This window comes from Manis pentadactyla, chromosome X (assembly GCF_030020395.1).
Source record: "Manis pentadactyla isolate mManPen7 chromosome X, mManPen7.hap1, whole genome shotgun sequence".
Classification (NCBI taxonomy): Eukaryota; Metazoa; Chordata; class Mammalia; order Pholidota; family Manidae; genus Manis; species Manis pentadactyla.
Genome location: NC_080038.1, coordinates 71,594,440 through 71,882,797, shown reverse-complemented (window position 1 = coordinate 71,882,797; position 288,358 = coordinate 71,594,440). Strand labels below are relative to the sequence as shown.

General features: G+C 37.4%; 1 long non-coding RNA gene and 1 pseudogene across 1 annotated transcript; one reads left to right on the top strand and one right to left on the bottom strand.

Moving 5' to 3' along the window:
* Positions 1–21,636: 21,636 nt before the first annotated feature.
* Positions 21,637–22,188, bottom strand: LOC118934464 (gamma-glutamylcyclotransferase-like; annotated as a pseudogene).
* A 27,497-nt stretch (positions 22,189–49,685) lies between these two features.
* On the top strand, positions 49,686–189,152 carry LOC130681860 (uncharacterized). Its single transcript, XR_008995068.1, has 2 exons — positions 49,686–49,796; positions 188,948–189,152. It is a non-coding gene; the product is annotated as an uncharacterized LOC130681860 (long non-coding RNA).
* The last annotated feature ends 99,206 nt before the right edge of the window (positions 189,153–288,358 follow it).

Sequence of the window (288,358 nt, the reverse complement as noted above, 5' to 3'; positions counted from 1 at the left end):
ACCAGAAGATGCAGGACAGTGGCCAGACTGCAGCTACACCAGCGAGAACCCAGCGACTCGCAAAGGGGGTAAGATACAAAACCCGGCCCGGCGGGACCCGAGCTCCCCTCCCCCCAGCTCCCGGCGGGAGAAGAGGAGGCAGAGCGGGAGGGAGATGGAGCCCAGGACTGCCGAACACCCAGCCCCCGCCATCCGGGCCAGAGCGCAGACACAGTGCATGCCTAGGGGGCCCTGGATACTGGGGGAACAGGGAGTAAGACCTCTGAGCGGGTGCTGAAGCTGATGCCCCTGTGACAAAGAAAAGCGGGGGCTTTTTGAAAGTCTTAAAGGGACAGGGACTTAACAGCTTGATGGAAACAACCCAGGTCACAGTACAGCAGCTGGAAATTACAGGGAAAACCGGGTGCACTAACCCCCTGGGCAACAGCTCTGAGACCCCTCAAGGAGGCAAACAGTCAAGCAGCCCCCCCATCCATTACCCAACCGGGCGCTGCGAAAGCAGAGAAGCAGCCTGAGACAAATTCCGCCCACAGAAAGGGAAATTTCTCCCTTCCGGCCAGGCAAGACACAAAGACCCACTCTACACGCAATTACACAACACAAGCCACTAGGGGTCGCAGTTGTCCCAGTAAAGAAAGGCCAGTAGCAAGTGAAAATTTTGGCCCTCCCAGCTGACAGTCAATAGAACCTGTCAACATGAAAAGGCAAAAAAATATGATCCAGACAAGACTAACCCAGACAGCTTCGGCATCTGTTACATCTTCCCCTGAGAAGGAACCTGGGGAGATAGATTTAGCCAGTCTTCCTGAAAAAGAATTCAAAACAAAAGTCATAACCATGCTGATGGACTTGCAGAGAAATATGCAAGAACTAAGGAAGAAGAATTCAGAAATAAAACAAGCTCTGGAAGGACTTCAAAACAGAATGGACGAGATGCAAGAGACCATTAATGGACTAGAAAACAGAGAACAGGAATGCAGAGAAGCTGATGCAGAGAGAGAAAGAAGGATCTCCAGGAATGAAAGAATTTTAAGAGAGCTGAGTGACCAATGGAAAAGGAACAATATAAGAATCATAGGTATTCCAGAAGAAGTAGAGAGAGAAGAGGGGATAGAAAATGTCTTTGAAGAAATAATTGCTGAAAATTTCCCCAAACTAGGGGAAGAAATGGCCTCTCAGACCACAGAGGTACACAGAACTCCCATGACAAGGGATCCAAGGAGGGCAACACCAAGACACATAATAATTAAAATGGCAAAGATCAAAGACAAGGACAAAGTATTACAGGCAGCCAGAGAGAAAAAAAAGGTTACCTACAAAGGAAAACCCATCAGGCAATCATCAGACTTCTCAACAGAAACCCTACAGGCCAGAAGAGAATGGCATGATATACTTAATGCAATGAAACAGAAGGGCCTCGAACCAAGACAACTGTATCCAGCACGAATATCATTTAAATATGAAGGAGGGATTAAACAATTCCGAGACAAGCAAAAGTTGAGGGAATTTGCCTCCCACAAACCACCTCTACAGGGCATCCTACAGGGACTGCTCTAGATGGGAGCACTCCTAGAAAGAGCACACAACAAAACACCCAACATATGAAGAAGGGAGGAGGAGGAATAAGAAGGGAGAGAAATAAAGAATCATCAGACTGTGTTTATAATAGCTCAACAAGCGAGTTAAGATAGACAGTAAGATAGTAAAGAAGCTAACCCTAAACCTTTGGTAACCACAAATTTAAAGCCTGCAATGGCAATAAATTCATACCTTTCAATAATCACCCTAAATGTAAATGGACTGAATGCACCAATCAAAAGACACAGAGTAATAGAATGGATAAAAAAGCAAGATCCATCCATATGCTGCTTACAAGAGACTCACCTCAAACCCAAAGACGCGCACAGACTTAAAGTCAAGGGATGGAAAAAGATATTTCAAGCAAACAACAGAGAGAAGAAAGCAGGTGTTGCAATTCTGGTATCAGACAAAACAGACTTCAAAATAAAGAAAGTAACAAAAGACAAAGAAGGACATTACATAATGATAAAGGGCTCAGTCCATCAAGAGGATATAACCATTATAAATATATATGCACCCAATACAGGAGCACCAACATACCTGAAACAAATATTAATAGAACTAAAAGAGGAAATAGAATGCAATGCATTCATTCTAGGAAACTTCAACACACCATTCATTCCAAAGGACAGATCCACCAGACAGAAAATAAGTAAGGACACAGAGGCACTGAACAACACACTAGAACAGATGGAACTAATAGACATCTACAGAACTCTACATCCAAAAGCAACAGGATACACATTCTTCTCAAGTGCACATGGAACATTCTACAGAATAGACCACATACTAGGACACAAAAAGAGCCTGAGTAAATTCCAAAAGATTGAAACCCTACCAACCAACTTTTCAGACCACAAAGGCATTAAACTAGAAATAAACTGTTCAAAGAAAGCAAAAAGGCTCACAAACACATGGAGGCTAAACAACACGCTCCTAAGTAATCAATGGATCAATGACCAAATCAAAATGGAGATCCAGCAATATATGGAAACAAATGACAACAACAACACTAAGCCCCAACTTCTGTGGGACACAGCAAAAGCAGTCTTAAGAGGAAAGTATATAGCAATCCAAGCATATTTAAAAAAGGAAGAGCAATCCCAAATGAACGGTCTAATGTCACAACTATCGAAATTGGAAAAAGAAGAACAAATGAGGCCTAAGGTCAGCAGAAGGAGGGACATAATAAAGATCAGAGAAGAAATAAATAAAATTGAGAAGAATAAAACAATAGCAAAAATCAATGAAACCAAGAGCTGGTTCTTCGAGAAAATAAACAAAATAGATAAGCCTCCAGCCAGACTTATTAAGAGGAAAAGAGAGTCAACACAAATCAACAGTATCAGAAACGAGAAAGGAAAAATCACGACCGACCCCACAGAAATACAAAGAATTATTAGACACTACTATTAAAAGCTATATGCTAACAAGCTGGAAAACCTAGGAGAAATGGACAACTTCCTAGAAAAATACAATCTTCCACGATTAACGCAGAAAGAAACAGAAAATCTAAACAGACCAATTACCAGCAACGAAATTGAAGCGGTAATCAAAAAACTACCAAAAACAAAAGCCCCGGTCCAGATGGATTTACCTAGGAATTTTATCAGACATACAGGGAAGACATAATACCCATTCTCCTTAGGGTTTTCCAAAAAATACAGGAGGAGTGGATACTACCAAACTCATTCTACGAAGCTAACATCACCCTAATACCAAAACCAGGCAAAGACCCCACCAAAAAAGAAAACTACAGACCAATATCCCTGATGAACATAGACGCAGAAATACTCAACAAAATTTTAGCAAACCGAATTCAAAAATACATCAAAACCATCGTACACCATGACCAAGTGGGATTCATCCCAGGGATGCAAGGATGGCACAACAATCGAAAGTCCATCAATATCATCCACCACATCAACAAAAAGAAAGACAAAAACCACATGATCATCTCCATAGATGCTGAAAAAGCATTTGACAAAGTTCAACATCCATTCATGATAAAAACTCTCAACAAAACGTGCATAGAGGGCAAGTACCTCAACATAATAAAGGCCATCTATGATAAACCCACAGCCAACATTATATTGAATAGCGAGAAGCTGAAAGCATTTCCGCTGAGATCGGGAACTAGACAGGGATGCCCACTCTCTCCACTGTTATTTATCATAGTACTGGAGGTCCTAGCCACGGCAATCAGAAAAAACAAAAAAATACAAGGAATCCAGATTGGCAAAGAAGAAGTCAAACTGTCACTATTTGCAGAATACATGATACTGTACATAAAAAACCCTAAAGATTCCACCCCAGAACTACTAGAACTGATATCGGAATACAGCAAAGTTGCAGGATACAAAATCAACACACAGAAATCTGTGGCTTTCCTATATACCAACAATGAACCAACAGAAAGAGAAATCAGGAAAACAACTCCATTCACAATTGCATCAAAAAAAATAAAATACCTAGGAATAAACCTAACCAAAGAGTGAAAGACTTATATTCTGAAAACTACAAGTCACTCTTAAAAGAAATTAAAGGGGACACTAACAGATGGAAACGCATCCCATGCTCATGGCTAGGAAGAATTAATATCGTCAAAATGGCCATCCTGCCCAAAGCAATATACAGATTTGATGCAATCCCTATGAAACTACCAGCAACATTCTTCAATGAACTGGAACAAATAATTCAAAAATTCATATGGAACCACCAAAGACCCCGAATAGCCGAAGCAATCCTGAGAAAGAAGAATAAAGTAGGGGGGATCTCACTCCCCAACTTCAAGCTCTACTATAAAGCCATAGTAATCAAGACAATTTGGTACTGGCACAAGAACAGAGCCACAGACCAATGGAACAGACTAGACAATCCAGACATTAACCCAGACACATATCATCAATTAATATTTGATAAAGTGGCCATGGACATACAATGGCGAAATGACAGTCTCTTCAACAGATGGTGCTGGCAAAACTGGACAGCTACATGTAGGAGAATGAAACTGGACCATTGTCTAACCCATATACAAAAGTAAACTCAAAATGGATCAAAGACCTGAATGTAAGTCATGAAACCATTAAACTTTTAAAAAAAATCATAGGCAAAAACCTCTTAGACATAAACATGAGTGACCTCTTCTTGAACATATCTCCCCAGGCAAGGAAAACAACAGCAAAAATGAACAAGTGGGACTATATTAAGCTGAAAAGCTTCTGTACAGCAAAAGACACCATCAATAGAAACAAAAGGAACCCTACAGTATGGGAGAATATATTTGAAAATGACACATCCGATAAAGGCTTGACGTCCAGAATATATAAAGAGCTCACACGCCTCAACAAACAAAAAACAAATAACCCAATTAAAAATGGGCAAAGGAACTGAACAGAAGGTTCTCCAAAAAAGAAATACAGATGGCCTACAGACACATGAAAAGATGCTCCACATCGCTAATTATCAGAGAAATGCAAATTAAAACTACAATGAGGTATCACCTCACACCAGTAAGGATGGCTGGCATCCAAAAGACAAACAACAAATGTTGGCGAGGCTGTGGAGAAAGGGGAACCCTCCTACACTGCTGGTGGGAATGTAAACTTGTTCAACCTTTGTGGAAAGCAGTATGGAGGTACATCAAAATGCTCAAAACAGACATACTTTTTGACCCAGTAATTGCACTCCTAGGAATTTACCCTAAGAATGCAGCAATCAAGTATGAGAAAGACCAATGTACCCCTATGTTTATCACAGCACTATTTACAATAGCCAAGAATTGGAAGCAACCTAAATGTCCATCGATAGATGAATGGATAAGAAAGAGGTGGTACATATACACAATGGAATACTACTCAGCCATAAGAAAAGGGCAAATCCAACCATTTGCAGCAACATGGATGGAGCTGGAAGGTATTATGCTCAGTAAAAGAAGCCAAGCAGAGAAAGAGAAATACCAAATGATTTCACTCATCTGTGGAATATAAGAATAAAGGAAAAACTGAAGGAACAAAACAGAAACAGAATCGCAGAACTCAAGAATGGACAAACAGGTACCAAAGGGAAAGGGACTGGGGAGGATGGGTGGGTAGGGAGGGATAAGGGGGGGCAGAAAAAGAGGGGTATTAAGATTAGCATCCATAGCGGGGTGGGAGAAAGGGGAGTGCTGTACAACACAGAGAAGACAAGTAGTGATTCTACAACAGTTTGCTACGCTGATGGACAGTGACTGTAAAGGAGTATATAGGGGGACCTGGTATAAGGGAGTGCCTAGTAAACAAAGTATTCGTCATGTAAGTGTAGATTAATGATTAAAAAAAAAAAGCAGTTCCTATGTGTTGACCTCTAATGAATTCTACACAATGAATCAAAGGGCATATAAAAGTGTAGGCAAAGGGTCGGTTTGTGTTTATACAGAGGATCAAAGCCTAATTTGGTTATCCCGAAAATGAACTAAGATACGATATGAAAAAGAACTTCCAACATCAGCACTCTCGGGAAGACTCATGACAGAAGTTGATCAGCAAAAAAAAAAACTCCAACAAAGATCCACGCACTGTCACAGGTAGATGCACTCATCCCACCAGTTCCTGGACTTGCCATGGGAATGATGAAGGAGATATCTAAGCTGGCCTGTGCATACAGTAAAACAAAAAATTGGACTGGATCTATACTGTTGGAACTCAACCAAGAATTAGGAGAAGTAAAAATTGTAGCGCTCCAAAATCTTACAACCATAGACTATTTATCGTTAAAAGAACATATGGGATATGAACAGTCCCCAGGAATGGGTTGTTCTAGTTTATCTGAATTCTCTCAGACTGTTTAAGTTCAGTCGGACAATATCCACCGTATCATAGATAAGTTTTCACAAATGCCTAAGGTGCCTAACTGGTTTTCTTGTTTTCACTGGAGATGTCTGGTAATTACAGGTATGCTTTGGTTAGGTATCTATATTCCTATTATGTTAATGTGTGTGCACAATTTAATTAGTACTCTAAAACCTATCCATGCTGAAGTTACTCTACAAGAAGATATGTCAAAGAAATAATCAATCTTCCCAGGTTTTCTTCTGCCTGCTACTTCTATAGCTTTTCTTCTTCCTACCTAATCACAACCTTTAAATAGAACTCGTGCCACATGTCGAATTTACCGAGTATCATAATTCTTCCAAGTGGTAAAGACACCTCAAGACAAATGCTGGGCATAGAAGCCATAGGGCATAAATATGCAAAGAAGTAAAAAGCTAACCTTTTCAAACAATAAGGCTTCTCTCTCACTTACCAACTTAACATTTCCCTGTATGGCCCCGGAAGATGACTGGTTAGCCAGAGACGGGTAAGATTCCTCAAGGGAGGAACAACCTAAGACAGGCACAGTCACAGGGGGCCATCTGGTGAGAAAATGGGGAGCAGCAGAGGTGAGGCTTAGAACCTCCCCCCTCATGTTCTGAGAGAAATCTTCTGCATACATGGATGTTTTTTGCCCTCGTCTAGCTCGGATTAACACATAGTCTACAGGCACACACCTGATCATCTACATTTGCTCTCTTACAACACTAAACTCTGTTTTCTACCTTTATCTCGTATCTACCTACCACTTCAGCATTTTATTAAAAATAATAATAATAGAGAAATGTGGTATCCACATATAAATCAAGTTTAAAAATCAAATGAATATTCATATTTGAACTGACTGTGTATAGTTCATAATGCATGAACAAAACCGAAAGCTTCTGTGATGACTGCCCTTGCACTGCTCACCATGTAACTTATTCACTATGTAAGAATTTGTACTCCATGTAAGAATTTGTTCGTTATGCATCAGATGATTGGAGACTGACGAAAATTAGGCTTGGGGTGGATTAATGATTGTGCATTGAGTATTGACCCCCTTATACAGAAATTTATTGTGGTTAACAACTATTTGATCAATAAATATGAGAGATGCCCTCACAAAAAATATATATATATATATATATATATATATATATATAAACACACTTCCAATTGTAAAATAAATAAGTAACCGGGATGTAATGTATAGCATAAGGAATATAGTCAAAATATTGTAACAACTTGGTATGGTGATAGCTGGTACCTAGAATTATCATGTATATAAATGTTGAATCACTGTGTTGTACACCTGAAACTAATGTAATGTAATACTGTTGTCAATTACCCTTCAATAAAAAAAATTAAAAAAAAATACAAGTAAAAAAAAGCCAAAATCAATAGCTAGTACTACATTAAACTAAAAATCTTCTAAAGCGTAAAAGAAGCAATCAAACAAATAAAATGCAACTTACAGATAGGAAGAAAATATGTGCAAACTATATATCTGATAGGGTATTACTATCCAAGACATATAAAGAACTTATGCAACTCAATTACAAAAACAGAAATGATCTCATTAAAAAATAGGCAGATGATCAGAACAGACATTTTTCTAGATATACAGAAGGCCAACAGATACATGATAAGGAGCTCAACATCACTAATGATCAGGGAAATGCATATCAAAACCGTATACCTCACCCATATAAGAATGCTATTTTCACAAAGATACAAGATAACAAGCGATGGAGAGGATGTGGAGAAAATGGAACACTTGTACATTTTTGGTAAAATTGCAGACTGGTTCAGCCACTATAGAAAATGGAATGGAGGTTCATCAAAAAATTTTAAAAAACAGAACTAAGATATGATCCAATAATTCCACTCCTGGGTAAATATCCAAAGGAAATGAAAACAGGATATTTAACATACATATGCACTCCCATGTCAATTACAGTGTTATTTACAATAGTCAAGATATGTAAACAACCCAATAGTCCATCACACATGAATGGAAAAGAATATTTGATCTATCTATCCATATGAATATATATGCAATGGGATATTACTCAGCCATGAGAAATAAGGAAATTTTGCTGCCTGCAACATGTATGAACTTGAGGGCATTTTGCAGCATGAAATAAATCAGACATGTCCACTTAAATTCTAGCTTCCTTGCTATTTGTACCATATCTTCCTGCACTGAAGTCTTGAACCCCTCAAAGTAATCATTGTGGGTTGGAATCAACTTAATCTATATTCCTGTTAATGTCAATATTTTGAATTGTCAGGAATTACAAATAATTCTAATGGCATCTATAATGGTGATTACTTTCCAGAAGATTTTCAATTTATTTTACCCAGACCCATCAGAGGATTCACTATTTATGGCAGCTAGAGACATGAAATATACTTCTTAAACAATAAGACTTGAAATTTAAGATTATTTCTTGATCCAAGAGCTTCAGAATGGACATTCTACTAGCTGGCAACATCAATCTTATTGTACATGTCCATTAGAGCTTTTGAGGGACCAGGTGCTTAGTCAATGAGCAGTCATATTTTAGAAGCAAACTTTTTTTCTGAGCAGCCAGTGTCAACAGTGGGCTTAAACTATTCAATAAACCATGTTGTGAACAATGTGCTGTCATCTAGACTTTGGTGTTCCATTGATAGAGCACAGGCAGAGTAGATTTAGTGTAATTCTTAAGGGTCATAGGAATTTCAATATGTTAAATGAGAATTATCTTCAACTTAATGTCACAAGGTGCATTAGCTCCTAACAGGAGAGTCAGCCTGTCCTTTGAAGTTTTGAAGTTAGGCATTGACTTCTCTTCCCTGGGTTTGAAAATCTTTGATGGCATCTTTCAATGGAATGGTTTTTCATCTCCACTGAAAATCTTTTTAGTGTAGCAATCTTTATTAATGATCTTAGCTAGATCATTTGGATAGCTTGCTGCAGTTTCTACATCAACACTTGCTGCATCACCTTGTAATTTTATGAGACAGCTTCTTTCCTTAAACCTCATGATCTAACCTCTGCTAGCCTAAACTTTTCTTCTGCAGATTCCTAACCTTTCTCAGCCTCCAAAGAATTTAAGAGAGTTAGGGCCCTACTCTGGATTAGGCTTTGGCTTAAAAGAATATTGTGTCTGGTTTGGTTTGGTCTGTATCCAGACCACTAAAACTTTACATGAGCAATAAGACTGTTTCATTTTCTTCTTCATGTGTTCACTGGAGTAACACTTTTAATCTCTTTAAAGAAATTTTCCTTTGCACTCATAACTTGGATAACTATTTGTCACAAGAGGCCAAACTTTTAGCCTATCTTGGCTTTCAAGATGCCTTACTCACTAAGCTTAATCATTTCTAACCTTTGATTTAAAGGGAGAGATATGTGAGTCTTTAACTTGAGCATATAGATGCCAGTGTAGAGTTGTTAATTGGCCTAATTTCAATATTGTTGTGTTTCAGAGAATAGGGAGTCACAAGGAGAGCAAGAGATACAGGGGAATGGCTGTCAGAACACACACATTGATTGATTAAATTTGCCATCTTATATTGGTATGATTCATGGTGTCCCAAGACAATTGCAGTAGTAACACCAAAGATCGTTGATCGTAGACCATCATATTAAATATAATATTAATGAAAAATTGAAATATTGGGATAATTTTCAAAATATGACAAATAAAAATGTGAGCACATGTTCAAAAAATGGTAATTGCTCAATACAGTGTTGCTACCAATCTTCAATTTGTAAAAAAATATGCAGTATCTGATAAGCATAATAAAGTGAAGCACAGCAAAACAAAATATGAATGTATATTAAAAACATTGAATTGTGAAATTTATGTGAAATTTTATGAATTGTTATGTAAATGTATGTGAGTTGTTATCACTACTAATATTTTTTTAGATAGGTGAAGGGGGAAAAGCACAAAAATCTTAATCATAATATAAATTAATCATGGGGATGAAAGAACATTGTAGAGAAAATAGTCAGTAGTCCAGTAACATCTTTCTACGTTGACAGATACTAACTACATTAGTTGGGGTGAGGATTTAATAACATATACAACTGTTGAATCACTATGTTGTGTATTTGAAACCAATATAATATTGTATATCAACTATAATAAAAAATAAATTAAGGAGACTCACAGAAAAAAAGATTGTTATGAGGTTTTATTTTCTTTTTAAAAAATATTTATCATTCAGTAATATAATAATGTTGAGGTTTATCTAATAAGGGATGTCATTTATGTAAAAGAGATGAACAAATATAATGTTTATATTTCCATTTTCAGTAGATAATTCTTGTTCTAGAGGCTTATCAGTAGTACTTCATAACCTTCACCATAGTATCCATGCCATATGGGGATAATTTATGCTAACTGAGAATCTGCTTTCTTAGTTGAATTATCCTTTTGGAAGAATTATTTGATCTTTCTATTACAATCCCATAAACTAACAGTTAAAAATATTAAAAATATAAAAATATAAAGTTTCCAAGCATTCCATATGTTCTTTAGAGCAGAAAACAGTATCTTGGGGTTAGAAATAAAAAAAAAATACATGTAAATTTAGAAAGTACTTATAAGCACCTAGTTTTGTCCCCTTATAGCTACAACATTAAAGTTTCATGAAAGAGAATATAAAGCAAAGCTATTTCTATTCTGAGTGGTATCTGTGGCCTCCTGAAATAATTCACTTTATTTACTTTAGTCTTTGGATTGTTTCTGGTTCAAAACTGGGAGAAGTACTGTCTGCCATGTTTTACATTAGATATAGTCAGTTTCAATGTATTTTTTGAATCATCAAACAGTTCATATGGTCATTTCCAAAACATCTAGTATACATCTGTTTGCAAAGAGGTACTTTCAAATAAAAGTAAATCAAAAGGCAGAGAGCATATAGATTCACTATTTAGTTGGACAGTGTTTGTGGCATTAATATACTGCTATAAGAATAAAATATTTTGAGTAAATTGATAATTTATTCAATGGGAATAGACTAGGCTTTGTTAGTCCAAGTTTTGAAGCAGTTTGTACAATGTTTCTGAACATGATTTTTTTCTCTTTGTAAACTTAGTTTAACATTTTTATTTATCTTTAAAAAAATCTTCCAAATTTTGTCTGTAATTGTAAAAGTAACACGTGCTCAATTAAGTATATGTAGAAAAATAGGAAAAAGTAGAAAGAAGAAAAGTGTACAGATATAATATTATGAACCCAAAGTAATGATTGTTAATATTATGGCCATCTGTAAAAACACACACATGATAGTAGATACGTTAAATAAATGTTAGCACAGCTTGTGCATAAGGATTCTTGGATTTGAATTCTAGTTCTACTTACCTCCCCAATAGTCAAAATAGGGATTCTTATTTATTTTCTTATTGCTTTTAAATATTTTCACTATTCTTATTTAATTAAATTTTACATTGACTTATAATTCAAAATTTTAGCCACAAATAGCTGAAAAGTGAAAGATTCTATCCATTTTTGTCTGTTCAGCAACAAGTAAACTGATTTTTAAAATTCTTTTGACAGATTTAAACTAAGTTTATTGAATCAGTCAAGTATTTTTGCATCTCACTTAGGCTATTTTATTCAAGAATTTTAGAAGATAGAATTATTGAAAACCAATTTCATGCAATAATCATTAAGTTATTTGCACTTACTACGTGGGAAGCAGTATAATATACATTTTTAAATCTGGTAGATACTGTTATGAGATGATATGCCAGCTGTATGATATTGGACAAGTTTCTTTTTTTAAATTCAAAACATTTTATCATAGTTTACTTTGTTTGCTCTTATTAAGCTGATTTTAAAAAATTCCAGAGCAGAACAATTCAACAGCACCATCAAGTTACAAATCTATCCTTTGTCACAGAGCAAGAGTATATTTCAGATCAACTCTAGAAAATAACTTTAAGTGTTCGCAGGAGTACTCACATCCATTTGTCATGCGTTCCAGTGCATCATACTCTCCTTCTCAATTGTCTAACTCTTAATTAGTTACTATTTATAGTCTGAAGATAAAGAATTACCCAAGTGAGATATGCTTTTGGAACATTGCTGAAAATATATTAAACATAGAGATACCCCAAAACCTTGTTCTAAATTTTAAAAACATACTAGTGTATAGAGAAAATATCTGTAGATATCTTCTATTTTTTTTTGTAGATAATTATTTTTTATCGAAGGGTAGTTGACACACAGTATTACATTACATTAGTTTCAGGTGTACAACATAGTGATTCAACATTTAATTATATGACAATTGTAGGTACCAGCTATCACCATACCAAGCTGTTACTATATCTTGACTATATTCATTACATCCCGGTTACTTATTATTTAACCATTGGAAGTGTGTACATTTTTTTTTGTGAGGGCATCTCTCATATTTATTGATCAAATGGTTGTTAACAACAATAAAATTCTGTATAGGGGAGTCAATGCTCAATGCACAATCATTAATCCACCCTAAGCCTAATTTTCATCAGTCTCCAATCTTCTGAGGCATAACAAACAAGTTCTTACATGGAGAACAAATTCTTACATAGTGAATAAGTTCTTACATGGTGAACAGTACAAGGGCAGCCATGACAGAAACCTTCGGTTTTGCTCATGCATTATGAACTATAAACAGTCAGTTCAAATATGAATACTCATTTGATTTTTATACTTGATTTATATGTGGATACCACATTTCTCTATTATTATTATTATTATTATTTTTAGATAATTATTTTTTATTGAAGGGTAGTTGACGCACAGTATTACATTACATTAGTTTCAAGTGTACAACACAGTGATAAAACATTTATATACATAATTCTAGGTTCCAGCTGTCACCCTACCAAGCTGTTACAATATCTTGACTATATTCCTTATGCTATACATTACATTCTGGTTACTTACTTATTTTACCATTGGAAGTCAGTCCATTTTTTTTTTTTGTGAGGGCATCTCTCATATTTATTGATCAAATGGTTGTTAACGACAATAAAATTCTGTATAGGGGAGTCAATGCTCAATGCACAATCATTAATCTACCCCAAGCCTACTTTTAGTCAGTCTCCAATCTTCTGAGGCATAACAAACAAGTTCTTACATGGAGAACAAATTCTTACATAATGAATAAGTTACATAGTGAACATTACAAGGGCAGTCATCTCAGAAACTTTCGGTTTTGCTCATGCATTATGAACTATAAAGAGTCAGTTCAAATATGAATACTCATTTGGTTTTTATACTTGATTTATATGTGGATACCACATTTCTCTCTTTATTATTATTATTTCTAATAAAATGCTGAAGTGGTAGGTAGATACAAGATAAAGGTAGAAAACATAGTTTAGTGTTGTAAGAGAGCAAATGTAGATGATCAGGTGTGTGCCTGTAGACTATTTGTTAATCCAAGCTAGAAAAGGTCAATAAAACATCCACGTATGCAGAAGATTTCTCTCAGAACAGGGGGAGTGAGGTTCTAAGCCTCACCTCTGTTGATCCCCAATTTCTCACCTGATGACCCCCCTGCGACTGTGCCTGTCTTAGGTTGTGACTCCCTTGAGGAATCTTACCCGTCTCTGGCTAACCAGTCATCTTCCAGGGCCATACAGGGAAATGTAAAGTTGGTAAGTGAGAGAGAAGCCTTATTGTTTTAAATGGTTAGCTTTTTATTTCTTTGCATATTTATGCCCTGTAGCTTCTATGCCCAGCATTTGTCTTGAGGTATCTTTACCACTTGGAAGAATTATGATACTCGGTAAATTTGATATGAGGCAAGAATTCTATTTAAGCGTTGTAATTAGGAAGGAAGAAGAAAAGCTATAGAAGTAGCAGGCGGCAGAAAACATGGGAAGATTGATTATTTCTTTGACCGATCTTCTTGTAGAGTAACTTCAGCATGTATAGGTTTTAAGCTACTACTTAAATTGCGCACACACATTAACATAATAGGAGTATACTTACATAATTAAAGCATACCTGTAATTACCAGCCATCTCCAGTGAAACCAAGAAAACCAGTTAGGCACCTTAGGCATTTGTGAAACCTTATCTATGATATGGTGGATACTGTCCAACTGAACTTGAAAAGTCTGAGAGAAATCAGACAAATTTAAACAACCCATTCCTTGGGAATATTCACATTCCTTATGTTCTTTTAACAGTAAATACACACACATTAACATAATAGGAGTATACTTACATAATTAAAGCATACCTGTAATTACCAGCCATCTCCAGTGAAACCAAGAAAACCAGTTAGGCACCTTAGGCATTTGTGAAACCTTATCTATGATATGGTGGATACTGTCCAACTGAACTTGAAAAGTCTGAGAGAAATCAGACAAATTTAAACAACCCATTCCTTGGGAATAGTCACATTCCTTATGTTCTTTTAACAGTAAATAATCTGTAGTTGAAAGATTTTGGAGCGCTACAATTTGCACTTCTCCTAATTCTTGGTTGAGTTCCATCAGTATAGATTCAGTCAAATTTGTTGTTTTACTGTATGCACAGGCCAGCTTGGATATCTCCTTCATTCCCATGGCAAGTCCAGGAGCTGGTGGGATGAGTGCATCTACAGCTGTAGCAGTGCGTGCATCTTTTTTGGAGTTTTTTTGATGATCATCTTCTGGCATGAGTCTTCCAGAGAGTGCTGATGTTGGAAGTTCTCTTTCATACCATATCTTAGTTCATTTTTGGGGTAGCCCAATTAGGCTTTGATCTTCTGTATAAACGCAAACAGACCCTTTGCCTACACTTTTATATGCCCTTTATACTCTTGTGTAGAACTCATTGGAGGTTACCACACAGCAACTGCCCTTTTTTGTTTTGTTTTGTTATTTTGTTTTGTTTTCGGTATCACTAATCTACACTTACATGACGAATATTATGTTTACTAGGCTGTCCCCTATACCAGGTCTCCCCTACAAACCACTTTACAGTTACTGTCCATCAGCATAGCAAAATGTTGTAGAATCACTACTTCCTTCTATGTGTTGTACAGCCCTCCCTTTTCTCCTACACCCCCATGCATGTTAATCGTAATAACCCCTACTTCTCCCACCCCCTTATCCCTCCCTACTCACCCATCCTCCCCAGTCCCTTTCCCTTTGGTACCTGTTAGTCCATTCTTGAGTTCTGTGATTCTGGTACTGTTTTGTTCCTTCAGTTTTTCCTTTGTTCTTATATTCCACAGATAAGTGAAATCATTTGGTATTTCTCTTTATCCGCTTGGCTTGTGTCGCTGAACATAATACCCTCGAGCTCCATCCATGTTGCTGCACATGGTTGGATTTGCCCTTTTCTTATGGCTGAGTAGTATTCCATTGTGTATATGTACCACCTCTTCTTTATTTATTCATCTATCAATGGACATTTAGGTTGCTTCCAATTTTTGGCTATTGTAAATAGTGCTGCAATAAACATGGGGGTTCACTGATCTTTCTCATACTCGATTGCTGCATTCTTAGGGTAAATTCCTAGGAGTGCAAATCCTGGGTCAAATGGTAGGTCTGTTTTGAGCATTTTGATGTACCTCCATACTGTTTTCCACAATGGTTGAACTAACTTACATTCCCAACAGCAGTGTAGGAGGGTTCCCCTTTCTCCACAGCCTCACCAACATTTGTTGTTGTTTGTCTTTTGGATGGTAGCCATCCTTTCTGGTGTGAGGTGATACCTCATTGTAGTTTTAATTTGCATTTCTCTGATAATTAGCGATGTGGAGCATCTTTTCATGTGTCTGTTTGCCATCTGTATTTCTTTTTTGGAGAACTGTCTGTTCAGTTCCTCTGCCCATTTTTTAAATGGGTTATTTGTTTTTGTTTGTTGTTTGTTGAGGCGTGTGAGCTCTTTATACATTCTGGATGTCAAGCCTTTATCGGATGTGTCATTTTCAAATATATTCTCCCATACTGTAGGGTTCCTTTTTGTTCTATTGATGGTGTCTTTTGCTGTACAGAAGCTTTTCAGCTTAATATAGTCCGACTTGTTCATTTTTGCTGTAGTTTTCCTTGCCTGGGGAGATATGTTCAAGAAGAGGTCACTCATGTTTATGTCTAAGAGGTTTTTGCCTATGTTTTTTTCCATGAGTTTAATGGTTTCATGACTTACATTCAGGTCTTTGATCCATTTTGAGTTTACTTTTGTATATGGGGTAAGACAATGGTCCAGTTTCATTCTCCTACATGTAGCTGTCCAGTTTTGCCAGCACCACCTGTTGAAGAGACTGTCATTTCGCCATTGTATGTCCATGGCTCCTTTACCAAATATTAATTGATGATATGTGTCTGGGTTAATGTCTGGATTCTCTAGTCTGTTCCACTGGTCTGTGGCTCTGCTCTTGTGCCAGTACCAAATTGTCTTGATTACTATGGCTTTATAGTAGAGCTTGAATTTGGGGTGTGAAATCCCCCGTACTTTATTCTTCTTTCTCAGGATTGCTTTGGCTATTCGGGGTCTTTGGTGTTTCCATATGAATTTTTGAATTATTTGTTCCAGTTCATTGAAGAATGTTGCTGGTATTTTCATAGGGATTGCATAAAATCTGTATATTGCTTTGGGAAGGATGGCCATTTTGACGATACTAATTCTTCCTAGCGACGAGCATGGGATGAGTTTCCATCTGTTAGTGTCCCATTTAATTTCTCTTAAGAGTGACTTGTAGTTTTCAGAGTATAATTCTTTCACTTCCTTGATTAGGTTTGTTCCTAGGTATTTTATGTTTTTTGATGCAATTGTGAATGGAGTTGTTTTCCTGATTTCTCTTTCTATTGGTTGATTGTTAGTGTATAGGAAAGCCACAGATTTCTGTGTGTTTATTTTGTATGCTGCAAATTTGCTGTACTCCAATATCAGTTCTAGTAGTTTTGGGGTGGAGTCTTTAGGGTTTTTTATGTACAGTATCATGTCATCTGCAAATAGTGACAATTTAACTTCTTCTTTACCAATCTGGATTCCTTGTGTTCTTTGTTTTTTCTGATTGCCGTGACTAGGACCTCCAGTACTATGTTAAATAACATTGGAGAGAGTGGTCATCCCTGTCTAGTTCCCGATCTCAGAGGAAATGCTTTCAGCTTCTCGCTGTTCAATATAATGTTGGCTGTGGGTTTATCATAGATGGCCTTTATTATGTTGAGGTACTTGCCCTCTATTCCCATTTTGCTGAGAGTTTTTATCATGAATGAATGTTGAACTTTGTCAAATGCTTTTTCAGCATCTATGGAGATGATCATGTGGTTTTTGTCTTTCTTTTTGTTGATGTGGTGGATGATGTTGATGGACTTTCGAATGGTGTACCATCCTTGAATCCCTGGGATGAATCCCACTTGGTCATGATGTATGATCTTTTTGATGTATTTTTGAATTCGGTTTGCTAATATTTTGTTGAGTATTTTTGCATCTACATTCATCAGGGATATTGGTCTGTAGTTTTCTTTTTTGGTGGGGTCTTTGCCTGGTTTTGATATTAGGGTGATGATAGCTTCATAGAATGAGTTTGGGAGTTTCCCCTCCTCCTGTATTTTTTGGAAAACTTTAAGGAGAATGGGTATTATGTCTTCCCTGCATGTCTGATAAAATTCCGAGGTAAAGCCATCTGGCCCGGGGGTTTTGTTCCTGGGTAGTTTTTTGATTACCACTTCTATTTCGTTGCTGTTAATTGGTCTGTTTTGATTTTCTGTTTCTTTCTGGGTCAGTCCTGGAAGGTTGTATTTTTCTAGGAAGTTGTCCATTTTTCCTAGGTTTCCCAGCTTTTTAGCATATAGGTTTTCATAGTATTGTCTAATAATTTTTTGTATCCCTGGAGTTCTGTCGTGATTTTTCCTTTCTCGTTTCTGATACTGTTGATTTGTGTTGACTCTCTTTTCCTCTTAATAAGTCTAGCTAGAGGCTAATCTATTTTGTTTATTTTCTAGAAGAACCAGCTCTTGGTTTCATTGATTTTTGCTATTGTTTTATTCTTCTCAATTTTATTTATTTCTTCTGTGATCTTTGTTATGTCCCTCCTTCTGCTGACCTTAGGCCTCATTTGTTCTTCTTTTTCCAATTTTGGTAATTGTGGCATTAGACCATTCATTTGGGATTGTTCTTCCTTTTTTGAATATGCTTGGGTTGCTATATACTTTCCTCTTAAGACTGCTTTTGCTGCTTCCCACAGAAGTTGGGGCTTAGTGTTGTTTTTGTCATTTGTTTCCATATATTGCTGAATCTCAATTTTGATGTGTTCATTGATCCATTGATTATTTATGAGCGTGTTGTTAAGCCTCCATGTGTTTGTGAGCCTCTTTGCTTTGTTTGTACAGTTTATTTCTAGTTTCATGCCTTTGTGGTCTGAAAATTTGGTTGTAGGATTTAAACCTTTTGGAATTTTGTGAGGCTCTTTTTGTGGCCTAGTAGGTGGTCTATTCTGGAGAATGTTCCATGTACACTTGAGAAGAATATATATCCAGTTGCTTTTGGATGTAGAGTTCTATAGATGTCTGTTAGGTCCATCTGCTCTACTGTGTTGTTCAGTGCTTCCATGTCCTTACTTATTTTCTGCCCGGTGAATCTATCCTTTGGGGTGAGTGGTGTGTTGAAGTCTCCTAGAATGAATGCATTGCAGTCTATTTCCCCCTTTAGTTCTGTTTGTATTTGTTTCACATATGCTGGTGCTCCTGTGTTGGGTGCATATATATTTAGAACGGTTATATCCTCTTGTTGGACTGTGCCCTTTATCATTATGTAAGGTCCTTTTTATCTCTTGTTACTTTCTTTGTTTGAAGTCTATTTTGTCTGATATTAGTACTGCAACCCCTGCTTTCTTCCCGCTGTTGTTTGCTTGAAATATGTTTTTCCATCCCTTAACTTTTAGTCTGTACATGGCTTTGGTTTTGAGGTGAGTTTCTTGTAAGCAGCATATAGATGGGTCTTGCTTTTTTATCCATTCTATTACTCTATGTCTTTTGATTGGTGCATTCAGCCCATTAACATTTAGGGTGACTATTGAAAGATATGTACTTATTGCCATTGCAGGCTTTAAATTCGTGGTTACCAAATGTTCAATGTTAGCCTCTTTAGTATCTTACTGCCTAACATAGCTCGCTTATTGAGCTGTTATATACACTGTCTGGAGTTTCTTTTCTTCTCTCCCTTCTTATTCTGCCTCCTTGATTCTTCATATGTTGGGTGTTTTGTGCTGTGCTCTTTCTAGGAGTGCTCCCATCTAGAGCAGTCCCTGTAAGATGTTCTGTAGAGGTGGTTTGTGGGAAGCAAATTCCGTCAGCTTTTGTTTGTCTGGGAATTGTTTAATCCCACCGTCATATTGGAATGATAGTCGTGCTGGAAACAGTATCCTTGGTTCAAGGCCCTTCTATTTCATTGCGTTTAATATATCATGCCATTCTCTTCTGGCCTGTAGGGTTTCTGTCGAGAAGTATGATGTTAGCCTGATGGGTTTTCCTTTATAGTTGACCTTTTTCTCTCTAGCTGCCTTTAAAACTCTTTCTTTGTCCTTGATCTTTGCCATTTTAATTATCATGTGTCTTGGTGTTGTCCTACTTGGATCCTTTCTGTTGGAGGTTCTGTGTATTTCCGTGGTCTGTTCGATTATTTCCTCCCCCAGTTTGGGGAAGTTTTCAACAATTATTTCTTCTAAGATACTTTTCATCTGTTTTCCTCTCTTTTCTTCTTCTGGAACCTCTATAATACGGATATTGTTCCTTTTGGATTGGTCATACAGTTCTCTTAACATTGTTTCATTCCTGGAGATCCTTTTATCTCTATCTATGTCAGCTTCTATGCGTTCCTGTTCTCTGGTTTCAATTCCATCAATGGCCTCTTGCATCCTATCCTTTCTGCTTATAAACCCTTCCAGAGTTTGTTTCATTTCTGCGATCTCCTTTCTGGCATCTGTGATCTCCCTCCGGACTTCATCCCATTTCTCTTGCGTATTTCTCTGCATCTCTGTCAGCATGTTTATGATTCTTATTTTGAATTCTTTGTCAGGAAGACTGGTTAGGTCTGTCTCCTTCTCTGGTGTTGTCTCTGTGATCTTTGTCTGCCTGTAGCTTTGCCTTTTCATGGTGATAGGAATAGTTTGCAGAGCTGGAACGAGTGACAGCTGGAAGAACTTCCCTTCTTGTTGGTTTGTGGCCCTCCTCTCCTGGGAGAACAATGACCTCTAGTGGCTTGTGCTTGGCAGCTGCGCACAGACAGGGTTTCTGCTTCCTGCCTGACTGCTATGGAGTTTATCTCTGCTGTTGCTGTGGGTGTGGCCTGGTTCGGGCCTCTGCTCCAAAGTGGTGGAGTCGCGTTGGAGGGGGAGCGGCCTGGAGGCTATTTATCTCTGTGAGGGGCCTCCCTGCTCCCTCTAGCCCAGGGGTTAGGGTGCCCAGAGATCCCCAGATTCCCTACCTCTGGATTAAGTGTCCCACCCTGCCCCTTTAAGACTTCCAAAAAGCACCCGCCAAAACAAAACAACGACCACAGAAAAAAAAAAGGTAGCCGCTCGTTTTTCTTTATTCTCCGGCGCCAGCCTCAGGCATCTGCTCACCGGTCTTGCTGCCCTGTTTCCCTAGTATTGGGTCCCTATCCCTTTAAGACTTCCAAAAAGCACTCGCCAAAACAAAACAGCAAAAAAAAAAAAAAAAAAGTCTCTCACTTTTCTGGTGTCCTCCGGCGCCATGCCACCGGTGCCCGCTCACTGTTCTTGCTGCCATTTTTCCCTAGTATTGGGGGCCCTATCCCTTTAAGACTTCCAAAAAGCACTCGCCAAAACAAAACAGCAAAAAAAAAAAAAAAGGTCGCTTGCTTTTCTTATGTCCTCCGGCGCCCGGCCTCCGGTGCCCGCTCACTATTCTTGCTTCCCTCTTTTCCTAGTATCCAGGGCCATGCACTCTGGCCCGGATTGCTGGGGCTGGATGTTCAGCAGTCCTGGGCTCCGTCTCTCTCCCGCTCTGCCTATTCTTCTCCTGCCGGGAGTTGTGGGGATCGGCGCTCGGCTCCCGCCGGTCCGGTGCTTGTATCTTACCCCCTTCGCGAGGCGCTGGGTTCTCTCAGGTGCAGATGTGGTCAGGATATTGTCCTCTGTCCTCTGGTCTTTATTCTAGGAAGGGTTGTCTTTGTTGTATTTTCATAGATATATGTGGTTTTGGGAGGAGATTTCCACTGCTCTACTCACGCCGCCATCTTCCGCCCATCCGATATTTTCTATTAAGTAATAATGAGTTTTATTTCTCCCTTTTTGATAAAGTCTTCAATTTCTTCTGAGACTTCTCCTTTGTAGTCATTTGATTCTATTTCATTTAACTTTTTTTGATAAACAATTCTCTTTTGTGCCCAAGCAGAAGACCTTTTCATACTGGGGTGAAGAGGGTGCACTGTCATAATTTTTCATCTGATAATCAACAGGTTCTTTTACTTCTTGTGTGTAAATATTAACTTATTGGGACATATGTTCCATTTTAACCCCTTATTGCTTACCCAGAAAGCTTAAATTGCCTTTGTTCATTTTCCATACTACTCCCACACTTTATTGCCAGGACTTTGAAAAATGATGCCTATACCTCAATGTCCAGTTTCACTTGTCTTACCTTGGGAATTGTCAAAGTCAAGCTTAAAATCTTTCAGGCAAGAGATGCAACTGAACACAGCCAAGGGGTTGTGGAGGCGAATCAGCTCCCTCAGCAGGATGCTGCCATAAACAAAGTACAAAAATCTCTCCTCCTCCTGACTCTGGAGGTCTTGGCAGGCCAAGTTCACCATGTCCTGCCAGATGCCTGCACATCCCAAAGGTAGGAAAAGGGGTGTGAGCAGAGGAAGACCAGAGACCTCAGTCCAGTAACTGCTGCCTCATCACTTTCAAGTTAGGGCTTGGCAAGTTTCTTGACCACTCTTCACTTTATCTGTAAAATGTAAATAATTGTAATTCCTTCTTTCATTTTTTTTTTAAGAATTAAATTGGATAATACATGTAAAACACATACACAATTTCTGGAACATAGTAAGTGTTCAATAAAGGCTTTCTAATATTATGACTGTAGGTCTAACACTGTGAAGGATACAGAAATATATGACCTGATTCCTACATTAAAACCTTTTAAAAATATATTTTTATTAAAGTATAGTTGATGTACATATACAGGTTTCAAGTGTACAACATAGTGATTTCACAGTTTTCTACATTAAATGCTTACTCCAGTAAGTATAGTTACTATCTGTTGAGAAAGACATTACAATATTATTGACTATATTCTTTACTGTTATACTTTCATCCCTGTGACTGGACATTTTTTCCAAAGAAGACATGCAGTTGCCCAACAGGCACATGAAAAGATGATCAACATCACTAATCATCAGGGAAATGCAAATCAAAACCACAGTGAAGTATCACCTCAGACCAGTCAGAATGGTTAACATCAAAACAATAAGAAATAACAAGTGTTAGTGAGGATGCAGAGAAAAGGGAACACTCATGCACTGCTGGTGGGAATATAAATTGGTAAAACCACTGTGGAAAGCAGTATGGAGGTTACTCAAAAAGCTAAAAATAGAAATACCATATGACCTGGCAATTGTACTTCTGAGAATATACTGAAGAAAACCAAAATCCCTCACTTGAAAAGGTATATGCACTCCTATGTTCATTGGTGCATAATTTATAATAGCCAAGATATGAAAGCAGCCTAAGTGTCCATCAATAGATGAATGGATAAAGAAGATGTGGCACATATACATATAGTGAAATGTTATTCAGCCATTAAAAATAAGGAAATCTTGATTTTTGCAGTAAAATTTTATTTTTTGGTTGAAGAAGTAATACTTGCACATCAGGATGCCAAAATATTTTGACAGTAAATAATACATAACAATAATACAACAGATGTCAGAAAGTAGTATGTAAGTGCCAAATTAGGAGATATATTCAGTTTGAGTGATAAGTGAAGGCTCATGAAATAGATTAAATTTGAGATTTACAAATAGAAAAATTAACAACTGAGTTGGAAATCCCCAACAAATATATACATGTTGACATAGGATGGTATCAATGGATTAGGCACCCAGACTGGCCTGACTCAAGGCTTAATATCTTAGCCAAGCTTTAAAAAAGACACTTGTAAAAGAACAATACCAAAATTTTTTAACTTTTAACTCCTTTCTATTGGAAGTCAATAAGCTCCCATTGATGTTTTCATTATGGTGTTTGTATTGTTTATATAATTCATTTTTATTCTAGATCCCCTTAGCATTTGTAGCAGAGAAATTAAAATTTATGTTTAATAAAATGCTCTGCAAACAACTGCAAGAATATAGCTCTCTTTATTTTCTTGTTTGGTATTGATTAATAAAGACTCCTCATTTCTTGTATTATCACCTAGTAGCACTTATGATTAAATTTCTGAAAAAATCACAGCATGTATTTAACAAGTGATGTATGTTACCAAAGGTCAGAAGAAATCATTGTAGAAGAAAATTTATCACTGGAAATAATTACCAAATTGAATCACCTGGGTTGTGATTCATTTTTGTATTTTCATTAATAAACTCTAAGATTATGCTGCTTTGTAATCTAAGGAAAACCTCAATCTTTAAAAACTAAAAAAATTCCAAAATATTTATTTTAAAGAATTTTTAATTTTAGTTCACTTTTTATTTCTATTTTATAGCATATTCCTATAATACAATATAAGATGCATGATAGTGATAGAATTTAATATCTATCTACCTAACATATATCTTCTAGATTCTTACTACATCCCCACATGGTAGTCTCAGTGGGATCCATCAAGAAGCTCAGCCTCCACAACAAACCAGCACCAAGACATAAGGAAGCATGGCAGGCTAGTTGGAACTCTGCTTCCTCACTTCCTCCACTGTTAGAAGGGTTCCAGAGAAAATTCTCCACCCACATTCAGCAACAATGAGTGAATAAAGTAGTACTAAGAGGGATTAATTGGCATATTATATTTCATGTCCCCCACTCTGCCAGCAGAGCCTAGCTGGGAGTTGAGTCTGCATTATCATTCAGCATCAGCCAGGTGGAACAGGCTGTGGTAGGTGTGGCAGGTGATATACTTCTAGCTCCTGGTTTAGATCAGGGGACTGAGCTTAAAAATCACAAGTCTTCAATGAGGTAGTGTGAGTCAGCATTTATAAATTTTTGGGGGGCTGTGTAAGTGGAGTCCAGTGGGAGATAATTTCTACCCGCCTCCACAGACCTGTGTACTATAACTAAATATGATAAGTCCACTCATTTTATTAAAAACCAGGAGAATCACAACTTGAAAAAGAAAAGAAAGTTGAGATGCCAATATATTTTCATGAAAGATGTTGGAATTATCTGACAAGGATTTTAATCCATCTGTCAAAGAAAAGGTTTCCATGAGTAATCATGAACACATTTGAAACAAATGAAAAATAGAGAATTTCAGGAAAGAAATAGAAGGCATAAAAATACCAAAGATAAATTTTAAAAATGAAAGTATGAGTTAACTGAATTAAAAAAACTGGATGAGATTAATAGTAGAATGGAAATGACAGAGGTAAATTCAGTGAACTTGAGGACAAATTAACAAAATTAATTTGATGTGAACAACAAAGAGAAAATAAAGTGGGAAACAAAAACAGTCTAGGAGACCTATGGGAAAACAATGAAAGAGATAACATTCATATTATCAGAATCAGAGGAAAGAGAATGGGATTGAAACATATTCAAAGAAACAATGGCTGAGAACTAATTTAGCAAAAATCATAAACATACAGACTCAAGAATCTGAGAAAACCCAATTAGGATTAAACCAAATAAATCTATGCCAAGACACATCAGAAGTAAACTTCTGAAATCCAAAGATAAAAAAATATTTTGAAAGCAGCTTGAGAGAAATAACACATTACCTATTTGGAAACACATTCAATTTACAAAAGATTTACCATGTGAAACTATGAAGGCCAGGGCTAAGTGGCATATTTTTCAAGTACTAAAAGAACTGCCAACTGTAAACTCTCCAGCAAAATGTAAAAATCCAACAAAAATGACCTTCAGGAATGAAAGAGAATTTCTTTTTTAAAAGACACAACAAAATAAACAATCACAAAAAAACTAAACCTACAACTACTATATTACCCAGTTATTGCACCGTTGGGCATTTATCCCAGGTAAATGAACATGTGTTCACACAAAAACCTTACACAAATGTTCATAGCGGCTTTATTTGTAGTAGCTCCAAACTGAAAACTACCAAAATATACTTGAATATGTGAGTAGTTAAATAAAATGTGGTATATCCATATTCAACAATAAAAAAGGAAAAAAAAAGGTATAGATTTTTTTTATAATTAGTCATTTTTCCTCTGCCAGTTTCTTCTTCCCTGAGTGTTTTAATAGTCACTTATGACAGTTTATCTTCACTTCTAAATTGTTACCTGATATAGTTTAGTTTGCATGAAATTTTATTAGTGAAAATTAGACCAGTAATCTTTTTAAATCACTTTACTTTTTGCACAAATCCAAGTTAATATTCTCCTATTTGAGTATTATTTCACACTTCTTTTGAGTGTGAAATAAAATGCAATGGTCTTGTGCTCATTCTTTCCTTCTCCTCTTAGAGTCCATTTTAAATATATTTACAGTTTATGCCACTGTTGTGGTAGTTTAGGTACTTAGAAACATAAGTGGAGTAGATAAATGTATATGTTAAAATATATCTCAGAATCAACACAGTTATCATTATCTGTTTTAGAAGTATGACTGAGAATCCTGGTATGTACCCAAGGGAGCCTATATGCAAAATGACTTTTAATTTTGTAACTATGTCTATTAATTGCAGAGTCTTGCCTGTTCCTGTGTGAGAACCAGTAAGTCCACATGATTTGATTTGTATTTCGGTGTCTCTTTTAACTTGGCATATTTTCCTGGAATGTACACTTACCTCAACAACCCCACTGAGTAAAAAAAAAAAATCTGTTTTCCTTTCACTTCTAGTAAACTGCACACATTTTTTAGTGACATTAATAGCATATACATACATTTTTTTTAAAATCACATCCTTACTTTCCTTTAAAACAGTGGCCCTTATAAATACAGCCTTTCATAAATGGTTGGTGTTAAGGAGATCAGTAAGTGAAAATATAGCCTATACATTCTTGCTGCTCCTAGCAATATATGACATTTTAAGTTAAATTAGTCAATATATATTAAAGCATTTGATGAGTTATAAAACACTCTATAAATATTATTTAGATTTAATTAAAATTTTTGGCATCTGGTATCATCATGTTTCAGGTGGAAATGAAACATAGGATTATTTTAGGAATCTTTCTGAGGTCATTTGCAGAAATGTGCCAGAATTCAGTGTCTGTTTTACCCAACATTATTAAATATTTGACCAGTTTTCAGTAACCTCTATTTTAGTCTTTGTTTTGGTAACTTACTCTCAGAAGAACTTCTTTAGAAAATAACTACAGTACTCTTCCACTTGTAAATATATATTATGGCATTTAGAAAAATTTGAACTTGCTGGAAAATAACATGACATTTCCCATACTCATAAATAATTATATAAAAGAAAATAAATAATATAATTTCTACCTTAAATGTGTTTTAAATGATTATAAATATTCATTCCTTATAAATTTTAAAATTAAATCTAAGCTAATAATACTGTGACCTTGAAACTACTTATTAGGTGGAGACAGTCATACTGTTTGCTTCTTCCTCAGCAACTGTTATGTGGAGTCATATAGAGATTACTATAACAAAGGAGGATAAAAAATAATGTCATGTTTGTGGCTTGTCACAGGATGGTTCTTTTTGTCACTGGGATGATTATTTTTATTTTTAGTCTTTCACCTCCTGGTTTTTCCTCTTTCTTCACTGACATGCATCCACCCTGTACCCAATTCCTCAAAGATCTTGTTCTCAGTAATCAGTCACAGGGTCTCTGGAGGTTAAAAAACTTTAAGACAAAATGGAATGCATTTTCTCTGGAAAAATGTTTAAACCATTGTAGGAAATGTAGAGGATATTTTAGTAATGGGTCCTGGCCACTGCCTTTCCATTTGCCTTCTTTCTTTCTAAATATGTCACGTATGCCTATGAACCCAGATAATCATTACCACAAAAAATATTTTCCTAAAATAAAAAGTATCCACATTTTTCTCCAAACTCACATGTAATGTCCACAAGCATGAATTTATGTACAGGCATACCATGTTTAATTATGCTTTGCTTTATTGTGCTTCATATACATTGTATTTTTATCAATTGATGGTTCAAGATTTCAGTGGAGGAAATAACTGCAGGTGTGGTGGAAATAGCAGAGAACTAGAATTCTAAGTGGAGCTTGCAAATGTGATTGAATTGCTTCAAGCTCATGATAAAATTTGAATGGATGAGGAGTTGCTTCTTATGGATAAGCAAAAAAAGTGGTTCCTTGAGGTGGATTCTACTTCTAATGGATATGCTATGAAATTATTGAAATGGTAACAAAGAACTTAGATTATCACATACACTTAGTTGACAAAGCATCAGCAAGGTTTGAGAGGTTTGACTCCAATTTGGAAAGAAGTTCTACTGTGAGAAAATGCAATCAAATGCACTGTATGCTACAGAGAAATCATTCATGAAAGGAAGAGTCAGTCAATGTAGCAAACTTCATTGTTGTCTTATTTTAAGAAATTTCCAGGTACCACAGTCTTCAGCATCCACCACCCTTATCAGTCAGTAGCCATCAATATCAAGGCAAGACCCTTCACCAGCAAAGATTACAACTTGCTGAAAGCTCAGAAGTATTTGTAAATTATGATATGCACATTTTTAAGATATAATGCTATTGCACATTTAACAGACTATGGTATAGGATAAAAATAATTTTTATATGTGCTGGGAAACCAAACCAAAAAATTCATCTGACTTGCTTTATTGTGATGTTCACTTTACTGCAGTGGTCTGGAACCAAGCCCACCATATGTCAAAGATATGCCTGTATTTATTGATTTATCAGATAAGTGTGAGCACCTACTTTATGCCTGGATCATATTATTGACAGATATACAGCTGTGAATAAATAAAAGGTCCTAAGCTCATGTAGCTTACATCCTTGAAGGAGGGACTGAAAATAAATATATAAATACATACATGTAATTATAATGCTTTGTATTATATTTTTGAGAAGTACTAGGAAGGAATCAAATACAGGTTCCTTTGACAGTACATGAGATGGACACCTAATCAAAACTGAGATGTTAAGGAAGACCTCATTGTAAAAGTCACATTTTTGCTGAGACCTGAGTGATAAGTAGAGTTTTGTGGTCAGAAAACTAGGAGAAAAATCATTCCAGAAGTGTAAACTTTATGTCCAGAGACACTGAATTGGTAAAGCACTTGACTGAGCAACAGAGAGAAGGTTTGAGTGTCCACGATATATATAGTGTGGAAGAATAGCAAAAGGAAAAATATAAAGTAGTGGTTGACATCACAGTCTAGAGTCAAACTCCGTGGGTCAAATTCCAGTTCTGCCAAACTTAATATTTGTGGTGCCTCTGGCAAGTTATATAACTTGTCTGTACTTCAGTTTTCTCATCTTTAAAATTAGGATGATTATAATAATAATGATATCATAGGATTTTATGTATTCAGGTAACATTTTATGTAAATCACTTAGAAAAATGCTTAACACATAGTGTTAGGTACTATTATTGCAAATATTTTGAGTACCTCTCCCAGAAAGAATTTGCATCAATGTGTCATCTTTCTGGTAGGTATTAATACATACAATTTGACTCATAAAAGATTAATGTAGGAAAAAACTTCTTTTAGTCTAGTACCTTCATTTCACGAGAAGAGGAGACTCAGGCTCAGAGAAATAGTTGCTAATAAACCATGTTTAGTTCATAAGTCAATAGATCATCATATCATATCACTGATCTTCCAGAATCATTACCCCAATTCTTCAGTTAGTGTACATTTTAGTATAGGATTCTATTGCACTTTGGACCTGGAAGAGACATTCTTTCCTGCATGTGAAATGAAGTAATCTTCCAATCTTATAGAAAATTCTGCTGAATCAGAATCTACTTTGCCCATATTCCATAAGATAATACATATACTTTCACATGTTCCATAAAACAGGAATAATGCTTAGTTGGTACAGTCATATAATTACTCAGGGATTCATACTTGAACTCATCCCATTTTACCAAGGTGGCAGACAGACAGTATTTCCCAGATATTCCAAAGGAACAGAAGGATTATTCCTTATTGACAAATATTATACTGGGATCTATTTGCTACTCCATTCCTCAAAGATCTACTCTCAGAAACACTTGCATTTTAAGCTTAGATACTCTATTTTATACTAGTTTGGAACATAGCATCATATTCTATTTGGTGCAGAGACAATGAAACCCCAGGAGATATTAAGGGCCATCTCTATGTATTTCAGTAAACATTAAGTATCTATCTACAAAGTCCAAGGAATTTGGTTAGGTCCATGTAGAATATAAAGATAAAGAAGACATATCTCTTGACCTTAAGAATCTTACTATCTAAAAAGCAGTTTAAAGTAAGGGCAGAAATAACTATCTCTTCATAATGTGAAGAATGTACTTAGGGAATTCAGACTAGTTTCTTTAAGTTAGAACATTAGGTATGTATATAAAAGCCAAGAAATGAACATGGAAAGGGACACTGAGTCCAGATTATTGAAAAACCCTATTGTCAAGCTGAGTATTTTGGGCTTAATTATGAAATAGTGGTAATGTCTATCAACTGTCATAATTAAAACTGCACCCTAACATGTCTCTGGTAGTGGTATGAGGCATAGTTTGGTCTGGGAAATAATTGGACACAGAAAGAAGCAGAAATAGCCTAGGGGTAATAGATTAGGGCTTGAATTAGCATGTTAGTAGAGGTAATGGAATTAGCCATTGCAGATGTGGAATTCATGGATCTTGACAAATGATTCCATTTAAGTGGGTGAGAGGAGTATGAGATGACTTTATTGTTTTGTGCTAGAGAGAGTGAGGCAATGGTAGTGCCATTTTTAAGGATAAAAAGACAAATAGACTGTTTTCTTTGTATGGTGTTTATCATACCATCATGCTCTACTAGTTTCTTAATAAATAAATAAACACTGTAGGGTAATGGTTAAGAGCATAGATTCTGAATTCAGATTGGGTTCAAATTCTGGTTCCACTACTTATTACGTTGTAATTGTGGGAAGTTGTGCAAACTCACCAAGCTTCAGGTTCCTCAGTCTAAAAATTTAGAGTGTTAATAACAATAGTATCTACCTCAGAATGTTGCTGTGAGGATAAAGTTAAAACCTGTAAAATTGCTTATCATATTAACTGACATTTAAACAACTATTAAGAAAAGGACAAATGTTTTATTAAGAGTTATGTTAATGTGCTGCATTTGGAACAACATATAAATATGTATTCATATAACAAGATATTTTGGAGAGATTAAGAATCAGCTCTCGCCCATATAAGAGGGACTAGCAAACATAATATGCATATTAAAATCATTTTGATGAAAAATACAAAAAAGAATAAAAAGAATAAATACGTGTTCAATTATAAGATATTATTATTGTCTTTGAAATTCTTCTAAAACTCAGACTCTGTCTCCCTGGTACAGAATGTTATAAGCACTTACTGGCCATTTGGCATATTAAAAACTCACAAAACGAATTGTTTCTACCCTACAACTGGACTTCAAAAAAAGTGAAATGCAAGGGTTAACAAACTTGAATCTTTAAAGAGTCATGAAATGGTCTGTTTCCACTTTCCATCTGGCTTTTATCAATTGTCAGTTTCAGAAGGACTGCTACACAATCAAAACATACAGTCTCCCTAGTCATATAATTCAATTTTATAAGTGAATTACTTATGTTCCTATAAGTAAATACATTCCTATGCATGAAGCTATCGACAACTGTCAATGAGATAATCAAATCCAGGGGAAAATGCTATCCTTGTAAACACTTTAAACTCAGAAAGCCCCCCAAATTTCTGGACTATGATAAATTCAATCAGAAACATTTCAGTCTTAGGAAAAGGGCAAGTTAGAAAAAAGATTTTCAGCATAGAACAATAGACAGATGTTAGAAAAGAACCACTTATTTTGTTAGAGAAAGTAAGGGAGTTAAAAAAAATGCAGTTTTATACCACTTCAATATGTGGAAAACATGGATGAATGCTACAAGAGAGTGAACATCACCCCAGCAGGTGACTATGATGTCTGAAAGACAGAACAAAATAAAGGGCTTTGGAGTCTGCCAAACCTGAATATGAATACTGAATCTGCTACTTAACAGCTCTGTGACCTTGAGCAATTAATTCACTTGCCCACCTTGTGCATTGACATATACATATATAAATTAAAACCTACCTCACAGGATTAGACCAACGATGATACAATAACATATATGTAAAGTACTTAGTATAGTGGTGCCTGGCACATAGGCACATAGAAGGCACCAAAATAATAATTATTCTTAGTTTGTCATTTGTTATAGAATTTAGCACAAGTAATCTAACTTCCTGGCCTTTTTCCGTTTCTGTGATGTAAACAAAACAGCGAGTTACTGAGTAGTGCAAATGTTGGTATAAGTATACTAGTGCATATGAAGGGAATATTACATTATGTATGTTAACACAAAAAAATCATACCTTAAATTTATAAATCAATTTTTATTTTCCCAAGAGATTTTGCATACATTAAATTATATAATCCACACAACAAAGATGTAACATTAACAGGGCAGGTACTTTTATCCCTGTTTGACAGATGAAAAAAATGTTAAAGTGATTTCTTCCTACTTGCTAAATTCACAGAGCTAAGACAATGATTCAGGTCTTCTGCTTTTATAACAAAGTGACATGTATTAAATGCTTGATGTTTTTTTTCCCCTTTATTTATTTTTTTATTGAAGTAAGTTATTATACACTATTGTATCTGTTTCAGGTATACAACACAGTGATTCAACAGTTACACCCATTATTATATAGTCACCCCACCTATTGTAGTTACTGTCAAAATAGAAAGATGTTACAGAACCATTAACTATATTCTCCATGCTGCACTTCCATCTCCATGACCAACTTAAATTATGATTGAGATTTTGTGCCTCTTTATTCCCCTTACCCACACTACTGACCCACCTCAACCCCTCCCTCTTCTCAGTTTGCAGGATTCTACTGCAGTTTTGTGACCTTATATGTGGAATCTAAAAAAAAAACAAAACAAAATGGGCCTGATGCTTTTTCTGAAACCCCACACAACCTCTCTTCTTTTCATTTCATGAAATTACTCTGTCTCTGCAAGTCAGGAAAGTACATTGAGATCACCAGGTAGAATATTTTAAACAAATACAAACTTACAAACTACTACTGAGTTTTAAAATCTTGTGAACTTTTTTAAATGATAAAAACAATTCATACTCACTGTATTTCAAATGGTATGAAGATATACTTAAAAATTGTCATGTAAACATATGTTACTAAATAATGATGCAGATATTCTAGCTATTTTCCTGTATCTAATGTCTTCCTATATTGTTTTGAGTAGATTCTTAACTATTTCCTATTATCATTTATAATAAAAGTAAATTTCCAATGTAATTTCACCAGGCTATGAGCTGTAAGTATGTTAATGTGTTACCCAATATAAAGACTTACAGTGTTTTAAGGGAGTTTTATTTTAAATTTCCAGAAGCAAGATTTTATAAATATAGCTATTATTATAATTAGCCTACACTGAGAATCTGAGGAGGCCCAGGTTCTTACCTTTGTATTGCCTCTATTTGAGTTATTGTGAATAAATAACTTAGACACATTTCCTCATTGGTGAGATGAGAGAAGTCACTTTCAGCCCCCAAATTAAATGAGTCTATGGGACACTAGTAAGATATTATTAAGTGAAATGTGCCTATTAAGGCAATATTTTCCACATTAGCCAGAGTTTCATAAGTGATTTAACCTCAATTCATAAAATTGATGTAGATTGTTCAAGAATGATATGTGAATTTTCAAATAATTGAGTTTTGGGGTAAAAGGCCTATCAAAAAACTTCCAGTTTAATTTTTTGTAGAAAAAATTATACACATCTGAGCTGACCTTTAATTCCAAGTTATAGTTTGGGGATTTTAGTTGTAAATAGCTACAAAAGGTAGTATTTTATGACAGGCACATTCTTTATTATTTAGACTATTATTGTGCTCTTCTTACAAAGAAGATACAAGTAGATAATAGGCCTTGTTTTATATTTAAGGAAGGCCCAATAAGAGCAATGACTGGTAGGTACTGGAGCAATAGTAAGCAGGCTCAAGCAATGAAGTACCTTAGTGGCCAGCTACTAGAGCCTCCTATAAAAGAGACAATACCATTGTGGGAAGGGAGGAAAAACAAAAGAGTTTTTTTATTATCCATTCATTTGACTTTTTGCACTCATCATACTTCACACATTTAGAATGAAAATAAAACCGGAAAGAGGAGTTCATTGTAGAAGGAACTAAGTGAAAATGATAGCTCACTTAAAGAATATCAAGACGACTAAAGGGAAGACACATGAAATGGATTTGGACTTGAGTAAATTAACTTGCAGTTGGCTCTATAATCAGAATTATGTGCTAATATCTGAATTCAGCAAAGTAGCAGGATACAAAATTAATACACAGAAATTTGTTGCATTCCTATACACTAACAATGAACTAGCAGAAAGATAAATCAGGAAAACAATTCCATTCACAACTGCATCAAAAAGAATAAAATATCCTGGAATAAACCTAACCAAGGAAGTGAAAGACCTATACCCTGAAAACTACAAGTCACTCTTGAGAGAAATTACAGAGGACACTAATAAATGGAAATTTATCCCATGCTCTTGGGTAGAATGAATTAATATTGTCAAAATTGCCATCCTGCCTAAAGCAATCTACAGATTCAAAGCAATCCTTATCAAAATACCAACATCATTCTTCAACGAACTGGAACAAACAGTTCGAAAATTTATACGGAACCACAAAAGACCTCGAATAGCCAAAGCAATCCTTAGAAGTAAGAATAAAGCAGGGGTGCTTACTCTTCCCAACTTCAAGCTCTACTACAAAGCCACAGTAATCAAGACAATTTGGTACTGGCACAAGAACAGACCCATAGACCATTGGAACAGAATAGAGTTCAGATATCAATTCAAGCATATATGGCCAATTAATATATGATAAAAGAGCCATGGATATACAATGGGGAAATGACAGCCTCTTCAAGAACTGATGTTGGTAAAACTGGACAACAACATGTAAGAGAGTGAAACTGGATTACTATCTAACCCCATACACAAAAGTAAACTCAAAATGGATCAACAACCAGAATGTAAGTTATGAAACCATTAAACTCTTAGAAGAAAACATAAGCAAAACTCTCTTGGACATAAACATGAGCAACTTTTTCCTGAATGCATCTCCTCGAGCAAGGGAAACAAAAGCAAAAATGAACAAGTGGGACTACTTCAAACTAAAAAGCTTCTGTACAGCAAAGGACACCATCACTAGAACAAAAAGGAATCCTACAGTATGGGAGAATATATTCATAAATGATGTATCTGATAAAGGGTTGACATCCAAAATATATAAAAAGCTCACATGCCTCAACAAACAAAAAGCAAGTAACCTGATTAAAAAATGGGGAGAGAAGCTGAACAGACACTACTCCAAAGAAGAAATTCAGATGGCCACCAGGCACCTGAAAAGATACTCCATATCACTAATAATCAGAGAAATGCAAATTAAAATCACATTGATATATGACCTCACAGCAGTTAGGATGGCCAACATCCAAAAGACAAACAACAACAAATGCTGGTGAGGATGTGAGAAAGGTGAACCCTCTTACCCTGCTGGTGGGATTGTAAATTAGTTCAACCATTGTGGAAGCAGTATGGAGGTTCCTCAAGAAACTAAATATAGAAATCCAGGAATTTACCCTCAGAATGCAGGATCACAAATTCAAAAAGATATATGCACCCCTATGTTTATCACAGCATTATTTATAATCGCCAAGAAATGGAAGCAACCTAAGTGTTCCTAAGTAGATGAATGGATAAAGAAGTGGTACAGATACACAATGGAAAATTATTCAGCCATAAGAAGAAAACAAATCCTACCATTTGCAGCAACATGGATGGAGCTAGAGGGTATTATGCTCAGTGAAATAACCCAGATGAAGAAAGACAGGTATCAGATTATTTCAGTCATCTGTGGAGTATAAAAACAAAGCAAAAACTGAAGGGAAAAAACAGTAGTGGACTAACAGTTACCAAAGGGAAAGGGACTGGGGAGGGTTGGTGGGAAGGGAGGATAAGGGGAAAAAGGGGCGTTATGATTAGCACACATAATGTGGAGGGGGGGCATGAGGAAGGCAGTATAGCACAGAGAAGAAAAGTAGTGACTCTATAGCATCTTATATGCTGATGTACAGTGACTGTAATGGGGTATGTGGTGGGGACTTGATTATGGGGAATCTAGTAACCATAATGTTGCTCATGTGATTGTATATTAATGATACCATAATAAAAAAAAGAAGAAAGCAAAAAAAAATTATGTGGGTTTGAATCCTAGCTCTGCCATTTACCATCTGTGAAACCTTGTATATATTGTCACTCTCAAACTTGGTCCTCTCATCAGTATAATGTTTGTATTTTTAGTACAGTAGTATAGTAAGGAGTAAACAAGGCAATGATACCATGTCCATAGCACAGTGCTTGGTACATTTAAGAACTAAATAAATGTTAGCTATCATGGTAGAGACCTTTCCAAGTATCCATGTACTGGTCCACATTTTCCAGTCCTTTTGTAGATAGGTGAGGCTGTGTTGTATTACAAGTTTTGGCCCATAGGCTGTAAGAGAAAATAATGTGTGTCACTTTGGGATCAAAACCTAGGGAGGTAGAGCTGAGTTATTCATGTTCCTCTGTTCCTGGGCCCTTCTGACCAAGGTAGACATGTGTCTCAGATAGTATAGTTACAAGATGGTAGAGCCTTTGCCAGTTTGGTCACTAAGTGAACTAAATAAAAAGTGGAGCTTTTACCAATTCATGTTAGATATGTAACATGAATGAAAAATAAGCTTGTGTTGTTTTAAGTCACTGAGATTTGACGATTGTTGTTGGGCAATACAGCATAGCCTATCTTGACTGATTTAGTTATTAGCAGCACCAGAAACATTATCAATAGTCAAGGCTGAGTAATAATGTAGTGGAAAGCACAGAGATGGAAATGAACAGACAAGGGTTCCATATTTGTTTCTCTCGTTAACTATGTTGCTGGAGAAAAATCATTAAATTATTCTATGTTTTTATTCAAACATCTGCAAATGGAGGTAATATTAGTCCTTCCTCACAAGATTAATTGTGAGGATAACATATATGTAAATAAACATCTTTCAAAAAATTCAAATCATGTAAAAATACCAAGGACTGCTATTTCTGTTTTCCTTGAAGAGAGTAATTGTTTATGAGCACTTTTATAGGGATATAAAGGGGAATAGCTCTACAGTATTAAGTGTATATATTAATTTTTATCCTATCCTGCTTCAAGGTGAATACTCTGTTCATGAGCAGGGAGAAATTCTACTTTCTTACAATATACAAATGAATGATTTAGACCATAATGGAAGGATCATGGTATGAGTTGACTTGCTAGATAGTATGAAGAAGAGAAATACAATCTTGCATAAAACTTATTTTACTTTTTTTTAGTGTCATAGCATATTACAACTGGGAATGACTTAAGATATTATCTAATCTAGTGCAATAACCTCATTTTTATAGATGACTGAATTTTGGCCAAATGACAAATGGTAGTCCTTTAATAACTACTAGGTAATACTGCTTCTGCTTCAATACCATTATCATTTAAGTTCATCAATCTTTATATTTATTACTTATTTTTACATTATCATTTTCTTTTATTTCAGAAAAGTTCTCTAGTTCTTGAAGATGCTACAACATACAAGTCATTTTATAGGAATTAATTCATTGATGAAAACCATTGAGTGTTTATAAAGATAAAAAACAGATAAAGAGAAATCTTGATTGATAAGTTATCTTTATGAGTAATAATTCACTTTTTTATTTAGCAAATAACATCAAGTCCAAATAGAATGCATGCCTTTATTATTTAAAATATCCATGTACTACATTTGGCAGCATGCTGGTAAAATATCCTTTTAAAATGAAGTAAATGTTTTATAAGAAGAGGCCAGTTTTTAATAAATTCCATGTAAGGTGGAGTTAAATGAGAGTTTGAGCAGATAGCATGTCTTTAAAACACCAAATATCTGTCTACTGCAAACTAATGAGATCACTGTCTTTGTACTGGATAACTTCCATTCAGTGAAAGGGATAGGGTAATGGAAATAAGTTGATCAATGTGACAAAAATATATTTATCTTACAGCATAGTGTCACTGCTGTTCCAAATAGTTAACATAGCCTCTAAAAATGTTTGATTTTCTCCAGCTTCCTTTAATACTAGGTTACTTATGTTGAAAACTATGGAACAGTAAGTAGAAACAATCCCAGTACTGTCTCTGCCTTGAGAAACAAATATGCTGACATTGGCTTTAATACAATGGCCATCCAGGGTCACCTTAAACAGACTTAAGAGACTGAGTTGTAATAAAGCATAGTTTAACCAATTTTTATTTCTATTTGCCAAAATCTATATTCATATCTCTATTTACAACTTATATACAAAGCAATGAAGGTTCATATGTTCTGTTCCAGTTGTCCATAGTGATTCAGAATGGTAGTAGTCCATGATATCTGATTCCATCACAGCTGTGTAACTTGGTTTAATATAGTGTGTGATTGTTGGTTATTATCTTCAGTCCCACCATATATGTTTCAGATTAGCAAATCAAGAAAGAAGAGAAAAATAGAATTCTTTTTCTACTTTGAGCTTATTTTTCTCATATCTGAATGTCTGCATCAAGAGGAGTCAGCTTTATGCAGTTCAAAGAATGCTGAGCCCAGACATTTCCTTACTTCAGTTATCCATTGTTGCAACTGTGTAATTTGAGCAAGTCACCAACATCTCTGGGGATTGCTTTATTCCTCTGTTCTATTTCTATGTTCTTTTCCTGTTCTATAAGTCAGTTATTTTTGAAATATATGTAAAGTTAACTTATCAAGTAAATGTGATCTACCCAAGTTCTGCTGACATTCGTATTTGACCATATTTTCATCAGACAGTGCAAAGCTGATCTTAGATTTCTGTCTGAAAGGTGTGGCAAAGAAGAGAGAAAGCTCTCATGTTTGACAGGTCCATGAGGGGCTTGGCTAAAAAAAAAGGAAGGAAACTATTTGATAGGCAGCATATATACTTGCTATTATTCCCCCTAACAGCCAGATTTTTCATGAGTTAGCTCTAAGAAAATTGTTGGTTTCTTTAAAGTACAGGTAATTGTCCAAAATCTTTAGGCTTGCATATAGTCTACAATCTGTTTTCAACCTCTTCTTGATCGTGTTACCCATGACTTTCCCACTTAGGTTTTTCCTCCAGCCAATCTGTATCTTCAGTGCTCATTCTTTACTCATTTTACTCATTAGCATTGCTCTTCCTATTCCCACAACTAAGGTGTTTTCCTATCCAAATATAACTTATTCTTCCTAACTCCTAGTGGCTAAGAAACATTTAGGAGAAATCAATTTCTATTTTTTGATGAGCTAAAATATGGATCTGTGGTTCTCATAAACCCTGCCTGAAGTTGGCCTTCTTCCATTAATTGCTGTTTTCTGTATATGCTCACAATGCACTGAAATGAGAAGACCAGAAGTTGTCTGCTTTTCTGATATCCTCTTTGACTGCAGCTCTTTTCTTTGTGAAGACAAGAGGTCTGAATTAGTTTTTTTTTTAAACTAAGTTAACATTATTTCATGTCATGCAAGTATCATAAACAAAGTTACATAATAGCTGGCCATATGGAATAGAATAAAATGATAGCTTGGCAATCTAGTTTGACATTGAAACCTATTTACTGAAAAATCCATCGTGTAGTGCTCATTCTCAGAGACAAGTATTCAGTTATTAGGCCATGTTTTAAAAGGGGTACTGAAAAAAATACATCTAAGGGGATGATCAAGATCATTTGTTTCTGTAATTAAACTCATATAAGGAAAGGAATCTGGGACATATAAATGGGAAAATAATTAATTTTTAGGGACACAATAATTGTCTGCAAACACTTAAATAACTATCATACTGGAAGAGGGTTGCTCTGGGTCTGCACATTATAGTCAATTGGGTGCAAGTTATGGGTAATGAAAGTAGTTCAGTTCAAGAACTTCTGAATAAAGATGCCACTCAATTAAATGGATTGCTTTAAGAAATGACCTACTCACTGGCATAATGTTCAAGTAGAGCTATGATCATCAGTTAGAGATGTCATAAAATGGGAAGGTAGATTCTACTTCAAGAATCCCTGCTAAATCTACGGTTCTCTGAAGATAAACTTTCTGTTGTTGTCCTGAAGAAACACAGGCTTTCTGATACCACATGGTACAAGAGAAACATTTCTTAATCCTTCTTTAATTCTCTTTTCCAATAGGATTATGGTTGGTTCAAATACTTCATAGCTCAGTTAGCTCTACAAGAATTGTGTATATTATTAGTTGCATGTTCCAAAGTAACATTCAAAATCTTCTTGAAAACTTCCATGGTAGCTGGCAATGTGAAAGAATACCCTGGGTTGTACTGCCATTCCTGCCCCTGCATTTCCCACCAAGAATAGGTTTACACAATACTTTCAACTTATTTTACACAATACTTTCAACTTATTGAGGATCTGAAGTCAGTAAGAGCTACAATATATTCAAGCATATTATATTATCCATACTCTGTATACCAAATGTTTACAATGGGAAAAGTTAATATTTACATTTATTAATTAAGCTTGATGAGGGTGGTATAGAACTTCAATATTCTGGGAATAACATGGTGGAAATTAATATAATTGTTGTGGACATATAAATTTTCCTGTCTCTCATGCCAGATGCTGAAATTAAAAATGCAATACAAATATAAGTTTGAACCATGGAAGAGTCACTTAAAATAACTCTAGACATTATAAATATTTAGTTCCTGTATTTTTATTCCACTATAAAATAAAGATGAGACATTTACAATCAAATTAATTTAGTTCAGGTTATTTCAACATTGGGAACTGCAAAAAATTAACACTTTTTGTGACACATAAAAAGCAAAAGTTTATAATACTGGGTTAACATGGTAAGACATTTGAAGCTACATTTACTGAATTATGTAGTAAAGATGATTAGTAATGAAAAGAAGAGAAATTGCAAGTAATATAATCTCTGCAAATTTCTCCCCTATGTTTTTATGTTTGACATTATTAATTAGAGCAAAAAATCCAACCAGATTCCTAACAATGAATATATGGTATGCCTTTTCCTAAGTGAACAGTAAATCTGTAATCCTCTAGGTTCATTTTTTGCACATGGAAAGCCTTATTGGTGATGATAGCTGACAGGCATTTCTTGCAACCATTATGGTTTGGGAGAGTAGTTTGCATATTTAGGCACTTTATTTTCAGGAGGAATTGAAATAAGTTGCTGCCAACATTCCACTAAATATACCTTTAAAGGCCTTTTTGATGTCTCCACTATTTCACTTTAATATTCCTTGAAAATCCTAGAATAACTAAAGCTATGCATTCCCTAAAGAACAGCCTCCCATAATCAGACTTTTACAAAGTTCAGGAGGTCGTTTTTTCATGGGGGAAGTGCTTTAATCAAGATTAATTTTTTCCAGTTTTCAGTAATTGGAGCTCTTCCTGAGTTTTCCTCAACTCTTCTTTAGGATGAAATTATCAAATTTCCATAGCAATTAAATGACAAATGTTTGAGTGTATGAATCATTCTGTACAATAATCACCAAGGAACAAGTTAAATTAAGTAAGGGGGGGAAAGTGAAGGATTTAGCATGAAGACCATGGGCTCAGAAAATGCATGTCTGTGGCTGAGATCCTGTGCTGTGAGAGTTTTGCTTTCTTGCCAGATGTATTTCTCTGAGCCTGTTTTTCTGTAGCTCCAACCAGACACAGTTGGCTCTGGTCAAAAGTTTTATAATCAAGAAAACAAATAACAACATAAAATTAATTTTTCTACTACACAGAAAACAAATTTAGACCATAGAGTAATAGTTGCTAACTCAAAGAAGTTTTCTTTTTATTTTAAATGATTTTATAAGTTGCATCCCTTACAGATTGGTTTTCAATTATTGTTTGAATAAATACTAAGAAACTTTATATAATAATTCTATACCTATCTGCATGCCTCTTCCAGGATATTTCTTGTAACTGAGAAGAACCTACAGCCTTTAAGTACCATTTACTTTTCTCTTCTCGAACAACTGAGTACTCCTAGAGACACACAAAATGTCCCTGACATTCATCAAATAGTATTCCCTCTGCCCCCAGGTGTGTTGGCATCTGGTAAATACTTTAAGAATTCATGGTAATACTCATGAGAGTATTATACAAATGAAGGTTGGAGAAGACACTGAACCTGAGGTTCTGTATTATGCCTATATCAGAATCACCTATGGAGCTTAAACAAATCCCAGACCTCACTTCTATTTCAATTCAATTATTGCATAGGTTGGGTCTGTTTGTGCCCTTTTGTCCCCTATAGCTCCAGGTGCATGCAGACATATAGCAACATATAGTTTCCAGGGTCTTTAATATGCAGAAAAACTCAGATGATACAATGCCTCTCAATTTGGCCCCTGACTACTTCTCTAACTTAATTTCTCACCACTTTCCTCCTCAATTTACAAAGTTCCAGCCACACTGGATTTCTTTAATTGCCTCAGTCATGCCAATGTCCTGACTCCCTTAGGGTATGGACCTAACTTGTTCCATATACACACCATTAAAATTTTTTCTAAATGTTTAAAATTAAAAAATGAAAAAACCTCTATTAATAAAGCCATGTAAGCATTACAGTAAAATATAAAGAGATGTATTTAAGCCTCATAAAAGGGAAGGCATTAGAGCATGTTGAAACAGCAAACATATTAAGGTAAAGCTGGATAAATTTGCATATATCAAAGATGTTTTAAACTTGTGTATAACAAAGTAAAACATCAAAAATTAAAATACAGAGACAGGGGGGTGGAGCCAAGATGGCAGTGTGAGTAGAGCAGCGGAAATCTCCCAAAACCACATATATTTATGAAAATATAACAAAGACAACTCTTCCTAGAAGAGAGACGAGAAGACACAGGACAACATCCAGACCACATCCACACCTGCAAGAACACAGAGCCTCGCAAAGGGGGTAAGATACAAGCCTTGGCCCAGTGGAAACCAAGCACCCCACACCCCAAATCCAGGTGGGAGGAGAGGAGTCAGAGCAGGGAGGGAGAGGGAGCCCAGGACAGCTAAACACCCAGCCTTAGCCATCCGGACCAGAGCGCAGACACAGTGCATGCGTGGGGTCCTGTATACAAGGAAAACAGGACAGTAAGACCTGTGAGTGGGTCTGTGAGGCTGGTGCCCTGGGGAAAAAGAAAAGAGAGTGCTTTATGGAAGACTTAAAGGGACAGGGACCCCAAAACCGGACAGAGGTGTCGTAGGACACTTAGTCCAGTGGCAGGGAATCTGGGGAACTTTGGGCACTCTAAAGCCCTGGGCAGAAGGGAGCACGGAAGCCCCTCAGGGAGATAAATAGCCTTCCAGGTGCTCCCCCTCCAATGCAGCTCCACCAATCGGAGCTGCAGCCTGAGGCAGGCCACGCCCACAGAAACAGCGGAGATAAACTCCATAGCAGACCGGCAGGAATGAGAAGCACTGTCTGTGCACAGCTACCCAGCACAAGCCACTAGAGGTCGCTGTTCTCCCAGGAGAGGAAGGCCACAAACCAACAAGAAGGAAAGTTCTTCCAGCTGTCACTTGTCCCAGCTCTGCAAACTATCTCTATCGCCATGAAAAGGTAAAATTTCAGGCAGACCAAGATAACAGAGTCAACACCTGAGGAGACAGACCAAACCAGTCTTCCTGAAAAAGAATTCAAAATAAAAATCATAAACATGCCGATGGAGATGCAGAGAAATATACAAGAGCTAAGGGATGAAGTCCAGAGGGAGATCACAGATGCCAGGAAGGAGATTACAGAAATAAAACAAACTCTGGAAGGATTTATAAGCAAAATGGATAAGATGCAAAAGGCCATTGATGGAATAGAAACCAGAGAAGAGGAACGCATAGAAGCTGACATAGAGAGAGACAAAACGTTCTCCAGGAATGAAACAATATTAAGAGAACTATGTGTCCAATACAAAAGGAACAATATCGGTATTATAGGGGTACCAGAAGAAGAAGAGAGAGAAAAAGGAATAGAAAGTGTCTTTGAAGAAATAATTGCTGAAAACTTCCCAAAACTGGGGGAGGAAATAATCGAACAGACCACGTAAATACACAGAACTCCCAACAAAAAGGAACCAAGGAGGACAACACCAAGACACATAATAATTAAAATGGCAAAGATCAAGGACAAGGAAAGAGTTTAAAAGACAGCTAGAGAGAAAAAGGTTACCTATAAAGGAAAACGCATCAGGCTATCATCAGACTTCTCAACAGAAACCTTACAGGCCAGAAGAGAATGGCATGATATATTTAATGCAATGAAACAGAAGGGACTTGAACCAAGGATGCTGTACCCAGCATGATTATCATTTAAACATGAAGGAGGGATTAAACAATTCCCAGACAAGCAAAACTCGAGGGAATTTGCCTCCCACAAACCACCTCTACAGGTTATTTTAGAGGGAATGTTCTAGATGGGAGCAATCCTAAGACTAAACAGATGTCACCAGAGAAAATAAAATCACAGCAAAGAAAGCAGACCAACCAAATACAAACTAAAGGCAAAAAATTAAATCAACTAACCACAAAAAGCAGTTAAAGGAAATGCGAAAGTGCACAGAATAAAACATCCAACATATAAAGAATGGAAGAGGAGGAATAAGAAGGGACAGCAGAAAAGAATCTCCAGGAAGTGTACATAAAAGCTCAATAAGCGAGCTAAGTTAGGCAGTAAGATACTGAAGAAGCTAACCTTGAACGTTTAGTAATGACAAATCTAAAGTCTGCAATGGCAATAAGTATATATCTTTCAATAGTCACCCTAAATGTAAAAGGACTGAATGCACCAATCAAAAGACACAGAGTAACAGAATGGATGAAAAAACAAGACCCATCTATATGCTGCTTACAAGAACCTCACCTAGACATGTACAGACTAAAAGTCAAGGGATGGAAAAACATATTTCAGGCAAAAAACCGAGAGAAGAAACCAGGGGTTGCAGTACTAGTATCAGACAAAATAGACTTCAAAACTAAGAAAGTAACAAGAGATAAAGAAGGACATTACATAATGATAAAGGGCTCAGTACAACAAGAGGATATAACCATTCTAAATATATATGCACCCAACAGAGGAGCACTAGCATATGTGAAACAAATTCTAACAAAACTAAAGGGGAAAACAGAATGCAATGCATTCATTTTAGGAGACTTCAACACAACACTCACTCCAATGGATAGATCCACTGGGTAGAAAATATTATATAGCGATACAGGCACACTTAAAGAAGGAACAACAATCCCAACTGAATAGTCTAACATCACAATTATCGAAACTGGAAAAAGAAGAAAAAATGAGGCCTGAAGTCAGCAGAAGGAGGGACATAATAAAGATCAGAGAAGAAATAAACAAAATTGAGAAGAATAAAACAATAGAAAAAATCAATGTAACCAAGAGGTGATTCTTTGAGAAAATAAACAAAATAGATAAGCCTCTAGCCAAACTTATTAAGAGAAAAAGAGAATCAACACACATGAACAGAATCAGAAATGAGAATGGAAATATCACGACAGACTCCACAGAAATACAAAGAATTATTAAAGACTACTAGGAAAACCTATATGCTAACAAGCTGGAAAACATAGAAGAAATGGACAACTTCCTAGAAAAATACAACCTTCCAAGACTGACCAAGGAAGAAACACAAAAGTTAAACAAACCAATTACGAGCAAAGAAATTGAAACGGTAATCAAAAAACTACCCAAGAAGAAAAACCCTGAGTCAGACAGATTTACCTCGGAATTTAATCAGACATACAGAGAAGACATAATACCTTCTATCCTTAAGTTTTCCAAAAAATAGAAGAGGAAGAAATACTCCCAAACTCATTCTATGAAGCCAACATCATGCAATACCAAAACCAGGCAAAGACCCCACCAAAAAAGAAAATTACAGACCAATATCCCTGATGAATGTAGATGCAAAAATACTCAATAAAATGTTAGCAAACTGAATTCAAAAATACATCAAAAGGATCATACACCATGACCAAGTGGAATTAATCCCAGGGATGCAAGGATAGTACAACATTTGAAAATCCATCAATATCAACAAAAAGAAGGACAAAAAACACATGATCATCTCCATAGATGCTGAAAAAGCATTCGAAAAAATTAAACATCCATTCATGATAAAAACTCTCAGCAAAATGAGTATAGAGGGCAAGTACCTCAACATAATAATGGCCATATATGATAAACCCACAGCCAACATCATACTGAACAGCGAGGGGCTGATAGACTTTGCTCTGAGATCGGGATCAATACAGGGATGCCCACTCTCCCCACTGTTCTTTCACATAGTACTGGAGGTCCTAGCCATGGCAATCAGACAAAACAAAGAAATACAAGGAAACCAGAATGGTAAAGAAGAGTTAAACTGTCACTATTTGCAGATGACATGATATTCTACAAAAAAAACCCTAAAGACTCCACTCCAAAACTACTAGAAATGATATCGCAATACAGCAAATTGCAGGATACAAAATTAACACACAGAAATCTGTGCTTTCCTATACACTAAAAATGAACAAATAGAAAGAGAAAACAGCAAAACAACTTCATTCACAATTGCATCAAAAAGAATAAAATACCTAGGAATAAACCTAACCAAAGAAGTGAAAGACCTATACCCTGAAAACTACAAGACACTCTTAAGATAAATTAAAGGGGACACTAACAAATGGAAACTCATCCCATGCTCTTGGTTGGGAAGAATTAATATCGTCAAAATGACCAACCTGCCCAAAGCAATATACACATTTGATGCAATCCCTATAAAATTACCAGCTACATTCTTCAATGAACTGGAACAAATAGTTCAAAAATTCATATGGAAACAGCAAAGACCCCAAATAGCCAAAGCAATCCTGAGAAGGAAGAATAAAGTGGGGTGGGATCTCACACCCCAGCTTCAAGCTCTACTACAAAGCCATAGTAATCAAGAAAATTTGGTACTGGCACAAGAAGAGAGCCACAGACCAGTGGAACAGATAAGAGACTCCAGATATTAACCCAAACATATATGGTCAATTAATATTTGATAAATGAGCCATGGACATACAATGGGGAAATGAAAGTCTCTTCAACAGATAGTGCTGGTAAAACTGGACAGCTACATGTAAGAGAATGAAACTGGACCACTGTCTAACCCCATACACAAAAGTAAATTCGAAATGGATCAAAGATCTGAATGTAAGTCATGAAACCTTAAAACTCTTAGAAAAAGCATAGTCAAAAATCTCTTAGACATAAACATGAGTGACCTCTTCATGAATATATCTCCTTGGGCAAGGAAAACAAAAGCAAAAAGAACAAGTGGGACTATATTAAGCTGAAAACCTTCTGTACAGCAAAAGACACCATCAATAGAACAAAAAGGAACCCTACAGTATGGGAGAATATATTTGTAAATGACAGATCCGAGAAAGGCCTGACATCCGAAATATATAAAGAGCTCACCCACTCAACAAACAAAAAACAAATAATCCAATTAAAAAATGGGCAGAGGAACTGAACAGACAGTTCTCCAAAAAAGATATTCAGATGGCCAAAAGACACATGAAAAGATGCTCCACATCGCTAATTATCAGAGAAATGCAAATTAAAACCACAACGAGATATCACCTCACACCAGTAAGGATGGCTACAAACCAAAAGTCAAACAACAAATGTTGGCGAGGTTGTGGAGAAAGTGGAACCCTCTTACACTGCTGTTGGGAATGTAAATTAGTTCAACCATTGTCAAAAGCAGTAAGGAGGTTCCTCAAAATGCTCAAAATAGACTTACCATTTGACCCAGGAATTCCATTCCTGGGAATTTACCCTAAGAATGCAGGAATCAAGTTTGAAAAAGACAGATGCACCCCTATGTTTATCGCAGCACTATTTACAAAAGCCAAGAATTGGAAGCAACCTAAATGTCCATTGGTAGATGAATGGATAAAGAAGATGTGGTACATATACACAATGGAATACTACTCAGCCATAAGAAGAGGGCAAATCCTACCATGTGCAGCAACATGGATGGAGCTGGAGGGTATTATGCTCAGAGAAATAAGCCAAGCGGAGAAAGAGAAATACCAAATGATTTCACCCTTCTGTGGAGTATAAGAACAAAGGAAAAACTGAAGGAACAAAACAGCAGCAGAATCACAGAACCCAAGAATGGACTAACAGGTACCCAAGGGAAAGGGACTGGGTAGGATGGGTGGGTAAGGAGGGTTGATGGGGGTGAGAAGAAATGGGATATTATGATTAGCATGCATAATGGGGGGGTTGGGAGGAAGGGGAGCGCTTTACAACACAGAGAATAAAAGTTGTGATTCTACAACATTTTGCTATGCTGATGGGCAGTGACTGTAATGGGGTTTGTGGGGGTCACTTGGTATAGGGGAGAGTGTAGTAAACATAATATTCTTCATGTAATTGTAGATTAATGATAACAAAAAAAAAGAAAGAAAAGGGGTATTATTCCCTGATAGGATAAAACTAACTGTAAATCAATGATTAATGCATGCTTTAAATATCCTTAATTTTGATCACTTAAAGGGTTTCAGGTGATCAGCTATGGAAGTACATTTTTCTGATAGTATACCTTTCTCTTAAAAAATAAAGCAGTTCCTCTGTGGTGACCTCCAATAGGTTATTCACAATGGTATAAAGGACATATCAAAGTGTGGGCAAAGGGTTTCTTTGTGTTTATACAGAGGATCAAAGCCTAATTTGGCTACACAGAAAACGAATTAAGGTATAAAATGAAGAACTTCCAACATCATCAGCCTCTGGAAGAGTCATTCCAGAAAACGAACATTAAAAAACTTCAATATAGATACTGGCGCTGCTGCAGTTGTAGCTGCAGTCATCCCACCAGTTCCTGGACTTGCCATTGGAATGAAGAAGGAGATATCAAGCTGCCCTGTGAATACAGTAAAACAACAAATTGGACTGGATCTATACTGACGGAACTCAAGCAAGAATTAGGAGAAGTGCAAGTTGCAGTGCTCCAAAATAATGTGACTATAGACTATCTACTGTTAAAAGAACATATGTGATGTGAACAGTTCCCAGTAATGTGTTGTTTTAATTTGTCTGATTTTTCTCAAACTATTCAAATTCAGTTAGACAATATCCATCATAACACTGAGAAGTTTTCACAAATGCCTAGGTAACCCAACTGGTATTCTTGGTTTCACTGGATATGGCTCGTAATTGTAGGTCTGCTTTGGTTATGTAGCTGTATTCCTATTATGTTAATGTGTGTGCGCAATTTAATTAGTAGTTTAAAACCTATACATGCTTATGTTACTCTACAAGAAGATATGTCAAAGAAATAATCAATCTTCCCATGTTTTCTTCCATCTGCTTCTTCTATAGCTTTTCTTCGTCCTTCCTAATTACAACCCTTTAGTAGAATTCGTGCCTCATATCGAAAATTACCGAATATCATAATTCTTCCAAGTGGTAAAGATACCTCAAGACAAATGCTGGGCATAGAAGCCACAGGGAATAAATCTGCAAAGAAGTAAAAAGCTAACCTTTTCGAAGAATATTGCTTCTCTCTCACTTACCAACTTTACATTTCCCTGTATGTCCCCGGAAGATGACTGGTTAGCCAGAGACGGGTAAGATTCCTCAAGGGAGGAACAACCTAAGACAGGCACAGTCGCAGGGGGGCCATCAGGTGAGAAATTGGGGATCAACAGAGGTGAGGCTTAGAACCTCACAACCCCTGTTTTGAGAGAAATCTTCTGCATCTGTGGATGTTTTGTTGCCCTTGTCTAGCTTGGATTAATACTTAGTCTATAGGCACACACCTGGTCATCTACATTTGCCTTCTTACAGCACTAAACTATGTTTACTGCCTTTATCTTGCATCTACCTACCACTTCAGCATTTTATTAAAAATAATAATAGTAATAATAATAGTAATAATAATAATAAGGGAGAAATTTGGGTTTCACATATATATCAAGGATAAAAATCAAATGAATAATCATATTTGACCAGATTGTTTATAGTTCATGATGCGTGATCAAAACTGAAAGTTTCTGTGATATGACTGCTCTTGCACTGTTCACCATGTAAGCACTTATTCACTATGTAAGAACTTGTTCACCATGTAAGAACTTGTTCGTTATACATCAGAAGATTTGAGACTGTTGAGAATTAGGCTTGGGGTTGATTAATGATTGTGCATTGAGTCCCCTGTACAGAAATTTATTGTTGTTAGCAACCATTTGATGAATAAATATGAGACATGCCCTCTGTAAAAATAAATAAATAAATAAATAAAATGGTCAAAAAAATACAGAGACATATCAGAAAAAATTATATGGAAAGTGTATAGCAAAAGTCTCTCCAGAATTTAAAACAATAAAAATGGATATCAATCAACCCGTTCTCCAAGAATATGGACAAGTAATTCACATAGAAGGAACTAAAAGTAGCCATTGAAAATGTAAAGCTCATCAATATCACAAGTAATTTATAATAAGGTAAATGTTCGATGCATTTTTCATCCATCAGTTAGGCAAAATTGTGTGGTATTAATGTTATCAAGTGTTGGCATTCCACAAGTGTATCCAGGAACCTAGGTTTGATTTTGAATTTCTACTATCCTTTCAAGGATTGTCTCTTTTGAATGTTAAAGCCAGGTCACTACTATAACCATGTAACAACTTGTAATATAAAGATAACCCAATAGTGAACAACTTTATTTTTTACATTGAGATAAACATTTCATTTAAGAACAGCTTTAGATTTACAAAATTTTTGCAAAGATAATACAAAAGTTCCCGTATATCCCAGACACAGTTTTCCCTAATATTAACATCTTATATTAGTTCATTTTTTACAACTAGGGAGCCAATGTTAATGTTGATATATTAACTAAATTCAATCATTCATTTATACTAATTTTTAGCTAATGTTGTTATGTTCTGGGATTGCACTCAGGGTGCTACACCACATTGGATTTAGTCATCATGCCTCCATAGGCTGTGCTTGGCTGTGACAGTTTCTCAGACTTCCCTTGTTTTTGATGACCTGAGCAGTTTCAAAGAGAACTGATCAGATATTTTTGTAGAATGTTCCTCAACTGAAATTTGTCTAAAGTTTTCCTCATGAAAAAGTGAGTTTACCAGAGGTAAAGACCCATTCTCATTATATCATATCAAAGGTACATGCTATCAACACGACATCAATGATGATGTTAAACTTGACCACTTGGCAGAGTGTTTCAACTCTTATTTTCCTCCCTTCCTCCTTCCTTTCCTCCTTCTTTCCTTCCTTCTTCCTTTTTACATACTCTTTATCATTAAGTCAATACGTGCAGCCCATACAGCGTTACGCTTTACCTCCTTGAGGGGAGAGTACATACATAAATTGTTTGGAATTCTGTATTATTACATTTTTAATTTTTCTACTCAAATTATGCCAGCTTTGGCTATTATGACCTCTTCTGGTTGACCGCTTGGTCTCTTTAACATACCCTCATCATTTTGTTATTTTTTACATTTTTCTTACTTCCTAGTTCTATAAATTTCTCCAGGATAATCTTGTGCATTTCATACCTCAGTATACATATATACATATGCATGCGTGTATATTTATGCATTTATATGCATGTGTATGTATGTTTATATATATATCCATCTATATGTATATTAAGTTAAACAGTTCATATTCATTTATCTTATATCTCCAACTCCAATCCAATACCACATGGTTCATTCTAGCTTTTCCTTCTTGTTTATCTATAACCTCCCACTCCTAAAGTAAAAAACCTTTCTCTTACTGTCTTCCATACCTTTACATATCTGCTCAATTCCAGTGACATGTATCATAGTTTCAAAATTGACTTTTACCTCCATGAGAAACAACTTTACCAACTGCCTATGTACACCTCCTTTTGTTTTCAGACTTCCAAAATCTAGTCATTTCCAAATTTATTTAGATCAGCACTTCTTTGGCCCCACCCACCTCAAAGAGGTTATATCTCACATTTGCAACACAGACGCATAGTTTTGTCACATTCTACATTACATTTTGGGTACCCATGACCTCTGAGCTGATGTTTTAAAATTTTTAATCCATTTATGTTCATTCACATTTAAATAAAGTTCTATGTATTTAAAAATGTGTAGTGTAATTAAGTGCTATATAAAATAGTTTCACAGCTCTAAAATATTCTCTATGTTTCACTTAGTCAAACCCCGTTCTCTTTCCAAATCCCTGGCAACTACTAATCTTTTCTTTTCCTTCTCCAGTTTTGACACTTCCACAATGTCAAATAAATGTAATGGATAGCATGTAGTCTTCTCAGACTGGCTTCTTTCACTTAGCAATATACATTTAAGAGTCACCCATTTTGTATTTATTAATAACTCATTTCTTTCTTTGTTGAATAGTTGTTCATTCCTGGTTTATCCATTAACCTGTTAAAGGACCACCTTTGTTGTCTCCAGTTTTGAGTGATCATGAATCAACTTTGCATAAACTTTTGCATGCAGTTATTTGTGTGTGGATATATGTTTCCAGAACAGTTTGGTAAGTACCTAGGAGCATGATTGTGGCACCTGTGTCAAGTCTGTGTTTACTTTATAAGAAACTGCCAAACTGTTTTCTAAAGTGTTTGATTTTTAATTCCCATCCAGATGAATGAGAATTCCTTGTGTTCTGCATACTCACAGAACTTTGTATAAGCAGTATTTTTTAAATTTCAACCATTTGAAAAAGTTTATAGTATTATCTTGATTTTAAAAATTCTAATATATATATAGTAACATCTGTAGATTTGATGTGCATTTCCCTAATGACATATGATGTAAGCATCCCTCATATGCTTAATCACTAGTATATATTTTTTGGTAAAGTATCTCCTCATATCTTTTGTCATTTTTAATTGTGTTGTTTTTTATCTTATTGTTGAGTTTTAAATTTTCTTTATATATTCTGGAAGAGTCTTTTGCGAGATATGTGATTTGCAGGTATTTTTTCCCAGTCTATGCCTACCCTTTTCATTTTTGAAATAATTTCAGTTTCTTTTGAACATGAAACTTTAATTTTAAAAAGTCCATATTAACAATTAATTTTCTTTTGTGGATTATGCTTTCAATGTTGTATCTAAAAACTCATCACCAAAGCCATGATCATGTAGATTTCCCCTGTGTTATTTTTTAGAAGTCTTATAGTTATATATTGTGTTTTATATTCAGGTTTATAATCCAATTTGAATAGTTTTATGAAAGATGTGAGGTTTATGTTAGTTATTTTTTCTTGCCTCTGAGCATCCATTTTTTCCAAATTACTACTTGAAAGATGTCAATTTCCCCCCTTTTTTTTGAGAGGGCATCTCTCATATTTATTGATCAAATGGTTGTTAACAACAATAAAATTCTGTATAGGGGACTCAATGCACAATCATTAAACAACCCCAAGCCTAATTTTCAGCAGTCTCCAATCTACTGAAGCATAACGAACAAGTTCTTACATGGTGAACAAATTCTTACATAGTGAATAAATTCTTACATGGTGAAGAGTGCAAGGGCAGTCATCACAGAAACTTTTGGTTTTGATCATGCATTATGAACTATAAACAATCTGGTCAAATATGATTATTCATTTGATTTTTATACTTGATTTATATGTGAATCCCACATTTCTCCCTTATTATTATTATTATTATTATCTAATAAAATGCTGAAGTGGTAGGTAGATGCAAGATAAAGGCAGTAAACATAGTTTAGTGCTGTAAGAAGGCAAATGTAGATGACCAGGTGTGTGCCTATAGACTAAGTATTAATCCAAGCTAGACAAGGGCAACAAAACATCCACAGATGCAGAAGATTTCTCTCAAAACAGGGGTTGTGAGGTTCTAAGCCTCACCTCTGTTGATCCCCAATTTCTCACCTGATGGCCCCCCTGCGACTGTGCCTGTCTTAGGTTGTTCCTCCCTTGAGGAATCTTACCCGTCTCTGGCTAACCAGTCATCTTCCGGGGACATACAGGGAAATGTAAAGTTGGTAAGTGAGAGAGAAGCAATATTCTTTGAAAAGGTTAGCTTTTTACTTCTTTGAAGATTTGTGCTCTATGGCTTCTATGCCCAGCATTTGTCTTGAGGTATCTTTACCACTTGGAAGAATTATGAATCTCGGTAATTTCGTTATGAGGCACGAATTCTACTAAAGGGTTGTAATTAGGAAGGACGAAGAAAAGCTATAGAAGAAGCAGACGGAAGAAAACATGGGAAGATTGATTATTTCTTTGACATATCTTCTTGTAGAGTAACATAAGCATGTATAGGTTTGAAACTACTAATTAAATTGTGCACACACATTAACATAATAGGAATACAGCTACATAACCAAAGCAGACCTACAATTACCAGCCATCTCCAGTGAAATCAAGAAAACCAGTTAGGCACCCTAGGCATTTGTGAAAACTAATCAATGATATGACGGGTATTCTCTAACTGAATTTGAATAGTTTGAGAAAAATCAGACAAATTAAAACAACACATTCCTGGGAACTGTTCACATCCCATATGTTCTTTAATAGTAGTTGTCCGTAGTCTCAAGATTTTGGAGCACTGCAACTTGCACTTCTCCTAATTCTTGGTTGAGTTCCAACAGTATAGATCCAGTCAAAGTTTTTTTTTTTACTATATGCACAGGCCAGCTTAGATATCTTCTTCTTCATTCCAATGGCAAGTCCAGGAACCGGTGGGATGAATGCAGCTGCAACTTCAACAGCACCGGGATCTTTGTTGAAGTTTTTTGATGATCATCTTCTGGAATGACTCTTCCAGAGAATGTTGATGTTGGAAGTTCTTCTTCATATCTTATCTTAATTCGTTTCCTGGGTAGCCAAATTAGGCTTTGATCCTCAGTATAAACACAAACAAACCCTTTGCCCACACTCTGATATGCCCTTTATATCATTGTGAAGAACTTATTGGAGATCACCACACAGGAACTGTTTTTTTTCTTTTGTTATCATTAATACACAATTACATGAAGAATATTATGTTTACTAGGATCTCCCCTATACCAGGTCACCCCAAAAACCCCTTTACAGTCACTGTCCATAAGCAAAGCAAAATGTTCTAGAATCACTACTTGTCTTCACTGGGTTGTAAAGCCCTCCCCCTTTCTCCCACCCCCCCACTATGCATGCTAATTATAATACACCCTTTCATCTTCCCCCCCTTATCCCTCCCTACCCACCCAGACTCCCCAGTCCCTTTTCCTTTGGTACCTGTTAGTCCATTCTTGGGTTCTGTGATTCTGCTGCTGTTTTGTTCCCTCAGTTTTTCCTTTGCTCTTATACTCCACAGATGAGTGAAATCATTTGGTATTTCTCTTTCTCCGCTTGGCTCATTTCACTGAGCAGAATACCCTCCAGCTCCATCCATGTTGCTGCACATGGTAGGATTTGCCCTCTTCTTATGGCTGAGTAGTATTCCATTGTGTATATGTACCACCTCTTCTTTATCCATTCATCTACTGATGGACACTTAGGTTGCTTCCAATTCTTGGCTATTGTAAATAGTGTTGCAATAAACATAGGGGTGCATCTGTCTTTTTCAAACTTGAATGCTGCATTCTTATGGTAAATTCCTAGGAGTGGAATTCCTGGTTCAAATGGTAAGTCTACTTTGAGCATTTTGAGGAACCTCCATACTGCTTTCCACAATGGATGAAATAATTTACATTCCCACCAGCAGTGTAGGAGGGTTCCCCTTTCTCCACAACCTCACCAACATTTGTTGTTGTTTGTCTTTAGGATGGTAGCCATCCTTACTGGTGTGAGGTGATACCTCATTGTGGTTTTAATTTGCATTTCTCTGATAATTAGCCATGTGAAGCATCTTTTCATGTGTCTGTTGGCCATCTGAATTTCTTTATTGGAGAACTGTCTGTTCAGTTCCTCTGCCCATTTTTTAATTGAATTATTTGTTTTTTGTTTGTTGAGTGGGTAAGCCCTTTATATATTTTGGATGTCAAGCCTTTATCGGATCTGTCATTTGCAAATATACTCTCCCATACTGTAGGATAACTTTTTGTTTTTTTGATGATGTCTTTTGCTTTACAGAAGCTTTTCAGCTTAATGTAGTCCCACTTGTTCTTTTTGCTTTTGTTTTCCTTGCCCAGGGAGATATGTTCGAGAAGAGGTCACTCATTTTTATGTCTAAGAGGTTTTTGCCTATGTTTTTTTCTAAAAGTTTTATCGTTTCATGACTTACATTCAGGTCTTTGATCCATTTCGAATTTACTTTTGTGTATGGGGTTAGACAATAGTCCAGTTTCATTCTCCTACATGTAGCTGTCCAGTTTTGCCAGCACCATCTGTTGAAGAGACTGTCATTTCGCCATTGTATGTCCATGGCTCCTTTATCAAATATTAATTGACTATATATGTTTGGGTTACTGTCTGGAGTCTTTAATCTGTTCCACTGGTCTGTGCCTTTGTTCTTGTGCCGGTACCAAATTGTCTTGACTTCTATGGCTTTGTATTAGAGCCTGAAGTTGGTGTGTGAGATCCCCCCTACTTTATTCTTCTTTCTCAGGAATGCTTTGGCTATTCTGGGTCTTTGGTGTTTCCATATGAATTTTTGAATTATTTGTTCCACTTTGTTGAAGAATGTTGCTGGTAATTTGATAGGGATTGCATCAAATCTGTATATTGCTTTGGGCAGGTTGGCCATTTTGACGATATTAATTCTTCCTAGCCACGAGCAAGGGATAAGTTTCCATTTGTTAGTGTCATCTTTAATTTCTCTTAAGAGTGACGTGTAGATTTAAGGGTATAGGTCTTTCACTTCTTTGGTTAGGTTTATTCCTAGGTATTTTATTCTTTTTGATGCAATTGTGAATGGAATTGTTTTCCTGATTTCTCTTTCTATTGGTTCATTGTTAGTGTATAGGAAACCCACAGATTTCTGTGTGTTAATTTTGTATCTTGCAGCTTCTCTGTATTCTGATATCAGTTCTAGTAGTTTTGGAGTGTAGTCTTTAGGGTTTTTTATGTACAATATCATGTCATCTGCAAATAGTGACAGTTTAACTTCTTCTTTACCCATCTGGATTCCTTGTATATCTTTGTTTTGTCTGATTGCCGTGGGTAGGACCTCCAATACTATGTTAAATAACAATGGGGAGAGTGGGCATCCCTGTCTTGTTCCCGATCTCAGATTAAAACCTTTCAGCTTCTGTCTGTTCAGTATAATGTTGGCTGTGGGTTTATCTTATATGGCCTTTATTATGTTGATGTACTTGCCCTCTATAGCCATTTTGCTTAGAGTTTTTATCATGAATGGATGTTGAATTTTGTCAAATGCTTTTTCAGCATCTATGGAGATGATCATATGGTTTTTGTCTTTCTTTTTGTTGATGTGGTGGATGATGTTGATGGATTTTTGAATGTTGTACCACCCTTGCATGCCTGGGATGAATCCCACTTGGTCATGGTGTATGATCCTTTTGATGTATTTTTGAATTCGGTTTGCTAATATTTTATTCAGTATTTTTGCACCTACATTCATTACGGATATTGGTCTTTAATTTTCTTTTTTTGGTGGGGTCTTTGCCTGGTTTTGGTATTAGGGTGATGTTGGCTTCATAGAATGAGTTGAGGAGTATTTCCTCCTATTCTATTTTTTGGAAATCTTTAAGGAGAGTAGGTATTATGTCTTCTCTGTGTGTCTCATAAAATTCCGAGGTAAATCCATCCAACCCGTGGGTTTTGTTCTTGGGTAGTTTTTTGATTACCATTTCAATTTCTTTGCTCATAATTGGTTTGTTTAACTTTTGTGTTTCTTCTTTGGTCAGTCTTGGAAGGTTGTATTTTTCTAGGAAGTTGTCCATTTTTTCTAGGTTTACCAGCTTATTGGCATATAGGTTGTCATATTAGTCTTTAATAATTCTTTGTATTTCTGTGGAGTCTGTCATGATTTTTCCGTTCTCATTTCTGATTCTGTTCATGTGTTTTGATTCTCTTTTTCTCTTAATAAGTTTGGCTAGATGCTTATCTATTTTCTTTATTTTCTCAAAGAACTAGCTCTTGGTGTCATTGATTTTTGCTATCATTTTATTCTTCTCAATTTTGTTTATTTCTTCTGTGATATTTATTATATCACTGCTTATGCTGACTTTAGGCCTCATTTGTTCTTCTTTTTCCAGTTTCGATAATTGTGATGTTAGACTATTCATTTGGGATTGTTCTTCCTTCTTCAAGTGTGCCTGGATCGCTGTATACTTTCCTCTTAAGACTGCTTTCGCTGCGTCCCACAGAAGTTGGGGCTTTGTGTTGTCATTTGTGTCCATATACTCCTTGATTTCTATTTTAGTTTATTCATTGATCCATTGATTATTTAGGAGCATGTCAATAAGCCTCCATGTGTTTGTGAGCCTTTTTGTTTTCTTTGTAGAATTTATTTCTAGTTTTATACCTTTGTGGTCTGAAAAATTGGTTGGTAGAATTTAAATATTTTGGAATTTTCTGAGGCTCTTTTTGTGGCCTAGTATGTGGTCTATTCTGGAGAATGTTCCATGTGCACTTGAGAAGAATGTATGTCCTGTTGCTTTTGGATGTAGAGTTCTATAGATGTCTATTAGGTCCATCTGCTCTACTGTGTTGTTCAGTGCTTCCGTGTCCTTACTTATTTTCTGCCCAGTGGATCTATCCTTTGGGGTGAGTGGTGTGTTGAAGTCTCCTAGAATGAATGCATTGCAGTCTATATCCCCCTTTAGTTCTGTTAGTATTTGTTTCACATATGCTGGTGCTCCTGTGTTGGGTGCATATATATATATATAGAATGGTTATATCCTATTGTTGGATTGAGCCCTTTATCATTATGTAGTGTCCTTCTTTATCTCTTGTTACGTTCTTTGTTTTTTAAGTGTGTTTTGTCTGATATTAGTACTTCAACCGCTGCTTTCTTCTCTCTGTTGTTTGTCTGAAATATGTTTTTCCATCCCTTGACTTTATTCTGTGCATGTCTTTGGGTTTGAGGTGAGTTTCCTGTACGCAGCATATACATGGGTCTTTTTTTTTTTATCCATTCTATTACTCTATGTCTTTTGATTGGTGCATTAAGTCCATTTACATTTAGGGTTACTATTGATAGTTATGTACTTATTGCCATTGCAGGCTTTAAATTCGTGGTTTCCAAAGGTTCAAGGTTAGCCTCTTTCTTATCTTACTGCCTAACTTGGCTCACTTATTGAGCTGTTATATACACTGTCTGGAGATTCTTTTCTTCTATCCCTTCTTATTCCTCCTCCTCCATTCTTCATATGGTGGGTGTTTTGTTCTGTGCTCTTTATTGGAGTGCTACCATCTAGAGCAGTCCCTGTAAGATGCCCTGTAGAGATGGTTTGTGGGAGGCTAATTCCCTAGACTTTTGCTTGTCTAGGAATTGTTTAATCCCTTCATCATTTTTAAATGATAATCATGTTGGATACAGTGTCCTTGGTTCAAGGCCCTTCTGTTTCATTTTATTAAAGATATCATGCCATTCTCTTCTGGCCTGTAATGTTTCTGTCGAGAAGTCTGATGGTAGCCTGATGGGTTTTCCTTTATAGGTGACCTTTTTCTCTCTAGCTTCCTTTAAAACTCTTTCCTTGTCCTTGATCTTTGCCATTTTATTTATTATTTGTCTTGGTGTTGTCCTCCTTGGGTCCTTTCTGTTGGGAGTTCTGTGTATTTCTGTGGTCTGTTTGATTATTTCCTCCCCCACTTTGGGGATGTTTTCCGCAATTATTTCTTCAAAGACACTTTCTATCCCTTTTTCTCTCTCTTCTTCTTCTGGTACCCCAATAATACGAATATTGTTCCTTTTGATTGGTCACACAGTTCTCTTAATATTGTTTCATTCCTGGAGATCGTTTTATCTCTCTCTGTGTCAGCTTCTATGCGTTCCTGTTCTCTTGTTTCTATTACATCAATGGCCTCTTACATCTTATCCATTCTTCTTATAAATTCTTCCAGAGTTTGTTTCACTTCTGTAATCTCCTTCCTGGCATCTGTGATCTCCCTCTGGACTTCATCCCTTAGCTCTTGTATATTTCTCTGCATCTCCATCAGCATGTTTATGATTTTTATTTTGAATTCTTTTTCAGGAAGACTGGTTAGGTCTGTCCCCTTCTCTGGTGTTGTCTCTTTGATCTTGGTTTGCCTGTAATTTTGCCTTTTCATGGTGATAGAAATAGTTTGCAGAGCTGGGACGAGTTGTGGCTGGAAGAACTTTCCTTCTTGTTGGTTTGTGGCCTTCCTCTCCTGAGAAAACAGCGACCTCTAGTGGCTTGCGCTGGGCTGCTGCATACAAACAGGGCTTCTGATTCTTGCCCGGCTGCTATGGAATTTATCTCCACTGTTGCTGTGGGTGTGGCCTGTCTCGGGCTGCTGCTCCAAAATGGTAGAGCAGTGTTGGAGGGGAAGCAGCCGGGAGGCTATTTATCTCCGTGAGGAGCCTCCATGCTCCCTGCTGCCCAGGGGGTTAGAGTGTCCAGAGATCCCTAGATTCCCTGACTCTGGACTAAGTGTCCTACCCTGTCCCTTTAAGACTTCCAAAAAGCACTTGCCAAAACAAAACAACAACAATAAAAAATTAAATAAATAATTTAAAAAAAAAGGCCTCTCGCTTTTCTTTGTCCTCAGGTGCCGGCCTCAGGGACCCTTTCACCGGTCTTGCTGCTCTGTTTCTCTAGTATCCAGGACTCCACACATGCACTGTGTCTGAGCTCTGGTCTGGATGGCTGGGGCTGGGTGTTCAGCAGTCCTGGGCTCCCTTCTCCCTCCTGGCTCCGACTCCTCTCCTCCCACCGGGAGTTGCGTGGAGGGGCACTCCGGTACCGCTGGGCTGGGGCTTGGATCTTACCCCCTTCGTGGGGCCCTGGGTTCTCACAGGTGTAGATGTGGTCTGGATGTTGTCCTGTGTCCTCTGGCCTCTACTCTAGGAAGAGTTGTCTTTGTTATATTTTCATAAATATATGTGGTTTTGGGAGGAGATTTCCGTTGCTCTACTCATGTCACCATCTTGGCTCCACCTCTGATTTCCCCTTTTGAGATAACTTGATTTACATCTAAAAAATCAAGTTATTGTATGTGTGAGTCTGTTAACAGACTATTTGATTCACCATATGTTTTTGTCTATTCTTGTGTCAGTACTATATTGTCTTAATTATTGGAGTTTTAAAGTCATTATTTCAATCAATGAACAATTCATTGGTCCACTGTGAATGTATAATGTGTCCTGGCACTGGTGGACAGGAGCTGAGTGTTGTCTGATTCATGGCAACCCTGAGCATTTTCCCAGGACCCTTGCTGTGATAGATGGCTATGAGGGTGAGCCAATTAGAGTGAAGAAATCCCAAATCTCATTGGGGATAGGACATTTACCCCCAAAGGAGTATATCGTGTACATTTTTCCCATCCCTGAATATGTTTTGGGGGTGGATATCCTGCAGGGCCTGTGGTTACAGACCACTGAAGGTGAGTTCATACTGAGGGTATGTGTGGTAAAGGCATTCTGAGGGGACATGCTAAGCACTCACCTGTAGCTCTGCCTGTAACTCAGTGGGTGACAAATATTAAGCAGTATAAATTGCCTGGGGGACACAAGGAAATTGGTGAAACTCTAAAGGAGTTGGAGAGGGTGGGCATCATAAAGCCTACTCATAGTCCTTTTAATTCCCCAGTGTGGCCAGCGAGAAAGCCAGATGGCTCCTGGCATATGACTGTAGACTAGAGATGGACTATATAGAGAATAGACTAAAGTCACACCCCCTTTGCATGCTGCTGTCCCCTCTATAGGAGACATTCTGGACACTCTCAGCTATGAGCTGGGAATGTATTTTTATGTAGTAGATCTTGCTAATGCTTTCTTCTCTATTGACATAGCACAGAAAAGCCAGGAACAGTTTTCCTTAATGTGGGAAGGCCGGCAGTGGACATTCACTGTCCTTCCACAGAAATATCTCCACAGTCCCACCACCTGTCATGGACTTGTAGCCCAGGACTTGGCCACATGGAAGAAACTGCAAACAGTGTGGTTGTATCAGTACATTTATGATATTATGCTCACATTTGATTGTCTTTCAGATTTAGAAGGGGCTGTTCCTAGGCAGTTGCAACATCTACAGGAAAAAGGATTGGTTGTGAACAGCACCAAGGTTCAGGGACCTGGTTTTCTGGGAAGTTCTTGGGGGTTTACTGGTTGGGTAAAACTAAAGTTGTTCCTGAAGCAGTTATAGACAAAGTCCAGGATTTCCCCACCCCTACCACTGTGGCAGTATTACAAGAGTTTTTGGGTCTTTTGGGCTACTGGAGAGTGTTGTCTTACACTCGGCACAAATTCTGAAGCCCTTATACCGGTTGGTATGAAATCACATCAGGTGGAACTGGGGTGAGACATGTGCAGCTGTTTTACTCCTGCCAAGCGGGCAGTCAAGGTCTTACAGGCCTTGAAAGTAATGGACTCATCAAGGCCCTGTGAACTAGATGTTCATGTAACCAAAGATGGTTATGGATAGGGGCTTTGGCAGTGGTTTGAATGGACAAACCAACCAATTGGGTTCTTCTTACAACTATGAAAGGGAGCAGAGGTCTTGTATTCTTTGATAGAGAAGCAACTGGCTGTTGTGTACCATGCCTTGCTGGCTACAGAGCCTATCACAGGAACAGCTCTGACCAAGGTAATAACCACCTATCCCATCGCAGGGTGTGTGCAAGACTGGACCCAAAGGCCATGGAGTGGCATGTCACAGACACCTACACTGGCCAAATTGGGTGCATGTTTACAGCAGCACAGCCCCTTCTCTACTAGCCCTTTATGTGGAGAACTCCAAAGCTTACTGGGGCCAGTAACCTATACCAGTGGAAAGAAGGAAGAAATTGCTTTTGAGCCATTGGTAGCTGAGATTCCTTATCAGGAGGGAAAAACCCCTATACCTGAAGATGCTTGGTACACAGATGGCTCTAGTCATGGTTAGCCCCCAAAGTGGTGGGCTGTGGCTTTCCATCCTAAGACTGAGACAATATGGATGGAGGATGGAGATGGGAACAGCAGTCAATGAGCTGAGTTGAAGACAGTATGGGTTGTGATCACTCAGTAGCCTTCCCCCATAGTTATCTGCACTGACAGCTGGGCTGTCTATTGGGGGTTGACCCCGTGGCTACTGACATGGTATCATGCCAACTGCATGGTTGGTCACTGGCCCCTTTGGGGGAAAGAGTGGTGGCAAGACCTATGGGTCTCCAGTCAGACTAAGACCATCAATGTATATCATGTGACTGACCATTGTCCTTTGGCATCCCCAGGGAATGATGAAGCAGACACATTGGTCCAGGTCTGCTGGCTAGAAGGAAAAGCCTGTCTCTGATGTGGCCCACTGGTTGCATCAGCATGTCTTGTATGCAGGGTAAAAGACAATGTATATAGCAGTCCAGGCATTTTTAAAGAAGGAAGAACAATCCCAAATGAATAGTCTAAATTTACAGTTACTGAAACTGGAAAAAGAAGAACAAATGAATCTCAAAGTCAACAGAAGGAAGGACATAATAAAGATAAGAGTAGAAATAAATAAAATTGAGAAGAATAAAACAATAGAAAAAATTAATGAAAGCAAGAGCAGGTTCTCTGAGAATGTAAAGAAAATAGAAAAACCCCTAACCAGACTTATTAAGAGAAAAAGAGAATCTACACACATAAACAGAATCAGAAATGAGAGGGACAAATCACAACAGAGAAACAGAGACCACAGAAATACAAATAATTATTAGAGAATACTATGAGAATATATATGCTAACAAACTGGATAATGTAGAAGACATGGACAACTTTCTAGAAAAATAAAACCTTCCAAGAAACAGAAAATCTAAACAGACCAATTACCAGCAATGAAATTGAATTGGTAATCAAAAAAGTATCCAAGAACATAACCCCCAGGCCAGATGGATTCACCACTGAATTTGATCAGACATTAAGAGAAGACATAGTACCCATTCTCCTTAAAGTTTTCCAAAAAACAGATGAGCAAGAGATACTTCCAAACTCATTTTCTGATGCCAGCATCCATCTAATACCAAATAAAGGAAAAGAAACCACAAAAAAATAAAATTACAGACAAATATCCCTGATGAACATACATGAAAAAATACTCAACAAAATATTAGCAAACCGAATTCAAAAATACATCAAAAAGATCACATAACCTGATCAAGTGAGTTTCATCTCAGGGATGCAAGGATGGAAGAACATTCAAAAATCCATCAATATCATCCACATCAACAAAAAGAAGGACAAAAACCACATGATCATTTCCATAGATGCTGAAAAAGCATTTGACAAAGTTCAACATCCATTCATGATAAAAACTCTCAACAAAATGGGTATAGAGGGCAAGTACGTGAACATAATAAAAGGCTATATATGGCAAACCCACAGCCCACATCATACTTAAGAGTGAGAAGCTGAAAACTTTTCCTCTAATATTGGGAACATGACAAGGATGCCTCTTCTACCCCACTTTTATTCAACATAGTGCCAGAGGTCCTAGCCATGGCAATCAGACAACACAAAGAAATAAAAGGCATCCAGGTTGGTAAGGAAGAAGTCAAATTGTCACTATTCACAGATGACATGATATTGTACATAGAAACCCCTAGAGAATCCATGCCTAAATGATAAGAACTAATCTGAATTCAGAAAAGTTGTAGGATACAAAAGTAATACACAGAAATCTGTTTCACTCCTATATGCTAATGATGAACTAGCAGAAAGAGAAATCAAGAAAAAAATTCCTTTCACAATTGTATCAAAAAGAATAAAATAACTAGAAATAAACCTTAAAAAGGAAGTGAAGGACTTATACCCTGAAAACTACATGAGACACCTAAGAGAAATTAAAAAGGATACGAAAAAATGGAAATTCATCACATGCTCTTGGGTAGGAAGAATTAATATTGTTAAAATGGCCATCCTGCCTAAAGCAATTCACAGATTCAATGCAATCCCTATTAAAATACCAACAGTATTCTTCAACAAACTGGATCAAATAGTTCTATAATTTATATGGAACCACAAAGACCCCGAATAGCCAAAGCAATTCTGAGAAGGAAGAATAAAGCAGGGGTGATCTCACTACCCAACTTCAAGCTCTACTACAAAGCTGCAGTAATCAAGACAATCTGGTACTAGCACAAGAACAGACCCGTAGACCATTGGAACAGAATAGAGGGTCCAGACATTAACCCAAGCATGTATGATGAATTAATATACTATAAAGGAGCCATGGACATACAGTGGAGAAATGACAGCCTCTTCTACAGCTGGTGTTGGCAAAACAGCACAGCTACATGTAAGAGAATGGGAGTGGATTACTGCCTAACTCCATACACAAAAGTAAACTCGAAATGGATCAAAGTCCTGAATTTAAGTCATGAAACCATAAAACTCTTAGAAGAAAACATGGGCAAATATCTCATGGACATAAACATGAGCAACTTCTTCATGAGCATATCTCCACAGGCAAGGGAAACAAAATCAAAAATGAACAAGTGGAACTACATCAAACTAAAAAGCTTCTGTACAGCATAGGACACCATCAACAGAACAAAAAGGCATCCTACAGTATGGTAGAGTATGTTCATGAATGACATATCTGATAAGGGGTTGACTTCCAAAATATACAAAGAGCTCATGCACCTCAACAAACAAAAGGCAAATAACCTGATTAAAAAATGGGCAGAGTATCTGAACAGGCACTTCTCCAAAGAAGAGGTTCAGATGACAAACAGGCACATGAGAAGATGCTTCACATCGCTAATCATCAGAGAAACGCAAATTAAAACCACAATGAGATATCATCTCACACCAGTTAGATGGATAACATCCAAAAGACAAACAACAACAAATGTTGGCAAAGAATGTGGAGAAAGGGAAACCCTCCTACACTGCTGGTGGTAATGAAAATTGATTCCACCTTTGTGGAAAGCAGTATGGAGGTTCCTCATAAAACTAAAAATAGAAATACCATTTGACCCAGGAATTCCACTCTTAGGAATTTACCCTAAGAATGCATGATCCCAGTTTGAAAAAGACAGATGCACCCCTATGTTTATCTCACCACCGTTTACAATAGCCAAGAAATGAAAGCAACCTAAGAGTCCATCAGTAGATGAATGGATAAAGAAGATGTGGTACATATACACAATGGAATACTACTCAGCCATAAGAAGAAAACAAATCCTACCATTTGCAACAGCATGGATGAAGCTAGAAGGTATTGTGCTCAGTGAAATAGGCCAGGAGGAGAAAGACAAGTATCAAATGATTTTGCTCCTCTGTGAAGTATAAGAACAAAGAAAAAACTGAAGGAACAAAACAACAGCAGACTTACAGAACCCAAGAATGGACTAACAGTTACCAAGGGAAAGGGACTGGGGATTATGGATGGGAAGTGAGGGAGAAGGGGAATAAGGGGCATTATGATTAGCACACATAGTGTAGGTGGGGCACGGGGAAGACAGTATAGCACAGAGAAGACAAGTAGGGATTCTATAGCATCTTACTATGCTGATGGACAGTGAGTGTAATGGGGTATGTGGTGGGGACTTGATAATGGGTGAAATCTAGTAACCACAATGTTGTTCATGTAAGTGTATATTAATGATACCAAAAAAATAAATAAATGATAAATTTAAAAAAAGAAAGCCTTATAGGTGATTCTGGCACATGCTAAAGTTTGATAACTACTAGTCTAAAATATACAAAATGTGTTCTGGTGTTTCAACTTACCATTACTTTTTTATATGTTGCACATTTTCATGTGTCACACTCTGGACATCACCCTCTGAGATATGTCATGAATTAATTCTGGTTATAGGTTAAGAGGTAATGAGAGGTGGAGGGATTTTTCCCTTTTGAGGATAAGTAGTCCTTTACAGGACAGCTGTCTAAAGGGTGGTATTTGCTGATATTTCAGGCAGTGAGATAAACTTCAAACAAGGAAGAAAGGGTTGTTTCAACAGGCAAAGAAAACTCAACAGAATTTACAGATTCAACAATCTTAGCTTAATAAGAATTAGCCCATATGTGTCCCTCACAATTTTCAATGGCCACTTATTTCCAAAGAATGCCTCTAATTTTAACATAGCAGAATCTAAAATCTAAAAGTTTGTTTAATTCAGCTATCAGGATTAGACCTTCAGTTTGATTTTCAAAATTCTTGGTTCTGCAGTTACATTAGATAATAGTTAATTATAGAGCAGCCATTAAATTTTCCTGATCCTTAAACATAGCCAAGCCAGGAATTTTAAATCCTGAGTTCACAACTTTCTTAACTAAATTTTCAAATATAATCAAAAACAAGGAATCAATATTCCAAATTTTCTCCTTTATTTTCATTGAAATGTTTTATGGTGACAACTCTCTGCTCAACCATAGCCTTGACTTCTCCATGCCTATGATTGTAGGTGTCAACAGATAGTATTTTTTTAATTTATTGAGGAATATTTGACAAACAAAGCTATGCATTTAAAGCTCAGAGCATGATGAGTTGATATACATATACATTGAGGAATTATTAAGGAGGTGAAGATAATACATCCAACAATTCAACACAATTAATTGATTTTTTATTTTTTGGGGGGTGAGAAAGCTTAAGATCTACTCTCAGCAACTTTAAAATATACTTTATATATTTAATAATATACTGTATAGTTAACTATAGTCACCATGATGTATATTAAATATTTAGAACTTCTCAAAACTGAAAATTTGTACCCTTTGACCTATGTCATCCCATTTCTCCCTCATTCAAGCTGTTGGCAACTAGCATTTATTGTTTCTATGAAATTGGTTATTTTTTTTCTATTCCACATGCAAGTGATGCTAAATAGCATTTGTCATTCTGTGTCTTGTTTCAGTTGGTGAAAAGCCCTCTAGTTTAATCCATTTTTCCCTAAATGGTAGGATTTTCTTCTTTTTCCACTGAATAACACTTATATATGTAACATTTAATTTATCCACAGATGCACACTTTAGGTTGTTTCCTGATTTTGTTAAAATTAATAATGCTGCAATGATAATTGGTGTGCCGAGAATCTCTTTGAGATAAATTCACTCAGATATATACCCATAAGTAGGATTGCTAGACCATATGATGATTCAATTTTTAATTTTTGAGGCTCCAGCATACTGTTTTCTATAATAGCTGTGCCAATTTACATTCCAACTAAGAGGGTATAAAGGTTCCCTTTTCTTCATATCCACACCGATATTTATCTCTTTTCTGTTTTGTAATACCCATTCTAATAGGAGAGAAGTGATATCTCGTTATAGTTTTGGTTTGCATTTACATGATGATTAATGATATTCAGCAAGTCTCACATACCTACTGGACATTTGTTTATCTTCTTTTGAAGAACATTTATTCAGGCCATTTGCCCATTTTTTATTTGTATTTGCATTTTTTGCTATTGAGTTATATGCATTCTTTATATATTATGAATATTAATATATAATATATAATGAATAATCTATAATTCAGATATATGAATTGTAGGTATTTTCTCTCATTTTTAAAGTTTACCTTCTTAATTTATTGTTTCCTTTGCTGTACAGAGCTCCTTAGTGTAAAGTATTCCCACTGTTTTCCTGAGCTTCTTTTGATTTTGTTTTAGCCTTTTAATAACTGATATTTAATGTTTAATGAACCCTTGTTCATTTTATTTTCCTACTAAAAATTTACTGACATATTTATTTTTAGCTTTGGAAAATGATTTTTAAAAATAAGGTTCAAACAACAAAATGCAAAAATCTTAGCATAGAGCTCAATAAGTGTTGACATGTGTATACACTACTGTAACCATCACTCAGATCAATATATGAAACATTCTTACTAACATTTTTCTCCATCTATTTCACCTATTCCCATATCCACCTACTCTATGGCAACCACCCGTCTATTTCATTATGTGTTTATTTCTGTTTTGTTTGTATGATTGTTTTGTTTTTGACATTCCACATATAAATGAAATTATATAATTGTCTTTCTGTGTCTTATTCAACTTAACATAATACTGTCCAGGTCCATCCATGAGACTACTGCTACTTTAGTCATTGTTTATTTTTTTTAGATTTCACAAATAATAAGATCGTATGGTATTTTTCTTTCACTTCCTGGCTTATTTCTCTTAGCATAATACCCTCTAGGGCCATCCCTGTTGTCACAAATGGAAAGGATTCCTTTTTTTGATATTTTGGCTATTATAAATAATGCTGTGACAAACATAGGAGTGAGTATACTCTTTGAATTAGTGATTTTGTTTTCTTTGGGTAAATTCCTTGAAGTGAAACTGCTGGCTCATATGACATTTATAATTTTATTTTTTTAAGAAACCTCCAGAACTTCCAGCAGAGAAAAAGATGTTAGAGTAGGAAGGCAAGGCAGAAACCTCCTCCCAAGAACATAAAAGAAGAAAATAAAGCAAATAAAACTAAACCTGAAAATGACCTGAAGACAGCAGAACTGACTACCTACCCCTGGGGAAGAAGAGAAGATCTCACAGAAAGGGTAAAGTGTCAGAGTCATGACTGAAAAGGACCCAAGCCCTTCCCCTGCACCAGTCTACTGGTAGGAGAAAGAAGAAAGGAGAAGGGAGGGGATGGGAGCCCAGGATCACTGAACACCAGGTCCTGGAGACCTTTTCTGGGAACATGAGCCCACATTACATTGGATTCTGGATATTAGCAGGGCTGGACACCAAGGACAAGTGGAACACTTGGGGAGGCTGAGATTCTAGTCACTTGTGGAGGACAGGCAAACTTCACTGGTTCCCCTCATACAGATGAAAATTAGGAAATTTGAAAGACTTGCCAGCAGTGGGGATACCACAGGGGTGAGGGTTGGATTGAATTCTCTTCTCAGGAGAAAGGGGAGGTAGACAGTACCTTCCCAGCCCTCCTGCAGTCTAATAGATCAGGAACTCTTGGAAGGCCTTGACAATGCCCCTCACAGACAATGCAGACCCAAAGCTTCTCCCTGCACACACTGCTGGCCAACTCAACTGGCCCAGCAGCAGCATTAGACTTTGCTGCCTGGAAGGCAGAGGGAGACTCTCTCAGTTCCAGTTCAGCCCAACTAGGTAGTTGCCTGCAGGAGCCATTCCTGAGGGCTCCTTCCTCCCCATGGGTGTCCAATTTCAGTGCAGTGCATTTGGCCTTTGCAGAGCCACACATGAGCCCACCCACCCCATTAACACTGCAGCCCTACCTTTAATTCCAGGCAAACAGGGTGGCCCAACCCAGAGTGATTCCAACAGAGACTTCTGCTCTGATTACAAAAGTACAGGTGAAGCAACCTGACAGCCCAGACTCCTGTCACTACAGAAGACAGACAAAATGGTGGCCTACCCACTGCATACTTATAGCTGGGGACCCCACACTAGAGAGTAGAGAGTCTTGAGCTTCTGGGAACCACAGGATGCCTCCTTCATAAAGTTACAACTCCATAGGCCAAGAAACATAGCAGAGCCATCTGATATAAAGGCAGAAACACAGAAACCCTGACAAAATGAGGAGGCAGAGTAATATATTCCAAACAAAACTATGGAACAAGACACTAGAAAGAGGGCTAAATAAAACATAGATCACCAATATTCTTGATAAAGGTTTCAAAGTTAACATTATAAACATGCACATGGATCCACAGAAAAATATTCAAGATCTCAGGGAGGACTTAGAAAAAGATATGAAATATCTGAAAAAGAGCCACTCAGAGCTAGAGAATACAGTATCTGAAATGAAATATAGAATGGAGAGATTTAAGAGTAAATTCTTGCAGGTGGAAGAAATTGTGAATGAGATGAAAATTAGGGAACAGGAACACAGTGAAGCCACAGAAGAGAGTGGATAAAAGATCTCTAGGAATGAAAGACTAAAAGATCTATGTGACCAATCCAAATGGAACAAAATGCACATAATAGGGGTACCAGAAAGAGAAGATGGAAACAAAGGGATGGAAAGTCTCTTTGAGGAAATAATTGCTGAAAACTTTCCCAGTCTGGAGAAGGAACTAGACACCCAGGTCATGGAAGCACAGAGACCCCTAACAAAAGAAACCTCAGGAAGACAACACGAAGACATATAATAATTAAATTTGAAAATATCAAGGATAAGGATAGAGTATTAAAAGCAGCTAGAGAGAGAAAAAGGATTACTTTTAAAGGAAACCCCATTAGGCTATGAGCAGATTTCTCAGCAGAAACTGTACATTCCAGAAGGGAGTGGCATGATACATTTAATGTAATGAAACATAAGGACTTACAACAAAGAAACTTCTACCCTGAAAGATTATCACTTAAATTTGAAGCAAGGACAAAACAATTTCCAGATAAAAGTTGAAGGAATTCACCACCACTAAACAAGTCCTACAGGGTATGTTAAAGGGGCTAAAGATGCAAATGCTCCTAAGGCTAAATAGCTTTCACCAGCAAAAATACACCCACAGTAAAAGCACTAGACTAATTAATTACAAAGCAAATACAAAATTAAAACAAAACATAAGAAGCAAAACCAACTATTTACAAAATCAGACAAGGGATACACAAAAAGTGCAGATTATGACATTTAATACATAAAGTCTGGAAGTGGAAGGATAACAAGTAGAAAAAAATCCACCTTGAGATTGTGCTTGAAGTAGATTAATAAGCAATTTAAGATTGACTTTTAAAGAGTAAGGAAACTATCCTCAAACCTTTGATACGCACAAAACTAAAGCCAACAGTGCAATAAGCCCAGCAGAGAAACATAAATACCACATGATTTCACTTATTTGTGGGATATGAAAACAAAGCAAAACAGAAGGAAAAAAACCAGCAGTAGACACACAGGCACTTAGAAGTGACTAGCGGTTTCAGAAGGGGAAGAATTGGAATGGGTGTCAGGTGGGAGAGGAAGGTGGATAAGGGGGCACAACAATTTCCAATAACAATAAAACTTGATCACAGGGACTGTTGAACCAATGTAATGAACGTTTGAAATCAACATAAGATTGTATATTAATTAACTTCAATAAAAATATGTTAAATCATATATAATTTAAATTAGATCGCCTTAACCATCAGAATAAAAACATTTATGGTTGATAAAATAACTAAAGCAAACAATAGATACACAAAATAAATTAATAAATAAAGAGAAATCAAATCACAACACTAAATAACAACATCAAATAACAGTATAAGAGAGGAAGAAAGGAACAGAGGAGCTATAAAAACAACCAGACAATTAATAAAATGGCAATAAGTACATATCTATCAATAATCATCTTAAATGTAAATTGACTACAAGTATGGTACAATATTCATAAATCAATCAAAACCATATATCACATAAACAAAAAGGGTACAAATTACATGATTATCTCAATAACGCTGAAAAACCACTTGACAAAATTCACCATCCATTTATGATAAAAACTCCTAAAATTGGTTATGAAGGTTATGTACCTCAACATAATAGAGGCCATATATGACCAACCCACAGACAACATCATACTTTATAGTGAAAAGCGGAAAGCTTTTCATCTAAGTTTGGGAACAAGACAGGGATGCTCACTCTCCCTATTTTATTCAACATAGTACTGGAAGTCCTTGCCACGGCAGTTAGACAACACAAAGAAATAAAAGACATCCATATTGGCAAGGAATAAGTTAAACTGTACCTGTTTGCAGATGACATGATACTGTACATAAAAATTCCTAAAGAATCCACTCCAAAACTGCTAGATCTAATATCTGAATTTAGCAAAGTTGCAGGTTACAAAATTAATACACAGAAATATGTTGCATTCCTATACACTAATGATGAACTAGCACAAAGATAAATCAGGAAAACAATTCCATTCACGATTGCATCAAAAAGAATAAAATACCCAGAAATAAACCTAACCAAGAAGATGAAAGATCTTCACTCTGAAAACTACAAGACACTCATGAGAGAAATTAAAGAAAGCATCAATAAATTGAAATCTATCCTGTGTTCATGGATAGGAAGAATTAATATTGTCAAAATGGCCATCCTGCCCAAGGCAATTTACATATTCATTGCAATCCTTATCAAAATATCAATAACATTTTTAGGTGAACTAGAACAAATAGTTCTAAAACTCATATGGGACTAAAAAGACCCCAAATAGACAAAGCAATCCTGAGGAAGTAGAACAAAGCTGGGGGAATTATGTTTCCTGACTTCAAGCTCTGTAAGAAGATACAGTAATAAAAACAATTTGGGACTGGCACAAGAACAGACCCATAGATCAATGGAACAAAAATAGACAGTCCATGTATAAACCCACACATATATGGTCAATTAATATATGATAAAGAGGCCATGAATATACAATGGGGAAAATACAGCCTCTTTAACAACTGGTGTTGGGAAAACTGGACAGCTACATACAAGAGAATGAAACTGGCTTATTAACTAACTCCATACACAAAAGTATTTTCAAAATGAATCAAAGACCTGAATGTAAGTCATGAAACCATAAAATTCTTTAAAAAAACATAGGCAAAATTCTCTTGAACACAAGCATGAGCAACATTTTTCTGGACACATCTCCTTGGGCAAAGGAAATGAAATAAAAAATGAGTAAGTGGGACTACCCCAAAATTAAAAGCTTCTGAACAAGAAAGTTCACCATCAGCAGAACCAAAGGCAATCTTCAGTATGGAAGAATATATTCATACATAACTCATCTGATAAAAGGTTAACATCTAAAATATATAAAGAGCTCATATGCCTCAACACTCAAAAACTGAATAACTTGATTAAAAATGGGTGGAGGACCTCAACAGATACTTCTCCAAGGAAATACAAGTGGCCAACAGGCACATGAAAAGATGATCCACATTGCTAATCACCATGGAAAAGCAAATTAAAACCACAAGATATCACATCACATCAGTTAGGATGGCCACTATTCAAAAGACAAGAATTAACAAATGCTAGCAAGGTTGCAGAGAAATTGGAACCCTCCTACACTGCTTGTGGTAATTTAAATTGGTGCAACCCCTGTGGAAAGCAGTATGGATGTTCCTCAAAAAAAACTAAAAATAGAAAGACAATTTGATCCATTAATTTGATTTCTAGGAATTTGCCTGAAGAAAAAAAAATCCTTCATTTAAAAATATATATGCACCCCTATGTTTATCATTGTGCTATTTGCATTAGCCAAGATATGGAAGCCACATTAAGTGTCCATCAATACAGACAATAGATCGACAAAACAGACAATACAGACAATAGTCCAACAATAGATCGATCTATTGGTTTTGACTTGCATTTCTCTGATGATTAGTGATGTGCTGCATCTTTTCATGTGCCTGTTGGCCATCTATATTTCTTCTTTGGAGAAATGTCTGTTCAGGTCCTCCACCCATTTCTTAATTGAGTTATTTATTGGGTTTTTTTTTTTTGGTGTTGAGGCTTATGAGCTTTTCATATAATTTGGATGGTAGTCCCTTATCAGATAAATAATTAATGAATATATTCTCCCATACTGTGGGAAGACTTTTTGTTCTGCTGACCATGTCCTTTGCTGTACAGAAGCTTTTTATTTTGAAGTTGTCCTTGTTCATTTTTCATTTTGTTTCCCTTGCCAGAGATGTATTCAGGAAAAAATTTCTGTCTATGTTCAAGAGACTTTTGCCTAGGTTTTCTTATAAAAGTGTTATGGTTTCATGTTTTACATTTAGGTATGTGATCCATTTCGAGCTCACTTTTGTGTATGGAGTTAGGCAGTAAGTCAACTTCATTTTCTTGCATATATCTGTCCAGTTTTCCCAACACCACTTATTGAAGAGGCTGTCTTTTCCCCATTGTATATTCATGGGTCCTTTATTGTATATTATTCAACCATATATGCATGCATTTATATCTGGGCTGTCCATTCTGTACCACTGATCTATGGGTCTGTTCTTATTCCAGTACTGTATTGTTTTGATTATTCTCTCTTTGTAGTATAGCTATAAGTTATGGAGCATAATACACCTAGGCTTGCTCTTCTTTCTCTGGATTTCTTTGTCTATTCAGGGCTTTTTTTTGTTCCCCTATGAATTTTAGAACTATTTGTTCTAATTCATTGAAAAATGTTGTTGGTATTTTGATAAGGATTGCAGTGAATATGTAAATTGCTTTAAGCAGGATGACCATTTGACAATGTTAGTCCTGCCTAAACACGGGCCTCAGATAGATTTCCACTGATTTGTGTCTAATTTCTCTCATAAGTGTCTTATAGTTTTCTGGGTATAGGTCTTTCTCTTCCTCAGTTAGGTTTATTCCTAGGTCTTTTATTCTTTTTGATGCAATTGTAAACTGAATTGTTTTCCTGATTTTTTTGCAAGTTCATTTTTAATATATAGGAAAACAACAGGTTTAAGTGCATTATTTTTGTATCCTGTGACTTTGCTGAGTCCAGTTATTAGTTCTAATAGTCTTTTGGTGGAGTCTGTAGGGATTTCTACGTATAATATCATGTCATCTTCAAATAGTGAGATTGTCTTTACATTTTATGGATGGTTTCCTTTGACATTCAGAAGTCTTGCTTTGATGTACTTCCAATTGTGTATGTTACATTTCTTTCTTTTGCCTGGGAAGATACATCCAGAAAAATGTACTAATGCATATGTTCAACAGTGTACAACCTCTGTTTAATTCTAGAGTTTTACTTATTTTTTCTTATATTTAATTTTTAATCTATTGTGTGTTTATTGTGTCTGATATAAGACAATCATCCAGTTTCTTTTTCATAGAGCTGTCCAGTTTTTCCAATATCATTTATATAAACACTGTATTTTCCTATTGTACATTCCTGTCTGCTTTGTCGTGTATTAATTGAGTATATAGGGCTGGGTTCATTTCTTCACTTTCTATTCTGTTCCAAAGATCTATTTAACTTTTATTGTTCCAGTAACATAGTGTTTTTGATTACTCTGGCTTTGTGATATAGTTTTCAATCAGGGAGCATGATACTGCCATCATTGTTATTCTTTCTCAAGTTGTTTTGGCTCTTCGGAGTCTTTTATGATTTCATATAAATATTAAAACTATTTTCTCCATTTATGTGAAAAGTGCCATTAGTATTGTAATAAGGATTGTATTGCAATTTTAGACTAGTTTGGATATTAGGGCTATTTTTATAATATTAATTCTTCATGTACATGAGCATGGAATATTTTTCCATTTATTTATGTCCTTTTCATTCTTTCACCAATGTATTATACTTTTTAGAATACAATTCTTTCACCTGTTTCATTATATTTACTTCTCAGCATTTTATTATTTTTGATATTGTAAATGAGATTGATTTCTTAATTTCTGTTAGTTTGTTCTTTGTAAATAGAAGTGCAACAGATTTCTGTACATTGATTTTGTATCCTGCAACTTTACTAAATTCATTTATTAATTCTAATATTACTTTTGTGGAGGCTTTTGTGGTTTTCTATACATAGCATAATGTCATTTGCAAGTGACAATTTTACATTAGTTTATCAATTTGGCTGCTTTTTCTTTTCCTTGTCTGATTTTTATGTCTGGGACTTCCAGTACTATGTTGAATAAAAGTGATGGGAGTGGATATCTTTGTCTTCTTCATGATTTTAGAGGAAACACCTTCAGATTTTTGCCATTAATTATTATGTTAGCTATTGTTTTGTCATAAGTGACCATCATTATACCCACTTCCTCATATACCCACTCTGTTGAGACTTTTATCATGAATGGATTCTATATTTTGTCAAGTACTTTTTCAGAATCTATGAAGATGTTAATATGTTTATTTTTCTTTTCCATTGTTAATTGGTGTATCACATTGATTGATTTGTTGATATTGAACCATTCTTTAATCCCAGGAATAAATCTCTTTTCATCATGGTGAATCTTCCTTTAAAGGTTTTTTTTTCACTAATAATTTGTTGAGGATTTTTGCATCAATGTTCATTAAGGATATTGGTCTGTCATTTTCTTTTTTTTATACTTATTTATCTAGTTTTGTTATCAAGGTGATGCTGCTATTATAATATGAATTTTGAAGCTTTTCATTCTCCAGTTTTTTGGAAAAGTTTGAGAAGGTATTGTAGTAACTCCTCTTTAAATGTTTAGTAGAATTTTCTGTGAAACCATGTGGATCTGGATTTCTTTTAGTAGTGTTTTTTGTTTACTGATTCAGTTTAACTACTAGTAATTGATCTGTTCAAATTTCCTATTTCTTCATGGTTCAGCATTGGAAGATTGTATGATTCTAGGAAATTATCCATTTCTTTGCTGGAAAACAATTTTTCATAGTAATCTCTTATAATCATTTGTATTTCTATGGTGTCAGTTGGACCTACTCTTTCATTTCTGATTTGAGTCTTTTTTATCCTTGATGAGTGTAGCTTAGGGTTTATAAAATCTGTTTATCTTTTTCATAATATCAACTCCTACTTTTATTCCTCTTTTGTTGCATTTTCAGTCTCTATTTAAATTATTTCTACTCTGATCTTGTTATTTCCTTCCTCCTATTAACTTTTGACTGCAGTTTTCTAGGTTCCTTTAGTTATAGAGATAGATTTTTAATTTGAGATTTACCTTCTTTCTTGCAGTAGGCCTTTATTGCTATAATCTTTTCTCTTAGAAGTGCTTTTGCTGCATCCCAAGGATTTTGAATCATGTTTCTATTTTCATTATTCTCTGTATAACTTTTTTATTTCCTCTTTGATTTCTTCTTTGACCCATTGCTTGTTTAGTAACATGGTGCTTATCCTCCACATGTTTGTGTTTTTTCCTTTTTTTCCTTTTAATTGATTTCTAATTTCATACCAATGTGGTCAGAAGAGGTGGTTGGTATGATTTCAATCTTCTTAAGAATTTGAAACATGTTTTGTGAACTAATATGTGATGTATCCAGAAGAATTTTGCATGTGCAGTTGAAAGGAATTTGTATTTCTCTGTTTTAGATGTAATGTTCTGTATACACCTACTAAATCCATTTGGCCTAGTGTGTCATTCCAAGCCACTCTTTCTTTTTTTATTTTCTGTCTGTATGATCTATCCATTGGTGTAAGTAGGGTATTAAAGTCCCCTACCATTATTGTATTACTGTCATTTTTGCCCTTTATGTCTGTTAATATCTGCTTTATATATTTAAGTGCCCCTCTGTTGGGTATCTTCTAGCTGAATTGAGCTCTTAATCTTTATAGAATGTGTTTTCTCTTTTTAGACTTTGTTTTCAAGCTTATTTTGTCTACATACTGCTGCTCTGTGTTTGTTTGTTTCTTTTTTATTTCTATTTTCATGGAATCTTTTTCCATCCCTTCAGCTTCAGTGTTATTAGGTATGAAGTGAGTCTCTTCTGGACAGCATATAAATGGGTCTATTTTTTATCCATCCAGTCACCCTATGCCTTTATTGGAGCACTTAGTCCATTTACATTTAAGGTAATTATTGATAGGTACATATTTATTGCCATTTTGTTAACTGTTCCCTGGTTGTTTTTGCAAGTCTTCTCCAATCCTTTCTTTTCCTCTTGCTCTCTTCCTTGTGCATGATGACTTTCTCTAGGGTTTGGTTGGATTCCATTCTATTTTTTATATATCTATTATACATTTTTGGTTTGTGGTTACCATGTGGTCTATATGTAACCTATCATGTATATAGCAATATATGTTCCTAGTTAATGGTCACTAAAGTTTGAACACTTTATAAGAGCAGTATATTTTTTATTTCCTCTCTGCCATGTTTTATGTATATGATGTCTTCTTTCAAACCTTTTATTCAGTTAGTCCCTTTACTAAATTTTAGAAGTAATTGATTTTACTCATTTTGCCTTTTAAACTTTATATTAGCATTTAAGTAATTGATTAGTTACTATTCTTTGCTTTTGCCAGTGGAATGCTTGTGGCCTTTCCTTTTACTCTTAAAGAAATCTATTACATTTTTTGGAAGCCTGGTTTAGTAGTGGTGAACTCTTTTAACTTGATTTTATCTGGGAAGCTCATTTTATGTACAATTCTGAATGATCACCTTGCTAGGTAAAGTATTCTTGGTTGTAGGTATTTTCCTTTCAGTGGTTAGAATATATCATGCCACTTGTTTCTGGTCTGGGAAGTTTCTACTAAAAACATGTTCCAATAGTCTTGTAAAGTTTCTCTTTTATGTAAATCATTGCTTTCTCTTGCTGCTTTTAAGATTCTTCGTCTTTGATATTTGACATTTTACTTATGTGTCTTCCTGTGGATGTCATTGGGTTCAACTTGTTGGGATTTATTATGCTTTCTGAACTTTGATCTTTGTTTCCTTCCCCAAGTTAGGGAAGTTTTCAGCTATTATATCTTCAAGTTAACTTTCAACCCCTTCATCTGTCTCTTCTACTTCCAGGACTCCTATAATGCAAATATTAGGATATTTGATATTGACCCAGAGGTACTTTAATCTATCGTCATTTCTTATTATTACTTTTGCTTTCTGCTGTTCATCTTACTTTCCATTATGCTAAATAATGAAAAGTCTTCTATATCACTGCATCCTTTAATTGGCTATTGATTCCATCTAGTGTATTTTTTCATTTCTTTCATTGTATTTCTCATATCAGATTGGTTCTTTTGTACATCTTCTATCTCTTTGTTGAAGTTCTCACTGAGTTCATCCACTCCTCTTTCAAATGTGCTGAGCATCTTTGTAATGATTAAACTCTTTATCTGAAGATTATTTCATTTAATCATTTTTCTGAAGTTTTGTCTTGCTTCTTTGTGTCAAGAATACTCATGTCTCATCATTTTGTTTGACTTTCATTGTTTGTTTCTATAGTTTAAGTGAAAGGGCTACCACTCCTAGTCTATGACATATGGCCTTCTGTTGGAATATCCCTTGGATAGACTGTGTATCACTGGCAGTTTTGGCTGGCTGGCTGGAGGATGGATGGTTGTGACCTGGTGTGTCTCAGGGCTGAAGCTCCATGGAAATTGCCTGGGGATCTCCCATGTGGGTACCAGTCACTGCCACACTGATAGGGCAGCTGATATCACTGGGGTGCAATTTGGGTGTTTCCAATTGGGAAACAGGCTGATGACTCCTTGTTGGGGTGGCCAGGGGTGGAGGAGAATGGTCTGGTGCTCTCCTGCTGGGTGATGTCTCATGCTGCACTGAGGTCGTTTCTTGAGATGAAAGGGCATACTCTAGGAGGCTTCTGGTGTACAGTGTCACTGGTTGGGTGACTGTGGATAGAGAGGTATGGTCTTCAGGTACCCTAGGTGGGAATCAGTCAGAGCTGCATTGATGAGGCAGCTGGAGATGGAAGCAGAGTGGGCAGGTTGAATCCATTTGACAACTAACCTGAAGTCACCTTGGTGTGACTACTATATCTCTGGAAGATATGTTTGTGTGCAGGTAGGTATGGAAGGCTGCCTTAGTTAAGTCTAGAGCTGGTATATGTGCTATGACTCTGCTCCTGTCCACACTTTCAATATGCAGAAGGGACATAAGTAATGTTGCTATTCATGCTACTGTCTACACTAGCAACTAGCAATGTGTGGGGGCAATTTAAACAATGGAGCTCACCATGCTTCCATCTGCACTATCAATGTATAAGGGGAACATACACAATGGTGATCAGATCAGGAACACCTCTGCTCTTGGAGACAGTACCAGCAGTTCCCCCACAATTTGACTGGTGTTTCAGTTCTGAAAATCAGTTTCCTTCCCTAATAGTGTGGTCACTTTTTAAACTGAAAACTCTGGCTTTTTCGTGTGCTCAAACGCAGGAGAATCTACACTCTGGTCCCTCAGTGATATGCCTCTCTACTGCAGGGCCACTTCGGGGGTGGGACTCCATTCAGTTCTATGTCTCTGTCTCTTCTGCCATTTTTTCATACTTTATATATCTCTAGTTGTGCAGGAGTTCACACAGATTTCTTCCTCAGAATAAATTTCTTGGTGTGTAGGTATATATTTGGTGTGTGCATGGGTACAGGCTCCTCCTATACCACCATCTTCTGTCTAAGGTTTTATTATCTGTGCTTTTGGTGTCCACAATTGTTGCTAAGACCAATGTTAAGGGTCTTTTAAAACACAAATTTTCTTATAAGAGTGTTAAATTATCAGTTGTCATTGTTAGTATTTGATCCATTTCAGATTAATTTTCATGAGAAGTATAAGATAAGGATTAATTTCATTCCTTTGCATGTAGATATCCAGTGCTCCCATCACCACATTCAGAGGAGATAATTTTTCCCTCAAATTTTTATCTTGTGTTCATGGGGCACTTGTCATATATCAGTTGAGCATATGTGCATGGATTTATATCTTGACTATCTATTCTGTTTCACTGTACTGCACCTATTTTATTGCAGTCCCATACTACATTGATTACTATTTTTTTTGAGAGGGCATCTCTCATATTTATTGATCAAATGGTTGTTAACAACAATAAAATTCTGAATAGGGGAGTCAATGCTCAATGCACAATCATTAATCCACCCCAAGTCAAATTTTCGTGAGTCCCCAATCTTCTGAAGCATAACGAACAAGTTCTTACATGGAGATCAAATTCTTACATAGTGAATAAGTTACATGGTGAACAGTACAAGGGCAGTCATCACAGAAACTTTCAGTTTTGCTCATGCATTCTGAACTATAAACAGTCAGTTCAAGTATGAATACTCATTTGATTTTTATACTTGATTTATACGTGGATACCACATTTCTCTCTTTATTATTATTTTTAATAAAATGCTGAAGTGGTAGGTAGATACAAGATAAAGGTAGAAAACATAGTTTAGTGTTGTAAGAGAGAAAATGTAGATGATCAGGTGTGTGCCTGTAGACTATGTGTTAATCCAAGCTAGACAAGGAAAATAAAACACGCACGGATGCAGAAGATTTCTCTCAGAACAGGGAGGGTGAGGTTCTAAGCCTCACCTCTGTTGATCCCCAATTTCTCACCTGATGACACCCTGTGACTGTGCCTGTCTTAGGTTGTTCCTCCCTTGAGGAATCTTACCTGTCTCTGGCTAACCAGTCATCTTCTGGGGCCATAAGGGAAATGTAAAGTTGGTAAGTGAGAGAGAAGCCTTATTGTTTGAAAAGATTAGCTTTTTACTTCTTTGCATATTTATGCCCTGTGGCTTCTATGCCCAGCATTTGTCTTGAGGTATCTTTACCACTTGGAAGAATTATGATACTCAGTAAATTCAATATTAGAAATCAAATCTATTTAAGGATTGTAATTAGGAAGGAAGAAAAAAAGCTGTAGAAGTAGCAGGCGGAAGAAAACATGGGAAGATTAATTATTTCTTTGACATATCTTCTTGTAGAGTAACTTCAGCATGTATAGGTTTTAAGCTACTACTTAAATTGCGCACACACATTAACATAATAGGAGTACACTTACATAACCAAAGCATACCTGTAATTACCAGCCATCTCCAGTGAAACCAAGAAAACCAGTTAGGCACCTTAGGCATTTGTGAAAACTTATCTATGATATGGTGGATATTGTCCAACTGAACTTGAACAGTCTGAGAGAAATCAGACAAATTAAAACAACCCATTCCTGGGGACTGTTCATATACCATATGTTCTTTTAACAGTAGATAGTCTGTAGTTGTAAGATTTTGGAGCGCTACAATTTGCACTTCTCCTAATTCTTGGTTGAGTTCCAACAGTATAGATCCAGTCAAATTTGTTGTTTTACTGTATGCACAGGCCAGCTTAGATATCTCCTTCTTCATTCCAATGGCAAGTCCAGGAACTAGTGCAATGAGTGCATCTACAGCTGTAGTAGCGCCTAGATCTTTGTTGCGGTATTTTGATGATCATCTTCTGGTATGAGTCTTCCAGAGAGTGCTGATGTTGGAAGTTCTTTTTCATATCGTATCTTAGGTCATTTTCTGGGTAAACAAATTAGGCTTTGATCCTCTGTATAAACACCAACAGACCCTTTGCCCACACTTTGATATGCCCTTTTACCATTGCGTAGAACTCATTGGAGTTCACCACACAGGAACTGCTTTTTTTTTTTAAGAGAAAGGAATATTACCAGAAAAATGTACCTCCATATCCACTCATCTGACACCCTTTAAGTGGTCAAAATTAAGGATATTTAAAGAATGCATTAATCGTTGATTTACAGTTAGTTTTATCCTATCAGGGAGTAATTCTCCTATTCTTTCTTTCTTTTTTTTTGTTATCATTAATCTACACTTACATGATGAATATTATGTTTACTAGGCTCTCCCCTATACCAGGTCCCCCCATAAACCCCTTTACAGTCACTGTCCATGAGCATAGCAAAATGTTGTAGAATCAGTACTTGTCTTCTCTGTGTTGTACAGCCCTCCAATTTCTCCCACCCCCCCATGCATGCTAATCTTAATAACACCTTTCTTCTTACCCCCTTATCTCTCCCTACCCAAACATCCTACCCAGTCCCTTTCCCTTTGGTACCTGTTAGTCCATTCTTGAGTTCTGTGATTCTGCTGCTGTTTTGTTCCTTCAGTTTTTCATTTGTTCTTATACTCCACAGATGAATGAAATCATTTGGTATTTCTCTTTCTCCACTTGGCTTATTTCACTGATCATAATTCCCTCCAGCTCCATCCATGTTGCTGCAAATGGTAGGATTTTCCCTCTTCTTATGGCTGAGTAGTATTCCATTGTGTATATGTACCACCTCTTCTTTATCCATTCATCTATCGATGGACATTTAGGTTGCTTCCAATTCTTGGCTATTGTAAATAGTGCTGCGATAAACATAGGGGTGCATCTGTCTTTCTCAAACTTGATTCCTGCATTCTTAGGGTAAATTACTAGAAGTGGAATTCCTGGGTCAAATGGTAAGTCTGTTTTGAGCATTTTGATGTACTTCCATACTGTTTTCCACAATGGTTGAACTAATTTACTTTCCCACCAGCAGTGTAGGAGGGTTCCCCTTTCTCCACAGGCTTGCCAACATTTGTTGTTGTTTGTCTTTTGGATGGCAGCCATCCTTACTGGTGTGAGGTGATACCTCATTGTAGTTTTAATTTGCATTTCTCTGATAATTAGCGATATGGAGCATCTTTCCATGTGTCTGTTGGCCATCTGTATTTCTTTTTGGAGAACTGTCTGTTCAGTTATTCTGCCCATGTTTTAATTGGGTTATTTGTTTTTTGTTTGTTGAGGCATGTGAGCTCTTTATATATTCTGGACGTCAAGCCTTTATCGGATGTGTCATTTTCAAATATATTCTCCCATACTGTAGGGTTCCTTTTTGTTCTATTTATGGTGTCTTTCGCTGTACAGAAGCTTTTCAGCTTAATATAGCCCCACTTGTTCACTTTTGCTGTTGTTTTCCTTGCACGGGGAGATATGTTCAAGAAGAGGTCACTCATGTTTATGTCTAAGAGGTTTTTGCCTATGTTTTTTTCCAGGAGTTTAATGGTTTCATGACTTACATTCAGGTCTTTGATCCATTTTGAGTTTACTTTTGTATATGGGGTTAGACAATGGTCCAGTTTCATTCTCCTACATAAAGCTGTCCAGTTTTGCCAGCACCACCTGTTAAAGAGACTGTCATTTCGCCACTGTATGTCCATGGCTCCTTTATCAAATATTAATTGACCATGTATGTCTGGGTTAATGTCTGGATTCTCTAGTCTGTTCCGTTAGTCTGTGGCTCTGTTCTTGTGCCAGTACCAAACTGTTTTGATTACTATGGCTTTATAGTAGAGCTTGAAGTTGGGTAGTTAGATCCCCCCTACTTTATTCCTCTTTCTCAGGATTGCTTTGGCTATTCGGGGTCTTTGGTGGTTCCATATGAATTTTTGAATTTTTTGTTCCAGTTCATTGAAGAATGTTGCTGGTAGTTTCATAGGGATTGCATCAAATCTGTATATTGCTTTGGGCAGGATGGCCATTTTAACGATATTAATTCTTCCTAGCCACGAGCATGGGATGAGTTTCCATCTGTTAGTGTCCCCTTTAATTTCTCTTAAGAGTGACTTGTAGTTTCCAGAGTATAAGTCTTTCACTTCTTTGGTTAGGTTTATTCCTAGGTATTTTATTTTTTTTGATGCAATTGTGATTGGAGTTGTTTTCCTGATTTCTCTCTCTGTTGGTTCATTGTTTGTGTATAGGAAAGCCACAGATTTCTGTATGTTAATTTTGTATCCTGCAACTTTGCTGTATTCTGTTATCAGTTCTAGTAGTTTTGGAGTGGAGTCTTTAGAGTTTTTTATATACAGTATCATGTCATCTGCAAATAGTGACAGTTTAACTTCTTCTTTAACATTCTGGATTCCTTGTATTTCTTTGTTTTGTCTGATTGCCGTGGCTAAGACCTCCAGTACTATGTTAAATAACAGTGGGGAGAGTGGGCATCCCTGTCTTGTTCCCGATCTCAGAGGAAAAGCTTTCAGCTTCTCGCTGTTCAATATGATGTTGGCTGTGGGTTTATCATAAATGGCCTTTATTATGTTGAGGTACTTGCCCTCTATTCCCATTTTGCTGAGAGTTTTTGTCATGAATGGATGTTGAACTTTGTCAAATGCTTTTTCAGCATCTATGGAGATGATCATGTGGTTTTTGTCTTTCTTTTTTTTGATGTGGTGGATGATGTTGATGGACTTTCAAATGTTGTACCATTCTTGCATCCCTGGGATTAATCCTACTTGGTCATGGTGTATGATCCTTTTGATGTATTTTTGAATTCGGTTTGCTAATATTTTGTTGAGTATTTTTGCATCTACATTCATCAGGGATATTGGTCTGTAGTTTTCTTTTTTGGTGGGGTCTTTGCCTAGTTTTGGTATTAGGGTGATATTAGCTTCATAGAATGAGTTTTGATTACTTTATTAATATTAGATATAATCATATGTTTTATTATATATAATATATAGTGAGATCAGTAAGTGTAATGCCTTCAGCTTGATTCCTCTTGCTCAAGAAAGCTTTGATTATTCAGGGTCTTTTGTGGTTACACATATTTTTTATGATATCCTTTTTTTATTTCTGTAAAGAATACTACCGGGATTTTGATAGGGATTCCAGGGAATCTGTAGATGAATTTGGGTAGTATGGATATTTTATTTTTATCATTTTAATTTTATGTTTTTATTAAGGTATCATTGATATACAATCACATGAGCCACACTGTAGTTACTGGATTTGCCCCCATTATCAACTCCCCACCACATACCCCATTACAGTCACTGTCCATAAGCATAGTAAGATGCCATAGAGTCACTACTTGTCTTGCGCTATACTTCCTTCCTGGGCCCCCCTATATTATGTGTGCTAATCACAATGCCCCTTAATCCCCTTGTCCTTCCTTTCCACCCATCCTCTCCAGTCCCTTTCACATGGTTAACTGTTATTCCATTCTTGGGTTCTATGACACTGCTGCTTTTCTGTTCCTTCAGATTTTGCTTTGTTATACTCCACAGATGAGTGAAGTCATTCGGTACTTGTCTTTCCTCCCATGGTTTATATCACTGAGCATAATATCCTCTAGCGCCATCCATGTTGTTGAAAATGGTAGGAGTTGTTTTCTTCTTATGGCTGAATATACTCAATTGTGCACATGTACCACATCTTCTTTTCCATTCATCTACTTATGAACACATAGGTTGCTTCCATTTCTTCGCGATTGTAAATAGTGATGTAATCAACATAGGGATGCATATGTCTTTTTGCATCTGGGATCCTGTATTAGGGTAAATTCTTAGGAGTGGAATTCCTGAGTCAAATGGTATTTCTATATTTAGTTTTTTTGAGGAACATCCATACTGCTTTCCATAATGGTTGAACTCATTTACATTCCCACCAGCACAGTAGGAGGGATATCTTTTCTCCACATCCTTGCCAGCATTTTTTTAAGTAGTTCTTTTTTTTATTGGCTTAAGCATTTTCAGGATATAAAATTTAGTTAAAAGTAAAGGGCAGAATATACTGCTTTGGTGGATGTACTGTGATTCATTTATCTTGTCCCCCATCGATGGATATTTTATTTGATTCCAGTAATTTGCCATTTCAAAAGTGCATCAATGAATATAATCATACTACTATGATCTAAGAATTCTTTTGTTTCTGTGTCACTTTAATTTTTTTTATTTGGTATCATCAATATACAATTACATGAGCAACATTGTGGTTACTAAATTCCCTCCATAATCAAGTCCACACCACATACCCCATTACAGTCACTGTCCGTCAGTGTAGTAAGATGATATAGAATCACTACTTGTCTTCTCTGTGCTATACTGCCTTCTCCATGCACCCCTTACACTATGTGTACTAATTGTAATGCCTCTTTTTCCCCTCATCCCTCTCTTTCCTGCCATCCTCCTCAATCTCTTTCCCTTTTGGTAACTGTTAGTCCATTCTTGGGTCCTGTGAGTCTGCTGCTGTTTTGTTCCTTCAGTTTTTCTTTGTTCTTACACTCCACAGAGGAGTGAAATCATTTGACACGTCTTTCTCCACGTGGCTTATTTCACTGAGCATAATACCCTCTAGATCCATCCATGTTGTTACAAATGGTAGGATTTGTTTTCTTCTTATGACTGAATAGTATTCCTTGTGTATATGTACCACATCTTCTTTATCCATTCATCTACTGATGGACACTTAGGTTGCTTCCATTTCTTGGCTATTGTAAATAGTGCTGTGATAAACATAGGGGTGCATATGTCTTTTTAAAACTGGGATTGTGCATTCTTAGGGTAAATTCCTAAGAGTGGAATTCCTTGGTCAAATGGTATTTCTAGTTTTAGTTTTCTGAGGAATCTCCATACTGCTTTCCACAATGGTTGAACTAATTTACATTCCCACCAGCAGTGTAGAAAGATTCCACTTTCTCCACATCCTTGCCAGCATTTGTTGTTGTTTGTCATTTGGATGATGGCCATCCTAACTGGTGTGACGTGATATCTCATTGTGGTTTTAATTTGCATTTCTCTGATGATTAGCCATGTGGAGCATGATTTCATGTCCCTGTTGGCCATCTGAATTTCTTATTTGGAGAAGTGTCTGTTCAGATGCTGTGCCCATTTTTTAATTGGATTATTTGCTTTTTGTTTGTTGAAGTGCACGAGCCCTTTGTATATTTTGGATGTCAACCCTTTATTGGATATGTCATTTATGAATGCATTCTCACATACTGTAGGATGCCTTTTTGTTCTACTGATGGTGTCCATTGCTGTACAGAAGCTTTTTAGTTTGGTATAGTCCCACCTGTTCATTATTACTTTTGTTTCCCTTGCTCATGGAGATATGTTCATCAAGAAATTGCTCATGTTTATATTCAAGAGAGTTTTGCATATATTTTCTTCTAAGAGTTTTATGGTTTCATGACTTACATTCAGGTCTTTGATCCATTTTGAGTTTATTTTTGTGTAGGGAGTTAGACAATAATCCAATTTCATTCTCTTACATGTAGCTGCACAGTTTTGCCAACGCCAGGTGTAGAAAAGACTGTCATTTTCTCATTGTATATCCAAGGCTCCTTTGTTGTATATTAATTGACTATATATGCTTGAGTTAATATATGGACTCTCAATTCTGTTCCACTGATCTACTGGTCTGTTCTTTTGCCAGTACCAAATTGTCTTGATTACTGTAGCTTTGTAGTAGAGCTTGAAGTTAGGAAGTGAGATACACCCTGCTTTATTCTTCCTTATCAGGATTGCTTTGGCTGTTCAGGGTCATTTGTGGTTCCGTATGAATTTTAGAACTATTTGTTCCAGTTCATTGAAGAATGCTGTTGGTATTTTGATAGGGATTGCATTGAATCTGTAGATTGCTTTAGGCAGGATGGCCACTTTTACAATATTAATTCTTCCTACCCATGATCATGGGATGAATTTCCATTTATTAGTGTCCTCTTTAATTTCTCTTAAGTGAGTCTTGTAATTTTCAGGGTATAGGTTTTTCACTTGCTTGGTTAGGTTTATTCCTTGGTATTTTATTCTTTTTGATGCAATTGTGAATGGAATTGTTTTCTTGATTTCTCTTTCTTCTAGTTCATCATTAGTGTACAGGAATGCAACAGATTTCTGTGTATTAGTTTTGTATCCTGCAACATTGCTGAATTCATATTTTAGTTCTAGTAGTTTTGGAGTATATTCTTTTTTTTTTTTTAAATAATTATTTTTTGTTGAAGGGTAGTTGATGCACAGTATTACATTACATTAGTTTCAAGTGTACAACACAGTGATAAAACATTTATATACATAATTCTAGGTTCCAGCTATCACCCTACCAAGCTGTTACAATATCTTGACTATATTCCTTATGCTATACATTACATCCCGGTTACTTATTTATTTTACCATTGGAAGTCTGCCCTTTTTTATTTATTTATTTTTATTTATTTATTTATTTATTTATTTTTTATGAGGGCATCTCTCATATTTATTCATCAAATGGTTGTTAACAACAATAAAATTTTGTATAGGGGAGTCAATGCTCAATGCACAATCATTAATACACCCCAAGCCTAATTTTCGTCAGTCTCCAATCTTCTGAGGCATAACAAACAAGTTCTTACATGGAGAACAAATTCTTACATAATGAATAAGTTACATAGTGAACAGTACAAGGGCAGTCATCACAGAAACTTTCGGTTTTGCTCATGCATTATGAACTATAAACAATCATTTCAAATATGAATACTCATTTGGTTTTTATACTTGATTTATATGTGGATACCACATTTCTCTCTTTATTATTATTATTTTTAATAAAATGCTGAAGTGGTAGGTAGATACAAGATAAAGGTAGAAAACATAGTTTAGTGTTGTAAGAGAGCAAATGTAGATGATGAGGTGTGTGCCTGTAGACTATGTGTTAATCCAAGCTAGACAAGGGCAATAAAACATCCACGTATGCAGAAGATTTCTCTCAGAACAGGGGGGGTGAGGTTCTAAGCCTCACCTCTGTTGATCCCCAATTTCTCACCTGATAGCCCCCCTGCGACTGTGCCTGTCTTAGGTTGTTCCTCCCTTGAGGAATCTTACCCGTCTCTGGCTAACCAGTCATCTTCCACGGCCATACAGGGAAATGTAAAGTTGGTAAGTGAGAGAGAAGCCTTACTGTTTGAAAAGGTTAGCTTTTTACTTCTTTGCATATTTATGCCCTGTGGCTTCTATGCCCAGCATTTGTCTTGAGGTATCTTTACCACTTGGAAGAATTATGATATTCGGTAAATTTGATATGAGGCACGAATTCTATTTAAGGGTTGTAATTAGGAAGGAAGAAGAAAAGCTAAAGAAGTAGCAGGCGGAAGAAAACATGGGAAGATTGATTATTTCTTTGACATATCTTCTTGTAGAGTAACTTCAGCATGTATAGGTTTTAAACTACTAATTAAATTGCACACACACATTAACATAATAGGAGTATACTTACATAACCAAAGCATACATGTAATTACCAGCCATCTCCAGTGAAACCAAGAAAACCAGTTAGGCACCTTAGGCATTTGTGAAAACTTATCTATGATATGGTGGATATTGTCCAACTGAACTTGAACAGTCTGAGAGAAATCAGACAAATTAAAACAACCCATTCCTGGGGAATGTTCACATCCCTTATGTTCTTTTAACAGGAAATAGTCTGTAGTTGTAAGATTTTGGAGCGCTAAAATTTGCACTTCTCCTAATTCTTGGTTGAGTTCCAACAGTATAGATCCAGTCAAACTTGTTGTTTACTGTATGCACAGGCCAGCTTAGATATCTCCTTCCTCATTCCCATGGCAAGTCCAGGAGCTGGTGGGATGAGTGCATCTACAGCTGTAGCAGTGCATGGGTCGTTGTTGGGGTTTTTTGATGATCATCTTCTGGCATGAGTCTTCCAGAGAGTGCTGATGTTGGAAGTTCTCTTTCATATCGTATCTTAGTTCATTTTTGGGGTAGCCCAATTAGGCTTTTTCTTCTGTATAAACGCAAACAGACCCTTTGCCTACACTTTTATATGCCCTTTATACCCTTGTGTAGAACTCATTGGAGGTTACCACACAGGAACTGCCCCTTTTTTTTTTTTTTGTTATCACTAATCTACACTTACATGACGAATATTATGTTTACTAGGCTCTCCCCTATACCAGGTCTCCCCTATAAACCCCTTTACAGTCACTGTCCATCAGCATAGCAAAATGTTGTAGAATCCCTACTTGCCTTCTCTGTGTTGTACAGCCCTCCCTTTTCTCCTACCCCCCCATGCATGTTAATCTTAATACCCCCCTACTTCTCCCCCCCCTTATCCCTCCCTACCCACCCATCCTCCCCAGTCCCTTTCCCTTTGGTACCTGTTAGTCCATTCTTGAGTTCTGTGATTCTGGTGCTGTTTTGTTCCTTCAGTTTTTCCTTTGTTCTTATATTCCACAGATAAGTGAAATCATTTGGCATTTCTCTTTCTCCGCTTGGCTTGTTTCACTGAGCATAATACCCTCCAGCTCCATCCATGTTGCTGCAAATGATTGGATTTGAGTTTCTTGTAAGCAGCATATATATGGGTCTTGCTTTTTTATCCATTCTGTTACTCTGTGTCTTTTGATTGGTGCATTCAACCCATTAACATTTAGGGTGACTATTGAAAGATATGTACTTATTGCCATTGCAGGCTTTAAATTCGTGGTTACCAAAGGTTCAAGGTTAGCCTCTTTAGTATCTTACTGCCTAACTTAGCTCACTTATTGAGCTGTTATATACACTGTCTGGAGATTCTTTTCTTCTCTCCCTTCTTGTTCCTCCTCCTCGATTCTTCATATGTTGGGTGTTTTGTGCTGTGCTCTTTCTAGGAGTGCTCCCATCTAGAGCAGTCCCTGTAAGATGTTCTGTAGAGGTGGTTTGTGGAAAGCAAATTCCCTCAGCTTTTGTTTGTCTGTTAATTGTTTAATCCCACCATCATATTTGAATGATAGTCGTGCTGGATACAGTATCCTTGGTTCAAGGCCCTTCTGTTTCATTGTATTAAATATATCATGCCATTCTCTTCTGGCCTGTAGGGTTTCTGTTGAGAAATCTGACGTTAGCCTGATGGGTTTCCCTTTATAGGTGACCTTTTTCTCTCTAGCTGCCTTTAACACTCTTTCCTTGTCCTTGATCTTTGCCATTTTAATTATTATGTGTCTTGGTGTTGTCCTTCTTGGATCCTTTCTGTTGGGGTTTCTGTGTATTTCCATGGTCTGTTCGATTACTTCCTCCCCCAGTGTGGGGAAGTTTTCAGCAATTATTTCTTCTAAGATATTTTCCATCTCTTTTCCTCTCTCTTCTTCTTCTGGGACCCCTATAATACGGATATTGTTCCTTTTGGATTGGTCACACAGTTCTCTTAATATTGTTTCATTCCTGGAGATCCTTTTGTCTCTCTCTATGTCAGCTTCTATGCGTTCCTGTTCTCTGTTTTCAATTCCAACAATGGCCTCTTGCATTCTATCCATTCTGCTTATAAACCCTTCCAGAGTTTGTTTCATTTCTGCAATCTCCTTTCTGGCATCTGTGATCTCCTTCCGGACTTCATCCCATTTCTCTTGCGTATTTCTCTGCATCTCTGTCAGCATGTTTATGATTCTTATTTTGAATTCTTTTTCAGGAAGACTGGTTAGGTCTGTCTCTTTCTCTGGTGTTGTCTCTGTGATCTTTGTCTGCCTGTAGCTTTGCCTTTTCATGGTGATAGGAATAGTCTGCAGAACTGGGACGAGTGACGGCTGGAAGAACTTCCTTTCTTGTTGGTTTGTGGCCCTCCTCTCCTGGGAGAACAGCGACCTCTAGTGGCTTGTGCTGGGTAGCTGCGTGCAGACAGGGCTTCTGCTTCCTGCCCGGCTGCTATGGAGTTAATCTCCGCTGTTGCTGTGGGCGTGGCCTGGCTTGGGCAGCTACTCCAAAATGGTGGAGTCGCGTTGGAGCAGGAGAGGTTGGGAGGCTATTTATCTCCATAAGGGGCCTCCCTGCTCCCTGCAGCCCAGGGGTTAAGGTGCGCAGAGATCCCCTAATTCCCTACCTCTGGATTAAGTGACCCGCCCTGCCCCTTTAAGTCTTCCAAAAAGCACCCGCCAAAACAAGACAATGACCACCAAAAAAAAAAAGAAAAAAATTTTCAAATTAAAAAAAAGAAAAAAAGTTTTTAATTAAAAAAAAAAAAAAAAAAAGGTGGTCGTTCGTTTTTCTTTATTCTCCGGTGCCAGCCTCAGGCCTCTGCTCACCGGTCTTTCTGCTCTGTTTCCCTAGTATTGGGGTCCCTATCCCTTTAAGACTTCCAAAAACCGCTCGCCAAAACAAAACAGCAAAAAAGCAAAAAATAAAATGGTCGCGCACTTTTCTTATGTCCTCCGACACCCGGCCTCCAGTGCCCGCTCTCTGTTCTTGCTGTCCTGTTTTCCTAGTATCGAGGGCCCTGCACTCTGGCCTGGATGGCTGGGGCTGTGTGTTCTGCAGTCCTGGGCTCCATCTCCCTCCCGCTCTGCCTACTCTTCTCCCGCCGGGAGCTGGGGTAAGGGGCGCTCGGCTCCCGCGGGGCCGGGGCTTGTATCTTACCCCCTTCGCATGGCGCTGGGTTCTCGCAGGTGTGGATGTGGTCTGGATATTGTCCTCTGTCCTCTGGTCTTTATTCTATGAAGGGTTGTCTTTGTTATATTTTCATAGATATATGTTGTTTTGGGAGTAGATTTCCGCTGCTCTACTCATGCCGCCATCTTCCGCCCCTCCCTGGAGTATATTCTTTAGGGTTTTTTATTTACAATATCATGTCATCTGCAAAAAGTGACAGTTTGGGTTCTTCCTTACCAATCTGGATTCCTTTTATTTCTTTGTATTGTCTGATTGCCGTGGCTAGGGCCTCCAGAACTATGTTGAATAAAAGCAGGCATAGGGGGCATCCTTGTCTTGTTTCTGATCTTAGAGGAAAAACTTTCAGCTTCTCATAGTTAAGTATGATACCGCCTGCGGGTTTGTCTTATATGGGATTAATTAATGTGAGGCACTGGCCCTCTACACCCATTTTGTTGAGAGTTATTTTTTATCATGAATGGATGTTGCATTTTGTTGAATGCTTTTTCAGCATCTATGGAGATGATCATGTGGTTTTTGTCCTTTTTGTTGATGTGGTGGATGATGTTGATGGATTTTTTAATGTTGTACCATCCTTGCATCCTTGGGATGAATCCCACTTCATCATGGTGTATGGTCCTCTTGATGTATTTTTGAATTCGGTTTGCTAATATTTTGTTTAGTACTTTTACATCTATGTTCATTGGGGATACTGGTCTGTGGTTTTCATTTTTGTGGTGTCTTTGCCTATATTTGGTATTAGAGGGATGCTGGCATCAGAGAAATGTTTTGGAAATATTTCCTGCTCTCCTATTTTTTGAAAAATTTTAAGGAGAATGGGTATTATGTCTTTTCTAAATGTCTGATAAAATTCATGGGTGATAAAGACCTAGAAGTGAAATTCCTTGATCACATGGTATTACTATTTTTAGTTTTGTGAGGAATCTTCATATTGTGGTGCACAAGTTTGCAGTTCCACCAATAGTACACAAGGACTTCCTTTTCTCCACAGCCTCACCGCCATATTTTATCTCTTGTCTTTTTTGGTAAATGGCCATCCTTGTGTGTGTGAGGTGATATTTTATTGTGGCTTTGATTGCAGTTCCCTAATGATTAGTGATGTTATACACCTTTTTGTGTATCTGCTGCCCATTCATATATGTTTTTTGGGGAAAAATGTGTATTTAAGTCCTTTTTCCATTCTTTGGATTATTTTTTTTTTGCTATTGAGTTGTATGAGTTTTTATGTATTTTGGATATTAACCCCTTTTCATATATATGATTTGCAAATATTTTTCCCATTCTGTAGGTAGTATTTTCATTGTATTGATTATACATTTTTCTGGCAGAAGCTTCTTAGTTTAAGTTAGTATCACTTACTAAGTTTCAATTTTGTTGTTTGTGCTCTAAGTTTTGTATCCAAAATATCATTGCCAAGACCCATGTCGAGAAGCTTTTTCCTATGTTTTCTTCTAGGAGTCTTAAGATTTTATGTTTATCGTTGACATTTGTCATTAATCCAGTTTGAGATGATGTTTGTGAGGTTTAAGATGGATGTCTTTTTCATCTTTTATATGTGAATAGACAATTTTCCCAAAACCATTCATTGAAGAAACTATCTTTTCTCCATTGAGTATTTTTGGCATCCTTGACAAATATTAGTTAACAATATTTACAGTTAGTTGACATATGTGGATGGGGTTCTTTCTGGACTTTTGATTCTCTTTCATTGGTTTATGTGTCTGTTTTTATGTAAGTATCATGCTGTTTTATTACTTTGAAATATAGATTGAAACCACATAGTGTGAATCCTCCAAATTTGTTCTTTCTTAGGGTTTTTTTGGTTATTTGGGATCTTCTGTGATTTCATTAAATTTTAGAATTGTCATTGGAATAATTATAGAGATTACATTGCACCTATAGATAACTTTGGGTAGTGTTATATTTTAACAGTATTAATTCTTCTAATTTACAAACACAGGTAAACTTTCCATTTGTTGGTGTCTTCTTTAATTTCTATCATCAGTGTGTTTTAGTTTTTCAAAGTAGATAACTTTCATCCCCTTATTTAATCTATTCTAATGTACCTTATTGCTTTTGAAAACATATAAATAGGATTTTTCTTTATTTATATTACAGATAATTTCTTACTAGTATGTATAAAAATTACTGATTTTTATACATTAATTTTATTCTTCAACTTTAATGAATTATTTGGCTGCATCTAACAACTTTTTGGTAGTCTTTAGTATTATGTATATATAAAATAATTTCATCTTCTAATAGAGATGTTACCTCTTCCTTCATAATTCTGATTATTTTAATTACTTTTTCTTGCCTGTTTATTCTAACAAGGATTTCCAGTACTATGTTAAATAGCAGTTGTGAGAGTAAGCACACTTGCCTTGTTCTGTATTTTAGAGGACATGCTTTCAAACTTTCACCATTGAGTATGATGTTAGCTCTGGGCTTAGAATAAATTACCTTTATTATTATGAGGTTTATTCCTTCCATATCTAATTTGTTAAGACTTTTTATCATAAACATGTTGAATTTTTACAAGTGTTTTTTGTTGTCCTTTGAGCTGATCATATTTTTTTCTTTCAATCTTTCAGTGTGATATATCACATTGATTGATTTGCATGTTAAACCATCTTTGTATTCCAGGTATACATCTCACTTGATCATGGTGTATGATCTTTTTAAAATACTGAATTTGATTTGCAAGTATTATATTGAGAATGTTTGCATCTATAGTTATTGGGGATATTATTCTATACCTTTCTTTTCTGATACTGTCATTTTCTGGTTTTGGTTAAGATAATACTGGCCATAGAAAATGAGTTTTGGAAAGTTCCCTTTAATTTTTTGGAATAGTTGAAGAAGTATTTGCATTCATCCTTCTTTTAATGTTTGGTAAAATCCACCAGTGAAGCCATCTAACCCTGGACTTTATTTGTTGGGAGATTTTTCATTATTCATTTAATCTCCTTACAAGTAATTAGTCTGTTCAGATTTTATATTTCTTACTGATTCAGTCTTAGTAGATTGTTTGTCTCTAAGTATTTCCGTTTTCTTCTAGGTTGTTCAGTTTGTTGGTGTATTGTTGTTCTTAGTAGCCCTTTATGAACTTTTGTCTTTCTATGATGTCAATTGTAACCTATACACTTTCATTCATAATTTTGTTAATTTGGATTATTTTTCCTTAGATAGTCTAGCTAATATTTTCTTTTCACTTTTGTTTATCTTTTTAAAATATTGGCTCTTAATTTGGTTAACCTCTTATGTTGTTTTCATGTTTTCTATTTCACTTATCTCTGCTAACTTTTGAATCAGTTATTCTTTTCCTAATTCTTTAAGGTGTGATGTTAGGTTATTTACCTCTTAGAACTTCTTTTGATACATTTCATAAGTTATCATATGCTGTGTTCCCACTTTCCTCTGTCTCAAGATACTTTATTTCTAAATAATTGCAGGATTTATAGAAAGTCAGATTCTCTTAAAACTAGAATTGAAAGATTCTGAAGAGGTGAATTAGTTTAAAAATACCTAAAAAAACAGCAACAAATTAAATTTAAAAGTTACTTAGCCAGCATCTGAGGCAATCATTTTATTGTACTACCTTATTTAATCTTCACCATAGCCCCCAGAAAGTGTGGATTATGATCCTTATTTTACAAAAAAAGGAAGAAAATCATTCAGAGTACTGATTTTCCTTGTTCACCCAGGCAGTATGATTATTAAACTCCCCAAATAACGTAGTCATTCATACCAAAAAAATTTCAATGTTTAGGCATTAGGTTATCCACCCACAGTTTTGGTTTCCTTCCTTATTTTGATTGAGCATGTCTTCTAGGAGATTATAAGAAAATGATTTTTAAATCATTAAATAGAAGATGAAATCTTCAATAAAATCTTAAAAATGTTTGATAATTTTGCTTGATATATAACTTCAGAATTTAAATTATGTTCCCTCAGTAATTTTAAGGGAGTACTCCATTGGCTTCTAAATTTCAGAGGTTGTATTGAGAAGTCTGATGCCATCATGCTTACCATATCTGTAGCCTAATTCCAGAATTTCCATTCCCCAGTACTTTTTATGATCCTCTCTTTATCTTCAGCATTTACACTGACATTTCTTATTGTTTGCTTTTATATTTATTGTGATAATTATATTTTAGACCCTTTCAATCTGAAAACTCATGTATTTTATTTACTAAATATTTTCCTTTGTTTGTTTGATACTTTTGTTCCTTTATTCTATGTCTTGAATTCTTACATTGGTTTTTGGTTGGGCCTCATGAAATGATCTCCTAGTAGTCCTATCTCTTTTCAACTGTATTTCTTCTCTTTGAATTTTTGTTCTACATAGTAGAAAGTTTCCTTGATTTAAAATTTCAACATGTCTACTGTATATTTTTAAATATCTATTAATTATTTATTTTTTAATTTCAAGTGGTCTTTCTTGTTCTTTTATTGTGTATATAGCATCCTATTCATATTTCCTGGGTATTGTATCTTCTCATTTCCCTTATGCAATTACTCATAGATATTTTTTGTCTGAAGATTTCTGCTTCCTTCATCACCTCTGTTTCCTTGTATTTCGGGGGTTTTTTTGCCTTGTTTTGTTTTGAATTTTGGGTAAAAGGATTTTCCCAAACACCTGATTACCTTGATTGTTCATTGGAGTCTAAAAGCCACTGAAGGTGGAGACTCAGAGCTTTTCAAGTCTATTCTTTAGCTCTTTCAGGCAATGATATGACGACTTTTTTAGGTATGCTTCAATTGTCAGTATATTTATGCTTTTATTTTTAGCTGGTCTGAGCCCTTCAAGAATTCTTCAGTATTGCCTATGGATATGTCTGGCTTCCAGTAATCTATTAACCCAGAAAATAAAGAGGTTTTGAGTACTCCCTGTTCAATCAGAAGGTATTTACTCATACAGTATTTGTTTTTCTCTGCCTGACTTTTTCATTTAGCATAATGCACTCAAGGTCCATCCATGCTGTCACAGAAGGAAACATTTCATTATTTTATGGCTTAATAATATTCCATTATATGTATATCACATTTTCTTTATTGATTTATCCATTGATGAGCACTTAAGTTATTTCCATACCTTGGCTATTGTGAATCATGCTCCAATGAATGTGGAAGTGCAGATACTCTTCTAGATTCTGATTTTATTTCCTTTGGATATATACCCAGAAGTGTGATTACTGGATCATATGACAGTTCCTATTTTAAATTTTACTAGGAAAATTCATATTATTTTCCACAATGGCTAGACAAATCTGCATTTCCACCAACAGTGCACAAATGTTCCCTTTTGTCCACATTCTTACTAACATTTGTTCTTTCTTGTCTTTTTGAGAATAGCCATTCTAACATGAGTTAGATGATATCTCATTGTTGTTTTGATCTGCGAATTCAAAATCTTAAAAATATTTTTCATGGAATTTAACAAGCTGATTCTTAAAATTCATATGGAAGTGTGAAATTGTATCTATGTATTCTATAATTTAGAAAAAATTGTGTGAGAATGACTTACAGCAGGTTCAAACATATTACACAGCCTGTATTAAAGTAGTATTCTGTTGGTTGAAGAGTAAGTACAGATTTACTTTACATAACCATTACTAAATTATTTTTCATCATATTCTTGAAAAGCTACTGTTTTTGGATGACTGTTTTTTTTTCTGTATAATGACTGAATTATCCAAATACAAACTAAATAAATATGTTATATGAGTTTTGTCTGTAGGCAAAGACACATTCAACAATGTACTGAACACAATGGTTTCTAGTCACAGAATATTATATGGAACAAACTTGAATTATATGCTCTATTTGGATGGGTCCAAAGGTTTTTCTTTGCATGCACATTCCAAGAGAAATGGATGTATCATTTTTCAATGTACTCTGTGTATTTGCTATTTCCACTTGTTTTGAAGTGTTCTCACAATTAGCTTTTATTTTGCCCTGAAGTTATTTTTGTGTGGTATGAGTTTATACTTAAGAGCATTCTAAGTGAAAGATATCCATAAATGTTTTTAGCTTGCCACCCCATTCCAAAGAATGAATCCCTCACAATTCTTTTCCAGAAAGTATCATCGTCTATTAAGACCTCAATTTACTTTTTGGGAGGTTGAAATAAACCATCATTACCATTAATTTTTTAAACTGTATTTTTAAATTTTCAAATTGCTGTTAATTATTTATATAAAGTAGTGTTCAATTAATATATCTTTTGTTCTATCTGTAAAATGTGTTTTGGCATCCTTGGGATCAAATGCATCAAAAGAGTTTAATTAAAATTAATAGAATATACTTTTTATTTAAGGGCTTTTCATTTATTGTAAAAGATTACAAGAATAAATTAAATTTTAAGTCAGAAATAGGAGTCTACAGTAACTGAACAAAATACAGCACTCAGAGACAGTTCTATTTATGTATGGGAATTTACTATTTAGGTAATGATTATATTCAAATAAATGGGAGAGAATGGCTGTCTTGCCAATGGGTTTCAGTCCCGGGAAAATTCACTATGGATTCAGTGAGACTGAGGAATGACAATGGAATGTTCTTGGTGTGAAAGGGTTTATTACCTGGCTTGTTCTCCCAGAGATTGGGTGAGCACTAGAATTATGTCTGCATCCAACAGTCTGCAGGTCTGTAATCCTCCTTCATCTCTGCCTCTGCCAAAAACACTGGGCAGAGCTCTTTATATAGTAACTCAGTCAATAGTAGCTTATAGCCTATGGGTATGGAAGCAGTAGCCTAGCAGCAAGCCAGACATATCATTAAGTAGATTAAGCTCAGGTGAGGATTCTGGCCATAGGAACCTTCACTATATCCGCACTCCACCCCTCCAGGATTCTAATCTCATGATCTACATGCTCTCAATCTTCCACAATGGTCCCTGTGTGAAAAAACTGGAGCTTTGTAACCAGATTCCACAATAGCAACAGAGGATAACAATATAGAGATAATAAAAAATTTAAGATACAATAAAATTTTGATACAGGTAACAAAAATTATAATAATCCTCAAGCCTGAGGAGTTTATTTCAGCAATATGAAAAACCAGTTCTACTCAGATGAGTTCATGACTCATATTTAGTAGTGGTATAGATAGGGAGCTTCATGAACCCCAGTGAGCAGCAGTTTTTTTGCTAGAGTATGTGTCCAATCCACAAAGACATTAAGGGTGTTTTAATGATACCAACATAGGTAAATATTGTCCATCAGGTAGGAATTATGCAATAGAGTGGTCCTGTAACAGGACTGTAGCAGGAAGGGTATTGCATCCAGGTCCAGTACACAATACCTTTACCTCTCTCCCTGTGGCGTTTACTGAGGGACATATATACAGTGCCACTGGAGGTGCATGCACTTGCCATAATGATAAAACAAAACTCCCCAATAAGATGCTTCTACCTTCTGGCCATTTGGGATATATATACTACTGTGATTCTTGGGGGCCACTCTGCTGTTACTCCAGGCATACATATCTTTATATAATGACTCAGTCAATAATAGCTTATTGCCTACTAGTGTGGAAGCATCGGCCTAGCTATAGACCAATTACATCACCAACCAATTTAGAGTTAGGTGAGATCCTGGCCATAGGAACTTCCATTTTCCCCACAAACCTCATTCATTCTTTTTCTCTCATTTTCCCACAGTATCCACAGGCATGGCAGGTGTTCAGCTGACAGTTTGCAGTGAACTATATTGTGATGTGTAGTTGCTTCTTAGATTTGCTGATTGTTTTTAAATTGAAACAGTCTGGGTGGAACAGTTTTTTACTTTAAGTGCCTGCTACATGACATTTTGACCTAAGCAGTTTACCTGCCATCTGCAGACAAACAGATATTTTCATATAGTTATAAACTATACAGACTTAAGCAAAGGCATGGATCTTTGTGGGCTTCAGCAAATTTTCATTATAAGTGGTTAAAAATTTTTGCTTGTGACAAGAATTTTTAAGATCTGCTTTCTTGGCACTTTCCAATATTAAATATGTTATTATTAACTATATAGTCAACATGATGTACATTACTTCCCCAAGACCATTTTATTTTACATGTAGAAATTTATACCTCTTGATCATCTTCACCCATTTTGCCAGCCCCTCCCCATAAGTATGGCAACTACCAATTTGTTCTTGGTATCTATGTTTGCTTTTTTTCTTTCTTAGATTCTGTATATAAGTGATATCATATGGTATTTGGCTTTCTTTGTCTGACTTACTTCAACTAGTATAATGACATCAAGGTCCATCCATGTTATCTCAAATGACAGTATTCCTTCTTTTTGTAGCAGAATAATATCCCATTGTCTGTGTGTGTTACACATTCTTTATCCATTCATCTATTGATGGACATGTAGGTTATTTCCATGTTTGGCTATTGTAAATAACGCTGCCATGAATATGGGGGTGGACATACCTCTTTAACATAATGTTTTAATTTTCTTCAGCTAAATACCCAGAATTGGAATTGCTGTGTCTAGTCACTAGTTCTATTTAAAATGTTTGAGGAATCCAAAAAAATAATCATAAAGACCAATGTTAAGGAACTAATTGCCTGTTTTCTCCTAGGATTCTCATGGTTTCAGGTGCTGCATTAAAATATTTTATCTATTTTTAGAATTTTTTTGCATGTGTATGTCCAGTTTTCCCAGCACCATTTATTGAAGTGACTATATTTTTGCCATTGTATATGCTTGGTTCCTTTGTCATAAATTAATTGACCATATAGGTGTTGATTATTTATACCCCTTCTATTTTGTTCTATTGATCCAGGTGTCTATTTTTAGGACAATACTATACTGATTTGGTCATTATAGCTTTGTAATATAATTAAAAATGAGGAGTGTGATATGTCCTTTGTTTTCTTCCTCAAGAGTGTTTTGGATATTTGGGATCATTGTGCTTCGATACAAATTTTAGGATTGTTTGTTTAATTTTGGAAGAAAATGCCTTTGCGATTTTGATAAGAATTGCATCGAATCTATAGATTGCTTTGGATAGATGGATAGGCTTTATACTAAAATTCATGGCATCTTTATTTTGACATTTGATTACTGAAGTACATTAATGTTATCATTTTACATTTTTGCAGAATACCTAGCATCCTATTTTGGGCAACATGGCTATCAATATTTTGAATAAGAAACAAAATAGATAGTGAACTTATGGTTTGGATACAGAGTGGCCTTAGAATTAATAAAACTGATATGCTGCACTGACCATTTCAGATCCTTCCGGGAGCATTCATTAAGCATCTGTGTTCCCAGAAGGAGCAATAGTAAGTATTAGACTATCAGCTTTACAAGGTGGAAACAGAGATACCCTATAGACTGCAGATTTCCTCCCCTGAGGGAGGCCAGCTACACGTCTAGTGGAATATAGGCTTAATGATTAACCCTACTGGGTTAAAGGAAACAAAACGTTTGGAATTTTGAGGTAGGAGAAATGTTTTCTCAAGCCTGATTTTTTTTCTATGAGGAATGAGTGTTTAGTGTAACACACTGGTCATTCTGCTTTTTTACTCTTCCCCATAAGTGATTTAATCTCAATGGAAAATTTGGAAGGAAAATCTTGACATGCACAGAAATAACATATATCTTCCTTTACATGTGGAAGATGGCTTGCCAATAAAATGGATGTATTCTGCTCTTCAACTCTATTCCCTATGTTTTAACAGACTGTTCCCATAGAGGAGGTTTATGGTTGATCATTAATGCCTGATAAGTATAAGTTGATAAATCTACCTAAAGTGTGGTTCTTATTAAGAACCCAGTATTCTCTATGTCACCTCTATTAGTAGCTTGTGGTATTTTTGTCTCTCATCTACCTCTACCAGGGAAGAACAGTTCACATAACAACTCCCCTGAGAAGTATTTTTCTCTAATAATCTCTACCTCCTGTAAACTCATACAGGAATTATTTCGGTTCATACTTGCCTTAGTATTTAATCATCATTGTCTTACATCATTCATTCTGTTATTAAGTATTTATTGAGTTACCACTGAAGGAAATACTGAGTATTGATGCATAAGAGGTAGATCCTGTCCTGAAATGACAGAGAATCTAAAGAAATATAGAGCAAAAAGAAACCAATAGTTTAAGAGGCATTAAAAGAGACAGAATTAAAAAGGAGAAGACACAGTTGGAAGGAGTATATTGGAGAGTCCATTAAAGCAGAATAATTTGGACATGATGTTACTTGGGAACATATGAAAATTCCATCTGAAAATGGGAGGTGAGAATCATGAGGAGTGAGGACAGAAGAGCAAGAAAACTAGTCTGCTGCAAAAGGTGTATAAAATGAAAGGGTGACGGGACTGAAAATGTAGGTTGCAACCAGGTTCTAGATGGTTGTGTATGTCAAACTATTTATTTACTTTTCCCCAGCTTTACTGAGATATAATTGACATAAAAGTTTGCAAATTTAAGTCGTGCAATGTGATGTTTTGATACACATATATATTGTGAAATGATTATAACAGTAAGGTTAGTTAGAACCTTTATCACCTCACATAATTAACATTTCTTTTTGTGTAAAGAACATGAAAGTTTTACTCTGAGCAACTTTAAATTCTGTAACACAAAATTGTTAACTATAATCACCATGCTGTATATTATATCTCCAGAACTAATTCATCTTATAACTGAAAGTTTGGACCCTTTGACTGGCATCTCCCATTTCCCTTACTGCCCTGCCCCTGGCAACCATCTTCTACTCTCTGTTTCAATTAGTTTGACTTTTTTAGATTCTACAGATAAGTGATGCAAAGTACTGTCTTTCTTTGCATGACTTATTTCACCTAGAACAATTCCCACAACTCTATATATGTTGTTGCTGATGGCAGGACCTTCTTCTATCTCATGGCTGAATAATATTTTAGTGTGTATTTCTGTGTGTGTTTGTGTGTTCATTATCTATTCATCCATTGATGGACACTTGGGTTGCCTCCATACCTTGGCAATTGAGACTAATGCTGCAGTAAACATGGGAGTGCAGGTAATCCTCTAGAGGCTGATTTTATTTCCTTTGGATATATATACAGAAGTGGGATTCCTAAATCATATATTTCCATTTTAAATTCTATTAAGATACTTCATATTGTTTTCAACAGTAACTGCACCAGTTAAAAGTCCCATCGACAGTGTACAAGTGTTCCCTTTTCTCCACATCATCACGTATCCTTATATCTTTTCCTTTTGATAAAAGCCACCCTAACAGGCATGAGGTGATTAGACACTGTGATTTTAGCTTGCATTTCCTTGATTATTAGTGATGTTTAGTATATTTTCATGCATCTCTTAGCCATTTGTGTGACTTCTTCGAAAAAATATTCAGTTGCTCTGCTCATTTTTTTTTCTTTGTGAGGGCATCTCTCATATTTATTGATAAAATGGTTGTTAACAACAATAAAATTATGTATAGGGGGGTCAATACTCAATGCACAATCATTAATCCACCCCAAGCCTAATTTTCATCAGTCTCCCATCTTCTGAAGCATAACGAACAAGTTCTTACATGGAGAACAAATTATTACATAGTGAATAAGTTACATGGTGAACATTACAAGGGAAGTCATCACAGAAGTTTTTGGTTTTGTTCATGCATTATGAACTATAAACAGTCAGTTCAAACATGAATATTCATTTGATTTTTATACTTGATTTATATGTGGATACCACATTTCTCTATTATTATTATTTTAAATAAAATGCTGAAGTGGTAGGTAGATACAAGATAAAAGTAGAAAACATAGTTTAGTGTTGTAAGAGAGCAAATGTAGATGATCAGGTGTGTGCCTATAGACTATGTGCTAATCCGAGCTAGACAAGGGCAATAAAACATCCATGTATGCAGAAGATTTCTCTCAGAACATGAGGGGGGAGGTTCTAAGCCTCACCTCTGCTGATCCCCATTTTCTCACCTGATGACCCCCTGTGACTGTGCCTGTCTTAGGTTGTTCCTCCCTTGAGGAATCTTACCTGTCTCTGGCTAACCAGTCATCTTCCGGGGACATACAGGGAAATGTAAAGTTGGTAAGTGAGAGAGAAGCCTTATTGTTTGAAAAGGTTAGCTTTTTACTTCTTTGCATATTTATGCCCTATGGCTTCTATGCCCAGCATTTGTCTTGAGGTGTCTTTACCACTTGGAAGAATTATGATACTCAGTAAATTCGACATGTGGCACGAACTCTATTTAAGGGTTGTTATAAGTAGGAAGAAGAAAAGCTATAGAAGTAGCAGGCAGAAGAAAACCTGGGAAGATTGATTATTTCTTTGAGATATCTTCTTGTAGAGTAACTTCAGCGTGGATAGGTTTTAAACTACTAATTAAATTGTGCGCACACATTAACATAATAGAAGTACAGTTATGTAACCAATGCATACCTGTAATTACCAGCCATCTCCAGTGAAACCAAGAAAACCAGTTAGGCACCTTAGGCATTTGTGAAAACTTATCTATGATATGGTGGATATTGTCCAACTGAACTTGAACAGTCTGAGAGAATTCAGATAATTTAACACAAGCCATTCCTGGGGACTGTTCACATCCTATATGTTCTTTTAACAGTAAATAGTCTATGGTTGTAAGATTTTGGAGTGCAACAATTTGCAGTTCTCCTAATTCTTGGTTGAGTTCCAACAGTATAGATCCAGTCAAATTTGTTGTTTTACTGTATGCACAGGCCAGCTTAGATATCTCCTTCATCATTCCCATGGCAAGTCCAGGAATTGGTGGGATGAGTGCATCTACACCTGTGGCAGTGCGTGGATCTTTGTTGGGGTATTTTTTTTGCTGATCATCTTCTGTCATGAGTCTTCCCGAGAGTGCTGATATTGGAAGTTCTTTTCATATCATATCTTCATTCATTTTCGGGGTAGCCAAATTAGGCTTTGATCCTCTGTATAAGCAGACCCTTTGCCTAAACTTTTATATGCCCTTTATATCATTGTGTAGAACTCATTGGAGGACACCACACAGGAACTACTTTTTTTTTTTATCAATAATCTACACTTACATGACGAATACTTTGTTTACTAGGCTCTCCCCTATACCAGGTCCCCCCTATATACTCCTTTACAGTCACTATCCATCAGTGTAGCAAAATGTGTAGAATCACTACCTGTATTCTCTGTGTTGTACAGCCCTCCCCTTTCTCCCACCTCCCTATGGATGCTAAACTTAATTCCCCCCTTTCTACCAACCCCCTTATCCTCCCTACCCACCCATCCTCCCCAGTCCATTTCCCTTTGGTACCTGTTAGTCCATTCTTGAGTTCTGTGATTCTGCTGCTGTTTTGTTCTTTCAGTTTTTCCTTTGTTCTTATATTCCACAGATGAGTGAAATCATTTGGTATTTCTCTTTCTCTGCTTGGCTTATTTCACTGAGCATAATAATCTCCAGCTCCATCCATGTAGCTGCAAATGGTAGGATTTGCCCTCTTCTTATGGCTGAGTAGTATTCCATTGTGTATATGTACCACCTCTTCTTTATCCATTCATCTATCAATGGACATTTAGGTTGCTTCCAAATCTTGGCTATTGTAAATAGTGCTGCGATAAACATAGGGGTACATTGGTCTTTCTCATACTTGATTGCTGCATTCTTAAGGTAAATTCCTAGGAGTGCAACTCCTGGGTCAAATGGTATGTCTGTTTTGAGCATTTTGATGTACCTCCATACTGCTTTCCACAATGGTTGAACTAACTTACATTCCCACCAGCAGTGTAGGAGGGTTCCCCTTTCTCCACAGCCTCGCCAACATTTGTTGTTGTTTGTCTTTTGGATGGCAGCCATCCTTACTGGTGTGAGGTGATACCTCATTGTAGTTTTAATTTGCATTTCTCTGATAATTAGCGATGTGGAGCATCTTTTCATGTGTCTGTTGGCCATCTGTATTTCTTTTTTGGAGAACCGTCTGTTCAGTTCCTCTGCCCATTTTTTAATTGGGTTATTTGTTTTTTGTTTGTTGAGGCATGTGAGCTCTTTATATATTCTGGACGTAAAGAATTTATCGGATGTGTCATTTTCAAATATATTATCCCATACTGTAGGGTTCCTTTTTCTTCTATTGATAGTGTCTTTTGCTCTACAGAAGCTATTCAGCTTAATATAGTCCCACTTGTTCATTTTTGCTGTTGTTTTCCTTGACCGGGGAGATATGTTCAAGAAGAAGTCATTCATGTTTATGTCTAAGAGGTTTGTGCCTATGTTTTCTTCCAAGAGTTTAATGGTTTCATGACTTACATTCAGGTCTTTGATCAATTTTGAATTTACTTTTGTATATGGGGTTAGACAATGGTCCAGTTTCATTCTCCTACATGTAGCTGTCCAGCTTTGCCAGCACCATCTGTTGAAGAGACTGTCATTTCGCCATTGTATGCCCATGGCTCCTTTATCAAATATTAATTGACCATATATGTCTGGGTTAATGTCTGGATTCTCTAGTCTGTTCCATTGGTCTGTGGCTCTGTTCTTGTGCCAGTAACAAATTGTCTTGATTACTATGGCTTTATAATAGAGCTTGAAGTTGGGGAGTGAGATCCCCCCTACTTTATTCTTCTTTCTCAGGATCGCTTTGGCTATTCGGGGTCTTTGGTTGTTCCATATGAATTTTTGAATTATTTGTTCTAGTTCATTGAAGAATGTTGCTGGTAGTTTCATAGGGATGGAATCAATTCTGTATATCACTTTGGGCAGGATGGCCATTTTGATGATATTATTTCTTCCTAGCCATGAGCATGGGATGCGTTTCCATCTGTTAATGTCCCCTTTAATTACTTTTAAGAGTGACTTGTAGTTTTCAGAGTATAAGTCTTTCTCTTCTTTGGTTAGGTTTATTCATAGGTATTTTATTTTTTTTGATGCAATTGTGATTGGAGTTGTTTTCCTGATTTCTCTTTCTGTTGGTTCCTTGTTGGTGTACAGGAATGCCACATATTTCTGTGTGTTGATTTTGTATCCGGCATTTTTGCTGTATTCCGATATCAGTTCTAGTAGTTCTGGGGTGCAGTCTTTAGGATTTTTTATGTACAGTATCATGTCATCTGCAAATAGTGACAGTTTAACTTCTTCTTTACCAATCTGGATTCCTTGTATTTTTTTGTTTTGTCTGATTGCCTTGGCTAGGACTTCCAGTACTATGTTAAATAACAGTGGGGAGAGTGGGGATACCTGTCTAGTTCCCAATCTCAGAGGAAATGCTTTCAGCTTCTCGCTGTTCAATATAATGTTGGCTGTGGGTTTATCATAGATGGCCTTTATTATGTTGAGGTACTTGCCCTCTATTCCCATTTTGCTGAGAGTTTTTATCATGAACGGATGTTGAAATTTGTCAAATCCTTTTTCAGCATCTATGGGGATGATCATGTGGTTTTTGACTTTCTTTTTGTTGATGTGGTGGATGATGCTGACGGAATTTCGAATGTTGTGCCATCCTTGCATCCCTGGGATAAATCCCACTTGGTCACGGTGTACGATCCTTTTGATGTATTTTTGAATTCGGTTTGCTAAAATTCTGTTGAGTATTTTTGCCTCTACGTTCATCAGGGATATTGGTCTGTAGTTTTCTTTTTTGGTGGTGTCTTGGCCTGGTTTTGGTATTAGGATGATGTTAGCTTCATAGAATGAGTTTGGGAGTATCCCCTCCTCTTCCATTTTTTAGAAAACTTTAAGGAGAATGGGTATTATGTCTTCCCTGTATGTCTGATAAAATTCCGAAGTAAATCCATCTGGCCCAGGGGTTTTGTTCTTTCGTAGTTTTTGTTTACCGCTTCAATTTCGTTGCTGCTAATTGGTCTGTTTAGATTTTCTGTTTCTTTTTGGGTCAGTCATGGAAGGTTGTATTTTTCTAGGAAGTTTTCCATTTCTCCTAGGTTTCCCAGCTTGTTATCATATAGGTTTTCATAGCAGTCTCTAATAATTCTTTGTATTTCTGCGGGGTCCGTCGTGATTTTTCCTTTCTCGTTTCTGATACTGTTGATTTGTGTTGACTCTCTTTTCCTCTTAATAAGTCTGGCTAGAGGCTTATCTATTTTGTTTATTTTCTCGAAGAACCAGCTCTTGGTTTCATTGATTTTTGCTATTGTTTTATTGTTCTCAATTTTATTTAATTCTTCTCTGATCTTGATTATGTCCCTCCTTCTGCTGACCTTAGGCCTCATTTGTTCTTCTTTTTCCAATTTCAGTAATTGTGACATTAGACCGTTCATTTGGCTTGTTCTTCCTTTTTTAGATATGATTGGATTGCTATATACTTTCCACTTACGACTGCTTTTGTTGTGTCCCACAGAAGTTGGGGCTTAGTTTTGTTGTTGTCATTTGTTTCCATATATTGCTGGATCTACATTTTGATTTGCTCATTGATCCTTTGATTATTTAGGTGCGTGTTGTTTAGCCTCCATGTGTTTGTGAGCCTTTTTGCTTTCTTTGAACAGTTTATTTCTAGTTTAATGCCTTTGTGGTCTGAAAAGTTGGTTGGTAGGATTTCAATCTTTTGGAATTTAATGAGGCTCTGTTTGTCTCCTAATATGTGGTCTATTCTGGAGAATGTTCCATGTGCACTTGAGAAGAATGTATATCCTGTTGCTTTTGGATGTAGAGTTCTGTAGATGTCTATTAAGTCCATCTCTTCCAGTGTGTTGTTCAGTGCCTCTGTGTCCTTACTTATTTTCTGTCTGGTGGATCTGTCCTTTGGAGTGAGTGGTGTGTTGAAGTCTCCTAGAATGAATGCATTGCATTCTATTTCCTCCTTTAGGTCTGTTAATATTTGTTTCAGTTATGTTGGTGCTCCTGTATTGGGTGCATATATATTTATAATGGTTATATCCTCTTGATGGACTGAGCCCTTTATCATTATGTTATGTCCTTCTTTGTCTTTTGTTTCTTTCTTTATTTTGAAGTCTGTTTTTTCTGATACCAGAATTGCAACACCTGCTTTATTCTCTCTGTTGTTTGCTTGAAATATCTTTTTCCATCCCTTGACTTTATATCTGTGTGTGTCTTTGGGTTTGAGGTGAGTCTCTTGTAAGCAGCATATGGATGGATCTTGCTTTTTTATCCATTCTATTACTCTGTGTCTTTTTATTGGTGCATTCAGTCCTTTACATTTAGGGTGATTATTGAAAGGTATGAAATTATTGTCATTGCAGGCTTTAAGTTTGTGTTTACCAAAGGTTTAGGGTTAGCTTCTTTACTATCTTACTGTCTAACTTAACTCGCTTGTTGAGCTGTTATAAACACGGTCTGATGATTCTTTATTTCTCTCCCTTCTTATTCCTCCTCCTCCCTTCTTCATATGTTCGGTGTTTTGTTCTGTGCTCTTTTTAGGAGTGCTCCCATCTACAGCAGTCCTTGTAAGTTGCCCTGTAGAGGTGGTTTGTGGGAGGCAAATTCCCTCTACTTTTGCTTGTCTGGGAATTGTTTAATCCCTCCTTCATATTTAAACGATATTTGTGCTGGATACAGTAGTCTTCTTTCGAGGCCCTTCTGTTTCATTGCATTAAGTATATCATGCCATTCTCTTCAGGCCTATAGGTTTTCTGTTGAGAAGTCTGATGATAGCCTGATGGGTTTTCCTTTGTAGGTAACCTTTTTTTTCTCTCTGGCTGCCTGTAATACTTTGTCCTTGTCTTTGAGCTTTGCCATTTTAATTATTATGTGTCTTGGTGTTGCCCTCCTTGGATCCCTCGTCATGGGAGTTCTGTGTACCTCTGTGGTCTGAGAGGCCATTTCTTCCCCTAGTTTGGGGAAGTTTTCAGCAATTATTTCTTCAAAGACATTTTCTATCCCTTTTTCTCTCTCTACTTCTTCTCGTATATCTGTAATTCGTATTTGTTCCTTTTCGATTGGTCACTCAGCTCTCTTAAAATTCTTTCATTCCTGGAGATCCTTTTATCTCTCTCTGCATTAGGTTCTCTGCGTTCCTGTTCTCTGTTTTCTGGTCCATTAATGGTCTCTTGCATCTCTTCCATTCTGTTTTGAAGTCCTTCCAGAGCTTGTTTTATTTCTGTATTCTCCTTCCTTAGTTCTTGCATATTTCTCTGCAAGTCCATCAGCATGGTTATGACTTTTGTTTTGAATTATTTTTCAGGAAGACTGGCTAAATCTATCTCCTCAGGTTCCTTCTCAGGGGAAGATGTAGCACGTGCCGAAGCTGTCTGGGTTAGTCTTGTCTGGATCATATTTTTTTGCCTTTTCATGTTGACAGGTGCTATTGACTGTCAGCTGGGAGGGCCAAAATTTTCACTTGCTACTGGCCTTTCTTTACTGGGACAACTGCGACCCCTAGTCGCTTGTGTTTGGTAATTGCGTGTAGACTGGTTCTTTGTGTCTTGCCTGGCCGGAAGGAAGGAATTTCCCTTTCTGTGGGCGGAGTTTGTCTCAGGCTGCTTCTCTGCTTTCTCAGCGCCTGGAGGTTTAATGGATGCGGGGGCTGTTTGGCTGTTTACCTCCGTGAGGGGTCTCAGAGCTGTTGCCCAGGGGGTTAGTGCGCCCGGTTTTCCTGTAATTTCTAGCTGCTGTACTATGACCTGTGTTGTTTCCGTCAAGCTGTTAAGTCCCTGTCCCTTTAAGACTTTCAAAAAGCCCCCGCTTTTCTTTGTCACAGTGGCATCAGCTTCGGCACCTGCTCAGAGGTCTTGTTGCCCTGTTTCCCCAGTATCCAGGGCCCCCCGCCCACGCACTGTGTCTGTGCTCTGGTAGGGGTGGCTGGGGCTGGGTGTTCAGCAGTCCTGGGCTCCGTCTCCCTCCCGCTCTTCCTATTCTTCTCCCACTGGGAGCTGGGGGGAGGGGCGCTCGGGTCCCGCCGGGCCGGGGCTTGTATCTTACCCCTTTCACCAGTCGCTGGGTTCTCACTAGTGTAGCTGCAGTCTGGCCACTGTCCTGCGTCTTCTGGTCTATCTTTTAGGGCTAGTTGTGTTTGTTGTATTTTCAAAAGTATATATGTTTTTGGGAGGAGATTACCACTGTCCTACTCACTCCGCCATGTTGGCTCCGCCCCTGCTTTGCTCATTTTTAAATCAGATTTTTTTTTACTATTGAGTTACATGAGTTCCTTATAAATTTTGGATATTAATCCCTTATCAGATATATGTTTTGCAAACATTTTGTCCCATCTTAGGTTGCTGTTTCAGTATGTTGTTTACTTCACAATGCAAAACCTTTTAAGTTAGATGTAGTCCCACTTATTCATTTTTTGCTTTTGTTACTTGTGCTTTTGATGTCTAATACAACAAATACATGCCAGTATTAGTGTCAAAGAGCTTTTTCCCTATATCTTCTTCTAGGAATTTTTTGGCTACTTTTGTTCTTACATTCAATTAACACAATCGCTATATAATGAAAACAAAGTGGTTTCTTTTGTCACAGAAGAATTTGCTTTTATAAGTTTTGGACTTGGATAGAGTCACTAACTGATCATTGACACTTTGTTGAATATTTAAGGCATACATTAAGGCTGAGAGATTGCTATGATTATCTCAGTAGAATTTATTTTCTTAGCAGTTCTATAAAGTGTTGCATTTTATATTATTTTAATTATTTTTAATTGAGATATAGTTGATATCCAATACTATATTGGTTTCAAATATAAAACACAGTGATTCAACACCTGCACACATTATTAAATTCTCACCTCAACTAGTGCAACTATTATCTGTGAACAATGAAAGATGTTGTAGAACCATTGACTATAGTCTCCATGCTACACTTCTATCCTATGACTAATTTATATTATGATAGTTGTTTTGTGCCTTTTAAAAATTATTTTTGTAACAGCAAAATTTCAGCTGCAGAGTGAATATTTGTTTAAAATAAAGATAAATACTAGTCAATGATGATTGAAAGAAACCAGGTAGAATAAATGATGACATTGAATTATTAGCTCATATATTATAATATCTTTGTATGGGGGTAACTACACTTACCATGATGAGCATTTAGTAATATATATAATTATTGAGTCACTGTGATGTATATCTGGAGCCAATATAATATTGTATAACAACCTGGGGGATCATGGGAAGATGGCGGCATGAGTAGTTTAGAGGAAACCTCCTCCCCAAAACATATATATTTATGAAAATACAATAAATACAATTATTCCTAAAAGAGACACCAGTGGATGCAGTACAACAGCCAGGATAGATCTATGTCTGTGAGAACTCAACATCACGAAAGGGGGTAAGATGCAAGCTGTTGCCAGGTGGGACCCGAATGTTCCTCCACCCCAAAACCCGGCGGAAAGAAAGGAGTCAGAATGGGGAGGGAGGGAAAGCCCAGGACTGCTAAACAACCAGCTCTAGAAATCCACACCTGGACCACAGACACAAGGTGCATAGGGTGCTGGATATTAGAGAAATGGAAAAGCAAAACCTGTGGGCAGGTCCTCACAACCAGCGCCCCTGAGATAAAAGAAAAGTGAGTGCTTTCTGCAAGTCTTAAAGAGACAGGGACCCTATAGCTGGATGAAGTTGTCCTGGCACCCATAGCCAGCAGCTGGGAATCCCGGGGAAACTTAGGTGCCCTAAACCCCGGGGAGGCAGTGCAGCTCTGAAGTGCCTCATGGTGCTAAGAAGCCTACCAGTCATTCCTCCAACTGGCACAGAACCCGACACACCGGTCCAGTAGCGGGAGAGTGGCAGAGCATGCCGGGGAAGGCAGTGCCAGAAGGTACTGGGAGCACATATGTGCACCAGCAGTGCCAGACGGGACCAAGAGAGGCTTGTGCAAGCCAACAGAGGTGCAACCAAATAGCCCGGGTGCGGCTTGTGCAGACCAGTGGCAGTGAAGCCAGAGGAGCCCAGTAGAGGCCCGCACAAAAAAGCCTCGCACACACTTGCAGCAGAGACAGAGGGAGCAGGTATGCCTCCAGGAGCTGATCAGAATCCCAGCCCAATGAAAAGCCACCTGGGCAGGCCCCAAAGCCACTGCTGCCACACAGCAGCACGGCAGGGGTGCTACTAGCAGAGAGGAGCGCATCTGGCATGCCTGCCACTCCCTGCAGGGCTCTGTGCTGCTCTGAAAGACACCCCACTGACAGCAGCTTAGGAGATTAACCCGGTGGCTGCTCCAGGAGTGCAGGTAACCATCACAGGCAGCAGAGAAGGGCAAGGCAACTAGCAAGCAGGAAAGGACTTTCTTCTCCCAGCTGACACACGCACAACCTGCCTACAGCCACCGCTATCACCATGAAAAGGCAAAAAAAAAAAAGTCCAATCCAAGATAGTTCAAACAACACCTGAGAAAGGATCTGAAGAGGTAGACCTATCCAGTATCAGTGAAAAAGAATTCAAAATAAAAACCATAAACATGCTGACAGAGCTTCAGAGAAATATGCAAGAGCTAAGTGATGAAGTCTGCAGGGAGAGTACAGATGTCCAGAGGGAGATTAAAGACATAGGGAGGGAGATTACAGAGGTGAAACAAACTCTGGAAGGATATATAAGCAGAATGGATAAGATGAAAGAGGACATTGATGGAATAGAAACTAGAGAACAGGAACACATAGAAGCTGACACAGAGAGAGATAAAAGGATATCCAGAAATAAAACAATATTAAGAGAACTGTGTGACCAATTCAAAAGGAACAATATCCACATTATAGGGGTACCAGAGGAGGAAGAGAGAGAAAAAGGGATAGAAAGTGTCTTTGAAGAAATAATTGCTGACAACTTCCCCTAACTGGGGGAGGAAATAGTTGCTCAGACTACGGAGGCACACAAAACTCCTGAGAGACGGGATCCAAAGATGTCAACACCAAGACACATAATAATTAAAATGGCAAAGATCAAGGACAGGGACAGAGTAGAGTATTAAAGGCAGCTAGAGAGAGTAAAAAGGTCACCTACAAAGGAAAACCCATCAGGCTATCATCAGACTTCTCAACAGAAACATTACAGGCCAGAAGAGAAAGGCATGATATATTTAATGCAATGAAACAGAAGGGCCTTGAATCAAGGATACTGTATCCAGCACGACTATCATTTAAATAAGAAGGAGGGATTAAACAATTCCCAGAGAAGCAAATGTTGAGGGAATTTGCCTCCCACAAACCACCTTTGCAGGTTATCTTAGAGGGACTGCTCTAGATGGGAGCACTCCTAAAAAGAGCACAGAACAAAACACACAACATATGAATAATGGAGCAATAGGAAACAGAAGGGAAAGAAATAATCATCAGACTGTGTTTATAACAGCTCAATAAGCGAGATAAGTCAGACAGTAAGGTAGTAAACACGCTAACACTGAACCTTTGGTAACCACAAATCTAAAGCCGGCAATGGCAGTAAGTACATATCTTTCAATAATCACCCTAAATGTAACAGGACTGAATGTACCAATCAAAAGACAAAGAGTAATAGAGTGGATAAAAAAGCAAGACCCATCTATATGCTGCTTACAGGAGACTCACCTCAAACAGAAAGACGTGCACAGATTAAAAGTCAAGGGATGGAGAAAGATCTTCAATGCAAACAACAGAGAAAAAAGCAGGTGTTGCAAAACTAGTATCAGACAAAATAGACTTCAAAACAAAGAAAGTAACAAGAGATAAAAAAGGACATTACATAATGATAAAGGGCTCAGTCCAACAACAGCATTTAACCATTATAAATATATATGCACCCAATACAGGATCACCAATATATGTGAAACAAATACTAACAGAATTAAAGGAGGAAAGAGAAATTTGGGAGACTTTAACACACCATTCACTCCAAAGGACAGAACCACCAGACAGAAAATAAGTAAGGACACAGAGGCACTGAACAACACACTGGAACAGATGGACCTAATAGACATCTACAGAACTCTACATCCAAAAGCAACAGGATACAAATTCTTCTCAAGTGCACATGGAACATTCTCCAGAATAGACCACATACTAGGCCAAAAGAAGAGCGTCAGTAAATTCCAAAAGATTGAAATCCTACCAACCAACTTTTCAGACCACAAAGGTATAAAACTAGAAATAAATTGTACAAAGAAAGCAAGAAGGCTCACAAACACATGGAGGCTTAACAACATGCACCTAAATAATCAATGATCAACAACCAAATTAAAATGGATATCCAGCAATATATGGAAATAAATGACAGCGACACACAGCCCCAACTTCTGTGAGATGCAGCAAAAGCAGTCTTAAGCGGAAAGTATATAGCAATCCTGGCATATTTAAAGAAGGAAGAACTATCCCAAATGAATAGTTTAATATCACAATTATCAAAATTGGAAAAAGAAGAACAAATGAGGCCTAAGGTCAGCAGAAGTAGGGACATAATAAAGATCAGAGAAGAAATAACTGAAATTGAGAAGAATAAAACAATAGAAAAAATCAATGAAACCAAGAGCTGGTTCTTGGAGAAAATAAACAAAATAGGTAAGCCTCTAGCCAGACTTATTAATAAAAAAAGAGAGTCAACACACATCAACAGAATCATAAATGAGAAAGGAAAAATAACGATGGACCCCACAGAAATACAAAGAATTATTAGAGAATACTATGAAAACCTATATGCTAACAAGCTGTAAAACCTAGGAGAAATGGACAAATTCCTAGAAAATACAACCTTCCAAGACTGACCCAGAAAGAAACAGAAAATCTAAACAGACCAATTACCAGCCACGAAATTCAATCAGTAATCAAAAGACAACCCAAGAACAAAACCCCCGGGCCAGATGGATTTACCTCAGAATTTAATCGGACATACAGAGAAGACATAATACCCATTCTCCATAAAATTTTCCAAAAAATAGAAGAAGAGGGAATACTCCCAATCTCATTATAAGAAGCCAACATCATGCTAATACCAAAACCAGATAAAGACCCCACCATGAAAGAAAACTACAGACTAATATCCCTGAAGAACGTAGATGCAAAAATACTGAACAAAATATTAGCAAAACGAATTCCAAAATACATCAAAAGGTTCATACATCATGACCAAGTGGGTTTCATCCCAGGGATGCAGGGATGGTACAACATTCGAAAATCCATCAACATCATCCACCACATCAACAAAAAGAAGGACAAACACCACAAGATCATCTCCATAGATGCAGAAAAAGCATGCGACAAAATTCAACATCCGTTCATGATAAAAATTCTTAACAAAATGGGCATAGAGGGGAAGTACTTCAACATAATAAAGGCCATATATGATAAACCCACAGCTAACATCATACTGAACAGCGAGGGGCTGAAAGTTTTTCCTCTGAGATCCGGAACAAGACAGGGATGCCCACTATCCCCACTGTTATACAACATAGTACTGGAGGTCCGAGCCATGGCAATCAGACAAAACAAAGAAATACACGGAATCCAGATTGTTAAAGAAGAAGGCAACTGTCACTATTTGCAGCATTTAACCATTTGCAGATGACATGATATTGTACATAAAAAACCCTAGAGACTCCACTCCAAAACTACTAGAACTAATATCAGAATTCAGCAAAGTTGCAGGATACAAAATTAACACTCAGAAATCTGTAGCTTTCCTATACACTAACAATGAACTAATAGAAAGAGAAATCAGGAAAATAATTCCATTCACAATAGCATCAAAAAGAATAAAATACCTAGGAGTAAACCTAACCAAGGAAGTGAAAGATCTATACCCTGAAAACTACAAGACACTCTTAAGAGAATTTAAAGAGGTCACTAACAAATGGAAACTCATCCCATGCTCCTGGCTAGGAAGAATCAGTATCGTCAAAATGGCCATCCTGCCCAAAGCAATATACAGATTCGATGCAATCCCTATCAAATTACCAACAGCATTCTTTAATGAACTGGAACAAATAGTTCAAAAATTCATATGGAACTGCCAAAGACCCCAAATAGCCAAAGCAATCCTGAGAATGAAGAATAAAGTGGGGGGGGATCTCGCTCCCCAACTTCAAGCTCTACTACAAAGCCACAGTAATCAAGACAATTTGGTACTGGCACAAGAACAGTGCCACAGACCAGTGGAACAGAATAGAGACTCCAGACATTAACCCAAACATATATGGCCAATTAATATACTATAAATGAGCCATGGACATACAATAGGGAAAGGACAGTCTCCTCATCAGATGGTGCTGGCAAAACTGGACAGCTACATGTAAGAGAATGAAACTGGATCACTGTCTAACCCCATACACAAAAGTAAACTCCAAATGGATCAAAGACCTGAATGTAAGTCATGAAACCATAAAACTCTTAGAAAAAACATAGGCAAAAATCTCTTTGACATAAACATGAGCGACTTCTTCTGAACATATCTCCCTGGGCAAGGAAAACAAAGGCAAAAATGAACAAGTGGGACTATATCAAGCTAAAAACCTTCTGTACAGCAAAGGACAACATCAATATAACAAAAAGGTATCCAGAGTATGGGAGAATATATTCATAAATGACAGATCCGATAAAGGATTGACATCCAAAATATATAAAGAGCTCACACACCTCAAAAAAGAAAAAGCAAATAATCCAATTACAAAATGGGCAGATGAACTGAATAGACAGTTCTCTAAAGAAGAAATCCAGATGTCCAACAGGCACATGAAAAGATGCTCCACATCGCTAATCATCAGAGAAGCGCAAATTAAAACCACAATGAGATATCACCTTACACCAGTAAGGATCACCATCATCAAAAAGACAAACAACAACAAATGTTGGCGAGGGTGTGGACAAAGGGGAACCCTCCTACACTGCTGGTGGGAATGTAAACTAGTTCAACCATTATGGAAAGCAGTATGGAGGTTCCTCAAAATGCTCAAAATAGACTTACCATTTTACCCAGGAATTCCACTTCTAGGAATTTACCCTATGAATGCAGCACTCCAGTTTGAAAAGACAGATGCATCCCTATGTTTATTGCTGCCCTATTTACAATGGCCAAGATATGGAAGCAACCTAAATGTCCATCAGTAGATGAATGGATAAAGAAGTGGTCCATATACACAATGGAATATTACTCAGCCACAAGAAAAAAACAGATCCTACCATTCGCAACAACATGAATGGAGCTAGAGGGTATTATGCTCAGTGAAATAAGCCTGGTGGAGAAAGACAAGTACCAAATGATTTCATTCATATGTGGAGTATAGGAACAAAGGAAAACTGAAGGAACAAAACAGCATCAGAATCACAGAAACCTAGAATGGACTAATTGTTAACAAAGGGAAAGGGACTGGGGACGGTGGGTTGGAAGGGAGGTATTAGGGCGGGGAAAAAGAAAGAGGGCTTTACAGTTAGCATGTATAGTGCTTGTGGATCACGGGAGGGCTGTGCAACACAGGGAAGACAAGTAGTGATTTTACAGCATCTTACTATGCAGATATACAGTGACTCTGAAGGGGTATGTGGGGGGACTTGGTGAAGGGGGGAACCTAGTAAACATGATATTCTTTCTGTAATTGTAGATTAATGATACCAAAAAAAAGAATACTCTATGCTACTCCATTAATACATCCTGAACCAATACTACGCTGCTTTTACTATAATATTTTGTATTGGTATTGGGTACACTTTCCTGTTTTCTCTTCAGGAAGATCTTGATTATTTTAAGTCTTTTTCATTCCTACATAAATTTTAGAATCTGCTTGTTGGGGTTTTAATTGGGAGTGCAGTGTCTAAATCAATCTAGGGTAGCGTTGGTATTTTTTGTGATATTGAGTCTTTCAATCCATGAATATGGTGTTGTTTTCCATTTATTTAGGTTTTCCTTAATTTTTCTAAATAAAATTTTATAGCTTTATGCAAAAAAAATTGTATAACAACTATATGTCAATAAAATTAAATAACCCTTTAAAAAACAACTTTGAGGAGATCACCTGGGGACTGTTTAAAGAGAACACATTGCTTTTGCCTTTTGACTCTCAATTCATTTGATAAAACTCAAGTATTCTCAAGCAGATACTTACGAGTATTGTTTGAGGAGGAAATGACCTAAACAATATTCTGAATCCAAACATAGAAAGAGAAAAAATTACATTCAGATAGTACACCTGGTCTCGTATGTCTATGAAATACTTAAAATTGGATAGAAAATAGTAATATAAAAAATAGTGAATAATTATGTGGTTATTACTTGTTCTTAAAATTTTATTTGGCATAGTACTTAACTTTACATACTTCAAATCTTCTCAAGATTTCATTTTGTACACCTCCAAACTTGTTTCAATTTTTATAATACATTTTAAAATATTTTATTGAAGTATAGTTGATATACAATATTATAGCAGTTTCAAGTATGCAATACAGTGATTCAACAATTACACACATTATTAAATCCTCACCCCAACTACTGCAGTTATTATCTGTCAACAAAAAAGATGTTACAGAACTACTGGTTACACTGTCAGTGCTGCAATTCCATCCCCATGACAAACTTATACTATGAGAGTTTTGTGCCTCTTTATCCCCCAAACCTACCCCACCCACATATGCTAACCCTCTCTTATGGTAACTATCAGTCACTTCTCAGAGTCTTTGATTCTACTGATGTTTTATTCATTTTGTTCAGTTTGGTTATATATTCCACAAATACGTGAAATAGTATGTTATTTATGTTTCTCCTATTGACTTATTTCACTTGGCATAATACCCTCTAGGTCCATCCATGCTGTTGTAAATGGCATCATTTCTTTTTCCTGGTTGAATAATATTTCATCGTATATATTACTACCTATTTTTTACCTATTTATGTAGTGATGGACGCTTTATTGTAAATAATACAGCAATAAACATAGGGGTCCTTATATTTTTTCAAGTCAGAGATTTTGTTTTATTTCAGTAAATTCCTGGAAGTGGAGTTACTGGGTCATACACCATATCTATTTTTAGTTTTATGAAGAACCTCCATACTGCTTTCCATAGTGGCTGCAACAACTTACATTACCACCAATGGTGTAGGATGGTTCATTTTTCTCCACATCATTGTCAACACTTGTGGATAAAAAAGGATAAAGATTTGATAGCTGGAATCTTAGAGCAAGGTATCAAGGTAGAAATGCAATGAGGAGAGCCATGTAATAGCATAGGTCTTCTTTTGGGAACAGGTGTCAATGTTGGGATTTCATAATATTAAGTGTTTTTTTCTTCCTGAATGAATGTTCCTGGTTATTTTTTAAATATTAAATCCTTAGTAATAAAATGATCATAACATACAATTATTTTCTGCTCTACCAATACCTTTAATATACTTTATCACATTGTGCTCACATCCTCCCAGTGAAGTAGGCAAAGAGATGTTAATACCATTTTACACATGAGTAATTTTTAAATTGAAGCTACTAAGTGATCTGCCTATTACTACCTAATTAGCAAGAAGTACCAAGACTTTCAATAAAGTCTTATGACTCTAAACCTAGAGTTCTTCTGCAACCTACCCTATTCTAAGATGTATAATAAATATTATTTACAAATCTGAAAATAAAATTATTATAAAATTAAAAATAGTTAGTATTAAAATTATTTTGAACAAAACTTCCTCTTCCCAGAAGGATTCAAAATAATAAGTTCAGGATTTTTCATTATGATGTTATCTATCAGGTTCTGTCATTTCATTTCAACTCCTTAAATATCTCATGTTCATCCCCACAGCTTGCTACTGCTCAAATTAAGGCTCTAGACAATGATAGTAACCTCCTGACTAATATACAGTTCTCCAGTATCACATTTCAATACATTCTCCACACTGTTATAACAGTGGTCTTGTGTGATCATGTTATTTCCCTGGTTGTGATTCCCTATCACCTACAGAATGTAAACACACTGATCAGAAAATACATGCAAGACTCTCCAACATCTTTACTTTGCTTCCATATTATCTTCATATTCCAGTATTCCAATTACATATCCTGTGACACAGATATAATCAATTACTTAGAGGTACCCTGAATATGTGATGATTTTTAAACCTCTATGCCCTGGTATATGTGAACATGTCCATTATCAGTCCAGTTACTTACCTCCTTTTTTCTTTGAAAGTGCATCCTTCTGATCAGAAGAAACATTACTGGAGTTTCATAGGTTAATCCATGTACATTTACAATATTTTGAATATAGTACAGTTTATTTCATTCTTTAGCCTGTTTCCCCCCACTGGACTTTAAATTTTTTTAGGCCAGAGTCCTGACATATGTCTCTTTGTATATCCAGAATCCACCATATCTGGCATATAGAATACTTCAAGACAGAATTATAATTAAATCTATGAGGTTAAACCTAAGATTTTCTGTTTCTAAAGTACTCCTTGGATTTTGATAATACCAATCCAAAGCTTGTGTTTTGGAAACACTAATGTACAGAGCATTGCTGAATGTTTGGGAGGCACCATATTGTTGTGGAAAGAGTATGACTCTAGTGCTTAGAGACTTACAGCTTTTTGGATAGCACATTTGTCCCAAAATCCTGTGTCAACTTTCCTAGAATCAATTATGTAAATATTGCCAAAATGTGTAGCACATATATACTAAATGTTAAAATGTTTAAAATATTTTATTAGGTGATATGGGGCAGGGTCTAAAGGAAATATATTTAAAAATATAAATCATAGCCACCAGAATCTTGTAATAAATATAAGGAGTCATGACAAACACCAGGCAAATTTACGTGACAATATAAGGTAGTTTATGCTAAATAGTTCAATTAATAGTACAGACTAAAATCATTGTAGGAGCTTAGAAGAGGGAAATTCCACTGAGGCATAGGAAAATCAGGGATGTCTTCACAAAAGAAAGTAGTTCTTCAAGAATCATCAGAGGAGAAGAGAAAAGAAGACATTATAGAAGGAATGTTCCCTATTATTGCAATAATTTTAAAAATTAATCATACCACATTCACATTCTTAAGTTTACCTCTCAACTTTGAAAGTAAAAAATGTTGGTTACATTTCAGCTTCTTTTATGGGAAATTGTCTAAATATGTATGTCAGAAAGCTTAGAAAAAACAGAATTTTAAAAGATACTTATTTTCTGACAGAGGAAAAGATGGTGGTGTGTGTAGTGTGGTGAAAATCTCCTTCCAAAACCACATATATTTTGAAAATACAGCAAATACAGCTATTCATAAAAGAGTGAACAGAAGTAAAAGTACACCAGCTAGTCTACATCTGGGAGAAGCAATCATCTCACAGTAAAAGGTAAAATACAAAGCCACGACCCAGTGGGACCTGAGCACTACCCCCACCAGAGCTCACCAGAGGGAGGAAAATCAGAGCAGGGAGGGAGTGGAAGCACAGGACTGTTAAATACCCAGGCTTAGAAATCTGCCTTGGGAGCACAGCCCCACATTGCAAGGTGCTCTGGAGATTAGAGTAGCTGAAAAGCAAAGTCTGAGACTAAGACTGTGAATAGGATTCTACAACTGGCTGTCCTGAAACAAAAGAAAAGCAGCCACTTTAAAAGTCTTAAAGGGGCAAGGGTTTAACAGTTGGACAAATTCATCCTGGCACACTCCACCCAGCAAGCTGGCAACTGTCAAGCGCTTCAGGTGACTTATTCCACTGGTTGGCAATGCAGCTCCGAGGCCCCTCATCACGATAAGCAGCCTGCCGCTCCTTCCTCCCCACTGACATCTATGCACAAATCAGAAGTCCTCACCACTGGGGAAGACTGGCTAGAGGGCAGCCCTTCCTATAGCAACTACACAGCTTAATGCAGAGGCTTCTCCCTGTGCACTGCTAACTGGCCCAAACCCAGAGGCTGCTACTTGTGCATGGTTAATTGGCACAGACAGTGGAGATGGGTGTAGAGACCAGGAGGCATGAAGGGGCTTTGTTCTGTCGGCAGAACATGCACAGCTTACCTGCAACCCCTGCCAGTGCTTAGCCATCACGAGAGCTGCCCTGCCCATAGCAGCTTAGGGGATTAACCCAGAGGCCACTACCTGTGTGGTAAACTGGCACAGACAGCAGAGAATGGTACAGCGACTGGCAAGCAGGAAGGGACTTTGTCCTCCCAGCTGACATCCCCACCACTCACCAGCAACCACTCCCATCATGCAAGGACTATGAGAAGGCAGAAGTACCTTGTCCAATCCAAAATCCCTCAAAAACCAGAAAGAGGGCTCGGTGAGACTGAAATAACAATCTTCCTGAAAAAGAATTCAAAATAAAAGTCAAAATCATGCTGAGGGAGCTACAGAAAAATATTTAAGAGCTAAGGGACAAATTCAGGAAGGAGATAACACAAATGAAACAAACAGTGGAGGGAGTAAAAGCATATTAGATGAGGTGGAGGACACTGATAATGGAACAGAAATCAGAAAACAGGAATACAGATAAGCTGAGGCAGAGAGAGAAAAAAAGGATCTCTAAGAATGAAAGAGTATTAAGAGAACTGTGTCACCAACCCAAATAGAACAATATTCACATTACAGAGGTACCAGAAGAAGAGAGAGAAAAAGGGATAGAAAGGGTCATTGAAGAAATAATTGCTGAAAACTTCCCCAATCTGGGGAAGGAAATAGCCTCTTAGGCCATGGAAGCCCACAGATCTCCTAACACAAGGGACCCAAGGAGACAAAACCAAGACATATAATAATTGAAATGGCAAAGATCAAGGATAAGAACAGACTATTAAAAGCAGCCAGAGAGAGAAATAAGATAACATACAAAGGAAAGCCCAACAGGCTGTCATCAGACTTCTCAGCAGAAACCTTACAGGCAAGAAGGGAGTGGCATGGTGTATTTAATGCAATAAAGCAGAAGGGCCTCGAACCAAGAATACTTTATCTGGCAAGATTATCATTTAAATTTGAAGGAGGGATTAAACCATTTCCAGATAACAAAATCTGAGAGAATTTACCTTTCACAAACCATCTCTATAGTGTACTCTAAAGGGAATGTTCTAGATGGAAATATGAATAAGGCTAATTAACTGTCACCAGAGAAAATAAAAACACAGCAAAGGAAGTAGACAAACTAAATACTGACCAAATGCAAAATTAAATCAGCTACCCAAAAAGTCAGTCAAGGGATACAGAAAGAGTACAGAATATTACACCTAACATATAAAGAGTGGAAGAGGAAGAAAAAGAAAGGATAGCAAATGAATCATCAGACTGTGTTTATATTAACCTAATAAGTGAGGAAGCTGCCCTCGAACCTTTGGTAACCACAAATCCAAAGCCTGCAATGGCAATAAGTACATATCTATTGATAATCACCCTAAATGTAAATAGAATGCATGCTCCAATCAAAGGACACAGAGTAACAGCATGGATAAAAAGCAAGACCTATCTATATGCTGCCTACAAAAGACTCACTGCAAATCCAAAGACATACACAGACTAAAAGTGGAGGGATGGAAAAATATATATCATTGCAAACAATAGGGAGAAAAAAGGTGGTGTTGCAGTGCTTTCATCAGATAAAATAGACTTCAAAACAAAGAAACTAACAAGAGACAAAGAAGGACATTACATAATGATAAAGGGGTCAGACCAACAAGAGGATATAAGCATTATAAATATCTATGCACCCAACACAGGAGCACTTACATATGTGAAACAAATACTAACAGACTTATATGGGGAAATAGAATGCAATACATTCATTTTAGGAGACTTCAGCAGAAAACTCACTCTAAAGCACAGATCAAACAGACAGAAATAAGTAAGGACACAGAGGCGCTGAACAACACATTAGAACAGATGGAACTAACAGACATCTATAGAATATTCCACCCCAAAGCATCAGGATACACATGCTTCTCAATTGCACATGGACCATTTTCAAGAACAGACCACATACTCAGCCACAAAAAGAGCCTCAGCAAATTCAAAAAGATTGAAATTGTACCAACCAACTTCTCAGATCACAAAGGAATAAAAATAGAAATAAAATTTAAAAAGAGAACAAAAAGGATCACAAACACATGGAGGCTTAAAAACATGCTCCTAAATAATCAACAGGTCAAAGACCAAATTAAAACAGAAATCAAGCAATATATGGAGACAAATGAAAACAACAGTGCGATGCCCCAAATTTTGTCGGACTCAGTGAAGGCAGCTCAAAGAGGAAAGTATACAGGAATCCAGGCTTATTTAAAGAAGGATTAACAATCCCAAATTAATAGTCTAAAGTCACAATTATTGAAACTGAATGAAGGACAAATGAGGCCCAAAGTCAGTACAAGGAGGGACATAATAAAGATAAGAGAAAAAATAAAGTTTTGAAGGGAAAACAATAGAAAAAATTAATGAAACCAATAGCTGATTCTCTGAGAAAAGAAACAAAATAGACAAACCTCTAGCCAGACTTATCAAGAAAAAATGAGAATCTACACACATAATTAGAATTAGAAATGAGACAGGAAAAATCACTACAGACACAAACAAGATATGAAGAATTAATAGAGAATACTATGAAAAATTATATGCTAACAAACTGGATAACCTAGAAGAAATGGAGAACTTCCCCGAAAAATACAACATTACAACACTAAACCAGGAAGAAACAGAAAACATGAACATAACAATTACCAGCAATAAAATCGAATCGGTAATCAGAAAACTACACAAGAACAAATCCCTATACCAGATGGCTTCATGGATGAATTTTATCAGATGTTTAGAGAAGACATAATACCCACTGCCCTTAAAGTTTTCCAAGAAGTAGAAGAAGCAGGAATACTTCCAATCTCATTCAATGAAGCCAGAATCACTCTAATACCAAAACCAGGCAAACACACTACAGAAAAAGGAAACTATAGACCAATATTCCTGATGAACATACATGCAAAAATACTCCACAAAATATTAGCAAACCAAATTCAAAAATACATCAAGAGGAACACACACCATTATCAAGTGGGATTCATCCCAAGGATACAAGGATGGTACATTTGAAAATCTATCAACATCATCTGCCACATCAACCAAAATAAGGACAAAAAACAGATGAACATCTCCAAAGATGCTGAAAAAGCATTCAACAAAATTCAACATCCATTCATGATAAAAACTTTCAACAAAATGGTAAAACATTTGAAAATCCATTATCATCATCCAATATATCAATAAAAAGAAAGACAAGGACTGGGGAGATGATTAAAGATGGCAGTGTGAGAGGAGACAGAGGCTTCCTCCTAAAACCATGTACAATTAGAAAATAAGTTGGTGCAACTAATACTGAGAGAGCAACAGGAAAGTGGACTGCACTAGACTGCATACACCTGAAGAAAAGAGTAGACCTCACGAAACAGGGTAACATACTAAAGCTGTGGCCTGGCAGGACCCAAGACCTTCCCCCACCCCAGCTCACCAGCGGGAGGAAAAGAAATGGAGCAGGGAAGTAGTGGAAGACCGGGGACTGATGAATACCTAGCTCTGGAGATATGCTCTAGGAGCACAAACCTACATTTCATGGTGCTTTCATGTTACTTGCATAATTACAGGGTTGGAATACTAATACAGGCAGAATTCCTGGAGAGACTGAGATTCCAGCCGTTTGTGGAAAGTAGGGATCCATATCTGGCTGCTCTGGAACAAAAGCTTATACATGTGTGCTCGGCCCACTGGTTCAGGCAATGGAGGCAGGCATAGCAGCCAGGAAGCAGAAAACAGTTCTTTCCACCCCCAGGCACCAATACTGCTCCCCTGCAACTCCTGTCATTGCTTCAGAGGCTGAGCACCTCCAGAGAGTACAGCTTCTGGACACTACAGGGCACAATATACAAATATGAAATGCCAAAGGAACTTGCCCAGAGTAAAATTAAATCACTCTGGAGAAAGCTTTTAATGACATGGATGTTATGACTCTTCTTGAAAAGAAGTTCAAAATAAAAATCATCAACATGCTAATGGAGGTATAGAAATATATCCAAGAACTCAGGAATGAATTCAGTTCAAAGATCCAATTGTTGAAGAGCAAAGTGGAGGGTATTAAAAGCAGGTTGGATATGGTGGAGGAGACAATAAATGAAATAGAAACTAGAAAAGAGGAATACAAAGAAGCTGAGGCACAGAGAGAAAAAAGGATCTCTAAGAATGAAAGAATATTGAGAGAAATGTGTGACCAATCCAAACTTAACAATATTCACATTATAGGGATACCAGAAGAAAAAGAAGAGAGAGAAAGGGATAGAAAGTGTCCTTGAGGAGGCAATTGCTGAAAACTTCCCTAATCTGGGGAAGGAGATAGTCTCTCAGGCCATGGAGATCCACAGATTTCCCAACGCAAGGGACCCAAGGAAGACAACACCAAGACATATAGTAACAAAATTGGCAAAGATCAAAGATAAGGACAGACTATTAAAAGCAGCCAGAGAGAGAAATAAGATAATACACAAAGGAAAGCTCATCAGGCTAATATTAGACTTCTCAGCAGAAACCTTACAGGCCAGAAGGGTGTGGCATGATGTATTTAATGCAATGAAGCAGAAGGGCCTTGAGCCAAGATTACTTTATCCGGCAAGATTATAATTTAAATCTGAAGGAGGTATTAAACAATTTCTAGATAAGCAAAAGCTGAGAGAATTTACCTCACACAAACCATCTCTACAGTCTATTTTAGAGAGACTTCTATAGATGGAAGTGTTCCTAAGGTTTAATAGCTGTCACCAGAGGTAATAAAACCATAGTAAAGAAAGTAGAACAGCTAATTACTAAGCAAATGTAAAATTAACTATCCCCAAGGTCAATCAAGGGTTAGACAAAGAATACAAAATATGATACCTAATATATAAAGAATAGAGGAGGAAGAAAAAGGAGGAGAAACAGAAAAGAGCCTTTGGATTGTGTTTGTAACAGCATACTAAGTGAGTTAAGTTAGACTCTTAGATAGTAAGGAAATTAACCTTGAACGTTTGGTAACCAGGAATCTAAAGCCTGCAATGGCAATAAGTACATAAATATCAATAATCATCCTAAATGTAAATGGACTGAATGCACCAATCAAAAGACAGAGTCACTGAATGGATAAAAAAACAAGACTCATCTATATGCTGCCAACAGGACACTCACTTTAAACCCAGAGACATACACAGACTAAAAGTGAAGGGATGGAAAAAGATATTTCATGCAACTAACAGAGAGAAAAAAGCAGGAGTTGCAGTACTTGTATCAGACAAAATAGACTACAAAATACAGAAAATAACAAGATACAAAGGATATTACATAATGATAAAGGGGTCAATCCAACAAGAAGATATAACCATTATAAATATCTATGCTCCCAACACAGGAGCACCCACATATGTGAAACAAATACTAACAGAATTAAAGGGGAAATAGAATGCAATGCATTCATTCTAGGAGACTTCAACACTCCACTCACTCTGAAGGACAGATTAACCAGACAGAAGATACGTAAGGAGACAGAGGCACTGAAAAACACAACAGATGGAAATAACATACATCTACAGAACTCTACACCCAAAAGCAACAGAATATACATTTTTCTCAAGTGCACATAGAACATTTTCAAGAATAGATCATATACTAGGCCACAAAAGGAGCCCCAGTAAATTCAAAAAGATTGAAATTCTACCAACCAGTTCCTCAGACCACAAAGGTATGAAACCAGAAATAAATTTTGCAAGGAAAATGAAAAATCCCACAAACACATGGAGGCATCACAACATGCTCCTAAATAACCAATGAATCAATGACCAAATAAAAACAGAGATCAAGCAATATATGGAGAGAAATGACAACAATAATTCAACACTGCAAAATCTGTGGGATGCAGCCAAGGCTGTGCTAAGAAGAAAGTATATTGCAATACAGGCCTACCTCAAGAAAGAAGAACAAGCCCATATAAGCAGTCTAAACTCACAATTAATGAAACTAGAAAAAGAACATCAAATGAGGCCCAAAGTCAGTAGAAGGAGGGACATAATAAAGATTATAGGAGAAATAAATAAAATTGAGAAGAATAGAACAATAGAAAGAATCAATGAAAGCAAGAGCTGGTACTTCGAGAAAATAAACAAAATAGATAAACCCCTAGCCAGACTTATCAAGAAAAAAAGAGAGTCTACACATATAAACAGAATAAGAAATGAGAAAGGAAAAATGACTATGGACACCACAGAAATAAAAAGAATTATTAGAGAATACTATGAAAAATTATATGGTAAAAACCTGGAAAACATAGAAGAAATGGGCAACTTTCAAGAAAAATACAACCTTCCAAGACTGAACAAGGAAGAAACTGAAAATCTGAACAGTCCAATTACCAGCAATGAAATTGAAGCAGTAATAAAAAAACCTACCTAAGAACAAAAATCCTGGACCAGATGGCTTCACTGCTGAATTTTATCAAACATTTAGTGAGACCCATTCTCCTTAAAGTTTTCCAAAAATTAGGAGAGGTTGGAATACTTCCAAACTCATTCTATGAGGCCAGCATCACTCTAATACCAAAACCAGCCAAAGACACCACAAAAAAAGAAAATTACAGACCTATATCCCTGATGAACATAGATGCAAAAATACTCAACAAAATATTAGCAAACCGAATTCAAAAATACATCAAAAAGATCATCTATCATGATGAAGTAGTATTTATGCTAGGGATGCAAGGATGGAACAACATTCAAAAATCCATCAGCATTATCCACCACATCAAAAAAAGGAAGGACAAAAACTGCATAATCATCTCCACAGATGCTGAAAAAGCATTTGACAAAACTCAACATCCATTCATGATAAAATCTCTCAACAAAATGGGTATAGAGAGCAAGTACCACAACATAATAAAGGCAATATATGACAAACCCACAGCCAACAGTGAACTTAACAGTGAGAAGCTGAAAGCTTTTCCTCTAAGATCAGAAACAAGACAAGGATGCCCCCTATGCCTGCTTTTATTCAACATAGTTCTGGAGGCCCTAGCCACGGCAATCAGACAATACAAAGAAATAAAAGGAATCCAGATTGGTAAGGAAGAACCCAAACTGTCACTATTTGCAGATGACATGATACTGTTCATAGAAAACCCTAAAGAGCTCACTCTGAAACTACTAGAGCTAATATCAGAATTCAGCATAGTTGCAGGATACAAAATTAATACACAGAAATCTGTGGCATTCCTGTAGACCAACAATGAACTAGCAGAGAGAGAAATCAGGAAAACAATTCCATTCACAATTGCATCAAAAAAATAAAATACATAGGAATAAACCTAACTAAGGAAGTGAAAGACCTATACTCTGAAAACTACAAGACAATCATGAGAGAAATTAAAGAAGATGCTAATAAATGGAAACATATCCCATGTTCATGAATAGGAAAATTAATATTGTCAAAATGGCCATCCTGCCTAAAGCAATCTATAGTTTCAATGCAATTCTTATCAAAATACCAACAGCATTCTTCAACAAACTAGAGAAAATCATCCTAAAATTCATATGGAACCAAAAAAGACCTCAAATAGCCGAGGCAATCTGAGAAGAAAGGATAAAGCAGGGGGAATTATACTCCCCAACTTCAAGCTCTACTGCAAAAGCACATTAATCAAGACAATTTGGTAATGTAAGCTAGTTCAACCATTGTGGAAAGCAATATGGAGGTTAGTCAAGAAACTAAAATTAGAAATACCATTTGTTCCAGGAATTTCACTCCTTGGAATTTACCAAAGAATATAATTTCTCAGATTCAAAAAAATATATACACCCCTATATTTATTGCAGTAATTTTACAATATAGAAGTAACCTAAGTGTCCATCTGTAGATGAATGGATGAATGAATAAAGAAGATGTGGTACATTTATACACTGGAATACTCTTCAGCCATAAGAAAGTAACAAATCCTACCATTTGCAACAACATGGATGGAGCTGGATGATATTATGCTCAGTGAAGTAAGCCAGGTGGAGAAAGACAAATGCCAAATGATTTCCCTCAATTGTGGAGTATAACAATGAAACAAAACTGAAGGAACAAAGTGGCAGCAGACTCAGAGACTCCAAGAATGAACTAGTGGTTACCAAGGGGAGGGGTGTGGGAGGGCAGGTGGGTGGGGAGGGAGAAGGGGACTGAGGGGCATTATGTTTAGTATACATGGTGTGGGGGATCACAAGGGGAGCAGTGTATCACAGAGAAGGGACATCGTGGATCTCTGGCATCTTGCTGCACTGATGGGCAGTGACTGCATTGGGGGATGGGTGGGGACTTGATAATATGGGTAAATGTAGTAACCACATTTTTTTTCATGTGAAACCTTCATAAGAGTGTGTATCAATCATAACTTAGTAAAAATTTAAAAAATAAAATACAAATATATAAATAAAAAGGACAAAAATTACATATTCATCTCCATAGATGCTGAAAAAGCACTTGAGAAAATTCAAAACCAATTCATAATAAAATCTCTCAACAAAATGGGTGTAGAATGCAAGTACCTCAATATAATAAAGGCCAAATATGGCAAACCCACAGCCACCATCATACTTAACATTTAAAATCCAAAAGCTTTTCTTCTAATATTGGGAAGAAGACAAGGATGCCCACTCTCCCCACTCTCATTCAACATAGAACTGGAGGTCCTAGCTATGACAATCAGACAACACAAAGAAATAAAGGCACCCAGATTGGTAAGGAAAAAGTGAAACTGTCCCTGTTTGCAGATGACATTACATTGTACATAAAATTCCCTGAAAAATCCACTCCAAAATGATTAGAACTAATATTGGAATTCAGCAGTGTTGCAGGATACAAAAGTAATACACAGAAATATGTTGCATTCCTGCACACTAATGATGAATGAGCAGAAAGATAAATCAGGAAAACAATTCCATTCACAATTGCATCAAAAAGAATAAAATACTTAGGAATAAACCTAACCAAGGAAGTGAAAGACCCATACCCTGAAAACTATAAGACACTCATACAAGAAATTAAAGAGGATACTAGCAAATGGAAACTCATCCCATTCTCTTGGCTAGGAAGAATTAATATCATCAAAATGGCCATCTTGCCCAAAGCAATATGCACATTTGATGCAATCCTTTTCAAATTACCAACAACATTCTGCAATGAACTGGAACAAATAGTTCAAAAATTCATGTGGAAACACCAAATACCCTGAATAGCCAAAGCAATCCTGACAACAAAGAATAAAGCAGTGGGGATCTCGCTTCCCAAATTCAAGCTCTACTATAAAGCCACAGTAATCAAGACAATTTGGTACTGGCACAAGAACAGATGCATAGACCAATGGAACCAAGTAGAGAGCCCAGATATAAACCCAAACATATATAGTCAATTAATATATGATAGAGGAGCCATGGATATACAGTGGGGAAATGACTGCCTCTTCAACAACTGGTGCTGGCAAAACTGGACAACTACAGGTAAGAGAATGAAACTGGATTATTGTCTAACCACATACACAAAACTAAACTCAAAATGTATCAAAGACATGAATGTAAGTCATGAAACCATAAAACTCTTAGAAAAAACATTGGTAACAATCTCTTGGACATAAACATGAGCAAGGTCTTCAAGAACATATCTCCATGGGCAAGGGAAACATAAGCAGAAATGAACACTTGGGTCAATATCAAACTAAAAATCTTCTGTAAAACAAATGACACCATCAGTAGAAGAAAATTACATCCTACAGTATGGGAGAGTATATTCATAAATGACATATCCAATAAGGGATTGACATCCAAATTACATAAAAAGCTCATGCACCTCAAAAAACAAAAAGCAAATAAGCCATTTATAAAATGGGCAGAGGAGCTGAACAGACACTTCTCCAAAGAAGAAATTCAGATGGCCAACAGGCACATGAAAAAAGGGTCCACATCCCTAATCATCATAGAATTGCAAATTAAAACCACAATGAGATATCACCTCACACCAGTTAGGATGACCAACATCCAAAAGACAAACAACAAATGTTGGCAAGTATGTGGAGAAAGGGGAACCCTCCTACACTGCTTGTGGGAATGTAAAATTGATCAACCATTGTGGAAAGCACTATGGAGGTTCCTCAAAGCGCTCAAAATAGAAATACCATTTGACCCAGGAATTTCACTCCTAGGAATTTACCCTAATAATGCAGCATCCCTGTTTGAAAAAGACATATGCACCCCTATGTTTATCGCAGCACTATTTTCAAGAGCCAAGAAATGGAAACAACCTAAATGTCCATCAGTAGATGAATGGGTAAAGACGATTTGGTACATATACACAATGCAATACTATTCAGCCTTAAGAAGTAAACAAGTCCTACCATTTGCAAAAACATGGATGAACTAGAGGGTATTATGCTCAGTGAAATTAGCTAGGCAGAGAAAGACAAATATCAGATGTTTTCACTCATTTGTGGAGTACAAGAACAAAGCAAAAACTGAAGGAACAAAACATCACCAGACTCACAGATCCCAAGAATGAACTAACAGTTACCAACGTGATAGGGATTGGGGAGGATGGGTGGGAAGGGAGGGATAAGGGGGAAAAAGGGGCATAACGATTAGCACATATAATGTAAGGGGGTGGACATGGGGAAGGCAGTATAACACAGATAAACAATTAGGGATTCGATAGCATCTTACTATGCTGATGGACAGTGACTGTAATGGGGTATTTGGTGGGGAATTGATAATAAGGGCAGTCTAGTAACCATAATGTTGATCATGTAATTGTACATTAATGATAGCAAAATAAAAATAAACAGGCAAAACTCTCTTGTACATAAACATGAGCAATTTCTTCATGAACATATCTACATGAGCAAGGGAAACAAAAGGAAAAATGAACAAGTGGGACCTATATCTAAATAAAAAGCTTCTGTACAGCAATGGATACCAACAGTAGAACAAAAAAGCATCCTACATTATGGGAGAATATATTCACAAATCCCATATCCGACAAGCTGTTCTCATCCAAAGTATACAAAGAGCTCATGCACCTCAACAACAAAACAAATAACCCATTTAAAAAATGTTTGGAGGATCTGAACTGACACTTCTCCAAAGAGGAAGTTCAGATGGCCAACAGACACATGAAAAGATGCTCCACGTCACTAATCTTCAGAGAAATGCAGGTTACAACCACAATGACACATCACCTCACACAAGTTAGGATGGCCGACATCCAAGTGACACACAACAACAAACGTTGGCAAGGATGTGGAGAAAGGGGAATGCTACTAACTGATGGTGGGAATGGAAATTAGTTCTATCATTGTGGAAAGCAGTATGGAGCTTCCTCAAAAAAGTAAGCATAGAAATAAGGTTTGACCCTGGAATTCCACTCCTAGGAATGTACCCTAAGAAAACAGGATCACAGATTCAAAAAGACATATAAACCCCTATGTTTATCACAGTACCATTTGCAATAGCCAAGAAATGGAAGCAACCTAAGTGTCCACCAGTAGATGAATGGATAAGGAAGAGGTGCTACATATATGCAATTGAATATTATTCAGCCATAAGAAGAAAATAAATCCTACCATTTGCAACAACATGGATGGAGCTAGAAGGTATTATGCTTACTGAAATAAGCCAGGTGGAAAAAGACAAGTACCAAATGATTTCACTCATTTGTGGAGTATAACAACAAGCAAAAACTGAAGGAAGAAAACAGCAGCAGACTCACAGAACTCAAGAATGTAATAACAGTTACCAAAGAGAAAGGATTGGGTCGGGTGGGTGGGAAAGGAGGAACAAGGGGATCAAGGGGCACTATGATTAGCACGCATAAAGTATAGTACAGATAAGACAAGTAGTGACTCTATAGCATCTTACTATGCTGATGAATGGTGACTGTAATGGGGCCTGTGGTGGGGACTTTATAATGCAGGAATCTAGTAATCACAATGTTGCTCATGTGATTGTATACTAATGATACTATAATAAAAAAAGATACTTGTTTTCTGAAAAATGGAAGGATATATCACCTTTTCTCTACTTTCCATTTTATCTGTTTTCCTCTGAAGATATATCTGTGTAACAGTAAACGAAAAGTGTAACAAATTGAACTCTTTTCTATTTTAAAACCAAATGAGATTTTTCTGTGCTCATTGACAATTCTTTCATTCATTACATTTTACCAAAATGTAATTATAATGGGATAGGCAGGGTTATTGTAACATGACTGGTTGTTAAAAAGGAATATATTTTTTTAGGGGGCATCTCTCGTATTTATTAATCAAATGGTTGTTAACAACAATAGAATACTGTATAGGGGAGTCAATGCTCAATGCACAATCATTAATCCACCCCAAGCCTAATTCTTGTCAGTCTCCAATCTTCTGAAGCATAATGAACAAGTTCTTACATGGTGAACAAATTCTTACATAGTGAATAAGTTCTTACATGGTAAACAGTACAAGGGCAGTCATCACAGAAACTTTCGGGTTTGATCAAGCATTATGAACTATAAACAATCAGTTCAAATATGAATATTCGTTTGATTTTTATACTTGATTTATATGTGGATCCCACATTTCTCCCTTTATTATTATTATTTTTAATAAAATGCTGAAGTGGTAGGTAGATACAAGATAAAGGTAGAAAACATAGTATAGTGTTGTAAGAGAGCAAATGTAGATGATCAGGTGTGTGCCTGTAGACTATGTGTTAATCCAAGCAAGACAAGGCAATAAAACATCCACAGATGCAGAACATTTCTCTCAAAACAGGGGGTTGAGGTTCTAAACCTCACCTCTGTTGATCCCCAATTTCTCACCTGAAGGCCCCACTGCAACTGTGCCTGTCTTAGGTTGTTCCTCCCTTGAGGAATCTTACCCGTCTCTGGCTAAGCAGTCATCGTCCGGGGCCATACAGGGAAATGTAAAGTTGGTAAGTGAGAGAGACAAGCCATATTGTTTGAAAAGGTTAGTCTTTTACTTCTTTGCAGATTTATGCCCTGTGGCTTCTATGCCCAGCATTTGGCATGATGTATCTTTACCACGTGGAGAAATTATGATACTCGGTAAATTCGATATGAGGCACGAATTCTATTTAAGGATTGTAATTAGGAAGGAAGAAGAAAAGCTATAGAGGTAGCAGACGGAAGAAAACATGGGAAGATTGATTATTTCTTTGACATATCTTCTTGTAGAGTAACCTAAGCATGTATAGGTTTTAAACTACTAATTAAATTGCACACACAAATTAACATAATAGGAATACAGTTACATAACCAAAGCAGATCTATAATTACCAGCCATCTCCATTGAAGCCAAGAAAACCAGTTAGGCACCATAGGCATTTGTGAAAATTTGTCTGTGATATGATGGATATTGTCCAACTGTACTTAAACAGTCTGAGAGAAATCAGACAAATTAAAACAGCCCATTCCTGGGAACTGTTCACATCCCATATGTTTATTTAACAGTAGATAGTCTGTATTTGTAAGATTTTGGAGCGCTACAACTTGCACTTCTCCTAATTCTTGGTTGAGTTCCAACATTGTAGATACAGTCAAATTTGTTGTTTTACTGTATTCACAGGACAGCTTAGATATTTCCTTCTTCATTCCAAAGCAAAGTCCAGGAACCGGTGAGATGAATGCAGCTACAACTGCAGCATTGAATGGATCTTTGTTAAGGTTTTTTGATGATCGTCTTCTGGTATGACTCTTCCAGAGATTGCTGATGTTGGAAGTTCTTCTTCATATCGTATCTTAGTCCATTTTCTGGGCAGCCAAATTAGGCTTTGATCCTCTGTATAAACACAGACAGACCCTTTGCCCACACTTTGATATGCCCTTTATAACATTATGTAGAACTCATTGGAGGTCACCACAATGGAAATGCTTTTTTTTTAAGAGAAAGGAATATTATCAGAAAAGTGTACCTCCATAGTCGATAATCTGACACCCTTTAAGTGATAAAAATTAAGGATATTTAAGGCATTCATTAATCGTTGATTTACAGTTAGTTTTATCCTATCATGGAGTAATCCCCCTTTTCTTTCTTTCTTTTTATTTTGTTATCTTTAATCTACACTTATATGAAGAATATTATGTTTACTAGGCTCTCCCCTATACCAGGTCCCTGCTATAAACCCCTTTAGTCACGGCCAATCAGCATAGCTAAATGTTGTAGAATCACTACTTGTCTTCTCTGTGTTGTACAGCCCTACCCTTTCTCCCACCCCACCTACACGTGCTGATCTTAATACCCCCTACTTCCTCCCCCCCATATCCCTCCCTACCCACCCATCCTCCTCAGTCCCTTTCCCTTTGGTACCTGTTAGTCCATTCTTGGGATCTGTGATTCCGCTGCTGTTTTGTTCCTTCAGTTTATCCTTTGTTCTTATACTCCACAGATGAGTGAAATCATTTGGTATTTCTCTTTCTCTGCTTGGCTTATTTCACTGAGCATAATACCCTCCAGCTCTATCCATGTTTCTGCAAATGGTAGGATTTGCCCTCTTCTTAAGGCTGAGTAGTATTCCATTGTGTATATGTACCACATCTTCTTTATCCATTCATCTACCGATGGACATTTAGGTTGCTTCCAAATCTTGGCTATTGTAAATAGTGCTGTGATAAACATAGGGGTACATCTGTCTTTCTCAAACTTGATTGCTGCATTCTTAGGGTAAATTCCTAGGAGTGGAAATCTTGGGTCAAATGGTAAGTCTGTTTTGAGCATTTTGATGTACCTCCATACTGCTTTCCACAATGGTTGAACTAGTTTACATTACCACCAGCAGTGTAGGAGGGTTCCCCTTTCTCCACAGCCTCGCCAACATTTGTTTTTGTTTGTCTTTTGAATGGCAGCCATCCTCACTGGTGTGAGGTGATACCTCATTGTAGTTTTAATTTGCATTTCTCTGATAATTAGCGATGTGGAGCATCTTTTCATGTGTCTGTTGGCCTATGTATTTCTTTTTCGGAGAAATGTCTGTTCAGTTCCTCTGCCCATTTTTTAATTGTATTATTTGATTTTTGTTTGTTGAGGTGTGTGAGCTCTTTATATATTCTGGACATCAAGCCTTTATCGGATCTGTCATTTACAAATATATTCTCCCATACTGTAGGGTTCCTTTTTGTTCTATTGATGGTGTCTTTTGCTGTACAGAAGCTTTTCAGCTTAATATAGTCCCACTTGTTCATTTTAGCTTTTGTTTTCCTTGCCCGGGGAGATATGTTCAAGAAGAGGTCACTCATGTTTATGTCTAAGAGGATTTTGCCTATGTTCTTTTCCAAGAGTTTAATGGTTTCATGGCTTACATTCAGGTCTTTGATCCATTTTGAATTTGCTTTTGTATATGTGGTTAGAGAATGGTCCAGTTTCTTTCTCCTACATGTAGCTATTCAGTTTTGCCAGCATCATCTGTTGAAGAGACTGTCATTTCACCATTGTATGTCCATGGCTCCTTTATCAAATATTAATTGACCATATATGTTTGGGTTAATGTCTGGAGTCTCTAGTCCATTCCACTGGTCTGTGGCTCCGTTCTTGTGCCAGTACCAAATTGTCTTGATTACTATGGCTTTATAGTAGACCTTGAAATTGGGGAGTTAGATCCCCCCTACTTTATTCTTCTTTCTCAGGATTGCTTTGGCTATTCGGGGTCTTTTGTGTTTCCATATGAATTTTTGAATTATTTGTTCCAGTTCATTGAAGAATGTTGCTGGTAGTTTCATAGGGATTGCATCAAATCTGTATATTGCTTTGGGCAGGATGGCCATTTTGACGATATTAATTCTTCCTAGCCACGAGCATGGGATGAGTTTCCACATTTTAGTGTCCCCTTTAATTTCTCTTAAGAGTCACTTGTAGTTTTCAGAGTATAGGTCATTCACTTCTGTGGTTAGATTTATTCCTAGGTATTTTATTCTTTTTGATTCAACTGTGAATGGAATTGTTTCCCTGATTTCTCTTTCTAGTGGTTCATTGTTAGTGTATACGAAAGTTACAGATTTTTGTGTGTTAATTTTTTTATTGTAGATAATTATTTTTTATTGAAGGGTATTTGACACACAGTAATACATTAGTTTCAGGTGTAGAACAAAGTGATTCAACATTTATAAACATGATAATTCTAGCTACCAGCTATCACCATACAAAGTTGTTACAATATTTTGACTATATTCCTTATGCTATACTTTACATCCTGGTTACTTATTTATTTTACAATTGGAAGTGTGTACTTTTTTTTTTTGAGAGGGCATCTCGCATGTTTATTGATCAAATGGTTGTTAACAAAAATAGAATTCTGTATAGGGGAGTCAATGCTCAATGCACAATCATTAAACAACCCCAAGCCTAATTTTCAGCAGTCTCCAATCTTCTGAAGCATAACAAACAAGTTCTTACATGGACATCAAATTCTTACATAGTGAATAATTTACTTGGTGAACAATATAAGGGCAGTCATCACAGAAACTTTCGGTTTTGCTCATGCATTATGAACTATAAACAATAAGTTCAAATATGAATATTCATTTGATTTTTATACTTGACTTATATGTGGATACCACATTTCTCTCTTTATTATTATTATTTTTAATAAAATGCTGAAGTGGTAGGTAGATACAAGATAAAGGTAGAAAACATAGTTTAGTGTTGTAAGAGAGCAAAAGTAGATGATCAGGAGTGTGCCTGTAGACTATGTGTTAATCGAAGCTAGACAAGGGCAATAAAACATCCACAGATGCAGAAGATTTCTCTCAGAATAGGGGTTGTAAGGTTCTAAGCCTCACCTCTGTTGATCCTCAATTTCTGACCTGATGGTCCCCCTGCGACTGTGCCTGTCTTAGGTTGTTCCTCCCTTGAGGAATCTAACCCGTCTCTGACTTACCAGTCATCTTCCGGGGCCATACAGGGAAATGTAAAGTTGGTAAGTGAGAGAGAAGCCTTATTGTTTGAAAAGGTTAGCTTTTTACTTCTTTGCATATTTATGCCCTGTGGCTTCTATGCCCAGCATTTGTCTTGAGGTATCTTTAATACTTGGAAGAATTATGATACTCGGTAAATTCAATATGAGGCACGAATTCTATTTAAGGGTTGTAATTAGGAAGGAAGAAGAAAAGCTATTGAAGTAGCAGTAACTTCAGCATGTATAGGTTTTAAACTACTAATTAAATTGCGCACACACATTAACATAATAGGAGTACACTTACACAACGAAAGCAGACCTATAATTACCAGCCATCTCCAGTGAAACCAAGAAAAGCAGTCAGGCCCCTTAGGCATTTGTGAAAACTTATCTATGATATGGTGGATATTGTCCAACTGAACTTGAACAGTCTGAGAGAAATCAGACAAATTTAAACAACCCATTCCTGGGGACTGTTCACATCCCATATGTTCTTGTAACAGTAGATAGTCTGTAGTTGCAAGATTTTGGAATGCTACAATTTGCATTTCTCCTAATTCTTGCTTGAGACCAACAGTACAGATACAGTCAAATTTGTTGTTTTACTTTATGCATAGGCCAGCTTAGATATCTCCTTGTGCATTCCCAAGGCAAGTACAGGAACCGGCGGGATGAGTGCATCTACAGTTGTAGCAGTGCGTGTATCTTTGTTGGGTTTTTTGATGATGATCTTCTGGTATGAGTCTTCCAGAGAGTGGTGATGTTGGAAATTATTTTTCATACCATATCTTGGTTCATTTTCTGGGTAGCCAAATTAGGCTTTGATCCTCGGTATAAACACAAACAGACCATTTACCTACACTTTTATATGCCCTTTATAGTACTGTGTAAAACTCATTTAAGGTCACCACACAGGATCAGCTTTTTTTTTTGTTTTTTTTTGTTATCATTAATCTACACATACATGACGAATATTATGTTTACTAGGCTCTCCCCTATACCAGGTCCCCCTATAAACCCCTTTACAGTCACTGTCCATCAGCATAGCAAAATGTTCTAGAATCACTACTTGTCTTCTCTGTGTTGTACAGCCCTCCCCTTTCTCCCACGCCCCCCATGCTTGCTAATCTTTACACCCCCTTCGTCTTCCACCCCTCTTATCTCTCCCTAACCACCCATCCTCCCCAGTGCCTTTCCCTTTGGTACCTGTTAGTCCATTCTTGAGTTCTGTGATTCTGCTGTTGTTTTGTTCCTTCAGTTTTTCCTTTGTTCTTATACTCCACAGATGAGTGAAATCATTTGGTATTTCTCTTTCTCCGCTTGGCTTATTTCACTGACCATAATACCCTCCAGCTCCATCCTTGTTGCTGCAAATGGTAGGATTTACCCTCTTATTATGGCTGAGTAGTATTCCATTGTGTATATGTACCACCTCTTCTTTATCCATTCATCTACTGATGGACATTTAGGTTGTTTCCAATTCTTGGCTATTGTAAATAGTGCTGCAATAAACATAGGGGTGCATCTGTCTTTCTCAAACTTGATTGCTGCATTCTTAGCGTAAATTCCTAGGAGTGGAAATCCTGGGTCAAATGTTAAGTCTGTTTTGAGAAGTTTGATGTACCTCCATACTGCTTTCCACAATGGTTGAACTAACTTACATTCCTACCAGCAGTGTAGGAGGGTTCCCATTTCTCCACAGCCTCGCCAACATTTGATGTTGTTTGTCTTTTGGATGGTAGAAACACTTACTGGTGTGAGGTGATACCTCATTGTAATTTCAATTTGCATTTCCCTGATAATTGGTGATGTGGAGCATCTTTTCATGTGTCTGTTGGCCATCTGTATTTCTTTTTTGGAGAACTGTCTGTTCAGTTCCTCTGCCCATTTTTTAATTGGGTTATTTGTTTTTTGTTTGTTGAGGCGTGTGAGCTCTTTATATATTCTGGACGTCAAGCCTTTATCGGATCTGTCATTTCAAATATATTCTCCCATACTGTATGGTTCCTTTTTTTTCTATTGATGGTGTCTTTTGCTGTACAGAAGCTTTTCAGCTTAATATAGTCCCACTTGTTCATTTTTGCTGTTGTTTTCCTTGACCGGGGGATATGTTCAAGAAGAGGTTACTCATGTTTATGTCTAAGAGGTTTTTGCCTAAATTTTTTTCCAGGAGTTTAATGGTTTCATGGCTTACATTCAGTTCTTTGACCCATTTTGAGTTTACTTTTGTATATGGGTTTAGACAATGGTCCAGTTTCATTCTCGTACATGTAGCCGTCCAGTTTTGCCAGGACCATCTGTTGAAGAGACTGTCATTTCGCCATTGTATGTCCATGGCTCCTTTATCAAATATTAATTGACCATATATGTCTGAATTAATGTCTGGATTCTCTAGTCTGTTCCATTGATCTGTGGCTCTGTTCTTGTGCAAGTACCAAATTGTCTTGATTGCTATCGTTTTATAATAGAGCTAGAAGTTAGGGAGTGAGATCTGCCCTACTTTATTCTTCTTTCTCACGATTGCTTTGGCTATTCGGGGTCTTTTGTGTTTCCATATGAATTTTTGAATTATTTGTTCCAGTTCATTGAAGAATGTTGCTGGTAGTTTCATAGGGATTGCATCAAATCTGTATATTGCTTTAGGCAGGATGGCCATTTTGACGATATTAATTCTTCCTAACAATGAGCATGGGATGAGTTTCCATCCGTTATTGACGGTTTAATTTATCTTAAGAGTGACTTGTAGTTTTCAGAGTATAAGTCTTTCACTTCTTTGGTTAGGTTTATTCCTAGGCATTTTCTTTTTATGCAATTGTGAATGGAGTTGTTTACCTGATTTATCTTTCTGTTGGTTCATTGTTAGTATATAGCAAAGCCACAGATTTCTGTGTGTTGATTTTGTATCCTGCAACTTTGCTGTATTCCGATATCAGTTCTAGTAGTTTGGTGGTGATGTCTTTAGGGATTTTTATGTACAATATCATGTCATCTGCAAATAGTGACTGTTTAACTTCTTCTTTACCAAACTGTATTCCTTGTATTTCTTTGTTTTTTCTGATTGCCGTGGCTAGGACCTCCAGTAATATGTTAAATAACAGTGGGGAGAAAAGGCATACCTATCTAGTTCCCGATCTCAGAGGAAAAGCTTTCAGCCTCTCGCTGTTCAATATAATGTTGGCTGTGGGTTTATAATAAATGGCCTTTATTATGTTGTAGTATTTGACCTCTATTCCTATTTTGCGGAGAGTTTTTATCATGAATGGATATTGAACTTTGTCAAATGCTTTTTCAGCATCTAGGGAGATGAACATGTGGTTTTTGTTTCTCTTTTTGTTGTTGTGCTGGATGATGTTAATTGACTTTCGAATGTTGTTCCATCCTTGCATCCCTGGGATCGATCCCACTTGGTCATGTTGCACGATCCATTTGATGTATTTTTGAATTCGGTTTGCTTATATATTTTTGAGTATTTTTCCATGTGCTTTCATCAGGGATATTGGTTTGTAGTTTTCTATTTTGGTGGGGTGTTTGCCTGGATTTGGTATTAGGGTGATGTTAGCTTCATGGAATGAGTTTGGGAGTATCCCCTCTTCTTCTATTTTTTGGAAACCTTTGAGGAGAATGGGTATTATGTCTTCCCTGTATGTCTGATAAAATTCCGAGGTGAATCCATCTGGCCCAGGGTATTTGTTCTTTGGTAGTTTTTTGATTACCGCTTTAATTTCGTTGCTGGTAATTGGTCTGTTTAGATTTTCTGTTTCTTTCTGGGTCAGTCTTGGAAGGTTGTATTTTCTAGGAAGTTGTCCATTTCTCCTAGGTTTCCTAGCTTGTTAGCATATAGGTTTTCATGGTAGTCTCTAATAATTATTTGTATTTCTGTGGGGTCTGTTGTGATTTTTCCTTTCTCATTTCTGATACTGTTGATTTGTGTTGACTCTCTTTTCCTCTTAGTAAGTCTGGCTAGAGGCTTATCTATTTTGTTTATTTTCTCGAAGAACCAGCTCCTGGCTTCATTGATTTTTGCTATTGTTTTGTTGTTCTCAATTTTATTTATTTCTTCTCTGATCTTTATTATGTCCCTCCTTCTGCTGACCTTAGGACTCATTTGTTCTTCTTTTTCCAATTTCGATAATTGTGACATTAGAATATTCATTTGGGAATGTTCTTCCTTTTTAAAATATGCCTGGATTGCTATATACTTTCCTCTTAAGACTGCTTTTGCTGTGTCCCACAGTAGTTGGGGTTTTGTGAGGTTGTTGTCGTTTGTTTCCATATATTGCTGAATCTCCATTTTGATTTGGTCATTGATCCATTGATAATTTAGGAGCGTGTTGTTAAGCCTTCATGTGTTTGTGAGCCTTTTTGCTTTCTTTGTAGAGTTTACTTCTAATTTTATTTCTTTGTGGTCTGAAAAGTTGGTTGGTAGGATTTCAATCTTTCCGAATTTTCTGAGGCTCTTTTTGTGGCCTAGTATGTGGTCTATTCTGGAGAATGTTCCATGTGCACTTGAGAAGAATTTGTATCCTGTTGCTTTTGGATGTAGAGTTCTGTAGATGTCTATTAGGTCCATCTGTTCCAGTGTGTTGTTCAGTGCCTCTGTGTCCTTACTTATTTTCTGTCTGGTGGATCTGTCCTTTGGAGTGAGTGGTGTGTTGAAGTATCCTAGAATGAACACATTGCATTCTATTTCCTCCTTTATTTCTGTTAGTATTTGTTTCAGGTATGTTGGTGCTCCTGTATTGTGAGCATATATGTTTATAATGCTTTTATTCTCTTGTTGGACTGAGCCCTTTATCATTATGTAATGTCCTTCTTTGTCTTTTGTTACTTTCTTTATTTTGAAGTCTGTTTTGTCTTATACCAGAATTGCAACACCTGCTTTCTTCTCTCTGTTGTTTGCTTGAAATATCTTTTTCCATCCCTTGACTTTAAATCTGTGCGTGTTTTGGGTTTGAGGTGAGTCTCTTGTAAGCAGCGTATGAATGGCTCTTGCTTTTTTATCCATTCTATTACTCTGTGTCTTTTGATTAGTGCATTCAGTCCATTTACATTTAGGGAGATTATTGAAAGATATGAATTTATTGCCATTGCAGGTTTTAAGTTTGTGGTTACCAAAGGTTAGGGTTAGCTTCTTTACTATCTTACTGTCTAACTTAACTCGCTTGTTGAGCTATTATAAACACAGTCTGATGATTCTTTATTTCTCTCCCTTCTTATTCTTCCTCCTCCCTTCTTCATATGTTGGGTGTTTTGTTCTGTGCTCTTTTTAGGAATTCTCCCATCTAGAGCAGTCCCTGTAGGATGCCCTGTAGAGGTGGTTTGTGGGAGGCAAATTCCCTCAACTTTTGCTTGTCTGGGAATTGTTTAATCCCTCCTTCATATTTATATGATATTCGTGCTGGATGCAGTTGTCTTGGTTCGAGGCGCTTCTGTTTCATTGCATTAAGTATATCATGCCAATCTCTTCTGGCCTGTAGGGTTTCTGTTGAGAAGTCTGATGATAGCCTGATGGGTTTTCCTTTGAAGGTAACCTTTTTTTTTTCTCTCTGGCTGCCTTTAATACTTTGTCCTTGTCTTTGATCTTTGCCATTTTAATTATTATGTGTCTTGGTGTTGCCCTCCTTGGATCCCTCGTCATGGGAGTTCTGTGTACCTCTGTGGTCTGAAAGGCCATTTCTTCCCCTAGTTTGGGGAACTTTTCATCAATTATTTCTTCAAAGACACTTTCTATCCCTTTTTCCCTCTCTTCTCCTTCTGGTACCCCTATAATGTGGATAATGTTCCGTTTCAATTGGTCACTCAGCTCTCTTAGAATTCTTTCATTCCTGGAGATCCTTTTATCTCTCTCTGCATCAGCTTCTCTGTGTTCCTGTCCTCTGTTTTCTAGTCCATTAATGGTCTCTTGCATCTCATCCATTATGTTTTGAAGTAATTCCAGAGCTTGTTTTATTTCTGTATTCTTCTTCCTTAGTTCTTTCATATTTCTCTGCAGGTACATCAGCATGGTTATGACTTTTGTTTCGAATTCTTTTTCAGAAAGACTGGTTAAATATATCTCCCCAGGTTCCTTCTCAGGGGAAGATGTAGCAGATGCCGAAGCTGTCTGGGTTAGTCTTGTCTGGATCATATTTTTTTGCCTTTTCATGTTGACAGGTGCTATTGACTGTCAGCTGGGAGGGCCAAAATTTTCACTTGATACTGGCCTTTCTTTACTGGGGCAACTGCGACCCGTAGTGGCTTGTGTTGGGTAATTGCTTGTAGAGAGTGTCTTTGTGTCTTGCCCGGCCAAAGTGGAGGAATTTCCCTTTCTGTGGGCATAGTCTGCCTTAGGCTGCTTCTCTGCTTTCGCAGCGCCTGGAGGGGTAATGGACAGGGGGGCTGTTTGGCTGTTTACCTCCGTGAGGGGTCTCAGAGCTGTTGCCCAGGGGGTTAGTGCGCCTGGTTTTCCCTGTAATTTCCAGCCAATGGGATGTGACCTGTGTTGTTTACATCCAGCTGTTATGACCTGTCCCTTTAAGACTTTCAAAAAGCACTCGCTTTTCTTTGTCACAGGAACATCAGCTTCGGAACCCGCTCAGAGGTCTTGCTACCCTGTTTCCCTAGTTTCCAGCCATCCACGCATGCACTGTTTCTGCACTCTGGTGAGGGTGGCTGGGGCTGTGTGTTTAGCAGTCCTGGGCTCCCTCTCCCTCCCGCTGGCAGCTGGGGGGAAGCGTGCTCGGGTCCTGCTGGCCCGGGGTTTTGTCTTACCCCTTTAACCAGGCGCTGGGCTCTCGCACATGTGGATGTAGTCTGGCTGTTGTCCTGTGTCTTCTGGTCTCTCTTTTAGGATTAGTTGTATTTGTTGTATTTTCAAAAATATATATGTTTTTGGGAGGAGATTCCCGCTGTCCTACTCACGCCACCATGTTGGCTCCGCCTCTCTGTGTGTTAATTTTGTATCCTGCAACTTTGCTGTATTCTAATAGCAGTTCTAGTACTTTTGGGGTGGAGTCTTTTGGGATTTTTATGTACAATATCAAGTCATCTGTAAATAGTGACAGTTTAACTTCTTCTTTACCAATCTGGATTCCGTGTATTTCTTTGTTTTGTCTGATTGCCTTGGCTAGGACCTCCAGTACTATGTTAAATAGCAGTGGGGAGAGTGGGCATCCCTGTCTTGTTCCCGATCTCAGAGGAAAAGCTTTCAGATTCTCGCTGTTCAATATAATATTGGCTGTGGGTTTATGATGTATGGCCTTTATTATGTTGAGGTACTTACCCTCTATTGCCATTTTTCTGAGAGTTTTTATCATGAATGGATGTTGAATTTTGTCAAATGCTTTTTCAGCATCTATGAGGATGATCATGTTGTTTCTGTCTTTCTTTTTGTTGATGTGGTGGATGATGTTGATGGATTTTCGAAAGTTGTACCATTCTTGCATAACCTTCGATGAATCCCACTTGGTCATGGTGTATGATCCTTTTGATATACATTTGTATTCGGTTTGCTAATATTTTATTAAGTATTTTTGGATCTACATTCATCAGGGATATTGGTCTGTAGTTTTCTTTTTTGGTGGGGTCTTTGCCTGATTTTGGTATTAGGGTGATTTTGTCTTCATAGAATGAGATTGGGAGTATTCCCTCCTCTTCTGTTTTTTGGAAAACTTTAAGGAGAATGGGTATTATGTATTCTCTGTGTGTCTGATAAAATTCCGAAGTAAATCCGTCCGGCCCGGGTGTTTTGTTCTTTGGTAGTTTTTTGATTACTGTTTCAAATTCCTTGCTCGTAATTGGTTTGTTTAACATTGTGTTTCTTCCTTGGTCAATCTTGGAAGGTTGTATTTTTATAGGAAGTTGTCCATTTCTTCTAGGTTTTCCAGCTTCTTAGCATATAGGTTTTCATAGTAGTCTCTAATATTTCTTTGTATTTCAGTGGGGTCCGTCGTGATTTTTCTGTTCTCATTTCTGATTCTGTTGATTTGTGTTGATTCTCTTTTTCTCTTAATAAGTTTGTCTAGAGGCTTATCTATTTTGTTTATTTTCTCAAAGCACCAGCTCTTGATTTCATTGATGTTTGCTATTGTTTTATTATTCTCAATTTTGTTTATTTCTTCTCTGATCTTTATTATGTCTCTCCTTCTGCTGACTTTAGGCCTCATTTGTTCTTCTTTTTCCAGTTTTTATAATTGTGATGTTAGCTATTCACTTGGGATTGTTCTTGCTTCTTCAAGTGTGCCTGGATCGCTATGTACTTTCCTCTTAAGGCTGCTTTCGCTGCATCTCACAGAAGTTGGGGCTTTGTGTTATTGTTGTCATTTGTTTCTATATATTCCTTGATCTCTATTTTAATTTGTTCATTGATCCGTCGATTATTCAGGAGCATGTTGTTAAGCCTCGATGTGTTTGTGAGCCTTTTTGCTTTCTTTGTAGAATTTATTTCTAGTTTTATATCTTTGTGGTCTGAAAAATTGGTTGGTAGAATTTCAATATTTTGGATTTTGCTGAGGCTCTTTTTGTGGGCTAGTATGTGGTCTATTCTGGAGAATGTTCCATGTGCACTTCAGAAGAATGTATGTCCTGTTGCTTTTGGATGTAGAGTTCTATAGATGTCTATTAGGTCCATCTGCTCTACTGTGTTATTCAGTGCTTCTGTGTTCTTACTTATTTTCTACCTGGTCGATCTATCCTTTTGGGTGAGTGGTGTGTTGAAGTCTCCTAGAATGAATGCATTGCAGTCTATTTCCCACTTTAGTTCTGTTAGCATTTGTTTCACATATGCTGGTGCTCCTGTGTTGGGTGCATATATATTTAGAATGGTTATATCCTCTTGTTGGACTGAGCCCTTTATCATTATGTAATGTCCTTCTTTATCTCTTGTTACTTTCTTTGTTTCGAAGTCTATTTTGTCTGATATTAGTACTGCAACCCCTGCTTTCTTCTCGCTGTTGTTTGCCTGAAATATGTTTCGTCCCTTGACTTTTAGTCTGTACATGTTCTTGGGTTTGAGGTGAGTTTCTTGTAAGCAGCATATAGATATAGATGGGTCTTGCTTTTTTATGCATTCTTTTACTCTGTGTCTTTTGATTGATGCATTCAGTCCGTTTACATTTAGGGTGACTATTGAAAGATATGTAGTTATTGCCATTGCAGGCTTTAAATTTGTGGTTACCAAAGATACAAGGTTAGCCTCTTTAGTATCTTACTGCCTAACTTAGCTCGCCTATTGAGCTGTTATATACACTGTCTGGAGATTCTTTTCTTCTCTCCCTTCTTATTCCTACTCCTCGATTCTTCATATGTTGGGTGTTTTGTTCTGTGCTCTTTCTAGGAGTGCTCCCATCTAGAGCAGTCCCTGTAAGAAGTCCTGTAGAGGTGGTTTGTGGGAAGCAAATTCCCTCAGCTTTTGCTTTTCTGGGAATTGTTTAATCCCGCCATTATATTTAAATGATAGTCTTGCTGGATACAGTATCCTTGGTTCAAGGCCCTTCTATTTCATTGCATTTAATATATCATGCCATTCTCTTCTGGCCTGTAGGGTTTCTGTCGAGAAGTCTGATGTTAGCCTGATGGGTTTTCCTTTAAAGGTTACCTTTTTCTCTCTAGCTGCCTTTAGAACTCTTTCCTTATCCTTGATTTTTGCCATTTTAATTATTATGTGTCTCGGTGTTGTCCTCCTTGGATCCTTTCTGTTGGGGGTTCTGTGTATTTCCGTGGTCTGTTCGATTATTTCCTTCCCCAGTTTGGGGAAGTTTTCAGCAATTATTTCTTCCAAGATACTTTACATCCCTTTTCCTCTCTCTTCTTCTTCTGGTACCCCTATAATACAGATATTATTCTTTTTGGATTGGTCACACAGTTCTCTTAATATTTTTTCATTCCTGGAGATCCTTTTATCTCTCTCTATGTCGGCTTCTATGCGTTCCTGTTCTCTGGTTTCAATTCCATCAATGGCCTCTTGCATCTTATCCATACTGCTTATAAATCCTTCCAGAGTTTGTTTCATTTCTGTAATCTCCTTTCTGGCATCTGTGATCTCCCTCCGGAATTCATCCCATTTCTCTTGCATATTTCTCTGCATCTCTGTCAGCATGTTTATGATTTTTATTTTGAATTCTTTGTCAGGAAGACTGGTTAGGTCTGTCTCCTTCTCTGGTGTCTCTGTGATCTTGGTTTGCCTGTAATATTGTTTTTTCATGGTGATAGGAATAGTTTGCAGAGCTGGGATGAGTGATGGCTGGAAATACTTCCCTTCTTGTTGGTTTTTGGCCCTCCTCTCCTGGGAGAACAGCGACCTCTAGTGGCTTGTGCTGGGCAGCTGCGCACAGACAGGGCTTCTGCTTCCTGCCCGGCTGCTATGGAGTTTATCTCCACTGTTGCTGTGGGCGTGGCCTAGCTTGGGCTGCTGCTCCCCAGATTCCCTGCCTCTGGACTAAGGCCAACTTATATTAACATACAACATCCATGTAAGGTCCTGACTGAGAAGCGTTTGTCCAAAATCAATTATTAAATTCTCATGTCTATGGTAGAAATTCCTGCTTTTTACTCTGTTGTTTCAGATTTGACATCTGGAAAATTAATGTGGTGGTAAAAATCTGGATTTCATTCTCGATTCCTTCACTGTTATTCTGATCATGAGAAAGACACTTTACCTCTCTTGGCTTCTGTTTTAGTCAGCTCAGGCAGCTATAACAAAAGTACCATAGCCTGGGTGGCTTAAACAACAAATATTTGCCACAGTTCTGGATGCTGGGAAGTCCAGAATCAAAGTACTTCCAGAATCACTGTCTGGTGAGATCCAGCTTCCTAACTCATAAACAGCTGTCTTATTGTGTCCTTGCATGGTGGGAGGAATGAACTTATTAGGGTTTCTTTTATAAGGGCACTAATTCAATCATCTAATGATCTCCTACATTCCCAACCTCTAAATACCATCACATTGGGCATTACATTTCAATATATGAATTATTGGGGGAGGACATAAATACTCAGTCTATGACATTCTATCCTAGGTCCCCCAAAATTTGTGTCATTTTTATATGTAAAAATGTGAAAGGTGGATTTGAGCACCCAGTTTTGGCAAAAGCCCTTAGAGTCTGCCTATGTGTCTTTTGTGTCTTTGGGATTTAGGAGTAGAGGGAATGGTTTTGTCTGGGTCAGAAATGGGTAAACTGGATTCCCTGATGACTCATCCCTCTCTCCAGCAGAGGTTACAAAATTCCCATCAGACCCCAGGGAATCATGCCCTTTTGCATCAACTGACAACAGCCTTCAGGGAAGTTTGGCCTAATCAGGGTAATTTAGTGTACTTCCCCAAAGGCTGGCAAACATATGTAGAGCTCTGGCAGGTTTTATAGGAGTAGGGTATGAAAAAGATCATCTATAATATGGACCTTCAGGGCCCTGATGAGGAGTCACTCACCATGGAGATGAGAAACCTGGCATTGCATACAGCTCTTGCATCCCTCTTTGGATCCCTAGTGACTATTCTTGCCCTCCAAGTAGGGTAACCCATAAATGAGGTTACTTGTACTATAGCAGATCTGGGGGAGATGGAAATAATAAGGGCATGGAAGATATGATTGGCTAATGAAAAGAGAGGTTCAGAGGGCTCTGTGAATGCCTTGAGGACCCAGATGTGGGTTGATTTGATTCACTGGGGCAGTGAAAGAAAACTTGATGGGAAGCCCACTAAAATCTTAGTAGAGTTGTGGCAACAGTTAAAGCTGGAGCAGCAGTTCTAGCCACTGAAGTGCAAGACATGGAAGCTGGAGGCAAAGCCCCATGTCTGGCCCATGTGTCTGCAGGACTTCCTGGGGGAGAGTACTCAGACACCACCTGGGCTGCCATCCCCACAGGAAGGTGATTGGGCACTATGATTTGACTGAGGGGGGATCAAGGCCCCTACCTTGGGTGATGTGGTGAGGACTAGAGGCCACATGTAGAATAAGCAATTCGTTTGTCCCCAGTGAATTTACAATGTGTCCTGGCACTGGTGGACACAGGAAATGAATGTTCTCTGATATATGGCTACCCTGAGAATTTTCCTGGGACACCTGCTGTGATAGATGGCTATGGGGATAAGGCAGTTAGGGTGAAGAAAGCTTGAATTCCACTGGGAATAAAGTGTTTACCCCCTAAAGGAGTATACTGCATGTATTTCTCCCATCTCTGAATATATTTTGGTGAATATTCTGCAGGGCCTATGGTTACAGACCACTGCAGGTGAGTTCATATTGAGGGTATGTGTGGTAAAGGCAGTTCTGAGGGGACATGCTAAGCACCCATCTATGGCTTTGCCTGTACCTTGGTGGGTGACAAATACTAAGGAATGTAAATTTACTGGGGGGGGGACATAAAGAAATTGGAGAAACTCTACAGGAGTTGGAGAAGGTGGGCATCATAAAGCAAAGTCACAGTCCTTTTAATTCCCTAGTATGGCCAGTGGAAAAGCCAGATGGCTCCTGACATATGACTGTGGATTACATAAAATTGAATAAAGTCACACCCTCTTTGCATGCTTCTGTTCCTTCTAGAGCAGTCCTTTATGGACATCCTCAATCATGAACTAGGGACATACCATTATGTTCTGTACTTTCCTAATTCTTTCTTCACTATTGACATAGCACAGGAAAGTTAGGAACAGTTTGCCTTCACGTGGGAAGGCCAGCAGTGGAAGTTCACTGTCCTTCCACAGAGATACCTTCACAGTCCCACCATTTGTCCGTATCCTCCATCCATATTATTTCAGTCTTTGGATGGAAAGCTATAGCCCTCACTTCAGGGGCTGCCCATGACAGGAGCTATCTGTATACCAAGCATCTTCAGGTATAGGGGTTTTCCTTCTCAATAAGGGCTCTCTGTTACTAATGGATTCAAAGCAAGTTTTTCCTGATTTCCACTGGTGTATATCACTGGCCCCAATAAACTTTGGAGTTCTTCACTTAAGGGGCTAGTGAAGAGGGTGCTATGATGCTCCACATATGCTCCCCATTTGGCCAGTGGGACACACCACTCCATGGTCTTTGGTTCCAGTCTCACAACCACCCCACAATGGAATAGGCTTATAGCCCAGGACTTGGCAGTATGGGAGAAACCACCAAAGATGTAGGTTTATCATTATATTGATGACATTATGCCCACATCTGATTCTCTTGCAGGTATATAAGGTGCAGTACATAGACTGCTGCAACATCTACAGGAGAAAGGATGGGCTGTGAACAGCACCAAAGTTCCGGGACCTGGTTTGTCAGTAAAATTCTTGGGGGTTGTCTGTTAAGGTAAAACTAAAGTTATCCCAGAAGCAGTCATAGATAAAGTCCAGGTTTTCCCTATCCCTACAACTATTACAGGAGTTTTTGTTTCCTATGGGCTACTGGAGGGTGTTTATCCTGCACTTGGTACAAATTCTGAGGCCCTTACATCAGTTGGTAATAAAGGACATCAGGTGGGACTGGGATGAAACATGCACATCTGCTTTTGCCACTGCTAAGCAAGGAGTCAAGGTCATACAGTCCTTGAGTGTAATGAACCCATCAAGGCCCTGTAAACTAGATGTTCATGTAATGGAACATGGTTATGGATGGAGCTTCTGGCAGCAGCTTGAACAGACCCACCAAACTACTGGATTATGGATGCAATTCTGGGAAGGAGCAGAGGTCTGGTGCATCTTGAAAGAAAAGCAACTTGCTCTTGTGTAACATGCATTGCTGCCTATGGAGCCCATCACCAGAACAGCTCTGATCAAGACAATAACGACCTATTACACTGTGGGGTGGTTGTGAGAGTAGTGTGGCCCACTGACCAAATGGGAAGCATATTTAGAGCATGATAGCACCCTCTGCACTAGCCCCTTAAGTGAAGAACTCCAAAGCTTATTGGGGCCAGTGACATACACCAGTGGAAATCAGGAAGAACTTGCTTTGAATCTATTAGTAACAGAGAGCCCTTATTGAGAGGGAAAACCCCCATATCTGAATATGCTTGGTATACAGATAGCTCCGGTCATAGGCAGCCCCTGAAGTGAGGACTATACCTTTCCATCCAAATACTGAAACAATATGGATGGAGGATGCGGAGGCGAAGAGCAGTCAATGGGCAGAGTTGCAGGCAGCATGGCTCATTATCACCCAGGAGCCCTCCCCAATAGTAGTCTGCAAAGAGAGCTGGGTCATCTATCAGGACTTATCCCTGTGGCTTCCAACATGGTATCATGCCAACTAGATGTTTGGTCACTGGCCCCTTTGGGGGCAAGAGTTGTGGCAAGACCTATGGGCCTCTGGTAAGAGTAAGACAGTTACTGTGTATCATATGACTGGCCATTTGCCTCTGGCATCCTCAGGGTATGATGAATCAGACATATTGACCAAGGTGTGTTGGCTAGAAGGAAAGCCTGCCACTGATGTAGCCCAGTACAGTTTGCTGCCTGTACCCTTCAGAAAGGTGGTAACAAAGGCCGGTATGGCACCAGGTTCCACTGGAGCTGTGCCTGGGGTAGATGGGGAGTGAGGTGCTGGAGTATGGGGAGAGGAGCTTGTGATGTGGCAGTATCTCACAGGTGACAGTGACCTCTCCTTTGAAATCATTTTGACCCCTGGCCTTTGCACTCTGTGTCTGTGTTACAGGTGGTATCATTTCTGAACTGTCTTTGGAGTCATTCTTCCATTATCTCAAACAATAACTCTTGGCTTATACTGATAAATTTGATCCATACTAATCTCATTATCAAACACTTCTGGGCCACACCTTATGTTCTCTCTGGAACAGGCTTTCTCATTTTTCACAATATGGACAGGCTGAGAATTTTCCAAATCTTTGAATTCTGCTTCCTTTTTTACTTAATCTCATCTTGAAGTCATTTCTTTCTTCTTGCATTCAAGCAGTCAGGAAAGGCCAACCCATATTTTCAACACTTTGCTTAGAAATAGCTTTAGCTAAATATCCAATTTCATCACACAGAAGTACCACCTTCCACAAAACACTAAAACATGAATACAATTCAGCCAAGTTCTTTGCCACTTTATAAAAAGAATTGCCTTTATTCTCATGTCAAATGGAAGGTTCTCCATTTCCATCTAAGACATCATCACAATGGCCTTTACCATACATATTTCTGCCAACATTGTGTTCAGGATTACTTCCTCTAAGAAGACTGACACAGTATCAACAGTTCTCTTTCCTTGCTGAGCTCTCACCAGAGTTGCACAGTTCCAAAGCTGCTCCACACTTCTACGTATTTCCTACAGTAGCACCACCCCTTCTCAGAACCAATTTCTGTATAAATCAGCTTGGGATGCCATAACAAAAATACCACACACTGGGTGGCTTAAAAAACAAACATTTTTTATCATAATTCTAGAGGATAGGAAATTTAATATCAAGGTGCCAGCAGATTCTATGTCTGGTGGCAGCCTAATTAATGGTTCATACACAGTTACAATTTTCACTGTGTACTTGCCTCATGGAAACAGCAAGGAAATTCAGTGAGGTTTTTTTTAAAGGCACTTATTCATGAGTGCTCCACTCTCATGATCTAATCTCATAATCTGAACCCCAAATACCATTACCTTGGGGGTTAAGATTTCAAAATATGAATTTGGGGGTTGGAGGTATTCAGACTATGGCAGCTTCTCTTATTTCATAAAAAAAAGTTAGATAAAAGAATCAGGGGAGGAGCCAAGATGGAGGAGTGAGTAGAGCAGTGGAAATCTCCCAAAACCACATATATTTTTGAAAATACAACAAAGAAAACTCTTCCTAAAAGAGAGACCAGAAGACACAGGACAACAGCCAGACCACATCCACACCTACGAGAACCCAGCGCCTTGCAAAGGGGGTAAGATACAATCCGCAGTCTGGTGGGACCCGAGAGCCACACACCCCAGCTCCTGGGGGGAGGAGAGGAGTCAGAGCAGGGAGGGAGAGGGAGCCCAGGACTGCTTAACACCCAGAACTAGCCATCTGCACCAGAGCGCAGACACAGTGCATGCGTGGGGTGCTGGAAACTAGGGAAACAGGACAGTAAGAACTGTGAGTGGGCCCCTGCAGATGGTGCACCCAGGACAAAGAAACGTGAGTGCTTTTTGGAAGACTTAAAGGGACAGGGACCCCACTGACGGAAGGAAGTGTCCTGGGACACTTAGTTCAGCAGCAGGGAATCTGGGGAACTCTGGGAACTCTAAACCCCTGGGAAGCAGGGGGCACGGAGGCCCCTCATGGAGATAAATAGCCTCCTGGCCTTTACCCCTCCAATGTGGCTCCACCATATCTGAGCAGAAGCCCGAGGCAGGCCACGCCCACAGCAACAGCGGACATAAACTCCATAGCAGCCGGGCAAGAATCAGAAGCCCTTTCGGCACACAGCTGCCCAGCACAAGCCACTAGAGGTGCTGTTCTCCCAGGAGAGGAAGGCCACAAACCAACAAGAAGGAAAGTTATTCCAGCCATCACTTGTGCCAGTTCTACAAACTATATCTATCACCATCAAAAGGCAAAATTACAGGAAGTCAAAGACAACAGAGACAACACCAGAGAAGGAGACAGACCTAACCACTCTTCTTGAAAAATATTTCAAAATAAAAATCATAAACATGATGATGGAGATGCAGAGAAATACACAAGAGCTAAGAGATGAAGTCCAGAGGGAAATTACAGATGTCTGGAGGGAGATTACAGATGCCAGGAAGGAGATTACAGAAGTGAAACAAACTCTGGAAGAATTTATAAGCAGAATGGATAAGATGCAAGAGGCCATTGATGGAATAGAAAAAAGAGAACAGGAACGCATAGAAGCTGACACAGATAGAGAGAAAAGGATATCCAGGAATGAAACAATATTAAGAGAACTGTGTGACCAATCCAAAAGGAACAATATCTGTATTATAGGGGTACCAAAAGAAGGACAGAAAAACGGATAGAAAGCCTCTTTGAAGAAATAATTGCTGAAAACTTCCCCAAACTGGTGGAGGAAATAATCGAACAAACCACGGAAATACAAAGAACTCCCAACAGAAAGGACCCAAGGAGGACAACATCAAGACACATAATAACTAAAATGGCAAATATTAAGGACAAGGAAAGAGTTTTAAAGGCAGCTAGAGAGAAAAACATCACCTATAAAGGAAAACCCATCAGGCTATCATCAGACTTCTCAACAGAAATCTTAAAGGCCAATAGAGAATGGCATGATATATTTAATGCAATGAAACAGAAGGGCCTTGAATCAAAGATACTGTATCCAGCACGATTGTCATTTAAATATGAAGGAGGGATTAAACAATTCCCACACAAGCAAAAGTTGAGGGAATTTGTGTCAAAAAAACCACCTCTACAGTGTATTTTAGAGGGACTGTTCTAGACGGGAGCACTCCTAAGACTAAACAGATGTCACCAGAGAAAACAAAATCAAAGCAAAGAAAGCAGACGAACCAAATACTAACTAAAGGCAAAAAATAAAATCAACTACCCACAAAAAGCAGTTATAGAAACATGAAAGAGCACAGAATAAAACAACCAACATATAAAGGATTGAGGAGGAGAAAGAAGGGAGAGAAGAAAAGAATCTCCAGACAGTGTATATAACAGCTCAATAAGCGAGCTAAGTTAGGCAGTAAAATACTAAAGAAGCTAACCTTGAAACTTTGGTAACCACGAATCTAAAGCCTGCAATGGCAATAAGTACATATCTTTCAATAGTCACCCTAAATGTAAATGGACTGAATGCACTAATCAAAAGACACAGAGTAACAGAATGGATAAAAAAGCAAGACCAACCTATATGCAGCTTACAAGAAACTCACCTCAAACCCAAAGACATGCACAGACTAAAACTCAAGGGATGGAAAAACATAATTCAGGCAAACAACAGAGAGAAGAAAGCAGGGTTGCAGTACTAGAATCAGACAAAATAGACTTCAAAACAAAGAAAGTAACAAGAGATAAAGAAGGACATTACAGAATGATAAAGGGCTCAGTCCAACAAGAGGATATAAACATTCTAAATATACATGCACCCAACAAAGGAGCAACAGCATATGTAAAACAAATACTAACAGAACTAAAGGGGGAAAGAGAATGCAATGCATTCATTTTAGGACACTTGAACATGCCACTCACCCAAAAAGGATAGATCCACTGGGGAGAAATATTATATAGTGATCCAGGCACACTTAAAGAAGGAAGAACAATCCCAAATGAATAGTCTTACATCACAAGTATCAAAACTGGAAAAAGAAGAATGAATGAGCCCTCAAGTCAGCAGGAGAGACATAATAAAGATTAGAGAAGAAATAAACAAAATTGAGAAGAATGAAACAATAGAAAAATCAAAGAAACCTAGAGCTGGTTCTTTGACAAAATAAACAAAATAGATAAGCCTCTAGCCAAACTTATTAAGAGAAAAAGAGAATCAACACACATTAACAAAATCAGAAATGAGAATGGACAAATCATGACAGACTCCACAGAAATACAAATAATTATTAAAGACTACTATAAAAACTTATATGCTAACAAGCTGGAAAACCTAGAAAAAATGGACAACTTCCGAGAAAAATACAGCCTTCCAAGACTGACCAAGGAAGAAACACAAAAGTTAAACAAACCAATTACGATCAAATAAATTGAAATGGTAATCAAAAAACTAGCAAAAAACAAAACCCCCGGGCCAAACGGATTTACCTCGGAATTTTATCAGACATACAGAGCAGACATAATACCTATTCTCCTTAAAGTTTTCCAAAAAATAGAAGAGGAGACAATACTCCCAAACTCATTCTATGAAGCCAACATCACCCTAATACCAAAACCAGGCAAAGTCTCCACCAAAACAGAAAATTACAGACCAATATCCCTGATGAATGTAGATGCAAAAATACTGAACAAAATATTAGCAAACCTAATTCAAAAATATATCAAAAGGATCATACAACATGACCAAGTGGGATTCATCCCAGGGATGCAAGGATTGTACAACATTCGAAAATCCAACAACATCATCCACCACATCAACAAAAAGAAGGACAAAAACCACATGATCATCTCCATAGATGCTGAAAAAGCATTTGACAAAATTCAACATCCATTCATGATGAAAACTCTCAGCAAAATGGGTATACAGGGCAAGTACCTCAACATAATAAAGGCCATATATGATAAGCCCACAGCCAAAATCATACTGAACAGCGAGGGGCTGAAAGCTTTTCCTCTGAGATAAGGATCAAGACAGGGATGCCCACTCACCCCACTGTTATTTAACATTGTAATGGCGGTCCAAGCCACGGCAATCAGAAAAAACAAAGAAATACAATGAATCCAGATTGGTAAAGAAGAAGTTAAACTGTCACTATTTGAAGATGACATGACATGATATTGTACATAAAAAAAAACCTTAAGATTCCACTCCAAAACGAATAGAACTGATATTGGAATACAGCAAAGTTGCAGGATACAAAATTAACACACAGAAATCTGTAGCTTTCCTATACATAAACAATGGACCAATAGAAACAGAAACCAGGGAAACAACTCCATTCACAATTGCATCGAAAAGAATAAAATACCTAGGAATAAACCTAACCAAAGAAGTGAAAGACCTATACCATGAAGACTACAAGACACTCTTAAGAGAAATTAAAGGGGACACTAACAAATGGAAACTCATCCCATGGTCTTGGCTAGGAAGAATTAATATCGTCAAAATGGCCATCCTGCCCAAAGCAATGTACAGATTTGATGCAATCCCTATCAACTTACCAGCAACATTCTTCAATGAACTGGAACAAATAGTTCAAAAATTCATATGGAAACACCAAAGACCCCGAATAGCCAAAGCAATCCTGAGAAGGAAGAATAAAATGGGGGGGATCTCACTCCTGAATTTCAAGCTCTACTAGAAAGACATAGTAATCAAGACAGTTTGGTACTGGCACAAGAAGAGAGCCACAGACCAGTGGAACAGAATAGAGACTCCAGACATTAACCCAAACGTATATGGTCAATTAATATTTGATAAAGGAGCCATGGACATACAACGGGAAAATGACAGTCTCTTCAACAGATGGTGGTGGCAAAACTGGACACCTACATTTAGGAGAATGAAACTGTGCCATTGTCTAACCCCATACACAAAAGTAAATTCTTGGCTAGGAAGAATTAATATCGTCAAAATGGCCACCCTGCCTTTTGGATCAAAGACCTGAATGTAAGTAATGAAACCATAAAAGTCCTGGAAAAAAACATAGGCAAAAATCTCTTAGACATAAACACGCAGGACCTCTTGAACATATCTCCCCGGGCAAGGAAAACAAAAGCAAAAATGAACAAGTGGGACTATATTAAGCTGAAAAGCTTCTGAAAAGCAAAAGAAACCATCAACAGAACAAAAAGGTACCCAACAGTATGGGAGAATATATTTGTAAATGACAGATCCGATAAAGGCTTGACATCCAAAATATAGAAAGAGCTCACCCACCCCAACAAACAAAAAACAAATAATCCAATTAAAAAATGGGCAGAGGAACTGAACAGACAGGTCTCCAAAAAAGAAATTCAGATGGCCAACAGACACATGAAAAGATGCTCCACATTGCTAATTATCAGAGAAATTCAAATTAAAACCACAATGAGGTATCACCTCACACCAGTAAGTATGGCTGCCATCCAAAAAACAAACAACAACAAATGTTGGCGAGGTTGTGGAGAAAGGGGAACCCTCCTACACTGCTGGTGGGAATGTAAATTAGTTCAACCATTGTCGAAAGCAGTATGGAGGTTCCTCAAAATGCTCAAAATAGACATACCATTAGACACAGGGATTCCACTCCTAGGAATTTACCCTAAGGATGCAGCACTCCAGTTTGAAAAAGACAGATGTACCCCTATGTTTATCGCAGCATTATATACAATAGTCAAGAATTGGAAGCAACCTAAGTGTCCCTCAGTAGATGAATGGATAAAGAATATGTGGTACATATACACAATGGAATATTACTCAGCCATAAGAAGAAAACAAATCCTACCATTTGCAGCAACATGGATGGAGCTAGAGTGTATTCTGCTCAGTGAAATAAGCCATGTGGAGAAAGAGAAATACCAAATGATTTCACTCATCTGTGGAGTATAAGAATAAAGGAAAAACTGAAGGAACAAAACAGCAGCAGAATCACAGAACCCATGAATGGACTACCAGGTAAAAAAGGAAAAGGGACTGGGGTGAATGGGTGGGTAGGGAGAGATAAGCGGGGTGAAGAATAACGTGGGTATTATGATTAGCATGCATGATGTGGCGGGTCAGAGAAAGGGGAGGGCTGTGCAACACAGAGAAGACAAGTTGTGATTCTACAACATTTTGCTATGCTGATGGACAGTGACTGTAATGGGGTTTAGAGCGGGGACCTGGTATAGGGGAGAAGAGCGTAGTAAACATAATATTCTTCATGTAATTGTAGATAAATGATAACAAAAAAAAGAGAGAAAGAAAAGGGGGATTTCTCCCTGATAGGATAAAACTCACTGCAAATCAACAATTAATGCATGCTTTACATATCCTTAAATTTGATATTTTAAAGGGTGTCAGATGATCAGCTATGGAAGTATATTTTTCTGATAATATTCCTTTCCCTTAAAAAAAAAGCAGTTCCTGTGTGGTGATCTCCAGTAAGTTCTTCACAATGGTATAAAGGTCATATCAAAGTGTGGGCAAAGGGTTTTTTTGTGTTTATACAGAGAATCAAAGCCTAATTTGTCTACACAGAAAATGAATTAAGATACGATATGAAGAAGAACTTCCAACATCAACATCCTCTGGAAGAGTCATTCCAGAAGATGAACATCAAAAAACTTCAGCAAAGATCCTGGCGCTGTTGCAGTTGTAGCTGCAGTCATCCCACCGGTTCCTGGACTTGCAATTGGAATGAAGAAGGAGATATCTAAGCTGGCCTGTGCATACAGTAAAACAACTTGTAAAATTTGACTGGATCTATACTGTTGGAACTCAACCAAGAATTAGGAGAAGTGCAAGTCGCAGTGCTCCAAAATCGTGCGACTATAGACTATCTACAGTTAAAAGAACACATGGGATGTGAACAGATCCCAGGAATGTGTTGTTTTAATTTGTCTGATTTTTCTCAAACTATTCAAATTCAGTTAGACAATATCCATTATATCATTGATAAGCTTTCACAAATACCTTGTGTACCTAACTGGTTTTTTTGGTTTCACTGGATATTGCTGGTAATTGTAGGTCTGCTTTTGTTATGTAGCTGTATTCCTATTATGTTAATATATGTGCACAATTTAATTAGTAGTTTAAAACCTATACATGCTTATGTTACTCTACAAGAAGATATGTCAAAGAAATAATCAATCTTCCCATGTTTTCTTCCGTCTGCTACTTCTATACCTTTTCTTTTTCCTTCCTAATTACAACCCTTTAGAAGAATTAGTGCCTCATATAGAAAATTACCGAGTATCACAATTCTTCCAAGTGGTAAAGATACCTCAAGACAAATGCTGGGCATAGAAGCCACAAGGCATAAATCTGCAAAGAAGTAAAAAGCTAATCTTTTCAAAGAATATTGCTTCTCTCTCACTTACCTACTTTACATTTCCCTGTATGGCCCCAGAAGATGGCTGGTTAGCCAGAGACGGGTAAGATTTCTCAAAGGCGGAACAACCTAAGACAGGCACATTTGCAGGGGGGCCATCAGGAGATAAATTGGGGACCAACAGTGGGGAGGCTTAGAACCTCACCCCCCCTGTTTTGAGAGAAATCTTCTGCATCTGTGGATGTTTTGTTGCCCTTGTCTAGCTTGGATTAATACTTAGTGTATAGGCACAGACCTGATAATCTACATTTGCCCTCTTACAGCACTAAATTATGTTTTCTACCTTTGCATCTACCTACCACTTCAGCATTTTATTAAAATAATAATAATAATAAGGGAGAAATACGGGATTCACATATAAATCAAGTATAAAAATCAAACGAATAATCATATCTGACTTGAATGTTTATAGTTCATGATGCGTGATCAAAACCGAAAGTTTCTGTATTATGACTGCCCTTGCACTGTTCACCATGTAAGAACTTATGCACTATGTAAGACCTTGTTCACCATGTGAGAACTTGTTTGTTATGCTTCAGAAGATTGGAGACTGTTGAGATATAGGCTTGGGGTTGATTAATGACTGTTCATTGAGTCCCATTTGCAGAATTTTATTGTTGTTAACAACCATTTGATCAATAAATATGAGAGATGCCCTCTCAAAAAAAAATCTGAAAGCATTTACTGTAAGACCAGGGAGAAGACATGGATGCCCACTCTATCCACATTAATTCAACAGAGTACTGGAGGTCCTAGCCATGACAAAGTGATAAAACAAGGAAATAAAAGGCATCCATATTGGTAAGGAAGAAATCAAACTGTCCCTGTTTGCAGATGACATAATATTGTACATCAAAAACTCTAAAGAATCCACTCCAAAACTACTAGAACTAATTGAATTCAGCAAAGTTGCAGGATACACAATTAATAAACAGAACTCTGTTGCATTCTTATACACTAACAATGAACTAGCAGAAAGAGAAATTAGGAAAACAATTCCATTGACAATTGTATCAAGTGGAATAAAATACATAGGAATAAACCTAACCCAGCAAATGAAATACTGATACCCTGAAAAATGCAAGACACTCTTAAGACAAATTAAAGAGGACACTGATTAATGAAAATTCATCCCATGCTCCTGGATAGGAAAATTAATATTGTCAAAATGGCCAACCTCCGTAAAACAATCTACCGATTCAGTGCAATCACTATCAAAATACTGACAGCATTCTTCAATGAACTGGAACAAGTAATTCTAAAATTCATATGGGACCACAGAAGACCTCGAATAGCCAAAGCAATCCTGAGAAGGAAGAATAAAGCAGGGGGATCTCGCTTCCCAATTTCACGCTCTACTACAAAACCACAGTAATCAAGAAAATTTGGTATTGGCACAAGAACATACCCACAGACCAGTGGAACAGAGTAGAGTATGCAGATATTAAGCCAAGCATATATGGTCAATTAACATACTATAAAGGAATCATGGTTATAAAATGGGGAAGTTACAGCCTCTTCCACAGCTGCTGTTGGCAAAACTGGACAGCTACATGTAAAACAATGAAATTGGATAATTATATAGCACCGTACACAAAAGTAAACTCAAAATGGATCAAAGACCTGAATGTAACTCATGAAACCATAAAACTCTTAGAAAAAAACATAGGCAAAACTCTCTTGGAAATAAACATGAGCAATTTCTTCATGAACAAATCTCCACAGGCAAAGGAATCTATAGCAAAAATGAGCAAGTGGGACTATATCAAACTAAAAAGCTTCTATACTTCAAAAGACACCATCAGTAGAACAAAAAAGCATTCTGTAGTATGGGAAAATATAATCATAAATGACATGTCCGATAAAGGGTTGACAACCAAAATATATAAAGAGCTCATGCACCTCAACAAACAAAAAACAAATAATCCAATTAAAAAACGGTTGGTGGATCTGAACAGACACTTCTCCAAAGAAGAAATTCAGATGGCCAACAGGCACGTGAAAAGATGCTCCACATCGCTAATTGTCAGAGAAATGCAAATTAAAACCACAATGAGGTATCACCTCAGATCAGTTAGAATGGCCACCATCCAAAAGAAAATCAACAACAAATGCTGGCAAGGATGTGGAGAAAGGGGAACCCTCCTACACTGCTGGTGGTAGTGTAAATTAGCTCAACCATTGTGGAAAGAAGTATGGAGGTTCCTCAAAAAACTAAAAATAGAAGTACAATTTGACCCAGGAATTCCACTCCTAGGAATTCACCCTATGAATGAAGGATCCCATTTTTAAAAATACATATACACCCCTATGTTTATCACAGCAGTGTTTACAATAGCCAAGAAATGGAAGCAACCTAAGTGTCCATCAGTAGATGAATGGATAAAGAAGATGTGGTACATATACACAATGGAATGTTATTCAGCCTTAAGAAGAAAATAAATCCTACCATTTGCAACAACATGGCTGGAGCTAGAGGGTATTATGCTCAGTGAAATAGTCCATGTAGAGAAAGACAAGTATCATATGATTTCACTCATCTGTGGAGTATAAGAACAAAGCAAAAACTGAAGGAACAAAACAGCACCAGACTCATAAACCCAAGAATGATCTAACAGTTACCAAAGGGAAAGGGACTGGGGAGGATTGTTGGAAAGGGAGGGATAAGGGGAAAAATGGGCATTACAATTAGCCCACATAATGTAGGGTGGGCATGGAGAAGGCAGTATAGCACAGAGATGACAAGTAGTGATTCTATAGCATCTTACTATGCTGATGGACAGTGACTGTAATGGTGTATGTGGTGGGGACTTGATAATGCAGGGAGTCTTGTAACCATGATGTTCCTCATGTAATTTTACCTTAATGATACCAAAATAAAAAATAAAGAAGAGACCAAGAAAAAGAAGACATTACATAATGATAAAAAGGTCAATCCCACAAGAGGATATTACCATTATAAATATCTGTGAACCCAACATAGGAGAACATAAATATAAAACAAATATTAACAGAATTAAAGGGGGAAATAAACTTCTACTAATTCATTTTAGTAGACTATAACATACAACTCAATTCAACAGATCAGACAGAAAATAAGGAAACAGAAGAATTGAACAACACATTACATCAGATGGACTTAACAGATATTTACAGAACATTGCACCAAAAACAGGATACACAGTTTTCTCAAGTGTACATGGAACATTCTTCAGAATAGATGATCAACTAGGCCACACTAAGAACCTCAATAAATTCAAGAAGACTGAAATTGTATCAAGCAATTTTTCAGACTACAAATGTATTAAACAAGAAATAAGTTATACAAAGAAAACATAAGAGCCTACAAACTTATTGAGGACAAACAATAATAATAATAACCTAAATAATCAATGGATCAATTACCAAATTAAACAGAAATCAAGCAATGCATGAAGACAAATGAAAACAAAAACAGTCCACAATTACTGGGATGTTGAAAAAGTGGTTCTAAGAAGGAAGTACATAGCAATACAGACCAACCTGAAGAAACAAGAACAATCCCAAATAAACAGTCCAAACTCAAATTAAAAGACACTAAAAAATTAAAAACAAATGAAACCTAAAGTCAGTGGAAACAGGGACATAATAAAGATCAGAGAAGAAATAAATTAAAAAGAGAACAAAAGAACAGAAAGATCAATGAAACCAGGAGCTAGCTCTTTGAGAAAATAAAGTAGACAACCCCCCATATAGAAATATCAAGAAAAAAAGAGAGTACACAAATAAACAAAATCAGAAATGAAAAAGGAATAGTCACAATGGATACAACAGAACTACAAATAATCTTTAGAGAACCAATGAAAGCCTACATTGAACAACTATGGAGAAATGTCCATGAAGAAATGGACAAATTCCTAGAAAAGTAAAACCTTCTAAGATTGAAGCAGGAAGAAAAAGAAAATCTGTACATATGAAATACAGCAATGAAATTGAATTTGTAATCCAAGAACTACCAACAAACAAAATCCCAGGAACAGATGACTGAACAGCTAAATTCTCCAAAGTGTTAAAGAAGATTTAATACCCTTTTTTCTCAAAGTATTTCAAAAGAGGAGGGAATACTTCCAAACTCATTCTATGAAACCAGCATTTCTTGAATACCAAAACCAGACACTACAAAAAAAAGAAAATTATAGACAAATATCCCTGATGAACATGGATGTGAAAATCATCAACAAAACATTAGCAAACAAAATTCAAAAATACAGCGAAAGAATCATCCATCATGACCAAGTAGGATTTATTCCAAGGATGCAAGGATGTTACAATATTTGAAAATCAATGTAATACACTACATTAAAAATAGAAGGATAAAAAAACATTATCATCTCAGTAGATGCTGAAAAGGCACTTGACAAAATTCGAGATCCATTCATGACAATACCTCTCAATAAAATAGGTATAGAGGGTACATATCTCAACCTAATAAAGGCCATGTACAATAAATGCATAGCTGACATAATAATGGTGAAAAGCTGAAAGTTTTTCCTCTGAGAACAAGACAAGGATGTCTACTCTCACCACTTTTATTCACCATAGTACTGGAGGTCCTAGCCACAGCAATCAGATAAGATAAAGAGAAAAATGGCATCCAAATTAGTAAGGAAGAATTTAAACAGTCACTATTTGAAGATGGCATGATATTATACATAGAAAACCCTAAAGTTTACACCAGAAAAGCATTAGAACTAATAACTCATTGCAGCAGAGTTGCAGCATACAATATTAATACATAGAAACCTGTTGTGTTCCTATATACTAACAATGAACTAGCAGAAAGAGAAATCAAGAAAATTATTACATTTACAATTGCATCAAAGACTTAACAAGTCTTTGACTTAACAAAGGATGTGAAATACCTCTATTTTGAAAACTATAAGACACTGATGAAATTGAAGCACATATAAATGAAAATCTATTTCATGCTTATGGGTAGGAAGAACTAATATTGTCAAAATGGCCAACCTCCCCAAAGCAATGTACAGATACAAGGTGATCCCTATGAAATATAAAGGACATTTTTCAATTAATTAGAGCAAATAATCCTAACATTCATATGGAACCCAAAAGACCTACAGCAATCCTGAGAAATAAGAACAAAGATGGGATTATTATACTTTTTGACTTCAAATTGAACTACAAAGCTACAGGAATCAAAATGTTATGACACTGGCACAAGATCTGATCCATAGATCAATGGAACAGAATAGAGAAACCGGATTTAAACCCATGCATATATGGTCAATTAATACATGATGAAGGATCCATGAATATACAATGGGGAAAAGACAGACTCTTTAATAACTGGTGTTCAGAAAATTGGACAGCTACATGCAAGAGAATGAAACTGGATTACTCTCTAACTCCAGCATACAAAAATGTAAACTTAAAATGGACTGAAGACCCAAAGGTAAACCATGAAACCATAAAACCCTTAGAAGAAAGCACAGGTAAGATTCCCTTGAACATAAGCATAAGCAATTATTTCCTGGACACATCTTTGACAGGGGAAACAAAGTAAAAGTTGAACAACTGGGACTACATAAAATATAAAAGCTCTGTACAAAGGGTCATCATTGCTAGAACATAAAGGCAAGCTACAGTATTGGAGAATATATTCATAAATGATTTTTCCAATAAGGGGTTGAAATTCAAGATATATAAAGAACTCATACGACTCAACCTCAAAAAAATAAAACAACATGATTACAAATGGGCAGAGGACCTGAACAGACATTTCTCCAAAGAAGAAATACAGATGACCAACAGGTGTATGAAAAGATGCTCCACATCTGTAATCATCAGGGAAATGCAAATCAAAACCACAATGAGATACCACCTCAAAAAAGTTAGAATAGCCACTATCCAAAAGATAAGATATAGCAATTGTTACCAAGGATGTGGAGAAAAGGGATCCCTCCTACACTGTTGGTGGGAATGTAAATTTGTGCAGCCACTGTGGAAAGCAGTAGAGAAGTTAGTAAAAAACCTGGAAATAAAAATATATACAACCCAGTAATTCCAGTTCAAGTAATTTATCCAAAGAAAACAAAATCCCTAATTTGAATAGATATAGCCAACCCTACATTTATTGCCACATTAATTACAACAGCCAAGTTATGGAAGCAACACATGTGTCCATCAATAGATGAATGGATAAAGAAGATGTGGTACATATACACAATGAAATATTATTCAGCCATAAAATAGAAATCCTGTCATTTGCAACAACATGGTTAGACCTAAAGGGTATTATGCTAGGAGAAATTAGCCAGGTGGAGAAGGAAAATTCCTTATGATTTCACTTAATCATGGAATCTAAAAAGAAAATGGACAAAATAGCAATAGAACCATAGACACTGATAAGTGAGTGGTATTTACCATGGGGGAGGGGGATTGGTTTGTTGTGAAGGGTGAGGGGGTTAAAGGGGTACAAGCATTCTCAATCATAAGTTTGTCATGGGATAGTAGCACAGCATGAAGAATATAGTCAATGATTCTGTAACATCTTCCTATGGTGACAGAAAATACCTGCACTAGTGGAGGAGAGGGTGTAATAATGTGGTTATTTGTTGAACCACTATGCAGTAAGCTGAATCCAATAAAAGATTGGATATTAATGATAGTTCAATAAAAAAAGAATAAATCAGGGAAGTGTGAGTAATATGATGAGTCATGTGCATTTCTTCCCATGTGACTAGTAAGACAGAGTTGGGACTATATTAGACAAAGACAATGTATATAAAATTATATTGGATATAGTTTTATTAGTGCAGTGGAGTAAAAAATTTCTGAGATTCAAAAAACCTGGGTTCTAATAGAAGTTTTTTCAGTTACTAGCATTGTGACTTTGAGTAAGCAATTTCTTCTCAACTTCAGTTTCCTCATACTAAGAGATTCCAAAGTCATCTGGTCATGCTCATCTAAAACAATAGTGATGAACTGGATTTTCCAGTATGTAAAATGTCTACTATGGTTTTGATACTTTGATTTGTGGCACTGTGTACACTGTACCAATAAATTGTGATTAATATAAAAATTTTGAAGTTAGAGAGACTTGAGTTCTAGTCCCTTATCTTCCATCTTCTAGTGCACTACCTTAATCAGTTAATCATCCATGCTTCAGTTACCTCATCTTTAAAATGAGACTAATAATACTGATATCATAAGGCTTTTGTGAGTTAAATGATACAATTTGTATATGTGCTTTGTACAGTGAATAGGGCATAGGAGACAATAAATTTTAGCTTTACAAAGAGAAGAACATTCCTCAAAATGAGTTAACTTTAGTCATATCTTTGCTTTGGGATGTGTTCGTAAATGTAACTCCAGTGGGGAAAACATATTCCCAGCCCAGGGCAAATAAAACTTTGAAGCAGATATCAGTCCAAAGGAAAAATAAAGTGGAAGAAAACCGTTTATTGCTTACAAGAAGTCATCTACTCCCATTTGCCTGTGTATCTCCATGTCGTGGCCGGGAAGAAGCCAAAAGAACCACTTGGGTCGAGGCGCCCACTTGCTCCACACCCACCCATTTTGAGTACCTACTGATATAGAGATGGACTACATTTTTCCACCTTTGTAAACATCTATTGGTATAGAGAGGGACTAAGGCCAGGTGAAAGATACTGGAAATATTGCAATTTTACCCACAATATGCAAGGATTCTGTGTTTTTTTTCCTTAACACATTTACATGCTACTTTGTAACTGCTTCTAGGTCTGTAACTATGGGGGTAAAATATGTTCCCACCCCAGGGAAAATAACCTTTGAAGTTGAAATCAGTCAAAGGGAGAAATAAAGTGGGAGAAGCCCATTTATTGCCTACAAGCAATCATTTACTTCTGCTCGCCCACTTCTCTTGTGACACAGCTGAAAAGGGACCCCAGCAAACCTCTCCAGTCCAGGTTCACACTAGATCCCCACCACTATTGTGACCCTCTATTGATATGGAGATAGACTACTTCTCTCCACCCTTGGAAAAAGCTACTGATATGGAGATGCAGTAAGGCCAGGCAAGAGATTCTGGAAATATTGCAGTTTGACCCACAACCTACCACTCTAGAAATCTCACCTTTCAATCTACTCACTCCCCATCTTCCACAATGGCCACTGTGTGAGAAAACTGGAGCACTGTAACCAGACTAATAACATATAATAACAACAGCAATAAAATCATCATAATACTCAAGCTGGAGGATTCAAATAGGTTCAAAGTCCTATGCAGATTAAGTCCATAGCTCATCCATTCCACAGAAGGTCAGTAGCTGAACTGGTAGGGAGTACAGTGTACTCATTATGCCAGCTGCAGTTAGGAGGCAGGTCCAGATCACAAGGAATGTAGAAGAAAATAAACTTAAGGATGATAAGATACATGTTTTAATGACACAAGTGCAGGAAAATCTTGCCTGATAGGTAGGATGCATGCAAGAGAGTGGTCTCGTAATAGGACAGTGGTAAGAATAGAATCTCATCCTAATCTAGCATACCAGACCTTCACCTCCCTCCCTATGGGAGTTACATATGGGTCAATATATAGAACTATTGGAGGAACATGCACTGGCCATAAAGATAAAAAATTTCCCCATAAGATGCTCTTACCTCCCAGCCACTTTTGGTACACTACTGAGATCTTTAGGGCCCCTCTGCTGTTACTCCAGGATCACACAGAAGGTCAGCTTCCAGGCTTTTTCCCCAAGGTGTCAGAAGGACCAGCCATCACCAGCAGCAGAATGTTGCTCTATTGGCCATACCCAGGCTTCAATAACTCCTCTTTGGTTTGCACATACAGTTGTATAGGAGAGTCAGAAATGTGTGGTAGCAAGTTCACAGGGTTAAGGCTTCTTTGTGGGACTACTCAATCAAATACCGTAGCACTGTCCATAAGTGAACTGACCAGCCTTGTATACTATTGGTGTCTGACTTCAGGCAAGATTTCAGCAAACCACTGTGCCTCTCTATCATGCCTACCTGGGTAGGGTTATATGGTACAGGAAACTTCCACTTTATGACTAATGTCTACACCCATTCATGTAACACATGTCCAGTAAAGTGGGTGCCTTTAGTGCTCAATCATTTGCAGCCAGACATAGGCTGCAGAAGATGCTCTAGTTTCCTTTTGGTCATTTTCTGATGTGCATGACATGTAGCAAAGGCAACCAACAACAGTCCAGTAGCTGTGTCCACACAAGTCATGGCATACTGATATCCTTTTGATATGGGCAGAGGCCCAATGTAGTCTATCTACCACCTGACAGACCACCTTTACAGTTGTCCCATGGAACTTGGTGCCTTCTTAGAGCAATCAAGGCACTCCTTTCAGGCTCTGCTGAGTTCAAATATCAATGAGAAGCCCGACTGACAGGCTACAGCCCACAATGTCTATTGCCTCATGTGCAACACATGCTGATGTAACCATTGGACTACATCAGAGGCAGGCTTTCCTTCTAACCAATACACTGGGGCCAATGTGTCTGAACCATCATTCTCTGGGGATGCCAAAGGCATATGGCCCTGCCAGTCACATGATATACTGTAACTGTCTTAGTCTAACTAGAGACCCATAGATCTTGCCACAACTCTTGTCTTCAAAGGAGCCAGTATCCAGATGGTTGAACTGTCAGTGTAGGTAACTACAGGGGAGGGCTCCTGGATGATCACAAGCCATACTGCCCACAACTCAGCCCATTGGCTGCTCTTCCCCTCTCTGTCCTACATCCATATTGTCTTAGGATGGAAAGTTGTAGCCCTCCACATTGGGGACTGCCCATGACTGGAGCCATCTGTATACCAAGCATTTCAGGTATAGGGGTTTTTCCCTCCTGATAAGGACTCTCAGCTACCAATGGCTCAAAAGCAAGTTCTTCCTGCTTTCCTCTGGAGCATGTCAGTAGCCCAAATAAGCATTGGAGTTCTCCATTTAAGGGGCTAGGGGAGAGGGCACTATATTCCTATAAATATGCATCCCATTTGGCCAATGTAGGCATCTGTACCACAACACTCTGTGGCCTTTGTGTCCAGTCTCACACACACCCCACAGTGGGATAGGTGGTTATTACCTTGGTCAGGCTGTTACAGAGATGGGCTCTGTAGCCAGCAAGACATGGTACACAGAATCCAGTTGCTTCTCTATCAAGGTGTACCAGACCTCTGCTCATTTCCAAAGTTGTGACCAGAAGCCAGTAGGTTGGCATGTCCATTCAAGCCACTGCCAAAGACCCCATCCATAACCATCTTTCGTGACATGAACATCTAGGTCAGGGGGCCTGGTGAGTCCATTACAATCAAGGACTGTATAGCTTTGACTGCTCACTAAGCAGCAGTAAAAGCAGCTGCACAGGTTTCATCCCAGTCTCACCTGATACCCTTTCATACCAACCAGTATAAGGGCTTCACAACTTGTGCCAAATGCAGGATAAACACTCTCCAGAAGCTCAAAAGATCCCAAAACACTTTTAATACTGCCACAGTGGTAGGGGTAGGGAAAGCCTGGACCTTGCCTATGACTGCTTCTGGAATAATGTTAGTTTTACTTGACCAGACAACCCCCAGGAACTTTACTGAAAAACCAGGTCTCTGAACCTTGTTACTGTTCACAGCCCATCCTTTCTCCTGTAAATGTTGCAGCATCCTAGGAATTGCCCCTTCTAAATGTGCAAGAGAATCAGATGTGAGCATTTGAGATCATCAGTGAGTGATACTGCACCACTATTTGCAATTTCTTTCATGTGGCCAAGTACTGGGCTACAAATCTGTGACAAATGGTGGGACTGTGGAGGTATCCCTGTGAAAGGACAGTGAATGTCCACTGCGAGCCTTCCCACATGAAGGCAAACTGTTTCTGACTTTCCTGTGCTATGTCAATAGAGAAGAAAGCATTAACAAGGTATACAACATAATGATACATGCCTGTTTCATGACTGAGGGTGTACATAAGGACTGCTATAGAGGGGACAGAAACATACAGAGGGTATGACTTTATTCAATTTTTTTGGTCATATGCCAGGTGCCACCTGGCTTTTTCACTGGCCACACCAGGGAATTTAAAGGACTATGAGTTAGCTTTATTTTATCCACCTTGTTTAACCCCTGTAGAGATTCTACAATTTCCTTATGTCCCCCAGGCAATTTACATTGCTTAGTATTTGTCATCCATAAAGGGATAGGCAGAGCTATAGGCATTTGCTAGCATGTACCCTCAGAACTGCCTTTACCACAATACCCTCAGTCTGAACTCACCTGTAGTGGCCTGTAGCCACAGGGCCTGCAGGATATCTACCCCTAAAATACATTCAGGGATGGGAGAAATGTACACAGTATACTCATTTGGGGGATATACACCGTATCCCCAATGGGATTTGGGCTTTCTTCACTCTAATTGCCTTACACCCACAGACTTCTAGAAGTGGTCACAGGAAACCACTCAGGGTTGTCATAAATCAGAGAAAATTCAGCTCCTGTGTCCACTAGGGCCAGGACACATTGTACATTCACAGGGGGCCAATGAACTTGTGATTATACATGTGGCCTCTGGCCCCTACCATGTCCCCCAATGTGGGGGCCTTGACCCCCACTCAGTCAGATGACAATGCCCAGTCATCCTCTTGTAGGGGTGAGGGCCCAGACAGAGCCTGAGTACTGTCCCTAAGGAAGTCCTTCAGAGAAAAGCTGGACATGTTACTTTGTCTCTGGTTTCCATGTCCTGGACCTCAGGAACTGGAACTGCTGCTATGGCTTTAATTGGTGCCACAGTTCTAACAAGATCCTACTGGGGTGTCCATCAAGTTTTTCTTTCACTACCCCGGCCTTCATCAAGTCAACCTACATATAGGACCTCGAGACCTTCATGGGCCCTTTGTACCTGTCCTTTCAGTCCTAGCCTGTACTACCTTCTATGCTCTTATTGTTTCAACTTCCCCCAGATCTGCTAATGTATGAGTAGCCTCACTTAAATGTTTCCCTATGTGAGGGACTAGAATACTCACTAGGGACCCAAAGGGAGATGGGGGACTGTATGGAGCCCAGATTTCTTATTCACATGGTGAACAGCTCCTCATGGGTGCCCTGGGGGTCCATGTTATAGATGGTATTTTTCATGCCCAACTACCATAACACCTGCTGAAGTTCTACTTATACTTTCAAGTTAGTGGGTAAGCATGGTTAATCACCCTGATCAGGCAAAACTGCCCTCATAGCTGTTGTCAGCTAATCCAGAATCACATGATTCCCTGATGTGTGATAAGCACTTTACAATTACTGCTGGAGGGAAGGGTGAATAATTAGGGAAGCCAGTTACACATTTCACAACCCAACATAATAATGTTTTCCATGTCCCAAAGACGCAAAAGCCATGCAGGCAGAGGTTTGGATGACTCTGACAATACTGGATGCTCATATCCACCAGCACATCCTGGGTATGAGGGAAGAGCACAGAGTGCTCCACAACCTGGGGAAGGGTTTGTACCTCCCTCTGAGGATCCTGCAGTTGTTGTGATTTTATTTTCTTAATTACAACCAGTTGGGTCTTTAATGTGGGAATGGCTGGTGCCTCAGGTGGTGATCTTGGCACCAATTCTGCCTCAGCTCCAACCCCCATCCTCCTCCGACATCTCCTCTACCTTCTCGAGTGCTGAATGCTCTGCTCCTCCCGCCTCCTCCCCCATGGCATCCTGCAATGAAGATTCTCTTGCTGCCTCCTCTCTCACTGCTAACATATCTTCCAGGAGCATGACATGTCTTCTCAATTACTGACTCTCTTTCTTAAAGGCATTCCATTGGTCATTGCCCAGCTCCTCCAAGTGATGCCAAAGTGTGTCTCTCTCCTTGATAACACTTTGTAATATCTTTATAAACAAACAATTCCACTTGCCACACAGCCACTCAGGGCCTCTAAGCAGTCTTCTATCTCACAGATAGCTAATTCTACAGCTTCTGGCATCTCCAACCTTCCCCAATCCTGTGGAAAGGTCCACTAATCTAGGAGGTGCTTTATCCTAGACCAATTTCCCACTGGAGCTCCCCAAGTGGAAGTCCAATGAATAGTTTTCACTCCTCACTGCAGCAGCCACTGGGGCCTCTCTACCATCCATAGTGGTGTTTCTGGGCATCTCCCCAACATCTAGGGGCAGCCCACCCAAGTCTCACAGCCATTAAGTCAGATTTCAGGTTCATAGGTCCTGCCAACTACTTCCAGGTTTAACTCTGGGGAGAAAATATATTCCCACCCTGGGGCAAATAATCTTTGAAGACAAAATCAGTCAAAGGGAGAAATAAAATGGAAGAAACCCATTTATTACTTATATGCAGTTGTCTACTTCTGCTCACTTGTGTCTCTTGTGACCTGGCTGAAAAAGTACACCACCAAACCAAACCTTTCCAGTACAGGTGCATGCTTGCTCCCCATCCACCTTGTAATCACCTATTGATATTGAGATGGACTACTTTTCTCCACCCCTTGGAAACACCTATTAATATGGAGATGTACTAAGGCCAGGTGAGAGATTCTGAAAATATTCCAGTTTTACCCACAAGGTCACTTTCATACTTTTACGTGACCTTAAGCCACTAAAAGTCAACAACTACATAATTTTTTCGTGATCTCTCTGCATACAAAATTTACTTGGATATTTCATATTGACAGGCTAAGCAATGCTAAATGAAACCATAATTCATGCTGCTTAATATACAGAAAACTTAGAAGAAAGCCTGCGGTATATCTCTAAAGATATCTATAGATAGCTCTATGTAGATAAAAATACTTAGACTTCTGAAACATTCCTTATCAAGATTCAAAACCAGTCACAACTTCATCCAGAGTAAGGTTCAATAATGACTCTGTGGGAAGCAGTGAACAATTTCAACAGGAGAAATTAAGCTCATATATACTGGAAAAGATCATTCCTTGGTAATAGATGACTTATTAACTTAGGAGAAAGTTTTGAGGTTTGAGGAAATGACAATTTTATTTTACTTCAGATATTCTATTTTGATTAATTTAGTTTTTACTGTTTGAGGCTGTGTATGTGTGTGTGTGTGTGTGTGTGTGTGTGTGTGTGTGTGTGTGTGTGTGTGTCTGTGTTGGAGGAGCTGTGATTAACAGAAAATAAAACATTGGTAGTGATAGAGGATCCTATGAACATTTTACACAGAGGAAAAAGAAGGTCACTGCCGAAGTTGGTAAGGATATCCTCTACTTTAAGAAAGCCTCTTAGGCAGGACTTTTCTCAACATTTTCTATAGAATCTTTAAAATGTTGACAGACTCAATATCTCAAATATATTATTACCATGCCCCTTTTCCCTAGTAACAGCCTTTGGAAAACATAAAGTCCAACTCTCTTATTTTTTAAATGGTGAAATTGAGGGTTAGCAGAGAGAAGAAACTTGTCTAAGAGGTAGTAAGTGGCAGAGTTATGCCACAGAGATTTGCCTTTCCCATTTTAAATCGCACTCACATGCCATTGATTGTATTCTCATACTGAGGCCAAGACTTCTATATCTCCTATTATTTTAAGGCAGAATTACCACTTGTAAAAATGTCCCAAGGAATTAGTATCTACAGCTATTTCATCAACTGGCTGTTACCCTAATATCTCATTTTATACAAGGTAACCAAGAAATATGAATAGTCTTTACTTCCAGCTATATGTGACAGCCCGTGGGAAGAAGATTCAGATGGGAAAAATGATAATTTGTTTTCAATTCCTCCTGAATAATGGAAAATCTCTGCTTTAACTTCAGCTTCTGCCCCTTTAAATGACTCACTCTAGTGGCTATAGGAATAAAGGTCAAGTCATAATATGACTAAAATTACTATGTTGGCACTAAGGAGGGATGGAGTTAGTGATTTACTGTAGCATCTTGCTACTCAGTGTTGTCTGTGGAGCAGCAGTGTTGGGATCAGCTGAGAACTTGTTAGAAATGCAGAATTTCAGGCCCACCATAGGGCCCACTAAATCAGAATTTTCACTTTCATAAGACCTCCCTCCATGTAACTCAGCAGGAAAATATGTTTCCAACCTTGGAAAATAACCTTTGAATCCAAAATCAGTCAAAGGGAGAAATAAAGTGGGAAAAAGCCACTTATTGCTTACAAGCAGTCATCCACTTCTGCTTTGTTGTATTTTCAAAAATATATGTGGTTTTGGGAGGAGATTTCCACTGCTCTACTTACGTTGACATCTTGGCTCTGCCTCCAAGTTAGTAACATTTTGCCTGGCATTCTTTAGCCCTGTCTTTATGCAAAAGAGGAAGTGGTTTCTTCCCCACATATTGTCTTTATCATTATAATCCCATTTATGGTCTGTAGAGGGGACAGCTGTTTCCCCAATGGGAAATTTAGTATCTGATAAGTGGAGACTACTGGCAAATTTATAGGCTTCTTTAATAAGTCTCTCTTGCTCAGGATCAGAGAGTGTCTGTCCCAAGATTATCATGACATCTGTCTAGGTGAAGTCATAAGCTAGACTGATGTAAAGGAATTGATCGATATAGTTATCTGGATTGGTTGTATCACTGCCAAGATCAGCTTTAAACTGTTTTAATTCAGTTAGTGAAAAAGGTTTGTGGACTAGCACTGTGCCAAAATCTCCACTTGCCATTTCTTCTAATGGTAGAAATTTAGCAGGTGCCTTTGGGAGCAGATTTGAGTACCCAGGAACCTGTTCTTGATGGCCCTGTGGGGTTGGTAGTCACACTTTGCCCTTGGGGTAGTTCTGGGTACGGGGGCGGGGGAGGTAAAGCAGGCATTTGAGCAGAGAGAAGGCTGGGAGGACTTTTAAACTTACAAGACTGGCAGAGGTCCTCTCAGCTTTGTTTTCAAGATAGAAGAAAGTCTGAACATATGGGATCTCTGCCCATTTACCCAGCTTTTTGCAAAAAAGGTCCAGCTGCATGAGAGTGTTAGGGTTAAGAATTCCATTAATTGGCCACTGCTTCTGGTCCCCTAGTTGATATTGGGGCCAGGCTGTGTTGCAAAAAATATTAGTCTTTTCTTTATCAGTGTCTCTGCATCAATTTGGGACCAATGAGAAAGGATGCAGCCCAGTGGCATGGTAGCCAGAATGGATTCCTGGTTTCCCATCTAGGAAGAAACCAATGGGTTAGATAGCCTAGTGTCCCAGGGTCTATCCCAGAAGTCTCAGTGTCCCAAAACCTGGAAATCTATTCCTGTTTCAGACGTCTCTGGCAACAGTATGGAAGACTGAAAGACTTATCCTGGGGAATGGGTTAGAGAGCCCAGCGTCCCAGGTTCCATGCCGGAGGTCCTGGCACAGCTGGCTGCCCAGGACTTTAACACATCCCACCTCAGAAGTCTCCAAGTGGTATATGGTGTTACAGAAAATACTGAAATAAAGCCTGGACTGGATCACTGATGGAAAAAACCAAGCGGCACTCACAGGTCTTGGAGTGTTGAGGCTTTATTTTACACTGGCGGGCTCAGAGGGAAGTAATCTCCCAAAAAATCTGAGCCCTGAACAAAGGAAAAGGGAGCAATTTATACCTTTCTGCTTCCTTATCTGTAACATTCTTACATGCACAGCAAACGAGCAGGCAAGGGGGAGGGAGTTTAGGGAGTGAGCCTTGGGAACCCGTGCTCGGCAGCATAGGGAAACCAAGGGAGTGTTTTTTTTTGTTTGGGTTGAGGAGGGGGGTGAGGCAGAGGGGAGCCATCTCGAAAATTACTGTCCTTACAGTGTTGTTTATGTTGAGGAGGGAGGGGTGCGAGACAGAGTGGAGCCACCCACTAGGTTGTTGTCCTTGTAAATTTTCCCTATCATTCCCCCCTCTGATGCCCCTTCAAATACTTCGTTTTAGGGGGCATCATCTCCTTGGCTTATGACAGGGTCATAGTGGCTCCGCATATGCATGAGCTGTATGGAGGAAACACATTCCTCAATAAAGTTAATGAGCCAGTTAAATATACAGGGTTCCACTAATAGTTTAAGGAACAGCAGAATTGCTGGCCCAGCAAGGCCAGTTAGAAGAGTTGTTAGCTATGGATTCTATTCAAACAATCCCTGGAACTAAGACCTTTTATTTTCTAACATTTTATTCCTATGCTGGGTGTTTTCTTTTACTTTGGCTAGATAACTCTTCACTATGCCATACTTATTTGCATAAAAACAACAATCTTCTTTAAGTGCTGTACATAAGCTTCCCTGTGACATGAACAGGAGGTCTAATCTTCTACAATTTTACCACACCACTTTAGCCAGGGAATCAATCTGATCTTGCAGCTGAATCATGGTGGTTTCAAGCTGCTCTAAATCTTGATCAGCTTCCTCTGTTAGGGCAGCGAGCCCTAAGTCTCTTTATTAGAGCTGCTGTGTCTACTGCAGCTGATCCAGCTCTGCTGAGCCTGACTAGAGCAGGGATCAGCAAAGGGCAGCTTGTTCTGCCTAGGAAATCTCACTGGGGAAAAGGAGGTAGCTCCCTTTAGCCCACTACGCACTTTAAAACTTTTGTACAATTAAAGATTACAGAGAGGTACTTTGAAAATGCAGGCTGAGATTTGGGTCCAGCTAGGAGAGACAGGTAAGCACAGTAAAACATCTTAACAATTACACAAAAGACAATAGAAAGAGCAACTTTTTTGAGGAAAAGTCCAGTCCAGGGGTGCAACAGCACAGAGTCTAATGCCCAGAATAAAAGACACCACTCTGATGAGAGCCAGGATCTACAGCGTGCAGGTGTCTATGAGAGTGAGAGAACCCAGAGCCTCGTGAAGGGGGTAAGATACAAGCCGCGGTCGGGAGGGACCCAAGCGCCACACACCCCAGCTCCCAGCAGGAGGAGAGGAGTCAGAGTGGGGAGGGAGAAGGAATCCAGGACTGCTAAATCGCCAGCCCTAGCCATCCACACCAGAGCGCAGACACAGTGCATGCATGGGGTGCTGAAAACTAGGGAAACAGGACAGTAAGACCTGTGCGCAGGTCCCCACAGCTGGCACCCCAGGACAAAGAAAAGCAAGTGCTTTTTGAAAGTCTTAAAGGAACAGGGACACCAGAGCTGGAAGGAAGCATCCCAGGACACTAAGCCTAGCATCAAGGAATCACGGGGAACTCCGGGCACCCTAAATCCCTGGATAGCAGTGCAACTCAGCAGCCCCTCAAGGAGATAAACAGCATCCTGGCCGTTTCCCCTCTGACACGGCTCAGCCATATTGGACCAGAAGCCAGAGGCAGGCCATGCCCACAGTAACAGCGGAGATAAACTCCATAACACCCAGGCAAGAATCAGAAGCCCTGTATGTGCGCAGCTGCCCAGAACAAGCCACTAGAGGATGCTGTTCTCCCAGGAGAGGAAGGCCATAAACCAACAAGAAGGGATGTACTCCCAGCCATCACTCATGCCAGCTACACAAACTATATCTATCAACATGAAAAGGGGGAATTTGAGGCAGACAAAGATCACAGAGTCAACCCCTGAGAAGAAGATAGACCTAAAGAGTCTTCCTGAAAAGGAACTCAAAATAAATTCATAAACATGCAAATGGAGATGGAGGGAAATATAGAAGAGCTAAGGGATGATGTCTGGAGGGAGATTACAGAAGTGAAACAATCTTTGGAAGCATATATAAGCAGAATGGATAAGATGCAAGAGGCCATTGATGGAATAGAAACTAGAGAAGAGGAAGGCATAGAAGCTGACACAGAGAGAGATAAAAGAATCTCGAGGAATGAAACAATATTAAGGGAATGCTGAGACCAATTTAAAAGGAAGAATATTCATATTATTGGGGTACCAGAAGAAGAAGTGAGAGAAAAAGGGATAGAAAATGTCTTTGAAGAAATAATTGCTGAAAACTTCCCTAAACAGGGGGAGGAAATGATCAGATCAGAGAAGCACACAGAACTCACAACAGAAAGAACCCAAGGAGGACAACACCAAGACACAAAATAATAATTAAAATGGCAAAGGTCAAAGGCATGGACAGAGTTTTAAAGGGAGCTAGAAAGAAGAAAAAGGTCACCTACAAAGGAAAACCCGTCAGGATATCATCAGACTTCTTAGCAGAAACCTTACAGGCCAGGAGAGAATGGCACGATATATTCAATGCAATGAAACAGAAGGGCCTTGAACCAAGAATACTGTATATAGCACAATTATCATTTAAATATGAAGGAGGGATTAAACAATTCCAAGACAAGCAAAAGTTGAGGGAATTTGCCTCCCACAAACCACATCTACAGTGTATTTTAGAGGGACTGTTCTAGACGGGAGCACTCCTAAAAGTAAACAGATGTCACCAGAGAAAATAAAATCACAGCAAAAAAAGCAGAACAACCAAATTCTAACTAAAGGGAAAAAATAAAATCAACTACCCACAAAAAACAGTTAAAGGAAACATGAAAGAGCATAGAGTAAAACCACCAACATATAAAGAATTGAGGAGGAGGAATAAGAAGGGAAAGAAGAAAAGAATCACCAGACACTGTATATAACAGCTCAATAAGTGAGTTAAGTTAGGCAATAAGATACTAAAGAAGCTAACCTTGAACCTTTGGTAACCATGAATCTAAAGCCTGCAATGGCAATAAGTACATATCTTTCAATAGTCACCCTAAATGTAAATGGACTGAATGCACCAATCAAAAGACACAGAATAACAGAATGGAAAAAAAAGCAAGACCCACCAATATGCTGCTTACAAGAAACTCACCTCAAACCCAAAGACATGCACAGACTAAAAGTCAAGGGATGGAAAAACATATTTCAGGCAAACAACAGAGAGAAGAAAGCAAGGGTTGCAGTACTAGTATCAGACAAAATGGACTTCAAAACAAAGAAAGTAACAAGAGATAAAGAAGGACATTACATAATGAAAGAGGGATCAGTCCAACAAGAGGGTATAACCATTGTAAATATATATGCACCCAACACAGGAGCACAGGCATATGTGAAACAAATACTAACAGAACTAAAGGGGGAAATAGAATGCAATGCATTCATTTTAGGAGACTTCAACATGCCACTCTCCCTAAAGGATAGATCCACCGGACAGATAAAAAGTAAGGACATGGAGGAACTGAACAACACACTAGAACAAATGGACCTAATAAACATCTATAGAACTCTACATCAAAAAGCAACAGGATACACATTCTTCTCAAGTGCACATGGAACATTTTCCAGAATAGAGCACATACAAGGCCACAAAAAGAGCCTCAGTAAATTCCAAAAGATTGAAATTCTACCAACCAACTTTTCCAACGAAAAAGGTATAAAACTAGAAATAAATTGTACAAAGAAAAAAAAAGGCTCACAAAGAAATGGAGGCTTAACAACATGCTCCTAAATAATCAATGGATCAACTAACAAATTAAATAGAGATCAAGGAATATATGGAAACAAATGACAACAACACAAAGACCTAAATTCTGTGGGACAGAGCGAAAACAGTCCTAAGAGGAAAGTATATAGCGTTCCAGGCACACTTAAAGAAGGAAGAACAATCCCAAATGAATAGTCTAACATCACAATTATAGAAACTGGAAAAAGAAAAAATGAGGCCTAAAGTCAGCAGAAGGAGAGACATAATAAAGATCAGAGAAGAAATAAACAAAATGGAGAAGAATAAATCAATAGAAAAAATCAATGAAACCAAGAGCTGGTTCTTCGAGAGAATAAGCAAAATAGATAAGCCTCTAGCCAAACTTATTAAGAGAAAAAGAGAATCAAAACACATCAACAGAACCAGAAACAAGAATGGAAAAATCACGACAGACTCCACAGAAATACAAAGAATTATTAAAGACTACTATGAAAACCTATATGCTAACAAACTGGAAAAACTACAAGAAATGGACAAGTTCCTAGAAAAATACAACCTTCCAAGACTGGCCAAGGAAGAAACACAAAAGTTAAACAAACCAATTATGAGCAAATAAATTGAAGAGGTACTCAAAAAACTATGAAGAACAAAACCCCTGGGGCAGATGAATTTTATCAGACATACAGAGAAGACATAATACCCATTCTCCTTAAAATTTTCCAAAAAATAGAAGAGGAGGGAATACTCCCAAACTCATTCTATGAAGCCAAAATCACCCTAATACTAAAACCAGGCAAAGACCCCACCTGAAAAGAAAATCACAGACCAATATCCCTGATGAATATAGATGCAAAAATACTCAATAAAATATTAGCAAGCCGAATTCAAAAATATATCAAAAAGATCATACACCATGACCAAGTGGGATTCATCCCAGGGATGAAAGGATGGTACAGCATTCAAAAATCCATCAACATCATCCACCACATAAACAAAAAGAAGGACAAAAACCACATGATCATCTCCATAGATGCTGAAAAAGCATTTGTCAAAATTCAACATCCATTCATGATAAGAACTCTCAGCAAAATGGGCATAGAGGGCAAGTACCTCAACATAATAAAGTCCATATATGATAAACCCACAGCTAACATCATACTGAACAGCGAGAAGCTGAAAGCTTTTCCTCTGAGATCGGTAACAAGACAGGGATGCCCACTACCCCACTGTTATTTAACATAGTACTGGAGGTACTAGCCATGGCAACTAGACAAAACAAAGAAATACAAGGATTCCAGATTGGTAAAGAAGTTAAACTGTCACTATTTGCAGATGACATGATATTGTACATAAAAAACCCTGAATACTCCATTCCAAATCTAGTAGAAGTGATAGCGGAACACAGCAAAGTTGCAGGATACAAAATTCACACACAGAAATCTGTGGCTGCCCTATACCCTAACAATGAACCAATAGAAAGAGAAATCAGGAAAACAATTATACTCACAATTGCATCAAAAAGAATAAAATACCTAGGAATAAACCTAACCAAAGAAGTGAAAAACCTATACCCTGAAAACTACAAGACACTCTTAAGAGAAATTAAAGGGGACACTAACAAATGGAAACACATCCCATGCTCTTGACTAGGAAGAATTAATATTGTCAAAATGGCCATCCTGCCCAAAGCAATATACAGATTTGATGCAATCCCTGTCAAATTAACAACAACATTCTTCAACAAAGTGGAACACATAGTTCAAAAATTCATATGTAAACACCAAAGACCCTGAATAACCAAAGCAATCCTGAGAAAGAAGAATAAAGTAGGGGGAATCTCACTCCCCAACTTCAAGCTCTACTGCAAAGCCATAGTAATCAAGAAAATTTGGAACTGCCACAAGAACAGAGCCACAGACCAGTGGAACAGATTATAGACTCCAGATATTAACCCAAACATATATGGTCAATTAATATTTGATAAAGGAGCCATGGACATTCAATGGGGGAAATGAAAGTCTATTCAACAGATGGTGCTGGCAAAACTGGACAGCTACATGTAAGAGAATAAAACTGGACCAATGTCTAACCCCATACACAAAATAAATTCGAAATGGATCCAAGACCTGAATGTAAGTCATGGAACCATAAAACTCTTAGAAAAAAAACATAGGCAAAAATATCTTGGACATAAACATTAGTGACTTGTTCATGAACATATCTCCCCAGGCAAGGAAAACAACAGCAAAAATGAACAAGTGGGACTATATCAAGCTGTAAAGCTTCTGTACAGCAAAAGACACCATCAACAGAACAAAAAGGTACCCTACAGTATGGGAGAATATATTCATAAATGACAGATCCAATGGATCTTGGAAGCTTGACTTCCAAAATATATAAAGAGCTCACACACTTCAACAAACAAAAACCACATAATCCAATTAAAAAATGGGCAGAGGAACTGAACAGACAGTTCTCCAAAAAAGAAATTCAGATGGCCAACACACACATGAAAAGATGCTCCACATTGCTAGTTATCAGAGAAATGCAAATTAAAACCACAATGAGATATCACCTCACACCAGTAAGGATGGCTACCATCCAAAAGACAAACAACAACAAATGTTGGCAAGGTTGTGGAGAAAGGCGAACCCTCCTACACTGCTGGTGGGAATGTAAATTAGTTCAACCATTGTGAAAAGAAGTAAGGAGGTTCCTCAAAATGCTCAAAATAGATTTACCAATTGACCCAGGAATTCCACTTCTAGAAATTTACCATAAGAATGCAGCAGTTCAGTTTGGAAAAGACAGATGCACCCCTATGTTTATTGCTGCACAATTTACAATAGCCAAGAAATGGAAGCAACCTAAGTGTCCATCAGTAGATGAATGGATAAAGAAGAAGTGGTACATATACACAATGGAATATTACTCAGCCATAAGAAGAAAACAAATCCTAGCATTCGCAACAGCATTGATGGAGCTAGAGGGTATTATGCTAAGTGAAATAAACCAAGTGGAGAAAGACAAGTACCAAATGATCTCACTCATATGTGGAGTATAAGAACAAAAGAAAACAGAAGGAACAAAACAGTAGCAGAATCACAGTCCCCAAGAATGGACTAATATTTACCAAAGGAAAAGTGACTGGGGAGAATGGGAGGGTAGGGAGGGATAAGGGCGAGGAAAAAGAAAGGTGGTGTTATGGTTAGCACGTATAATGTGGGAGTTGGGGGAAGTGGGAGGGCTGTGCAACACAGAGAAGACAAGTAGTGATTCCACAACATTTTGCTATGCTGATGGACAGTGACTGTAATGGGGTTTGTGGGGGGGACTTGGTGTAGGGCAGAGCCAAGTAAACATAATATTCTTCATGTAATTGTAGTTTAATGGTAACAAAAAAATTGGGGGATTACCCCCTAATGGGATAAAATTAACTGCAAATCAACGATTAATGCATGCTTTACATATTCCTAATTTTGATCTTTTAAAGGGTGTCAGAAGATCAGCTATGGATACCTTTTTCTGATAATATTTCTTTCTCATAAAAAAAAAAAGCAGTTCCTGTGTGGTAGTCTCCGATAGGTTCTTCACAATGGTATAAAGGTCATATCAAAGTGTGGGCAAAGGGTTTGTTTGTGTATATAGAGGATCAAAGCCTAATTTGGCTACCCAGAAATCGAATTAAGATACGATATGAAGAAGAACTTCCAACATCAACATCCTCTGGAAGAGTCATTCCAGAAGATGATCATCAGAAAACTTCAACAAAGATCCTGGCTCTGTTGCACTTTTAGCTGCATTTCTGAACTAGCCATTGGAATGCAGAAGGAGATATCTAAGCTGGCCTGTGCATACAGTAAAACAACAAATTTGACTGGATCTATATTGTCAGAACTCAACCAAGAATTAGGAGAAGTGCAAGTTGCAGTGCTCCAAAATCGTGCAACTATAGACTATCTTCTGTTAAAAGAACATATGGGATGTGAACAGTTCCCAGGAATGTGTTGTTTTAATTTGTCTGATTTTTCTCAAACTATTCAAATTCAGTTACACAATATCCATCATATTATTGATATGTTTTCACAAATGCCTAGGGTACCTAACTGGTTTTCTTGGTTTCACTTTATATGGCTGGCAATTGTAGGTCTGCTTTTGTTATGTATCTGTATTCCTATTCTGTTAATGTGTGTACACAACTTAATTAGTAGTTTGTTAAAACCTATACATGCTTATGTTACTCTGCAAGAAGTTATATCAAAGTAATAATCAATCTTCCCATGTTTTCTTCCATCTGCTACTGCTATAGATTTTCTTCTTCCTTCCTAATTATAGTCCTTTAGTAGAATTCGTACATCATATAGAAAATTACCGAGTATCATAATTCTTCCAAGTGGTAAAGATACCTCAAGACAAATGCTGGGCATAGAAGCCACAGGGCATAAATATGCAAAGAAGTAAAAAGCTAACCTTTTCAAAGAATATTGATTCTTTCTCACTTACCAACTTTACATTTCCCTGTATGGCCCTGGAAGATGGCTGGTTAGCCAGAGACGGGTAAGATTCCTCAAGGGAGGAACAACCTAAGACAGGCACAGTCACAGGGGGACTATCAGGTGAGAAATTGGGGATCAACAGAGGGGAGGCTTAGAACCTCACCCCCCCTGTTTTGAGAGAAATCTTCTGCATCCGTGTATGTTTTGTTGCCCTTGTCTAGCTTGGATTAATACTTAGTCTATAGGCACAGACCTGATCATCTACATTTGCCCTCTTACAGCACTAAATTATGTTTTCTATCTTTATCTTGCATCTACCTACCACTTCAACATTTTATTTTTTAAAAAATAAGGGAGAAATGTGGGATTCACATATAAATCAAGTATAAAAATCAAATGAATAATCATACCTGACTTGATTGTTTATAGTTCATGATGAGTGATCAAAACCGAAAGTTTCTGTGATATGACTGCCCTTGCACTGTTCACCATGTAAGAACTTATTCACTATGTAAGAACTTGTTCACCATGTAAGAACGTGTTTGTTATGCTTCAGAAGTTTGGAGACTGTTGAGAATTAGGCTTGGGGTTGATTAATGATTGTGCATTGAGTCCCCTATACAGAATTTTATTGTTGTTAACAACCATTTGATCAATAAATATGAGAGATGCCCTCTCAAAAAAAAAGTTACTATTTAAAAGTTGCTGCCATTAGTCATGGAATAGAGGAAAACCGTGTTACTTTCTTAGGAAGACTGAGAGACACGCTCACTAAATATATTAATCTAGATTTAGACACATATGAAGGACAAGTAATTCTGAGAGATAAATTCCTCTCATAGTCATCATCTGACATCAGGAAAAAATTACAAAAACATATCCATGCAAACCCTAATAGAGGTATAGATGAGCCCTGGCCACGGCCAATACTGTACTCATGGCCGTGATCAGGAAGAAGAAGCTAGATCTCAGGAAAAGGAAAGGAGGAAGGAGACCTGACACAGTCAGCTACTAGCTGCCCTTGCAGCTCAGTCCATATCCGGAGGCTCACCAGATCCTGACCAGAATTCTGAGAGAGATAATAAGTGTAACATCTGTCATAAGACTGGGCATTGGGCTAAGAGCTGTCCTAATAGAGATAAGCCTCCACAATCTCCCTGCTAAAAATGTAAGGAAATGAGTCACTGGATGCCCTTTGCCCCATAGGCCTCAGGGCCCCTGGGCCATCAGAGCCACCCATGGTCCTTGAGCTCCTTTCACAGGAATGAAGAGGCCCTGGCCAGTTGGCCCCAGTCTGTGACATTGACATCATTGGTCTAGAGCCTATTGTAACCATGGATGTGACAGATAGGACAATTTTCTTTTTAATTGACACTGGGGCCTCCTACTCTGTCCTCAGTTCCTGTTCCAGACCCCTATTCTCTCAAACTTGTATAGTACTCAGATTGACAGGGACCCCTACTATTTGGCCCTTCACTCCACCTTTAGGATGTCTTCTCCATAGCCATTATTTTTCACATCCATTTTTAGTTGTAAAAGAATGCCTTTCCCTCTTGGGATGAGACATACTAGAAAAATTACACACCAGGATGATTTTTAGCTTTCTGCCAGCTAGTCAAACTCCTCTCCAACTTCTAGTTGTTCCCAAACCCCCCTCATCAGCTTTTCAGACTGGGAACAGTCTATGAATCCTGTCATTTGGAATAAGGGAATCCCAGGAAGGGCTAAGTAAGCCACTCCAGTAGTCGTACAGCTCAAAGACCCAACTAAGTCTCCTAGCCAAAAACAATATCCTATAAAGCCTGAAGCTCATAAAGGCCACCAGCTTCTAATTTCCAAATACCTTAAACATGGGCTGATAGTTCCAATTAATTCACCTTAAAATACTCCAATCCTGGCCATCAAAAAGAAGGACCAGACTTATCATCTAGTCCAGGATTTAAGAATATCAATGAGGCAGTTGTGCCTCTCCATCCAGTGCTTCCTAACCCATATACTCCATTAGGAACTATTCCATCTGATACCTTACGGTTTACAACTCTAGATCTCAAAGATGCTTTCTTCTGCATCCCCTTAGAAAAGCAGTCACAGTCACTATTTGCTTTTGAATGGACCACTCTGGAAAATACCTCTGGCCAGCTAATTTGGATGTTATTCCCTAGGGGTTTAGAGACAGTACTCATCTATTTGGACAAGACTTGTCCCAAGACTTAGCCCATCTGCACCTGAACAATGGGGGCACACTCATACAATATGTAGATGATCTTTTAATCTGTTCCCCCACAAAACAAGATTCCATTAATCATACCATTCAAACCCTTATTTTCTTATCTGAGCTAAGTTTCAAGGGCCAAAGCTCAGTGAGTACAACAAAAGGTCACTTACCTGGGATTAATCCTTACTCCAGAAAGAGAGGCCTTTCTTCAGACAGAGTTCAAGCCATTATTTCCCTTCTTCAACCTACTACCCTCAAACAACTCAGGACTTTCCTAGGACCTACAGGATGTTGTAGGTTGTGGATCCCAAACTATGGACTCATTGCACAGCCTCTCTATGAAGTCCTAAAAGGAAAGGATTACTCTAAACTTTTAGACGGGGGACCATTACAGCAAAAAGATGCTGATCTGCTTAAGAACCTGTTAACATGGGCCCCTGCCTTAGGTCTCCCAAACATAGCCAGGCCATTCTAATTGTACTCCCATGAAAAACAAAGAGTAGCCCTTGGAGTTCTAACTAAAAAATTAGGCCCAACTCACCAATCTATGACCTATCTGTCAAAAGGACTCAACCCCATAGCATAGGGGTGGCCTTCCTGTTTTGGAGCTATTGGGGCCCTTACTCTTTTGCTAGAAGGAACCCTTAAACTAACTCTAGGGGCTCCCATCCAGCTTTATACCTCCCACAATATCCCTAACCTTTTACAGTACAGTGGGTTCCGATGGCTATCTGACAATAGATTCATCAAATATCAAGCCATGTTATTAGAAAACCCTGATGTCACAGTAGTTACATGTTCATCTCTTAATTCAGCTACCTTGCTCCCAGATACCCAGGAAGAGCCCATCCATTCATGCCAAGAAGCATTATCGCTCTCTCTGGGCCCTTGGCCTGACCTTACAGACCGACCATTAAATAACCCAGATCTTATTGGTTCACTGATGGGAACATTTTTGTTCTTAATGGGCAAAGAAAAGCTGGATATGCTATAGTCTCCCTACATGAAAAAATAGAGGCCCAGGGTCTACCTCCAGGAACTTCAGCTCAATTAGCTGAGCTCATTGCTCTATCTCAGACCTTTGAACTAGCAGAAGGAAAAAAGCTTACCATTCACACTGACTTCAAGTATATATTTCTTATTCTCCATGCACATGCGACCATCTGGAGAGAAAGAGGACATTTAACTACTAAAGACAGTCCTATTAAATACAGAGATCAGATGTTAAGGCTGCTTGAAGCAGTACAAGTCTCCCAACAAGTAGGTGTAGTACATTGCAAGGGACACCAGAAGGGAGATACTGAAATAGCAAAAGGCAACCGTCTAGATGACCAAGCTGCCAAACAGGCAGCTCTTCGAGACTCCTCAGCCTCAGGATACTCTTTTGAGGGAGGCGTTTTACCACCCACTAATATCTCAACAACTCAGTATACTTAGAAAGAGAGGACTTGGGGTCAACAATACAGATGTACTTTACAGACCAATGGGTGGCTCACCAAAGACAGTCTCCTTTTTATGCCACAAAGCGTACAATGGAAAATCATCAAGTCATTTCGTGATGTAACCCATAAAGGACAGCCAGCTTTCACTACATTAGTCAGCCACCTATTTACTGGTAAGAGGCTAACAACTAATATCAAACAAGTAGCTAAACCCTGTCATCTTTATACAATTAATAATACACAAGGAAAGCCACGACTCCACCTAGTACTTTACTACATGAAATCACTCCATGGTTTTGGCTCCCAGAATCACTCCAGAGTGACAATGGCCCTGACTTTACATCCCAAGTTACCCAACTTATTTCACCAGCACTGGGAATCTCCTACCACTTACATTGTGCCTGGAGACCCCAACCTTCTGGGCAAGTAGACCAAGCTAATCAAACACTTAAGGCTACAATTTGAAAGTTAGAACAGGAAACCTCTCTAAATTGGGTCAAAGTTCTACCCATAGCCTTATTAAGAGTTCAAGCAGCTCCAAAAGCCCATTTTAATTTCAGTCCATTTGAAGCCACCTATGGATGGCCTTTTCTATACACTGACCTTTAATTAGACCCTGAGGCTAGTGCCTCATCAGAATATGCCACCTCCATACACCAGTTACAACAGACTCTGAGAGAATTTAGACTCACCCAGGTCCCAGTCTATAATCAATCAGAGGACAAGCCTCTGTATAGCCCAGGAACCCAGGTCCTCATCAAAGTCTGGAAAGATGGGTCACCTCAATCTCAGTTAGAGCCCATTTAGAAAGGGCCCTACCCTGTCCTTATGTCCATTCCTTCAGCTGTCAAGGTCCCTGGAGTCACGAGCTGGATACATCACTCACAAGTGAAACCTTGGAAAGAACTGACCACAGAGGATAATATTACCTGGGACCCCAGCTATACCTGTGAACCACTAGAAGACTTAAGACTTCTTTTCAGATGACAACTGCCCAAATAAGATAAGTCACTCATGACTGAGCTCACAAATTGTCAGTTAACTTTCTTTGCCTTATTCTTTCTTCTTTGAGCATTTTCCCTCCCTTGGCCTCTTCTGTCTTATGTATGTGGAGACACAGCTTGGTCCCTGTGCTTAAACCTAGCTTTTCAAAAGTGGAATAAAACTAATTATCCTATAATCGATACCACTATACCATAATTAATACCTCAGCTATGAATCTCCCAAGACTTCCCCTTTGGACAAGCTCACTGGCCTTTGCTTTCAAACTTATTCTCATTCCCTGGCACATAACCAGCCACAGGCTACTCCTAAAAGAATTCATGGACACTGGATACCTTCACAAAACCCTAAGCTTAACATATCACCTCTTAAATATTACCAATCCTCAGCTAGCATGTGATTGCTGCATATGTCTCTCTATGTCCTCTATCAAGTATACAGCTGCCCCAATTCCAATCCACTTATGGCCTAACCTTACTATGACCCTCCATCCCAAGTGCCAAGGGGCAAGCCCCTTCCAACTAATAAATTTAAATAGTCCTTATGACTTCCAAATCAGTGAATATACAAAAAGAACAACTACAGGAAGAGCAGTCCAACTCCTCCAATCTTATTTAGACTATTTATCTCAGGCCTCCGCTACTGACCTGTCTGCCTGGGGACAAATAACTACCCACACTAAACTTAGTTTTCAGGCACCATTGTGCATCAAAAGATATCAAACTTCAGGCTAAAATTTAGGAGAGCTTGAAGAGCATATTTGTAACTTCACATCAGAGATCAAACGCTCAACCATGCCAACTTTCAAGTCACTCAAGGAGCCCCTTTTTCCAAACCCATACGATTTTCATGGAAACCTTCCTTACAGGTCAATACATTAAAAATTAAGCAGTCAGGATAATGCCAAGGCAGACCTGCCTCTTGTATAAATATTTTCCCTTAGGAAATATGTTTTTATCCTACTTAACATGAATGCTTACTTGTCCCCACTTTAGAAAATTCTTCTGCGTTCTAATAGATAGCAAAAGGAATTTCATACAATGGGCAAACAAAACTTCTGGAGCAGTCTACCACACACCTCAGGGCTCTTTTCAACCCTTAACTAGATCTGTATTAGCAGGAACCCTATCTGCCTGGGAAAATGAAAACAATAAACTCACCCACTTATTTTCCATTGAAACTAATTTCTGCCTCAAAAACCAAGGAGTCTTTTTCTTATGTGGATTAAATACCTATTTATGCCTCCCAGCTAATTGGACTGGGACCTGTACCCTGGTCCATCTGGCCCCAGACATTGACATAGTCCCCAATAACCAATCACTGACCATTCCCCTGCCCTCTCACATAAGAGCTAAATGAGCCATACAGTTTATTCCTCTCTTAATAGGCTTAGGAATCACCACAGGACTGAGCTCTGGCATAGTTGGACTATCTCACTGTCCTATTACCAAAGCCTGTCCAAAGATTTTTCTGACAGCCTAGAAGAAATTTCCCAAAGTATTATAACCGTTCAAAATCAGATAGACTCCTTAGCAGCAGTCACGCTTCAAAACAGAAAAGGATTAGACCTCTTGACTGCTGAAAAGGGAGGACTATGCCTCTTTCTAGAAGAAAAATGTTGTTTTTATGCTAACCAGTCTGGCCTAGTTAGAGACACTGTCCAAAAGCTTTCTGAATGTGCCTCCAGAATCTGACAACAACTATCAGAATCCTGGGGCAACTGGTCCTAGATATGGAACTGGGCATCCTGGTTTCTTCCCTTAACAGGACCCCTTCTGATGCTTCTTCTAGCCCTACTATTTGGACCATGCTTACTAAATCTCTTAACTAAATTTGTTTCTTCCAGACTTAAGTCCATCGAGGCCAAAATCCTGTCATCACGAGGATTCAAGCCCTCACCAACTGATGAATCAGCTGTCTTCCTGGGACCCCTAGATGGACACCCTTACTGTCCTACTCTCCAACATCCCGACAGTCTACAAGCAAAGGGACCCAAATGACCACACCATTCCTCACTAGCAGGAAGCAGCTAGAGAAGTCATCACCCCTCATCCCAATGATTTGGGTCCCAACTGCTTGAGGGGGAATATTAGGCAAAAGACAGAAATTTGTGAAGTGGAAAGGAGAATGGGCCTCCCAAAGATGACTCAGGGAGTTGATCAGGTGGAACCAGAAAGCCAGAAATGACTCAGAGTCACCACAGGGTCCAGGAGTGACTCAGGAAATGTCCAGGGTCCCCCAGATAAGAAATATCAGAAGCGCAAGCACAGCACAGCCTCTCTCCCCATTTCACCAATCAGAACAAGCTTAGAGAGCTGACCGCTGTCAATCAAGGACCTCTCTGCCCTGCCAAAACCACATAAAAGAGGCCTCACAATGAGCATTCATGCCTGCCTGTCTTATCTTAGGCAGGCCCACTCTGTTATTCTATGCAGAGTGTATTAAAACTTACTTTGCTTTCTTGACTTTGGTCTCTTGTCTCAGTATATCTGACTTCCCTGCAACAGTTTCCTTCCAAACATTAGCAGAATCTACACTATGGAAAGTTTTACTACGTCTCTCAATGATTTGGGGGGACACATTCCTCAGAGGGAATTGTCACTTTGAGACATCATGCTCTTCAAAATCCATCCAAACATACACCAGGAATTGTTGGAGTTTGCATCTTATAAAAAACAAGTGATGATTATCCCCATTATGTTAAATGCCAGATGTTGTAGCTTACTGATGGATTCCAGCATAAGGTCTCCATAGAAAAATAGTGTTTGAAAAAAACATAAATGAAAACAAAAGATGAAAAATAGAATCATAGTGTCTCCAAGTACACTGTGAATGGAATAAATAAGAAGGAACCATTTCCCATATTCAACACCCAATGTGCTGGAATAATGAATATCTTCTCTTTGTACCCATAGCATTTTTCTCATTTCATGAATAATGTTATGGTATTTATTACTGTGTTTTACAACTTTCGTATAAAATAGCTTTCTAACAAGAAAACCAACATCACTTTTGAGGCTATCTTAAATGGAACAATAATGCTAAGGTTGATATAGTGGGTTAAGCAAGGACAATTGAAATTTTGATGTAACATTTCCCATTCTCCATACACATTTCTGGTGTACTGAAATGGTGTTGTGATTCATAAGTGTTTGGCCTTGGTTTTAACTATAATCAAGGAGTCAGATTCCTCAACTAAAATTAGGACTTAACAAAAAAGTTTGATGATGAAGATTCATAAGTAGTTCCTTGAGAATTAAAAATCAAAAGTTCTGGAGTGAGGATGAGTTGAGACTGAAGGGAATATATACATTTAACATGAGTTCTTTAACAAAGAAATATTGATAAATTTTATGCAATAATCTGAGGGCCATTACAAATTATTTTTATTGACATGTCCACTTGGATGGTGGCTATTACCCTGAGCATTAAACATATCACTTGCCATTTTATAGGAATTATAGACAGAGTTCAAAGGTAATTCAATTTAACAACTAATAATGAATCATTTGTACCAATGTGCAAGACACTATACTGGAGTTGTAGGACATAAAATACAAGTCTCTAATATGCTCATGTATTTCACAAATTAATAAAAACCTTCTTGACTGGGGACTAAATAATTTACACAAGTCTGATATAGACATCATATTCCTTTCTGCTCAAACCTTTTGCAGTAAGCACAACAATTTTATTTGTGTACAGTCTGTTCCTTCTGCTCCTCAGCCTGGAAAACTACTGTTTCTCTGAGAATGTTGCCTGCTCTCAGAACAATATATTTCCCAAATATACTACTCATTGTTTGTGGGTGATTCTAATACACAGACTCTGCAAATATCAATTACTGAGCATTATGAGATTATTAATTTGCTTAAAATTTTAGGGCTTCCAAAATTTTCCATTGAAAATATACTGCTGAGTAATTCTGATAGGATATTACACAGACTTTTTAACTTTTTTTATTTTGATATCATTAATGTACAATTACTTGACCAATATTATGGTTACTAGACTCCCCCTTTATCAAGTCCCCCCACATACTCCATTACAGTCATTGTCCATTAGTGTAGTAAGATGCTACAGAATCATTACATGTCTTGTCTGTATATACTGCCTTTCCCGTGTCCACCCCCTACATTATGTGTGCTAATTGTAATGCCCCATTTTCCCCCTTATCCCTCCCTTCCCACCAACCATTCCAGTCCCTTTTCCCATGGTAACTGTTAGTCCATTCTAGGGTTCTGTGAGTCTGCTGCTGTTTTGTTCCTTCAGGTTTTTCTTTGTTCGTATATTGCACAGATAAGTGAAATCATTTGATACTTGTCTTTCTCTGCATGGCTTATTTCACTGAGAATAATAGTCTATAGCTCCATCCATGTTGTTGAAAATGGTAGGATTTGTTTTCTTCTGATGGCTGAAAAATATTTCATTGTGTATATGTACCACATCTTCTTTATCCATTCATCTACTGATGGACACTTAGGATGCTTCCATTTCTTGGCTATTGTAAACAGCGCTGCAATAAACATAGGGGTGCATATATTTTTTTCAAACTGGGCTGCTACATTCTTATGGTGAATTCCTAGGGGTGGAATTCCTTGGTCAAACGGTATTTCTATTTTTAATTTTTTGAGGAACCTCCATAGTGCTAGTGCTTTCCACAATGGTTGAACTAGTTTACATTTCCACCAGCAGTGTAGGAGGATTCCCCTTTCTCCACATCCTCACCAACATTTGTTATTGTTTGTCTTTTAGATGTTGGCTATCCTAACTGGTGTGAAGTGATATCTCATTGTGGTTTTAATTTGCATTTCCCTGATGATCAGCAATGTGGAACATCTTTTCATCTGCCTGTTGGACATCTGAAATTCTTCTTTGGAGAAGTGTCTGTTCAGCTCCTCTGCACATTTTTTAATTGACTTATTTGCTTTTTGTTTGTTGAGGTGCATGAGCTTTTTATATAATTTGGATGTCAACCCTTTATCAGATATGTCATTTATGAATATATTCTCCCATACTGTAAGATGTCTTTTGGTTCTACTGATGGTGCCCTTTGCTGTACAAAAGCTTTTTAGTTTGATATAGTCCCACTTGTTCATTTTTCCTTTCGTTTCCCTTGTACAGGGAGATATATTCATTAAGAAGTTGCTCATGTTTATGTCCAAGAGATTTTTGCCTATATTTTCTACTAATAGTTTTATGGTTTCATGACTTACATTCAGGTCTTTGGTCCATTTTGAGTTTACTTTTGTGTACAGAGTTAGACAACAATCCAGTTTCATGCTCTTACATGTAGCTGTCCAGTATTCCCAGTACCAGTCCTTGAAGAGGCTGCCATTTCCCCCACTGTATATCAATGGCTCCTTTATCATATATTAATTTACCATATATGCTTGAGTTTATATCTGGACTCTGTGTTCTGTTCCACTGGTCTCTGGGTCTGTTCTTGTGCCAGTAACAAATTGTCTTGATTATTATGGCTTTGTAGTAGAGCTTGAAGTTGGGAAGCCAGATCACCCCTGCTTTATTCTTCCTTCTCAGGATTGCTTTGGCTATTGGGGTCTTTTGTCATTCCATATGAATTTTAGAACTATTTGCTCTAGTTCACTTAAGAATGCTGTAGGTATTTTGATAGGGATTGCACTGAATCTCTAGATTGCTTTAGGCATGATGGCCATTTTGACCATATTAATTTTTCCTAGCCAAGAGCATGGGATGAATTTCCATTTATTAGTGTCCTCTTTAATTTCTCTTAAGAGTATTCCATTGTTTTCAGGGTATAGATCTTACACTTCCTTGGTTAGGTTTATTCCTAAGTATTTTATTCTTTTTGATGCAATTGTAAATGGAATTGTTTTCCTGATTTCTCTTTCTTCTAGTTCATTATTAGTGTATAGGAATACAACAGATTTCTGTGTATTAATTTGGTATCCTGCAACTTTGCTGAATTCAGATATTAGATCTACTAGTTTTGGAGTGGATTGTTTAGGGTTTCTTATGTACAAATAACATATCATCTGCAAACAGGGACACTTTGACTTCTTCCTTTCCAATCTGGATAACTTTTATTTTTTGTGTTGTCTGATTGCCATGGCTAGGACCTCCAGAACTATGTTGAATAAAAGTGGGGAGAGTAGGTATCCTTGTCTTTTTCCCAATCTTAAAGTAATAGCTTTCAGCTTCTCACTTTTAAGTATAATGTTGGCTGTGGGTTTGTCACATATGGCCTTTATTATGATGAGGTACTTGCCCTCTATATCCATTTTGTTAAGAGTTTTTATCATGAATGGATGTTGAATTTTGTCAAATGTTTTTTCAGCATCTATGGAAATGATCATGTGGTTTTGCCCTTCTTTTTGTTGATGTAGAGGATGATGTTGATGGATTTTCCAATGTTGTACCATCCTTGCATCCCTGGGATGAATCCCACTTGATCATAATGGATGATCTTTTTATGTATTTTTTAATTTGGTTTGCTAATATTTTGTTGAGTATTTTTGCATCTATGTTCATCAGCGATATTGGTCTGTAATTTTCTGTTTTTGTGGTGTCTTTGACTGGTTTTGTTATTAGAATGGTGTTGGCCTCATAAAATGAGTTGGGGAGTATTCCCTCATCTTCTAATTTTTGGAAAAATTTAAGGAGGATGTATATTAAGTCTTCTCTAAATGTTTGATAAAATTCAGCAGTGAAACCATCTGGTTTAGGAGTTTTGTTCTTAGGTAGCTTTTTTGATTACCAATTAAATTTCTTTGGCGGTAATGGGTCTATTCACATTTTCTGATTCTTTCTGGGTCAGCCTTTGAAGGTTGTATTTTTCTGGAAAGTTGTCCATTTCTTCTAGGTTATCCAGTTTGTTACTATATAATTTTTCATAGTGTTCTCTCATAATTCTTTGTATTTCTGTGATGTCCGTCGTGATTTTTCTTTTCCCATTTCTGCTTCTGTTTATGTGTGTAGATTCTCTTTTTTTCTTGATCAGTCTGGCTAGGGGTTTATCTATTTTGTTTATTTTCTCAAAGAACCAGCTACTGCTATCATTAATTCTTTCTATTGTTTTATTCTTCTCAATTTTATTCATTTCTGCTTTAACCTTTATTATGTCCCTCCTTCTACTGACTTTGGGACTCATTTCTTCTTCCTTTTCAAATTTCATCAATGTGATTTTTGACTGTTCTTTTGGAATTGTTCGTCTTTCCTGAGGTAGACCTGTATTTCAATATATTTCCCTGTTAGCACAGCCTTCGCTGCGTCCCACAGATTTTTTTGTATTGTTGTCATTTGTCTCCATATATTGCTTGATCTCTTTTTATTTGGTCATTGATCCATTGATTATTTAGGAGCATGTTATTTAGCCTCCATGTGTCTCTGGGCTTTTTCATTTTCTTTATGTAATTTATTTGCATTTTCATACATTTATGATCTGAGAAACTGGTACAATTTCAATTTTTTGAATTTATTGAGGCTCTTTTTGTGGCCTAGCATATGATTATTCTTGAAAATGTTCCATGGGCACTTGAGAAGAATGTGTATTCTGCTGCTTTGGGGTGTAGAGTTCTGTTGACATCTGTTGGTCCATCTGTTCTAATGTATTGTTCAATGCCTCTGTCTCCTTACTTGTTTTCTGTCTGTTTGATCTGTCCTTTGGAGTGAGTGGTGTGTTGAAGTCTCCTAAAACATATGCATTGCATTCTATTTCCCCCTTTAATTCTGGTAGTATTTGTTTCACATATGTAGGTGATCCTGTATTGGGTGCAAAAATATTTATAACAATTATATCCTCTTGTTGTACTGACACCTTTATCATTATGTAATGTCCTTCTTTGTCTCTTGTTACTTTATTTTGTTTGAAGTCTATTTTGTCTGGTACAAGTACCGCAACTCCTGCTTTTTTCTCCCTATTAGTTGCTTGAAATATTTTTTTCCATCCCTTTCCTTTCAGTCTGTGTATGTCTTTGGGTTTGAGGTGAGTCTCTTGTAGGCAGCATATAGACAGGTATTGTTTTTAATCCATTTAGGGACTCTATCTTTTGATTGGTGCATTCAGATAATTCACATTTAGTGTGATTATTGATAGGTATGCACTTATTGCCATTGCAAGTTTTAGATTCGTGGTTAGCAAAGGTTCAAGGGTAATTCCCTTACTATCTAACAGTCTAATTTAACTCACTTTTTGTGCTATTTCAAACACAACCTGAAGGTTCTCTCTGTTTTTTTCCTCCTTTTTCTTCATCCTCTATTCCTTGTATATTATGAATCATATACTGTACTCTTTATATATCCCTTGGGTGACATCTATTTAGCCTTAGGGACACTTCAATCTGTAAGAGTCCCTCCAAAAGGCACTGTAGAGGTGGTGTGTGGGAGGTAAATTCTCTCAACTTTTTCTTATCTGAAAATTGTTTTATCCCTCCTTCATATTTAAAAGATAACCTTGCTGGGGATAGTATTCTTGTTTCAAGGCCCTTCTGCTTCATTGCATTAAATTTATCTTGTCACTCCCTTCTTGCCTGTAAGTTTTCTGTTGAAAAATCTGATGATAGCCTGATGGGTTTTCCTTTGTATGTGATCTTTTTGCTCTCTCTAGCTGCTTTTAAAAGTCTGTCATTATCCTTGATTTTTGCCATATTAATTGTTATATGTCTTGATGTTGTCTTCCTTGGATCCCTTGTGTTGGGAGATGTGTGTACCTCTATGGCTTGAGAGATTATCTCCTTTCCCAGATTGGGGAAGTTTTCAGCAATTACCTCCTCAATGACACTTTCTATCCCTTTTCTCTCTCTTCTTCTTCTGGTACCCCTATAATATGAATATTGTTCTCTTTGGATTCATCACACAATTCTCCCAATATTCTTTCATTCTTAGAGATTCTTTTTTCTCTTTGTGCCTCAGCTTCTTCGTATTCCTCTTCTCTAATTTTTATTACATTAACCGACTCTTCTACTACATCTAATCTGTTTTTAAATCCCTCCATTTTATGTTTTATTTCAGATATGGTGTTTCTTAATGATTGAATCTCCAACTTAAATTCATTCCTTAGTTCTTGAATATTTTTCTGTACCTCCATAAGCATGTTTATGATTCTTATTTTGAACTCTCTTTCAGTCAGATTGTGAGTTCAGTTTCATTTGACTCTTTTTCTGGGGTTTGTGAGATTTTAGTCTGAATCATATTCTTTTGACATTTCATATTTCTGTGTGGTGCCCACTAGTGCCCAGAAGTTCCAGTCTCTGGAACTGCTCAGCCCCTAGAGTGAGGTTGTGGGTTGTAGGGGAGTGGAACTGATGCCTGGGGTGAGGAAAGATCTGTTTCCTGATTCCAGTCTTCAGTTCCTGTCTCTGGTGTCAGAGCCAGTGGGACAAGCACACAGGCGTAATCCTCTGTGCTTTGTGTCTCCAGCTGTTGTAGGTGGGGCCTCCCTCTGGCTGGCCTGATGCCACCACAGTGACTGACTGCAAGTTTGTCAACCAGTGTTGTCAGGCTAGGAGGAAGTCGCAGCAGGCTGCGTGTCACAGTGGGGGGCCTTGGAGGTGAGTATGCAGCCAGGGGCATGGGGCACCTGAAGCTCCTCAAAGTTCCCAACCAGCTGGGCAGAGCATGCTCAGACATCATTGTCCAGATCTCCCCTCCCCTGCACAGCAAGCTCCATGCAAAGCCCGCTCCTTCAGCAGCCCTCTCACTGCTAGGAAACCTCTCAGATCACCTGCCTTTCCCTTCTTCCAGAGTGGTGGAGGGTGGATCCCCTCCTCCACAAATGGCTGCAATCTGTCTCTCATGCATTCTACCTGTCTGAGCTGTCTGACGTCCAGAGCACCACACAGTGTAGGTTTCTGCTCCCAAAGCAAAAATTCTCTTCCTCCTGCCAGTGAGCTGGGATGGGGAAGGGCTTGGGTCCTGCCTGATTAAGGCTTTCATATGTAACCCTGTTTCGTGAGGTCTGCTCTGTTCATGAGGTCTGTGTGCAGTCTGGTTCAGCCTTCTTTCTTGTTATTGTTTTAGGGTTAATTGCATTAATTAACTATATTTTCATACTATCTGTGGTTTTGGGAGGAGTTCTCCATCTCACCTCTTACACCACCATCTTGAATCTCCTTGCACAGACTTTTTGATGAGATCTTCAGAAATGAATGCCAAGACAGAGTTCATAAATCATGTCATATTTTCAATACACCATGGGTTTAATTGAAAAATGGGAATGTAACATCAAATTTTCAGTAACAACCTGCTTACCCCAGCATATCAATCATATTGTCATTACAAAATTGAGGCAGGCTTAATCTAGGATGTTCCTTTTAATTGGAAAAATGTTACTTATTTATGATGTATTCGTAAAACAGACATCCCTTTTTGAGACTGTCTCAATTTTATCATAACCATAGCATTTATGTGATGGGCTAAACAGGGCATGATCAATATTCTGGTCAAATTTTCCATTTTCAATTAGATGCCTGAAGTTTTTAAAAGATGTTGTGATTTATAAGCTCTTTAACAGGCTATTCAGAACACTATGAAGAAAGTAATATAAAAATAACTGATGATACATGCAACAACATGGATTAATTTCATAGCATCATTATGAGTAAAAGTCAGGCACCAAATTCTTGTATGATATGACTCCATATGTGTGTATATATACACAATTTTGAGAAAAATTAATTTATGTTGATTGCTGTGGGTATAATGGTTATCTGGGGATATTGACTAGAAGGAGGCATAAGGGAGCCTTTGGAGTTCTGGAAATCTTCTCTGCCCTTACCTTGGTGAGTACATGCTTGCACACATATGTCAACTTTCATTGTGGAAAGTCTGTAAACTATAAGTTAAAAAATGTTTCTAAAAAGTAAAAACTATTAGGCAGGAGTAAAATAGTAAAGTAAGTGGTATACATACCAAAGAGTGGTGTTGTACAGTATACAATATATTTATTCTTTTGGGGGTCATCTTAGTAGCATTCCACAATGGTTTGGATTAGGATAAACTCCGAAACTTTCCTAAAGAGCTATTGCTCTTTTGTTAATGTTTGATTATTATCTTATCTTTATGTTTGATTACTGCTATTCCAACACATTAGTTACAAAGTCTTTTCTGGAAACAAACATTAACAATACCAGCCATAGATTACTGCAGTTTAACTCAAATGGAATTTTGCAGCACAGGGAGATATTTTAAGATTCTGAACAGATTACTGAGGCAGCTATTCTTTCACTTTGAAATTATTAAATAACTTATCATGCATAAATCTTTGGGTTAAGCAACACATGCCATGGAAAACGAAGAAGTCAAATGATATTAGAGATTTCTTCTAGTCATGATTTTCTTGCTCAACTGTGCTGTGTCTTGAAGTATTTGACGTATAGATATATGAGGGAATGAGATCTGTATGTTCTGATACTGCTCAGAAAAAAAATTGGGGGAAGGAACAGGGAAATTTTATACTTTAGATGGATCATGTTAGCTAAGGCAGAAAGTTTGCTAGTTGAAAAAATCATAGTAAAGGGAAATTATCCTCCTTATTTTCATTGTGGTTCTTTGAAGAGTTGTTAAGCCCTGGATACTGGAAAGACCTGGGCCAAGAGAGGCAGGAATGAAAGGATTATTGTCTATCTCTTTTTGTATGTATATGTGTATAATCACAGTTTGCAATAATTATTTTTAGCTTGTGTTATGCAAGACTTATCTCTCAATTAAGTGTGACAGTTGAGAGTTGACTATAACTTCCTGGTGTATGTCATACCTTATTCTATAAATATAGTTTCCTGTCCTTTTATACTAAATTATTAACCAGCCTTATGCTCCTGTATATTTCTATGCATATCATTCTCTCTTTGAAGTCAATGGAGAGCATTCATGGAGCAAGACAAGATGAAAATCTGACTGCCAGCTTGCTCACATATGTAAATAATCATCTTGTGTTTTATTGTGTCCCTGTGAACTCTTGGACAGAATTTAAATATCCAACGAAAATTGAATAATTATAATGATTAAAGCTTGACCATGAATTATAATATATATTGACAGCTCCAGAGGAGATATTAGGGAGTCTTTGCTGGGGTTGGAAAACTAAAACTAAAAGTGAGAGTTGGCAAAGAGAGAGTGTCACAGTTCATCTACTCACTACTTTGTTCTGAACAGAGATGCCTGATTTAAACTTTCTCATATATTTTTCACAAAGAAGACATTACTGAACATTTGCTGGCAATTTCAAAGAAATCACCTTATTCAATCTTGCTAAAGCAAAGGAGATACTTGTTAAAACAGAGGATATTCAAAATTGCATTTTATAACAACCCAAGTGGATACACCCAGATAGAATATGAAATGGCTTAGTTGTTTCTAGAGAACTTATTGTTCTTTAGAAATCTGGTTTTCTAAAAAATATTGTAAGAACCCAGAGATTTATGTACATAAATATTTTCAATTGTCAGTATTATTGTATATGTCATTAAATTATTCTCACCAGTATTTCTTTACAGGTGACAAATAAACAGCTCATATTTGTCAGTCTCAGCAATAAACTATAGTGGCAGCAAAACAAATCTGGTGTTAATTAAGCTTGTGGAAAACTAAATCAAGCATTAAAAACCATGGATTATTTTAGGCTTCTTCTAGCAAAAACAGAAAGTCTCATGGGTCCATAGCATATTTTTGTTGACAGTCTTCCCCTTTTGACCAATTTATTTCAGGTTTCTAATAGGCTCTGTCTTGACTGATCTTATTTCTGTCTTCTCTTAGAACCCCAAGCAACAGTTTGTTAATCTTTCCTATTTTTGTGTATTTTAGCGGAATTACAAACTTCAAATAAATCATAAAATAAACCTGTATACAACCTTTCAAAAACACTTAAGTTGACCCAGAGATGGAAATACCAACCTTATAAGTAAATATAGAACATTTGATAAATCATCTAAAGTGTTTATTTATAAGCTATTTGTAATTACTGAGAAGAAATGAAAGCCCTGGAAAATGTAAAACAGGAGAGCACTTTGCAATAAATTACTATTTACCCACAACAAGGAAAGGATGATTCTGTTTTTCTAAGTCTTTTCTAATTGAGGAGTGTGATTATGTTCTACAAGAAAAGGAAGACTTTTAAACTGCAGAAATCTTAGTACACCTGTAAAAGAATAAATCACTACAAAGAACAAGCAAAAGGAGAAGAGAAATGCTCATATTTCACTGCAAAATTTCCGTACATTTTTATGCATCTAGATGATGACTATTCAAGTAATGAACTTTTTAGCTTGTCTTTCGAAGTTAATTTTTTCTAGTAGTCCAGAATATGCTCCTTGAACTCCACTATTTCAGAGAAGAAGCCCTCTATGTTTATCTCAGGAACTCCTTTCTGTTTCCTTCCTTCCTCCCTTCCTTCCTGTTGCCTGATTTCTGGCCTGCTCTCCTGCCTTCATATCCATTCTTCTTACCTTTCATTTCTCTCTCTATCCCTCTCTCTCTCCATCTTTCTGCATTCCCATGAAAATTTAAACACCTCCTCTGTATGAGGTCTTGAGGACACAGTATCAACTAAGACAAAATCCATGCCCTCAAGGAATCACAACTTAGAAAAATAGACTTGAACATTAAAAAATAAAATATAGAAAATTTTGTAATTAAAAAAACCTATGAAGTACCACAATATAGGTGTTCACTGGTGTACAAAAATCAGATTGGGCACATAGGTCAGACTATAGGAAATCATCAGGAAGGCTTCTTAGATGAACTTTAAGAAAATATAAGAGTGCATTGTAGCACCATTCAAAATAACAAAGATACACACACACACAGACACACACAGAATAGTATTCACCCTTTTTAACAGAAGGAAATTCTGCCATTTGTGACAACATAGATGGAGCTGGAATATATTATATTATATGGAATAAGCAAGACATAGTAAGAGAAACAACTTATATGTAAAATCTAAACTAGTCAAACTCACAGAAACAGAGAGTAGGGTATTGGTTGCCAGAAGCTGATGGGGAGGGGAAATGAAATGATGTTGACTGAAGTGTACACAGCTTCAGTTGTGCAAGATAAATAAGTTCTGGAGTTCTAATGTACAGCATGGTGATGATAGTTAATGAGACTATGTTAAATACTTCAAATATGGTAAGAAGGTAGATCTTAAATCTTCTCACCATACACACATACACATATACACACAAGATGGCAACTATATAGAGATTAAAGATGTGATAATTAACTAGATTGTGATGATCATTTCAGAATAGCTATGCATATCAAAACATCAAATTGTACACTTTAAATATACACTATTTATATATGTCAGTGATATCTCAATAAACAAAGAAGAAACACCTAAAAGAGGTGTGACATGCACCATAGGCAGCAAAATGAACATGTACAAAAATATGATATCAAGCACTCAAGATACATTCTGGAGACTATGTTCAGTATACTGAGAGGACAGGGTACATGTGCAGTTTGCCAAGGTACGAAACCATGGAAACAGACATTAGTTCAAATATGGAGTGCCTTATGTGATAGTAAATTTAGCTAATTGGCTTTATTCTGGAAGGCATGGGCAGCCATTTGAGACATTTTAAACATGAACATGGCATAATCATGCTACAGGTTTGTAAAAGATCACTTTAGAATTAGTGTGAAGAAAGAAGTGAAATAAGGCAGGAAACTAGGTTAGGGAACTGATGCAACAACTAGGCAAACATGGTTAAGAGACTTAGCTAAGAAAATGGCTTTGGGACAACAAAGGAAGGAATAGATCTGAGGGCTATAAAGGATGTATTCTCATCAGGACTCATTTAAATTCCATAAACAACCTGATTTGGTTATAATCATGTACTTCTTTTTCATAGCACTTACTATAAATATTATTCAATCACTGTGTTTCCAGTGTCTTGAAGAACACCTTTTTTATTTCCTTGTAGAAACATGTCATTTATTGTTTACAACTATAAGAAAAAAACATTTTTGTCTGTGATTCTGACACATTTCCATGTAAGTCTTCTATATTTTTTAATATTTTTTTTAATTTTGGTATCATTAATATACAGTTACATGAGCAACATTGTGGTTAAGAGATTGCCCCAGTTGTCAAGTCCCCACTGCACATCGCATTACACTCACTGTCCATCAGCAAAGAAAGATGCTATCAAGTCACTACTTGTCTGTGCTATATTGCCTTTCCCATGCCCCCACCCCTATATTATGTGTGCTAATCATAATGACCCTTATTCCCCTTATCCCTCCCTTACCACACATCCTCCCTAGTCCCTTTCCCTTTGGCAACTGTTAGTCCATTCTTGGGTTCTGTGAGTCTGCTGCTGTTTTGTTCCTTCAGTTTTTGCATTGTTCTTATACTCCACAGATGAGTGAAATCATTTGGTACTTGTCCTTCTCTGCCTGGTTTATTTCACTGAGCATAATACCCTCTAGCTCCATCCATGTTGTTGCAAATGGTAGGATTTGTTTCTTTCTTATGGCTGCATTATATTCCATTGTGTCTATGTACCACATCTTCTTTATCCATTCAACTACTGATGGATACTTATGTGGCTTCCAATTCTTGGTTATTGTAAATAGTGCTGCGATAAACATAGGGGTGCATATGTATTTTTGAAACTGGTCTCCTGCACTCTTAGGGTAAATTCCTAGGAGTGGAAATTCTGGGTTAAATGGTATTCTATTTCTAGTTTTTTGAGGAACCTCCATACTGCTTTCCACAATGGTTGAACTAACTTGCATACCCAGCAGCAGTGTAGGAGGGTTCCCCTTTCTCCACATCCTTGCCAACATCTGTTGTTGTTTGTCTTTTGGATGGTGGACATACTAACCGGTATGAGGTGATATCTCATTGTGGTTTTAATTTGCATTTCTCTGAAGATTAGAAATATGGAGCATCTTTTCATGTGCCTGTTGGCCATCTGAATTTCTTCTTTGCAGAAGTGTCTGTTCAGCTCCACTACACATTTTTTAATTGGCTTATTTGCTTTTTGTTTGTTGAGGTGCATGAGCTCTTTGTATGTTTTGGATGTCAATCCTTTATTGGTATGTCATTCACGAATATATTCTCCCATGCTGTATGATGCCTTTTTGTTCTACTGATGGTGTCCTTTGCTCTACAGAAGCTTTATAGTTTGATGTTGTCCCACTCATTCATTTTTGCTTTTGTTTCCCATGCCCATGGAGATATGTTCATGAAGAAGTTGCTCCTGTTTATGTCCAAGAGATTTTTGCCTATGTTTTTTTCTAAGACTTTTATGGTTTCATCACTTACATTCAGGTTTTTCAACCATTTTGAGTTTACTTTTGTGTATGGAGTTAGACAGCAATCCAGTTTCATTCTCTTACACATAGCTGCCCAGTTTTGACATCACCAGCTGTAGAAGAGGTTTTCATTTCCCAATTGTATATCCATGGCTACTTTATCATATATTAATTGACATTATATGCTTGGGTTAATATATGGACTCTCTACTCTGTTCTACTGAAACTTGTCTTTCTCCATCTAACTTATTTCACTGAGCATAATACCCTGTAACTCCATCCATGTTGTTGCAAATGGTCTGTTCTTGTGCCAGTACCAAATGGTCTTGATTACTGTGGCTTTGTAGTAGAGCTTGAAGTTGGGAAGTGAGATCCTCCCAGCTTTATTCTTCCTTCTCAGGATTGCTTTGGCTATTTGCAGTCTTTTGTTGTTCCATATGAATTTTAGAACTATTTGTTCCAGTTTGTGAAGAATGTTGTCAGTATTTTGATAGGGATTGCATTGAATCTGTAGATTGCTTTAGGCAAGATGGACATTTTTATAATATTATTTCTTCCTAGCCAAAAGCATGGGGTTAATTTCCATTTATTAGTGTCCTCTTTAATTTCTCTCAAGAGTCTCTTCTGGTTTTCAAGGTATAGGTTGTTTGCTACTTTAGTTAGGTTTATCCTAGGTATTTCATTTTCTTTTGATACAATTGTGAATGGAATTGTTTTCTTGATTTCTTTTTCTGCTAGTTCATCATTAGTGTATAGGAATGCAACAGATATCTGTGTATTAATTTTGTATCCTGCAATTTTACTGAATTCAGATATTAGTTCTAGTAGTTTTGGAGTAGATTCTTTAGGGATTTTTACATACCATATCATGTCATCAGCAAACAGTGACAGTTTTACTTCTTCCTTTCCAGTCTGGATGCCTTTTATTTCTCTGTGTTGTCTGATTGCCATAGCTATGACCTCCAGTATTATGTTGAATAAAAGCAGGGAGAGCGGGCATCCTTGTTTTTTTCCTGATCTTAGAGTAAAAGCTTTCAGCTTTTAAATGTTAAGTATGATGTTGGTTGTGTGTCTGCCATATATAGCCTTTATTATGTTGAGGTACTTGTCCTCTATACCTATTTTGTTGATAGATTGTATCATGAATGGAAGTTGAATTTTGTCAAGTGCTTTTTCAGGATCTGTGGAGGTGACCATGTGGTTTTTGTCCTTCTTTTTGTTGATGTGATGGATGATGTTGATGGATTTTCATTTGTTGTACCATCCTTGGATCCTTAAGATGAATCCCACTTGATCATGGTGTATGATCCTAGATATATTTTTGAATTCGGTTTGCTAATATTTTTTTCAGTATTTTTGCATCTATGTTTATCAGGGATATTGGGCTGTACTTTTCTTTTTTGTGTGTGTCTTTGCCTGGTTTTGATATTAAAGGGATGCTGGCATCATAGAATGAGTTTGGAAGTATTCCCTCCTCTTCTATTTTTTGGAAAACTTAAAGGAGAATGGATACTATGTCTTCTCTAAGTGTCTGATAAAAATCTGTGGTGAAGTCATCTGGTCTGGGACTTTTGTTTCTGGGTAGATTTTTTATTAGTGATTCAATTTAATTTCTGGTAATTGATCTGTTCAGATTTACTATTCCTGGGTCAGTCTTGGAAGGTTGTATTTTTCCAGAAAGTGTTCTATTTCTCCTAGGTTATGCAGTTTGTTAGCAAATTATTTTTCATCATATCCTCTGTTAATTCTTTTTAATTCTGTTGTATCCATAGTGATTTTTCCTTTCTCAATTCTGATTCTGTTTATGTGTGTAGATTCTCTTTTTCTCTTAATAAGTTTGGCTAGGGCTTATCTATTTTGCTTATTTTCTCAAAGAACCAGCTCTTGGTTTCATTAATTTTTTCCATTGTTTTATTCTCCTCAATTTTATTTATTTCTTCTCTCATCTCTATTGTATCCCTCCTTCTGCTGACTTTGTGGCTCATTTGTTCTTCTTTTCCAAGTTTCAGTAATTGTGAATTTAGACTATTCATTTGGGACTGTTCTTCCTTCTTTAAATGGGCCTGGATTGCTATATACTTCCTCTCAGAACTGCTTTCGCTGTGTCTCACAAAAGTTCACGCATTGGGCAATTGTCTTTTGTCTCCATATAGTTCCTGATCTCTGTTTTAATTTGGTGATTGATCCATTGATTATTTAGGAGCATGTTAAGCCTTCATGTGTTTGTGAGCCTTTTTGTTTTCTCTGTAAAATTTATTTCTACATATCTGAGAAGTTGGTTGGTGCAATTTCAATATTTTTGAATTTGTTAAGGCTCCTTTTATGGCCTCGTATGTGGTCTATTCTGTAAAATGTTCCATGAGCACTTGAGAAGAATGTGTATCCTGCAGTATTTGGGTGTAGAGTTCTGTAGATGTCTGTTAGGTCCATCTCTACTAATGTGCTGTTCAGTGCCTTTGTGTCCTTACTTATTTTTTGTCTGGTTGATCTGTCCTTTGGAGGTACTGGTGTTTTGAAGTCTCCTAAAAATGAATACATCTCATTCTATTTCCTCCTTTAGTTCTGTTAGTATTTGTTTCACATATGTTGGTGCTCCTGTGTTCGGTGCATAGATATTTATAATGGTTATATCCTCTTGTTAGACTGACCCTTTATCTTTATGTAATGTCCTTCTTTATCTCTTGTTACTTTCTTTGTTTTGAAGTCTATTTTGTCTGATACAAGTACTGCAACACCTGCTTTTTTCTCCCTATTGTTTGCATGAAATATCTTTTACCATCCCTTCACTTTTAGTCTGTGTATGTCTTTGGCTTTGAAGTGAGTGTCTTTTAGGCTGCATAAAGATGGGTCTTGCTTTTTTATCCATTCTATTACTCTGTGCATTCAGTCCATTTTCATTTAGGGTGCACTCAGTCTATTTATATTTAAGGTGATTATCGATAGATATGTACTTATTGCCATCACAGGCTTTGGATTCATTGTTACCAAAGATTCAATAGTAGCTTCTTTACTATCTAACTGTGTAACTTAACTCACTTATTAGTCTATTATAAACATGGTTTGATTATTCTTATTTCTCTCCCTTTTTTTTTACTCTTCCTCCACTCTTTATATGTTAGGTGTTTTATTCTGTATTCTTTCTGTTTCCCTTGACTGATTTTATGGATAGCTGCTTATATTTTACATTTAGTTAATATTTGGTTGGTCTTTGCTGTGGTTTTATTTTCTCTGGTGACATCTGTTTAGCCTTAGGAGCACTTCCATCCAGAGCAGTCTCTTTAAAATACATTGTAGAGATGGTTTGTGGGAGGCAAATTCCCTCAACTTTTGCTTATCTGCGAATTACTTAATTCCTCCTTCGAATTTAAATGATAATCTTGCCAGGTATCATATTCGTGGTTTGAGGCCCTTCAGTTTCATTGCACTGAATATATCATGCCACTGCTTTCTGGCCTGTAAGGTTTCTGCTGAGAAGTCATATGAAATCAGCAATCTGATGGGTTTTCCTCTGTAGGTGGTCTTTTTCTTCTCTGTGGCTGCTTTTAATACTCTGCCTTTGTCTTTGATCTTTGCCATTTTAATTATTATATGTATTGGTGTTGTCCTCCTTCGTTCCCTTGTGTTGGGAGATGTGTGGACTTCCATGGTCTGAGAGACCATTTCCTTCCCCATATTGGGGAAGTTTTTAGCAATTATTTCTTCAAAGACACTTTATATTCCCTTTTCTCTCTTCTTCTTCTTCTGCTACTCTTATAATGAGAATATTGTTCCATTTGGTTTGGTCTCACAATTCTCTTAATATTTTTTAATTTCTAGATATCCTTTTATCTGTCTCTGCCTCAGTTTCTCTGTATTCCTGCTCTCTGATTTCTATTCCATTGAAATAGTGTCTTGAACCTCATCCAGTCTGCTCTTAAATTCTTCCACTGCTTGCTTAATTTCTGTTATCTCTCTCCTGAATTCATCCCTTAGCTCTTGAATATTTATCTGTAGCTCCATCAGAATGCTTATGACTTTTATTTTGAATTCTTTTTCAGGAAGATTGGTGATTTCAGTCTCACCAAGCCCTCTCTCTGGTGCTTGAGTGATTTTGGACTGAACAAGGTTCTTCTGCCTTTTTATTTTGATGGGAGTGGTTGCCATCGAGTGGTGCATGTGTCAATGTGTCAGCTGGTAGCCCAAAGTTCCTTTCTGCTCACTGGTTGCCTTGCCTGTCTCTGCTCTCCTAGCTGATTAGCTGCACACTTGGAGCAGCCTCTGGGTTAATACCCTAGGCTGCTGTGGGTGGGGTGGCCCTCAGGATCTCCTGGGGCACTGGTGCATGTCGCAGTCGAACTGCACATGTGTCTGCTACAAGGACAATGCCCCTGTGTCCCTCCTGGACTCTTTGCCTTTCTTCTCTCTCTGTGCCAGTCAACCACATGCAGGGAGCAGCCTCTGGGTTAATTCCCTAAATTGCCATTGGTGGGGTGGCTCTTGGGATGGCCCAGGGCACTGGCAGGGGTTGCAGGTGAGTGGCGCATGTTCTGCCCTGGTAACATAGCCCTTTCATGCCTTCCGGACTCTGCGCCCATCTCCACTGTCTGTGCCAGTCAACCATGTGCAAGGAGCAGCCTCTGGATCTGGGCCTGTTAGCTGCACACTGGGTAAAGCCTCTGTGTTAAGCTGTGTGGTTGCTGTAGGCAGGACTGCTCCCTGGCTGTTCTGCAGCAATGGCGGGTCAGCCAGTTTGCTTGCAGTGCTGGTGCAGGAGAAGAAACGACAGGCTGCTTATCAACATAAGGGTTCTTGGAGCTGCATTGCCAGCCAATGGGTTGTTTTATATATATGATGTATTGTTATGAATGTGTTTTGAAAACCAACAGATAGAATCTAAACTTTGTCCATGATAAAATGACCAATTTTGAAAGGAGATATATAGGGTATCAGACTTTTATATTGAGAATATACTAGAGTATTGTGAGTCAAGCAAGTCAATATATCACAAACATATTCATTATATATACATATATATGTATATATATATATGTATACATATATATACACAGACACACACACACACACACATACTCATGAGGAAGGATAAAATACAAATGACCACTACAGTCTTCATTTATGTAACTGTTCATATGGTTTTAGCTGTATTTTTATAACTGTCTTCTTCCACTACACATTTGTATTTCCTTTGCCTTCAGCAAGCACTTCAGCTATTCATTTCCTGGTGGGATGAAGTAGACCTTTATTCCTGAATGATATGGGCCATTAGTAGTTGTACTTCCTAAAGTGGGTTGCTGTAGTTCACCATTGACCTTAATACAGGACATGATAATTCTAAGAGATGCTCTAGGAAATCTCCTGTTCCCAGATGTACTTCTTATCTCCACTGTTGGGTAGCAGACCAATTTCCCCTTGGTGTTCAGGATCAATTACCCTCATCAGCATAATAACTCTCATTTTTCCTATTGATTCAGAAGAATAAGGACTCTAAAGAGGCCAGGTAGTAGTCTTAAATTATAGTTAACTGGAATAATTGTTGTTTCTCCTGATGGAAGCATTCTTCCCTTGGAACTAAGACCTCTAGGCCAGCAGAGCATAAGATTGTGGGAGCAGGAAGCAAAAGTCTTCTTAGTAGATAACTAGGGGTAATAGTGAATAGAGCCACTTGCACTTCCACCTCTTGATTCTTGGATGCATGAATCCTGGATATGAGTGAAATAACACCAGATATTGGACACTGGTCAAAGTATATACAATCTCCTGGAGAGCCTTGCCAGAGTGCTGCAAGGTATTGCTACATAGATTGTTCTGTAACTGAATTTTCAAAAGGCCATTACATTGTTCATCAATCCAGCTGCTTCCATATAAAGTAGCATTCTAAGCACATTACATGGATTTAATTGTTTAATCTTAATAAGATTTCTTATGGAGTAAATACCAATATCATCCTCACAGATGGCAACTGAGACACATGACATTGCAAGTTATGAAGCTAGGATTTGTAACAAAACAGTCTTGTTCTCGTGTCTGTGCTCTTAATCCCATGTCATGAAGAACTTTCTGCAAGCTCTAGCTCCAGAGAAATGTCCTAGCCAAGGTCTGCCAAACTATACTACTCAGTCTTTTATCACTTCACTAAATGAAACTTTTATTTTCAGCCATACCACTATGTGGTGCTAGTTTCCCACACTTCCTGATAGATGAACCAATACACTCATATAACCATTATATGCTTAGGGTTTCTTCTGGTAAACATAATCAGACCAACAGAGAGGGATGTATAATGTGGGTTGCCACAAAATGGACTACTTAGTAAAGTGTCGTCATTCTTTCCAGGAAGACTATTTTGGTCTTCTGGTAAAGATACCACTAGACAGGCCAGTTGAAGACATACTCTTCTTAACACCTGTAAGTTTATAACTTGCACTGTGGTTAATTCATGATGCACCACTTTATGACCACTACTCTATGCCTTTTAACATCTTTTGTGTATTTTGGCGTTTCAGCAATTTTATAAATGATCCTTGGTGTTAAAGAACATATATTCTACTGTTCAAAGACTTGTATTTTGACAATGTGTGACCAATTGGTACTCTTTTTCTTTTAAGGCCCAGGATTTGATAACTAGAAGGTCACAGCATCATCATATGGAGCAACAGGATGTGATATTTGTACCCATCTATTTCCTTCCTAATTACCTGTGAGTAAACAGGGTCAGGAGAATAAACCAAAGACCGAGCTAAGCTTGTCCACAGGATACCCCAAATCATGTGAGATTCAGCAATATCTGAATCATTGTCTATGTTCTGCATTTTTAATTGTCCAATCTCAAGGACAAGAACATATTTTAATGGCACACACTCTCTAAAAGGTAGAATTATACATGATGTGGACAAAACAAAAAGGAAAAGCATGCATGATATGGGGTCATCTCTATAAAAACAACAAATATACTCTAAATTTTGTGCATGGTAAAATAACCAATTCTGGAAGGAGATATTTAGAGTATCAGGCTTTTATATTGAGAATATACTAGATAATATTGTGAGTCGAGCAAGGAAGATAGGTAAAGATGTTATTTCGTTGCATCTCAATGTAGTTTTATTTTGAATTAGTCCTTTTATGAGAGATGTTGACTGTTTTATGTACTTTGTACTATATGTGTGTATATGCTAATAACTGTTGCCTGCTTATTGATTTTTGAGCTGTTCTTTTGATTATTTGTTTATAAGGGTTTCATATATATTAAGAAATTTAACACTCTATCTATGATATGTGTAGCAAATATTTTCCCAATTTGACTTTGGTCTTTTGGTGGCATTACTTTTGACGCTCCAAGTATTTAGTTTCTTTACAACTTCTTAAGACAAAATGAGGATCTTATATGTCAAGATTGAGATCTCCCCATCATTGATACAAGGGCATTTTTATTTAAGTAAATTGTGTGACTCTGTTTCATTATGGGCAATGTAAATTTTACCACATTTCCCTAATGATTTCCATGTTCTGGGGGGCCATGTTCTCCCAAAATATTCAAATACATCACTTCTAAGGACATTACCCATAGTTAGATAAATCTAAGTACATAAATCTAATAATGGGAAATGTATACATTAAAACAGTACAATAAGTACCCCACTATCAGCACAACTAATTCACACCATTATCCATGTTTTATGATTTCCAACACCTCTACATGCTTCTCAAATTCAACTCCATTCACTAGAAACCTAATTGGAGAAGATTGCCCACCCAAGTCTGAACTATCAGAGTTAACCTTAAAACCATGTGTCAGCAATAAAGATTTATTGTAAACTTGGTAGCGACCAAAAGCAAATTCTGGGATTTCCACTGTGAAAAACAGTGGTCCTTAAACATGCTTTTTTCTTTCTTCAAACAAAAATTTCCATTGAGACAATATATAAAATGAATAATAGTGGATATGACCTGATGAAAAAAGTGGTGGGCATAGAGAATTATTCCCTGGCACCCTGAGATACCTCTAGGTTTTCATGAAATGTAATTTGAAATACCCTAGCAGGAAAAATTACATTTACTTATCTGCACACTACATACAGTCCTTTCATCCATCAAGAAATCTGAATAGAAAGTTTTTGGACTCATTATCCTTAACTGTCATTAACCTGGTTGATTTCTTTCTATAGGTACTACCACTTCTCCAGGTATGTTTCATTTACTCCTAATCTCCCTCTGAATAATGAGTATATGATTCTACATTCTTCAGTCTACACTCAATGCCAGTGGTTTGGGAGGCTGAGTATGATATCCAAGCCATATTAGATTCTAATGAACAGTAGAAAAGTAGACTGGGGGAGATATGGGCCTGAAGAGTAGACTAGACATCTCACTTTGTGGAAATGTTTAATTGAAAGCTTCCCCTCAAAGCACTCTTTCCTAAACAGAGGTAAAAATGTGTGCCTGTGTGTTAAAAGTGAAAGAGAGAAGTGGAATAGAAGAGAACTAGGGGTTGAAGTCAAACATCTGGTGCAAAAATCTTTGGGAAAGCTGAAGCAGTACTCATGGAAGTATAATCCTACCTCCTCTAGGTCCAAAGGGGCATTGCTAAAAGCACACTTTACTTTTAGTGGAAAACTTAACTGTGTCCTATGTTTAAAGTGAAGTTCCTGTACTTCAACTTATTTATTTATAATTATGTAGATTACAAACTCCTCCCAAAACTTCTGCATCATGCATTTTAATTTGAGATTCTTATTTTCTTCATTGTTCTTCCAAGAAACAACTCCTGGTTTTGTTCAACAACTTCACTTCTACCATTATGGACAGATTCTGTCTTATCTTCCTTCTCCTGCCTTCTAAATAGTTCTGCCCACTCACACATTCTAAGCTTTTAGCATTAACATTGACCAAAAACCATTACCTCTTTCTTCCTGGAATATTGGGGTTGGGACTAGAAAGAAAGAAAATTAAGTACATTATCATGAGAAATATTTGATGACTACAGAAGAGACTTTTAAAACAAGTATGGAAATAGTGGCAAGCAGGCTTCATTCTACTGAAAACATGCTGGTCAATCCTTGGTATAAGGGTAAAAATAGAAGGACAAGAAAGAATAAGAGAAAGAGGAAGAAAGAAAAGAAGAAAAAGTAAAAACATAAAGAAGAGAATGAAGGATAAGAAGAAACCTAAAAAGGATAAGGAGAAGAAAGAGGAGATGAGGAGGAAAAGGAAGGTAGCAAATGTGCTTGTAAAACAGTTCCAAAATTGGTTCCAGAAAAACATGGTGGTATGAGAAGTGAGGCAGAAACCTTTCCTCAAAAACACATATAACATGAAAACACAGCAAATACAACTAATCCTGAAAGAACAACCAAATACTGCAGAACAGACTGCCTACATCTGAGGAAAAGAGGAAACCTCACAGAAAAGGGTAAAGTAACAAATTCTTAGTTCAGCTGGACCCAAGCCCCACCCTCCACTGCAGCTCAAAGTGGGAGAAAGAGAAACAGCAAGGGGAGGGAGTATAACCCCAGAACTTCTAAACACCCAGACCTAGAGATCTCCTCCAGGAGGATGAACCAACATTACATTGTGCTCTGGAGATTACTGGAGCTTGAAAGCAAGGACAGGCAGAATACTCAGAAAGACTGAAATAGCCATTTGTGGAGAACAGGTACACACAACCTGCCACTTGGGACATAAGAAAGGCAGGTATTTTGAAAAACTTCCCCACAGCAAGAGGGTTGCTAAAGGGAAAAGGGTTACTGTTTTTACCAGAGCTTTCTGCTCAGGAGAAAGGGCAGATGGACAAAATCATTCAACACACTCAGCCCAGCAGGTTGGGAACTTTCAGGGGCTTCACACACTCTATCACCCTGACTGGCAAAGCAGCCCCTAGGCCCACACTACAACTCACAGCCTGCCACTCATTCCTTCTGGTAGGCACTGGTCCACAAAACTGCTGCATCCGCCATCATGCCAGACTAGCCAGAGGATGGCCTCAACTATGGCAGCTATAGGAGAAGCATAACACAGAAGTTACTCCCTGCTTGCACAGCCCACTGAACTTGTCAGTGGAGGTAGGCACTGCAGCCAGCAATTAGGAAAGAGCTGTTTCTTCATGGCAAGTGCTGATTCCACTAGCCTGAGAAGCCAGCCACTGACTGTGGCTCCAGAGAGTAGAGCTTCTGGGAACTAGAGGACACCACCTACACAAAGTTAATATTCCATAGGAATCACTAGAATGAAATGGCAAAATAATTTTGTACAAATAAGTATTCAAATGCCAGAAAGAGGGCTAGTGAAACTAAAATAACTAATTTTCTAGATAAAGATTTCAAAATAAAAATCATAAACATGCTCACAGAGCTACTTAAAAATATTCAACATCTCAGGGAGGACTTCAAGAAAGATAGAAACTTTGAAAAATACAGTATCTTAAATGGAACATGCAATGGAGGGATTTAAAAGCAGATTACAAGAAGTAGAGGAGATGGTAAATGAAACAGAAATTAGAGAAAAGGAATACAAAGAAGCTGAGTCAAAAAAAGGATCTCTAGGAATGAAAGAATATTGACAGAACTCTGTGACCAATCCAAACAGAACAATATTCACACTATAGGGGTACCAGAAGAAGAAGAGGGAGAAAAAGAGATAGAAAGTGTCTTTGAGGAGGTAATTGCTGAAAATTCCCAAATCTGGGGTAGGAGATAGTCTTTCATGCCATGGAGGTGCACAGATCTCCCAACACAAGGGACCCAAGAAAGACAACATTAATACATATAATAATTAGAATGGCAAAGATCATGGATAAGGACAGACTTTTAAAAGCAGCTAGAGAGAGAAAAAAGATCACAATCAAAGGAAAAAGCACCAGGCTATCTTCAGATTTCTCAGTAGAAACCATACAGGCCAGAAGGGAGTGGCATGATATATTTAATGCAATGATGCAGAAGGATCTCCAACCAAGAATACTCTACCTGGCAAGATTATCATTTAAATTTGAAGCAGGGATTAAACAAATTCCAGATAAGCAAAAGTTGAGGAAATTTACCACTCACAAATGGTCTCCACAGTGAATTTTAAAGGGATTGCTATGCATGGAAATGCTCCTAAGATAAAATAGCTGTCACCAGAGAAAATAAAACCACAGTAAAGGAAGTAGGATAATTAATTACTGAGGAAAAGCAAACTTAAATAAACTACCCACAAGGTCAGTCAAGGGATACACAAAGAGTACAGAATATGACATATAATATATAAAGAGTGGAGGAGGAAGAAAAATAAGGGAGAGAAAAAAGAACCTTTAGATGTGTTGGAAATATTGTAATGTGGGCGTTGTTAGACTGTAAGATAGAAAATAAGCTGCCCTTGAAACCTTGGTAACCACAAAATTAAAGCCTGCAATGGCAATAAGTATATATCAATAATCACACTAAATGTAAACAGACTGAATGCACCAATCAAAAGGCATAGAGTTACAGACTGAATTAAAAAACAAGACCCATCTATATACTGTCTACAATAGACTCACTTCAAAACCAAAGATATTCAAATACTAAAAGTGAAGGGATGGAAAAGATATTTCATTCAAATAATAGGGAGAAAAAAGCAGGAGTTGCAGTACTTGTATGAGACAAAATAGATTTCAAAACAAAGAAAGTAACAGGAGACAAAGAAGGACATTACATAATGGTAAAGGGCTCAGTTCAACAAGAGGATATAACTATTATAAAGATATTATAAAGATATCAAGCACCCAATGTAGGAGCACTTAATCTTTTAAGTTTCAAGTGAAACTAAACGACCATTGGCCACTAGAGGGTAGCATATGATAAGAATGGGCCCTAATATGCTGGATACCAGATAGGATCAGTTGCTTCTAAAAGCAACTGAAAGAAACTTCTTAACATACTACTTTGGTCATTGGGAGAGGGTCTTGGACTGGCCTGAAGCACAGAAGAAGGTGAAATCACAGCTCAGGGCCATAATAAAATTGCTATACCTCAAAGGATCTGAAATAGATGAAACAATGAATTGAGAAATATAATGGTTTTAAAGAGCAAACAGGAACCAGAGGTAGTAATCTAAATTGCAACCTAAATTAATATTTTTCAGGTTATTATGATAAAGTCAAAGTTGTACTGAAACCCAAGCACAGATGAAGAAAGAGCAGAATCAGGACAGAAAGTGAGGAAGTAAATAGATCACTGGGCCAGTCAGTGTTCTTTCAGTACATTTGGGAAAATGCCACCTCTTTCTTTTTATAATTTTTATTGAAGTATAGTTGATATACAGTATTATATTGGTTTCAATATATAAAAGTAATTCAACAATTTTATACATTGTTAAATCCTCACCCCAAATAGTGTTGTTATTATCTGTCAACATAGAAGGATTTGACAGAACTATTGACTATATTCTCTATGCTGTACTTTCATACCCAGGATAAATTTATATTATGTTTGAGATTCTGTGCCTTTTTATCCCTTTCACCTATTTCACCCACCCACACCAAACCATCCTCCATGGTAACCACTAGCCATTTCTGTGTCTGTCTACTGCTGTTCATTCTGGGTTTTGTTTTTGGATTCCACATATAAGTGAAATCATGGTATTTATCTTTCATTGCCTGATTTATTTCACTTAGTATAATACCCTCTAGGTCCATTCATGCTGCCACAAATGGCAAGATTTCTTTCTTTTTTATGGGTAAATAATATTCCATTGTGCATATATACCACATCTTTACCCATTCGTGTATAGATGAATACTGGTTGCTTCCATATCTTGGCTCTTTTAAATAATGTGGCAATAAACATAGAGGTGCATATATCTTTTCAAATTATACATTTTCTTATGGAACAGAATAGAGCCCAGAATTAATCCAACGCCACCTCTTTTTGAAGCAGTACCATTTCTAAGTGGCACATAGGTAGGTGCAGTTTAAAGATATAGCATCTAAAGAATTTTAGGTGACTTAATATTTTTCTCCCCTTATGCCCATGCCTAGAGAATAGTGAAATCTTCAATGGGGTATCCTTTATGAAAATTTGTCAGGAAGATGGATAGCAATGAAGTAGGATTCTAACCCAATGTTTCCACAGAAATGTATCTGATATTTAAGACTACAGACCTTGGTACTAGCTGTGGACCCTGCAGTAGCTAATGAACCAAATAAAGCCCCTCTCAGTAGTGGTCCAGGAGCCCTGGAGAACAGTGGGTCTCAAAAAATTACCCATGGACAAGAAAGCCTTTGTAGAAGCATAGTTAGTTTTCCAGCAGGGAAGTTCCAGCATACCATTTGAGCAAAATAATATGGGTTTGGAATTGGAGAAGAGTACTAAATTGTGAATTGCAAGTCCAGGGGATAGGAAGAGCTGGGGAAAATGGAAGATTGGACTATTGGAGGACATAAAATGGACTTGGATCCTACTACCTACATCACAGACTCCATCAAGAATAAGCTTGTATACACGACAGTGGAGAATGCCTAAAGTATAGATCCTCCAACTGGCCCACAGGCACCCCAAGTGCTCTGCAAAACTTAGCCACACCCCCTTGTACCCTCTAGCCATAGGAGCACATCTGGTGGTGGAGAAAATTTTGGCAGATGGGTAATGAGCATACACATCAAGCCAGCATGAATTTTCAGGCTAGGGATAAATGAAAAACTTGAGCATTAGTGCCACCACTGGACAACAGAAGGAAGGATATTAGCCCATGTCCTGCTGCATAGCATAATTGAGAGAAAGCATAAAAGCTTGAGAATTCTACCATAAGACAAAAACATGGATAAGATGTATCCATAGAAGATCAGAGAAGATATAGCATCCATAGCAGGACTGATGGAAAATATTTCTCTTTTAAAAGCATTTAGAAATGACTGGAGGCAGTGACTGATGCTTTAAATGGGAAGACAGGAAAACAAAACTTCAAGGGACATGAAAGATGAAGAAAACATGACACCACCAAAGTATCACAATAATCTACTATCATCCAAAGACATAGAAATCTTCAAGTTTCATTTAAATTAAAAAAACGTTTAAATAGCTGTTTTAAGGAAGCCCAAAGAGCTACAGGAAAGCACAGAAAGAAAATTCAATAATTAGGAAAACAATGAGAAGTTTAACAAAAATAAATCATGAAAAGGACAAAATAGAATTCTTGGAGCAGGAGATTGCAATGACTGAAATAAAAATGTAATAGCATCAGCATCAGAATGTATCGAGCAAAAGAAATAAATCTGTAAGTTAGAAAAAAGGAACTTTTAAATTTCACAGGAAAAAAAAGAAAATAATGACCCAACAAACAAAAGTCTAGGATCAGATGGCTTCAGTGAAGAATTCTACTGAACAGGTAAAGCATTAATACCAATCCTTCTAAATTCCTCCAACAAAATAAAAAAGAAAGGAATATATCCAAACTTATTTCACAAGGCTAGCATTACTTTAATACAAAACCACAAAAAAAGGATATTATAAAATAAGAAAAATAGGCCAGTAACCCTGAAGGACATAGATGTAAAAATCAACAAAATATTGCTAAACTGAATTCAACAGTACATAAAAGGATCACACACCATCATCAATGGGATTTATTCCAGGGATGAAAGGATGATTCAATATCCACCATCAACCAAACTGATACACCACATTAAAAAAATAAAAATTGTATGATAATCCAAAGATGTAGAATCAGAATCTAACAAAATATAATCATTCGTATTAAAAACTTAGCATTGTAGTTATAGAGGGAATATGCTTCAGCATAATAAAGACCATTTATGACAAACCCACAGCTAAGATCATATTAATTGGTGAAATTTTGATAGTTTTTACTCTAAGACCAGTAACAAGAACAAGATGCACATTCATGCCACTTTTATTCAGCATAATACTGGAAGTCCAAGCCAGAGCAATTAGGCAAGGAAAAGAAATAAAAGGCGTTCAAATTAGAAAGGGAAAAATGAAATTGTAACTGCAGATGATATGATATATACAAAAAACCCTGAAAACACCATTAAAAAAAACTTGTTATGACTAATCAGTGAATTCAGTAAATTCCAGGATAATAGATTAATATAAAAGTCAGTTGCACTTCTATACAATAATATACACCATCAGAAAGAGAAATTAATAAAACAATCCCACTAAAAATGCAAAAAATATAAAATACCTAGAAATAAATTTATCCAAATGGCATCAAAATGAGTAAAATACCTAGGAATAATTTTAGCCAAGAAAGTAAAAGATCTGTACACCAGAAATTATAAAAAAACTATGAAAGAAATTGAAAAAGGTTCAAACCAATGGAAAGGTATTCTGTGTTCCTGGATTGGAAGAATTAATATTGTTAAAATATCCATACAACACAAACCAATCTATAAATCCAATGTATTTTCTATGAAATCTCCAATGGCATTTTTCACAGAAATAAAACAAACAGTCTCAAAATTTGTGTGGAGCCATAAAGCCCCCAAGTAGACAAAGGAATCTTGGAAAAGATGAATAAAGATAGATGCATCACCCTTCCACATTTTGAACTATTTTACAAAGATAAAGATATCAGTACAGTATGGTATTGGCATAAAAACACACATAGATCAATGGAACAGAATAAACAACCAAGAAATGAACACACACATATTTGGTAAATTACTTAATGACAACGAAGTTAAGAATATACAGAAAGCAAAAGGCAGGTATTTCAGGAAACAGTACTGGTAAAACTACACAATCACATGCAAAGGAATGAAACTGCACCAGTATCTTACCCCACACAAAAATCACCTCAAAATGTATTAAATACTTGAATTTAAGACATGACACAGTAAAATTCCTAAATGAAAATGTAGAGGGTAAGCTTCCTAACATAGGTCTTGATGATTAACTTTTGGATTTGACACAAAAAGTAAAAGCAACAAAACAAAATTCAAGTGGGACTATATCAAACTAAAATGCTTCTGCACAGTAAAGGAACAACAATGTTAAAAGGCAACCTGAATTAGAGAAAATATTTATTAAGCATATATCTGGCAGAATATTCTAAGTATATAGAGAACACATGCAACTCGATACCAAAAATAATAATCCATTTAAAAGTGGGGAAAGGGCCAAAATAGATAATTTTGCAAAGGGTTATGAATGACCTATAGGTTCATGAAAAGTTTGTCAATATTGCTATTCACTACGAAAATTCAAATCAATACCACTACAAAATACCTCTTCCCTGTTAGAATAGCCATCACCAAAATAATAAGACATAAGTGCTGGTAAGATTGTGGAGAAAAGGGAATTTTTGTGTACTATTGGTGGGGATATAAATTGGTACATCCACTACAGAAAGCATGGAAGTTCTGAAAAAAATCAAGGATAAAAATACCATGGGATCTAGCAATTCCACTTTGGTATATTTATGGAAAGGAAATAAATCCCATATTTAAAATATATGTGCACCCCCATATTCATTGCAGCATTATATACAGTAGGGAAGACATGGAAACACCTTAGTGTCCACTGACAGATGCATAGTTACAGAAAATTAAGTATAGTATAAAATGGAATATTATTCAGCTATTAGAAAGAAAATCCTGCTCTTTGTTGAAACACAGATGTAACTTGAGGACAGTATACTAAGTGAAACAAGTCATACATTGAAAGACACATACTGTATGATCTTATATATGGAATCATAAAAACAAATATATACAGAGACCTGATGTGTAACACCAGTGGCAAGGGTTTAGAGGTCAGTAAAATGGATGAAGGTAGACAAAAGGTACAAATTTACAGTTATAGTATAAATATGTACTGGCAAATGTAATGTACTGCATAGTAATTATAATTAATAATACTGTATTATGTATTTGAAATATGCTAAAATTAGATATTCAAAGTACTTAGCAAAAGAAATATTTTTAACTATGTGTAATCATGGATGTTAACTAAATTTATTGTGATTATAATTTTTCAATATATTCATATATCAAATTATTTTGCTGTATACCACAAACCAATACAATGATATATCTCCATTATGTCAAAAAATTTTAATGAAAAAGAATGGTAGGTCTGTGAGAAAATGGAAGAGTAGGATGGCAAGGAAAAGGAAGCAAGCACCTACAGCAAATACAACTAATCTTGAAAATGATGTGAAGACTGCAGAACAGAACATGTACATCTGGTGAAGAAGACAAAACCACACTAAGAACTTTAAAGTAGCAGGGATAAGACAAATGGGATCCAAATCCTTTCCCCATCCCAGACCATAAGTAGAGGAGGGAGAGGAACAGAGCAAGCAGGGAATAAGCACTCCTGTCCCTAGAGATCTGTTCATGGATTATGAGTCTATATTGCACTGAGTTTGGTGATTAATGGGGCTGGACAGCAGAGAAAATTGGAGCACTCTGGGGGGTTGAGACTCCTTCACTTCTGGAGGACAGGCACACTCCCTCTGTGTCACTGAAATCCAACACAGATGAAACAGTTTGTAAGATTTACCAGCAGTGTTCACTGTGCCAGAGGAGCAAAATTCAGAGGAACTTCACTCTGGATGAGATAGGGCAAGTGAACTATATTTCCCCAGCGCTCTCTCAGCTTGTGGGGAGCTTGACTGAAGCAAGCTCAAAATGTTTCACCTCCTTCACTGGCACCTCATCCCAACTTCAGAGCTTCCCTATGCAGTGGCCAAGCCCAGCCCACCTGGCCCAGCAGCAGTCAAACTTTGCTGCCTGGCAGGTTGAGGAAGGAGACTTTCCAGGTTTTGCCAGCCCTCCTTCATCTTGGTTGGGTGCTTGCAGGAGCTATCACTAAACTCTAATCCTCCCTCACTGCTGATGATCCCCTGTGCACCAGCCCTACCTGGCACAGCAGAGGCCACAGTTGCTAACCAGCAGGCAGAGAGATAGCTCACCCACAATGAATCCCAGCAGGATCTCTTCCTGGTAAAAAAAAAAAAAGGGAGGCAGAGGCAAGCTGTCAGCCTTTGCTGACAAAGATCAGCCATTGGCAGAAGACAGACAGAAAGGCAGTCTCAACAAAAGGCCACCAACAGCAACTTCAGCACTAACAGAAAGGAGAACCAGTCACAGTTGAGCAAAGAGTCAAGTTTCTGGGCACCAGAGCATGACTTCTTCATGAAGCCATTATATTCTAGACCAGAAAGCATAGCTGATCTAACAGAAAGGAAGAAAAACAGGAACATTGACAAAATGAGGTGGCAGAGGAGTATGTTCCAAATATAAGAAGAGGACAAGATATCAGAAAGAGGCCTAAATGAAATGGAGATTAGCATTATTCTTCAGAAATATTTCAAAGTAACAGTCACAAAGATGCTCTCTGAACAGGGAAAAATAATTAATTACCTCAGTGAGTACTTTAACAAAGAGATAGAATATTTGAAAAAGGCACTCAGAACTAAAGAATATAATAACTGAAATTAATGAGACCACAGAGGGAAAGAATACTAGACTGCTAGAAGTAGAGGAAAGAATCACTATGATGGAATACAGAGAACAGGAAAGTAACCAAGCTGAGAAAAAGAGAGAAAAAAGAATTTCATAAAATCAGAAGATGCTAAGTAATTTGTGTGAAAACTTGGAATGAAACATTTGCAAAATAGTGGTCTCAGTGGGCTTTTTGAGATGATTAAAGATGGCGGCATGAGAGGGGAGACAGACGCTTCCTCCTAAAGCCACATATAATATGAAAATATAATTAATACAACTAATCCTGAAAGAGCAACAGATAAGAGAACTGCACCAGACTGCAAATAACTGGAGAAAAGACCAGACCTCACGGAACAGGCGAACGTACCAAAGCTGTGGCTTGGTGGGACCTAAGCACTTAACCCACCCCAGCTCACAGGAGGGAGGAGGACAAAGGGAATGGGGAGGGAGTGGAGGTCTGGGACTGCAAAATACCTAACTCTGGAGATCTGCTCTGGGAGCAAAAACCTACATTTCATGGTGCTTTCATGATAGTCTTGTGATTAGGGGATTGGAAAGCTAAGACAGGCAGAATTCCTGGAGAGACAGATTCCAGTCACTTGTGGAAAGCAGGTATCCATATCTGGCTGCTCTAGAACAAAAGAAAGGCAGGCAGTCTGAGAGACTTCCTAACAAGGAAGCCCTTAGCAAGAAAGCTGCTAAAGGGGCAAGGATTGCACGGAATTTACAGTTCAGGAGAAAGTATAGGTAGACAAAATTGTCAAGGTGCACACTGCCCAGCAGGTTGTGAGCTTTCACGATTTTCAGGTGCTCCAGCTCCCTGGCTCAGTACACAGCTCCAAGGACCCCTTCTGTGATACACAGCCTACTGCTCCTTTCTCCCAGCCAGCCCACCTGGCTCACAAACCAGCAAACCCTACCCTGGCATTAGGCCAGCCAGAGGTAAGATCTGTCTACAGCACCTACAAATGCAAAGCATAGAAGCTTATATCTGTGTGCTCAGCCCACTGGTTCAGGAAGTGGAGACAGGCATAGAAGCCAAGAAGCAGGAAACAGCTCTTTCCTCCCCCCAGGAACCAATATCACTCCCCTTCTACCCCCAACATTGCTTCAGGAGCTGAGCAGCTCCAGAGAGTAGACCTTCTGAACCCTAGAAGGTGCCATATACAAATACGAAATGCCAAAGGAACCTGGTTCAAAGTAAAATTAATACAACTCCTGAGAAAGATGACATTGACCTCATGAATCTTTCTGAAAGGGAGTTGAAAATAAAAATCATTAACATGCGCATGGAGGTACAGAAAGATATTCAAGAACTCAGGAATGAATTCTGGTTGGAGATCCAATCACTGAAGAGCACAATGAAGTGTATTAAAAGCAGATTAGATACGGTGGAAGAGAAGATAAATGAAATAGAAACTAGAGAAGAGGAATACAAAGAACCTGAGGCACAGAGAGAAAAAGGGATCTCTTACAATGAAAGAATATTGAGAGAACTATGTGACTAATCCAAAAGGAACCATATTCGCATTATAGGGGTACCAGAAGAAGAAGAGAGAGAAAAAGGGGTAAAAAGTGTCTTTGAGGAGGTAATTGCTGAAAACTTCCCAATATGGGGAAGGAGATAGTATCTCAGGCCACGGAGGTGCACAGATCTCCCAACACAGGTGACCCAAGGAAGATAATACCAAGACATATAGTAGTTAAAATGGCAAAGATCAAGGATAAGGACAGACTATTAAAAGCAGCCAGAGAGAGAAATAAGATCACATACAAAGGAAAGCCCATCAGGTTATCAACAGACTTCTCAGCAGAAACTTGACAGACCAGAAGGGAGTGACATGTATTTAATGCAATGAAGCAGAAGGGCCTTGAACCAAGATTACTTTATCCAGCAAGATTATCATTTAAATTTGAAGGAGGGATTAAACAATTTCCAGATAAGCAAAAGCTGAGAGAATTTACCTCCCACAAGCAAGCCATCTCTACAGTGCATTTGGGAGGGACTGCTACAGAAGTGTTCCTAAAGTTTAATAGCTATCACCAGAGGAAATAAAACCACAGTAAAGAAAGTAGAACAGCTAATTACTAAGCAAATGTAAAATTAAATTAACTACCCCCAAAGTCAATCAAGGGATAGACAAATAGTACAGAATATTATACCTAATATATAAAGAATGGAGGAGGAATAAAAAGGAAGAGAAAAAGAAAAGTACATTTAGATTTCACTTCTAATAGCATATTAAGTGAGCTAAGTTAGACTCTATGATAGTAAGGAAGTAAACCTTGAACCTTTGGTAACCAAGAATCTAAAGCCTGCAGTGGCAATAAGTACATATCTATCCATCATCACCCTAATTATAATGGACTAAATACACCAACCAAAAGACAGTCACTGAATGGATAAAAAAACAAGACCCGAGGTGGAGCCAAGATGGCAGCGTGACTAGGACAGTGGGAATCTCCTCCCAAAAACATATATATTTTTGAAAATACAACAAATACAACTAATCCTAAAAGAGAGACCAGAAGACACAGGACAACAGCCAGACTACACCCACACCTGTGAGAGCCTAGTGCCTGGTGAAAGGGGTAAGATACAAGCCCCGACTCAGCGGGACCCGAGCGCCCCTCAACCTCACTCCCGGCGGGAGGAGAGGGGTCAGAGTGGGGAAGGAGAGGGAGGCCAGGACTGCTAAACACCCAGCCACAGTCATCTGCAACAGAGGGCAGACACAGTGCATGCGTGGAGGGTTGGAAACTAGGGAAACAGGGCAGCAAGACCTCTGAGTGGGTCCCGAAGTCGATGCCCCTGTGACAAAGAAAAGTGAGTGCTTTTTGAAAGTCTTAAAGGGACAGGGACGCCACAGCTGGATGGAAACATCCCAGGTCACAGTCCAGCAGCTGGAAATTCCAGGGAAATCTGGGCGCACTAAGCCCCTGGGCAACAGCTATGATACCCTTCACAGAGGTAAACAGCCAAGCAAACACTCCTCCATTACCCCTCCGGGGCCCTGACAAAGCAGAGAAGCAACCTGAGGATGGCCACACCCTCCGCAAGGGAGCTTCCTCCATACCAGCCAGGCAAGATACAAAGACCCAATTTACACGCATTTTCCCAACACAAGCCACTAGGGGTCACAGCAGTCAGGGTAAAGAAAGGCCAGGAGCCAAGTGGAAAGCTGATAGACACGTCAATAGCATACCACTGCACTTATCAAGATGAAAAGGCAAAAAAATTTGATCCAGACAAGACTAGCCCAGACAGCTTCAGCATCTGCTACATCTTCCCCTGAGAAGGAATCTGGGGAGATAGATTTAACCAGTCTTCCTGAAAAAGAATTCAAAACAAAAGTCATAACGATGCTGATGGACTTGCAGAGAAATATGCAAGAACTAAGGAAGGAGAACACAGAAAACAAGCTCTGGAAGGACTTCAAAACAGAATGGACGAGATGCAAGAGATCATTAATGGACTAGAAAACAGAGAACAGGAATGCAGAGAAGCTGATGCAGAGAGAGATAAAAGGATCTCCAGGAATGAAAGTATTCTAAGAGAGCTGAGTGACCAATTAAATTGGAACAATATCTGCATTATAGGGGTACCAGAAGAAGAAGAGAGAGAAAAAGGGATAGAAAGTGTCTTTTAAGAAATAATTGCTGAAAACTTCCAAAACTAGGGGAGGAAATGGCCTCTCAGACCACAGAGGTACACAGAACTACCATTACAAGGGATCCAAGGAGGAGAACAGCAAGACACATAATAATTAAAATGGCAAAGATCAAAGACAAGGACAAAGAATTAAAGGCAGCCAGTGAGAAAAAAAAGGTCACCTACAAAGGAAAACCCATCAGGCTATCATCAGACTTCTCAAGAGAAACCCTACAGGTCAGAAGAGAATGGCATGATATACTTAATGCAATGAAGCAGAAGGGCCTCAAACCGAGAATACTGTATCCAGCAAGATTATCATTTAAATATGAAGGAGGGATTAAACAATTCCCAGACAAGCAAAAGTTGAGGGAATTTGCCTCCCACAAACCACCTCTACAGGGCATCTTACAGGGACTGCTCTAGATGGGAGCACTCCTAAAAAGAGCACAGAACAAAACACCCAACATATGAAGAAGGGAGGAGGAGGAATAAGAAGGGAGAGAAATAAAGAATCATCAGACCGTGTTTATAATAGCTCAATAAGAGAGTTAATTTAGACAGTAACATAGTAAAGAAGCAAACCCTGAACCTTTGGTAAACACAAACTTAAAGCCTGCAATGGCAATAAGTACATACCTTTCAATAATCACCCTAAATGTAAATGGACTGAATGCACCAATCAAAAGACACAGAGTAATAGAATGGATAGAAAAGCAAGATCCATCCATATTCTGCTTACAAGAGACTCACCTCAAACCCAAAGACATGCACAGACTTAAAGTCAAGGGATGGAAAAAGATATTTCATGCAAACAACAGAGAGAAAAAAGCAGGTGTTGCAATACTAGTAACAGAAAAAACAGACTTCAAAATAAAGTAACAAAAGATAAAGAAGGACATTACATAATGATAAAGTGCTCAGTCCAACAAGAGGATATAACCATTATAAACATATATGCACCCCATACAGGAGCACCAACATACCTGAAATAAATACTAACAGAACTAAAGGAGGAAATAGAATGCAATGCGTTTAATCTGGAAGACTTCAACACACAACTCACTCCAAAGGACAGATCCACCAGACAGAAAATAAGTAAGGACACAGAGACACTGAACAACACACTAGAACAGATGGACCTAATAGACATCTACAGAACTCTACATCCAAAAGCAATAGGATACACATTCTTCTCAAGTGCACATGGAACACTCTCCAGAATATATCACATACTAGGCCACAAAAAGAGCCACAGGAAATTCCAAAAGATTGAAATCCTACCAAACAAATTTTCATACCACAAAGGCATAAAACTAGAAATAAACTGTACAAAGAAAGCAAAAAGGCTCATAAACACATGGAGGCTTAACAACACACTCCTAAATACTCAATGGATCAATGAACAAATTAAAATGGAGATCCAGCAATATATAGAAACAAACGACAACAACAACACAAAACCCCAACTACTGTGGGATATGGCAAAAGCAGTCTTAAGAGGAAAGTATATAGCAATCCAGGCATATTTAAAGAAGGAAGAACAATCCCAAATGAATGGTCTAATGTCACAATTATTGAAATTGGAAAAAGAAGAACAAATGAGGCCTAAGGTCAGCAGAAGGAGGGACATAATAAAGATCAGAGAAGAAGTAAATAAAATTCAGAAGAATAAAACAATAGCAAAAATCAATGAAACCAAGAGCTGGTTCTTCAAGAAAATAAACAAAATAGATAAGCCTCTAGAGAGGCTTACTAAGAGGAAAAGAGAGTCAAAACAAATCAACAGAATCAGAAATGAGAAAGGAAAAACTACGACGGACCCCACAGAAATACAAAGAATTATTAGAGAGTACTATGAAAAGCTATTTGCTAAGAAGCTGGGAAACCTAGGAGAAATGGACAACTTCCTAGAAAAATACAACCTTTCAAGACTGACCCAGAAAGAAACGGTAAATGTAAACAGACCAATTACCAGCAATGAAATTGAAGTGGTAATAAAAAAACTACCAAGGAGCAAAACCCTCGGGCCAGATGGATTTACCTCGGAATTTTAGCAGACATACAGGGAAGACATAATACCCATTCTCCCTAAAGATTTCCAAAACATAGAAGAGGAGGGAATAGTCCCTAACTCATTCTGTGAAGCCAACATCACCCTAATAGCAAAACCAGGCAAAGACCTCACCGAAAAAGAAAACTACAGACCAATATCCCTGATGAACGTAGATGCAAAAATACTCAACAAAATTTTAGCAAACCGAATTCAAAAATACATCAAAAGGATCGTACACCATGACCAAGTGGGATTCATCCCAGGGATGCAAGGATTGTACAACATTCGAAAATTCATCAACATCATCCACCACCTCAACTAAAAGAAAGACAAATCCACATGATCTTCTCCATAGATGGTGAAAAAGTTTTCGATAAAATTCAACATCCATTCATAATAAAAACTCAACAAAATGGGTATAGCGGGCAAGTACCTTAACATAATTAAGGCCATATATGATAAATCCACAGCTAACATCATACTGAACAGCGAAAAACCTGAAAGCTTTCCCTCTGCGATCAGGAACAAGACAGGGATGCCCACTATCCCCACTGTTATTCAACATAGTACTGGTGGTCCTAGGCATGGCAATCAGAAAAAACAAAGAAATACAAGGAATCCAGATTGGTAAAGAAGAAGTCAAACTGTCAATATTTGCAGATGACATGATATTGTACATAAAAAACCCTAAAGATTCCACTCCGAAACTACTAGAGCTAATATCGGAATTCAGCAAAGTTATAGGATACAAAATTAACACACAGAAATCTGTGGCTTTCCTATACACTAACAATAAAATAATAGAAAGAGAAATCAGGAAGACAATTCCATTCACAATAGCATCAAAAAGAGTAAAATACCTAGGTATAAACCTAACCAAGGAAGTGAAAGACCTATACCCTGAAAACTACAAAACACTCTTAAGAGAAATTAAGGAAAACACTAACAAATGGAAACTCATCCCATGCTCTTGGCTAGGAAAAATAAATATAGTCAAAATGGCCATCCTGCCCAAAGCAATACACAGATTCGATGCAATCCCTATCAAATTACCAACAGCTTTCTTCAATGAACTGGAAGAAATAGTTCAAAAATTCATATGTAAACACCAAAGACCCCAAATAGCCAAAGCAATCCTGAGAAGGAAGAATAAAGTGGTGGGGGGATCTCACTTCCCAACTTCAATCTCTACTAAAAAGCCACAGTAATCAAGACAATTTGGTATTGACACAAGAACAGAGCCACAGATCAGTGGAACAGAATAGAGATTCCAAACATTAACCCAAACATATATGGTCAACTAATATTTGATAAAGGGGCCATGGACATACAATGGGGAAATGACAGTCTCTTCAACTGATGGTGCTGGCAAAACTGGACAGCTACATGTAAGAGAACAAAACTGGTTCACTGTCTAACCCCATACACAAAAGTAAATTCGAAATGAATCAGACTTGAATGTAAGTCATGAAACCATAAAACTCTTAGAAAAAAACATAGGCAAAAATCTCTTAGACATAAACATGAGTGACCTCTTCTTGAACATATCTCCCCAGACAAGGGAAACAAATGCCAAAATGAACAAATGGGACTATATCAAGCTGAAAAGCCTCTGTACAGCAGAGGACAGCGTCAATAGAACAAAAAGATATCCTACGGTATGGGAGAATATAATCGAAAAAGACAGGTCCGATAAAGGCTTGACATCCAAAATATATAAAGAGCTCATATACCTCAACAAACAAAAAGCAAATAATCCAATTTAAAAATGGGCAGAGGAGCTGAATAGACAGTTTTCTAAAGAAGAAATTCAGATTACCAACAGACACATGAAAAGATGCTCCACAACGCTTGTTATCAGAGAAATGCAAATTAAAATCACAATGAGATATCATCTCACACCAGTAAGCATGGCTACCATCCAAAAGACAAAAAACATCAAATGTTCGCGAGGTTGTTGAGAAAGGGGAACCCTCCTACACTGCTGGTGGGAATGTAAACTAGTTCAACCATTATGGAAAGCAGTATGGAGGTTCCTCAAAATGCTCAAAATAGAAATACCATTTGACCCAGGAATTCCACTTCTAGGAATTTACCTAAGAATGCAGCACTCCAGTTTGGAGAAGACAGATGCACCCCTATGTTTATCGCTGCACTATTTACAGTAGCCAAGATATGGAAGCAACCTAAATGTCCATCAGTAGATGACTGGATAAAGAAGATGTGGTACATATACACAATGGAATATTACTCAGCCATAAGAAAAAAACAAATCCTACCATTCGCAACAACATGGATGGAGCTATAGGGTATTATGCTCAGTGAAATAAGCCAAGCGGAGAAAGACAAGTACCAAATGATCTCACTCATATGTGGAATGTAAGAACAAAAGAATACTGAAGGAACAAAACAGCAGCAGAAGCACAGAACCCAAGAATGGACTAATAGTTACCAAAGGGAAAGGGACTGGGGAGGACGGGTGGGAAGGGAGGGATAAGGGCGGGAAGAAAAAAGGGGCATTTTGATTAGCATGTATAGTGTTGGGGGGGCATGGGGAGGGCTGTGCAACACAGAGAAGACAATTAGTCATTGTACAGCATCTTACTATGTTGAAGGACAGTGACTGTGAACGGGGATGTGGGGGGGACTTGGTGAAGGGGGAGCCTAGTAAACATAATGTCCTTCATGTAATTGTAGATTAATGATACCATAATTAAAAATATGTGTTGAATAAAGAACTTTAACAAGAAAAAAAAAAGACCCACCTATATTCTGCCTACAAGAGACTCACTTTAAACCCAAAGACATACACAGACTAAAAGTGAAGTAATGGGAAAAGATATTTCATGCAATAAAACGAAAAAAGCAGGCTTTGCAGTACTTGTATCAGAACAAATAAACTTCAAAACAAAGAAAGTCACAAGAGACAAAGAAGGACATTACATAATGATTAAGGGTTCAATCCAACAAGAAGATAAAGCCATTATAAATATCTGTGTGCCCAACACAGGAGCACCCCATATGTGAAACAAACACTAACAGAATTAAAATGGGAAATAGAATGCAATGTGTTCATTCTTGGAGACTTCAACACACCACTCACTCTGAAGGACAGATCAACCAGACAGAAAATAAGTAAGGACATAGAGGCACTGCACAACACATTAGAACAGATGGACCTAAAAGACATCTACAGAACTCTATACCCATAAGAAGCAAAATACACATATTAAGTGATTTTAACAACCTTCTTACATCAATGGACAGATTATTCAGACATAAAAACAATAAGGAAAGACAGGCAATGAAAAACACAATTGACCAGATGGACTTAATGGATCTATACAAAACATTCCACCCAAAGGCAGCAGGATGTGCATCTCTCTCATGGGCATGTGAAACATTATCCAGAATATATCACATATTAGTACACAAAAAGAGCCTCAGTAAATAAAAGAAGATTGAAATTGTATCATGTGTCTTTTCAGATCACAATGGTATGAAATTGGTAATCAATTACATGAGGAAAAAAAGCCCGCACAAAAACATGGAGGCTCAACAACAGGCTTCTAAATGATCAGTGGACTAATGATCACATCAAAGAGGAAATCCAAGCAATACATGGAGATAAATGAAAACAAAAATACAACCGTCAAAAATATGTGGGATGCCACAAAAGCATTTCTAATAGGGAAGTCCATAGCAAAACAGGCCTACCTCAATAAGCAAGAACATCCCAACTATACAATCTGAACACACAATTAAAGAAATTAGTATAGGAAGAAAATAAAAAACTCAAAGATAGGTGAAGGAGGAACATATAGAAGAGGTGACCAGGAATAAGTAAAAGAGAGAATGAGTAAACAATTGTAAAAATCAATGGAACTGAGAGGTGATTTTTCAAGAAGACAAGCAAAATAGATGACCCCTTGCCAGACTAATTAATAAAAAATAGACAAGCCACAAATAAACAAATCAGAAATGAAAATTTAGTTACAACTGACATTTGTAAGGGAAAGGAAAACAAAAAATTATTAGTGAATTCTATGAAATATTATATGGTAATAAATTGAACAACCTAGAAGAAATGGGCAAATTCCTAGAAAACTACAACTCTCCAAGACTGACACAGGAAGAAGCAGAAAATGTGAATATACCAATGACTAGTAATGAAATTGACTGGTAAACAAAAATCTCCCAACAAAAGTTCAGGGACAGCTGGCTTCACAGCTGAGTTCTACCAAACATTTAAAAATGATTTAATAAACATTACACATCCTCCTCAAAGTATTCAAAAAATTAGAAGAGGAGGTATTATTTCCAAACTCATTCTGAGGCCAGTATCCCCCTAATATCAAAACCAGAAAAAGACACTACAGAAAAAGAAAATTACAGACCAATATCCCTGATTAACATAGATGCAAGAATTCTCAACAAACTATAACCAAACAAATTAAGATATTTCAAATTATCATCCATCATGGCCAAGTTGTATTTTATTTAGGGATGCAAGAATGGTACAATATTCATAAATCAATGAAGGTAATGCACCACATTAAGTAGGAAGGTTAAAAATCATTTTATCATCTCAAAAGATGCTGAAAATCACTTGGCAAAATTGAGCATCCATGCATTGTAAAAACTCCTCAAAATGGTTATAGAGGAATCATACCTTAATATAATAAAGACCATATATGACAAACCCATAGCTAACCTTATATACAATGTTGAAAACTGAAAGTTTTTCCTCTGAGATAAGGAACACAAGGATGTCCACTCTCACCATTTTTATTCAACAAACTACTGGAAGTCCTAGCCATGGCAATCAGACAACACAAAGAGATTAAAGGCATCCAAATTGGTAAGGAAGAAGTAAACTTGTCACTATTTGCAGAAGACATGATACAATACAGACAAAACAGTGAAGATGCCGCTAAAAATCTATGAGAACTAATAACTGGATACTGCAAAGTTGCAGGGTGCAAAATTAATTTAGAGAAATATATTGCATTTCTATATACTAAAAATGAGCTAGCAGAAAGAGAAATCAGGAAAACAATTCCATTTATAATTGCATCAAAAATAATAAAATACATCAGAATAAACCTAACCAAGGAGGTAAAAGACCTATATACTGAAAACTATGGCACTGATGAAACTGAAGGAGACACAAATAAATGGAAATTATCCCATGGTTATGTATAAGAAAAATTGCTATTGTCAAATTGGCCATCACATCCCAAGAAATTTATAGATTCAATAAAATCCTTATCAAAATACCAATGGCATCTTTGAATGAACTAGAGCAAATAATCCTATAATTTATATGGAATCATAAAGATGCCAAATAGCTAAAGCACTATGGGGAAAGAAGAATAAAGCCGGGGGTATTACATTCTCTGGCTTCAAACTATAATACGAAAGCTACAATAACCAAAACAGTATGGTACTGGCAGAAAAACAGATCCATAGATCAGTGGAACAGAGTAGAAATCCCAGAACTAATCCTACACATATATGGTTAATTAGTATATGACAAAGTAGGCAAGACTATACAGTGTGGGAATCACAATCCCTTCAATAAATCAACCTGGGAAAACTAAAAAACTGTATGTAAATAAAGCACTAACTTCATACACAAAAATGAACTCAAAATGGGTTAAAGGCCTAAATGTAAGACATGAAAACAAAAAAAACTCTTAGAAGAAGACATAAGCAAAAAAACTCTTAAACATAAGCATGAGCAATTTTCACCTAGACATATCTCTCCAGGCAAGGGAAAGAAAAGCAAAACAAAATGGGAATACACCAAACTAAAAAGCTTCCATACAGCAAAGGACACCTTCAACAAAACAAAAAGGAAACCTACAGTATGGATGAATATATTTATAATGATATATCTAATGAAGGGTTAACAACCAAAATATATATAGAATTCATACACCTCAACACTGTCAAAATAAATAATCTGATTAAAAAATGGACATCAACAAAAAGAATGACAGAAATCACATGATTATCTCAATAGATGCTGAAAAAGTATTTGACAAAATTCGACATCCATACATGATAAAAACTCTCAACAAAAAGGGTATACAGGGTAGGTACCTCAACATACTAAAGGCCATATATGACAAACTCACAGATAATGTCATACTTAACAGTGAAAAGTTGAAAGCTTTTCCACTAAGATCGGGAACAAGACAAGGATGTCCACTCTCCCCACTTTTATTCAACATAGTACTGGAGGTAATAGCCATGCCAATCAGACAACACAATAAATAAAAGGAATCCATATTGGTAAGGAAGAAGTTAAACTGTCAATGTTTGCATATGACATGATATTGTACATAGAAAACCCTAGAGACCCCACAAAAAAACTACTAGAACCAATAACTGAATTTAGCAACATTGCAGGATACAAAATTAATACACAGATATCTACTGCATTCTTACATACTAACAGTGAATGAGCAGGAAGAGAAATTAGGAAAACAAATCCATTTACAATTACAGCAAAAAGAATAAAATACTTAAGAATAAACCTAACTAAGGAGGTGAAAGACCTATACTCTGAAAACTACAAGACATGCATGAGAGAAATTAAAGAAGAAACCAGTAAGTGGAAATCTATCCTGTGCTCATGGATGGGAAGAATTAATATTGTCAAAATGGCCATCCTGCCTAAAGCAATGTACAGATTCAATGCAATAAAACACCAACAGCATTCCTCAACAAACTAGAGAAAGTAGTTCCAAAATACATATGGAACCACAAAAGACCCTGAATAGCCAAAGCAATCCTGAGAAGGAAGAACAAAGCTGGGGGGATTACACTCCCTAACTTCTAGCTCTATAACAAAACCACGGTAACCCAAACAATTTGGTACTGGCACAAGAACAGACCCATAGATCAATGGAACAGAATACAGAGCCAAGATATAAACCCACACATATTTGGTTAATTAATATAGAATAAAGGAGCCATGAATATACAATAGTGAAGACAGCCTCTTTCACAACTTGTGCTAGGAAAACTGGACAACTACATGTAAGAGAATGAAACTGGATTACTGTCTCACTCCACACACAACAGAAGACTCAAAATAGATCAAATACTTCAATGTATGTCATGAAACCATGAAACTTTTACAGGAAAACATAGGCAAAAATCTCTTGAATATAAACATGAGCAACTTTTTCCTGAACAAACTTCCTTGGGCAAGGGAAACAAAAGCAAAAATTAAGAAGTGTGGGTACATAGAACTAAAAAGCTTCCGTACAGCAAATGACACCATCAGCAGAACAAAAAGGAATCTTACAGTATAGAAGAATATATTTGTAAATTATTTATCTGATAAGGGGTTTTAACAACAGAAATATATAAATAACTCATATACCTCAACACCCAAAAACAAACAACCTGATTAGAAAATGGGCCACCAGTCCAAACAGACACTTCTTCAACGAAGAAATGTATGGCCAACAGGCACATAAGAAGATTCTCCACATCGCCAATCATCAGAGAAATGTAAATTAAAACTACAATGAGATATCACCTCACATCAGTTAGGATGGCCACTACCCAAAGACAAAAAAAAACAAATGCTGGTGAGGATGTGGAGAAGGGGAACCCTTCTACACTGTTAATGGGAATATAAATTTGTTCAGCCATTGTGGAAAGTTTGAAGTTCCTCAAACAACTAAAATAGAAATACAATTTGACCCAGTAATTCCACTCCTAGGTATTTACCTGAAGAAAACAAGATCCCTGATTCAAAAAGACATATGTACTCCTACGTTTATCACTGCACTATTTACAATAGCCAAGATATGGAAGCAACCTAAGTGTTTATAATAGATGAATGGATAAAGGAGAGGTGGTACATATACACAATGGAATATTATTCAGCCATAAGAAGAAAACAAATCCTACCATTTGCAACAACATGGATGGAGCTGGAGGGTATTATGTTCAGTGAAATAAGCCAGGCAGAGAAAGACCCATATGAAATGACCTCACTCTTTGTGGAGAATAAAAACAAAGCAAAACTGAAGGAACAAAATAGCATCAGATTCACAGACACTCACTAAAAAGGGACTAGTGGTTACCGAAGGGGATGAGTTGGGAAGAGTGAGTGGGGAGGGAGAAAGGGATTAAGGCGCACTATAATTTGCAATCACAATATAGATAGATCACAGGGAAGGCAGTACATCATGGAGAAAAAATTAATGACTCTATAACATCTTACTATTCTGATAGACTGCAATAGAAGGGGTGAGGACTTGACAATACATGTGAATATTTAAACCACTGTGTTGATTATATGAAACCATCATAAACTTGTATATCAATACCTTAATAAAAGAATGGGCAGAGGTCCTGAATAGACATTTTTCCAAAGAAAACATACAGATGGCCACCAGACACATAAAAATGTTGTACATTGCTAATCATGAGTGAAATGCAAATCAAAACCACAATGAAAAAATTACCTCACACTAGACAGTATTGTCATTCTCCAAAAGACAAGAAATAGCAAGTGATTCTGAGGATGTGGAGAAAAGGGAACACTCCCACATTGTTGGTGCAGGCACTATGGAAATTGGTATGGAAGTTTCTCAAAAAGTGAAAATTGAAATATATGAACCAGTAAATGCACTTCTAGGAATTTTCCCAAATAAAGCAAAATCCATGATTTTAAAATATACATGCAACCCTATGTTTATTGCTTCACTATTTGCAATAGTCAAGATATGGTAGCAATCAAAGTGTCCATCAGTAGATGAATGGATAAAGATGGTGTGGTACATATAAACAATGGAATATTATTCAGCCATAAAAGAAAAAGAAATCCTGCCACTTGTGACAACATGGATGGATGTACCTAGAGGATATTGTATTAAAGTATGTCAAGTGGAGAATGACAAATATCATATGATTTCACTTATATGCGAAATGCAAAAACAGAAAAGAAGTACAAAATAGCAGTAGACTTACAGATACTGGGAAGTGACTTTTGGTTTCCATAGAGCAGGGTTTTTGGTGGCTGGGTGAAATAGGTTAGGAGGATAAAGAGACACAAGATCTCAATATAACATAAATTATTCCTTTGGATGAAATTTCAACATACAGAACATGGTCAATAGTTCTGTAACATCTTCATATGTTGACAGAAAAATAATTGCACTGGTTGGAGTGAGTATTTAGTGTATACAAATGTCAATAACTATGTTCTATACCTGAAACAAATATACTTCAATTAAAATTATTTTAAAATAAAGAGTGAAAAAAAACCTATGTGATGTATGGGAGTCTATGAAGAGAAACAATTTGCAAATTTTTGGGATCACAGAAGATGAAAAGGAGAAGGGTACCACAAAATTATTTAAAGTAATAATGGTTGGGAGCTTCTCAAATCTGGTGAGAAATTTGTACATTCAAATTCATGAAACTTATAGTTCATCAAAGAAACATTCTTAAAGAGAATTCTACAAGACACATTATTAGCAATATTAAAAAGTATCTAAAACAATATAGAATAATCTTCTAAAAAGAGGTCCCATAAGGTTATCAGCAGTTATCTGAGCAGACGCATGACATGTCAGGAGAAAATTTGGTAACAAATTCAAAGTCCTGAAAGGAAAAATTATTGCAAACCAAGAATACTCTATTTGGCAAAGTTGTCTTAAAGAAATAAAGAGAAGATACTTTCTAAGACAAAGAGAAGCTGGGGGACTTCATTTTCACCACATCTGACCAACAGGAAATGTTGAAGTTTTTCAAACAAAAAATGAAAGGATGCTAACTAGTAACATGAAAATAGATAACATAAAGATAAAGGTAAGTATATAGTAAAATTCAGAACACTTTATATTGTAATATGATTGTATTCTAATGATTTAACTCTATTATGAAGGTAAAAGGACAAAGCAGTAAAAATAACTATAGCTAAAATTATTAATACACACTCTGAAAAGAGGTATATTGTGACATGAAAAACTTAAAAGGGGAGCACAGGAATAGAGCTTTATAAGTGATTGAAGTTAAATTGCAAGTGTAAAATAGATGTTATATCCATTAGATTTTTTGATATATTTAACATACAATTACTTGAACAACATTATGGTTACTAGACTCCCCATATTATCAAGTCCCCCCACATATACCATTACAGTCACTATCCATCAGCGTAGTAAGATGTTATAGAATCGTTACTTGCCTTCTCTGTGCATACTGCCTTCCCCATGTCCCCACACCTCTGCATTATGTGTACTAATTGTAATGCCCCATTTTACCCCTTATCCCTCCCTTCCCACCCATCCTCCCCAGTCCCTTTCCCTTTGGTAATTGTTAGTCCATTCTTGTGTTCTGTGAGTCTGCTGCTGTTTTGTTCCTTCAGTTTTTTCTTTGTTGTTATACTCCACAGATGAGTGAAATGATTTGATACTTGTGTTTCTCTGCCTAGCTAATTTCACTGAGTATAATGCCCTCTAGCTCCATCTATGTTGTTGCAAATGGTAGGATTTGTTTTCTCCTTATGGCTGAATAATATTCCATTGTGTGTATGTACAACATCTACTAATGGACACTTAGGTTGCTTCCATTTCTTGGCTATTGTAAATAGTGCTGCGATAAACATAGGAGTGCATACGACTTTCACAAACTGGGCTGCTTCATTCTTAGGGTAAATTCACAAGAGTGGAATTCCTGGATCAAATGGTATTTCTATTTTGAGGTTTTTGAGGAACCTCCATACTGCTTTCCACAATGGTTGAACTAGTTTACATTCCCACCAGCAATGTAGGAGGGTTCACCTTTCTCCACATCATCACCAACATTTGTTGTTGTTTGTCTTTTGGATGTTGGCCATCCTAACTGGTGCGAGGTGATATCTCATTGTGGTTTTAATTTGCATTTCTCTGATGATTAGCAATGTGGAGCATCTTTTCATGTATCTGTTGGCCATCTGAATTTCTTCTTTGGAGAGGTGTCTGTTCAGATCCTGGGTCCATCTTTTATTGGATTATTTGCTTTTTCTTTGTTGAGGTGTGTGAGCTCTTTATATATTTTGGATGTCAACTCTTTATTGGATCTGTCATTTATGAATATATTCTCCCATACTGTAGGATGTCTTTTAGTTCTACTGATGGTATCCTTTGCTGTAGAGAAACTTTTTACTTTGATATAGTCCCACTTGTTCATTTTTGCTTTTGTTTCACTTTCCCGGGGATATATGTTCATGAAGAAGTTGCTCATGTTTATGTCCAAGGGATTTTTGTCTGTATGTTATTCTAAGAGTTTTATGGTTTCATGACTTATATTCAGGTCTTTGATCCATTTTGAATTTACTTTTGTGTACGGGGTTAGATAACAATCCAGTTTCATTCTCTTATATGTAGCTGTCCAGTTTTGAAAACACCAGCTGTTGAAGAGGCCGTCATTTCCCCATTGTATATCCATGGCTCCTTAATCATATATTAATTGACCATACATGCTTGGGTTTATATCTGGACTCTCTAGGTTGTTCCACTGGTCTATGGGTCTGTTCTTGTGCCAGTACCAAATTGTATTGATTACTGTGGCTTTGTAGTAGAGTTTTAAGTCAGGGAGCGTAATTCCCCCTGTTTTATTCTTCCTTCTCAGGATAGCTTTGGCTATTCAGGGTCTTTTGTGGTTCCATATGAATTTTAGAATTATCTACTCTAGTTCATTAGAGAATGCTGTAGGTATTTAGATAGGGTTTGCATTGAATCTGTAGATTGCTTTAGGCAGGATGTCCATTTTGACAATATTAATTCTTCCTAGCCAAGAGCATTGAATGAATTTCCATTTATTAGGATCCCCTTTAATTTCTTTTAAGAGTGTCCCATAGTTTTCAGGGTATAGGTCTTTCACTTCCTTGGTTAGGTTTATTCCTAGGTATTTTATTCTTTTTAATGCAATTGTGAATGGAATTGTTTTCCTGATTTCTCTTTCTGCTGGTTCATCATTAGTGTATAGGAAAGAAACAGAGTTCTGTGTCTTAATTTTTTATTCTGCAACTTTGCTGAATTCAGATATTAGAGGTAATAGTTTTGGAGTGGATTCTTTAGGGTTTTTTATGTATAATATGATGTCATCTGCAAACATGGATGGTTTGACTTCTTCCTTGCCAATCTGGATGTCTTTTATTTCTTTGTGTTGCCTGATTGCCATGGCTAGGACCTCCTGAACTATGCTGAATAAAAGTGGGGTGAGTGGGCATCCTTGTATAGCTCTTGATCTTAAAGGAAAAGCTTACACCTTCTCTCTGTTAAGTATAATGTTGGCTGTGGGTTTGTCATATATGGTCTTTATTATGTTGAGGTACTTGCCCTCTATGCCCATTTTGTTGAGAGTTTTTATCATAAACGGATGTTGAATTTTGTCTAATGCTTTTTCAGCATCTATGGAGATGACCATGTGGTTTTTCTCCTTTTTGTTGATGTAGTGGATGATGTTGATGGTTTTCAATGTTGTACCAAACTTGCATCCCTGGGATGAAACCCATTTGATCATGATGGATGATCTTTTAGATGTATTTTTTAATTCGGTTTGCTAATATTTTGTTGAGAATTTTTGCATCTATGTTCATCAGGGATATTGGTCTGTAATTTTCTTTTTTTGTGGTGTCTTAGCCAGGTTTCAGTATTAGAGAGATTTTGGTCTTATAGAATGAGTTTGGGAGGATTCCCTCTGCTACTACTTTTTGGAAAACTTTAAGGAAGATGGGAATTATGTCCTCAGTAAATGGTTGATAAAATTCAGTGGTGAAACCATCTAGTCTAGGAGATTTGTTCTTAGGTAGATATTTTTTTAATTTTGGTATCATTAATCTACAATTACATGAAGAATATTATGTTTACTAGACTCCCCAAATCACCAACTCCCCCCCCACAAACCCCTTCACAGTCACTGTCCATCTGTGTAGTAAGATGCTGTAAAATCACTACTTGTCTTCTCTGTGTTGCACAGACCTCCCCGTGCCCCCCATGCACTATACATGCTAATCATAATCTCCTCTTTCTTTTTCCCCACCCTTTTCCCTCTCTTCCCATGCATCCTCCCCAGTCCCATTCCCTTTGGTAACTGTTAGTACATTCCTGGGTTCTGTGATTCTGCTGCTGTTTTGTTCCTTCAGTTTTCCTTTGTTCTTATACTCCACATATGAGTGAAATCATTTGGTACTTGTCTTTCTCCACCTGGCTTATTTCACTGAGCATAATACCCTCTAGCTCATTCCATGTTGTTGAGAATGGTAGGATCTATTTTTTTCTAATGGCTGAATAATATTCCATTGCATATATGTACCACATTTTCTTTATCCATTCATCTACTGATGGACATTAAGGTTGCATCCATATCTTGGCTATTGTAAATAGTGCTGCAATAAACATAGGGGTGCATCTGTCTTTCTCAAACTTGATTGCTGCGTTCTTAGGGTAAATTCCTAGGAGTGGAATTCCTGGGTCAAATGGTAAGTCTGTTTTGAGCATTTTGATGTACCTCCATACTGCTTTCCACAATGGTTGAACTAATTTCCATTCCCACCAGCAGTGAAAGAGGGTTCCCCTTTCTCCACAACCTCGCCAACATTTGTTGTTGTTTGTCTTTTCGATGATGGCGCTCCTTATTGGTGTGAGGAGATATCTCATTGTGGTTTTAATTTGCATTTCTCTGATGATTGGCGATGTGGAGCATCTTTTCATGTGTCTGTTGGCCATCTGGATTTCTTCTTTAGAGAACTGTCTATACAGCTCCTCTGCCCATTTCTTAATTGGATTATTTGCTTTTTGTTTGTTGAGGTATGTGAGCTCTTTATATATTTTGGATGTCAATCCTATATCAGATTTGTCATTTATGAATATATTCTCCAATACTGTAGGATACCTTTTTGTTCTATTGATGGTGTCCTTTGCTGTACAGAAGCTTTTTAGCTTGATATAGTCCCACTTGTTAATTTTTGCTTTTGTTTTCCTTGCCCGGGGAGATATGTTCATGAAGAAGTCACTCATGTTTAAGCCCATGAGATTTTTTGCCTATGTTTATTTCTAAGAGTTTTATGGTTTCATGACTTACATTCAGATCTTTGATCCATTTCGAATTTACTTTTGTATATGGGGTTAGACAGTGATCCAGTTTCATTCTCTTACATGGAGCTGTCCAGTTTTGCAGCACCATCTGTTGAAGAGACTGTCATTTCCCCATTGTATGTCCATGGCTCCTTTATCGTGTATTAATTGGCCATATATGTTTGGGTTAATATCTGGAGGCTCTATTCTGTTCCATTGGTCTGTGGCTCTGTTCTTGTGCCAGTACCAATTTGTCTTGATGACTCTGGCTTTGCAGTAGAGCTCGAAGTTGGGAAGTGAGATCCCCCCCACTTTATTCTTCCTTCTCAGGATTGCTTTGGCTTTTTGGGGTCTTTGGTGTTTACATATGAATTTTTGAACTATTTCTTCCAGTTCATTGAAGAAAGCTGTTGGTAATTTGATAGGGATTGCATCGATTCTGTGTATTGCTTTGGGCAGGATGGCCATTTTGACAATATTAATTCTTTGTATCCAGGAGCAGGGGATGAGTTTCCATTTGTTAGTGTTCTCTTTAATTTTTCTTAAGAGTGTTTTGTAGTTTTCAGGGTATAGGTCTTTCACTTCCTTGGTTCGGTTTACTCCTAGGTATTTTATTCTTTCTGATGCTATTGTGAATGGAATTGTTTTCCTGATTTCTCTCTCTATTAATTCATTGTTAGTGTATAGGAAAGCTACAGATTTCTGTGTGTTAATTTTGTATCCTGCAACTTTTCTGAATTCTGATATTGGTTCTTGTAGTTTTGCAGTGGAGTCTTTAGGGTTTTTTATGTACAATATCATGTCATCTGCAAATAGTGACAGTTTGACTTCTTCTTTGCCAGTCTGGATTCCTTGTATTTCTTTGTTTTTTCTGATTGCCATGGCTAGGACCTCCAGTACTATGTTGTATAACACTCGGGAGAGTGGGCATCCCTGTCTTGTTCCCGATCTCAGAGGAAAAGCTTTCAGCTTTTCACTGTTCAGTATGAAGTTAGTTGTGGGTTTATCATATATGGCCTTTATTATGTTGAGGTACTTGCCCTCTATGCCCATTTTGTTGAGAGTTTTTATAAGGAATGGGTGTTGAATTTTGTTGAATGCTTTTTCAGAATCTATGGAGAAGATCATATGGTTTTTGTCCTTTTTTTGTTGATGTGCTGGATGATGTTGATGGATTTTCAAATGTAGCATCCTTGCATCCCTGGAATGAATCCCACTTGATCATGGAGTATGATCCTCTTGATATATTTTTGAATTTGCTTTGCTAGTATTTTGTTGATTATTTTTGCATCTATGTTCATCAGGGATATTGGTCTGTACTTTTCTTTTTTGGTGGGGTCTTTGCCTGGTTTTGGTATTAGGGTGATGTTGGCTTCATAGAATGAGTTTGGGAGTATTCCCTCCTCTTCTATGTTTTGGAAAACGTTAAGGAGAATGAGTATTATGTCTTCCCTGTATGTCTGATAAAATTCCAAGGGAAATCCATCTGGCCTGGGGGTTTTGTTCTTGGGTAGTTTTTTGATTACCTCTTCAATTTCGTTGCTGGTAATTTGTTTGTTTAGAATTTTTGTTTCTTCCTTTGTCAGTCTTGGAAGGTTGTATTTTTCTACGAAGTTGTCCATTTCTTCTAGGTTTTGCAGCTTCTTAGCATATAGGTTTTCATAGTAGTCTCTAATAATTCTTTGTGTTTCTGTTGGGTCCGTCGTGATGTTTCTTTACTCGTTTCTGATTCTGTTGATGTGTGTTGACTCTCTTTTTATCTTAATAAGTCTGGCTAGTGGTTTATCTATTTTGTTTATTTTCTCAAAGGACCAGCTTTTGGTTTCATTGATTTATTTTCTATTGTTTTATTCTTCTCAATTTTATTTATTTCCTCTCTGATTTTTATTATGTGCCTCCATCTGCTGACCTTAGGCCTCATTTGTTCTTCTTTTTCCAGTTTCAATAATTGTGACATTAGACTATTCATTTGGGATTGTTCTTCCTTCTTTAAATATGCCTGGATTGCTATATACTTTCCTCTTAAGACTGCTTTTGCTGTGTCCCACAGAAGTTGTGGCTTTGTGTTGTTGTTGTCATTTGTTTGCATACTTTGCTGGATCTCCATTTTAATTTGGTCGTTGATCCTTTGATTATTTAGGAGCATGTTGTTAAGCTTCCATGTGTTTGTGAGCCTTTTTCTTTCTTTGTATAATTTATTTCTAGTTTTATATCTTTGTGGTCTGAAAAGTTGTTTGGTAGGATTTCAATCTTTTGGAATTTACCGAGACTATTTTTGTGGCCTAGTATGTGGTCTATTCTGGAGACTGTTTCCTGTGCACTTGATAAGAATGTGTATCCTGTTGCTTTTGGATGTAGAGTTCTGTAGATGTCTATTAGGTTCATCTGTTCTAGTGTGTTATTCTGTGCCTCTGTGTCCTTTCTTATTTTCTGTCTGGTGAATCTGTCCTTTGGAGTGAGTGGTGTGTTAATGTCTCCCGAAATGGATGCATTGCATTCTATTTCCTCCTTTAATTCTGTTAGTATTTGTTTCACATATATTGGTGCTCCTGTATTGGGTGGAGATATGTTTATAATGGTTATATCCTCTTGTTGGACTGAGCCCTCTTTCATTATGTAATGTCCTTCTTTATCTCTTGTTACTTTATTTATTTTGAATTCTATTTTTTCTGATACTTGTATTGCAACAACCGCTTTTTTCTCTCTGTTGTTTGCATGAAATATCTTTTTCCATCCCTTGACTTTTAATCTGTGCATGTCTTTGGGTTTGAGGTGAGTCTCTTCTAAGCAGCATATAGATGGGTCTTGCTTTTTTATCCATTCTATTACTCTGTGTCTTTTGATTGGTGCATTCAGTCTATTTACATTTAGGGTGATTATTGAAAGATATGTACTTATTTCCATTGCAGACTTTAGATCATGGTTACCAAAAGTTCAAGGTTTGCTTGTTTACTACCTTACTGTCTAACTTAACTAGCTTATTGAGCTATTATAAACACAGTCTGATGGTTATTTCTCTCCCTTCTTATTCCTCCTCCTACATTCTTCATATGTTGTGAGTATTTTTTTCTGTGCTCTTTTTAGGAGTGCTCCCATATAGAGCAGTCCCTCTATGATACCCTGCAGAAGTGGTTTGTGGGAGGCAAATTCCCTCAACTTGCTTGTCTGGGAATTGTTTAATACCTCCTTCATATTCAAATGATAATCTTTCTGGATACAGTATCCTTGGTTCAAGGCACTCTTGTTTCTTTGCATTAAATATATCATGCCATTCTCTTCTGGCCTGTAAGTTTTCTGTTGAGAAGTCTGATGATAGCCTGATGGGTTTTCCTTTGTAGGTGACCTTTTTTCTCTCTCTGGCTGCCTTTAATACTCTGTCCTTGTCCTTGATCTTTGCCATTGTAATTATTGTGTGCATGGTGTTGTCCTCTTTGGGTCCCATCTCTCGGGAGTTCTGTTGCCTCCTTAGTCTAGGCAACTATTTCCTCTCCCAATTTATGGATGCTCTCAGCAATTATTTCTTCAGTGACACTTTCTATCCCTTTTTCTATCTCTTCTTCTTGTAACCCTATAATGTGGAATTTGTTCCTTCTGGATTTGTCACACAGTTCTCTTAATATTGTTTCATTCCTAGAGATCCTTTTATCTCTGTCTGTGTCAGCTTCTATGCGATCCTGTTCTCTGGTTTCTATTCCATCAATGGCCTCTTGAATCTTATCCATTCTGCTTATAAATCCTTCCAGAGTTTGTTTTCCTTCTGTAATCTCCCTCTGGACGTCTGTAATTACCCTCCGAATGTCATCCCTTAGCTCTTGCACATTTCTCTGCAGCTCTGTCAGCATGTTTATGATTTTTATGTTGAATTATTTTTCAGGGAAACTGGTTAGGTCTGTCTCTGCAGATCCCCTCTCAGGTGTTGTCTGAACTCTCTTGGACTTTACTAAATTTTTTTGCCCTTTCATGGTGATAGGGGTGGCTGTAGGCAGGTTGCAGGTGTGTCAGATTGGAGAAGAAAGTCCTTTCCTGCTTGCTAAATGCCTTGCCCTTCTCCGCTGCCTGTGTCAGCTACCTGCACTCCTGGAGCAGCCACCGGGTTAGTCCCCTAAGCTTCTGTGGGTGGGGTCTCCATCAGAGCAGTGCGGAGCCCTGCGGGGAGTGGTAGGCATGCCAGGTGCACTCCTCTGTGATAGCAGCACCCCTGCCAGGAAGCTGTGTGCCAGCAGCTGCCTTTGTGTCTGGCCCGGATGGCTATGCATTGGGCTGGGATTTCGGTCAGCTGCTGGTAGCTCACCTGCTCCCTCTAGCTCCTCTGCAGGTGCGTGCGGGGCTCTGCCATGCGGGCCTCTACCAGGCCCCTCTGGCTCCACTGCCACCGTTGCACGCTAGCCAGACCTGGGCTGTTTTGTTGCCACCGCTGCAGGCTCACACAAACCTTTCCTGGTCCCCTCTGGCACCGTTGGCACACGCGATCTGCTCCTGGTCTCTTCCTGTGCCTCCGTCCCCAGCACATGCTGCCACTCTCCCGCTACTAGGCTGGTGTGTCGGTGTCTGTGCCAGTTGGAGGAGCAACTGGCAGGCTTCTTAGTGCCATGAGGGGCTTCATGGCTGCATTGCTTCCCTGGTGTTTACAGTGCCTAAGGTTCCCCGTGATTCCCAGATGCTGTCTAAGTGTGCCCTGACGACTTCGTCCAGCTATGGGGTCCCTGTCTCTTTAAGACTTGCAGAAAGCACTGGCTTTTCTTTTCTCTCAGGTGCGCCAGTTGTGGGGACCTGCCCACAGGTTTTGCTTTTCCATTTCTCTAATATCCAGCACCCCATGCACCTTGTGTCTGCGCTTTGGGTGCAGACTTCTAGAGCTGGTTGTTTAGCAGTCCTGGGCTTTCACTCCCTCCCTGTTCCGACTCCTTTCTTCCCGCCGGGTTCTGGGGTGGGGAACATTTGGGTCCCACTTGGCCGCAGCTTGTATCTTACCCCCTTCTTGTGATGTTGAGTTCTCACAGATGTAGATGTATCCTGGCTTTTGTACTGCATCCACTGGTCTCTTTTAGGAATAGTATTTATTGTATTTTCATAAAATATATGTTTTGGGGAGGAGATTTCCTCTGAACTACTCACGCCACCATCTTCCTGCGATCCTCCTCTTAGGTAGTTTTTTGATTACCAGTTCAATATCTTTGCTGGTAATTGGTTCATTCAGATTTTTTGTTTCTTTGTGTTTCAGCTGTGAAAGGTTGTATTTTTCTAGAAAGTTGTCCATTTTCTCTAGGTTATCCAGTTTGTTACTATATAATTTCTCATAGTATTCTCTCATATTTCTTTGTATTTCTGTGGTGTCTATGGTGGTTTTTTCTTTCTCATTTCTGATTTTGTTTATGTGTGTAGACTCTCTTTTTTTCTTGATAAGTCTGGCTAGGGGTTTGTCTATTCTGTTATTTTCTCAAAGAACCAGCTCCTGCTTTCATTGATTCTTTCTATTGTTTTCTTCTTCTCAATTTTATTTATTTCTGCTTTAATCTTTACTGTGTCTCTCCTTCTACTGACTTTGGTCTTTATTTGTTCTTTATTTTCTAGTTTCATTAATTGTGAGTTTAGACTGTTCATTTAGGATTGTTATTCCCTCCTGAGGTAGGCCTGTATTGCAATATATTTTCCTCTTAGCATGGCCTTCTCTGTGTCCCACAGATTTTGATTTATTGTTGTCATTTGTCTCCATATATTGCTTGATCTCTGTTTTTATTTGATCATTGATCCATTAATTATTTAGGAGCATGTTATTAAGCCTCCATGTACTGCAACTTCTGCTTTTTTCTCCCTGTTAGTTGCATGAAATACCATGTGTTTGTTGGCTTTTTTGTTTTCTTTGTGTAATTTATTTCTAGTTTCTTACCTTTGTGATCTGAGAAGATGGTTGGTAAAATTTCAATCTTTTTAAATTTATTCAGGCTCTTTTTGTGGCCTAGTATATGATCTATTCTTGAAAATGTTCCATGTGCACTTGAGAAGAATGTGTATTCTGTTGCTTTTGGATGGAGTGTTCTGTAGATGTCTGCTAGGTTCATCTGTTCTAGTATGCTATTCAGTGCCTCTGTCTCTTTACTTATTTTCTGTCTGGTTGATCTGTCCTTTGCAGTAAGTGGTGTGTTGAACTCTCCCAAAATGCATGCATTGCATTCGATTTCCCCCTTTAATTCTGTTAGTATTTGTTTCACATATGTAGCAGATTCTGTGTTAGGTGTCTAGATATTTTAACTGTTATATTGTCTTGTTGAACTGACCCCTTTATCACTATGCATTATCCTTCTTTATCTCTTGTTACTTTGTTTTGAAGTCTATTTTGTCTGATACAAGTACTGCAACTCCTGCTTTTTTCTCCCTGTTAGTTGCATGAAATATCTTTTTCCATCCGTTTGCTTTCAGTCTGTATATGTCTTTGGGTTTGAGGTGAGTCTCTTGTAGGTAGCATATAGATGGGCCTTGATTTTTTAATCCATTCAGTGACTCTATATCTTTTGATTGGTACACTCAGACCATTTATATTTAGGGTGTTTATTGAAAGGTATGCACTTATTGCCATTGCAGGCTTTAGATTTGTGTTTACCAAAGGATCAAGGGTAATTCCTTTACTATCTAACAGTCTAATTTAACTCACTTCATGTGTTATTGCAAACACAACCTAAAGGTTCTTCTATTTTTTTCCTCCTTTTTCTTTCTCCTCCATTCTTTGTATGTTATGAATCATATTCTGTTCTCTTTGTCTATCCCTTGGGTTACATCTATTTTGCCTTAGGAACACTTCCATCTATAGGAGTCCCTCCAAAATGCACTGTAGAAGTGGTTTGTGGGAGGTAAAAGTTCTCAACTTTTTCTTACCTGAAAATTGTTTAATCCCTCCTTCACATTTAAATGATAAACTTGCCGGGTATTGTATTCTTGGTTCAAGGCCCTTCTGCTTCATTGCACTAAATATATCATGCCACTCCCTTCTGCCTGTAACGTTTCTGTTGAGAAGTTTGATTATAGCCTGATGGGTTTTCCTTTGTATGTGATATTTTTTCTCTCTCTAGCTGCTTTTAAAAGTCTCTTTACCCTTGATCTTTGCCATTTTAATTATTATATGTCTTGATGTTGTCTTCCTTGTGTGCCTTGAGTTGGGAGATCTGTGCACCTCCATGGCTTGAGAGACCAAGCCAGATTGGGGAAGTTTTCAGTAATTACCTCCTCAATGACACCTTCTATCCCTTTTTCTCTCTCTTTGTCTTCTAGTACCACTATAATATGAATATTGTTCTGTTTGGATCGGTCACACAGTTCTCTCAATATTCTTTCATTCTTAGAGATTCATTTTTCTCTTTTTACCTCAGCTTCTTTGTAGTACTCTTCTCTAATTTCTGTTCCATTTACCATGTCTTCTACTGCATCGAATCTACTTTTAAATCCCTCCATTTTATGTTTCATTTCAGATATGGAATTTCATAATTGAATCTCCAACTCAAATTCATTCCTGAGTTCTTGAATATTTGTCTGGAACTCCATAAGCATGTTTATGAATTTTATTTTGAATTCTCTTTCAGGCAGACTGGTGAGTTCAGTTTCATTAGGCCATTTTATGGGGTTTGTGAGATTTTGGCCTGTACCATGTTCTTCTGACATTTCATATTTCTGTGTGGTGCCCACTAGTGCCCAGAAGCCCCAGTCTCTGGAGCTGCTCAGCCCCTAGAGTGAGACTGTGGGTCATAGGGGAGTGGAGCTGGTGCCTGTGGGGAGGAAAGATCTGTTTCCTGATTCCCATCTGCAGTGCCTGTCCCAAGTGTCAGATCCAGTGGGCCAAGCACACAGGTGTAAGCCTCTGTGCTTTGCATTTATAGCTATTGTAGGCTGAGCCTCCTTCTGGCTGGCCTGATGCCAGCACAGTGATTGCTGTTTTGTGAACTGGTGCCAGCAGGCTAGGAGGAAGGCACAGCAGGCAGCGTATCACAGTGGGGGTCCTCAGAGCTGAGTAGGCAGCCAGGGGGATGGGGCACCTGAAGCTCCTCAAAGTTTCCAACCAGCTGGGAAGAGCATGACCAGACAACCTTGTCTAGCTCTCCCCTTCCCCACATAGCAAATTCCATGCAAACCCCACTCCTTTAGCATCCCTTCCACTGCTAGGAAGCCTCTCAAACTGCCTGCATTTCCTTTGTCCCAGAGCAGCTGGGTGTGGGTCCCTTCCTCCACAAATGGCTGTAATCTGTTTCTCAAGCACTCTACCTGTCTGAGCTCCCCAACGTCCAGAGCACCACACAGTGTAGGTGTCTGCTCCCAAAGCAGACCTCCAGGCCTGGGTGTTCAGCAGCCCCAGGCTTCCACCCCCTCCCCCGCTCCATTTCTCTTCTTCCTGCTGGTGAGCTCGGGTTGGGGAAGGGCTTGGGTCCCACCTGATAAAGGCTTTCATATGTTACCCTGTGTTTGTGAGGTCTGCTCTGTTCTTTAGGTCTGCATGCAGTCTGGTTCAGCCTTCTTTCTTGTTGCTATATTACAGTTAGTTGTAGTAATTAACTATATTTTAATGCTATTTGTGGTTTTGAGAGGAATTCTCCATATCACCTCTCACACTACCATCTTGAATTTTATCCATTAAATATTTTATGTAAGCCTCATGGTAACTACAAAGCAGGAACCTACAGTAGATTCATAATAGAAAAAGAGAAAAAAATCAAAGCATATCACTATGGAATATTGTTGATTCCAATGGAGATGGAAAAGGAACAAGAAAAATATGAAATAGCAAGAAAAATATAAAATAGCATTAGTAAGTCTTGCCTATCAATAATTCTTTAAATACGTATGACTCAATTTCTCTAATTAAAAGGCACTAAATGGCAGGTTGGATTAGAAAACAAGACAAACTATAGGATGCTTACAATACATTCACTTCACCTCCAAGAACATGCATAAGCCAAAAGTGAAAAGATGGAAAAAATATTCCATGGAAATAGAAACCAAAAGGAACCATGTGTAGCTATATTTTCATATGAAAAATAGACTTTAAGCCAAAAACTGTATTTGAAGACAAATATGTCCATTACATAATGAAACAAGGATCAATTAATTGAGATATAACAACTATAAAATTATACATATACAATATTGAACACTTACCTATATTAAGTGTATATTAAATGATCTGTAGGGAGAAGTAGTTGATAAATAATAGCAGGCAACTTTATATCCACTTTCAACAAATGATAGGTTATTCAGGTAGAAGTTCAATAAAGAGACATTAGACTTGAACTATACTTCACATCACAAAAACAATATACATACATAAAGCATTCCATGCAGCATCAGCAGAATTCACATTCTTCTTAAGGATATATAGACATTCTCTAGCTTATATCATCAGATATATCACAAAACAATTCGTAGCAAATACGAAGTCTGAAATAATATCTACTAGGTTTTTCAACCACAATTGTATGAAACTAGACATCAATTAGCAGGAGGAAAACTTGAAAATTCACAAAATTAAACAAGCTCTTGAAAAACCATTGAGTCAAAGAAGATCAAAAAGGTAATCAAAATATATATTGAAATTAATGGAAATGGAAACACAACAGGTAAAAATTATGGGATGGAGCAAGCATAGTATTAAGAGTGAACTTTATTACCATAAATGTCTACATTAAGATAAAAATAAAGATATAAAATAAACAATCTGACTGCACAGCTCAAAAATCTAGAAGAGGAAGGAAAGTTAAAGGCCTAAGTTAGCAAAAGGAAAGAAATACCAAATATGAGATTAGAAATTGATGAAATAGGGATAAAAAATTAATAGAAATGATAAAACAAGGAGCTGGTTTTTCAACAGATAGAAAAAATGACAATAACCTAAACTAAGGGAAAAGAATTCTCTAAAATAAGAAATGAGATATTATAAATGATTTTTCAAAAAATGTATAGGATCAGAAGAGATTACTATGAACAATTATATGCCAAAAAAATGGGATAACCTAGGAGAAAGGGATAAATTTAAGGAAACATAAAACCTAAAAAGACTGCATCAGGAAGAAATAGAAAATCTGAAGATAAATAATGTAAGATCAAGTCAGTTATCAAGTATCTCCCAACATAATAAAACACAGAGCCATCAAATATCTTTAGAGTATATAGACATTCTCTAGCTTATATCGTAAGATATATCACAAAACAATTCATAGCAAATAAGAAGACTGAAATAATATCTACTAGGTTTTTCAACCACAATGGTATGAAACTAGACATTAATTAGCTGGAGGAAAACTGGAAAATTCACAAAATTAAACAAGCTCCTAAAAAACCATTGAGTCAAAGAACATCAAAAGGGGAATGAAAATATATATTGAAATTAATGGAAATGGAAACACAACAGCTAAAGTTTCCTTGCTGAATTCTAATAAACATTTGAAGAAGTATTAATGTTACTCCTTTCCAACAATGCCAATATAAAGAGAAGAGAACATTGATGGACTCACTGTATGAAGCTAGCATTACCCTGATACTGGATACTACAAGAATAGAAAAATATGTTCCAATACCCCTGATGAATTTACAAATTTCAACAAAGAACTAGCAAACTAAATTCAACAACATATTAAAAGGATCATAAACCATGATCAATTGGGATTTATTCTTGGGATTCAAGGATGGTCCAACATACACAAATAAAAAAATGTGCTATCGGGGGGCAGAGCCAACATGGCGGCGTGAGTAGGACAGTGGGAATCTCCTCCCAAAAACATATATATTTTTGAAAATACAACAAATACAACTAATCCTAAAAGAGAGACCAGAAGACACAAGACAACAGCCAGACTACATCCACACGTGCGAGAGCCCAGCACCTGGTGAAAGGAGTAATATACAACCCATGGCCTGGTGGGACCCGAGTACACTTCCCCCCAGCTCCCGGCGGGAGGGAGAGGGAGCCCAGGACTACTAAACACCCAGCCCCAGCCACCCGCAACAGAGCGCAGACACAGTGCATACGTGTAGGTCTGGAAACTAGGGAAATAGGGCAGCAAGACCTCTGAGCAGGTTCCGAAGCTGATGCCCCTGTGAAAAAGAAAAGCAAGTGCTTTTTGAAAGTCTAAAAGGGACAGGGACTTAACAGCTAGACGGAAACAACACAGGTTACAGAGCAGAGGCTGAAAATTACAGGGAAAACCAGGTGCACTAACCCCCTGGACAACAGTTCTGAGACCCCTCACAGAGGTAAACATCCAAACAGCCCGCCCTTCCATTACCCCTCCAGGCACTGTGAAAGCAGAGAAACAGCCTAAGGCAAAGCACGCCCACAGAAAGGGAGATCACTTCATATCAGCCAGGCAAGACACAAAGACCCAGCCTACATATAATTACCCAACACAAGCCAATAGGGGTCGCAGTTGTGCCAGTAAAGAAAGGCCAGTAGCAAGTGAAAAGTTTGGCCCTCCCAGCTGACAGTCAATAGCACCTGTCAACATGAAAAGGCAAAAAAATATGATCCAGACAAGACTAACCCAGACAGCTTTGGCATCTGCTACATCTTCCCCTGAGAAGGAACCTGGGGAGATAGATTTAACCAGTCTCCCTGAAAAAGAATTCAAAACAAAAGTCATAACCATGCTGATGGACTTGCAGAGAAATATGCAAGAACTAAGGAAGGAGAATACAGAAATAAAACAAGCTCTGGAAGGACTTCAAAACAGAATGAACAAGATGCAACAGACCATTAATGGACTAGAAAATAGAGAACAGGAATGCAGAGAAGCTGATGAAGAGAGAGATAAAAGGATCTCCAGGAATGAAAGAATTTTAAGAGAGCTGAGTGACCAATCGAAAAGGAACAATGTATGAATTATAGGGGTACCAGAAGAAAAAGAGAGAGAAAAAGGGACAGAAAGTGTCTTTGAAGAAATAATTGCCAAAAACTTCCCCAAACTAGGAGAAGAAATAGCCTCTCAGACCACAGAGGTACAGAGAACTCCCATGACAAGGGATCCAAGGAGGGCAAGAGCAAGACACATAATAATTAAAATGGCAAAGATCAAAGACAAGGACAAAGTATTAAAGGAAGCCAGAGAGAAAAAAAGGTTACCTACAAAGAAAAACCCATCAGGCTATCATCAGACTGCTCAACAGAAACCCTAAAGGCCAGAAGAGAATGGCATGATATACTTAATGCAATGAAACAGAAGGGCCTCGAACCAAGACTACTGTATCCAGCACGAATATCATTTAATATGAAGGAGGGATTAAACAATTCCCAGACAAGCAAAAGTTGAGGGAATTTGTCTCCCACAAACCATCTCTACAGGGCATCCTACAGGGACTGCTCTAGAAAGGAGCACTCCTAAAAAGAGAACAGAACAAAACACACAACATATGAAGAAGGGAGGAGAAGGAATAAGAAGGGAGAGAAATAAAGAATCAACAGACCACGTTTATAATAGTTCAACAACGGAGTTAAGTTAGAGAGTAAGATAGTAAAGAAGCTAACCCTGAACCTTTAGTAACCACAAACTTAAAGCCTGCAAAGGCAGTAAGTTCATACCTTTCAATAATCATCCTAAATGTAAATGGACTGAATGCACCAATCAAAAGACACAGAGTAATAGAATGGATAAAAAAGCAAGATCCATCCATATGCTCCTTACAAGAGACTCACCTCAAACCCAAAGCCATGTACAGACTTAAAGTCAAGGGATGGAAAAAGATATTTCATGCAAACAACAAAGAGAAGAAAGCAGGTGTTGCAATTCTGGTATCAGACAAAACATACTTCAAAATAAAGAAAGTAAGAAAAGACAAAGAAGGACATTGCATAATGATAAAGGGCTCAGTCCAACAAGAGGATATAACAATTATAAATATATATGTACCCAATACAGGAGCACCAACATACCTGAAACAAATACTAACAGAACTAAAGGAGGAAATAGAATGCAATGCATTCATTCTAGGAGACTCCAACACACCACTCACTCCAAAGGACAGATTCACCAGACAGAAAGTAAGTAAGGACACAGAGGCACTGAACAACACACTAGAACAGATGGACCTAATAGACATCTACAGAACTCTACATCCAAAAGCAACAGGATACACATTCTTATCAAGTGCACATGGAACAGTCTACAGAATAGACCACATACTAGGACACAAAAAGAGCGTCAGTAAATTCCAAAAGACTGAAATCCTACCAACCAACTTTTCAGACCACAAAGGCATAAAACTAAAAACAAACTGTTCAAAGAAAGCAAAAAGGCTCACAAACACATGAGGCCAACAACATGCTCCTAAATAATCACTGGAACAATGACCAAATCAAAATGGCGATACAGCAGTATATGGAAACAAACGACAACAACAACACTAAGCCCCAATTACTGTGGGACACAGCAAAAGCAGTCTTAAGAGGAAAGTATATAGCAATCCAAGCATATTTAAAAAAGGAAGAACAATCCCAAATGAATGGTCTAATGTCACAATTACCGAAACTGGAAAAAGAAGAACAAATGAGGCCTAAGGTCAGCAGAAGGGGGGACATAATAAAGATCAGAGAAGAAATAAATAAAATTGAGAAGAATAAAACAATAGCAAAAATCAATGAAACCAAGAGCTGTTTCTTCAAGGAAATAAACAAAATAGATAAGCCTCTAGCCAGACTTATTAAGAGGAAAAGAGAGTCAAAAAAATCAACAGTATCAGAAACAAGAAAGGAAAAATCACGACAGACCCCACAGAAATACAAAGAATTATTAGAGTATACTATGAAAACCTATATGCTAACAAGCTGGGAAACCTAGGAGAAATGGACAACTTCCTAGAAAAATACAACCTTCCAAGGCTGACCCAGAAAGAAACAGAAAATCTAAACAGACCAATTACCAGCAACAAAACTGAAGTGGTAATCATAAAACTACCAAAGAACAAAACCCCCTGGCCAGATGGAATTACCTCACAATTTAATCAGACATACAGGGAAGACATAATACCCATTCTCCTTAAAGTTTTCCAAAAAATAGAAGAGGAGGGGATACTCCCAATCTCATTCTATGAAGCTAACATCACCCTAATACCAAAACCAGGCAAAGACCCCACCAAAAAAGAAAACTACAGACCAATATCCCTGATGAACGTAGATGGAAAAGTACTCAAAAAAATATTAGCAAACCGAATTCAAAAATATATCAAAAGGATCATACACCATGACCAAGTGGGATTCATCCCAGGGATGCAAGGATGGTACAACATTCGAAAGTCCATCAACATCATCCACCACATCAACAAAAAGAAAGACAAAAAATACATCATCATCTCCATAGATGCTGAAAAATCATTTGACAAAGTTCAACATCCATTCATGATAAAGACTCTCAGCAAAATGGGAATAGAGGGCAAGTACCTCAACATAATAAAGGCCATCTATGATAAACCCACAGTCAAAATTATATTGAACAGCAAGAAGCTGAAAACTTTTCCTATGAGATCGGGAACTAGACAGGGATGCCCACTCTCCCCACTGTTATTTAACACTGTACTGGAGGTCCTAGCCATGGCAATCAGAGAAAACAAAAAAAATACAAGGAATCCAGATTGGTAAAGAAGTTAAACTGTCACGATTTGCAGGTGACATGATACTGTACATAAAAAACCCTAAAGACTCCACCCCAAAACTACTAGAACTGATATCAGAATACAGCAAAGTTGCAGGATACAAAATGAACACACAGAAGTCTGTGGCTTTCCTATACACTAACAATGAACCAACAGAAAGAGAAATCAGGAAAACAACTCCATTCACAATTGCATCAAAAAAAATAAAATACCTAGGAATAAACCTAACCAAAGAAGTGAAAGACTTATACTCTGAAAACTACAAGTCACTCTTAAGAGAAATTAAAGGGGACACTAAGATATGGAAACTCATCCCATGCTCATGGCTAGGAGGAATTAATATCGTCAAAATGGCTATCCTGCCCAAAGCAATATACAGATTTGATGCAATCCCTATGAAACTACGAGCATCATTCTTCAATGAACTGGAACAAATAATTCAAAAATTCATATGGAAACACCAAAGACCCCAAATAGCCAAAGCAATCCTGAGAAGGAAGAATAAGGTGTGCGGGGGGATCTCGCTCCACAACTTCAAGCTCTACTATAAAGCCACAGTAATCAAGACAATTTGGTACTGGCACAAGAACAGAGCCACAGACCAATGGAACAGACTAGACAATCCAGACACTAACCCACACATGTATGGTCAATTAATATTTGATAAAGGAGCCATGGACATACAATGGCGAAATGACAGTCTCTTCAACAGATGGTGCTGGCAAAAATGGACAGCTACATGTAGGAGAATGAAACTGGACCATTGTCTAACCCCATATACAAAAGTAAACTCAAAATGGATCAAAGACCTGAATGTAATTCATGAAACCATTAAACTCTTGGAAAAAAACATAGGCAAAAACCTCTCAGACATAAACATGTGTGACCTCTTCTTGAATATATCTCCCTGGGCAAGGAAAACAACAGCAAAAATGAACAAGTGGGACTATATTAAGCTGAAAAGCTTCTGTACAGCAAAAGACACCATCAATACAACAAAAAGGAACCCTACAGTATGGGAGAATATATTTGAAAATGACACATCCCATAAAGGCTTGACGTCCAGAATATTTAAAGAGCTCACATGCCTCAGCAAACAAAAAACAAATAACCCAATTAAAAAATGTGCAGAGGAACTGAACAGACAGTTCTCCAAAAAAGAAATACAGATGGCCAACAGACACATGAAAAGATGCTCCACATCGCTAATTATCAGAGAAATGCAAATTAAAACTACAATGAGATATCACCTCACACCAGTAAGGATAGCTGCCATTCAAAAGACAAAAAACAACAAATGTTGGCAAGGCTGTGGAGAAAGGGGAGCCCTCCTACACTGCTGGTGGGAATGTAAATTAGTTCAACCATTGTGGAAAGCAGTATGGAGGTACATCAAAATGCTCAAAACAGACTTAGCATTTGACCGAGGAGTTGCACTCTTAGGAATTTACCCTAAGAATGCAGCAATCAAGTTTGAGAGAGCCCAATGCACCCCTAGTTTATCGCAGCACTATTTACAATAGTCAAGAATTGGAAGCACCCTAAATGTCCATTGATAGATGAATGGATAAAGAAGATGTGGTACATATACACAATGGAATACTACTCAGCCATAGGAAAAGGGCAAATCCTACCATTTGCAGCAACATGGATGGAGCTGGAGGGTATTATGCTCAGTGAAACAAGCCAAGCAGAGAAAGAGAAATAACAAATGATTTCACTCATCTGTGGAATATAAGAACAAAGGAAAAACTGAAGGAACAAAACAGCAGCAGAATCACAGAACTCAAGAATGGACTAATAGGTACCAAAGGGAAAGGGACTGAGGTGGATGGGTGGTTAGGGAGGGATAAGGGGGGTGGAAGAAGAAGGGGGATGTTAAGATTAGCATGCATGTGGGGGTGGGAGAAAGTTGAGGACAGTACAACACATAGAAGACAAGTAGTAATTCTACAACATTTTGCTATGCTGCTGGACAGTGACTGTAAAGGGTTTTATAGGGGGGACCTGGTATAGGGGAGAGCCTAGTAAACATAATATTCGTCAAGTGCAGATTAATGATAACAAAAAAAAAAAGAAAAAGGAGTTCCTGTGTGGTGACCTCCAATGACTTCTATACAATGGTTTAAAGGGCATATAAAAGTGTAGGCAAAGGGTCTGTTTGTGTTTATACAGAGGATCAAAGCCTAAGTGGGCTACCCTTAAAATGAACTAAGATACGATATGAAAAAGAACTTCCAACATCAGCACTCTCTGGAAGACTCATGCCAGAAGATGATCATCAAAAAACCCCACCAAAGATCCACACGCTGCTAAAGTTGTAGATGCACTCATCCCACCAGTTCCTGGACTTGCCATGGGAATGAAGAAGGAGATATCTAAACTGTCCTGTGCAGACAGTAAAACAACAAATTTGACTGGATCTATACTGTTGGAACTCAACCAAGAATTAGGAGAAGTCCAAATTGTAGTACTCCAAAATCTTACAACTACAGACTATTTACTGTTAAAAGAACATATGGGATGTGAACAGTCCCCAGGAATGGGTTGTTTTAATTTGTCTGATTTCTCTTATACTGTTGAAGTTTAGTTGGCCTATTACCACCATATCATAGATAAGTTTTCACAAATGCCTAAGGTGCCTAACTGGTTTTCTTGGTTTCACTGGTAATGGCTGGTAATTACAGGTATGCTTTGGTTATGTAACTGTACTCCTATTATGTTAATGTGTGTGCGCAAGTTAATTAGTAGTTTAAAACCTATACATGCTGAAGTTACTCTACAAGAAGATATGTCAAAGAAATAATCAATCTTCCCATGTTTTCTTCTGCCTGCTACTTCTAAAGCTTTTCTTCTTCCTTCCTAATTACAACCCTTAAATAGAATTCGTGCCTCATATCGAATTTAACGAGTATCATAATTCTTCCAAGTGGTAAAGATACCTCAAGACAAATGCTGGGCATAGAAGCCACAGGGCATAAATATGCAAAGAAATAAAAAGCTAACCTTTTCAAACATTAAGGCTTCTCTCTCACTTACCAACTTTACATTTCCCTGTATGGTCCCGGACGATGACTGGTTAGCCAGAGACGGGTAAGATTCCTCAAGGGAGGAACAACCTAAGACAGGCACAGTCGCAGGAGGGTCATCAGGTGAGAAATTGGGGATCAACAGAGGTGAGGCTTAGAACCTCACCCCCCCCCGTGTTCTGAGAGAAATCTTCTGCATACGTGGATGTTTTATTGTCCTTGTCTAGCTTGGATTAACACATAGTCTACAGGCACACACCTGATCATCTACATTTGCTCTCTTACAACACTAAACTATGTTTTCTACCTTTATCTTGTATCTACCTACCACTTCAGCATTTTATTAAAAATAATAATAATAAAGAGAGAAATGTGGTATCCACATATAAATCAAGTATAAATATCAAAGGAATATTCATATTTGAACTGATTGTTTATAGTTCATAATGCATGAGCAAAACCGAAATTTTCTGTGATGACTGCCCTTGTACTGTTCACCATGTAACTTATTCACTATGTAAGAATTTGTTCTCCATGTAAGAACTTGTTCGTTATGCTTCAGAAGATTGGGGACTGACGAAAATTAGGCTTGGGGTGAATTAATGATTGTGCATTGAGCATTGACTCCCCTATAGAGAATTTTATTGTTGTTAACAACCATTTGATCAATAAATATGAGAGATGCCCTCACAAAAAAAAAAGTGCACACTTCCAAGTGTAAAATAGATAAGTAACTGGAATGTAATGTATAGCATAAGGAATATAGTCAAAATATTGTAACAACTTGGTATGGTGATAGCTGGTACCTAGAATTATCATGTATATAAATGTTGAATCACTGTGTTGTACACCTGAAACTAATGTAATACTGTGTGTCAACTACCCTTCAATAAAAAATAATTATCTACAAAGCAAAAATGTGATATCACATGGAATAATAGGTAAAAATCATATAATTATCTCACTAGACTCAGTAAAAGCTATTGACAAGATACAACACCCTTAATGATAAAATCTGTCAACAGATAGTTACTGATAGAATGTATTTCAGCATATTAAAAATTGTATATGACAAGACCACAGTCAACCCCATACTCAGTGGTGAAAGATAGAAATTTTTTCTTCTAAAATCAAGAGAAGAGTAGGGTACCCACTCTTACCACTCTTACTCAACATAATACGGGAAGCCTTAGCCACAACAAGTCAAGGACAAGTAAAGACATCCAAATAGGAAAAGAAGAAGTAAATTTTTCTTTATTTGAAGATATGTTCTTATATGGAAAATCCTGAAGACTCAACCAAAAATCTGTCAGAACTAATTATAAATTCAATAAAGTAGCAAGATACAAAATCGACAGACAGAAATCAGTTGTTCTTCTATAAACTAGCAATGAAATATCTAAAAAATAAAATGACCTCATTCACTATAACATTAAAATCAAACACATTAATAAAAATGTTAAAATTGGAATAAAAGATTTAGGAATAAATTTAATTAAGGAATTGAAAGATTTGTACACTTAGAAGTGTTAAAACTGATGAAAGAACTTAAGGAAGATATGAACAAATGAAAGGCTATCCCACATCCATGGATCAGAAGAATTGATATTGTCAAAATTTCCATACTACCAAAAACCTTCTACAGATCTAACATGATCTCACTCAAAATCCAATGGCGTTTTTCACAGAATGGGGACAAAGAAGTACAAGGTTCATATTATAAAATAAATTAGTCACAGGGATGGAAGTACATCATAAGGCATTTAGCCAAAAATTTGTAATGTGTTGGTGTATTGACAGATAACTATACTTCTGGTGAGCATTTAGTAATGTATATAAAGGTCAAAGCACTATGCTGTACATCTGAAATCACTATATATTATATCAAGTATATTTCAATAAAAAGGATAAAAAGAAATATAGCAACTACCCTGAAATCTGTGTGGAACCACAAAAGACTCTCAATAGTCTTTCAATCCTGTGAAAGAAAAGCAAAGCCAGAGGCATCATACTTCCTGTTTTCAAACTAAAATACAAATATATAGTAATCAAAATAGTATGATCCTGGTATAAATATAGACTCATATACCAACGAAACAGAATAGCACGCCCAGAAATAAACACAGATAAGATCATTTAGTATTTGCCAAGAGCAAATAATATTCAGTGGGAAACAATAGACCTTTCAAACAATGTATCTCAGAAAACTAGATAATCACATGCAGAAGAATCAAATGGGCCTCTGTCTTAAAACACTCACAAAAAATTAGCTTCAAATTGATTAAAGACTTAAATATAAGACCTGAAACTATAAAAGTCCTAAAAAAATTTAAAAAACTTTTGGCATTGTTCTTGGCAGTGATTTTTTTGGATATAATGTCAAAAGTGTAAGCAACAAAAGCAAAAATAAATAAGAAGGACTACATCAAACTTAAAAGCTCTTTCCTGCAAAAGAAACAATCAACAAAATGAAAGGTTACCTATAGAATGGGAGAAAATATAACAAATTGAATATCTGATAAGGAGTTAATACCTAAGATATAAAAGGAACTCATACAACTCAATAGCAAAAGCAAACAATTCAATTAAAAATGGGCAGAACTGAATAGTCATTTTCCAAAAAAGGCACACAAATGGCCAACAGGTGCGTGAAAAGTTGGTAAATATCTCTAACCTTCAGGGAAATTAAAAGCAAAACCACAATGATGTATTACCTCACAGATGTCAGAGTGGTTATTATCAAAACAACAGGAAATACAACAGTTTGCAAGAATGTGGGGAAAAGGGAACACTTGTGGACTCTTGGTGGGAATGTAAATTGGTACAGACACTGTGGAAAGCAATATGGAAGTTTCCCCAAAAATTTAAAAATGAAACTACCATATGATACAGAATTTAAGATTCTGGGTATTTATAAAGAAAATGAAATCACTATCTTGGAGAGAGATTTGCACTCCTATATTCATTGCACCATTATTTACAATAACCATGATATGAAAACAACCTGAGTGTCTTTCTATGGATGAATAAATAATGAAGATGTTATAGAAGATCGATACAGAAGATATACCCCACATTTTCTTTGTATGTACTATATATGTATATATATGAACATTATTCAGCCATGGGAAAGAAATGTCTTGTCATTTGTGAAAACATGAATAGCTCTTGAGTACATTATGCTAAATGAATAAAGACAAATGGTATATAATATCACTTATATGTGAAATCTAAAAAACAAACAAACATAAAAGCAGAGAATCAGATAGTGCTTCCTTAAGACTGGGCACTGGAAATTGTGGAGATGTCATCAAATGGAACAATCTTCCAGTTATAAGATCAATAAATTCTGGGGATCTAATGCAAAGCATGATGATTATATGCATGATAACTATGTATTAGGTGATGAAGGTGTTAACTAATTTTATTATGGTAATAATTATATATATATATTTACTAATTATATATATATTCACTTATATATATATATATAATTATTACATTGTACACCTTAAACACACAATGTTATATATAAATTATATTGCAATAAAGCCAAATGAGGGAAAGGTATTCAACAAATGTATGTTCAATAAATATACCCACTTCAGGGTTTTAACATGAAATTGTTGGAAAATAGTTTTCCAACACTTAACTGAATAAGTGTAACTAACATCTAAAATTAGGGTCATATATTTTTGTTCATTTACTCAGAAAACATTACTTAGTCCAGTTGCTAAATAATTTGCAAGATGCAAATGTAGATTTAAAATCAAGGTCTTTTTTCCTCTAATCAAGTGAGTTCTTACATAGAAAACCCAAAGGCAACATGAGAAAAAATAGTAAGTTTTAATGACATTTCCCACTGTCCCTAAATGCAATGAGGAGAAGCAAGATGATCTCTAAAGTAGGCCAACGTAAAGGCTAAAGTGCTCACTACTCCAGACAAATAATGGCACACCCTAATGGTAGGAAGGTGAAGGAGTTCAGGATCTACAAACTCCTCCTTGTGCCATGCTGGATTTTCCTAATCCTGTCAAAAGAGGAATAGAAATTCCAAAAATGGGCTCTATTAGGTGTAGCAGCAATGGCAGAGTTGTCAGGCTGCTGTATAGAGAGGATCAGAAAACACACGTGTGGAGTTAATTTGGTGTAATCATGACTCTTATTGAGTTTTCAATTATTCATAAATTTCAAACATACACAAATAAACTAAAGAATCTCCCAGATTATCCCCCTAGAAACTAAATGTGTTTTTTCAGTTCAGTATGCAATTTCATTATACATTTAAATACTGCACAGTAAATTGAACCATCTTTCATATAAATTAAGGTCAGTAATTTCAAATAATTGTGAGGCAGTCTAATAATAAAGGGAGCATATGTTGCACAAAGAGTGAGTTTTTCTGTACCCTTGCAATTCCACACCAACACCAGCACCACCACCACCATCAACACCAACTAACAGGCAAAAAACTATGATAGACCCAATAGGGCATAAGTCAAATTCAAATATGCATTCCACTATCCATATAAATAAAGGATCAAAGGAAAAAACATCACTTAACTCCATTTTTTCTGGCCTTATCTAAATGAATCTTGTCCTAAACTGAAGTGGATAACCAGTGGCCATTAGTTTGTAGTTGAAGATCAAAGAATAGTACAAATGCTGGCTCATGACAGGATTCAATTTACCTTAATAAATGGTCAAAAATGGTAAAAGTATTGAAATGTGTGATTGGAGATGTCAATTTTCTAAGTCTAGTGGGAAGTCTAGAGGGAAGAATTGGATCCCAGCACCCCCTTGAGTACTAACACGGGGTGATCACAGTCCAGAGGCACAGCAAGATTACAACAACATATAAGTGAGAAAGCTAGGAGATACCCAGATGAGAAATAAATATTCAAGTCACAGGTAATTATTTTACTAAGTTTTCAAACTGAAGAAAAGTGTATATCCAAAACTCTAGTGATGTACAAGACCACATTGGAGATGAAAGGAGTCTGGCAAAAAGATAAGAAATTGGATGTAGGTCAGAGGATAATCATTACCTTTATCCCCAAACACAGAAGAGTGGATAAGGGGCCAAAACTTTAAAATTAGGTAAACATGGGCTCAAATCTTAGAACTCAACATTATTGAGCCATAATTAAGTTATTAGTAAAATGGGAACAATACTATCTTATAGGATATTTGAGAGGGTTGAAAAAGATAGCATAAGTACCTGGCATTAAATGATAACCTTCCTTATAAATGATAATTATAATTTATTTTAAAAGTACTATAACTGGGAGTCCATGGTATCTCTAAGCTTGAGATATGGGTAAAATTAAAAACCTGGATTACTAATGCCTTACAAAAAATAAACTTGAAATGGATTAAAGACAAATCTAAGACATGAAACCATAAAAGTCTTAGAAGAAAACAGGCCAAAATCTCTTCAACATAAGCATGAGCATGCTGGAGGTACCAACCCTTCCTCTATTGAAATTCCATCTGGTAGTAGTCAAGAAAATAAAGACACAGCAACAGCAGGTTCCTCCAGGAGAGATACAGCCCCCTTCCCATGTTGTGAAGCACTTTATGCTCTGCCAATATAGACAGGAGGAGCTGGTGAATTTCAATTCCCAGTTTTGGCAGAAACCCACAGAGTCCATATCAGCCTGGCTCCTGTGCCTTTGAGATGTAGGACTGAATGTGATCTTTTTATCTGGAACAGAAATGGCAAAGATAGCTTCCCTCACAACTCATCCTGCCCTGTGGCATTGACTACAGAATGCATACCAGAACCCCAGGACCCATTTCTTTCTCAAATGGCTAGTGGCTACACTTCACACTATACGACTCAGTCAGTGTGACTACCAACTTTCCCCACTAGAAGGAAGATGTATGCTGAGTTCCTAAAGGTGTTCTGGGAGTTAGACATGAAAAATGCCATTTACAACGCAGTAAATTATGACCCAGGGGAGGAGATGTGTACTGTGGGGATGAGGGATACAGAGTTGCAAGTGGCTCCCTCGTCACCTAATGAGCCCTAACTGGGAATTCTTGCACCTCATATAGGGTAGCCCATAAATGTGGTTACCCATACTGTGGGCAGATTTGGGGGAGACTGAAGCAGTGTGGACACAGAAGGGAGTGCAGTTCACTATTGAGAGGAAGGGTTTAAAAGGCCCTATGAAGGTCATCAGGACTCAGATGTGGGTTGATTTAACAGGGGCAGGATCGAACAGAGAGAAACTGGATAGGAAGTCAAATAGTATCTTACTGGAGCTGTGGCAACAACTGAAGACAGAGTAGTAGTTTCAGCTGTTGGCTAATAAATGGAAGCTGGAGAAAAAGCCACAAAACTGGCCTATGTGACTGCAAGACTTCCTGCTGGAGAATGAGCCAACCTCATCTAAACCCACACAAGAAAATGATTAGGTGATATGAATTGACTGAGGGGAGGGTCAAGGAAATCTCCTTGGGGGACCAGGTGGGAACCAGAGGCTACATGTTGAAATATCAATTCATTGGTCCCCAGTTAATGTACAATATGTTTTGGCTCTGGTAGACACAGGAGCTGAATGCTTGCTGATTTATTGCAACTTTGAGTGGTTTCCTAGGACCCCCAATGTTATAGATGGTATGGGGGTAAGAATATCAGAGTGAAACTACCCAAATACCATTGGGAATAGGGCATCTACCCCCAAAGGAGTATACTATGTATATCTCTCCAATCCCAATATATATTGGGTATAGATAACCTGCAGTGCCTATGGTTACAGATCACGCAGGTGAGTTCAGACTGAGGACACATGTGGTGAAGGCAGTTCTGAGGGAAAATGCTAAACACCCATCCATAGCTTTGCCTGTGCCTCGGCAGGTGACTAATACCAAACAATACAAATGGTCTGGTGGGCATAAAGAGATTGGAGAAACTCTCCAGGAACTGGAAAAGGTGGGTATTATAAAGCCCACCAATAGTCCTTTCAATTCCCCAGTGTGGCCATTAAAAAAATGCAGATGTCTCCTGTGACATGACTATGGATTACAGAGAATTGAATAAAGTTATAACCCCTATGCATGCTGCTGTCCCCTCAGTTGCAGGCCTGATGGATACTCTCATCCATAAACTAGGAACATACCATTATGTGGTAAATCTTGGTAATGCTTTCTTTTCCATTGACATTGAGCAGGAAAGGCAGGAAGAGTTTGCCTTCACGTGGGAGGGATGGCAATGGACTTTCACGGTCCTTCCACAGGGATACATCCACAGCCCCACCATCTGTCATGGATTGTAGCCCAGGACATGGCTATATGGAAGAAACTGCTGTACCATTATATTGATGATGTCATGCTCACATCCAATTCTCTTTCAGATCTAGAAGGTGCAGCACCTAGACCGCTCCAGCATCTACAGGAGAAAGGATGGGCTGTGAACAGTACCAAGGTTCAGGGACCCGGTATGTCTGTCAAATTCTTGGGGGTCATCTCATCAGGTAAGACCAAAGTTATACCAGAAACAGTTATAGATAAAGTCCAGGCCTTCCTTATGCGTACAACTTTAGCATTGCTACAGGAATTTTTTGGTCTTCTAGGCTGCTGGAGAGTGTTTATCCCACACTTGGCACAAATTCTGAAGCCCTTACACGAGTTGGTATGAAAGGGCATCAGGTGGGACTGGGATTAGACATGTGCATCTCCCTTTACTACAGCAGAACGGGCAGTCAAGGCCATGCAGGCCTTGAGTATGATAGACCCATCAAGGCCCTGTGAGCTGGATGTTCATGTGACTGAAGATGGTTACAGCTCAGGTCTCTGGCAGCAGCTTGAATACACTCGCCAACCTATTGGATTCTGGTAACAACTCTGGAAAGGGACAGAGGTATGATATGCTTTGATAGAAAAACAATTGGCTTCCATGTATCATGCCTTGCTGGCTACAGGACCTGTCACTGGAATGGCCCTGATAAAGGTGATAACCACCTATCCCATCTTAAGGTGGGTATGAGACTGGACTCAAAAGCCAAGGAGTGGTGTGGCACAAATGCCCACACTGGCCAACTGGGGTGCTTACATACAGCACCATAGTGCCCTCTCTAGTAGCCCCTTGACTGAAGAACTCCATTGCTTATTGGGGCCGGTGACATATACTAGTGAAAAGCAGGAAGAAATTACTTTTGAACCATTAGTAGCAGAGAGTCCCTATAGGAGGGATGAGCCCCTATACCAGAAGATACATGGTACACAGATGGCTCTAGCCATGGGCAGCCACAAAAATGGAGTGCCATAGCTTTCCATCCTAAGAGACCCTGAAAGGGAGCCCTGAGCCGTGTAGACATGTTAGCACATATGGCTGCATCCCCTATATAACTGCAAGCACAAACCAAGGAAGAATCACTGAAGCCAAGGTTCAGCAACCAGAATAATATTTTGCTGCCAGCACCAACTGCACTGAACCCTAGAGACTACATTGAGTGGACGTGGCCTTGGACCTTTCGACACGTGGACCAACGATGGCTGGCTCTCCTGTCACCTTGGGGACAAGGCCTGGAAGCTGGCCTCCTGTGTAGTCCTGGAATAACAGTAGAGTAGCCCCCAGAGATCACAATAGTATATCCTGAAAAACCAGAAAGTAGGAACATCTTCCTTGGGAGTTTTGTCTTATCATTATGACCAGTGCATGCACCTCCAGTAGCACTATATATAGACCCTTCAGTAACTCCCACAGGGAAATGAGTAAAAGTATAGTATACTAGACCTGGAAGGGACCACCTTCCTGCTACATTCCTATTACAGGACCACTCTCTTGCATGCATCCTACCTGATGGACAAGATTTGCCTATGTTGGTGTCATTAAAACATATGTCTTATCACCTCTAAGGTTTTTGAACTTCCTCTGGCTTGGGGATTATTATAATTTTTGTTACCTATATCAATATCTTGTTTTATCTTAATCTTTGTTATTATCTCTAAGTTGTTGTTATCCTCTGTTGTTATTGTGGAATCTGGTTGTATTGCTCCAACTTTCTCACACAGGGACCATTGCAGAAGATTGAAAGTATGTAGATTGTAATGCAAGAATCCTGGAGGGGTGGAATGTGAGGAAATTAGGGTTCCTATGGCCAGGATCCTCACTGAAATTAAACCACCTGATGATGTAACTGGTTTGTTGCCAGGCTACCACTTCCACACGTTTAGGCAATAAGCTTTTATTGAACTATATAGAGATCTTGGCCCAGTGCTCTGGGCAGAGGCAGAGACGCTAGTGCTTGACCTACTGCTGGGAGAAGAAGTCGGGTAATAACCCTTTCACCCCAAAGAATGTTTGCTGTCATTTCCTTTGGTCACATTGAATCCATAGCAAACTTGCCTGGGGCTGAAACCCGTTGGCAAGACAAACTCCAACATTAATTGGGGCCAGTAACATATACCAATGAAAGGCAGGAATAATTTGCTTTAGAGTCATTAGTAGTGGAGAGCCCTTATTAGGAGGGAAGAGCCCTGATACACAAAGATACATGTTGTACAGACACCTCCAGCTATGGGCAGACCTTGAATTGTAGGGCTGTAGGTTTCACCCTACGACTCAGAAAATATGGGTGGAAGATGGGGAGGGGAAGAGCAGTCAATGGGAAGTGTTGCAGGCAGTATGGCTTTTGATCAGCCAGGAGCCCTCCCCAGTAGTTGTCTGCACCATCTATTGAGGCTTGATGCTGTGGCTACCAACACGACACCATGCCAGTTTGTTTGTTGGTCACCAACCCCTTTGGGGGGCAAGAATTGTGGCAAGACTTATGGGTTTCTGGTCAGACTAAAGCAGTTATAGTATATCATGTGACAGGATATTTGCCACTGGCAACCTCAGAAAACAAGGAGGCAGATGAATTGGTACAGGTACATTGGCTAGAAGGGAAGTTTGCCTCTGATGTGCCTCAATGGTTATATCAACAGCTGTTGCATGTGTGTCAGAAAATAATGTGGGTTGTAGCCTCAGTGGGGCCTGCCTTTAACCTTTGAAGAATCAGCAGAGTCCAGCAGGAATGCACTGTGTGCTCTAAAATGGACTTACAATGAGTCCCACAGCAACCTGGGATGATAGCTAAGAGACAGATACTCCTCATCAGGTGGCAGATAGACTATACTGGGCCTCTGCCCATGTCAGAATGTATCAATACATTATGGCAGGTGTGGACACAGTTACTGGACTTTTGGTTGCCTTTCCTACATATTGTGGAAACCAGGAGATGACCAAAAGAGGCCTAGAGCATCTCTTTGCAGCCTATGGCTGACCATAGGTAATTGAGAGTGATCAAGGCACCTACTTTATTGGACACACACTACAAAAATTGGTGCAAAAATTAGAGATAAAGTGGAAGTTTCATGTACCATATAATCTTATCTGGGCAATCATGATAGAGAGGTACAATGGTTTGTTAAAATCTGGCCTGAAGTCAGACACCAATGGTCTAAATGAATGGTCAGTCCACCTGTGGACAGTGCTACGGCATTTGAATGAGAAACCCCAGAAAGGGACATTAAGTCTTGTAGACTTCCTAACACACATTGCTGCCTCCCTTACACAATTACAAGTACAAGCCAAGGAGAAATTTTGAAGTTGGAGTTTGGCCACCAGAATAGTATCTGGTTACCAGCACTGACTGCAATGAACCCTGGAGACTCAATTCAGTGGATGTGGCTTTGGACATTTTAACACATGGACCAGCAATGGCTGGCCTTCCTGGCACCTTGGGGGCAAGGCCTTGAGGCTGGCCTCCTGTGTATTCTTACATTAATGACAGAGTGGCCCCCACAGATCATGGCAATGTATCCTAAATGGCAAGAAGGTAAGAGCATCTTACTGGGGAGTTTTGTTTTATCTTTATTGTCAGGGCGTGCATCGCCAGTAGCATTATACATAGACCCCTCAGTAACTCCCACTGGGAAAGTCATAAGGGTATGGTATACTAGTCTCAGAGGGCATCCCCTTCCTGCCACATCCTATCAGAGAACCACTCTTTTGCATGTATCCTACTTTATGGACAAGATTTGTCTATGTTGTTGTCATGAAAACATGTGTCTTATTGCCCTTAAGTTTCCTCTAATGTCTTTGTGGATGGGGCACACACCCAAGCAAAAACTGTTTCCTGGGTGTTCATGAGCTCCCTACTATATCTACTACTGGCCTCACATGGAAAATTCAAGCCATAAACTCACCTGACTAGAATTGATTTGAAAACAGCTGGAATGACCACTTGGTGGCAACTGATATCCTTGGGCTTGAGGATGACTATTATTATGATGATTTTTGCTGTTACCTGTGTGTTGTTGTAGCTTCTGTTGCTATTCTGGTATCTGGTTATAATGTTCCAGCTTTCTTGCACAGGTACCATTGCAGAAGATTGAGGACACAGAGATTGTGAAGCAAGAAGCCTGGAAGGGTGGAGTGTAGGCAAAATGGAAGTTACCATGGCCAGGATTCTCACCTGGCTCTAATTTACTTGATGATATAATTGGTGTACTGCATAGGCCAATGCTTACACACCTATTGGCAATGATGCATTATTGTTGTTCTTAATATATAAAGATCTCTTCCCAGAGCTCTTCCTGGAGGCATAGATGGAGACAGATGTGTACTTGCAAAAGGCAGATGTGATTCCAGCACTCGACCTGCCACCATGAGAATAAAGCTTGGTATAAGCACTTTTACCCACAATGTTCTGTTGTTATTCAGTCTCACCAAATCCAGAGTGAACTTGCCTGGGTCTGAAACCCTCCAGCAAGACTAGAAGTAAAATACAAGATAGGAGTAATGGAAAAAATAATGGTACAAAAGGTATAAAGATGCAAATGGAGTAAACTTGTTATAAGAATCTTGGCCTGTTCTAGAAATGGTAAAAATACTAATATAAGATCAACACAAATACATTCAGAATACATATAATATTTATGTTAACTAATGAAAATATAATAAAAGAATGCTAATGAGAAGGTAATAGATGATAAAAGTGAATAACAAAAAATACTTTATAAATCCAGGAAAAGCAGTTAAAGAATAATAAAGCAATAAAGAACAAAAGGGACAAATATAAAATAAATAAATAAATAACAAGAAGGAGGACAAATGCAATTACATCACTGATAGCATTAATTGTAAATAGACTAAACATACCAGTTCACAGTATCTAAATGAGTAGAAACAAGAATCCAATCATATTACATTTACAAAAGACTCATTTTATACTAACAGAATATAATTAAAATTAAAAGTTTTGGAAAAAATATACATGCAAATGATAATCAGAAAAACTCAGTGCAATTGTATTAATATCAGATGACACTTTCATAAAAGAATTGAGCAAAGTAACACAGCTCAGCAGTGTAAAACAACATACATTTATTATTTCAGTTTTTCTGGCTAAGGTATCTATGTAGGGTTAACTTGGCACTCTGTGAGGTCTCTCACCAAACTGCAGTCAAAGTATTGTCTGTAGCTTTGATCTCATTTTAGGCTCAGGCTCTTCTTCCATGCTCACTTGTTTTTGGAAGAATTCAATTCCTTTCAAGATGTAGACCTGAAATCTGCATTCATTTTCTTTCTGGATACAAGCTGAGAACTGAGGAGAGTTCTTAGAAGTTCTCTTCAGGTCCTTGTTACATGTTCCTTTCATCAGCAATTCAAAACATTACTTTTTGTTTTTTCAAGGCCAAAAGGAGAAATCTCTGTCACTTTGAATTAATCTAACCTGTTCTAAGGCCTTCCCTGATTAAGTTAAGCCTCACTAGGGATAGTCTCCCTTTTGATTAACTAAAAGCTAACTGATCAGGGACTTTAATTACAACTGCAAAATCTCTCCTGCTATATACGATAGCATAACCAAAAGAATAAGAAAAATGTGGGAGGGGACGAGAAGAAGAAAAAGAACAAATAAACATTTCAAGCTTAAACAGCTTCATTGGTAAATTCTACCAGTCTTACAAAAACTTGGCCAAAACAAAAAAGGAACACTTCCCAACTTTTTGAGGCCAATATAACCTTGATACCAAAACCTGGCATAGATACCACAAAAAAAGAAAATGGCAAGTCAATACCTCTAATAATCAAAGATGCAGTATATTCAAACAAAACATTATTTTTCAAACTTAGTAAGATTAAAAGCAAATATGACCAGTGGAGTGGATGCCATGAATATAGTTTGTTTCATATTAAAAAATCAATTGATATAATTTGTAAAATGAACACAATAATGAATCATAAAAATATGATCATTTAGTAGATACAGGAAAAGAAACAGTTGACAAAATTCCAGCAGTCATTCATGATGAAAGCGCAGAAAACTAAAAATAGGAAATTTTCTTAGTTTGTTGGAGTATTTATATAAAACCTAGAGCTAGCATAATACTAAATAGTAAAATCTTAGACATATTTCTGCCTAAATTTTAAAACAAGATAAAGATACCCACTCTCAACACTTCTATTAAATATTGTATTAAAGGATTGAGAGTGCAATATGCCAAGAAAAATTAATTAAATGTATAACAGTTAGAAAGGAAGAATTATAATTGGCCTAGTCACAGATGTCATGAATGTAAATGAGAAAAAGCAAAATAACCCATACCATACTCAAATCAAGTTAATTAATTTTGCATGTTAACTGGATATAAGATCTATGTACAACAATCAATTACATTTCTATATTCCAGAAAAATTTAAAAGTTAACTAAAATTCAAAATCAACAATTAAAGTGAAATCTAAAGAATACCATTTGTAATTACCTCAAAATACTTAAGAGCAAATTGAAAAATATTTTGAAGATTTCAATACTGAAATTATGAGCAATTTATGAAAGAAAAATGAAAAATGTTTAAATCCAAATAGACACTCCCAATATTAAAATAAGCAAAAGATTTCAACAAACATTTCATAAGAAGATACCAAAATGGCCATTAAGACCATGTACAAGAAATAAAATATTAATTATGCTTAAAATACTCTTTTCCAAATGCTATAGATTTAATGCAATCTCAATGAAAATCCCAGCAGACATTTTTGTGATAACCAATAGGTGATTTTAAAACTTACATAAAAATAGAAGACACTAGAATAGCAAAGACATTCTTGAGTAAGAAGAACAAAGTAGAAAGACTTACGCTTAAAATATCAAGACTTATTACAAATCTACAGTAATTAAGGTAGTGTGACACTAGTATGAGGACATGCCATATAAAAAAGGAATAATTGGATCCTATAAACAAACCTACATATACATGATCATCTTGTTTACAATATGTTGTTGCCTTTAACAGATAAAAGGTGCTCATTTTTAATAAATGGTACTGGGTCAATTGGATATTTCTATGGAAAACAAAACTTATCTCCAAAACACACTGTACACAGAAATTAATCTGACATGGATCATAAATCTAAATTTGAAAGGAAAAGTAAATCTCTAGGAGAAAATGTATCATATAAAATTCACTTAGTATAAAAGAATTATAATTTGAGCTTTCAAAACTAACATCTATTCATTAATAACAATCCTTAAGAGAATGAAAGAGCAAGCTACAGATGGAAAATTTATTTGAGATATAGATGAAAGAGAGGGAGAGATATGACAATGAATTATATATATATATATATCCTACAAATTTATGAGACACTACCAATATTAAAATGTGCAAAAGATTTCAACAAACATTTCATAAGAGGATACCAAAATGGCCATTAAGAATATTAAAGTTTCTCAACATCATTAGTCATTTGGGTAGTATAAATTAAAACAAAAATGTGACCTCATTATACCTCCACCAGAATGACAATAATTAAAAGTACTGACCATATCAATTTCCAGTGGTGATAGGGAGCAACTATAATTTTCATACATTGCTTCTTGAAATGTGAATTGTAAAACCACTCTTGAAATCTCTTTGGTAGCATTAAATAAAGCTATTTATATGTCTATGACCCAAAAGTTATACTCCTGGGTACATAGCCAATAGAAATGAATATGCCCACCAAAAGCCTCATACAGGAAAAATCACAAAAGATTTATTCAGGATAGTCTTCAAAATGAACACAATCTAAATATTCATCAAGGGAAAAGGGATAAATAAATGATATACTACTATTCATCAATACTATAGAACAATAAAAAAGAAAGTACTGATACATGTAACAAATGGTTGAATCTCAAAGACATTTTCAAAAGAAGCCATACCCAAAATAATACATACTATTTGATTCAATTTACGGAAAAAAAAACTGTGACTACCTCTTAAGGGGCATACTTACTGAGAGAAAATACAAGTAAACCTTCAGGAAGGCTAGACTATTCTATGTTTTGAGCTGGGTGGCTGTTATACAGGTGTAAACATTTATCAAGCTGAATATTTTTGTTGCAATACAATATGTACTTATACGTCAATTTTTTTAAGTTTTAAAATAATACAGAACCTTTTTTTGCAGGGCTATTGACAGTTAATGATAACATCTATGCTATGAGTGGCAAAGAGCAGAGTTCAAAAACTACTGCTTTCTTTCCGTGAAGGAAAATGTTGAAATATTAGTATTTGGGGGTAAGGAATCACAATAAATTATTGTCAGTGTCAAAATTCAGGTCCTTCACCCCTAAGGAGAAAGAGCTCATGAAAAATAGGGCTATAACACAGCTGTAATTCTTAGGTTTGGGATCTACCCTGATTCTAACCTGACCCTCAAACTAGGTGGAATATAGAGACCTGGTCACAGATACCTCTTCAACTAAAATAAATGATACTCTTCCTACCTCAAAGTAATATGAAACTATTAAACTTGGTGCCTTTATGTGAGGAGAGTGTCAAGCTAGGAGTTTAATCTATAGCATTCATCCAAAGTTAAATGCCAAGATTTTATGTTATAATAAAGTTAGTAATACATTTATCCATTCTTTAAATATTTACTGGGTTCATTATGTGACAGTTCTAATTTTTCAGCACTAGGTCCAAGGGTGGCAACAGAAACATTTAGAGAAGCAGCAAGAAGCCAGTGCCACAAATGCCAGAAAACATGACAAAAACAAATGATTTAGGTTAGACATTGGATCACCAAGTATACAAGTCATGAATAATCCAGAAATAGTTTGAATTAAAAATCAGGTCAAAATAATGAGTCAAGAAGAAAGCAGGAAAGTAAAAGCCAGGAGATATAGAAAGACAAGGTCCATAGTCAGAATATATTTGAATTTACTGATAGTTTACTGGATTGGGCCTTAATCCAAAGAGTTAAATTTCTTTTCATAAGAGTTTAGATGCTATAGCATGGCTACTTGAAGATTATTTTGGGTAGATGGAAACTTCTCATCATATCATATAAGTAAGGATCTACTTTAAGCACACACAGGGCTGGCGTTGCCTTTAGTTGAATATTTGTAGTTTCAGGGTCCTTGTATTACTTGAAATACACAGCATTAATGTACTTGGGCTCCTTCATCCTGCATTATCAAAGCATAAGTCCACTCCAGCATTTTGAAATGTGTTAGTATGGAAGCATGTGGTCTGGAAACAGAGAAACTCACTAGAGGGATAGACATACAGAATGTGGTTGCCTTTTATATAACCTTTTACTTGGACTTACTTCTCCCAGAGTTTTTATCTGTAGTGAAGCCCTGATATTCCTAGATTCAACAAGAGAATATTGTATGGCTAGGATTTCCAGCTTGAAATGTATGTCACCTTCCTTATTTCAGGTGACATATTTTAAGTACTGAAAAGAAAATATCCTGACAACCACGAAGTCTGTATATGACAAAAATATCCTCAAAAATGGAGTTATTTCAATATAGAAGCTGAGGTTAGCTTGTCATTAGTGGAACTATTTGTAAAAAAAGAATTAAAGTATTCCTTCAGGTAGAAATAATAGGATGATAGACTGTAATGTAATGTTATACAAAGAAATAAAAAAATGCAAGCAAATGTAACTATAGGTAAATATAACAGTTTTATTGTATTTTTGTTTTTAAGATCTCTTTTTATTAATATTTAAAAGAAAATCATTAAAATCATTAAATCTGTGTTCAAGCATACTCAATATATAATGATGTAAAGGACAAAATAGTGACATAGAAGTATAAGATCAATTTTTTTATATTTTTAAAGCTAAATCAGCATTGATTAATATGAACTAGATTGTTAAATTTTAAGATAGCTGGTGTCCTCATGGTAATCACTAAAAAAAATAACCAGAAATATACAGAAAAAGAAACAAGAAGGACATCAGAATGGTATACAAAAATCAAACAAGAAATAAGTCAATAATGGAGGAACTGAGGAGTAAAAGAGATATCACATATTAAAAATAAATAGAAAAAGAAAGTGGTAAGTCCTTCCTTATTGGTAGTTACTTTGAATGTTAATGAACTAACTTTTCAATTATGTGGTGTAAATTAGCAAAATAGATACAAAACATGATCCATTTATATGTTGTCTACCAAAGACTCACTTTAGATGCAAAATCAAAAATAGATTTAAGTGAAAAAAGATATTTTCCATGCCAACAAAACAAAAGAAAGATTGGGTCCTATACAAATATCAGATAAAATACACATCAAATCAAAAAAACGTTATGAGACAAAGATGGATATTTTAACTTAAGAGTGTTAATCTATCAAGAATGCATAGCAATTATAATCATATAAGAGCATATAAACAAAGCCCAAAAGTACGTTCAGCATCATGTGGAGAAGTCTCTGAGCTTCTAGTTCATCCAGTGGGAAAAGAGAACCCAAGGGGCATAACCAGTACACCTAGCACTGAAGTGAATTTCTGAAAACTACTACTTTTATCTTGCACCATTCAGATTGTAGAAGTATCTGGGGGATTCAACCACTGGGAATCTGACTTTGATGGATAAGGTGGAGGGGCTTGCAACAAGCACACAGATCTTGGCATATCAAGTTCATACCTGTAGTGCCCAGGTAGTAAACCCAATAGCTTTGCGAATCTGCAGAACCAATTCAGGGGTGCACACTAACCAGAGAACTTGGTGGAGTACAGAACTACCTGATGTGGATCCCCAAATTAGTTTTGCTGCCCTAGACCCTGGTTTTTTTCATGCCTAAGCAAATAGCTGAGTCACAGACTCACTTATTGTGGAGAGTGCATTTTGGTCCCATCTTAACAAGAGGACTTGCAACAACTCTTGGAAGCTGCATGGCCCAGTAATGATCAAGGTGAGAGGGATGCAGGAAAATCTGATATTCTACAGAGAAAAGGCAATACCAAGTGGGGAGGGTTCCCCTACTATGCACAGCCATGGGAATTAGTTCATAGACAAGCTCCTGGACCATCCCAGTTGGACAGCCAATTTGGGAAATTGACACAAAACTGGAGTAGCCCCTGGCCCTCCCACTGAATCAAGGGAGCTGAGGCATAACCCCACCTGCTGTGAGGAGTGTTTTCCAACACCATCTGAACAAAATGGCTGGTGAAAACGCCTGGAAGCTGTGCAAGCCAGTGGTGCTCAAGCCAAGAGAAGGGAAGGCAGAGCTAATAGCTTGCAAAGCCAAGCCAGTGTCCTTGTTTGGCCAGGGCACTTGAGATGTAGGTTGGCTTGAGATAAGGGAACAAAGAACTTTACCAACTTTAGAACAGTTTCACCTACTGTATCTGGGCAGGTAGCCTAATTCAAAGCCTTGGTCATCATTGAATACAACCTTCAGCATGACTGAACAAGAAACCTAACCAGCAAACATGGAAAGTTGCATAGCCCATTCAAAAGCCCTAGAAAAACTGGCAATTGGACAGAAGGATAGCCTATGTATTCTCATGTTTACAAAGCAAAACTGGTAGTATCACATGACCAGGGAATTCAGTGCTTGATTTAGGTACCCCAAAGAACAAGTTTTACAGGCCTTGGATCCTGTCATGCTTACCTCTTAGGGTGGAGGAGCTAGTTCATAGCCTAATTTCTACTAAATACAGCAAGCAGCCAATGCTGACCATCTAGTAAGCCTGACCAGAGAATCCAGGTAACCACAGAGTCCATCCTACAACCTTACTTGGGTAAGAAATCAAGCCAGCATTCTTATCCAACTCTTTTCAGCCAGTGGTACATGCCCCCATTCCCATCCTCAGATGTCAAACAAATGTCTTACCTCAAAATAGACCACAACAGATATCACATGCCTAACAGTAGCAGTATTACAAGTAGACACACTCAGAAACCCAAATGGAATATACTGATGAAGAATGGTCTCTGCAAAAGCAAAATCAAGTCTGGAAAAGGAGACCATCTACTCAAATATGCAGACAACACCATAAAGAAGAAAGGATCACAAAAAAATCAGGTAAATATAACACCACCAAGGGAAACTAAGAAAACTCCAATAACTGACCTTACAAAATAGAGATCTATGAACTCTCTGACAAAGAATTCAGAATATCATCTTAAGGAAGTTTAATGAACTACAATAAAACACACAACTAAACAAAATTAGGAAAGCAATTCATGAAGAAAATTAGAAGTTTGATAAGGAAATAATAACCATCAAAAAAGTGAAACAGAAATCCTAGAGTTGAAAAATATAATACCTGAGCTGAAAAATTCAATAGAAAGTTTCACATGTAGGCCTGGCCATGCAGAAGAAAGAATCAGTGATCTGGAGGACAGGGCATTAGAAATTACCCATTTTAAGGATCAAAAAGAAAAAGAAGGAAAAACAATGAGGAAAATCTAAGGCAGTAATAGGATGTAATCACAAGAAAAAATTTTGCATTATGGGAATTCTGAAAGTAGATGAGACTAAAAAGAGACAGAGAGTGTATTTAAAGAAATAATGACTGAAAAGTTCCTAAACCTTTAGAGACAAATGGGAATCAAGATCCATGAGCCCCAAAGGACTCCAAATAGGTTGAACCCAAATAGTGTTACATGAAGACATGTAATTAAATTGTCAAAATTCAAAGATGAAGAAAGACCCTTAAAAAGAACAAGAAAAAAGAGAAGTTACATATAGGGGAAACCCCATAAGAGTATGGGCATATTTTTCAACAGAAACTATTCTGGCTAGGTGAGAATGGACTGACATATTCAAAATATTGAAATAAAATAACTACCTACACAGAATTCTATAATCAGTGAAGCTATCCTTTATAGAGAAAGATGGGATAAAGACTTTCCTGAACAAACAAAAGCTGTGGGAATACAGTACAACCACACCTGTCTTACCAGAAATACTCAAGAGAGTTATCTGAGTGGAACTAAATGAATGGTAATTAACATCATAAAGCATAGAAAGACAGAGTAAATCTCACTAGCAATGATAGATATATAGTAATAGACAGATTCTGCAATATGGTAATAGTGGTGCGTAAGTTACTTAAACTCTATTTAAGTTAAAAAAACAAATGTAGTAAAAATAACCATAACTAAAATAACCTGCTACTAGTAAAAAGTAGAGAAAATATATAAATTGTAACAGCAATAACCTAAAATGTGAGGGGGAAGGAGGAGTGAAAGTAAAGTTTACAAATTCTATTGAAATTGTTACCGGTTTAAAACAGGGTGTTAAAAATTTAAGATATTTTTTGTAAGCCTCATGGTAAACACGGCGAAAATCCTGTGGTAATTACACAAAAGAACACCATAGAGGAGTCAAAGCATACTAATATCAGAAAACATGAAAACATATAAAGGACAGCAGGATAAGAGACAATGAGCAACGGCTCTGTAAAAACCCAAAAAACAATGAACAAAATGGCAAGACTAAGTCCTTACATATCAATAGTTACTTTAAATGTACAAATTAAATTCTTCAATTAAAAGACATAGCATGGCTGAATTAATAAATGAACAAAATCCAACACCCTCCTTCCTACAATAGACTTATTTAGCCTTAAAGACACAAATGGACTAAGAGTGAAGGGATGTGAGGAGACATTTCAAGCAAATGGCAAGCAAAAACAGCAGGAGCAGCTATAATTATATCAGACAAAACAGACTTTAAACTAATGATGATAAAAAGATATAAAGGTAATCGCATAACGATAAAGGGGTCAATACATCAAGAAGATTTAACAACTGTAAATATATGCCCAACACTGTAGAACTTAAATATATAAAGCAAAAGCTAGAACTAAATGAAGAAAGTAATAGTAATGCAATAATTTGGGGGATTTCAATACACCATTCTCCACAGTAGATAGATCAAGCAGATATAGAATCAATACAGAAATAGATTTGAACATTATAAGGCAAATGGACCTAACAAACATATATAGGACATTCTAACCAAGAACAGCAGAACACACAGTCTTCTCAAGTACACATGGAACATTTTATATGCTAGACCATGTGTCAGGTCACAAAACAAGTTTAGCAAACTCAAGAAGATTTAAGTCATACCAAGCATCTTCTCTGAACACAATGTCATGAAACTGGAAATCAGCAAGAGGAAAACGGGAAAATTGACAAATATATGGAAATTAAAAATACTTTCCTGAAAAAAAATGGATCAATGAAGAAATTGAAGGGGAAATAAAAAAGTTTCCTGAAACAAATTAAAATGCAAACACAATATACCAGAATTTATGGGATGCATCAAAAGCAGTTCTAAGAAGGTATTTCATAGTAGTAAACACCTACATCTAGAAGCAAGAGAGATCCCAAATAAACAATCTAACTCTATGTCTTAAAGAACTGAAAAAGAACAAATTGAGCCCAAAGTTAGAAGAAGGAAGGACATAATAAAGATTAGAGAAGAAAAAACTGAAATAGAGAACAGAAAAGCAATAGAAAATGTTAACCAAACTAAGAGTTAGTTCTTTGAAAAGATAAACAAAGTTGACAAACCTTAGGTAGACTACCCAAGGGAAAAAAGAGAAAGCATTGATATCAAAAATATTATGAGTGAAAAAAGGAACATTACAACTGACACCATAGAATTCAAGGAATCATAAGAGGCTAATATAAACAACTATATGCCAAAAATCTGGACAACCTAGAAGAAATGGAAAATTTTTTAGAAACATGTAACTTATCAAGACTGAATCAGGAAGAAATAGAAACTCTGAATAGAACAATTACTAATATGGAGATTTAACCAGCAATCAAAAATCTCCCAAGTAAAAAAATCCTAAAACCAGATGGCTTCATTGGTGAATTTTATCAAACATTTAAAGATCAGTTAACAACAATTCTTTTCAAACACTCAAAAAACAATCAAAGAGGAGGGAACACTCCCAAACTCATTTTATAAGGCCATCATTATCCTGAAATCAAAACTATAAAAGTATACTACTAGGAAAGAAAAACCACAGGACTTCTTTTGAATATATATAAGTATAGATGCAAACATTCTCAGTAAAATGTTCACAAGTCAAATTCTTCAGCACATTAAAAGGTTCATTCACTATTATCAAGTGGGATTTATCCCTTGGCTGCAAGGATGGTCAACATATGTAAATCAATCAATGTGATACATTGCAGAAATAGAATGAAACAAAAGATTTATATGACCATCTCAATAGATGCAAAAATAATTTGACAAATTTAACATCCATTCATGATAAAAACTCTTAACAATTTGAGTATAGAAGGAACATACTTCAAAACAATATAGGCTATATATTAAAATCCCACAGTTAACATCATACTCAATAATGAAAGGTTAAAAACTTTTCCTGTAAGATCAGGAAAAAGACAAGAGTGTGCACTCACATCACTCCTATTCAACATAGTACTGGAAGCCCTAACTAAACAAATGAGGCCAGAAAAAGAAAAATTATCAGTATAGTAAATCAAGTAGTAAAATTGTTTCTACTAGCAGATGACATAATTTTATATATAGAAATTCCAAAATACTCATCCCAAAAAGAACTGTTAGATTTAATGAATTCAGCAATGTTGAAGGATAAAAAATTTACATACAAATATCAATAGCAACAAATTATCTGGGAAATAAATAAATCCCATTTACCATTGGATAAAGAACAATAAAATACTTAAGAATAAATTTAACTAGGGAGTTGAAA